Source organism: Vigna unguiculata, chromosome 11 (assembly GCF_004118075.2).
Source record: "Vigna unguiculata cultivar IT97K-499-35 chromosome 11, ASM411807v1, whole genome shotgun sequence".
Classification (NCBI taxonomy): domain Eukaryota; kingdom Viridiplantae; phylum Streptophyta; class Magnoliopsida; order Fabales; family Fabaceae; genus Vigna; species Vigna unguiculata.
The window spans coordinates 40,487,425-40,749,961 of NC_040289.1; the positions used below are offsets into that span (position 1 = coordinate 40,487,425).

General features: G+C 32.5%; 31 protein-coding genes, 2 long non-coding RNA genes and 3 pseudogenes across 51 annotated transcripts; 25 read left to right on the plus strand and 11 right to left on the minus strand.

Moving 5' to 3' along the window:
• Positions 1-5,409: 5,409 nt before the first annotated feature.
• On the minus strand, positions 5,410-8,400 carry LOC114169128 (putative glycerol-3-phosphate transporter 1). The gene is made up of 3 exons (XM_028054168.1): positions 8,253-8,400; positions 6,449-7,529; positions 5,410-6,310 (listed from the first exon to the last, which is right to left on the minus strand). The coding sequence occupies exons 2-3, from the start codon at positions 7,461-7,463 to the stop codon at positions 5,760-5,762; spliced, it is 1,566 nt and encodes a 521-aa protein (XP_027909969.1). The 5' UTR covers positions 7,464-7,529; positions 8,253-8,400; the 3' UTR covers positions 5,410-5,759.
• A 6,338-nt stretch (positions 8,401-14,738) lies between these two features.
• LOC114168803 (heat shock 22 kDa protein, mitochondrial-like) lies at positions 14,739-15,824 on the minus strand. Of its 2 annotated transcripts, none has more exons than XM_028053759.1 (2): positions 15,491-15,824; positions 14,739-15,353 (listed from the first exon to the last, which is right to left on the minus strand). In XM_028053759.1, the coding sequence occupies exons 1-2, from the start codon at positions 15,687-15,689 to the stop codon at positions 14,929-14,931; spliced, it is 624 nt and encodes a 207-aa protein (XP_027909560.1). In that variant the 5' UTR covers positions 15,690-15,824; the 3' UTR covers positions 14,739-14,928. The 2 variants fall into 2 exon arrangements, with proteins under 2 accessions (XP_027909560.1, XP_027909561.1); XM_028053760.1 differs by having other exon boundaries at positions 15,494-15,811.
• Positions 15,825-23,808: 7,984 nt separating this feature from the next.
• LOC114169532 (conserved oligomeric Golgi complex subunit 7) lies at positions 23,809-29,460 on the plus strand. Its single transcript, XM_028054737.1, has 10 exons — positions 23,809-24,283; positions 24,524-24,613; positions 24,717-24,836; positions 24,939-25,040; positions 25,124-25,404; positions 25,580-25,725; positions 26,368-26,566; positions 26,888-27,557; positions 28,245-28,571; positions 28,890-29,460. The coding sequence occupies exons 1-10, from the start codon at positions 23,999-24,001 to the stop codon at positions 29,169-29,171; spliced, it is 2,502 nt and encodes an 833-aa protein (XP_027910538.1). The 5' UTR covers positions 23,809-23,998; the 3' UTR covers positions 29,172-29,460.
• Positions 29,461-32,020: 2,560 nt separating this feature from the next.
• On the minus strand, positions 32,021-35,906 carry LOC114169587 (luc7-like protein 3). Of its 6 annotated transcripts, none has more exons than XM_028054818.1 (10): positions 35,712-35,906; positions 35,487-35,615; positions 35,141-35,180; positions 34,483-34,558; positions 34,182-34,382; positions 33,855-34,064; positions 33,370-33,773; positions 33,200-33,262; positions 32,995-33,063; positions 32,021-32,863 (listed from the first exon to the last, which is right to left on the minus strand). In XM_028054818.1, the coding sequence occupies exons 1-7, from the start codon at positions 35,752-35,754 to the stop codon at positions 33,432-33,434; spliced, it is 1,041 nt and encodes a 346-aa protein (XP_027910619.1). In that variant the 5' UTR covers positions 35,755-35,906; the 3' UTR covers positions 32,021-32,863; positions 32,995-33,063; positions 33,200-33,262; positions 33,370-33,431. The 6 variants fall into 6 exon arrangements, with proteins under 6 accessions (XP_027910619.1, XP_027910618.1, XP_027910615.1 ...); XM_028054817.1 differs by having other exon boundaries at positions 33,200-33,289; XM_028054814.1 differs by having other exon boundaries at positions 32,995-33,262.
• Positions 35,907-38,099: 2,193 nt separating this feature from the next.
• Positions 38,100-38,998, plus strand: LOC114169132 (peroxisomal membrane protein 11B). The gene has a single exon (XM_028054171.1). The coding sequence runs from the start codon at positions 38,236-38,238 to the stop codon at positions 38,911-38,913; it is 678 nt and encodes a 225-aa protein (XP_027909972.1). The 5' UTR covers positions 38,100-38,235; the 3' UTR covers positions 38,914-38,998.
• A 1,652-nt stretch (positions 38,999-40,650) lies between these two features.
• Positions 40,651-43,527, plus strand: LOC114169648 (cell number regulator 6-like). Its single transcript, XM_028054891.1, has 4 exons — positions 40,651-40,949; positions 41,580-41,694; positions 42,148-42,425; positions 43,086-43,527. The coding sequence occupies exons 1-4, from the start codon at positions 40,845-40,847 to the stop codon at positions 43,314-43,316; spliced, it is 729 nt and encodes a 242-aa protein (XP_027910692.1). The 5' UTR covers positions 40,651-40,844; the 3' UTR covers positions 43,317-43,527.
• Positions 43,528-48,862: 5,335 nt separating this feature from the next.
• LOC114168311 (NO-associated protein 1, chloroplastic/mitochondrial) lies at positions 48,863-54,481 on the plus strand. Its single transcript, XM_028053075.1, has 13 exons — positions 48,863-49,309; positions 49,383-49,568; positions 50,164-50,250; positions 50,368-50,447; positions 50,694-50,775; positions 51,275-51,295; positions 51,685-51,730; positions 52,214-52,332; positions 52,709-52,822; positions 52,895-53,002; positions 53,110-53,199; positions 53,714-53,823; positions 54,016-54,481. Exons 1-13 carry the CDS (start codon positions 48,932-48,934, stop codon positions 54,263-54,265), a joined length of 1,671 nt encoding a protein of 556 aa, XP_027908876.1. The 5' UTR covers positions 48,863-48,931; the 3' UTR covers positions 54,266-54,481.
• A 1,589-nt stretch (positions 54,482-56,070) lies between these two features.
• Positions 56,071-58,122, plus strand: LOC114168301 (probable aquaporin TIP5-1). Its single transcript, XM_028053056.1, has 3 exons — positions 56,071-56,248; positions 56,871-57,121; positions 57,670-58,122. The coding sequence occupies exons 1-3, from the start codon at positions 56,113-56,115 to the stop codon at positions 58,042-58,044; spliced, it is 762 nt and encodes a 253-aa protein (XP_027908857.1). The 5' UTR covers positions 56,071-56,112; the 3' UTR covers positions 58,045-58,122.
• Positions 58,123-58,546: 424 nt separating this feature from the next.
• Positions 58,547-61,940, minus strand: LOC114169075 (polygalacturonase-like). The gene is made up of 9 exons (XM_028054094.1): positions 61,604-61,940; positions 61,254-61,379; positions 60,879-61,043; positions 60,749-60,775; positions 60,451-60,658; positions 60,282-60,363; positions 60,078-60,186; positions 59,095-59,211; positions 58,547-58,995 (listed from the first exon to the last, which is right to left on the minus strand). Exons 1-9 carry the CDS (start codon positions 61,862-61,864, stop codon positions 58,774-58,776), a joined length of 1,317 nt encoding a protein of 438 aa, XP_027909895.1. The 5' UTR covers positions 61,865-61,940; the 3' UTR covers positions 58,547-58,773.
• A 2,179-nt stretch (positions 61,941-64,119) lies between these two features.
• Positions 64,120-65,373, minus strand: LOC114170428 (scarecrow-like protein 3). Its single transcript, XM_028055904.1, has one exon. The coding sequence runs from the start codon at positions 65,371-65,373 to the stop codon at positions 64,120-64,122; it is 1,254 nt and encodes a 417-aa protein (XP_027911705.1).
• A 4,653-nt stretch (positions 65,374-70,026) lies between these two features.
• Positions 70,027-75,871, plus strand: LOC114170429 (probable inactive purple acid phosphatase 1). Its single transcript, XM_028055905.1, has 13 exons — positions 70,027-70,391; positions 71,029-71,116; positions 72,017-72,283; positions 72,442-72,550; positions 72,906-73,020; positions 73,197-73,329; positions 73,431-73,618; positions 73,794-73,980; positions 74,235-74,302; positions 74,405-74,495; positions 74,591-74,779; positions 74,899-74,979; positions 75,506-75,871. The coding sequence occupies exons 1-13, from the start codon at positions 70,027-70,029 to the stop codon at positions 75,557-75,559; spliced, it is 1,935 nt and encodes a 644-aa protein (XP_027911706.1). The 3' UTR covers positions 75,560-75,871.
• Positions 75,872-81,471: 5,600 nt separating this feature from the next.
• On the plus strand, positions 81,472-90,287 carry LOC114168492 (probable inactive purple acid phosphatase 27). Of its 2 annotated transcripts, none has more exons than XM_028053329.1 (14): positions 81,472-81,604; positions 81,794-82,533; positions 82,680-82,767; positions 86,012-86,278; positions 86,356-86,464; positions 86,683-86,797; positions 87,314-87,446; positions 87,587-87,774; positions 87,930-88,116; positions 88,203-88,270; positions 88,373-88,463; positions 88,552-88,740; positions 88,917-89,012; positions 89,968-90,287. In XM_028053329.1, the coding sequence occupies exons 2-14, from the start codon at positions 82,148-82,150 to the stop codon at positions 90,019-90,021; spliced, it is 1,971 nt and encodes a 656-aa protein (XP_027909130.1). In that variant the 5' UTR covers positions 81,472-81,604; positions 81,794-82,147; the 3' UTR covers positions 90,022-90,287. The 2 variants fall into 2 exon arrangements, with proteins under 2 accessions (XP_027909130.1, XP_027909131.1); XM_028053330.1 differs by having other exon boundaries at positions 88,917-88,997.
• A 4,566-nt stretch (positions 90,288-94,853) lies between these two features.
• Positions 94,854-96,745, plus strand: LOC114168694 (protein JINGUBANG). The gene has a single exon (XM_028053602.1). It carries the CDS (start codon positions 95,069-95,071, stop codon positions 96,332-96,334), a length of 1,266 nt encoding a protein of 421 aa, XP_027909403.1. The 5' UTR covers positions 94,854-95,068; the 3' UTR covers positions 96,335-96,745.
• Positions 96,746-98,645: 1,900 nt separating this feature from the next.
• Positions 98,646-103,285, minus strand: LOC114169483 (ubiquitin carboxyl-terminal hydrolase 24). 2 transcript variants are annotated; one of them, XM_028054648.1, is made up of 7 exons: positions 102,887-103,285; positions 101,895-102,539; positions 101,521-101,708; positions 100,895-101,142; positions 100,481-100,626; positions 99,756-99,932; positions 98,646-99,211 (listed from the first exon to the last, which is right to left on the minus strand). In XM_028054648.1, the coding sequence occupies exons 2-7, from the start codon at positions 102,537-102,539 to the stop codon at positions 99,023-99,025; spliced, it is 1,593 nt and encodes a 530-aa protein (XP_027910449.1). In that variant the 5' UTR covers positions 102,887-103,285; the 3' UTR covers positions 98,646-99,022. The 2 variants fall into 2 exon arrangements, with proteins under 2 accessions (XP_027910449.1, XP_027910448.1); XM_028054647.1 differs by having other exon boundaries at positions 98,708-99,211; positions 101,895-102,576.
• A 3,975-nt stretch (positions 103,286-107,260) lies between these two features.
• On the plus strand, positions 107,261-110,566 carry LOC114169598 (disease resistance protein RPP13-like). The gene has a single exon (XM_028054834.1). The coding sequence runs from the start codon at positions 107,628-107,630 to the stop codon at positions 110,460-110,462; it is 2,835 nt and encodes a 944-aa protein (XP_027910635.1). The 5' UTR covers positions 107,261-107,627; the 3' UTR covers positions 110,463-110,566.
• A 2,497-nt stretch (positions 110,567-113,063) lies between these two features.
• LOC114168352 (disease resistance protein RPP13-like) lies at positions 113,064-115,268 on the plus strand. Its single transcript, XM_028053133.1, has one exon. The coding sequence runs from the start codon at positions 113,379-113,381 to the stop codon at positions 115,230-115,232; it is 1,854 nt and encodes a 617-aa protein (XP_027908934.1). The 5' UTR covers positions 113,064-113,378; the 3' UTR covers positions 115,233-115,268.
• A 1,064-nt stretch (positions 115,269-116,332) lies between these two features.
• Positions 116,333-117,460, plus strand: LOC114168353. The gene has a single exon (XM_028053134.1). The coding sequence runs from the start codon at positions 116,490-116,492 to the stop codon at positions 117,396-117,398; it is 909 nt and encodes a 302-aa protein (XP_027908935.1). The 5' UTR covers positions 116,333-116,489; the 3' UTR covers positions 117,399-117,460.
• Positions 117,461-119,099: 1,639 nt separating this feature from the next.
• LOC114168351 (disease resistance protein RPP13-like) lies at positions 119,100-121,941 on the plus strand. Its single transcript, XM_028053132.1, has 2 exons — positions 119,100-121,071; positions 121,202-121,941. Exons 1-2 carry the CDS (start codon positions 119,264-119,266, stop codon positions 121,215-121,217), a joined length of 1,824 nt encoding a protein of 607 aa, XP_027908933.1. The 5' UTR covers positions 119,100-119,263; the 3' UTR covers positions 121,218-121,941.
• Positions 121,222-122,071, plus strand: LOC114168354. The gene has a single exon (XM_028053135.1). It carries the CDS (start codon positions 121,280-121,282, stop codon positions 122,066-122,068), a length of 789 nt encoding a protein of 262 aa, XP_027908936.1. The 5' UTR covers positions 121,222-121,279; the 3' UTR covers positions 122,069-122,071.
• A 5,323-nt stretch (positions 122,072-127,394) lies between these two features.
• On the plus strand, positions 127,395-130,762 carry LOC114168349 (annotated as a pseudogene).
• Positions 130,763-133,578: 2,816 nt separating this feature from the next.
• LOC114168350 (disease resistance protein RPP13-like) lies at positions 133,579-136,535 on the plus strand. The gene has a single exon (XM_028053131.1). The coding sequence runs from the start codon at positions 133,706-133,708 to the stop codon at positions 136,190-136,192; it is 2,487 nt and encodes an 828-aa protein (XP_027908932.1). The 5' UTR covers positions 133,579-133,705; the 3' UTR covers positions 136,193-136,535.
• A 3,281-nt stretch (positions 136,536-139,816) lies between these two features.
• LOC114169573 (disease resistance protein RPP13-like) lies at positions 139,817-142,867 on the plus strand. The gene has a single exon (XM_028054797.1). It carries the CDS (start codon positions 139,962-139,964, stop codon positions 142,749-142,751), a length of 2,790 nt encoding a protein of 929 aa, XP_027910598.1. The 5' UTR covers positions 139,817-139,961; the 3' UTR covers positions 142,752-142,867.
• A 1,342-nt stretch (positions 142,868-144,209) lies between these two features.
• LOC114169750 (disease resistance protein RPP13-like) lies at positions 144,210-147,347 on the plus strand. 2 transcript variants are annotated; one of them, XM_028055034.1, is made up of 2 exons: positions 144,210-146,281; positions 146,359-146,539. In XM_028055034.1, exons 1-2 carry the CDS (start codon positions 144,474-144,476, stop codon positions 146,480-146,482), a joined length of 1,932 nt encoding a protein of 643 aa, XP_027910835.1. In that variant the 5' UTR covers positions 144,210-144,473; the 3' UTR covers positions 146,483-146,539. The 2 variants fall into 2 exon arrangements, with proteins under 2 accessions (XP_027910835.1, XP_027910834.1); XM_028055033.1 differs by having other exon boundaries at positions 144,212-147,347.
• Positions 147,348-149,280: 1,933 nt separating this feature from the next.
• Positions 149,281-164,164, minus strand: LOC114170430. Its single transcript, XM_028055906.1, has 10 exons — positions 163,825-164,164; positions 163,575-163,782; positions 162,757-162,810; positions 162,510-162,577; positions 162,312-162,373; positions 161,769-161,863; positions 150,807-150,913; positions 150,365-150,551; positions 149,944-150,101; positions 149,281-149,430 (listed from the first exon to the last, which is right to left on the minus strand). Exons 1-8 carry the CDS (start codon positions 164,162-164,164, stop codon positions 150,511-150,513), a joined length of 975 nt encoding a protein of 324 aa, XP_027911707.1. The 3' UTR covers positions 149,281-149,430; positions 149,944-150,101; positions 150,365-150,510.
• An 857-nt stretch (positions 164,165-165,021) lies between these two features.
• Positions 165,022-165,788, plus strand: LOC114170431 (annotated as a pseudogene).
• Positions 165,789-167,174: 1,386 nt separating this feature from the next.
• Positions 167,175-181,127, minus strand: LOC114169558. Its single transcript, XM_028054766.1, has 6 exons — positions 181,044-181,127; positions 180,834-180,951; positions 180,643-180,710; positions 180,445-180,506; positions 179,902-179,996; positions 167,175-167,275 (listed from the first exon to the last, which is right to left on the minus strand). Exons 1-5 carry the CDS (start codon positions 181,092-181,094, stop codon positions 179,921-179,923), a joined length of 375 nt encoding a protein of 124 aa, XP_027910567.1. The 5' UTR covers positions 181,095-181,127; the 3' UTR covers positions 167,175-167,275; positions 179,902-179,920.
• On the minus strand, positions 169,320-221,486 carry LOC114169556 (ubiquitin-like modifier-activating enzyme atg7). Of its 7 annotated transcripts, XM_028054757.1 has the most exons (15): positions 221,390-221,486; positions 221,125-221,288; positions 220,839-221,028; positions 220,640-220,739; positions 220,378-220,522; positions 220,146-220,304; positions 219,859-220,047; positions 219,531-219,706; positions 218,960-219,231; positions 218,730-218,848; positions 218,003-218,104; positions 214,710-214,765; positions 214,266-214,550; positions 214,118-214,175; positions 213,879-214,037 (listed from the first exon to the last, which is right to left on the minus strand). In XM_028054757.1, the coding sequence occupies exons 3-9, from the start codon at positions 220,882-220,884 to the stop codon at positions 219,165-219,167; spliced, it is 882 nt and encodes a 293-aa protein (XP_027910558.1). In that variant the 5' UTR covers positions 220,885-221,028; positions 221,125-221,288; positions 221,390-221,486; the 3' UTR covers positions 213,879-214,037; positions 214,118-214,175; positions 214,266-214,550; positions 214,710-214,765; positions 218,003-218,104; positions 218,730-218,848; positions 218,960-219,164. The 7 variants fall into 7 exon arrangements, with proteins under 7 accessions (XP_027910562.1, XP_027910560.1, XP_027910559.1 ...); XM_028054759.1 differs by lacking the exons at positions 213,879-214,037; positions 214,118-214,175; positions 214,266-214,550; positions 214,710-214,765 and adding exons at positions 205,161-205,267; positions 208,343-208,370; XM_028054761.1 differs by lacking the exons at positions 213,879-214,037; positions 214,118-214,175; positions 214,266-214,550; positions 214,710-214,765 and adding an exon at positions 169,320-169,342.
• Positions 184,666-188,260, plus strand: LOC114169554 (disease resistance protein RPP13-like). The gene has a single exon (XM_028054755.1). The coding sequence runs from the start codon at positions 185,137-185,139 to the stop codon at positions 188,116-188,118; it is 2,982 nt and encodes a 993-aa protein (XP_027910556.1). The 5' UTR covers positions 184,666-185,136; the 3' UTR covers positions 188,119-188,260.
• LOC114169555 lies at positions 195,519-198,614 on the plus strand (annotated as a pseudogene).
• LOC114169557 (disease resistance protein RPP13-like) lies at positions 202,875-203,803 on the plus strand. Its single transcript, XM_028054764.1, has one exon. The coding sequence runs from the start codon at positions 203,167-203,169 to the stop codon at positions 203,767-203,769; it is 603 nt and encodes a 200-aa protein (XP_027910565.1). The 5' UTR covers positions 202,875-203,166; the 3' UTR covers positions 203,770-203,803.
• Positions 221,487-225,320: 3,834 nt separating the features above from the next.
• On the plus strand, positions 225,321-228,367 carry LOC114169527 (disease resistance protein RPP13-like). Its single transcript, XM_028054712.1, has one exon. The coding sequence runs from the start codon at positions 225,506-225,508 to the stop codon at positions 228,284-228,286; it is 2,781 nt and encodes a 926-aa protein (XP_027910513.1). The 5' UTR covers positions 225,321-225,505; the 3' UTR covers positions 228,287-228,367.
• A 2,642-nt stretch (positions 228,368-231,009) lies between these two features.
• Positions 231,010-231,845, plus strand: LOC114169773 (putative disease resistance RPP13-like protein 2). The gene has a single exon (XM_028055071.1). The coding sequence runs from the start codon at positions 231,215-231,217 to the stop codon at positions 231,809-231,811; it is 597 nt and encodes a 198-aa protein (XP_027910872.1). The 5' UTR covers positions 231,010-231,214; the 3' UTR covers positions 231,812-231,845.
• A 1,359-nt stretch (positions 231,846-233,204) lies between these two features.
• On the minus strand, positions 233,205-249,619 carry LOC114169774. Of its 2 annotated transcripts, XR_003601002.1 has the most exons (6): positions 248,897-249,619; positions 248,590-248,650; positions 248,360-248,452; positions 247,582-247,894; positions 236,261-236,288; positions 233,205-233,311 (listed from the first exon to the last, which is right to left on the minus strand). It is a non-coding gene; the product is annotated as an uncharacterized LOC114169774 (long non-coding RNA). The 2 variants fall into 2 exon arrangements; XR_003601003.1 differs by lacking the exon at positions 236,261-236,288.
• On the minus strand, positions 241,779-245,860 carry LOC114169775. Of its 2 annotated transcripts, none has more exons than XR_003601004.1 (3): positions 244,598-245,860; positions 244,419-244,476; positions 241,779-244,260 (listed from the first exon to the last, which is right to left on the minus strand). It is a non-coding gene; the product is annotated as an uncharacterized LOC114169775 (long non-coding RNA). The 2 variants fall into 2 exon arrangements; XR_003601005.1 differs by having other exon boundaries at positions 244,568-245,860.
• Positions 249,620-251,091: 1,472 nt separating the features above from the next.
• On the plus strand, positions 251,092-254,021 carry LOC114169493 (disease resistance protein RPP13-like). Its single transcript, XM_028054666.1, has one exon. The coding sequence runs from the start codon at positions 251,258-251,260 to the stop codon at positions 254,015-254,017; it is 2,760 nt and encodes a 919-aa protein (XP_027910467.1). The 5' UTR covers positions 251,092-251,257; the 3' UTR covers positions 254,018-254,021.
• Positions 254,022-257,765: 3,744 nt separating this feature from the next.
• LOC114168494 (protein IQ-DOMAIN 14-like) lies at positions 257,766-260,881 on the plus strand. Of its 2 annotated transcripts, none has more exons than XM_028053334.1 (6): positions 257,766-258,227; positions 258,629-258,728; positions 258,816-259,181; positions 259,475-259,693; positions 259,849-259,980; positions 260,063-260,881. In XM_028053334.1, exons 2-6 carry the CDS (start codon positions 258,660-258,662, stop codon positions 260,675-260,677), a joined length of 1,401 nt encoding a protein of 466 aa, XP_027909135.1. In that variant the 5' UTR covers positions 257,766-258,227; positions 258,629-258,659; the 3' UTR covers positions 260,678-260,881. The 2 variants fall into 2 exon arrangements, with proteins under 2 accessions (XP_027909135.1, XP_027909134.1); XM_028053333.1 differs by having other exon boundaries at positions 257,769-258,227; positions 258,622-258,728.
• Positions 260,882-262,537: the final 1,656 nt, after the last annotated feature.

Sequence of the window (262,537 nt, forward strand, 5' to 3'; positions counted from 1 at the left end):
ATAGAGAGAATAATAAATAATAGAGAAGAGAAAAAACAATAGAGAATAGAGAATAGGGAGCAACTCATTTTGTGTTTTATTATTGATAGAAAGAGTCCTATTTGTAGATACAATATGTAATCCATAAAGGAAACAAATCAACTTAATTAATACATAAAGAGTAATGAATCATATGAATAAATATATCAAATCAATGGACAATCATTAATTCATAACAAATAACAATTTTTCGTATTTAAATTTACAAAATATTAATTCTTTTACATCTAGAAAGCTATGTTTGGAAAACTTAAAACTAATTTTGTCGTATCTATCATTTATATACATATAAAGAAAAGAAAAATGATAAAGATATAAATGTGGGGTATACTGGTATAATTGTTCTACACTTTATATAAGTTGGTTGATTAACTTCATATATGAATCAACATGTCAATTATAACACATTCAACCACTACATAACTATTACAAGATCTTCTGAAATTCCATAATCATACCCAATAACATAAAAATTCAATTATCACCTAGTTATAATGAAGATACATGACATATTATTGTTTTTTAAAACTACAACACTTTGTTAAACTAATATATATAATGTTTTAGTTAAATTAGTACAATTATGAATTAAAATTAAAATAAATAGTGTTAAGTTGGTATATACAATTTTAATGGTGTATATTTATCAAAACTAATAAAATCTCTGAGAAGAGAGTATTTTAAAGGAAAAGTATAAAAGAAGATGGGTGTATAAATAAGAAAAAAGAAGGTGCCAAAAGTAATAGCCGGACGAAATGTATAGGTATCTCATCCTCAAAACGGACTTCGTGATAATCTGAGTTATTAAGAAATAAATTAGGGTTAAATATGTTTTTAATATTTTAATTTTAGATTAAATATGTTTTTGGTTTCTCAAGTTTCAGTGAAATTTGGAATAGCCTTTCTTCAAATTTTTTTATCAATTTAGTTCTTTATATTTAAAAATACGTGAATTTAATTCTTTTAACTAAATTTTGTTAAGTTTATCTAACGATTCAAAACGCATTTTATCATAGTATTTGAATTATTTACACCGTTTAACACATTTTCGCTTTAATGTTAACTCAAATATTATAATAAAATGCATTTAAAATGTCAAATAAACTTAACAAAATTTGGTATGAATAACTAAATTGGTATAAAGTTTCAAAGAGAGACTAATTCCAAAATTCACTTAAACTTGAGGGACAAAAACATATTTAACCCTTTAATTTTTTTATTAAAACTAAAATTAGTTTTTTTTTTTAATTTTAATTCAATCTAGTTTTTCAATTTTAAAAATATATGAATTTAGTTATTTTAACCAATTTTTTATAAGTTTATTTAACATTTCAAACATGTTTTTCAACTAATACCAAAGCGAAAATGTGTCAAACGATATAAACAACTCAAATATTATGATGACGTTTGAAACGTTGCATAAATTTAACGAAATCTGGTTAAAAGAATTAAATTCACATATTTTTAAATTTTAAAAACTAAATTGTACCAAAATTTCATAGTTAATGCATATTTTTTATTAGAAACATTAAAATATAATTATTTTATGGGTTAAATATGTTTTTGTCCCTTAACTTTCAATGAATCTTGAAATTAGTCCATTTTGAAAATTTAGATCAATTTAGTCATTTATCTTTCGAACTACGTGGATTTAGTCATTTTAATCAAATTTTACTAAGTTTATTTTACATATCAAACCCGTTTCATGATAGTATTTAACTTAACATTTAAACAAAAATGTGTTAAACAATATCAACCACTTTAATACAACACTGAAATATGTACGAAATATCAAATCAACCTAACAAAATTTGATTAAAATGACTAAATCCATGTATTTCGAAAAATGAAGGACTAAATTGGTTTAAAGTTTCTAAATGAATTAATTCCAAAGTTCACTAAATGTTAAGAAAAAAAACATATTTAACCCTTATTTTATTAACTTATTATAATCTGTTGAAATATACTTTGTATTAAATAATAATTGTGCAGGCCTGTATTTGTATGTATAAGAGGACAGTGAAATGCAGTGGGATTAGTTGTTTGCTTCTCAAGAGTTCCGTGCTACTTTCAAAATGAATATGAACAATTCCGTGTGCAGAAGTAACTATCAGTGGCCATGTGTAAAATAAAGTAATAACGTCATTTGATTAAAATATCTGATAATAATATCATTAAGCTTTACATTAGTGGTTAGAGAGATAATCATCCACGTTTCAAATCACGTTGGACTATCTTATTGGTAAATCTACTTTACCATAGTGGCTCATAATTTAATGAGGTTATTATATTTCTTACCTTCAACCATCCACAAACTGATATGAATCAAATTCACGGTTCAAAATTGGTGTTCCATATTAATTAATGTTTCTTTGAGTCACAATCAAATTTTGGAAATCACTAACTACGTGGTTAGCGATGCTGAGTCACCCCACTACTCACTCGTGAAAATAAATAAATGACAGGGAAGTGAATTAATGATATAACTTTCAACTCTTGATGAAGGTTTTAAGATTATGAATATTCATGTCTTATCACAATTGTTTAAATAACACTAATGAAATTTGTGTCTAATCATATAAAGCATTTTAAATCACGAGTACTCATTCTTTGTTTTTTCTGTATCACTATTAGGTTCACAAAGAGGATTTTACTGGAAAAAAACAACACCAATAAAACCTGAGTCTAATCACATAAGACATCAACACCACTCTCAACCAAAAACTTTAAGACAATGAATTTATGGGTCTTTATTCTTATATAGTACTCTACTTTCTCATTTCTAATCAATGTAAGATTTAGACTCACACTTGAATTCTTAACGATTTCATTCCAAATATCCGTTTTCTTTTCCAAGTTTATGGATATTTGTCTATTAAATGTTTGATACAGAAGAAATGGAACATTATTTTATTCTTTTGACAAAGTGTAAGGAAACATTATTGTCACTATTATCCATTTCTATTGCTTGCATTATTGCTAACTATAGGCAATTCTATCGTTTCAGAAAGACCTTTGGCCATGGATAACATTCATCCATGAAGTGTCTCTCTCCCTGTCATCTTCATTTCCCATTCTTCTATCCCTTCTTCAATAATTTTCATAACCATAAATGAAAATTAATTTTCAACTCTATCACTCAATTTAATCGGCCTCATTTACAATTGAACTATAGATATACACAAAGAACTATATCTTGACTCAGAAAAAAATTGACATTTATCTTCTAAAATTGTCATGGACTTGAAATATTTTAACTGCATTAAAGAGAGAAAAGGTTATTATTTCAACAACGAAAATCTTCGTCAATCAAAAATATAAGAATTCAATTGTGAGTGATATCTCTATTTAAGTAAAAATAAAAAAGTTAAATAAATTTGTATAGATTTAAGTTATGTTTCATTATTGGTCAATGTCTCTAATAAATTCTTTCAAAAACCCAACAACAGAACTGGTGATTTATCTTAATAACCAACTAAAATAAACAAAGATAATTTGTATATTGAAAATCTTATTAACCGAAGCTCGAGACAAAACAGTAACCGATTTTCATTATGAAATAGGTTCTCCACCCAATTTTTTATACAAACATTTGTTTTAATTTTACTAAATTTTATAATTTGATTTATTTAAATTTGTATACGTTCCGCTACGTTCAATCATCTCACATTTAAAAAAAAAAACATTTTATTTTTTTCAATTTTACTATAAAGTTTATATATTTGATTTATTGAAATTTGTTCCTAATAATCACACATGACTTATGAATGAATGTTAAAAGGAGTTCAAATTCACACTTTGAGATGCCTTCTAAAATAAAATTTTTGATAAAGTAGTAAACTCCTGAATACACAATATTTAGGATACACGCCTAATACTAATAGTTTAATAATAATAGTTTTTGGTCTAGTAGTAAAAATTCGATTCAACACCAGAATATTTTTGATAAAAAAAAATTCATGATTAATAATAATTTCTCTCAAGAAAGAGGGTGTAACATGGTAAAATGAACTCTAATAAGAAAAGTTTGATTCAATCAAAGGCTAATGTTAATCTTGCTCGATTGAAACTACATTTACATTTTCGAATAGCAAAGTGACGAAATAGATTTCTGTCCTAAGATGTTATTAGGACACACGGTTCACACACCATTTTTGAGTTAGCTTATTAAAGTTGGCGAAGGTACATCTACATCAAACCAAAGAAAAAGAAAATTGTAGATAGAAATTATCCATCCAAATTATGACAAAAACCCCACTTGATGGACCACGGACTTAACCAATGATAGGTTCTCCTATTTTTCACGCTTGTTAAGGAAATTGTGGACGATTTTTTCCTTCGTTCTCACACCCCATAAAACAACAATGTATTAGAATCATGAATAATGCCGACGTCAATTTTGGACCTTAAATTGATTTCTGAATTTGTAACATCAGAAAAAAAAAATCTGAATGTACAAATAATACAACCCAATCAACTTGGCATGCCAATTGTGTCCTTTGTTCCTACAAGATTTGTTGCTTTGCAAGTTGTTTTCTCTAAATAAATGGAACGCTTTATTTCACACCAAAAGTAATGATATGGAACGCACTATTGGACCATACGGACAAAGGGAAATTGCAAGCTGTTAAGAAGAAACAGTGTTAAAAGTGGATTTTAGGATTAACTCAATCCTATAAAATCAGCTTCTAAGGTGAAATTTGTACTTCACTTATATATTATAAAATTGTTCCCTCATCCTGAGGTATACCTAAAAGTTAGTGGATGATCTGTTAGCAACCCAGTAGTGGGTGAAACAGAATGTCCAAGAAAATTAGTTAGAATAAGCTCTAACCTCTGATATTATGTTAAAAGTGAGTTAAGTCTAATTCAACTCTACAAAATCAGATTGTAAAATAAAGTTTACACCTCACTTGTATATTATAAAATTGTCTTATCTCTAGTCTATTTATCTTTAGTCTATTTATGACTTCCAATACAATGTTTCTAGACAGATACTCAAAAATGATATAATTGTTTTTCATCCATTGGGTTGAACATTATTTGACAAGTACATGCAACAAGCTCTTGAAGAGTAATTTTCACAAAAAAATAAATAAAAGAATTGTACAGTAAACTATTGAAACTTTTGAAGCCACCAAACTGAAGTCTTCTAGCATAGTTCATTGTTTTTTGCTACTGCAATTAACTGATCCCCACATCGACATAAGATCCTGAACCGTGCTTTTTTGAAAGGGTGAAAATTGCGTATGTAAGTATTTAATAGCTTTATTCTGATGAAAGTGGCAAGAGGGTTGACCTAGTATCTGCAGATATCTTGTATTGAATGAAAAGTCCATGCTCAAACTGAAAGATATCTTGCCAGTTCGGTTTGGTGAACCCATGATGCCATTGAAAAATGGAACAAAAATCAACTTGCAAACTCACTAGACAAGTTTCATTCTTGACAAGCAAATCTTGAATAGCTTGTGTTTAGAGGAGATGCTATGCTACATTTGGTAACTGGGTATCTCACACAATGTACAAACAGACAACATCTGAACCTGTCCACCCATATTAAGAAGCATAAAAGCTGAAGATGCCCTCTCCATATAAACACTCTTGGGCATGTTCCTCTTTAATTTAATGCAGTGAAGCTTTGAATGAGACTTCACAGACACTCCTACACTACACATACAGCAAAAAACATTTGCCGTGACCCTATAGTTTATGGTTTATTCTTATACATCGAGTGAACATTCCGGTGCTCTATTAGGCCTTGATTCTTCGATCTTTGTGGTTACCTCTGCCACTACTAGCTTGGTCAAAAGCAATCCTGCAACTAAAGCTGCTCCCATCAACATTGTGAAAACCGCACTCCAACTCTTCGCTGAAATGTAACCTGTTAACAGGGGTCCAACTGCAGCCCCTATAGAACCGGTTCCATCAATGATTGCTGTCACGGTTGCAAGAGCTCGTGAATTACCCTTCAATGATTTATGTGTTCCCAGGTCAGCCGAAACTGCAGTGGTGATAAGAGCATAAGGCCCGTTCACAAACATGCCAGTGACGAACATCAATGCTCCATTCAAAAGCAACGAAACGTGCCCGTAGCTTCTGTAGAAGAAGAGTGCAGGGATTGCACAGTACATGAAACTTGCTGCAGTAATGGCTCTAGCATCTAAGCGATCAGAAATGTGACCAGCCAGAATTCCTCCCAGCACTCCTCCAACATCAAATAAGGTTGATAGAGTTCCTGATGTTCCACTAGATAGATATTTCCCATCAATTGCTGCATCATAATGAAAATCAATGAGAAACACTGAACTGAAGATTTTCAGGCAAATGCATTACACTACACATGTGTTAGCTGCAATTTTACAAGGTAAACAACATACAGATTTTGAAAATATGTAGAAAGTTTAAGTACCTGTGTGGCTAACATAGAATGGGAGCCAATAGAGAAACGTGTATGCAACCAATTTGGCAAAAAACAGACAGAGAGCAAATGGAGCAACCCCTGGAATTTTCCATGCCTCTAAGAACCCAACTGCTTCTTTCTCCTCCACTGGAGTCTCTTGCCTTAGCAAAGGCTCTGCAGCTTCTTCTCCACTTTTTACTGGAAAACTGATTTCATCTTCTTCTCTATCAGCTTCAGCTCCCACAGACTCAGGTGTAACAGGTAATATAAGGAAAACCACCAGACCAATGAAAGCTGTTACTAGTCCTGGCAAAACAAAGGACCAACCCCATCCATAGGTCAACATAGCAGAAGCAATCAAAGAACCAAGAATGTTCCCAACAGAAGTGTGAGCATTCCAAATTCCCATGATCAACCCTCTCTTGCTCTTTCCAAACCAGTTACCCACCACTGCAACCACAGATGGCCATCCAGTGGATTGAAACAATCCAGCAATCATTTGAACCACCAAGAAATAGTAAAAGTTGTGAATGTTTCCCCAGTACCCTACTCCAAATAGTGAAGTAAACAACCCAGTTCCTACCATCCCAACAGTTAGAAAAATCCTCAAATTACACCGATCGCCAAAATGCCCAGAAAAGTACATCCCAAAAGCATACACAGCAAGAAAAGCAACATCCAATTGACCAAGAAGGGATGTTCCATCTGATCCATTAAAGGGTGCCCAACCTGCTCCAGGTTTGGAAGAAACTGTCCTTAATCCATTTGACTCAGTGACATTGGTTGGCCATAACCGAAAGAAGGTCAGGCCTGTGTCTGCCGATTGTGGATCAAGAACACTCTTTACAATACTAGTGGTTTTTCTGGTAGCATGATAGCTAGTATAAGCCAAAAATGTTACAATCAGAACGATGAGTTGGTAGGTTTTGAAGGAAAGAGGGCCTCCATTTATGTACTGCAGAACCCGAGCTCCAACGAGCTTGCCACCACTTCTCCGAGCCAACACTTCTGGTGCCAAACCCATGTATTATATTAACAGTTGAAACAAAGAGGAAGAAATTGAGCTTCCCCTTCCCCTAGTAGAATATAGCTGCAAAAAAGAAATGAAAAAGATAAGCAACACTAATAACTATGCTATCTTTCCTGCACCAAACATTAGATTTGGCCGGTTCACTCTAAGATCCTGATATCAATCATGACTCTTTTTTTTTCTTCCAACAAACCAAATAAAAAATCTTCACAAAAAAGTATAAAGTAGATAGATCACAATCCCAGTAAAGCAAAACAGTTTCAAGAGGCGATACTTTTACCCAATTCCAGGAAAACTTCATTCGAGAGAAACCAGATATTTTTCAGACGCCAACCACAGCAAAGCATAATCATAAAAAGTAATAAGTAAGGTGAGAAAAAAAGAGGATTCCGTCTGATTTGACTCATGAAATTAGTTCAAAATTTTGAAAAGTACAAAAATTTATAACAGTGACAGGTGCAGTATTGATGGACAACATCCAATGAGAATCTGAAACAAAATCCAAAAACAACCCAGCAAAGATTTCCTTCGTGAAGATGAAACCACCTCGGAAACAGACAACCCAGACAAATAAAACACCCCAACTATTATCCTCTGGACCGTTACTCAACATGCAACGATGAATCGTTGATCATCAAACACAAAAACGTACGGTAACAAAAAATTAAACGCACCCAAAAAGTTATGAAGAAGAATGAGCTGGCCCAGAGACCACAAGCTCGAAAAAGTGCAATGAAGAAAATTTGCTTCCTCGGAAAAAAGCGGAAAAAAGAGAAAAGGTACCTATGAAACAACAAAGTATAGTTGAAGTGTCTCAAGTTCACCACCGTTAATAGAGTTTGCGTCTTCTCCTGCACTTGTTGACGACGGTCGCTGAAACTTAACCAAGGAAAAAGAAATTTCTCTTCTTCCCTCTTCTCGAGACTTGCAAACAAAGACAACGTGTGATTACTTATGGTGGAGGCTAATGTTTATTTTATTTTAGGAAATCTCCGTTTTACCCCTAAGGTGTGCCTTTCACACAATTACCATAATACCACTCGCTCCACGAATTCCCCAAAATGCCCTCTATTCGATATTAACTACTAACAGGGATGGGTCACAATATTTATTAAAACAATATTCACATTCTCTTCGGAAATTTCAAGAGAATTTCAAGAGTTTATGCTTTTTTAAATTGTTTTAATAGATTCAGTGTTCTATTCTTTATGAACACTCCTTAAATAAAATAATGTTGTTGTTTAAAAGCTTCTTTGTGTGACTGCACGATGACATGAATAACTGTGGCCATTTTTAAATTACTATTGAATATTAATTACTAAAGAAATATCAATGCGTCTTGCATTAAAGTTGGAAAATATTAACTATTTTAGTTTAATGGAGAATGCTAACCAACAGATACTTGATGCTAGTTAACTACTTAAGGTATAATTAATTTTCTCTAATTTAAGTATTTTATATTGAAAATTTAAATAATTAACTTTATTTTTAATGGAGAATGCTAACCAACGGATATTAACTACTTAAGGTATAATTAATTTTCTCTAATTTTAGTATTTTATATTGAAAATTTAAATAATTAACTTTATTAATTAAAATAATATAAATGTATATAATAAATTTTACAAAAATAAAAGCCTGATTAAGGTATAATTAATTATTTTTAATTTTAATATTTTAATATTAGAAACTGAAATAATTAATTTTATTAATTAAAATAATATAAAGTTGTATAACATATATTATAGAGACAAAAGTATTTTTTAGAATTTTTAAACAATATATCTGATGTAAAATAAACACTTTTAAATGTCTAAGCTTCTACTAAAATACAAAATATATATATATATATATATATATATATATATATATATATATATATATATATATATATATATATATATATATATTTGATACTTAGAGAGTCTCTTAAAGGAAGTTTGAAATGTTTAAAAAGTACAATTTTTAATTTTTGAAAAAAAAAAAAGAAAATCTCTTTAAAATTCATAGTCTTTTCCAAATTTTTGTGTTGAAAATATTGCAAGTGAATTTTTTTTTCTTCATAATATCTTTTGTCATCGTTTTAAATTAATTATTTCTTTTTCACATTTAATTATAATAATATTAAAATATAATTGTTATATATGTATAATAATTTTTTTTAAATAAAGTAAAATTGGATTTATGATAATTATGTCAAAATTCGTCTAATATTACATTTAATTAAGTATTTTTACAAAATTTAAAATATATTAATTATTCTCGGCTATTCACTTTAAAATCAATATTTATTATGCTTCACTTAATTTATTGAAACTACCATCATTTATTATAGTTTTACTTTTAACTTGTAATTAAGTATTATCATATGAGATCATGAAAAGTATAATAATTAAAAAAATAAATAAATGATATTAAATAATAAATATTTTTAGTAAAAGATAAACTAATTTAATATTTATTTTTAAAAAATATTTTATTTAAAAGATTATAATAACATATAAAATGATATATTAATTTAAAAGAAAATATTTTTTCTATTTAAATATTTTCTAATAGATAAAAAAGGTTAATAATATTTAATTTAATAGGTTTATTTTATTTAAAATATTTCTTAAGAGATCAAATCTGATGAATAATATTTTAATTAAAATTATATATTAAATATATTTCTTATGAAGATATTAAGTTATTATAAAGATGTATAAACCGAATTAAATTCAATAAATATATGAATATATTTAAATTGTTTTTTCAATATTTCCATGAATTTGAATATTCAAATAAGATGATAACTCTTCTACTTTCATATCTTCATATTCTTTTATTGGCTCAATTAGCAATTAGTTTTTATATTTAAATTTTTAATTCGTTTTGGTTTTTATAATTATTTTCTAATCAATTGACTTTTTATAATATTTAAAAGAATTACACGTTAAAGATATGGGTCATCTATATTTGACATCTTTAAAGTAGAAAATAATTCAAATTTAAATATGTGACAGAATTAAATTTTTACACATAATACTTTTAAAGGTTAAATATGTTTTTTATCCCTCAGTAAATTTTAAAATTAGTCTCTTTTTAAAATTTTATACTAATTTAATCTTTTATCTTTATAAATGCGTGAATTTAGTTATTCTTATCAAATTTTGTTAAGTTTATTTGACATTTTAAATATGTTTTATTATAATATTTGAGCTAACATTGAAGTGAAAATATGTCAAACGGCGTAAACAATTCAAATACTATTATGAAATACGCTTGAAACGTTAAAGAAACTTAGCAAAATTTAGTTAAAAGTACTAAATTAACGCATTTTTAAAAATGAATACTAAATTGATCAAAATTTTTGAAGAGAGACTAATTCTAAATTTTGTTTTTAGGATTATTTAATATGATTTTGAAAAAGACAATCATATTGAATTTAAAAACAATTAAAAAATATATAAAAATTAAAACAAATAAAAGTATTTAAATATGAACGTCCATACGATTAAGCAGTGGCATCATTGTGAAAATTTGCCAGCAATCTATACACTGTTGACAGTTATGGTTTTGTGTGGGTGTTACTGAAGCATTAATGAGCCAAATGGATAACACTCGAGACAAATCCCTTTGTTTTGTACCTACTGTTGCACCCAAACACGTCCTTATACTATGTTTGATTGGGGTTCTTTCTCGTCAAATCAAATAACTCACCCTCAATTTTTTTTTTTAAATGCATAATCAAAAATAACAAAATGTAAATAATACTAATATTTTTAAATACTTTATTTAAATTAATAAAAAAAATCTGATATTTTCAGATGTACTGATACAATTTTATGTTAGAGTCAAAAAAGATAATGATGAGAACGGTAGAAAGAAACAAATAATGAAGGCGCAGGAAGGGTTTAGGAAGTTGCCTCAAACTATAAATAAAATAAAAACTACCCTACCTTTGTGTATGATTTAAATTTAAATATGTTGGAAAGGGTAAATTTGTCAATTACCCCGTAAATGCACGCCAACTTGCAGGGGCAAAATGGTCATGAGAAAGCCGTAAGTGTTACTTGAATTCAAAAGAAATAAGGAAGAGAAAAACCGGATATTCGAATATCCGATTGGCATTATTCCTTTTGTGAAGCGGATATCCGGTCCAGAAAAAATTGGGCCCCACGTTTTTCGCTGTCCTACGTGGACCTTTGACGTGTCGAAATTAGCGGCCGATGATTGCCGCGTAGCCATTTTGAGTCCACGTGTTACGCTGAGTTTATTTTTTGTTTTTTTTTTTCAAATTGTTATGGGCCTAGTAAGCCCACTTAGAGTATGAAAACAAAAAAAACTAAAGGATTTTTGTTATTTTGAAGTTTTGTGAGAATAAAGGTTTAGAGGATAAGTATAATAGGAAAAGGGTGTGTCAATTATGTGTTCATACTGTATAGAGTAGAGTGTAGAGTGTTCTAGTGACACACGCTACATTATTAATTTATCGTTTCACCATTTTGTAGCTAAGTTGTCTTAATGTTTGGTGAGAGTTCAATGGGAAAATCTTGCTAATTTATACTCAGATCTCTGATGGTATGAGACGTGTGGAACTTCATATCAATCAGTTTACAACAAAATAATGCAAAATATAAAAGTCGTGGGTATGTGTTGGATTACCTTTGTTTTATCCATCATCATTGGCGATTAAAATATTAATTTACATTTACATTGATTAAAAATTAAAAAAAAAATATTAATAAATTTATTGTCATTTTTTTTAAATAATATTTATTTTATATATAAAATAATTTATGTTTCATTAATGTTATTCTTTTAGTGATATTTTACTAAAATACCAATAAAATAAAATTATAATACATAAACAAAAAAAATTATATTTTAAAAATATTTGTGTAAATTAAGTTAGATTTAAAATTTTATTCTCAACATTATATTAAAACTATGAAGTATATGTAATTCTAAAAAAATTTGTTTGTCGGTTATTGGATTATTTATTAATGTCTAATTTAACATATAAAATGTATATTAAAAAATAAGTAGAAAAAAATAAGTAAAAGATTTTATATTAACTAAAAATAAGATAATTTTATATTATATAAGTGATATAAATCTTGTTTTATATATTGTAACATTTGTTAAGTTAGATATAATGTATACTTTTTTAATCATTATAATGATTAGAAAGATACAAACATCATTCGGTGAAGATCATAAGGTTGAATTATGATCAATAATTTTATGTTCAAGATTTTGAAGAATGATTTTTGTTGTAAGAAATTGGTTGCAATCGGATGCTGGAGTATAAGGAAGCAAGGAACAACGACAAACCACGTCATATTCGGTACATTAAAAGTCAAATTTACTTGTTTCATAACTTGAACACACAAATCTTTGAACTTGGTCTTTCTATGTGCAACCAACAAAACCTCGTGGTTTGGCTCCCACCAAATTGGATTTTCATTTAAATTGAATGTTGACCATGAAAACTCTTATGGCAACTCACGCCGTTCAGATATCAATTCAATAGATGGATGGTACTTTTATACAATGCAAATACAAGTATACAACAACCTTTTTCGAAACTCTAATTATGTTTACACACATTTCACATTCATGGTTTTGAGATATTGTACAAAAATATAAGATTCTTACACTAATAAAAGAGAATTTAAATGTGAAAATGCTGACACGTACAAACAATTCAGTTTTATTTTTTCTTAGGTGGAAAATATATTTTAGAATTTTGACTGAGCAGATATTTGATTAACAAGTGTGTAATATTGATTATTATTCTAATAACTTTGCATGCACAACAACAAAAGAATAATATAAACTCGTTAAAAATCATTTAACAATAAAATGAACACAGAGTGAGGAGAATAAAATAAAATATTTATTTATTTACGCTTTCGTTTTAGCTTCTTAAATTTAAAAAGTTTTCATTTTAATTTCGTGTAATTTTATTTGATTTAGTTTATCAAGTGATTTAACACGAGATTGAGCTGTATTAATAAATTAATTTATTTTTTAAGATAAACTAATGGAAAGATATGTTTATTTTTGGCAGAAATTTTTAAAAAATAAAAAATTATTTTTAAAGTTGAATATGATTAAAGATAAGATGATTTTATAATGTTAAGTATCTGTAATCTTCTTTCAAAATATTAATCGTTTTTAAAGTATATCATGGATGATTAAATTTTAAGTATAGTTATATATAATATTTACAAGCATTTTGAATGTTTAAGTGTTATAAAAGATGTTATTTTCTTAATTTTTAGCAGATAAATTGTAACATTATAATTCTCTAATATTAATTATTTACAATTTTTTATTAATATTGGCTCAACTATGATTAAATGTCTTAATCGACGAAGTCCTAAAAATTAGGGTTACATTTCTCCTATGAAGCCCTCATACCAACCGACAGATCAAATAATTAGTGGAGCTCAAAGTGGAAAATAAAAATTAACAAATTAGATACTGCGAAATTAAAAGTTTGCATTGCACCTAGATTGGTAGGTTAATTCAAGGGGATTCTCCCTCGTCTCCAAACAAACACTTCTCTTGTACTAAAAAGAAAATTAAATTTCTATTTTACTACTTAATTAAAAATTAAATTTCTATTTTACTCCTTGACTAAAAGTAACTATATTTTTATTTTTTATCACTAACCCACCCCAAATTGTGTTTTTTTTCAACAGATATCGATAATCGATACTTTATTTAAAAACTCCCGGTTCCACCTATCCAAGGACCCAAACCATATGTACTAGCAATTTCTTTCTGCACCCATAGTTATATGTGCAACCCCACAGGCCTTGTTGCCTCCACTTTTTAATTGCGGCCTCTATGTGTTGGGTCATTGATAAACTCAAGAAAGAAACTATTCCAAACCATCCAATATACATAAGAAACTTGAGACTGTAATAGAAAAAAATTTACCTCCAAAGTTTACAATCCACGAGTAAAAAACTCTATCCAAAATTTTGTTTGTTCAAAAAAAGATAAATAAATAAACACAGGCAGAGTAAGAAAAAACCTCCTTAACAGAAAGGAGACCTCAAAGACCCACTGGATCCTGAATACCAAACCTAATCACCAAGACCCTATGGACTAGCAAAGTGGTTTATGGGTGCTATGATGGCATCTGCTGCTAAACTTGCCAAGAGTATTGACAGAATCAAAAGATGGAGAAACAAATTTTATCTACCATGAAGAGTTCAATGGCTAGCCTCATAATTGAATGGTTAAATGTACTTGCTCATAGTCACAAAATTAAAAATAGCAGAAACTCCATGGTGAAGTTAAAATCAGATAGCAAAGTAGTGATTAACAAGCTACTTCATAACTCTACAACCATTTATTATAGAGAAAATTTGAAGTAACAGAGATAAACACATCCCATTACCACTTCAAAACAAAACAAAACAGAGCCTATGCAAAAATACAGATAACCTATTATATTCTATTCAACATTAACATTGATCACATCTCTCTTCTCCTCCTCCTTCATTTTAGGCAAAACAACCTTCAGCACACCATTCTTCATCTCAGCTTTGATCTGATCTACCTTGTAAATCTTATCCGGCAAGTCAATCCTGCTAGTATAGCGACGAGCGCTCTCTTCCTCGTCGCCTTCTTTGGCACCTTCACCTTTGATAGTAAGAGTGTTCTGCTCCACAGAGATCTTCACGTCTTCCTTGCCAAGCCCAGGCATGTCCACGCGGAGAAGCAGAGCATCTTCCGTCTCTCTTGCGTCCCATCCGCGACGAGCTCCGGCTCCAGCTCCGATACCGCGCGGCGAAGAGAGGAACGGATTGTCAATGAACTGATCCATCATGTTCAGAACCTGGCTCAAACTCCGAGTAGGGAAGAACGGATCCAGCACGTCTGCAAGTAACAGTAATCAAACAAAAAGCCAAAACGTTCAGCAATGAGATTCAGAGAATCAAATCGATCAACATAACCGCGGAAGTAATTGAAGTGATTCGTTTGGTACGAGGAAGGTTAGGCAGCGCGAGTACAACTACCTGAGAAAATATCGTCGCGACGCGCGGTGCGAGGGTAATAGCGTTCTGAGTGACGTTCGACGTCGTCATTCTGGTTGTCGTAGTTGCGCATAGCGTTGGTGTTGAAAGAGCGCGAGGCTGAAGCGGCTGGACGAAGGAGAGACTTGGAGAGGAGAGAAGAGGAGAAGAAGCGCTTCGCAATGAGAGAGGACGCCATTGAGGTTGCAGAAGGTAGCTTCGATTGAGAGATTCTGTGTGCAGTGGGGAATGGATGAGACAGTGGGCGATATTTGAGGAGAAAGATTGGGAGAAGCTAGAAGGCGCTAGAAGAAGGTCCAGAAGGTTCCAGAGCAGTGATTTTCCATTGTAAGAGATTCCGGAAGGTCGGTGCCTGTCTTGGGGAACAAGCAAATCCGTTATAATTCCTTTTAAAAAAATTATAGGTATTTACTAAAACTATTTTTTAATGAACACTTTCTTTTTTAATTCTTATAGTTATTATTAGGGAGATATTAGTATAATTGATAGTTAGTTAATATTTAGGTAAAAACAAATTAATTACTTTTTTTTTCATCCAAAACATTTATTCCTCAAGGGTGAAGAATGCAAGATAAAAGTGTCTCGTGCCTGGGGTTTTTAAACAGGGGTGAGGAACAAAGTTATTTAAAATAAAAAAGATTTAAGTACTGTTTTTATTAATATTTATTTATTGGTTTAATTATTCATTTAATATTTTCCAAAATTATTCATTTAATATTTACGGTCATGACAAACTTTACCTTTTGTTAATATATATATATATATATATATATATATATATATATATATATATATATAGTTTTTACAAATTTTAAATACTAAAAATAACATATAAGGATTTAAAGAAATAATAATCGTCGCATGTACTTTTTTTCAAATTATTCTAAAAAACATATAGTATATATATACTAGACACATACATATATGATACATTCATATATTTATCTTAAAAATGATAGGATATGATTCGTAATAGACATGTAATATATGAATATTGAAAAGTATACAATAATTATTAAAAACATAATAAAAATATTATTGTTATTGTGTGAATTTAAATTAAAATTTTGATAACTAATGTTAGTGACAAATTTATAATATAAATTATCAATTTAAAGTCCAATTTTAATATTTAAATTATTTTAGTTCGCAATAATACTTAGTTTATAAATTGATATCTAAATTGGTCATTGTGACTAATTGTTTTTTATTACTAAAATTGATCATTATTCAAATATTTTTTTACAGTCTACCTCATAAATTAGATACTTCGTTGATATGTATCCATGAATTATCTTAAACTATCAAACATAAATACTTATTAAACACAAGATAAATATATGTAACCCAAATTAAAATATGGGTGTATCATGTTACTAAACCTTTAATTAAGCATGAAAGAGATTTTTGTGTTGTTATATAAACATAACAACTTAAGGAACAATTGATAAGTATTTATTACTTGAAAACTATGTGTTTAAAAAAAAAGAAAAACTAGAGAATCTATTTTCAAGACTTTTCTTATTTGAAAAATATTTATTCGAACTAGTTAGATCTTAAAAAACTACCTACATAATATTCGGTTTCGGATGATCAATTTAAACATGGTGAAAAATTCATAAATATCCCATTCAATTATTTTTATCATTTTTATGAGTAAGGTGTTTAGCACATTGAATAAGCCAATTATTAATTTATTTAACTTATTTTGCAAGTCAGTATAGATAAAAATGTTTAATAAATATAGAAAATTTAACTTATAAAGTATAAATTACTATAATTAAGTTGTATTTTATTTATTTATATTATTTTTCATCCTTAATATATTTTATTTTCTATATTTTATTATTTATTTCAATTTTATAAAAATAATTGATTATTTCAGTACTTTTAATATTTTTTATTTTACCTTTTATTTTTATACATAGTTTAAATCAAAAAACCAACATTATAAATTGAAATAGTTAATATTTTTTTACATAATAATATGTAAAAATTATATAATAAAACTATAAGAAAAAATTGAATGTAACGTAATTAAAAAGTCAAACTATATAAGATTATACCAATAAAATGATTTTTCTCAAATAAAAGAAGTACGTAACTTAAAACAAGTAAAAAAAATATTTTAAAAAATGAAACTCTAATTATATAACATTATATTTTTATTTAGGACATACACTTTTATTTATATAATAAATTTTTCATAACTATGTGAGTTTGCCTTACGATTTCATTGGCTAGTTTTACAAAGAATTTATAGTATAATAATTTGAATTATTAATTTACAATTTACAAGTTATAAACCTATGACATAGCAGCTAAGTTGTTGTTTAAAATTAAAGTTATAATTAATTGTACCAAATATATCTTTAATATGTTAAAAAAAAGTATTAAGTTTATATAACAAATAAGTATAATTTGAATTTGAAATTCAATATAATGTAAAAGTACAACATGTACATGCTACTATTATTTTACAATAGTATTTATCCCAAAATATAATTAATCTACTCTCTGAATTTTGTTAAACCATGTTGTTATAAAATAAAGGTAATAAGAGAGACAAAGGAGAGGAAGAATAGAGAATGAGAGAGTAGGGAGCAACTTCTGGTTTTATGTGTGTCTAATTACTGATAGGACGAGTCCTATTTATAGGTACAATATGGTAACCCAGAAAGGATATAAAATCAAATAGTAAATACAAAATATTACATCATAAAGAGTAATGAATAATATGATTATCAATCATATGAGTAATTGTATAAATCAATGGACGACCATTAATTCATAACACTCCCCCTTGGGTGTCCATTGATAAAAGAATGTGCCTCGTTAAAACCTTACTAGGAAAAACCCTTTGGGATAAAAACCTAGTGAAGGAAAAAGAGTACATCATTCTATATAATATTGTTCTTTGCATCTTCTAATTTCTCCCCCTCATGTAAACTTACATCATTAAGATGGCGGAGTCCAATCCTATGAACCAATTGCTCAAAAGTTCTCCTTGGCAAAGACTTTGTAAATAAATCTGCTAGATTTTCACATGAGCGAATCTTTTGGATCTCTACATCACCATTTCTTTGAAGATCATGAGTGAAAAAGAATTTTGGAAGAATATGTTTTGTTCTGTCTCCTTTAATATATCCTTCTTTCAATTGAGCAATGCATGCACTATTGTCTTCATATATCGTTGTTGGTTTCATTTTTCCCAAGGATAAACCACAAGTTTGTCGCACATGTTGAATTATAGACCTTAACCAAACGCATTCACGACTTGCCTCATGTAATGCTAAAATTTCTGCATGATTTGACGATGTTGCTGTTATTGTTTGTTTCACAGATCGCCATGAAATCGCTGTGCCACCACATGTGAACAAATATCCTGTTTGTGATCGACCATTATGAGGATCTGATAAATAACCTGCATCTGCATAACCCATTAGATCTAATTTTGAATCATTTGGGTAAAACAAGCCCATATTCATAGTGCCTTTAAGGTAACGGAGTATTTGTTTTACTCCATTCCAATGTCTTCTTGTAGGTGAAGAACTATATCTTGCTAACAAATTTACAGCAAATGCTATATCGGGTCGAGTATAATTAGCAAGATACATTAGAGCTCCTATAGCACTAAGATATGGTACTTCAGGACCAAGTAGTTCTTCATCTTTTTCTTGAGGTCTAAAAGGGTCTTTATCAACATCTAATGACCTCACCACCATTGGAGTGCATAGTGAATGTGATTTGTCCATATAGAACTTTTTAAGCACTTTCGTTATATAAGCTTCTTGATGTACAAGAACACCTTTGTTTAAATACTCAATTTGTAATCCCAAACAAAACTTTGTCCTTCCAAGATCCTTCATCTCAAATTCTTTCTTTAAACAATCAATTGCCTTTGTGAGCTCATTAGGAGTTCCAACTATGTTTATGTCATCTACATAAACAGCAATTATGGCAAATTCATTCTCGGATCTTTTCATATAAATACAAGGACAAATAGGGTCATTTTTATACCCTTCCTTTAATAAGTACTCACTTAGACGGTTATACCACATACGTCCTGATTGTTTCAATCCATAAAGGGACTTATTCAATTTTATTGAATAATCCTTTTTAGAATTTGCTTTGTTGGGCACATTAAATCCTTCAGGGAGTTTCATATAAATATCATTTTCCAAAGAGCCATACAAATAGGCTGTAACAACATCCATGAGGTGCAGATTCAAACCTTCTTGTGCAACAAGGCTAATTAAATATCTAAATGTTGTTGCATCCAATACTGGAGAATATGTCTCCTCAAAATCAATACCAGGTCTTTGTGAAAAACCTTGAGCAACTAACCGTGCTTTGTATCTAACAATTTCACCATTCTCATTTCGTTTTTGTACAAAAACCCATCTGTACCCAATAGGTTTTACACCCTCAGGTGTGCGAACTACAGGTCCAAAAACCTTTCGTTTAGCAAGCGAATCTAATTCTGCTTGGATTGCATCTTTCCATTTTGGCCAATCATTTCTTTGCCGACAATCTTCAATTGTCATTGGTTCTTGATCATCATTGTCACTTATGACATCCTTTGCTACATTATATGCAAAAACCTCGTCAATATTGACTTTATTTCGATTCCATATTTTATGATTCATGACATAATTTATTGAGATCTCATCATTTTCAACAATTTCAGGTACCTGAGGTTCTTCTGGAACCGAATCATTGATTATGTCAAAAGAATCTTTTGGGACTTTTACCCCCTCGATTAGGCCATCTTGCCTTTTTTCCCTTTTTCTCACACGAGGATTTTTATCTTTGGAACCCAAAGGCCTACCACGCTTTAGGCGTGTTTGAGATTCATTTGCTATATTAGATTGTCCAACAGGAATATCAATTCTGATTGGAGTATTAGCAGCGGGTATATGCGACTTAGTTACCCTTTTTGTGTCAGTAAAAGCATCTGGTAATTGGTTGGCCAATTTTTGTAAATGAATTATCCGTTGAACTTCTAGTTCACACTCTTTTGTACGAGGATCAAGATGAGATAATGATAATTCATTCCAACCAATATCTTTTTCCAGTTTCTTTCTTTCTCCCCCTAACGTTGGAAAAATTGATTCATCAAAATGACTATCAGCAAATCGAGTTGTAAATAAGTCACCTGTTGATGGTTCAAGATATTTTATTATCGATGGAGAATCATATCCAACATATATTCCCAAACGTCTTTGAGGACCCATCATAGTCCTTTTTGGTGGGGAAATTGGGACATATACAGCACACCCAAAAATTCTTTAAATGAGAAATATTTGGTTGTTGACCAAAAACCAACTGTAAAGGAGAGTATTTGTGATAACTTGTTGGTCTGATGCGAATCAATACTGCAGCATGCAGAATTGCATATCCCCAAGTAGTCATTGGAAGATTAGCTTTCATAAGTAAAGGTCGTGCAATCAATTTTAGACGTTTTATCAATGATTCTGCAAGTCCATTTTGAGTATGAACATGTGCTACTGGATGTTCAACTTCAATTCCAATTGACATACAATACTCATTAAAAGCATGAGATGTAAATTCACCAGCATTATCAAGACGAATTTTCTTAATTGGATAATCTGGGAAGTGGGCTCTTAACTTGATCAATTGTGCTAATAACTTAGCAAATGCTTGATTTCGAGTTGATAGTAAACAAATATGTGACCATCTAGTGGACGCATCAATTAATACCATGAAATATCTAAATGATCCACATGGTGGGTGTATTGGACCACAAATATCACCTTGTATTCGTTCTAAAAATGAGATTGACTCATTTCTAATTTTTTCTGGTGATGGTCTTATTATCAATTTTCCCTGCGAACATGCAGTACATGAGAAATCATTGGACTGAAGAAGCTTTTGACTTTTAAGTGGATGTCCACATGAGTTTTCAGCTATTTTTCGCATCATGATATATCCAGGATGACCCAACCGATCATGCCAAACAAGAAATTCATTCTTATTTGTAAGCTTCTGGCTTACAATAACATGCGTCTCAATCGCATTAATATATGTGTAGTACAAGCCATAAGAGAAGGCTGATAATTTCTCCAATACACATTTTTTATTTGACTCAATTTGAGTGATATAAAGATATTCAACATCTCCTTCATTATTTGTCTCAATATGATATCCATTTAGACGAATATCCTTGAAACTTAATAAGTTTCTATTGGACTTAGGAGAATAAAATGCATTTTTAATATGCAATCTTGTACCTCTTGGCAGAAGTACTGTAGCTCTTCCAGAGCCTTCAATTATATTTGTAGTACCAGAAATAGTACTAACATTGACTTCTCGCATTACCAAAGTAGAGAAAAATTTATTACTCTTGAGAATTGTATGAGTTGTTGCACTATCAGCAAGGCACAGATCCTCATCATTGGTGTTAATGCCAATATTCATTCTTCATATAAACATAAATATCAATATTAGAGATTACTTTGTAAGAGGAGAGAAAGAAAAAAAAATAAAATAAAATAAAATAGAGGATTTTATTCATAAAAACATAAAAACTTGTACATATAAAAGCAACATGAATTAAATATAAAACATTGTCTTAAAAATTAATCATAAAATAAAATTATTTTCTAACACTCCCATCACCAATAAGGTGATCAATGCTTCCATCGGGTTTAGAAAAGAAATCACCAATATCAAGATGAGTAGTATCCATATGACCATAATCAGAATCACCATCTTCATAAGCAAAGTGTGTTTCTACATTCTTCTTTTTAAGTGATTCTTGGTAGAGTTCAACAAGATGCTTTGGTGTATAACAGGCACGGGTCCAATGACCTTTACTACCACAACGGTAACATATATTTTCAGCCTTTTTGCCATTATTTTCACCCCTTTCTTTTTCCTTTTTCGCATTCTTGTTCCACTTCTGTTGATGAAGTTTCTCTTTGAAATTTCCTTTATAACCATGTCCACGACCATGATTAATAGCACGACCACGACCACGACCATGGCTACGACCACGACCAAAATTACGACCACGATTATTATTATGGTCTTGACCTCGTCCATGATTATATGGATCAGATGTTGCTGCATTCACTTCTGGGAATGGAGCAGAACCAGTTGGTCGGGCCTCATGATTTTTCATCAAGAGCTCATTATTTTGTTCAGCCACAAGAAGGCATGAAATCAATTCAGAATATTTGTGAAAACCTTTTTCACGATACTGTTGTTGCAAAAGCAAATTAGTTGCATGAAAAGTTGAGAATGTTTTTTCCAACATATCTTCATCAGTAATTCTTTCTCCACATAGAGTCAATTGAGAAGTAATTCTAAACATTGCAGAATTATATTCACTTACAGTTTTAAAATCTTGCAACCGTAAATGCATCCAATCATAACGAGCTTTTGGCAAAATCACGGTCTTTTGATGGTCATATCTTTCTTTTAAATTTTTCCATAGTACAGAAGGGTCTTTTATAGTAAGGTATTCAATTTTCAACCCTTCATGAAGATGGCGACGAAGGAAAATCATAGCTTTAGCTTTATCTTGTTCAGATGCTTTATTTCCTTCTTTAATAGCATCACCCAGACCCATTGCATCTAGATGAATCTCAGCATCTAAAATCCATGATAAATAATTGTCCCCCGAAATATCAAGGGCCGCAAATTCAAGCTTTGCAAGATTTGACATGTTTTAGAACTAGCACATAAAATATTAATATAATCAAATTTCATGTATGAAATTATTAAAATCAAATAATAATAATAATAATAATATGACAGAGAAAAATAAATCAAACAATTATCATTACACAAAAAAAAAAATGAGATAAAGTTTGTGAATGAGAAAAAGATTAGAAAGAACCTCGATTAAGGAATATAGAGCGTTGTTCTTAGGGAGAAAGAAAAAAAAATATGCCTTCACGCTCAGTTGGATAACCCTCGTGCTGATAACGTGTTATAAAATAAAGGTAATAAGAGAGACAAAGGAGAGGAAGAATAGAGAATGAGAGAGTAGGGAGCAACTTCTGGTTTTATGTGTGTCTAATTACTGATAGGACGAGTCCTATTTATAGGTACAATATGGTAACCCAGAAAGGATATAAAATCAAATAGTAAATACAAAATATTACATCATAAAGAGTAATGAATAATATGATTATCAATCATATGAGTAATTGTATAAATCAATGGACGACCATTAATTCATAACACATGTAAATTTTTTCATTTATTGTTGTTACAGGAATGAATGTCCCCTCTTGATAATAAATCAGAAACTAGCATGTATTAGTTTTTTGGGTGAAATACACAACGGTGCGTTTCGAAAATGTTAATTTTTCAGGCACAGACCCAAGTTTGTTGGTCAGGGGTAAACTTGTGCTAGAGAAACTACCTGTGACGGAATTGTTTGGCGAGTCTGAAGAGAGAAGAAAAGAAGACCATTGTGTGTAGCGGTGAGTTCCTGGTTCGGTCGCTGCGACCATGATGCTAGATTTGGGTCCGTTCTCGAACGAGAACTTCGACCCCAAGAAATGGATCAACTCAGCATGTCAGAGTCGACACCCTCAGGACTCTTTGGACAAACACCTTGTGGACATGGAGATGAAGCTACAGATGGTGTCAGAGGAAATCGCCGCGTCGCTCGAGGAGCAGAGCTCCGCCGCTCTCCTCCGTGTCCCCCGCGCCACTCGCGATGTCATCCGCCTCCGCGATGACGCCGTCTCTCTCCGTTCGGCTGTCTCATCCATCCTCCAGAAGCTCAAGAAGGTACGAAGAAATTCCGGATCGGAGTAGGTTTCAGTCCGTCTTGTTTCTCCATTAGGTTTTGGAACATTGAAATATGTTATCGCATTGAGCTCAGCAATGAATCGATTATAATCACTGAATTGTAGTTTTACAATGCTTATGGTTTCATTGAATGATCTGAAATTCTGATCTGGTCGCTGAGATCTAGTTGAGAGCAAGCACCTGTAATTTTGCTTTTCACATTTTTTTTTCATATTATAGGCGGAGGGGTCGTCTGCTGAATCTATAGCTGCACTTGCTAAAGTCGACGTTGTCAAACAGAGGATGGAAGCTGCATATGACACGTTGCAGGTAGGGATTGATACTTTGCATGTCTGGTAGTTGTTAACTTAGTTCAGAGACACTCTCTATGATGAGACAAATAAATTTCACTTCCTTTGCAATTGAATGACAGGATGCTGCGGGATTAACTCAATTGAGTTCGACTGTGGAGGATGTATTTGCCAGTGGAGATCTACCTCGTGCTGCAGAAACTCTAGCTAACATGAGGCATTGCTTATCAGCAGTTGGGGAGGTACAAATTTCCCTCTTCAGATGCTTAACAAGTGGCTTGGGCTTTAGATTTGTGATTGGTTTCATATTTTTTTTTTCACGTACCCTCACACTCTATTTTTAGGTTGCTGAATTTGCCAACATAAGAAAGCAACTTGAAGTCTTGGAGGATAGGCTAGACACGATGGTGCAGCCTCGTATTACAGACGCGTTATCTAATCGCAAGGTTATAAATATATAGTGTCATATAGGTTCTTTTGTTCTGTGATTTGCGTTGAATCTCTTGTCTTGATTCTCGTTATTATTCAGGCCGATGCTGCTCAAGATTTACGGGCTATTCTCATTAGAATTGGAAGGTTTAAGTCTCTGGAATCACAATATATAAAGGTTCATCTGAAACCAATTAAGCAGCTTTGGGAAGATTTTGATTCTAGAGAACGAGGTAATAAGTCCGTTATTGAGAAAAATGAGATGGAGAGGATATCAAGTAGTGGTGATTTTCATTCAGTTTCACCTGCAATACCATTCTCCACTTGGCTACCAAGCTTTTATGACGAGCTACTGCTTTACCTTGAACAAGAGTGGAAATGGTACCATTACTAGTGTTAGCTTTCGTTGTTTTTACTACTGAACAAAATTTGGTGCTAACGGATCTTGATTTTTCATCTCAACCTACTGAAAAATTAGCTTGCACAAAAATGATAATGTTAATCAGATTTGCGTATTGAAGTAGCATAATAAAAGCATTTGAGCTGTTACTTGCAGGTGCATGGTTGCTTTTCCTGAAGATTATAAAACTCTTGTCCCGAGGCTACTAAGTGAGACTATGATGACTATAGGAACCAGCTTCCAATCTCGTATCAACATTGGCATTGGAGATGCTGTTCCAGAAACAAAAGCATTGGCTAAAGGTGGTCCTTAGATCTTTTGAACGATTTCCTGTCGGAGGAAGATGTTAGCTTTATTTACATATGTATAGTAATTCATTGCATATGATAGATCTTAATGGATTTGAGTCCCTCAACTCCTGCCTGTTTCCTATATGTAAATAAAAACATAGAATAGCTGAAGCTGTTGTGCTATTGGAAAAGTATCTTGGTCATTAGTTCTTGCTCCAGTAAATTGTTCTTTCTTTTCACACTTGAAAATAATAGAGTGATGAGGGACTAACAAAGTTTGTGGTTTACATTGAGGTATATAGCAAATAAATACTTCCCTTAATACTGCAGTAAGTCCCAATACATTTAACTGATCACGGTTTACTACTTATTGTGTCTTGGTTAATGCTGAGATTTTGGGTCCGTTTATCATTTATTGCAAAAGCTGCATCGGATCATGAAATTATATATTTTATTCCTTCTCTCTACAGTGACCTTTTGTATTAGATTTAGAATAGGGGTTCCGTGTTCTTGAAGAAACCAGAGGTTTTAAGTTTAGAACTGTGATAATTCAATATATACCTTTCAATTAGCAAAAGTGTAATTTAACTGTTAACTATTTTGCTGTGTTAACTGTACCAAGTTGTTGACATATTAGCTTATGAATTTTCATAGGTTTACTAGATACTTTAGCGGGAGATATGCATAAAGGCATTAAGATTCAAACGAAGCATCTTGAGGCCTTGATTGAATTGCACAACATGACTGGGACCTTTGCGAGGAATATTCAACACTTATTTTCCGCTTCTGATATCCGAGTTTTAATGGATGTGCTGAAAGCTGTGTACTTGCCTTACGAATTGTTTAAACAGAGGTAAAAACTTATTTTAATTTGAAGAGTAATTGAAATATTTCAACTAAATTTGGCTGATTATGCCTTTTAGCACATTGCTCCATTGTTATTTAAGCATTGAGTGGGTCTATGGAAGAGAATGTTAACTTCATATCTCACAATGTCTCTAGAAGTAGAAATATAAAACAAGAGGAGCAGAAAGATAAATTTTAATAAACTGCTTTTTTTTTTTTCTTTTGGTTTGTCATGAACATTGTCTGTATGTATGAAACCCTTTTACAATTCGTACAACAAATATCCAATTTTATCCTTAATCCATCTTACATCGAGTATGTCCTACAGGTATGGACAAATGGAGCGTGCCATCCTTTCCTCCGAGATTGCGGGAGTAGACTTAAGAGGAGCTGTTATTCGAGGGGTGGGAGCCCAAGGAGTTGAACTCAGTGAAACAGTTCGTAGGATGGAGGAGTCTATTCCTCAAATAATTATACTTCTTGAAGCGGCTGCAGAGAGATGCATCAGCTTCACTGGAGGTTCTGAGGCAGATGAACTGATTCTTGCCCTTGATGACATAATGTTACAATACATTTCCTCTCTGCAAGAAACACTTAAGTCACTGCGAACTGTCTGTGGTGTGGATTATGGAAGTGATAGTACTCTTAAGAAGGACACGGAGAAGAAGGATGTAAACCAAAATTCTCGGAGAGTTGATTTGATCTCAAATGAGGAGGAATGGTCCATAGTCCAAGGGGCATTGCAAATCCTGACAGTTGCAGATAGTTTGACAAGCAGATCTTCTGTATTTGAAGCATCTTTGAGAGCCACTCTTGCTAGATTGAGCACAACTCTATCTTTTTCTGCATTTGGTTCAGCTCTAGACCAAAACCAGACTATTAATAGTAGTGTAGAAGGGGAGCCATCTTTTGGCGGAAGGGCTGCCTTGGATATGGCAACACTGCGGTTGGTTGATGTGCCTGAGAAGGCCAGGAGACTCTTTAACCTTTTGAATCAGGTATTAGTTTTATTGTGGTCTCATTTTCTCTTTTCCTTTTGGTTTAGAAATGGATAGAAGGAATAGTTAATAGATTGTAAAATTGAAATTGGGAGGAACCTTAAAGAAATAATGATAGGAATAATGATAAGAATGTCTCACACAACCCAATCCTTTAAACACTCTTTGAATATTCCTTTCTCCCTCCTTTTCAGATTGTTCAATATTGTGATGATTTGACTATCCCTATCCTCCTTCCCTAGAATTGTAATTATTCACATTGATAAATATTATAATTTAGGAAATTAAGCAAGCAAGCTTCTGAAGTCAGTTCTTTAGGAATTGGTTTGCACATGCCCTTTGTTCTGTTTCCCTCCATCTACATGCTTTTTCCATAACCCTTTGTTTTGTAGTTATTGACATTGGTAAATTTTGTAATTAAAGAAATTAAATAAGCAATATTCTGAAATCAGAGTTCTTATGGAATTTGTTTGCACATGTGAAAATGGTTAACAGAAATTTAAACCACATTTAAAATTTTGTGCAAATATTGTTTTATATGAATACGATTCATTGATTTTTTAAGGCCATAAGATTGCATTGGTATTGTTCCTTAAGCTATGTGCTGACACACTTTGACAATTCCCTTCGGACACTTTTTTCTCTTTATATTCTACTGAATTACATAAAATATCTTACTATTTGCAGTCTAAAGACCCCCGGTTTCACGCACTTCCCCTTGCATCTCAAAGAGTTGCAGCATTTGCAGACACGGTTAACGAACTCGTATATGATGTCCTCATATCCAAAGTGCGGCAACGCCTCAGTGATGTGTCCCGAATGTCAATTTGGTCATCGGTTGAGGAACAAGGAAGCTTTCCTCTCCCTACCTTCAGTGCTTATCCACAGTCCTATGTTACTAGAGTTGGTGAATATCTTCTTACTTTACCCCAACAACTGGAGCCACTTGCTGAGGGAATTAACAATGAAGTCAATGATGAAGCGCAGTTCTTTGCAACAGAATGGATGTTCAAGGTAACTAATAATATAAAGGAAGATCAAAGTTAAAAAAAGAATATCCCTTTTGTCTGCTGTTTGTTTAACCCTTTTCCAGAAACAAAAACAATAATTTTCGTTTTTAAAAACATCACGTTAAAATTGCTTGCGTTTGAGCTTCTAAAAAAAATAAGAATCAGATATCTCACTATTTTTTGAGACTACTAAGTAGCTTTTGAAAGAAACAACTAATATATAAGCCTTGATATACTTTTTAAACCATGAATCTCTTTTGTGTGTCCACATTAAATTACTAATGAAACGAACTTCTTTCCGTTGGTTCCTGTGAAATTTTAGGTTGCAGAGGGTGCTACTGCACTTTACATCGAGCAGTTGCGTGGGATTCAATACATTTCAGATCGTGGAGCACAGCAACTATCAGTTGATATTGAGTATCTTAGTAATGTGCTTTCTGCTCTATCAATGCCAATTCCTCCAGTTCTGGCTACATTCCAAAGTTGTCTTTCTTCTCCAAGAAACCAACTACAAGATCTTTTAAAGACAGATTCAGGACACCAACTTGATATGCCAACAGCAAACCTTGTTTGTAAGATGCGACGAGTGAATTTGGATTCATGAATGTTTCAAGCAATCGAGCCCATTCCACCCACTCTCTCTCCAGATATGTTTTTGCCTTGCAGAGGAGATTCTTTTACATCGGCAGTGCTTACACGCAGTTATTCGTCGTGTAAGTACACCTACTCTCATTGAACCTGTAACTAGTTGCAAAAGGGATATATATATGGTTGTTTCCTTCTCTTCCTTGTAACCCTTTGTTTGAAGCCAATCTTCTATCCCTTTTTGTATTTTTGTGCAGAGATCTATAGTTTTATTAATTAAGTTTAACAAACTATTTTAATTCTAAAAATATAAATAATATTCAAATAGAAACTGACCAGGCCTACCACACGTTGTTTGGAGTGGATTCAGCGGGCTGAAAATAAATCTAACATGTGAGATTTTTAAGGCACAAGATTATGTGAAAATTTTATGGTCATTTTTTTGGTTTCACTTTCATCAATTAAATGTTAGCTAATTGATGCTATGTGAAACTATCATTAAAGTTAGTTTTATTTATTAATTATATTTCACATATGTATGCATGTAAGGAACCTTAGAGGCAATTTAAGTTATTTGACAGTTTGTAAAGAAAATATTTTTCTTTTCTTTTGGTGTACATTAAATATTATGGAGGTTGTCAAAAAATATTTGTCAAGAAGATTACACAGTTTTTTTATATAATACAATTTAGTTTTAATATATTTAAGGATAAAAAAAGTTGGCGTTTTTTTTTGGACTGAGGTGTGAATTTATTCTTTTAATTTATACCTCCAGATCCAAGTTTTCATATTCTTATTTGGAATATTCATATACTAATTTACTACTTTTATCCCTCTTAGTTCGAAATTTATTTTTCAAAACGTCATATTCGTCCACAACCAGAGAAATCTCAATATTTGTCCTGTTTTAAAACTCAACGTCACTTTCTATAATGTTTGTACAAAAAACTGAAGATAACTAGAAACTAACATTATGTGAAATAAAGAGTTGATAATTGATACTAAAGGTTTTTAAATTAATTTATAAAAATAAAAATATATGGTAAGATTTGTTAACAGATATAAACTAACAGAAATAAATGTTACTATAATATTTTATATATTTTATTTTTATTGTATCGATGAAATCTATTTTACAATTTTTATCATTATATGTTTCCCTACTGCTTATTCTACTACTCGTTTGAGACTATATCTTAAAAAATGTCTAATAAAAAAATTTGAAATATAATAGAAGTACGTCAATAAATGTAACGGTTAAACAAATAATATGATATAAAATAAACTATCAATTATATATCGAAGTCTACTAGGGAAATAACTACATAAATATTGCAAAAAGAAAAAAAGTTAAAATAAATAAAATAACTTAAAAACATTAGAAAAGTGATTATCATTTATCATTATCGATCTTAGGTAATTAAAAGGTAAATATAAAATTGTAAAATTCTATATTGACGTGAATACACAGTAGAACAAAGAAATATGTAATGAAGTCTTGCATTTTATTAAAAAAATTAAATAATTTAATAAATATTTTAAGGATAAAAAAGAAACATTAAAATTAAAAAATTGTAGTAAGTACTAATTATAAGCCGAAACAGTTTTTTACTTAGTAAGTGACATTAAAAAACTGAAAAGTCAAACTAAACGTACCTACGGACTCTGTACAAAATACATATTTGAGTTTCGTTTTTTTTAGGTTACAAACTGTGATTAATTATATTAAATCCATTGAACTCATTTAACTACAAAATAAAAAATTCACGAATTTTAAATTGAAGTAATGTGATGAAAGACGTGGTCTGTGACAATTAAAAACATACTAGTAAAATGATTGAGTAAAAATTTATTGAGGTCACAATTTCGGAGTAATCACAGTAAAACAATAAAAGGTCAATTCAATCTAAAAGAAGTTAAGGGTGCTTTCTTGTCCAAATATAAATGACTAAAGGATAAGCTTTGGAGAACTAATGGTTGAAAGAGCATATTGTAAGTTGAAACAGTTTCCAAGTATAATCCGAATTTTCATAAGTCGTAAAAAGTGTGCCTTATACTTATTCCAATGAATTCAAGAACAAAGTAAAGCAAAAGTTACTTAGAAATATAATTAAAATGTACCTTTTACTTAATACTCTATTCAATTCTTTATTTATATGAATACATAATTTATCAAAATCAATATTAATAGGTAGGTTAGAATGCAATGAGAAACTTCAAAAAATCAATTATCACAAAACAACATCTACAATTGTATTTATTGGAAAGAATATCCCAATTTTTTAACCAAAAATCACCACGCTCAACGTTGTTTTTTTCATCTTCAAGATATTTGCTAAAGCATACTGAAGTAAACAGTAACAAATCCGTAAACTATCAATTTAGCTCCAAAATACTACCCACGGTCTTACAAATATTAAAGGTGGTGTTCAATAATCTTCCAAATATTTAAATATCCTTTAAATACGTTATGGGCCAAATAATATAAATATTAATACTTCAAAAGTTACTCAAATAATTTCAGACTTCACTCGAGAAAGTGTAATAATTTAAGGACAAAGTCCATGGTTCAATCAACTCAAAATTAGAACTCAAAGCTGCTTATCGATTTATCATTTTTTGATCCAAATAATCCTGTTAGCTTCTTTATTTGCGAAAACGTAGAAACTTTTGTATTTCTTCTAATTTGGATAACATTCCAAAACTTTAATGGATTATAATTATAAAGTCTACCACCCCCATAGCTAGGGGGGGAAATCTATCTTCATTTCACACTTATGATCTGTTAAATCATTCCATATCTTACACTTGGTATCAAACAAAAAAACAGAAGTCTGTAGAATAACAAAAATGTAAGAGGCTGGGTCATTTGCTCCAAAAATCGCTAATTTTATTTCCTTGAATGTTTACAATCTTTAAGATCGCAAGTTTGAATACTGACTCAAGTTCTAGGTTCATCAAGGATTGGGCTGCTATTTTGAATATAATAAAAAGCATATCCCTTTCTCCACATATAAAAAGAAAAAACAATAATTAGAGCTTAATTTGCATTTTGCCTCGTTTTTTATAACAAGAGGCAAGGGTTGTTTTCCTGCACGTATCTAGCTATCAAAGATCACAAGGAAACATGAGTTCCTGAACACCAAATTAAACGGTCTGACCCACAGATATGAGACAATTTACCTCCAATCACCCAGACAACAATGGAAGGACGTTTGTTCATGAAAGGAGAGATTCTGCATTCCACATCATCGGAAGTTTTTCATGCGAAAAGTAACAAGCAAAGACAACCAAATTCCTGTATATATGACAGTCATTCCATTTTCTATTCGAACACTCTGTAAGTCGCTACTTTTACAGAGGATGATTTGCCATCCTGTAATTACTTACCATTCCAAACCAGTTGCCAAATGGGTAAAAATAAACGTTTACTTATACTGGACTACATGAACTAATAATCTTTTTCGAATCGAAACCCCATATAAAGAACGAGAGCAGGAAACTATGGAATAAAAAATAATTCTCCATTCAGAATATGATGATATCGGATGATATCACACACCAAATATATTATAAATATGCTATGATACCATGGATTTGGGAGATAACTAACAACAGATTCAGTAAGGTTACCTATATCTTCTATACCGGTGCCTTCGGAATGTAGTTCAATGTCAAATTTCATGCCAGAATAAGCAGCATTTTTTAAACCTGTGTTGGTTTATATCAACTTAAGAAACAACGGTGATGAAACAGAAAAAGGAAAGGGGAAAGAAAACAAACATTTCTACGCTGAACAAATATCAATATATTTGTCGCAAGGTATAAGATTCACAAGTTACCTCAATACAAGAGAAAACCATCCCCCTCGGCAGCAATGACATTCATTCATGAAATTTTGTGTCTGACATCTTAAATCAATCAATTGATTCCCAGAAATGAGAAAAGAAAGACTACACACAATGCTTCAGAGATGAATCATCATAAATAACTTAAATCAAGGTGCAAAACAAATTGTAAGAGAAGTTACAACAGTGAAATACCTACCTCAACCCTTTTCTCCATTAATAATATTTGATGAAACGGAGATTCTACACTCTCAACAAAGCTCTGAGATGGGAAAAGTGTAAATTCACCCTTGATGATGACAAAAAAAAAAAAATACTCAAGACTCCAAAAGCACATATTCATGTAAGTCTTGGGATATTAAAGACTACCTCTTTTAAATTCAAATTCTGATATCTATCAAGAAATTCCTCTAATTTGAGCAAATTGGACTTCAAGAAGATCTTCTGTAGCTATGCTTAACAGGAGAACGTGATCTGCTCCTATCACGGTACCTGTCTCTACCTCCATTTCGTCCATTCCTCAACCTATAATCTACTCCCCTTCCCCCGTCTCGGTAGCCTCTAACATCATGCTCCCTAGACCTTTCACGCTCCGAGTCTCTGTCCCTATATCTGTCCCGCTCCCTATTATGGTCTTTATCACGATGTCTATCCCTATCACTTGAATCACTTCGTCTCCTCCTCTCATGCTCCTTCTCCCTTTGTTTCCTCCGCTCTTCGGCCTCTTTTTCCCTGGCTAACTTTTCCTCGTCATTAGCTTTCTCCTTTGCGGCCTGAAAACAATACCAACATATATAAAGAAACATTTAATAATTGTTTTAGTGTTCAAATTAGTTCAAGACAACCAAACTCACCTTATACTCAGTTATGAAGTCACGAACCATGCCATAACCAACATGCTGCTTCCCTGTGACGTGTGACTGTGTCCTTTCTGCAGCATCATTTGCCACAAGAAAAGAACCACAAATTTCACATAGTGCCATCTTCTTCTCCTGACCAAGCATCAACACCTTATCATTTTGAGGTTGTGATAAAGCTGTCTTCTCAGCATTAAGTGTCTCCACCTGTAAAAGAGTAAGTCCCACCCAAAACGCCAAAGGTGCTTCAGATATGCCAGTGGTAAATCATTATAAGTTCAACTTGCATGCAAAGGAAAAAAGGTATTGCATATTGTTCAGCACCTTCCTCATAAGAGCTTCAGCTTCATCAACTTTCCCAGCTTCGCCAAGAGATTCAACTTGTTCAAGAAGGTTCTTTATTTTCTCCTCCACAACAGATAACTGCTCAGATTTTTCAGCTGTCAGAGGTGGGGGTGGTGCTGGCTCCACCTCTTGAGCAAGGCGCTCTCGTCCCCGTCTTACTCTTCTATCTAAGTCCATCACCTGTGATTATTGCAGAAAATATGAGGAATGGTTCATCAAGATACAAACAAGAGTAAATTTCTGAGTTTTGGGAGGGAAGGACAGCAGGTAGGTAACCTACCAATTTCTCACAAAATTGAGCAAGTTCGGCTTCAAATTTGGGTACATATGCATCATGTCTTGGAGACTTCTCAAAACTGAAGTCAGCAATAGAGTAAAGTTCATTAAATCTAAAACTATAATATATTATGTAATAACCTAAACAATGCACTGAGACTTGTGCTTTCATTTATCAGCATCTTATCATCAAATGCACACATGACAAATTAAAATCAGCAAAGGAGAGTAAACTTGAAACAGAAGCAACTTCAGTAAGATCCGTGTTGAACAACACGACACACAATAACACCAATTGAAGCAGAAATCGTAAAGCCTACATTGAATATGATAATATAAACTGAAACAGATTTTTATAGTACTAGGGTCCACTTTTAAACGAAATTTTACCAGCAGCACGATACTAAACAAACTTCAACACATCACTATAATATTAACAGCAGCGAAATTTTCGTGGTAGAGCCACAACAGAAACCACTACCTAAAATTAGAAATGATAGACAATTACAACTTCATACAGGCAAGTCTAAAAATTAGAAAATGTAACAGTTTTTGCACTGATTTGTTCCCAAATATCTGCAGCAAGACCAAAGAAGTTCTATACAGCTCATCAATATAGACCACAAAACCTAAATTACATAAAAACAAATTTATTTGTTCACCTTTCTTTCAATTTTGGGTCGTGAATTCTTGGGCAAGCACCTGAATCAAAATTAAACGCAAATTAAGTAGAAGGAAGAATAATGAAATCCAACCGCAGCCATCACAATAAAGAAGATCCCCATCAAGTTGACGAGGGAATTCAATTCAATAGGCATATTTCTTTACTTAAGAATTCATCAACTATTCTCAGTCAAAGCTCAATAATCTTATCTTCTTCTAAAAAGCACTCTAAAACGAATCAGTCGCAACAATCTAATAGATGAAGTAACAGTGTAGTTGAATTGACATCGAGAAACGACAGAGAATCGAAATTGAATTAGCCGTGATAGAATTGATTAAACGCACCGAGATCACTGCGCGTGTTGACGAAGAGATCGTGAGGGCAAAAGCGCACCATGTAGAATCCACACACTTCCTTGTCGTCCCAAGTAACTTCCTTGTACCCCTTTCTCTCTTCCTCCGTCAAGTTGCGCGCTAAGAAATTCACCACAGTAACAACAAAACAGAACAACTTAATCAATTTTAGAGTATTGGGATTCGTGATTTACAATGCGATAAACAGAAACGTACCTGCACCCATGAGTTCGTCGAGCAAAGCTCTCTGCGCGTCCATGATGAATTGAAGAGAAGATGTAACCCTAATTCGAAAAATTTGTTCTCGAAATTGGAATGGGGAGGGAAGTGTTAAGAAGAAAGGATTGCGAATTTCGTTTATAGGGTAGGGTTTGTGGGTGCCGTGAACACTAGTTAAATGGACAGTTACCACTTTCCTTCATCTTTTTCTTTTTACCTTTTTTTTTTTCTAATTTTCTACTCATGAAAATTTAAATATTTACTACAAAATTCAATAATAACAAATTATAGTAATTTTATATGAGTGCCAATACAGAATATTTTCATAAAATTATTAGTAGAAAATATCTATAATGATTAAAAGATTAAGTAAAAACTTGATTATAATATACATTTTCTAAAATATAACATTTTTTAATTTAAATTTCGAAAACTCAATAGATGAAATTTTTTAATATTGGAAAGGATAATTTTTTAAAATTTAAATGAATATTATAAATTTAGAAGATTTAAAAGAATCTTATGAAATTATAGTAATTTTTTATGAGTACCAATACATCATATTTCCATAAAATTAATAGTAAACATTACGTGTAACGGTTAAAAGATTAAGTAAAAACTTGATATAATATACATTTTCTAAGAGAATTTTGGAATATGTTTTTATATGATATAATGTCAAATTTCATTTATAAATATGTTTTTGTCTCTTGAATTTTAGAATTAGTCGATTTTGAAAATTTGGACTAATTTAGTCATTTATATTTTTAAATATGTGAATTTAGTTCTTTTAATCAAATTTTGTTAAATTTATTCAACATTTCCGACATTTTTTTCATATAGTATTTAGCTTAATACTTAAACAAAAATGTGTCAAATAATATAAAAAACTTAAATATAATCCTGAAATGCATACAAAACATTAAATAAACTTTAACAAAATTAGATTAAAAGGATTAAATCTACATATTTTGAAAGATGAAAAATTAAATTGATTTAAAATTTCAAAACGGACTAATTTCAAAATTAACTGAAAGGACAAAAACATATTTAACTCAATAAATAATTTTTTTTATGGTTTATTCAGTGTAACAGTGCATTTAGTAATTGCCAAGGATTATGTTGACTTATTTCGATTTCGTTAAAAAAATATTTTTAGAAGATAAAGTACAATATCATTTATTAATTATATATATATATATATAATTGTTATTATTAAAATAAAAAATTAATTATTGTAATTATTATTAAACTTACGATGTTATTAAATTTATAAAAAGATATATTCTTAAAAAATAATTACATACAAAATAGATACAAAATTAAAGGATAAAATGATTAATAAAATAAATTATATTAATAAAAATAAAATCTGAAATGTGTATAAAATACAATCTTTTTCTTATAGATGTATATAGGTTTCGGGTTTATTATACCTTTTTGTCAAAAGAAAAAAAAATGTTTCTTCATTATAAACCAGTCAAATTATTTATTAGCAATATTAGGTAATCCACATCTTGCTTAATAGGGAAATTATCTACATTTAAGTATTCATTAATTTGAACTGTTAAAAAAGTTTGAATGATATATTTCCATATGTACATTTTAAATTAAATTTTATCAAAATGAAATATGACTTATCAAAATTTATTGAGGTAAAGTATGAGTCATTTAATTTGTTTCATATAGATTTTTATTTACTATAGTTGAAAATATTCACATAATCTTTCTTTTTCTTTCTCTGGTTGCACAAAATAGATATGAAACAGAAAGACCAATACATATCAATACAAAAATAAGGTTACCAAATTAATCTCTTTTCAAAATTTTATATTAATCTAGTCTTTCATATTTAGAAATACGTGAATTTAGTTATTCTTATTCAATTTTGTTAAGTTTATTTGACATTTTAAACGCATTTTATGATAATATTTGAGTTAATATTAAAGCTGGAATGTGTCAAACGATATAAACAATTCAAATACTATAATGAAATACGCTTGAAACGTGAGATAAACTTAATAAAATTTGGTTAAAAGAACTAAATTAACATATTTCTCAAGATAAAGGACTAGATCGATAAGAGTTTTGAAAAAAATGACTAATTCCAAATTAATTTCACTGAAACTAAAGATAAAAAATATATTTAACCCGTTACAAAAATATAAGTATTAATAAATACATTTATTATAATTGAAACGGAGAAAATAGTTAAATTGAGAACAAATTAAAAATAAGGGATAAATATTTTCTTAAGATGAGATCAGAGAACAATAGAAGCATGTACACGTAGCCATAAATAAGCAGAAGAATAAGAACAAAAAAAGTGTCTTAATAAATGCTCACAAAATTCCAACGACACCAAAAAAAATGAATGGTGGCACGAAGTAAAACAAAGTGTAACCACAAGCGTCTCTTATCCAAAAACCAGCTTCATCTGTGACTAAAGTTAACATTTTCTGCACAACCAAACACAAACTTCTCTCCCTCTGTTTCATGAACACTGAGCCACATCGCCACCATGAATGACTCGGTGGACAAACTCGTTATCTTCCTAGCGAAGAGAGATGGCATTGACAAGCTGGTGAAGACGTTCCAGTACGTGTCGAAGCTCGTGAACTGGCACGTGGAAGCCACGAGCCCTGACATTTCGAAGAGGTTCAAGCAATGGGAAGTGGCGTCAGGACTCAGCAGAAAAGCCTTCAGAACCGGAAGGTTTCTCACCGGCTTCAACGTTCTCCGCAGAAACCCTGGTTCCACCGTTTCGCTGAGGTTGCTCGCGGTGCTTGCGAATGCGGGAGAGATGGTGTATTTCTTCTTCGACCACTTTCTTTGGCTGGCGAGAATTGGGACCATCGATGCAAACCTGGCTAAGAGGATGAGCTTCATATCAGCGTTTGGTGAGTCTGTGGGGTATGTTTTCTTCATCATATCTGATTTCATTATGCTGAGAAAAGGGGTGAAGGCAGAGAGAACGTTGAGAAGCAGCAAGGAGAAATCAGTGGAAGAAGAGAAAAAGATTAACGAGATCAGAATCGATCGAATCATGAGGCTTATGGCTGTGGCTGCTAATGTTGCGGATTTGTTTATAGCTGTAGCAGAGATTGAACCGAACCCCTTCTGCAACCACACTGTTACTCTTGGCATTAGTGGCTTGGTTTCTGCTTGGGCTGGTTGGTATAGAAACTGGCCTTCGTAAACATGTTTCAGTTCATTCCAATAGCATGCTGTAATTTTTTACGTCTAAATAAATACTTTGATTAATTACATGCTTTTTCTTATCATCATCATCTTCAAGTTCAATTGTAAAAGTCTGGCCTAAAAACAGTGTTTCTGTGTGGTGGTGGATAGAATCACGAGGCACAGATTATGTACTCACATATCAGCTTGAGTTCGCGATAACGATAACACAATACTGCCACTCACTAGTAGTATTAACTTGGTAAATTATTGAAAATCCATTTCTAAACAAAAAAAAAATCTGAAAATTAATTACTGATGATTTTTGAGTTGGATCATAGAGTTTGGGAATAAAAGAAGAAGCAAAAAAGAAACTTGTACTTTATGGCTAATGGAGATCCTTGGACAGACAATCCGTCAGGCGGTTTAAGGATAAGTGTCGAAGATCATCCGTTATAGGTGGATAATCCCTTGGATTGTTGATGTTGCAATATCTCCATAGTGATTTGAGGGAGCTTACGACCGAACTGCCACGTCGTTCATTCCGGTGAAATTTTGTCGTCATAATACAATTATGGGGACCTCTGCCAAGACGCACAACCCCGATCGGGCGGCTGCACAAAAAAACTAAGTCACTAAGTTAAAAATAAATTACAATAACAAGTCAATAATCAAGTTTAGAAAACAATTAAGCCATGATTAAGAAAACCCTAATCATGGACTAATGTCAAAAACGATAAATAAGAGCTCAAATTAAGTTGGTAGAAACTTTTGTTTCACATTTATTATAATATTAATTGCACTTACTCATAAAAATTTTAACTAACTTAAACATTTGAGCTTTATAAATAGGTATTCTGAGCGTCTAACAACCGAGTGTGTGAAAACTAAAAGAAATAGACCAACAAAAAGAGAGAGATCGAAAGATAAAAAAGTTATACAAAAATAATTTAAAAACAAATTGAGTGTTAAAAATAAGTGCTTTATTCTTATACCCGAAACAAAACTAAAACCAGAAGTCTCTTCTCTTCGATCTCGACTTAGCAACTCTTTCATTGCTGCTAATGTGACAGAGTATATGTCACAAAATTGCAGTTGAATCTGCGACATGTAATAGAACATCTTGATTTAATTTTATCAATGTTAATGTCATGCATTTATAGTTCTGATTAATTTATATAGTTAATTGTGACGAAGGACCAGTTTAAAGAGAAATTAATAAAACTGGTTTACGTGAAAATTGACAGTCACATAATATTTATTGTATTTAATAAATTATAAAGATTCAACTGTCAGCTGTTAATGTGATTTACGATGTACGAAAGGCGTATTCTAAATAACTTAAGTCAAATATAACTCATCTATATAAAAAAAAATAGAAAACCTTATTTTAGGACTGTTTTAGATTTTTTTTTTCATTAAAAATGACTTCCTGTAAAAAATATGTATTTAAAAAAATATTTTTAATAGACTAAAAATTAAAATTTGTCTTTATTTTTGAAATATTTTGATTTTAAAATTTAGGAATAAATGATATAAATGTTTAAATCGTCGATTTTCGTGAATTTATGGAAAGAGAACAAATTTCATTGCACGTAGATTTAGGAAATAAATATATACCTAACCAAAAATATAAATAGATCGGCTATTTTAAATTTTTCTGAAAAACATAATAAAATTATTTCAATATTTATCGACATATTTCTTTTTTTTTTTAAAGAAAAAAGAAATTTACCGGCGATAAAAGAAAGGCATGACAGAGGAAGGTTGACTAGAGTGAGCAGCGTTCCAACGCTGTTTCCTTTCTTTTCTTCTTCCAAGTCCTAGACGAGATCTAGAACCTCGTTGTTGTGTTGCTCCGAAATTCTTCAGATCTTGTCCGTTTTCTGGCTCTGCTATATCGGCGTCTAAACTGCGTCGTTTGGCGGTGATAATCGTGGAATTGGGGAAATGGAAGAACGGAAGCAATCTCGTTATGTGAAATTGACCAAAGATCAGACACCTCTCGAAGAAATTACCCCTGGCGAACTCAATCAGCCAATTCAGGTTCCTCAGGTAACGCTTCCACTTATTCTCTCAATTAATCCTTTTATTCCCAAATTTGCATGTGTAACGATTACGGGGAAACCGTGTTCAAGGGTTCTTCACTGGTTCTGTTCCATTCTACTGCAAGTGAAGAAATCACGAAGGGGATAAATGCTCTGTTTTGTTAATTAGTTTGCAATTGCAGTCATGCATGCACTCTCTGTCAAATGCCCTTCACTTCCTTTTGTTTTAGGCCTCATTCGTTAAACCTTCACTCCTTTCTTTTTAATTTGTCCGGTGTTTTACATTGTACGCTCTGAATTCCTTTGCTAGGGTGGAATTGAATCTGGGAACCGCAAACGTGGATCAACCCCACAATTAAATCATTGAAACTCCAATTAAATTGTATACCTGTGTTTAGCGAGATATTGGATCGTTTTAGAATAGTTTAATACTTAACATTCTTACTTTGCACCATATGATAACTTCGTGCAGATTGTAATTTTTGTTGATTTGACTGTTTAGTTATAGTGTAAATCTTATAAAGTTAGGCGTTGATAGAACGATTTATTTTGATATATTTAAAATGTATCATCGTGTTAATCTTAATTTATGATGAATTTCTAAATCATTTTAGATTGATCTGTGTATGAATTTCAGTTGGATGTTCGCAAGTGCCCTGAATGTAGACAGCCGCTACCTGAAAGTTATGCACCTCCTGCAGATGAACCTTGGATGACTGGGATCTTTGGATGTGCTGAAGACAGAGAAAGCTGTAAGTTAATGCATGACGAAGCTCTCAAATTGTACTAGTATTGGGATGGTAGCTATGATGTATTCTAGATTAGTCAACTGAGGATTTTGGAGTGGTCATCGTGTCATGTGAATAGCCTCCATGCGTTTTCCTTTTTTCTTTTGCCAACATAAATGTTTCTAATTCATGCGATTTAAACTTAACTATATAAGGCTAGAATGCAGATCCTTGAATTCATTTAATGCTAACTAGTTGTCTTGCCTGATACTAAAATCAAGAGTGAGCATCAGTATCACATAATTTTTTATAGACTTCCTTTGACCAAGTTGTTCTCTTTCAATCAAAGTATCTTCAATATATGTATGGTTGGGCTATGCTTTAAACTTCAATGTGAAGGAGTTTGCATGTTGCTGATATTTAACATACTATAGTGGAAAGCTGCTACCTTTTACATGTTTTTGGTCTTCATTACAGGCTTGACTGGACTGTTTTGTCCTTGTGTATTATTTGGGCGCAATGTAGAAAGATTGAAGGAAGACACTCCTTGGACTGGGCCGTGCATTTGTCATGCCATTTTTATTGAAGGTGGCATTTCTCTGGCAATAGCAACTGCAGCTGCAACTTCCTTCTTTCCTGCTGTTGACCCAGGGACTGTATGTCTCATTGTTGAGGGTTTATTTTTTACATGGTGGATGTGTGGCATTCACACTGGTCAAGTGCGGCAATCCTTACAGAAGAAATATCACTTGAAGGTATATATATATCTTGAAAATATCTTTTCATCAGGACAAATGGTCGAGTTAAATATGGAATGGTCTATATCTGATATCCCTCTACTAGTTATTAGATTTGCTTCAGATTTGTAACGTAGAATCAGGGCGGGTAAAAATCATGTCCTTGAGGAGTTTATTCTGTTTCAAAACCTGCTTTTAATATCTTTTTGAACTATATGCTGACAAGGCAATTTTTATGGAAGTGGATGCATATTTTGAACTACACCATGTGGACCTGCTATCTCCAATAGAAGTAGCTAACCATGAAATCTTGAAAAACTTGTAGAATACGGGACACGTGATCTCTTCCCTATTTGATGTAACTGGTAGAACTGCTCTTCCTTGTTTTTCAATGATGGTATTTGTCATTCGGGACAATTTCTTTAGACATTTTGCGTCGGTTACGAGAACAGCGCCATGCTAACTTGGGGGTAGGAACCTCGACCTTAGGCAAGCACCACAAGATCAAAAGCCTAATGGCTGTGATCGGCACAGTGGAAGATTTCAGATGGTCAAATTCAGTCCATATAGCATTTGTTGTGTTTCTTAGAAACTCAATAGTGGCGCATACATGATTTAGTTGATTCTTTCCTGTGTTTTTTCCTTTGATTTTTAATTTTATATGTTTTATGATTGCAGAATTCACCGTGTAATGCATGTTGTGTGCATTGCTGCCTCCACTGGTGTGCCTTGTGTCAAGAACACAGGGAGATGAATGGAAGGCTCTCAGACAACATGTTTTCAGAAATGACCGTTGTAAACCCTCCTCCCGTTCAAGTGATGACGAGATCTACAGATGAGAAGGAAACTGCTGAAACATCTTCACCCAACAACAGCGACCACACTGATTTGGAGATACAGGCTGTATAAGGCATAGCATTGTTAATATCATGAGGTTGAGGATACCATGCGTTCTTAATAGAGATTTTTTTTTTTCTTTTGACCTTTTACTGGAGTTCTTTCTTCCTGCTTCATTGGACGATTCACATGTAGGTTTATCACATAAACACAACTTTTTTCGGCTTTATACAGCCTAATTATACCGAATCCTTAGTTATAGATTTCTTTTCCAGCCTAATTATACTGCCAGTGTCTTTCTTTTTACCTTTTTTTTTTCGGTTTATTTTTCGTATTTATTTCTTACAGTCAAGATGTTAAGGGCTGAATTATTTTTTAAAAGAATCAGCTTCTAATCGATCATTCTGGTGGAGTACTAAAATATAGCTTATATGTTGAATTTATTTATGAACAGAAACCGGGAATTGGTTCCAAGAACACTGAAACCTGCCAATAAACATCATGTTTGCATGTGACTCATCCAATGTATCGGATGTATGATAAAACAAAAACTAAACATAAAAAATTCTTTAAAGTATTAGTAATATGAATTAAACATTTTGCAATTATGTTTCATTTATTTAAAATTTAATATTTAATATACATAAAATCATAAAAAATGTTTGATGAAATAACCATTAGGACCAGTTCATCGGGTAGTTGCGACTTATAATCCTCACTGGTTATTAAATATTCTAAAACATAATTATGTGATCAGGGCGGCGGTGAAAGATTATTAAGCGTAACCATTAAACGTAACCACTGATTGTAATTAATATTATCCTTGTCTTCTGTTCTGTGTCGTGTTTATCCATATCCCATTTTTATTACGCATCATCTTGAAGTTTACCAGAAATAATCCAAGAGATAATAAACAAATATAGGTACTCATCTTAGCAAAATGGTTGAAGTCGTATTAAGATTCTGGTCGCCATTTATTTATAAACAAGATAAAAAGATTACAAGCAACTCATGAATAAATAAAAAGAAAACAAAAATATGGTGGTCATTATCCACAGCTAAAGGAATTTGTGTGGGCGTTGACTGTGCCAACAGGGATCACAGTAAGGGGCTTGGCAAATCCAATCATTCTTCTTCTTTCCCCGTTTCGTGAGAAAATTGATAGAGGAAGAAGCTATGGGAGACGACGACGTATTCTACGGCAACGATGACCACAGAGAAATGAACGATGATGGCATGTATAAAGAGGATGTGATTGAATCGATGAGAAAAGAACTCGAGTCCAAAGACCTGAAGCGCAGAAGGAAAAACCGCTGCTACTCCTTCTTCCTTTCATGCTTAGAGTTCTTCACACTCCTCCGTGGCTTCATCAACTTCTGACATTCATTCTTCACTTCCCTTCATCCACTGTAAATACTTTCTGCTTTTCATTTTCTTACTTTCCATTCGCAATCTTTAGATCATACACTGTAAATTACTTAGTTAGGTTTGGATTCTGTTTTTCTGTTTTCTTCTCTGTTCATCAATTCCTCTGCCTCGCAACCTAAATCCATCCTTTTGTACTATTTCTCGTTTGATCTAGCCGCAATAATTATAGGAATTACTCATTATCATTGTTTAATTATGAACATGAATGATTATTAGATTATTAATCTTCTACCTGTTTAAAAGATATTACTAGATCACACTATTCATAATAACTAATTTTGACCATACCTGGTGAAATGTGTAGATTTCAATAATTATTATACTAAAATAAATAATAATTAAATATTTTTGTAAATATATACATTATTATTACCCGTACATGTTACACGCATGATAAAATCTAAAAACTAAGATACTATTATCTTTTTTAATCATGTTATCTTTTAATTTAGATAAAAAATACAATTTAAATTACCTTGTAAAGATAATACAGTGATAGGATTTGTGTATTTTTTTTTTCATAAATCAAGCTAGATTCTGTTTCGTTCAAAGTTTTTTTCAGTTAAGATTTTTCTTATCATTTGTCTACAAAAAGATTTCATAAAGCCATATAAATATCAGTATGAGGAATGACGCTGAGAGTGGAAAGAAGATCAAATCGAGAAGTGCGAAGAAGAAGATCACACGAGAGGTGCGAAGAAGAAGATCACACGAGAAGTGCGAGGGTTTTGTGATAGAAGCATGTCGTGGAAGAGGAGAAAGCTGAATGTGTGTGAAGAATACGTGGGAGACGTGTTCTTTGGGAACGACGATCACAGTGAACTAAACAATTATATGTATAAAGAGGACGTGATTGAATCGGTGAGAAGAGAAAGGGAATTAAAAGAACTCAGGAAGAGAGAAAAAAAACGCAGAAGCTCCTACTTCGGTCAATGCTTCGACTTCTTCGCGCTTCTCCGAGCTCTCTTCCACCTCTGAGCCATGTTTATACTGTGAGTGATAGGTGCTTTTCAGATTCTTAATTTTGAGATCGCGTCATCATCTCAAGTTTTTGACACAGAAAACTAATTAGAGAATCAAAATTTTGTGAAACTTACTTTAAATTCTTTAATGTATACAAGTTTAACTCATTTTTATCGCTATCATACATTGTTTTTCTTTTTCTATTTTGCTGTTCCTCCATAGCATCGTTCATAAAACTGTGTTTCGTGTAAGTGAAAATCACCCATGGTGCTGTGAGATTGATTAGCTTATGCTTAGGCTTAACCTAATTTTTTTATTACAAACGTCAAAAATTATTGTTCAAGTTTGTTCCATTGATAATTTCGAGGCTGTTGACGGTGAAGGGAATTAATTCTTGTTTTATAATTATTAACACCTCGTTTAAGATATTCAAAAAAATAGTATGATTTTTAAAATATTAGTTTGATTTACTGAGCTAACGTCCTTGAACTCTAAAAAAAAATAGTGAGTATAAATAAAGTGAATAATTGCAAGAATAAAATAACGAAAAGATAAACATTTGGAGTAAATACAATGTACTAACAAAACTACTCGCGTAAATTCTCTTTGAAAAACCTCAACATTTGTTTATTGCGTATTTATATTCACTTTTTTTTCTTATTATAACAAAATTTATTAAATTATTTATATTATTAATCAGATTTTTTAATACACAATTTGTTTTTTAATGTTATATTATATTATTTTTTAAATTTAAATAATTACTCATAATAACAAACTATTTACGTAATAAAATAACTATTTATAGTAAAGTTATTTAGTTTTATAAATATACATATATATATATATATATATATATATATATATATATATATATATATATTACAAGATAACATGATTAAAATAGGTATTGTTTCTATTTTATGAAAATTTTTTACATGGATTAAATATAAATATATCTAGGATTAAGTATGTTTTTAGTCCATCAACTTTGATCCAAAATTGGAATTTGTCTTTGGTCAAAATTTTGATAAATTTTGGTTCTAAACTTTAAAATTTTTAAAAATTGAATGGATATAATCATTTTAACCCAATTTTGTTATTTTTTTTTTTTAGGTTTTGAATGCATTCCTCCTTAAATATTGAGTCGAAAATGTGTCAAATAGCATAAACAACTCCAATATTAACATGAAATACATTCGACATGTTGAAGATAGTCAACGTAATTGAGTTAAAAAGAATATATTCATTCATTTTTAAAGTTTAGGAACCAAAATTTATTAAAGTTTCGACTAGTGATGAATTTTAATTTTTGACCACAGTTCAGAGACTAAAAACATACTTAACCCATATAACTAATATTAAACTTTTTAAGATAAGATATAATAGTTAAAATAAAATTTCTTAAAAAATAAAGATATTCAAACTTTCATCCTCTTAATTATTAAACAAAATTATAAAAATATGTGTAAATATCTTTATTTGAATACTACAATTATTGAAATTTATTTTATTTTGTATGATAAAATTGATTTATCTCATTTTTAGTATCCCGAATATGCATATAACTATATTTAAAATAAAAAGATACGAATTAACACAATTTCACTGTCACTTGTGAATAAATAAAAGTATAAATCAACAATATTGTAAAAGGCATTTTCCAACAATCTTATTTGCAAAACTTGTAGAATGGAAAAAATAAGAAAATAAATCAACAAAATTTTAAAATTAAAAAATGAGAAAACTTACTAGTTATAATTTATGAATAAACTTATAATCGAAAATACCATTTTACTGAGAAAATGGACCTACTTGATATGGATTGTACTGTTTATATCAATTAAAAAAATTATATACAACGTACTTGTATATTTTCTTCTTCAGAAATACCCCTACGAAGTAAACTGTTAAAATTATTAATTAATTTATTTTATGATAATTATCTTCCGGATTATTTTATATATACTAAGAGAAACTCGTCAACGATGAATAATAATAATATTCAACAAATGAATATATGCGACTTTCATGAACATAGTTAACATAACATGGTGAGAAAATTGAAGCTATACATATGTACCAAAGTCATCCGTTGAATCCAATAATTTTGTGTTTTATAAAAATTATTTGATCATCAACATGTCACGAAATTATATCACTATTAATACAAAATTAGAATGGGGAAAAAAAAATACAAAGATAACATTATTTTTATTAATTTTATTAAATAAAAGGTTGTAAGTTTAATTCATCCACTAACCATTTGAAAATTTAAGGATGATTTGGTGGATTTGTACAATAGAGTGACATATCGTGAATTCAACTTCTCTGAAAAAGGAAAAAAAAAAAATTCTAACAATCAATATTGATGATAAAAAAATTAAATAAAAATATTTTTCCAATGTACATTGATATGATTAAAAAATATAATTGTATTAAAAAGGATCAGGCAGTTGGATGAGGTATTTTAATTTGTTTAGTTTAGAATCAAATATTTCATAACTTTCTTTTAAATTTTTAAAAAATATTTTGCGTATTAATAAAATTTAATATATAATAATATATAAAAAGAATATTCTTCAGTTTTATCTTTAATTTTTATTTTTAAAATAATTATTTTATAAATAATTTATTTTTAACTGGTATTTTAAAAACATCTTTTATTTTTAACTGGTATTTTAAAAACATCTTTTATTTTTAACAATTAATTTAAAAACATCTTTTATATACATTAATTTTCTAATTTTATATTTAACAACTATTTTAAAAATTTATTATATATTTTTTATTAATTTTAAAAATTGAAAAATACGAACACATTTAACATGTAAATCGAATAACATGTTTTTTTAACTATCAAAAGTAATATTAAACATTATTTTCCTTCGAATCATAATAAAACTCCTTTTGTCAGTAATTTTTCTTTTCATACAATAATGTGTAATTTATTCTTTATGGTGAAATACGAAACAGCATGTCACACACAAAAGTTAATGACTATTAAATAAAATTACTGTCTATAATATAATAAAATTAAAAATAAATTTCAAAAAATTCATACGTGTTTCCTTTATTTAAACGCCTAAAACTAATATAATAATACTAATGTAAAATATTTTTGTTATTTTATTTATTTTAATTAGTTTACTATATTCAAATAGTTGAATTAAACGCAGTCGTTTTCTTTCTTTAGCATTTATCACTAAACTGCAATTGATTTCTATCTTCTATAGAAGCTTTTTTATTTCAACGCTATTCCCTGTATCGAGTTCGCTCGCAAAACCTCAGCAAAAATGGCGCTTAAAACCCTATCCACTACTTTCCTCTCACCTCTTTCTCTTTCCAAATCCAAATTTCCGCAACATTTACTCACCACCAAGCCTGGCCTCATTCTCTGCGAATTCTCGCGCTCTCAGAAATCGCGTTTGCCCGCCGACGAGTCGGAAGGCATCGGCGCCGCCGCTCCGTCGCCCGGCGAGAAGTTTCTCGAACGCCAACAGTCGTACGAAGCTGCCAAGCTCATCCTTAAAGAAAACAAGAAGAGGAAAAAGAAGAAAGATAACGCTGTAAAAGCTTCTCGAAACGTCGCTTCCTGCTACGGCTGCGGCGCTCCGTTGCACACTTCCGATGCCGTCGCCCCTGGCTACGTTGATCCTGAAACCTATGAATTGGTATTGCTTCAATCTTATTGCAATTTGGAGCGTCATTATGCATTGGCACACTGATTGCGTGTTTGTGTTGCAGAAGAAGAAACACCACCAGCTTAGAACCGTTCTGTGTAGACGGTGCCAGCTTTTGTCGCACGGCGAGATGATAACTGCCGTCGGAGGACACGGAGGATACCCTGGCGGTAAATTATTCGTTACCGCTGAAGAGCTTCGAGAGAAGTTGTCTCACTTGCGTCACGAGAAAGCTCTTATTGTCAAACTGGTAAACAAGTTGTTTAATTCGATAGACTGAATAATGACCTTAAGAAGCTAGAATTGATTAGACATAGGATTCCGTTGTGTAATGCTTTGCAATTGTATTTACCTTAGGTATTTTATAATTTTTGTTCTGAGGAAGCATTAGTTTAATTAATGGATGGATTCTTAATGAAATTTACATTCAGTTTATTTTTAGTTTTTAGAAAAAGAGAAGCTCGTAGCATAAAGTGCAATCTGGAGAAAATTTTAAATTTTAAGTATGACTATCGCGTGAAAGCTAATTTTTAGCAACTAGACGGTGGATGGTTGATAAACACTGCTTTGTACCTGTATGTTTAATCAGTTGTACCTTCTGACTTGACTTTGGATGCCGAGAATATCTGATAAATAATCAAGGTTATGCAAACAAATTGGTGGTATACGTTAAAATACGCTCTCATTTCATCCAACATAAGAACTTGTCACATAAGATATTTCACTTATCATAGAAGATTTCATTTATTCTGCTATGGTTCAAGTGTTTTTTGTTTACATCAAATTAATGGCAATGAATGAAAGGAATGAAGCTTCTTCTAACTTGTCAAAGTAACCCCTGCTAGGTTGATATTGTTGACTTCAATGGCAGTTTTTTGTCTCGTGTTCGAGATCTTGCCGGTTCTAACCCAATTATACTGGTGGTAACTAAGGTAATGATATACATGCAGCTTATTATTGTTTTAATAAGAATTTTTCTTTAGCAAATGTATGAGGAGGCTTAAATTTAAAATATGTTGTCTTCATGTGTAATGTAATTTTCTTTGTAGGTTGATCTCCTTCCAAGAGATACTGATCTTAATTGTGTAGGGGATTGGGTTGTAGAGGCTACCATGAGAAAGAAGCTGAAGTAGGTATCTTCTATGTAATAATTTAATTATTTACTTAAGGTATTTGTAATTGGTGTAATTTTGTTCCATTATGTCGTATTAGAAGTTCAGAATAACAACGCATAGACAGCATACTTTTGATGTTAAGCATTGTTTTAGAATACAATCCGTATAATTTTGTTTTATTATGTGTGACTAAAGAAAACTTTATGGCCTAAGTTGAAAATTTTAACTTATCAAATTTCAAATGCTGATATTCATTGCAGTGTTCTCAGTGTTCATCTCACCAGTTCCAAATCATTGGTTGGAGTAACCGGAGTGATATCAGAAATCCAGAAAGAGAAGAAGGTTATTTTCTCCATTATCACCTTTTTCTTTTGTAACAGGTTTAAGAGGTTCTGTTGAGATGTGACTCACATCTAAAACGTCACCTTTTCTAAATTTAAATTTTACATCTAAGATGGCTTCAACTTTGTTATCCATATTTATGGGCGATGTTGATCCTTATTATTTGGTTCTAATTTGAAATGTTTTATTTTTTTAATTGAACTTCTATGCCGTAGGCTGCTATAGCTTTTAGACATTCTTGGAATAGGAAACGTGAGTGGGGTTCTCATTTTTTTTGTTTTTGTTTTTTCTGTTTTCAAAAGCATTAAAATCAATACCAACTACATTAATGATAATGAATTATTTATAAGTGATATAGTGATGATTTTTAGCAAAAGGAATGTCTACGATAAGAATGTTGAATTCCCTAGAACACTTGATATTTTTGAATTCCTGTGTCACTGTTTAATTTCTATTTCCTTATTTTTCTCTCTACTTATTTTTTTTTTTTTTTGTGTAGGGAAGGGATGTTTACATTCTGGTAAGTCTACGAATTGGAAGTTTAATATTCTTAAGCAGGTGATGATTGACACATGAGCTCATGTTCCTACACTTGCGCCTTTATTGAATTCTCAATGGAATTTCTGTGCTTGTGATATCTCTGGTTTATCTCATGCATAAATTGAATGATTCAAGGGTTAAATTTCACTTGGTTCTTATTTGTTTTTCCTAATGTAAAACGTTTACCATTCTAAATTTCAGTTCAAAGTTTTGGAAGATGGTTGGTTTTATTGTTTCATTGATAATACAAATCTTAAATTTTCCTGATTCTGTGTGTTTTTGTGTAAAATTCTTTCTCCTTTGGTCATTAAGCTCCTAAATTCATCACTTTGACCTACACATCAATCAATTACAACATTTATTTTACAGGGTTCAGCTAATGTTGGAAAATCCGCCTTCATCAATGCTTTACTAAGTAAGTTATATGTCCACCCAAACCTAAATAGTAGGATTTGGTCTGTTCATTTTCAGTGATTGGAAAATTGATGTGAGTGTTAAATATATATTGCTTTAATTATGTTGAATTCCTGTGTTGCCCTACAGAGTTTGGTATTATTTTTTGCCTATATGGTCGTAGTGCTTTAACACTTCGATCCCTTGGATGCTGAACCATGCAAGCATTAGTTGTGTTAAAGTAGTACTAGTACCCAACAGGTTAAAACCATGCAGACTATACAAAACAATGTAGACTTGTACATATAATTTACACTATATTTCAGCTACTTTATGAATTATTTTTTCCTTTGGCTTGGTTTTTACACTGCTCAAATGACTCTGTTTAAATACAGTGTATGTTTTATAAAATTACCTCCCTTAATTATCTCTTGTTTTGTCTATAATTTAGGCAAATCAAATATTTACGTTTTTTCAGTTTTGACTTTTTAATATTTGGTGTCAGAAACAATGGCTATAAATGATCCGGTGGCCGCATCTGCACAAAGATACAAACCAATACAATCTGCAGTTCCGGGAACTACCTTAGGGCCAATTCAAATTAATGCTTTTCTAGGAGGAGGGGTATGTCATTCTGATAAATATATGGTTAAACTATTCAGCTGGTCCCTAAGGTATTTGAAATTTTTTAATTAACAACCATTGATTAGGTCCCCTTTATCTTGTAAATTTTGTGTAATTGGGTCTGTAGGGTTGTAAATCTGCCTTAAGTTTTCATTTTACGGTCTTTTTAAGTTGCTATACTAACTTAAGGGACCTCATTCCAAAATTTCTACAACATCAAAGACCCAATTATATATTTTTTAGTTTAGAAACCTAATTAAAAATTCTTAAATAGTTTAGGGACCTATTTATTCATTTATCCTCCAATATATAGGCAGTTATTTAATCTTATGATTATTTATTTATTAATTTGTTTATTTTTACAAAACTCATGCAGAAATTGTATGACACTCCTGGAGTTCATCTCCACCATAGGCAAACTGCAGTTGTTCAATCTGAAGATCTACCTTCCCTTGCTCCTCGGAGCCGACTGAGGGGAATTTCTTTCCCAGTATGTTATGTTCACAACTAGACATTCTACCATCATGGCTACTACTTACTTCATTCTTCTTGTTATTGGTAGAGGACTCCTGTGTCTGCGGACAATGTAGAGCAAGTAGCTTCCATAGAGAATGGCTTGAATGCATTTTCAGTTTTCTGGGGAGGTCTTGTTAGAATTGATTTGATGAAGGTTTTGATTATACACTTACAACTTTTGCATCTTGTCATACAACTATTTAATTTGCAATTGATTCCCTTTCCTTTTCTAAATAATTTCATCAGTCCTCATAATTTCAGGTTCTCCCAGAAACTTGTTTGACATTTTATGGGCCCAAGGGACTACAAATTCATATGGTACCCACAGAGCAAGCAGATGAGTTTTATCAGGTATTGTGATTCAATGTGTTTCGAGAAACCATTAGAGATTTAACTCAACACTGTTGCTTACATCTGGACATATAATTCGTGAAACGCATGACCTGTTTGTGGTTGCAAATTTGGTCAATTAAGTGTATGTTCAATCCTAAGAATCATCGGAAAAATAGTGTTGCTTCAGTTTTTCTATTGTAGTAAAAAAATTGAGAATGCGATTGCCACCAGTTTGTAGCTTTTCTGCTTCTGTTTACTTGAACATTATTCCTGAACAAAAGAACAGTTTTTGGTGCTAGCCGCTATAGTTTCATGTGTTTTGTCTAATTATTAGAGTAATTAGAAGTGAATAAGCTATATCAATTCTATAATGTTATATAGACCGCGTCAACATACTTAGGTGGAATTTATAACTACAACCAGTTGTGTATATGTAGAGTTGCAGTAGACTATGGAATTTTCTGCTGAATTATAAGGTTATGCATATTACCACACCTCTGACCTGGATGAGGGTTTTTCTTTATTGTCTCAGAAAGAACTTGGTGTTCTCTTGACTCCGCCAAGTGGAGGAGAAAATGTTGAGAGCTGGAAAGGACTTGAATCAGAACGTAAATTGCAAATAAAATTCGAAGATGTGGAAAGGTATGATCCCATGTTAGTTATGTAATTAGCAGCAGCTTTTAGAGGTAAAGTAAAAAAGGCTTTAATTTGGTATTCGAATTTTTAAACCTTGTTTATCTCATTCTTTCAATTGATTTATGTAATTTAAGCAACAAATGCTTTTATTTATGAATAGTTGTTAAATATGAATTCCTGGTTTTTGTTGTTGGGCAGACCAGCTTGTGATATAGCTATATCAGGTCTAGGGTGGTTTACTGTGGAGCCATTTGGTAGGTCACACAAAATCTCTCAATCAAAACCTGTTGAGACTACTGGGGAATTGATTTTGGTCGTGCGAGTCCCCAAACCTGTTGAGATTTTTGTGAGGCCACCGATACCGGTAGGCAAGGCTGGAGCAGAGTGGTACCAGTATGTAGAATTAACAGAGAAAGAAGAGGAAATGAGACCGAAATGGTACTTTTGAACTGAGTTGTTCTGTGTATTATTATTCTTTTTGAGGGAGCTGGGTAAATCCTCTTCGGATTTGATTCTTTCACCATTACCCAAATCTTCCGGCAACCCATTTTCCATGTGTCATTAACGTGATTAGTTTCTGAGTTGTACAACGAGGCCACCATCTCAGGGAATTTTAGCATAGCAGAGTTACGATATAGCAATGGATGGGTTTCAATCGAATTAAGATAGTGCCAATGAGATTGGTCATGATCTAGTAAAATTGATGGTTACAAAATTCAATCGATTACTTAAAAATAAAGATAAATATGTTTATATTTTTTAAATTTCAAAGCAAAATCAAAAATTGATATAGATCGGTTCTAAAATTAAGAATAGATAGATATATTAATTTATTAATGTTAAATTTTTTAAATTTTTTATTAATATTTAAACTAGAAAATATTAAATGATGTAAACAATTTAAATTTAAATTTTAAACCATTTAAATTTTAGTTTTAAACCATTTGACACTCTAAAAGTTATATGCTAAATAGAAACAAGATTGTTTTATCTATAACTGTGCTTATTTGGTATGAGTTCTTGTCTATATAATATTTACATTTCTCAAATGTTAAAATAGATGTACGTCTATGTATTTAATAAAGTAATACTCATCTTTTTATTTGAAATAAATGTTGACCTCCTTTTTTGGTATCTAAATAAATATATCGTTGGTCACTCTTATTTTTTAATACAAGTGATTTACTTCCCTTATTGTTGTAAGATAACATAATTTACTGAAACAAATTATGAAAATTAAAAATTAAAATTTTAAAATGTAAAAGTTAAGTAGTTTTTATAACAAAAGTTTAATATATATAATAATTAGACTATTCAAATTTTTTATATTTTAAAACTATAATTTTTGTAAACTTTATTTAAATTATTTGTAAATAAAATAAGGAAGCTATTAAAATATAAAGGGGCAAGTTATATTTATTATAGAGAAAAATGTTTATATAAAATTTAGACGAAAAGTGAATATTTTTTATTAAAAAAAATTGACATCAAAGTGGGCAAGATTGTGGTTATGAAAAAGTAAGTATATTTTTTTCTAAAAAATATTAGAATATAATTTGAAATATACATGATACTTTCTTATATAAGAATGATTAATTTAATTCAGATAAAAAAACTGAGATATAACGAGAGCTCTAACTTTTACACGAAAAATGTGTAATGATTAAACTCAATTTTAAATACTTTAAACGATATTTTAAGGAGCTACACATAATTATGACACAATTATAAGATATTAATTAATTATATAGTAATTTCATCGTCAACCAATGTTAAACTATTTTAGGAACATCTTTTTAAGTAGTTATTATTTTTAATTGAATGATAATCTTTAAAACACTTGAAACATTATAACAAAGTTTTTATTCGAAGTATTAATTAAGACACGTTTAGTTTTTTTAAATATAAAACAGTTTTAAACTTCAATAACTTCAAATCTTAAAAAGACATCTGAAAATTCTAAAATGTTTACTTTTACATGCACCTTGATTCAATTCAAATCAAGATTCTATTCTTTTAGGATGACTAAAAAGTCTTTAAAAAAAAAATTTGCACAAATAAGACGTAACAGTTGATAACACGAACAAAAGGTAGGCGCTACATCGGTGGCAGTTATAGACGGTTAGTTTTTAATTTCAAATGCATACCTTGTTTGGGAAACTGCGTGTCTTTTTCTTAATAAGCATTACCAACTGCATGCTTATTTATGTAACATGTAACGTAACTTGTTCATTTCTCTGCATCAGTTTCTCTCTTGATACCGTTTCCTCAGTGTATCTGCTACTACGATCACAAATGGCTCCATCTTCTGCCATCGTCACTTCCCGTTTTCATGAATCCATCACTCGCCATGCACTCCGCTCTTATCTCTCTGAGTTCATCTCCACTTTCTTCTACGTCTTTCTTGTTGTTGGCTCCGGAATGTCCTCACGTCAGTACCCTTTTCACCTTTCCTTCACATGCATATTTGTATGTTTCTGTTCAAAGGATTTTCAGAAAAAGAAGATAAAAATGGAACTGGGTCAATTTCTAAAGCCATTATGGTGGTTTTTTTCTTGGCATATGTTACGCATGAAAAGGATTCAGGTTGCGAGTTTTATAATTTAGACAGCAATACACGTTTCTGCATTGAGCATTTTGCAGGGTAGTCAACATTGAACAGTTCAAGAGAGTAGTTCTCTTTTTAGTGCTAATCAATTTTTTCTTAAGTTAACATGTCCTTATTCTCGTGTTTTTCCATTTAACAGTGATGATTGTAATAAAAAAACATGCTTATGTTTTTTTTTTTGGTTTTCAAGAGGAATTGGTTTTGTCTGATACAGTTACCTTCTTAAAGGATGAACAGTTTCCTGCATAGAATATGTCTCTGAAATTGGTTACTGTACTTGAATTTCCGCATTTTGTATGCATGGTTTTTTAGTGTTCATGCAATAAAATAAAACATCTTCACAACTTAATCCCATGAATCCTTTTATAATGCCCCTCTTCATCTGAGATTTTTCTTTCTTTTTTTAACTTTTTGTGATTTGATTAAACGGTGTTGGAAATGACAGGGAAGTTGATGCCTGATGCTTCACTGAACCCTACAAGTCTGGTTGTGGTTTCCATTGCAAGTGCTTTTGCTTTGTCTTGTGTTCTGTATAATGCATGGGAGATCTCAGGTGGACACGTTAATCCAGCAGTGACATTCGCAATGGCAGTGGGAGGTCACGTTAGTGTTCCTACTGCACTCTTTTACTGGGTCGCTCAACTTATAGCCTCTGTCATGGCTTGCCTTGTTCTTAGAGGCATTGTTGTTGGAATGGTATATATATATATATATTTCTCAACCTTCACTCACCTAACATAATAACAATCCACATTTCAATTTTCATGTTCCTTTACTTAAACCTGTAAATTTTTTCAAATCAGGAGATTGAACATAATGATTACCAAAATGGTATCTGTTTGAGTTTTATTAGTAGATTTTAATATATGTAGACATCTCTGTGTCTTATATATGTGTCTGTGTCGTGTGTGTCTCCGTATCTGTATCCGTATCTGTGTTCTAATTCTTCATAAGTTTTCATAACCATGTGAAGTTAACATAATGATTTCCAACTTATAAATAATATAGAGGTTAAAACTTAACATATTTCTGTTAAGTTTATCAGTATAAGAAAGGGAAATTGTACTAAGAATTGAGTTACCAAAATTAGTATCACCTTTATGGATGACTTGGGATTGAATAAGTCTGTAAAACTGTTCTACATTACATTGAACAACCTATTTTCTTTATGTATATTATGGCTTGAACACATGTAAATGTAAGTCTTGTTTACTCATTTTTCTCTTCTGTTTATGTATTTTCAGCATGTTCCAACCTACACGATTGCAGAAGAGATGACAGGGTTTGGAGCATCAGTGTTAGAGGGTATTCTGACTTTTGTTTTGGTGTACACAGTGTATGCAGCCAGGGACCCTAGGCGTGTTCAACTGGGTTCCATTGGCATACTTGTAGTTGGCTTTGTGGCTGGTGCAGGTGTCTTAGCCGCAGGTCCATTCTCTGGTGGCTCAATGAACCCTGCATGTGCTTTTGGCTCTGCAACCATTGCAGGCTCTTTCAGGAACCAAGCAGTGTATTGGGTTGGACCCTTGATTGGTGCCACCATAGCTGGTCTTCTTTATGACAATGTGCTGTTTCGTTCTTTGCCTCCAGCAGCGCTTTCAGAAGGAATTGGTGTGTGAACTTTAGTTTTTATGCAATAAGATGTAGTGTTCAACTTTTTGTAGTTCTTATTACTAGCTTTGATTGAAGACTTCCTATGTAACTTATCCCATGTTATGTTATAAGTGTTTGTGAAAAATCTGTCATTGGCTTGTTTGTATCAGTAAAGGATACATAATTTTCACCTATATTTATGCAGTCTGTTCTTTTTCTTTCATTAAATCATAAAAGTTCTTACGAATTTTTTCTCTAGTCATTGAAACCAGATGCAGCCACTTGTTTACAGGATTGTGCTCTACATGTGAGCCTAAGAAGATTGTGTAGGCATTGTTTAGATGAATTGAAACATTGTTTAATGACTTTGTAGACAAGCATGATATTATTCTAAGGAACTACTTGAGACTTACCCAACCTATTTCCAAGGAAGAAGAAACTGTTTCAAAGTTGAAATAGTAGTCTAACATTGGAAACTGGTTGAAGTTAGTTAAGGTAGTTGAAAACAAAAATGAAATCTCAAAAAGGTAGTTGATATGATTATAACATTGAACATTGATTCCATCTTTATTGTATACATATAGTTACATTCTTTATCCCTTTTGCCCCATTTCCCCCTCTATTCATTGCCAAACTATCGTTAATAGTAGTAGCTGCCAAAAAAGTCAGCTGAGCTAGTCGTCAATTACACCAACCTATAATAACCACACTTGAAATATTTGAACCACTAGCTTTTTCAGTTGTTGAATTTGTTTTCATGGAGTGCATTGAGGAAAAAACTTTCCTCTGTTGACATATCTAACATTTTCACATGTTGCAATGGTGCCACCTCTGCCTTGTGGCTCCAAAATCACATCCTGCAGGTAGATTTGTCTGCATGGGACTGCTCTGCTGCAGTCAAATTTGATAGCCACTTCTGAGGCACTCGTTCCTCTTATGTTTTGGTATAAAACATTGCTTAATTGCACAGCTGAGTTCTGCATGAAATTTCAACAAACATGTTATGAGCACCATAGATTTAAGAAAGAGAGAGAGTTGCTCTCTATGAATTTTGATGCAGATTGAGAAATTGTTACCTGCTCTTGACATGGCTTGGTTTGGTCACAGTAGTATTGATCTATTATAATGGGATTTGTCACATTTTGCATCATTATGTTCAAAAATTTGATGTTTCTTGCATAACCAGAGCCTCCCTGTGTGGAGATAGAATAAAAATTAACATGCAATAAACAAAAAGTTTCCTACATAATTATGGGTGGTTTAAATGAATGGCATTTTAAGCTTTTAGTGCATATTGCGCTCAATGTAAACGAGAATGAAGAATCTCACGTGAAATATGGAAAATTATTAAAAGACTTTGACATTATTGAAAAAAAGATTATGTATGACCTATGTTGTGCTCAAAGCATTCTTTTTGTCATGCAATTCAATCAAAAGCAATTGAAAAATTGTGTGTGAAACAAAAAAAAATGTCAAGTTCATAATAAAGCATGATTAAGGTTAAATTCGAGCCAATTAGAAGAAAAACTACTTTGAAAAAACATGTTCAATGGTTTGTTAGTTCAAACCAAAGGGTGGTCAAGAAGACTATAACTAACAAAGTGGAAATTTGTCAACCTTGGATGCACTATTTGTCAATATTCTTGTATCATTTGTCAACTTCCTTGTGTTTAGCCACCTTATTCCATAAGTTTAGATTCCTCTTTTCAAAACTTATATTCTATTTTTTAACCTCAATTAATCTATTCTTTCAACCGTCTTACAAGTTAAAAAGTGGACTCTAAGACACCGAGAGATTAACGGTAATTCGACATTGGTCCGAACATCATAGATCCAATAAATAATAAATTTTGTTAAGATAGGTTTTAGATGATTTTGATTTTATGTTTAAGAACTGAGCTTTAAACCTAATTCAATCTTTCAAAAATCGACTTATAAGATGAGATTTACAATTACTTATGTACCATAAATCCTCTGGTCAATTTGGTATCACCAACAACAGTTGTGAAGTGCATGGTAAGTAACAAACTAAATTTCAAATCACAAAATCAACTTTCACCTGCCAAGTCTTTATTCTCACTCCATTTGTGGTTCCTGTCAAAGTTGCTCTGTTCACTACCACATTGGACACTTCAGCTTCTGATTTATCTGCTCCCAAGCTACCAATGCTACAAAACAAAAATTCCATTTCATATAAAATTCATTAAAATTGATCCAACCAACTTGTATGTGCTATAACATATTCATGAATCTTAAAATTAACCTTATTCCATGTCCAGGCCCGCAGATGATATCTGTTGCTCGAACGTTTTGTGACCCACTTATTATCGAAATACAATCATCACCTTCAACAAAACAAAGTTGCAAAATTTAAACATTTAACTATAGCCATTTTTTGTTCATTTTTCACACACACATGTTGCGGTTCCTACCTGTCCCAATATGACTATTGCTTATCACAATATTTTGTGTGTCTGCGACATGAATTCCATCAGTGTTGGGGCTGTCCCCTGGAGCTCTGATGATCAGATTCGAAGCAATAACATTGAAGCATCCATCAAAGACTAAGTGCATTTGCTGTGAATCTTTGAACATCAAGTTTCTCACTTCCAAATTTTTGCATTGAAAGAAAGTCACAGCCTATGTAACAAAAATTTTCCATGAAAGAGTAAAAGAGTTAGGAATTGCGTTTCTTTGTAAAACTTTGTAGTATTAAGAATAATATTTTACCTTTGGTCTTGGTTCGTCGTTGCATGGCTGTGAATCAAAGAAAAAAGAGGAAACAAATCAGTATCAGTGTTCATGATTACAACAACAAAAGCAATATAATGAAAAATTATTGGATTCAGTGGTGACTAACAAGGTTAGTGGTTGCTTTGCAAGAGTTTTGCCACCACGTTTTTCCTTTGCCATTGAATGTGCCACCACCACCAACTCTGAAATTTGAAACACTGTCAAACATAATCCAGTGCTGTCTATCTTGGTATGCTGACATTTGAGTCCATGCCTCGATTGTTCCATAGAGCTTACATGTTGAATTTAGAAAATAGAAAAATTGGTTAATCTTTCACTATCTGTGTTATCTGTTGCACGTCAGCTAGAGATCAAGTCAATTTATGGTATATAAGTGGATGCAAATCTCACTTTACAAATTAGTTTTGGAAAATTGACTTAGACTTAAAGTCCGGTTCTTAATACTATCAATTAGTACTTGAAGAAAGAAAATGTTTCTCACCATAAATGCAGTGTTGGGTCGACATGGACCAGAAAATGTGATTGGCTTAAGACGATAGATCCTATTTTCAGGTACCACAAGGATAGCCCCTCTTGAACATGCTTCTCTCCATGCCTTTCCAAATGCCTGAAGAGGAAGAAGAAAAGTTGACATAAAGATGAAAGAGATTGTGATTGAACTAAACTTATGCATGAAAATATGAATTTGAATTCTTTACTGCATTTGTCAGTATTGTTAAATGCCAATATCGGTGTATTTTTAATGTTCAACACAGGACTGTAAAAAAACACAGAAGAGAATTTGGATTGTGAAAATGGTTTTCTCTTTTTATTGATAACATGATATGTTACCTCGGTATTATCTCTTCCATCTGCTTTGGCTCCGAAGTCATCAACATTAACTGTTCCACGAGGGCTAGAAGAAAGAGGAGCAACTCTATTGGCCCTTGTTATAAAACCAAAATGTTCATGTTTTCTCCTGATGAATCTGCCATGATGCATAGGGTAGTGTTTGTAGTTTGTTTTGTAAAGTGGCTCCTCTATGTAGCCATTACATAAGATTAGAGAAGAGAGCACAATGAAAAATGAGATAGTTGGTGTTTGTGGAAACATTTTGATGTTTCAGTTTGTGTTGTGAGAAAAGAACAAACTGAAAAAGAAGAGAAAAAGTTTGGAAACTGATAGAGAGATTTTGTTTGAGTGCCAAATGACGAGCTAATGGTGTATACTTATAGACAAAATTAGACCTACTTTTTCTATAGTTGGAAGCAAATTGCACTATTAAATAAATTAGAGAATGTTTTTCATTTATTGGAGATTAATGGATAATTCTATTAACTACTTGGTACAGTTTATTCAAAGTTTTGCAGTTTGAAACTTCAACAACTACATAAACTATAGCAATAGGTATATTTTGTATTTTTATACAAGAAACATTTTTTTGGTCATAAATATTTGTTATATGCATGTGTGAAATGGAAAATTTGCAGAGAAAATTGTAATCAGAATGAGTTAGTTAATTGATGTAATTTTGCCATGATGCAGCACATGCAGTCTCTTGTGTAGTTTAGAGAACATATGGAACTGGTAACTGTCAACTCAGAGTAAGTTGAATGCTTCTACTTATAAGGAACAAAGACCTTTAATCCAATTTTGATTGGGGTCTTTGACTTTTTATAGCCGTAATAATCTCTCTACTCTCTGTATCATTAAAAAGTAATATTCTTGACCCAATATTAAGCAATACTAAATAATTTGAAGCAGATGAGTTTCTGAAATGGGAAGAGTAGGTGCCATTGTGGCTATGTGAGAATGGGTTGCATGTGATTTTTTGACTGAAAACTTGCCATAATGTGTTGTGGAAAACACATGATGGGTTCTTTGTTTTCAGAGGTTCATTAAGATCGTGACATAAGTGTTAAGAATTCAAGTATGAGTTATTTAGGGTTCTAACAATGGTATCAGTCACAGATAAAGGGATACTCGGTAGTTAGCTCGAGAGGAAAGTACCAATGAGAAGTTTAAGTTTCACATTGAGTAAAAATGAGAAAGTTGAGTATCATATAAGAATTAAGGTCCATAAACTCATCGCCTTAAAGATTTTGGGTTAACTTTGTTATTTATGTCCAACGTGAAAAAGTATATCAAAAGAGTATACCATTAGTGGTAATGTGAATTACGTAATAACTTGTGAGGTTATGTTTCTTGTATCTTGCACCTGCCCTTGTTGTTAGTTCATGAGTTAGGTTGGTTTGGTTCCAAATTTGGTATACCCCATAACACAACACAATAAATAAATAAATAATGCAGTGGTTCACCCTGAAAGATTTATACTTGCAATTGAAACAGGGAAAACATGAACAGGGGATAGGGATTTAGAAGAAAAATATATGAATGAAGTTTGGAATAAAAGTCGTGTATGTTCGTTGGTGGGTATATGAGTAAGGTATATGGCACAATCTGTTGCGGGAAAACCAAAGAAAATGTTGACAAAAAGTATTGTTTGGCTTTGGAAAATTGACTTGGATGAGAAAACATACACATACTTCATGTTTTAATAATAACCTACTAAACTGATTAGTGGCGTGACATGAGATTGTTCTCTTACTCATGTAATAGTAGCCAATAGGATGGAACTAACTTTCTCCTATTAAAATTGTAAAATTTCCAGAAATTATAAACTCAATTTTCCTATTATATTGGTAGAATGTATTTTTAGATCCAAAATTATTTTAAGTTTTTTTAAAAAAATATTGAGGGCAAAATGGTCTTTTCCTCACTTTTATGGAGTATAAGAAGAAAACGTGGTGGTGCAGAAAGAAAAGCCCATATTAGGCAATTCTTTGGTGAATCTTCTTTGCAATGATGAAAAATAAGAACACCTGATTTACTTTTCTTGAACACATTTTACATTAAGGGATACATTTGATACCAATCGAGTTAAATAAAGAGTAAGCTTTGAGATATTAAATTAGACTTCCACAATATTTTTCCAACAAAAGAATTATTTCCATACATCCGCATCATTAAATATGACCAATAACACTATAACTATCATTTTTTTTCCTCTCATTCTTTATTTTTTGAGGTAGTGGGTAATTGATTCTTTTAAAAGAAAAGATAGTGGTATATTAATCAATGACTCACACTAAGTCACGTCAAAAAATGAGAGTAAAAATATAATTATCCTTCAAATATTTTAACAAATAAAATAAAAAATACAATTATATATTTAACACATTATCATCGACTAATAACCACAAAGATTGTGTTAAATAATGTGTTTGATAGAATGAATTGGAAAAACACTTCCTGAATAAACTAAACTAAGGCTACACAGTAAGGTATATACAGTGAGAATATACCTTCTAAAACTTCCATGCAGAAATCGAAAAGAGAGGAATTTTCTCCCAACAGATAAACAAGAACTTGTTCTTCTGATGGATGTGGTAACCTGGCACATAGCTCTGCAACAACTTTGTTGCAAGCCAAATTCCATTGGAACTAACAGGTGCAGTTCCAAATCCAGCCAATTCAAGCCTTGGAATCCATGTTTCTAGTTTCTCATGCCTCTCCTTTCTCTCAACCCCTTCACATGCAACAATGTTCTTGATCTCTTCACCAAGAAGCATCTTCTCCAACAAGCTTCTCCCCAGTAATGTTCTTGAAGCTGAAGCATCCAAGCAATCAAACAGTGTGCCGTAAAAGCTCAAAGCTTTGCACACCCTCTCTCTCAAACTAGCTCCATTAACATTCGATTCTTGCTCGGTGATCACCATCACTCTGGGTTGGAGCCTCCACAGACCATTCAGAAAACTCTCCATTTTCTGTGATGGACATGGCGAAAAAGGTGACAGTGCTGAATCAGGACTTCGATTCACCTTCTTGTTCTTCTGGTTTATAAGCATCTCAGCAAAATCCCTCTGAACCCTAATTTTCACCATCTCATCATCGTTTGCAGCGAGAAGAGAGTGAAGCTGAAGCACACAGCTTATTGCAAGAGGCTCACCTTTCTTGATGGGCAATGTCTCAGGGTCAAGACTCTCCAAAGTGCTTACAACAGGGTTGAATTTGAAATGAAAGTTCAACCTTTCAGCTTCAACTTTCAGATGCAACTCCATTTGTTCCAACACTTCCCTTTTCTCGTGTATGGCTGTGAGAGTAATCTTCAGATATGGTGTGTTTGTTAAACGCTCTCTCAAACCCTGCATGAGGCTAATCCACTGTTCTGCGTTGGATGATGGACTTAGATCAAGTACGTTGATCGCTGTTTCCCCTTGCATGGCTTCTATAATGGTCTGGTTTGTGATCGTGTGCGAGATTTTTAAGAAGGGGTAGAAATCAAAGAATAGTTTCTTCACAAGTTGTTGTTCAGGAGTTGATAATGCTCTCACCAAGCGAAGAACTTTGGGCACACCGCGCATGTTTTTGGCCAATTGGCAATGTGCTAGTGCCTCGGTGAAATAAGTGGCAACGCGTTGCATTGAATCACCATGTGGGGAAGCAAGGTGAGAGAGATGGTACAGTGCAGTGTCTGCATCAATGAAGTTTCCTGATTCAGTAAAAGTTGCACACTCGTTAAGATGATCGATGATTTTTAGACCCTCTTCTTCATCACACATCCCTTTTGATCCTTGCAAGTGGTACTGTGAACCTAACATACACCAGGCAAATTTCATATGATGATTTTCTTAGACTAGTTTATAAAAACTTCGTCTTTCTAATGAAAATAGATAAGTCAGCAAATAATTACGGATCATAGATGAGTCGTGTGGACTTGTACAACTTAATCGTCATGAGTCTACACGACTTAATCTATGACCGATAATTATTTATTGTCTATTTTCATAATTTTAAAAAAAATATGACCGTGAGAAAACTGAAAAACCAAATTTGTAATGGAGTGATCGTGTGCTACCTGGCTGCATAGCTTGGATTGCATGCATAACCCTAGCAACGTTGATCTGTCAATTTTTTTCACTGTTTTCTTCAATCCATCTGAGGACGTAGATGAACAATTCTTAGAGTTTTGGTTTGGAGTAATGATCCTAAGAGGTCTGAATAAAGATTATAACGTTAAGCTTTATAGAGATGAATCTTTGTCATGTTCGGTTTTCTGCATGAAGATGGAGACAAACGAAAAAGATTGGTTTTGTCTTTGTAATTTGTTCACACCTTTGTCTGCCACCGTAGATTCTGAGATTTCTAACCAGAATTTATTATTTTAAACTCTTTCCACGAAATTTGAACTATTATTATTATTATTGTAAATTATTGCCGGCTAAACTGAGAATATCTTGATTCCAGGTTGAAGAACAATTCATCAACGTGTGCATAAAACAAATGCTTAGTACATAGTGCATCGTGATGAGGGAACACCAATCGCCATAAACATTCTTAAATGCTTCCAAAAACGTTAATGTCGAACTGTGCTCTCGGACACGAAGCGAACGGAACAAAGATTTGTTTGCAAACGAGGATTTTGTCTCACTCCTCCGTATTCGGAGAAAGAACGCGCTCCCGCCAAACAAATGGGAATCAAATCTTTATTTATCATAAAATGGTTCACTCCTCGTTGAATAATATTTCCCGATTAGATAATTGGAGAGAATTATAATTGTTGCACAATAATTTTTCACTACTAAATTTTGGTAATTTTTTTTTACAATCTTTAGATGATATTTTCTAAATGGTTCTTCATTTTCTCATTCTCAATATTTTAAAATCACTTAGAAGATGATAAATCTTGTTGTAAGAAAAAGTTGTCAAAATTTAATAGTCATTATCTATATATTATTTAAGTACACGATTATATAAATATTTTTTAGGCTATAAATTGTGATGACAGATTAGAAACCGTCTTTATTTTATATTTTGATATATTTTAATTTCAAATTGTAATAACAAATAAAAATAGTTCTTATGTGATCAAGTGGAATTAAATTAGTGGATTAAATATGATTTTGGTACATTAATATTGAAGATAGAAATTAGTCTCTCTATGAAATTTTAAATTAATGTAGTCTCAAAATTTTAGATATGCATGAATTTTGTCTTTTTAATCACATTTTGTTATTAAATTTTGTATTTGACGTTTAAAATGTGTTTTGTAATTACATTTCAACTGACATTGAGGTGAAAATGTATCAAAAGGTGTAAACAATTCAAATGCTATCCTGAAACACGTTAGAAACATTAAATCAACTTAACAAAATTCAGTTAAAATGATTAAATCCACAAATTTCTACAGATAAAAGACTAAATGTGATGAGAATTTTAATAATTAACTAATTTTAATTTTCACTAAAAATTAAAGAATTAAAAATATATTTAACTCTAAAATTTTGTAACGTATTAAACCGTATATCAGGATAACATTTGTGTAATTTTAAATGCAAACTTGAAATACCATTTGACATTTGAAAATAATTAAGCTAGGAGAATTATTCATTCTTTTTTAAAGTCTAAAGATTAAACTGTTATTAAAATTTAAGACTATAAACATATTAAAAGTATGATTCACATAGTTAAAATCTAATTTCAAAATGTTAATAGTTTACCTCGTATGATATATTTATCTCAGACAACATAAAATTGTAATATTTATATAAAATGTAAAATATTTAAAATTTAATTAGATCTAACACTCGGTTATGTGTGAGAAGGATATACTTTTCATCTTGTTTAAGAAGCATAGGTTTCATAATCTATTGCCAAATTTTCGTGGTGTATGACTTTCCTTATAGGCTTCCACTATGTTTGGTTAAACTTCATACTTTAGATTGTGTGTGATTCTTATATCATATTAGTAAATAAGATATCATATTATATTTATCAAAAACACACGAGCAAAATTTGTAGACAATAACTCCCACAAATAAATAACTAAAAATCTTTGAAAATCATAATTATTGTTTATACGACATCCTTTCTTTCTACTTTTTTTAACAACTTAAAATCATTAATAATTATGAAATAAATAACTTATATGAAATCTTATTAGTGCCAACTAAAAAATATAAAATAATTTCTAACTATTTACATCGTATATATAAGTTTTCTAAAAAATATTATACGTGTAAAATTTCTTTTCTAAATTTGTTTCATTGGGAGATCAAAGATCATTTTTTTTTTCTTTTTTGTAAATTTTTTACATCTTCCAGTGTCAATTTATCTTTGGGGAAGCTTCATCTTAAACATTCCACTTTTTCTTTATTTCCATAACCATGACAAAATGAAACTCAATTAGTGTAATTTTTCTTAAAGATAAGTTTTTTTTTTCTTTACCTTAACTGCAATACCTATGTGTTGGAGCAATGCAATGCTAAAGTGTGGGAGATTCCAAGGGTGTGGAGATTGTTGTTTTTTCTGTTTATACGTCAAAACTTGCCTCAAAAATATAAATATATTATACGTAGAAAACAAAAAACATGAAGAACCCACTTAAATTCCTTTTTCAAACATTACCAAACAAAAAAATATCAACATTTTAATAGAGACTATGCACATTGCACAGTTATCTTTGGTTAAACGTAGAAATCAAGCTGTTTTATAGGAAATAGCAAAAAAAAAAAAAGTAGTGTTGGACATCAATGGCATGTAATTCGAGAATCTTCAATGCAAACAATATTTAGTCAAACAATAAATGGCAATATCATATTTTAATCTACTTGAAGTTTTGATTTCTCTAATTTTAATAGCTAATACTTATCTTTTTACTTAAATATATTTTTGTCCCTCATATTTTTACCAATAGTTTTAGACTTGATTGTTTACGTGTTATAATATATATTATTAAACTTTTAATTTTTTAAAATAATTTATTGAAGAACAAAACGGATAAAATATTTCGAACAGCTCCTCAATTATAGATTTTTTTAAAAATTTAACTTTAAAATGCCATCTTTGGTTGTCTTTAATTATTTTCAAAATAAAAATTAAAGGCAATATTTTTTATTTTACATTTTTCATTTATTATTTTCACTTTAGCAATCGTTCATAATATGACAAATGAATATGTATTAATTCAAACACATTTAATTGTAAAAAAATATATTATTTTCTTTTGAATTTAACTATTTTCATAATTTAAAATATAAATATTAAAAAAAATACAAGAAATAAGTGCTCAAGTTCTAACACTTTTTCTTATGAATATATTATTTTATTTTGGATTTAATTATAATTAAGATACAAAAACAGTGAAAAAAAAATTGCATTTAATTCTCTTAAATATGATATTTTAAAAAACAAAATGTATAATTATAATAAATGAATATGTGAATTCAAATAGCTTTACTTATTAAAATTTTATCTGACTTCGACTTTACCCTCTTTTAAAAACTTTTACGTTTCAACATTAAAATTTTCACATGACTTAATGATATGTAAAATAGAAAATTTGTGTACAATCGTTGACAAAGGTTAAAAGTTGTATTCCCATATTTGCATACACAAATTAAAAATACTTTATTCTAAAAAGGTTTAAACCATTTTTTTTATAAAATAAATACATTATTTTTCATTTTCTAAACAATTAAAATATTATTACATCTACATTTATATTTACCTGTTTTGAAATTTTAATTTCTATAAATAAGTAAAATCTTACTAATACAGTAGGCATGAAAACAAAAGGAAAAATTATTTTTGTTCTTATTTAAACTAAAAGGGCGAAGATTTTTCGAGAAAAATGATAGAAGGAAATGCAGTTTACTTTTGTAAATTTTATATTTAAAACAATCAAATAATCAAAGACAATTAACATTAAATAAACATAATAAACAGTTATTGTTTTATTCTGAGATGATAAATAATTTAAATATATAAATATAAGCAATAATTAAATAATAAATTAAATCAAATTAAATTAACCAGTTCAAAGTTTAATATTTTTAATATATTTTATTTCAAAGACTTTTTATAAATTATATTCTATCAATAATACATTTTACTATATTTTTTTTAATCCAAAGAACATCATTTTTATTTTACTTTATTTTTCTTTCATTTCTTTTCTACTCCTCCTAGGTCCAACACATCATCACAACACAAGTTACAATCATTACAAATTTATTTTATTTGCTTTCATTTCTTTTTCTTTTCTACTCTTCAAATTCTAACACACATCACAACTCAAGTTACCATCATCAAAACCCATTAATAATAGCAAACAACTAAGATTTTCATTATAAAAAGCAACCATTTCTCACTTGGCTACAAAATCCAAAGACTGAAAAGTGATAACATTGTTGAATGCCAAAAAATCCAAATCCATGTCTTCTCATTCTCTTTCTTCTTCCATGGAATCTTGTAATTGGGTTCTCAAATATGTATCAATTTTGCTGATTTTTTTCCCCAGCCTTCATTTTTCAACCTCTGAAACTCTCACTCCCTCACTTGTGGACCGTGTGATTACTGACACCAAAGTCCTGCACCGAAATTTCACTGCTATATCAGAATTCAGAACGATAAACAGAAAATTTTTGGGTAATTGTTCTTCTTCAAATCCGTTTTTCAGTGTGAAAATCACCCCAAATTCTAGCCTATCGGACGACGGGTTCGTGACCGTCACAGTCACCGGAGTTTCCAAACCTTCAGACAGTGATTGGGTTGCTATGATCTCACCTTCCAATTCTGAGTAAGAATTTAGTAATTTAGATTCTCTATTGCATTTTTTTCGTATTGTTTCTCTACTGTATTTTTATAATACACTAATTATCACAAATTTTAACGTTTTAAAATATATTAAAAGGATATTTAAAATCTCAACACAATGTAATGTTCAGCAGAGAACAACACCACAAAATCAACAAAGAATTTGGACTCAGATTTTAGTCACACGTGACTTCTGAACTTTTGAGAGTCATTTTTATTATTTGTGGTCTAAATCAAAGAAAATAATATTTTAACTTACGAGTTATTGTTCTCATATGGTTTGGTTTGGTTCTAGTAATCGGTGAGAATTTTGGTTTTAGATATGTATGTCATTAGTTTCATATATATAAATTATTTGTCTATACTTTTAACTCCAAAACTTTAAAATAAGGTAATGATGAATTTTTCCTTTTATTTAGTGTTTAATTTTATTTTTTTTATTCAATGTGAAATTTTAACTCACACCTATTCATAACATTAACAATTAAATTTTGATAACTTTTTTTTTTTATCAAAAGTGACATTGTTATAAGAAAAATTTATCAAAATTCAGTTATTAAAATGTTAATATTTTTTAAATTAATTCTGGCACTAACAAGCTTTTCTTTACGTATGCACAGTGTTGGCACTTGTATTCTAAAAGAGTTTTTGTATCTGCAAACTGGTGATACAGCCAAACTTCCTTTGCTTTGCCACTACCCTATCAAGGTATACAGTATTTTGCTTTTCCTTTGAATTATTTTAACCCTCTATATCACTCATATTCGTTTGAGAGAAACTACTAATTTCTATTTTTAATATTATCTTTTGTTAAGCTTTTAAAATATAATTAAAAAAGTTTTTAATATATTTTAAAACATTAAAATTAATCAATATATTTTGAAAGGTTAGTAAAAGATAACATTCAAAAAATTATTAAAAAATTTGCACTGTTAAGCCATTAATTTAATTGTTGATTTTTTTTAAAGATTAAACCATCTTAAAATATATATATATATTTAAAAAAAAAATATCCATGTTTAAAAACTCTCGTCCAATTATTGTGGTCTTTTATTAATCTTTTCTTTAACCACCTTAAATTATTATTTTTCCTTAAAATATTGTTTAATTAATACTTTACTCTTTATATTTAATACTTTCATTCAATTGTTGTGGCCCTTCCATTAATTGGTATTTACTTGCAAGATGCTTTGGAAACTTTATCTTTCACATCTAGAACCTTTTGTTAAACAAAAAAAAAGAATGTTAATATATTCTTCATTTACCTTATTTATTATTTTACAAATGAATACGATCTTATATATTTGTGAAACTTCGGAAAAAGGTAATATTTGTATATAATGAAACTTTATCCTTCCCGAGGTTGATCAATTAAAGATTAAAACGTCCAAAAGGAAAGACAAAAAAGAGAGAGTTGAAAATGGTTTTCATAAATTAAACATTTATGAACAAAAAGTCAACTTCGACGTTTCATTAATGGCAGAAAGTTGGTTGTTGTTGCCACATACCACAAATCATGCATAGAGATGCTCTTTTTTTCTCGAGCATAGAGTTCATGTAAATATCAGATACATTGTTCTAAAAACAAATGATTTAACGAAAACGCAGGCACAGTACATGAAAAATGATCCAAACTACCTTAGCTGCAAAAACAAAGAATGCAAGAAATATCAAAATGGGACTTGCGTTACCTCAACGTGCAGTGGTTCAATACAGTTTCATGTTGTGAATATCAGAAGTGACATTGAGTTTGTGTTCTTCTCTGATGGATTCCTGAAACCATGCATTGTGGGAAGGTCCACCCTTCTGAAGTTTGCTAATCCCAAGAGTCCCCTCTATGGACACCTCTCAAGCATAGATTCATCTGCAACATCTGTAAGTTACACATTACTTTTTCTGATTTTTAGATATAAGATCAATTTACTGTATAAATAGGTAAAATTTTTCGTATGTAAGTAAGTTTTGTAGAGTTGAGTTAGTCTGTTTCAAATATTATCCTTTCATTTATTCTCAAATGTGATTTGGTGTTGCAGATGAGATTGACATGGGTTAGTGGAGGCAAAGAACCTCAGCAAATCCAATATGCAAATGGAAAAACAGTTACTTCAACAGTTAGTACATTTTCACAAGCTGATATGTGCAGTGAGTGATAGATTTACTTTAGTTTTGCTTTATATATGCTTCTCCGTACAGTTTAATTTGAAATATAAAAGATCACCAAAAAGAGTATATTTTTTTGAGAATCTAAATGTGTGTCTAAGTTTATACCAAATAAAAATGATAGAGTTGATAACTGTGTAGAGACGAAGACGCATAAATTTAATATCTTGAGATTTTGAGTTGAAGTAGTGTCAATTATAGATTGAAATTATATTTTATCGGTGTTGTATCTCTCTGGATTCTTCTCGAAAGAACTATCTTATTTTACATTACATATTAAAAAGCAACTTTTTTAATAGTTTTACCAATATTTTTCGTTTGCATTTGAAATTAATAGGTTCAGTGTTGCCTAGTCCTGCTAAGGATTTCGGATGGCATGATCCAGGGTACATTCATTCAGCAGTTATGACTGGCCTTGCCCCTTCAAGCAAGTTCTCATACAGATATGGAAGGTACGAACTTTATGGGATAAATTGATTGAGGTTATGGTTTGAGAAAGTCTATAATCTGCATTTTAGATGGATTAATAGTCTGAATGATTAAAAAATGTTTGTGTTTGTAAGTATTTCAAGAAATGAGATTTAGCTTTTTAGATAAGTTGTTTTTTCTTCTGCTTATTATGGTGCAGTAACTCTGTTGGTTGGAGTAAACAAATAATGTTTAAAACTCCACCAGTTGGAGGATCAAATGAGGTCAGATTCATTGCATTTGGTGATATGGGAAAGACTCCTCTTGATGCCTCAGAAGAACACTACATTCAGGTACATTGCTACTTCAAATATATTAGCATTTATATTTTAGATTCATATTGAAAGGTTAAGGTATTTTGCATTGACCAGATCTTGTCATGTTTTTCAAACAGCCAGGAGCACTTTCTGTGATTAAAGCCATAGCCAATGATGTAGATTCCAAATATATAAATTCAATCTTTCACATTGGAGATATAAGCTATGCAACAGGTTTTCTTGCAGAATGGGAATTCTTCTTTCAACTTATCAACCCAGTAGCTTCCAGAATTCCTTATATGACCGCAATAGGGAACCATGAGAGGTATGCCCTCCACATGGATGATAAAAGTTCCCTTAAAATCATTACTTAATTTCCTGTAAAATTATTGATTGCTTAGCACTTAAAGTTTACTAACTGAATAACAAGCATGGTAGATTTATGGAAAAGAAGAAAAAAAGGTTATGGTATCATTTCTGAACTCCCTTTTTGTACTCAGGGATTATGTAGGTTCAGGTTCATTATATATCACTCCTGACTCTGGTGGTGAATGTGGTGTACCTTATGAAACATACTTTCCAATGCCAACTTCAGCAAAGGATAAACCTTGGTACTCTATTGAGCAGGGAAGTGTTCATTTCACAGTAATATCAACTGAGCATGACTGGTCAAAGAAGTCTGAGCAGGTAGAGTGAGTGAAGTCATTGTTCTGTTTCTCATATTTATACTTCAACTTATCAGTTACAGACACGGGTGACTCAAGAGTTTAGAAAATGTGAAACAAACTTAAAAATGAAATCTTTTTGAAAATCTTCTTTTCTTGGAGGCCTAAAGCAATTAGTCTTAAAAGAATTTTGAAGTCTAAAATAAGGGTTTTACCTGCTTGAACCTTCGGCTGAACCTGGTTACAGCATAATATGTTTAACTTCACCTTTTGCAGTATCAGTGGATGCAAAAGGACATGGCATCAGTTAATCGACAGAAAACTCCTTGGCTAATCTTCACAGGGTAAGTTGTGCACATTTTTACTGAACTGGTTGTGTTGTTCCAGCTTCATGACATTGTTGGATCTGTCTATTAAGCATATATGCATAACATGTTCATGTGCAGACATAGATCGATGTACACCTCTAGCCACACATTTTTGTATTCTGGTGACAAGTTTATTGACACTGTGGAGCCATTGCTATTTCAAAATAAGGTCAGCAAATCAAGCTCCTTAGATTTTGTATACAGTTCATTGACATTGACATTGACATTGTTGTAACAATTCACCATATTCTGCAAATGAAACAGGTTGACTTGGCTCTCTTCGGCCACACGCATAATTACGAGAGAACTTGTTCTGTACTTCAACATGAATGTAAAGCTTTGCCTAAAAAAGATAAAAATGGAGTAGACACATATGATGGCAGAAATTACAGTGCCCCTGTGCAACTTGTTATTGGCATGGCTGGCTTTACTTTAGACACCTTTTCAACTAATGTGATTATTTCTTCAACATATTCTTTCCTTCTCAATCCTCTATACACATGTATATCTTCAGGATTGTGCTTCTTAGTTTTAACAAAGCAATCCAAATTTATGTTTTCTTGCATCCACAGGATAAGAGTTGGAGCCTCAAAAGGATTTCAGAATTTGGTTATTTAAGAGTATATGCTACAAGGAATGTTTTAAACGCGGAGGTTAGTATTTTACATGGAAAATTATGGTCCCTCATAGAACAATTGAATGGTCTTTCAAAAGAGGATTAATCAGAAATGTTAAAATTGAAACCTGAATTCAACTCAAAATCTTAAGCAATTCACGGAAAATACTAATATTATTTTCAAATCAAAATCTTTTAAGACGATGAGTTTCGGTAAACGGTGAAAAAATTCTCATTTCACCTGTTCCATTTCTCGGAACTTGCCTTTGGTGTCTGTAGAACAATTTTGTTTAATGATTTGTTGGTTCTGAGATATCAACACTGCTTAAGGCTCATTTTATTTTTATGCAAATTATCAAACTTCAAATTAATTCAACCCCTGTATGTTCCTTCATCTGTCAACTTCAAAATTTTTACTCTTTCCAAGCATATTCGAGGTCAAGAACAAAAAGCAACCTGATATTTAGGCATATTTTGTTCCTCTAATGATGTTTTTAATTTTGAGTATTTGGAAGAAGCATATTAAATTCAAACTATATTGACTATTATCTACTTTATTGTAGTTTGTCGTCGCAAATACAACACAAGTTAAGGATAGTTTCCGAATTACAAAGTGAAAGCTCTCTCAAGAAAGACAACATATTACAGACAAAGCATACAAAAAACAGAAGCAGGTGCTATTGAAAGGTAACTAGATCTAAACATAGGAACAACTTTTCGCTCTTTACAGTGTATATGATCGTAATTTTATACAACTCATATACAAGATGAAGTGTAATAGAAAGTTCTATTGATCATTCTAAGAATTACAAAATATCATATAATTATAATAAACAATGCAAGCATGTATGTTCAAAAGAACTTTGATTAATTTGTTGTTGCTTATAATGTGTATTCAACATTGCTTGAGTACTCTTACCACATGCCTCCTTAAGGTACTCATCATCCATGTTCAAGGCTTTATAGGAAGGACATTGGTATTTTGACATTACATTTTTTTTATTACCATTTGACCTCTCGTTATTATTTACTTCCTCTTTTTTCTAAAAATATAAAATTTAATTTTTCTTAAGATTATTTTACCTTTACAAGAATTGTCAAATGGTCGTTAAATAGTGTCAAATATAATAAAAGGAAGTGTTTTATCGTAGGAAAGTATAATATAGATACCAAAATTTTGATTGAGGAAACATATTTGAAACATAATAACCTTTACAAAATAAATAAGTGTTTTGTAGCCTTCATAATTTTTATTCAATTTAAATTGACTTTTTTTTCTTATATTAACAATTTGAAATGACTTGATCCATCATACATAATCTAATGGTTTTGTTTACATTATTAGAATATATTTGGTCTAACTTTTCTTTTCATTTAAAAGTTAATTTTAAATTATTTAAAAAAAATTAGAAATAAAAATTTAGAAACTGTTTCGTATGATTTATTTTTAGCTTAGAAACCCATTTTAAACTAAACATTCTTTGATAATTTTAACAAGTTAATTTTGTTTATCTTGTTTTGCAAAAAAAATATTACATATATAAAAACAAAAACATTAGTAACAAATGTAATTAAAAAAAAAAACTGTTTTAATGATAATAAAAATAAATAAAAAATATTAAAGTCACTTTTTTAAAACTTCTAACTTTTAAAAACGTAAATATTGATTTGATAGTAAAATATTTTAGACTTATAAAGAAAGTATTGATTAAATACATTTAATATTGATTATAAACGATAAAAATATTAAAATTATTGTTTAATTATATTTTGAAAGATAAAACCTTTAATACAATAAGTCCTTAGGAAAAGAAAAATAATAAATAAAGTAATATTGAGATCATGTTGAAGACGATAAAAAATATATAATAATAATTGTATATATCCATCATAACATAATTAAAATATAAGAATAAAACAAAAAAAAATTAAATATGCGTCAACTGAAGTGAAGTTTGACTTAAAAATAAACCTTTTATAAGTAGAGATGACAAATAAATTCGTCCCCGTGGGTATTGCCCGAACCCGTCCCCGTTTTGACGGGAAATCCCCGCATTGACTGGGTATGGGTATGGGTATGGGGAATCCCCGACTTTTTCAGTTGGGTATGGGGATGGGTATGGGGATGTACATATACCCGCCATAATACCCGTCCCCACCATATCTCCATTCTCGTTTAAATTATTAAAATATTCACAATTAATCAAGTAACTCCTATATATATATATATATATATTTTTTTTTTTTCTATTTTTTTTCTCTTTTAATTATTTCATTTGTCATGAAACTCATTCTCATCTCCAATATATTTTTTATCTTATCATAACTTTTATGTAATTATGTTAAAATGATGTATGTTAATAAAAAAAAATTATGCCTCACATTTGAATATTTATATTATTTTTTAATATTTTTATTTATTATAAATTTTTCTTTCACATGAGAATGTTTATACTCTCAATTTAAGGTAATATAAAAAAAAATTCTTTACTTATTATTATTATTATTAAATTTTATTTAATTTGAAGAACTCTTTTGTTTCATTAAAATAATTTTCGTTATTTTTCAACCATTAAGTATATATGTTGATATTTGAAAAGTTTTCTTAGTTCTCTAAAATATTTTTCGTCTTATCATACCTTAGTTATACATTTGATTTCCTTTATGTGATTTTTTTCGATAGTCTCTCAAATTATTTTTAAAACACACATTTGTTAGTTTTTTAATATTTTTATTTATTGTTTTTATTTTTATCATGTAGAATAATATTTTGATATACTCTATCTAATTATTTTTTATTTTATAACTCATTATTAATCATAATATTATTTTTTCACTTTAATTTCTGTTTGAAGTGGTTAAAAATATATATATATATATATATATATATATATATATATATATAATGATATTTAGGAATAGTATATGATAATTCACTACAAGAAAAACATGAAATGCTGACTGATTTAGTCAGTAACCCATATCAGTCACTATTTTTCGTCATTGGTGGTAGTAGTTGATTTATAGTCTAAATTAATGACTAAATTAGTGACTGATTCAATGATGGAATCAATACTTGATTTAGTGACCAATTTAATTACTAATTTATTTGTAATTTAATGACAAATTTTTTGGTCACTAATGATATTTCTATTTAATTTTAATCACTTCAAACGTAATTTAATAATTAGTTCTCTAAGGTATTTTTCATTTTATCATACCTTAATTATACATTTGATTTTCTTTGTACGATTTCTTTCGATAGTCTCTCAAATTATTTCTAAAACACACATTTGTTAGTTTTTTAATATTTTTATTTATTGTTTATTTTCATCATGTAGAATAATATTTCGATATATTCTATCTAATTATTTGTTATTTTATAACTCACTATTAATCATACTGTTTGTTTTTTCACTTTAATTGTATAAATAACTTTTATTTACTACAATATAAAAATTTAATGTAATTGCTATGAATATTTTTTTGTCACTATCCAACATATATTGAAGTTCAAAAGATACAAAATCTATGTCAAAATTTTATTATTATGTTTATTATTTGTTCTTTGTGTCATTTTGATCAAGTGATGTGTTATAACTTTTATTAGTGTATAAAAAAGAGATTTATTATAATTTAAAAAATTGAAGTAAACAAACATTTAAAATATATTTTAATTTGAATATTTGTTTTCCTTTTATTATTATGTTTATTATTTGTTCTTTGTGTCATTTTGATCAAGTGATATATTATAACTTTTATTAGTGTATAAAAAAGAGATTCATTAGAATTTAAAAAATTGAAGTAAACAAACATTTAAAATATATTTTAATTTGAATATTTGTTTTCCTTTTATATTTTTTTGAAATATTTTTTAATTTTATCAACTAAGTTCATCAATGTTGTAGTTTGCAAATTTAATAAATGTTTTGGTTCACATGAAATTTTATTTGGTATTCTAATATAAAATGTAAACAATTATAATTTATTTTAAGGTATTTGGCATCGAAGAAAATCCTCCTAATATTGAATATTTCATAATATTATGTTTTCTTTACCGTAATTTTTTTTTTATAAAAATTAATATTGAAGTAGTTAGAACACGGGTACGGGTATGGGTACGAGATTATACCCGTTACCCGGTGGGGATGGGGATGGGAAAAAAGTTTGATACCCGTTGAGTTTAGGTATGAGGATGAGGATGAATTTTTTATGCGGGGATGGGTATGGGATAGCGAAACCCGTCTCCGTCCCGCCCCGTTGCCATCCCTATTTATAAGTAGTTCAAAAGCTTTTGCTTTTCTAAAGGCTCTTTACTTTCATCATTCTTCTAAAAAAACAAATTACTTATTCTTTAATAGAGATTTTATATAGTAGGGGTTTAAACTAACTTCTACTATTAAAAAAGTAAAAAATAAATAAATAAATAATCCTGGCAAACATACCTTAGTTGATTATTTTATTTCCGTCTTTGATAATACTACCGAAACGCCGGTGCAACAAGAAAGAAACCAAAATACATATGAAGTTTTAACCATTATTAGTGTTTCTTTAATTACATAAATTCTAATAATAGTAAGATAATTTTGTTTCATTGTAAATGCTTAGACATAGTCGAATCTTAAGAAAATGATGCTTGAAATGTCGGAAAGATAACGAAATATAATAAGAAATAAGAAGTAAAATCTAGATGATTTTTTTATTTAAATTTATAAATAATATCTTAAATAATAAAGTGTACATAATAGAGAAAAAATAAACTCGAGGACACTAAAAAATTTTAATGTGAAAAAAACTTTAATATGGAGTACTCATCAAAACCAAACTACGTCTATTCCATACGAAAACAATGCCATTGCAATTAATGAATAAAAAAGAGAAAATTCATTGATATAAATTAAGGATCTATGCGTTAAATTAAATGAATACCATAAGAATGTACCGATTAAGGTAATTAATATGCGTTGAATTCTATAAAAAATACATAGATAAGTGTAATATTAAATTAAATCTGACTTAATCACCATTAATACAATTTTGTTTTATTTAAAAGACAAAACTGTTCATAAGTATTGTACATGTGGGTTTCATATTTTATTTAATGTTCATCGATAAAAGTTAAAAAATAATTAAATAATAAAATAACTATATTTTAATGTTGTTAAAAATTAAATATAATTAAACATAAGGAAGTTTAAATTAACATAATAACCAGCAAAAATTTTTTTGTTAAACATCTAAAAAATTTACAAAAAAACAACTAAAGTATCAATTTTTTTATAAAACTTAAAGACATACCTTTCAAAGGTTTACGGTCTTCACATTTAAAACTTTCACCTTCAGAAACTCTTAAAATACCACTAGAGATATTTATTTTTCTTTTTAGTAGAGACTTAAAAATTTCAAAGTAATTCTTCTGTATGTTATTATCTACAAGTTTAAAAAAGTAGTTTTATCTTTATAAAATTTGTTATATGCATTTATAATATCTTAATTAATGTATTTAAATATTTAATCTTTCGATGTAAAATCAAGAAATCAATGCAAATTAATTTTCTTTAACCAGTACTCTTATAACACTGATTAGCATTCTTCATAAATTAATCAAAATTTTAAGAATACATTTCTAAAATCATATCAGTTATATCAAGTACTTCATTTATGAAAACAATGTGAGCAATTCCCATGATTCATTAATGCTAATAAAGTGGCATTAGTTGTTTTTTTTAGCACATAAAAGAGTTCTTTCTTTCTTTCTTTCTAAAAAGTTTAGTTTGACTTTTCAATTGTGACAACAAGGCTCCAACTGTATATTACCAGTATTTATGTCGACACAGCTTTGCCTTCGGCATGGTGGAATTCTAGCTTTCTACGCTTCTTTTTTAAGGTTTCAAACCCAATCCACAACGTTGTTGCTTTCTTCTCTTCCATGTATCCAATTATTTATGTTAACCTCACTTACCTTCAAGCAAACTGTTCCTGTAATCGCAAGCTCAAAAATAGCTTAAATAATTAAGACAAAAAAGGAAAAACACGAGTGCAGAGCCAAACGGCACAACGTGAAATATTGATTAGGAATTCAAGTGTGAGTATAAGTCTCACATTGACTAAAAATAAAAAAATAGAACATTATATCAGAGTAAAGACTCATAAATCCATCGCCTTAAAGTTTTAATTTTGCATTGAGAATAGCCTTAATACCTTAGACTCATGTCTCATTAAGTACAGTATCTTCCAAGTGATACCCCTCTTTAAAAACCTAACAATACCATCATAACTTATTATTACACATGAAAATGAATAAAAAGAAGGAAAACATCGTTACCAACAAAACAAACCAAGCATCAACGGACGAATTAAAACTCTTGTATCCTCGAACGAACCACCACGTTAGAGAGTATGGTATTAAATGCTTATGCTTATAATAAAGTATATTTCGCTATCGTCTAACTAACTACCATGATTAATCAGATTCAGGAAGCAAGCAAACAAATTATAAGATTTTCCTTATAAATAAAAATAAACTAAAGTCCTAACATTCTCAATCCCTCTTCACATTTCCCTCCTTTTCACTGTTCTTTCTTGATTCTCTCAATTCAATTCTCCATCCTTTCCATTCAAATCACAATAATCTCCACTACTCCTTGTTTAACATTATTCGTGTAAGTTTATGCCAAATTTCAATCGTTTTTTTCATCGGCACGGTTTTATGCATTTATGTAAATCTTGAAATGTTTTTTCTTTACTGTGAGTGAGTATACGTATGTTGCTATCATGGTGCATTTTTGTTGTGTTCGTGAAAGATTTTCTTTTTTTAGTTTAGTTTTCTTGAAATGATCTTTGTGGTCCAGGTGAGAGGCTTTTGGAGGTGGGAGCAATGTGTAGATGATGTGTTTGTGGAATTGCTTTATTAAGTATTATTGTACTCAAAGCAGTGCTGCAACGATGGCGGTGTCACCACTGCATTGAAACCCACACGAGCAGATCTTCGTTTGTTCATGAGAAAGCAGACAGAGAGAGAAGAGAAGAGAAAGCAAAAGGAAACTGTTACCATTCACAATTACACGTTTGGGAAACGGAAAGGGATATTTTGGGAAAGAAAAAGAGAAGTGTGAAAGGCGAGTGCATGTTATTTAAGAGAGGGAAAGTTGGGACGAGCCCAGAGGCAAGATCTTATTTTCTTTCTTGGAAAGGAAAGTGTTATTATGCATAACTTGCAAATTTGTGTGTTGAATTGTTTTTCTTCAATGGGGTCTCGTAATCGAATTCTCCTCAAACATGTTTCCATTTTACTGGTTTTTTTCCTTAGCCTTAGTTGCTGTTCGACCTCTGAAACTCTCACTCCCTCACTTCTGAACTTGGTGGTTTCTAACACCACACTGCTGCACCGCAATTTCACCGCACTGTCAGAATTCAGAATGATAAACAGACGAATTTTGAGCGATTGCTCTGCTTCAAATCCCTCCCTCAAAGTTAATGTCCTCTCAAATTCCACTCTATCGGATGAGGAGTTTGTGACAGTTACTGTCACAGGGGTTTCCAATCCTTCAGACGGTGATTGGGTTGCTATGATCTCACCTTCAAATTCTGAGTAAGAATTCATTCATGTGATGATAATGGAGTTGTAACCTTGCTCTTCATCATCATTATCATCGTTATCGTTATGTTACTGTTATTTACTGTTTATATCAGTTCTTCAAATTCCAATAACAACAATTTGGTTTTGTTGATGCACAGTGTGAAATCTTGTGTGCTGAATGAGTTGTTCTATCTACAAACCGGTGATACGGCCAAACTTCCTCTGTTATGCCACTACCCTGTTAAGGTATGTTCATCAAACACATGAACTTACTATTTACTTTTCTTTCTCTGTTTTCCTTTGTATTATTTTAATGCTCCATTTTTGTCACGACCATTTTCTTTCATTTGAGGTCATTACTTTATTCTTCCTGTTTTCTGCTTGCTTAAAATATCCTATCCAACAATAAAAACAAAATAAATAAACAAACAAGCACCGTGCATTCATTCAATGTTCATAGCGAGACTCATAAATGCCACACCTATTATTTGGGTAATATTAGTACAAAATTTGCTCCTTTGGCAAATTAATACTTATGGTATCCCTTTTCAACTACCTTATCTTCAACCGGTCCTTCTCCCTTTTGTTACCATTATATTATATTATTTCTGATTCCCGTATAGTTTAATAAAACAACCTAGTTATGTCCTAAAAGATTGATTGTCGTTCATATTGAGGGATTATATTATATATATATATATATATATATATATATATATATATATATATTATTATAATGATAACAATAAAAAGTTCAAACAAACAATTCATATTGATGATTTGTTGGAATATCACATGAAGGATCACTTGACAAAAAGGTAATTAGCATCGTCAATCTAAAAAAGTATGAAAATAATTGTTTCGAACTTTTACATCAAATAAAAGTGAGACAATTTTATAAAATATAATTGAATGAAAACTTTATTTTATATTTAATTTTATGAAATTGATTAAATTTAAAATTCACTTTTTAACATAATATTAAAATTATAGTTAAAATTTACTCTAATAAAATTCATAAAATGACGAGAAAAGAAAAAACATCAAAATTTAATTCATATAAGAAATATTTTTGAAAAGAGTACGTTAATTCCCAATATTCATAATGCGAGTAAGGGGCATTAATTATTTTTTCTGCCTTTCCCACATACCACAAAACATGTACAGAGACTTTGTTTCTTTTGACATGTTTAATTTGACTTTTTTGATACTGACAAGTGGCAAATACTCAACTCCAACTTGGTATCTATTATGTTCACACTGAAAAAGTTCATGAATTTTTAATTCTTTTTAAAGTTTTATGCTAATTTTTAATATGCAAGTTTTATAAGATTCTTGTTGAAAATTTTTATTCATATTTATGTTTTATCTAAGAAGTCTTATAAGAAAGGTTACAATATAATGCCTTAATTTCTGTTAATTTCTTTATTGTGGATTTTATTTTTCCAAATCACCTTCATAATTAAAGTTGAAAAATCCTTGTTGGAAATTGTATTCTCTTTAATTTTTAAACTTAAAATACCAGTATATATTATTATATTATTAAAATGAGTGGTAAAGTGGTTTTTTCCTTTTTTTTTGTGTGGATCAGAATTAATTTTTTTTCTTTTATATTAGACCCTTCTACTTCTATATTCGAATGATGTGCAACAGTGTCCACGTGTATCTTTTTCAATGTTTCCCATTGCTTTTACACTGTGCATCAACATAACTTGGACGTTTCTTAAAGATTTCAACTCTCAATCCATAACGTGGTTGCTTTGTCCTCTTCCATTGCATCTATCTCTAATATTTTTACATAATCCTTCTATTAAATTATTTAGCCTTACACAAATGAACCAGTGGGAAAAGATTGTCACATGTGGAAACATGTAAACATTTTTCATTTGTTTTTATCTCTCAACCATTCATAAATTTCGAAGGTTTTATTAAAGTTAGAAAATCTAATTTTCAATGTGGTCAGTGTAAATATTTTTATCCTGTGAGTTAAGTAAAACCATTATAAATACAATTTTTAAAGCGATTATCATAAAAATTAAGATTAAGGGTTGGTTGTTTTAGTGTTTATGAGTATTATTTTCGGCCCAAGTCCATTCTAGTATACATCCAATCTTGTCTCTTCGTGCAATCAACCAAAAGAATCACTTGCTTAGTATTCAGAAAATGTGTCTTACACTTAATCATTTACAAAAAAAAAAAAAATTAAACGATTTCATTTTATTCATGCGTCAAAATCAGATAGATTGATGTGGAAATAAATAATGTTTGTATTTGATTTCTTGCATGGATGCACTGGGTTTACATTCACATAAATTCTTGTCAAAAAAAAAAATTGTGTGCAAGAGTGCAAGTCGAACCAAACACGTATTCAGGCCACCCACAACACTAATATCTAAAGTAAAATAAATAAAGTTCATTTTTCAGTCTTTATAATGTGTGAACGATATAAAATTGCACCTTTAGTTATTCTAATTTAAATTATCTATGATTTACTTCTTCTATAACCTTTTTTAGTTATGCTATTTGTATATCAAAATATAACAATTTTTTTTTCTCCATTTCTCTATTTTGTTTTGAAATTTGTTATACAAGTAATAATTTTCTTTTTAAAATTAAAAAGGATTCCCCTCTTTATCGGGTTTTATTCAAACCTTGTTTTTTCCCTTAACATTTGAGTATTTATGATGTTTTTTTTTTTTTATATAAGATAATTTTAGGTTTATAAGAGAATGTTAAAATTTGAAAATAATATGAAACATTTCATAATTTATAAGATTGGAATTTGGTAAGGAAAAATTACAAGTTGTTACAATTGTGCTGACATGACGTTCACGCAATCTGCTATTGTTATTGTTATTGCAAGATAAAAATCAGTATTATCATTTTTTTTTCTCACGCAAGATTTACGCATCTTGTTAATTTATTTTGTTGTGTTTTCGACGAGGAAGGAATAAAGGCATATTCTTATTCGTAATTCGTTAATAATATATTATTCTTCTTCGTGATTATCTTGTCTCCCTTGCAAGTGTCGTTAGTAATTATAAACACGGAATCGGAGGTTTTCGCACTACATGTGAAATGCCTCTTTTGGTCACTGTCCGCAACAAAATTCTCATATAAACGTGTTTCTTTATTTTTTTTTTTTTTTTTTTTTTGTATTAATATTTTGATCTACGTTTTGCTAATATGCTTTTGACGAATTGTCCAAAAGCAGAAAATTTGGACAATCTTGAAAACTACAAGATGAAAGATTTGAAGCATAGTGAGTGGATTCCTTAATAATGAACAAGAAACTTCTAACATTAATGACCTGAAAATGAGGTTTGGGGATTAATCTTAGTATTACTTAGTTTGTGTGTATGCATCCTAGGGAGCCAAGATGAGTTGCACCTATCTCAATTTTTCTTAAAAGCAAATTATATGAAAATTAAACGATTTTGTAATTTATCAATCGATTCTAATATGTGAATTCGGATTAACGATAACGCAGGCACAGTACATGAAAAATGATCCAAACTACCTCAGTTGCAAAAACAAAGAATGCAAGAAATACCAAGATGGGAAATGCGTTATCTCAACGTGCAGTGGTTCAATACAGTTTCATGTCATCAATATTAGAAGTGACATTGAGTTCGTGTTCTTCTCTGGTGGATTCCTGAAACCCTGCCTTGTGGGAAGGTCCACGCCCGTGAGTTTTGCTAATCCCAAGAGGCCACTCTATGGGCATCTATCAAGCATAGATTCAACCGGAGAATCAGTGAGTAACAAGCTACTTTTTCTTCTTCATATATTCTCTGTCGTTTATTCTCAAATGTGTGTGATTTGGAGCTGCAGATGAGATTGACATGGGTTAGTGGAGACAAGGAGCCTCAGCAAATCCAATATGGAAATGGAGAAGCAGTTACTTCAACAGTCACCACATTTTCTCAAGCTGATATGTGTAGTGAGTGATAGCTTTACTTTAGTTTTCCTTACTCATAAACAAGTATGCATTTTATGTGTTTGACATAATTCTCAATCAAAGTCTGCTAATAAATAATACGATATATTGCCATAAATTAAGTGAAGTAGTATTTTACCTTATTTTTTATGACAAAACATTTGTAATCGGTTTAATAATGGTTTTGCCCATTATTGTTGATTTCCACTTGAAATTGACAGGTTCAGCTCTGCCGAGTCCTGCTAAGGATTTTGGATGGCATGATCCGGGATACATCCATTCAGCACTTATGACAGGACTAAAGCCTTCAAGCCCCTTCTCCTACAAATATGGAAGGTATTAACTTTATGGGATAAATTGAAGATATAGTTTGAGAAAGTATCTCTTTAGCCATTTAAAGGCATTGACAATAATCCTAGCCGAAGTTGATTTTAAACTGAATGTCTGTCAAATAAAAGAACCTGACTGGCAGGCTACTTAAGGTGTGTTTAGATCACCATTAGTACATTCAGAGTACCAAAAATATAAAGAGTATTTCCAGAAACTATGTTTAAAGCTATTGTCCAAACCAGTACTAAGTGATTCAACAAACACTCAAATCTTAATGCTATCCTCCTCAATTGTAAATCTCTTTCACTATGTGTGTAGGATCTATTGCATGATAGATCCTAAGTAAATTTGATATCACACTCAACCTAAAATATTAAATAAATAGACTTGTGAATCTTCCTCACTTAAATGTTGCTCAACGAAGCTATTTTATATAATGTAGAATTCTAATTCGTACTTGAACTTTAGGAATTGAGATTTAACCAATTAAGAAAGCTAATTTCCCTTCTTCTTATGGCCCAGTGACTCGGTTGGTTGGAGTAATCAAATCCAGTTTTCAACACCACCAGCTGGAGGATCGGATGAGCTCAGATTCATAGCATTTGGTGATATGGGCAAAACTCCTCTCGATGCTTCCAAAGAACACTACATTCAGGTAAAACTGCTACTTCGAACATTTTATCATTTAGATTTTATATGATATGTATATGATACACGCACTAAGTAAGAATTTGGCTACTAGTGACAGGTTTTGGTATCATGTACTGACCATCTCCTGTCTTGTTTTTCAAACAGCCCGGAGCTCTTTCAGTGATTAAAGCTATAGCCAAAGATGTAAATTCCAACAAAGTAAATTCAGTGTTTCACATCGGAGACATAAGCTATGCGACAGGTTTTCTAGCAGAATGGGATTTCTTCCTTCACCTTATCAATCCAGTAGCTTCCCGGGTTTCTTATATGACAGCAATAGGGAACCATGAGAGGTATTTCATACACATTAACGACAATTCTGTCCAGCGAATGTTTTCCTCTAGTATACCTTACTAGAAGAGTTTACACAAAAGTTCCCACAAAATCATTACTTAATTGCCTGTAAAAATTATTGAGTATCATTTCTAAACTTTTTGTTTTCACTCAGGGATTACGTAGATTCTGGTTCAGTATATATTACTCCTGACTCTGGTGGTGAATGTGGAGTACCTTATGAAACATATTTCCCAATGCCAACTTCAGCAAAAGATAAGCCTTGGTACTCTATTGAACAAGGAAGTGTTCATTTCACAGTAATATCAACTGAGCATGATTGGTCAGAAAATTCTGAGCAGGTAAAATGAGGGAAGCCACTGTTATGTTTCTTTTATTTTTAGTTCGATTGAACAGTTACATAATATGTGTAGCTTCCCTGTTGCAGTATGCATGGATGAAAAAGGACATGGCATCGGTTAATCGACAGAAAACTCCTTGGCTAATCTTCATGGGGTAAGTGAGTTATGCACTTTTTTAAAGAATTGCTTTCCCCAAATTCACAACATCATTGGATCTATCTATCAAGCATATTATGCATGACATTTTAACGTGCAGACATAGACCGATGTACACCTCTCACCCGGGATTGTTTTCATCTGAAAACAAATTTAATGAAGCTGTGGAGCCATTGCTATTTCAGAATAAGGTTAGAAAATCAAGCTTCTTGGATCTTGTGTACAGTACAGTTCATTGATATGTTTGTGGTAAGTGATCGTTATGTGAAAATGAAATAGGTTGACTTGGCTCTTTTTGGCCATGTACATAATTATGAGAGAACTTGTTCCGTGTTTCAACATAAATGTAAAGCCATGCCTACAAAAGATAAAAATGGAGTGGATACATATGATGGCCGAAATTACAGTGCTCCTGTGCATGTTGTCATTGGCATGGCTGGCTTCACCTTGGACAACTTTTCAAGCAATGTAATTTTCTTTTCATTGTCTTTTCTTTTCTTCTCAATCCTCCACACTTCACATATTTTCTCTCTGTTCAAGAAAATTACATAAAATAATTTTTTAAAATATACATTCATATCTTCAAGATAGTGGTTTTGATTTTTTACTGAGCAATCACATCTTATATTCTCTTACATATATAGGCGGAGAGCTGGAGCCTGAAAAGGATTACCGAATTTGGTTATCTAAGATCACATGCTACAACGAAGGACTTGAGCCTGGAGGTTAGTGCTTACTTGGTAGTATTCTACTCTCACTCGCTTCCATAGTCACATGAAATAGATAGAGTTTATTTATTTTTTAACCCATTCATTTTTCATCTGTTTTCTATATTTCTACATATAGATAAAGGATTTATTTGTGGATTCCTTTCTGTGCACTCTGTTTTCTTTAGATAAGATCCAAAAGAAAAAAGAAAGAAAAAACAGGCATCTATTTAAGCAATAATCAATCACAGAACAAGAACAAAAAGAAAAAGTATTAGTCACATTATGTCTCAATTATTTCTCCCAATGGCAAATTGCAATAATAATACGTAGTTCTACAATTTACTTTTTAAGTCAATCCAACTGAGTAACATTTCTTTCATGGCAGACTTTTATGTGGGCATCAACCTATCTACATATAAGCATAAAGATGAATGATTTCCTCTTTCAGAACAAAAAATTAATGTGGCACACATTATATTTCCTCCATTTGTCATCTTCCAAATTTTTTGAAAAAGAAAATTACATATTTATAAAATTATACGACAGATGATAAACTATACAACAGAATCCATTTTATACAAGTGAATGATAATAAATACATAATATATATAATTATATTCTAAAAAATCTGATTATAATAGAATATTTCTAAAATTATAAAAGTTCTAACTAAATGAGGAAACACATACAAATTTTTTTTAAAAAAACTTGAGAGATCATGATACTAAGATAACATCTTTAGATATATCATATTTCTATTACAAAATTTTACTTTTACCAAACATGCTCCAGTCAGCAAAAGAGAACCTTGTCATTAAAGCTGCGAATGAAATAAAACTACCATTCCTTGTTTCTTATTATTTTTTGTTCTGATTTAATGTCTTTAAAATGACTTCATACCTCTAAAGTTTTTTATTTTATTTTAAGCATTTGTAAGAAACATATTATATACAAATTACACTGACTCTTATCTACTTCATTGTAGTTTGTCGTCTCAAATACAAAAGAAGTTATGGACAGTTTCCACATTACAAAGTGACAGCTCTACCAAGAAGGAGAGATTATATTATAGATAGAGACCATACACATAAAAACAATATCAGGTTTTAGTGAAAGACAAAGATGTAGGAACAATTTTTCACTCTTTATAATGTATATAACTGTAATTTTACACAACTTATATACAAGATAGGGTGTAAGTAAGTTCCAACAATCATTGTAAGCATTACATACTATCAAATCATGTACTAAAATGGGCATCATATGATCATAGTTCATAATGAAAAGTGCAAGTTCAAACTCGCTTTTATTGTTTCTTCCTGGCAAATAATTAGCATTAAGCAATGCTAGGAGTACTTTTAGGAAGTACCTCAATAAGCTATTGTGGGATTCATCATTGATGTTGCAAGGGTGGAACTTTTTATGTGAAAAATGCTCAAAGAGGAAGTATATAATTGAGCAAGTAATAATCACCAAAAAAACATTTAAAGCTTTATAATCCTCATTCAATATGAATTGACTTTGTTTTCTGTCACCAATTTAAATTGACTTGATTCAGTAACTTCAGATTTTTATGATTCCTTTGGGCCACATAACAATTTTAGTCCAGAGTTTTTTTTTTCTTTGTACAGTACCACCAAAACACACCCCGTGGATCAAAATAAACCCGTTTCATTCATTCATTCCTCAAACCCAAGTCAGAAAGTTAGTTGTGAAACCACCATAACTTACCATGTGTTTTATGAATATAAAATATAGAGATAAGAGAAAACTAAATATATATATATATATATATATATATATATATATTAATGACTATGTGATGTGATGAAAGGCTGGCTTATGATTTTGGCCATCATCCGAATTCAATTGCTTTTCTTCACATCTGGGTTTGTTTACTCAACTAGCAAGGTGAAGATGGAGTAGGAAATGAAATTGCTTTTACTTTCCGCACCTCCTTTATTGGGGACCCCTTCTCCCATTTGGGCCAGTGGTCCTTATTTAGTCTTGCCCATGTATAGGATCTATCAATCAATTTCCTCCATTTTAAGATTATTATATTTCAACTTTCAAATTGATGCCTTAATCAGTCCTTTTTGAAAAGGCATAATCACGTGTATGTATACAAATATCTTTATCTATCATAGATTTTTCTTATGTGCATAGTTTGACTATACTACAACATTAAACACTTAATTTTGTGTATGTGTGGAAGTTCTTCAGAGGCAATTTCTACTGATAGATGATAATACTAACCCTATAAAAGAATTTTAACCTTGTTTGTATTACTTATGTGTGTTCTCTTGTTTCTTTAAGATAATCTTTGATTAGTTAATGCAATGTTTATAGCCGACCAACTTCAATTCAACTGATCTATGTCAGAACCTGCGTGGTCCTGTGAATGAACCAATAAAATAGAAGCAAAAGAAAAGAAGTTAGCACCAATCTCATTATCTCTCTCACAGATGCAATTCACATTAGTTTATAAGAAGGACAAAGTCAAGTTTGTTGAGTTGATGTGATTCATGTGAGCTAACAATAACATAAATTGTTTCTTTCTACCAAATCACATAAACTATGCTGCACTTTCCAACTTTTTTCTGACACTTTTTCTAAACCTAGTTTACTTTAATGTTACTGCTCCTCCAGGTGGCTATCTCTCAACACTTCATTAAATTCAAAACTAGATTTCCACAGTATAAACCAGTAATGTTGTGCCATATATCAGAACCAAACATTTCCTATGTTGGATAAAGCAGATATTCACGTTTTCAAGAAGGAATGTCCAAATGCATCTCCTATCACACTGAACCATTATTTAAACATCAGAATCTGAATCAAATCAATTGTTTGGAACTTCCTTAAATGTAAAATGTTATTAATCACTGAGTGGAAACAGCTTTATCAGATTACACTCTCATAACATGCTACTTTACATCAAGCTCTGAGGTTTAGTTTGGTCTTACTTAAAACTACTTGTGCTATTTGTTCTTAAAACTTTGGTTGCAGAAAACTTGGTAAACACAGAAGGTAGCTATTGGAACTTCCTTTAAGTCACAAGTCACAACATCTGATAGTGATAGCTTCTGCAAGTACAAAGCTATCAAAAGCATGCTTGACACCTCATGCAGTGAGAGAACTGAGTTCAATTCTTCAGCATATTTATTCTTCCTGGCTAAAATACCAAACCAGCTCACCAAACTCACCTACTGCACAAACTTCAGCATTATTGCTTCTAATTATTCTATCAACCACGCATTAAGAAAAAGTAATTAGTTTAGTATGATGAAACAATGAATGAACAAATAAGATTTCATAGCTAATCAGTTTATATTATTGTTTAGAGTGGTTGAGTGACTGTAACAAAATTGTCACTATGCATATAAATTTTGTTTAGAGGGATATATTAAACTCCTATAGTGAAAACTTAATCTTCATATCTAAGATTCTTCACTTATATAGTCAAATTTACACAAGGAATTGATATTATTTCCAACCTAAAATCTTAAGACATCGGATTTATGAATTATGAATTATCTTTCTTATAAGATACACTCAACTTTTTTTATTTTATCCATGTGAAACTTAGACTCATTTGAATTTCTAAGATCGTTTATGTCAACAAATTTCATTGTTTTTTTTTCTCTTATGAAAATAACACTTTCTATTAATTCAAAAGACCTCTCTCAACTTGGATCAAGAGAAACAAAAATAAGTTTGATTAAATTGAACTTTAGAAACACATAATTAGAGTCTAACCTTACACTTACTTGGAAATTTAATTAATTATAGTTTGCTTGATCACCATAATTTAATAGAAAGAAGAAACTTTTCTTTTAACTTTTCAAAGGTTATATCATCTGAGGATTTTTTTAGGATACTTTTTACTGCAATTTCTTCCCCCATTTCTTGGGAATCACATTGTTCTATTGTAAAAGACAAAGGTGGTAATGATGGAAGATTAAACTAGTGGTTACATGTGTTTGCAGCCGACCACTTTTCAATCAATTGTTTGTTAATTACTTTTCTAAAATGGAGAGTTCTTGGGCAGTGGTTCTGCCTTCAAAACATTAAAATACAATCCTCAAGTAGTAAAACACAGAAAAATCTGCACACAAACTACTTAGATTTTGTTCTTATAACTGCAAAATAACATGAACTATTATAAATTTGATAATTTTTATGTTACGTTGTTTATAAGCTCTAATTATCATAATTTTGTTATTTGTTATTGATTCATAGTTACTGTGCATAGAAATTAAACTAAGAAATCTATTCATGCAGATAAAAGTTGACAAAATTTGTATATTTTATCTTTCTTTCATGTTCTCAGTCATGAATTAATAAATAAACATATGTGTGATTTTGTTATATTGACAAGATTCTTGTGAGCTAACAATACAAAAGTGTTGCTCTCTACCAATCACATTAACCATCTTTCTTTCTCTTACACACGCTCTACCTATCTCCTTTCAAATATACTTTTCATATATACACTCTGTTTTCTATGTAATTTAATTATTTTATTATTTATGGATGCATATATTTGAAAAAGTCTCAAATTCCACTAAATTAATTTAGTTATCGTGATGTAATATATATATATATATATATATATATATATATATATATATATTATAAATTATAATATGATGTTGAAACACTTTAGTAATAACAAAATCATATATTTTACATGTTTAACTAATTTTTTTAATTTGTGGAAGAAAAAAATGTAATTAGAAAACAAGACTCCATTAAATGTAATTAGAAAACAGGATTTCATCAGTCAATTTTATTTAATAGTAATTGATAAAATGAATAAATATTTCTTAGTTACAACAAATAATAATATAAAAAATTAAATTTTCTTAATAATAGTTAAGAAATAAAAAAGTACAACTATTTTAAGAGAAAAAAGTAACCTTTTATTTAAAAAATATAATATTTTATATTATTTATAACTTCTAATAAATATTATTTAATTGTTATTCTTTCTAAGTAACGGTGAACAAAACCATATAAATTTTACTAGTAAAGTTCAAGAATTCAATTAGAAAAAACGGATGGTATGATTGCATAGTCAGTATATTACGTTATTACTTAATTTTAACTTTTTATATTAAAAATATTTTACAATCTGAATTTAAAATTTATATTTGAGATAACTTTAACTAGTTGAGACTGCAAATAGTTTTACAATTATAATATATCAAAAATTTTGAGAATTATTTTTGGAAAAAGAATTATAATTTTCTGAATATGTAAAATTAGGAAAGTATGATTTTTCATGTTAGTTCATCTTTCAATAGACAACACTCATAAAAGCCCAAAATGATATATATTTTTCAAATGATTTTTGGTCAAGTTTTCACAAAAAACAATCCCGTGGAAGTGAAAATCTAAATTTTTAAATTTAAAATAAAAAATTTACAACAAAAATCATGTTACTCTTATTTAACCTTTTTAATGTGGTAATTAAATTAAAAATTTAAATAAATATTCTTTAATTTCTACAAAAAGTACACAATTAATATATTAAAGAATTCTAATTTACAAAACTAGAATATAAGGTACATTTATGGTAATTGAAAATTTTAAATACAATTACAGCCTAAAACACTTAAATCTCACAATTAGATGCATCAAATCAAACATCAAAATTCAATTACATCAGATAGTTATAAAAACAAAGACTGAACCAATTTTGAGAACAGAAAACAAGTTGCAGAAATGGAAAACCTGACCTGAAAGAAATACCCAAATGCTTAATTGGAAAGGAAGAGCCTTTTAGGGTTTTCCACATGGCAGATCATAATTGGTGGAATAAAAAAATGCAGAAAAAATGGCTAACAGCTCAAAACATGCAACATCTCATTACAAAAGGGCCATTGTTGCATCACAGTTTCTCAGTCAATGTAGCCGTTAACACAACACAACACAATTATTAACCTCAAACCTTAACAAAACATTTCCCTCATCAACAAGGAACCACTCTCTGTCTTTCTTTCTCTCTCTCTGTCATTCTTTCTATAATTCCTTTGTTTCATCACAACGCTCCTTCCCTGTCACCCGTTACATTTGCTGCAATGAATACGCTCCTTCCCCGAGTTCATCTTTCCGCTCCAATGAATTCAAAATCCAAACTTTGGACAAACCCAACATCAACATCAACCAGCTGTAGCAGTAGCAGCAGCAGCAGCATCAGCAGCGAGAACGATGACAGCCCCTTTTGTTCCCAACGCATACCCATAGTTGTTCCTGCCTTCTTCAATTTCAATTCTCACCGATCACTCGCGGTTCTCTCCGGACACGTGGGTTCTGTTTCATGCTTGGCCCTGTGTGGTGAGTTCATCCTGAGTGCCTCTCAGGGTAAGGATATCATAGTCTGGCAGCAACCGGACTTAAGGGTCTTTGCAAAGTTCGGACAAGGAGAAGGGTCGGTGAAAGCTCTTGCAACGGTTGGGAACAAGGTTTTCACCGCACATCAAGATAGCAGGATCAGAGTTTGGAAGGTGTCAAGGAGCTCGGAGAACGTGTTCAAGCTTGTTGATTCTCTTCCCACGACCAAGGACTATCTGGGGAAGTTCATGAAGCAGAGCAACTATGTCCAAACGCGGAGGCACCACAAGCGTTTGTGGATTGAGCATGCAGATAGCATTTCTTGCTTGACTGTTTATAACGGGTTGATTTATTCTGGGTCGTGGGATAAGACTCTGAAGGTGTGGAGGCTCTCGGATTTGAAGTGTTTGGAATCGGTTAAAGCTCATGATGATGCAATCAATGGGCTTGTGGCGTGTAAAGGGGTGGTGTTTTCTGCTTCTGCCGATGGAAAGATTAAGGCTTGGGGGAGAAAAGAGGGGAAGGGGGAGCATTGTTTGAAGGGGGTTTTGGAGGGTCATAAAGATGTTTCTTTTAATGCTATTGTTGTTTCTGAGGATGGGAAATGGGTTTATGGAGGAGGATCCGATGGGTTTGTGATGGGGTGGGAGGGGAGTGGGGGTTCTGAGAGTTGGAAGCTGGTTTCTGAGACCAAAGCACATGAAATGGCTGTGTTGTGCATGTGTCTAATGGAGGAGTTTTTGTGCAGTGGATCAGCAGATAAAAGCATAGGGATTTGGAGAAGAGAGGCTTTTGGTAAGCTTTGTAAAGTTGGTGTCATAAATGGCCATGAAGGGCCTGTGAAGTGTTTACAAGCCTCATCATCTAGTAGAATTGGTGGTGGTTTTTTATTGTACAGTGGAAGCCTTGACAAAAGTGTGAGAGTTTGGTGGGTTCCAAGGTATAATGATGCAGAAGTAGAGGATAATGGCTCTACACAATTTGGCACAGAGAATAAGTTCATGCTAGCATAAAGGAACTAAGTGATGAAGCACACGATCTATTTTAACAGTGTCTGCAGTGCTTCTTCTTGATTCATTTTCTCCTTTGAATTTGTTTTAGGTTGCAGATAGATCGAAATGAAAGAGTTACTTTAGACTAAAGCTGCTAAGAGAAGGAGAACACTGAAGATTTTGTTTGTTTCTTGGAGTTTCGGTTTGCCATTGTTGTCAATTTCATATATTTTTTCTGAGCTGATTGTAGAATGTTAGGGTGGTTTATTTTTTATTGTTTTGTTGGTGAAGAAAATAGGGGACCTAGCAGAGTGGTGTGGTTATAGTTTTCTTTCTTTTCTTAAATTTTACCTTTATATTTGTATACAATTGTAACTATGCCCATAAAGGATTCAATCAATGGAAATAAATTATGTTCTTTTGTTAGTAGCATGATGAATGTTGCATCCATTCGAAGCTCTAAATAGACATAACCTTTAGGAAAAGGACAGCAGAAATTGCACTTTGTTACAGTGATAAGCACCTTAAAGAGATTAATGTCTCCAAATATCTTATGAGCTCTTCAGCAGCCAATACAAATACAACTACCACCACCAAACAAAAGACTATGGATTAAGAATGGAAAAGGAAAAAAGATTCTTGCGACAAACAATTATGTTATTTGAGTCAAGGAATCATGTCCTAGGATCTATGATATCTAAATCAGATTACTCATTCTGCTTCTTATTTTGTTATTGGAAACAAATGAGATCAGAACAAGAATATGGTGTAGAAAATGTTATTGCTTTTTTACCTTTTAACAATTACTTACTTGATGTACAGTATTTATATTTTAGTCTTTACAATACACCTTTTAATTTATTTTAGCTTCTATCATTTCAAATTATAGAAACTAAAGATATTCCTAAATGTATGTGTAAAAACAATGTTGGAACTAAAATATATAGATTGTGTGAAATAGTGGGAGACGAGTGATTAAAACTATCTTCATTCATGGAAACCAGCAACTGACATAAATAAGAAAAGGGGTAAAGGAGGATGAAATGAAAAACCAATAGCAGTCGCCAAATAAACTATATGTAGTTTTCTGATTCTTTGAGATATACACACGCAATTTACTCAGCTGGTTTATTTTTAAATGGTAATAATAATACTAGTGTAAGTTCCTAGATGCTACAAATATTCCACAATTTTGTTTGAGCAGAAGTAATCCAAGTGTGATATTCTGAAGACATTGACTTTAACTAGAGAGAGGTCCTTTGTGCCTAATTTAGAGTGTCCTTTATGCTCTTCCACCGTCCATTTGGTACAAAGAAAGAAAAAGCAGTGATGTTTATCTGGTTGGACCACGAAAAATCTTAAAACCTGGCAATTCATTGCTTTAAATTGTCTAAAAAGACACCGTTCACTAGCCAGAGAGCCAGACAACCTAATTTCTTTATCTCTCCTGAAGCAATATTTAGTTGGCTGGGTTTGGACCATGTAGAAGAGGAACACCCCATATGATGTTTTGTTATGCTTAATATATTCAAAAGATGTTTCCTATTATTTTTGTACCAACAACCTTTGCTTTTTGAGGAAGAGGAAGAATGTAAGTCTGCGAACCATGTGAAAGAAATGAAGCAATCAATTTAAGCAACAAGTATAAAACTTGAAAGTAATGCAGGTGCAGCCAACAAATTTGAAAGTCGTTCATTTTAAAAATATCTAAAGCAACAAGCTATTTCAAAAGTAACAATTTTAAATGTTGGTTGAGTTGGACTTTTTCAACTGCACTTATGGAATTAAAATGAGATTTCTCTATTCAATTAGAGAAAATCATTAACATGTTTCAACTAAAACGTCAGAGTCGAATAACCCCAAGAAAGAAGAAAAAACATGAAAGAATTTACTGTAAAAAGTAATACACAAACGGGGAAGAACCCATTTTCATTCTTCACAATTAAAAATGAGGAAGATGCCAGCAATTTGCTTGTATATCGTTCTCGGCAAAGTTAGACTTGAAAATTTGAATAGAATTAAGCTGAAATTTAAACAGCAAAACAACCTAAATTTGATTACAATAGAGTCAAATGATAAAGAAAAACCATGCTTCTGTCTAAAACCACTTGCAACCAATACGGCTAGGCCGTCATCAATTGTTCTTCAAATTTTCCACCGGTTTTAGACAAGCAAACGTCCGAAAATTTTATCATGGCTTCTGGAATCGCAGAGATCTAAAGAATCATTAAATCACAAAAAAAGCTGCAATATTTAACACTCAATAAACGAAAAAACGCATCAAAGCTGAAGCTTAATAACTTTAGATCCAATCCTTTTCCAAGTCAATTAATTCTTCATAATATCCAGCACATTCTTATAACTTTAGATCCAATCCTTTTCCAAGTCAATTAATTCTTCATAATATCCAGCACATTCTTATAAACCTTTACTCGATGTTACCATAAATACATGTTCATGTCCTAAACTAGGACTACAAAACTTTTCTAGTTTAAGATAACATAAAAAAATGTTACAACACAACCATTTATGACATTTTAGCAAACTGAGCCCTGAGCCCTGAGCAAAGGACATTGACCAACTAATAAATAATCACCCACATTCTCCCCCATGCAAGATATTAATACTGGCCATCCTTTTTTATAGGGGAGTAGTGTTTTTGTGTCAGGTGCGGGAAGGGAATTGATATTTGACACAACATGAATATTTTCACAGCTGTCTGTAGAAGAGGACATAGGCTTGATCATGCAGCACCTGATTTGTTCCAATAGCAAAAACAGATGCATCATCAAATCGTAGCCACCGACCATTCGGGTATCGGGCATCAGCTGTGTAGTGCCCCTTGGAAGGCTCCCTTCCATGGTGAGTGATTGTAGCAACAAGTTCATACTTTCGACCCTGCAGAAACATAAAAAACACTCAGCCACGTGCCCTCCTCCAATCAAACATTGAATAATACTCCAGAAAGTGGAAGATTAAAGTACCAGTTATCACAGTGGTACTCAAATATCTTCTTACATTCTTAAGATTAAAGTTTCCTTTTCTTAAGATACTGAGTAGAAACATTCACTTAAAATCAGCAACATAATATACTCCCTTGCCTGATTTTTGTTGAAATTAGTGGTCGGAAGTTGTTCATGGTAAGAACAATGTATCAAAAACTTAGCTATCTATCCATTTTTTTTATAAGAGAGATTCCACAAATTAATGGAATAAAGTGAATTTGAAAAAAGTAGCAATCTTTGAGGATATAAACAAATTTATTATGCAAAAACTTCACAGACCAATTTCCAAAGTTAACTCTCCACACAAAAAATCAGTATATCATTGACAATAAAGTAGCTGCATTCTAGAAACCAAAAAGAGAGGCCATGGTTTATCAACACGATCACACATATACATCCGAAACAGAGGCTAGAATATAAAAGACATATTACGTTACCTTAGTAGATGGTGAAACAAGCAAATCACGACTCAATACCAACTCAAGAGGAAAGTGCACAGCCTTATGCAACTTGGTGGTTCCCTGGCTTCCGTAACCAAAACGCATCAGGTGCAATATCATTATTTTAGGAAGCGTCTCTATTTGTACAGATTTTCTTGCAGTCACCACACCGGCCTGAAAGAAATTTAAATGGATATTTTAATTGCAGCAGTACAAAGCATATCCTTTATTGCAACCAAAGGCTATAATTGCCCACTATAAAAAGCCAAGATTGAATGTCAGAATTGTTGAATTAATACAAAGAAATGCTGCCAGAATTGCCGATGGGAGCAGACATGAAGCCCATGAAAGGCAGCAAAGTAGCTAAAATTCAGACATTAGTTTCTTGTCTTCCATTAAACAGCCTGAGTTTTAGAATTTTGAAAGCAGTTGATGTTCCATGTTTTACATCGATGTGTAAGAGTGACATTATGGATACAGATGTGCAAATAGATTGTTGTATTGACACCAAAAATCACTGAAGAGATTGGGTAAAAAAAACTATAAAATATAGTTTGCAATTTAAACAAATATAAAGTGGAGAAAGTCAGTAAAAGAAAGAACCCAAGGATTCAAACTCAAAGAACATACAATTCCACACATAATATAGAGTACAAAAGAGTTTCTAAAGCTATATCCTCCATTAAAATCATTGTAAGCATATAAATAAAAGGGCTAAATACCTTTGCAGCGGGCGATATACGGTACCCTTCAAGAGTTTCTGATGCAGAAAACAAGCGAAGTGCATCCTTGATAGTGTGTACAGTGTTAGGATAGATGTCAAGATGGAGTAAGAGATACGGTTGAACAGTGGCCGAAGGTCTATTTCCTAAATGACAAAAAATAAATCATGAGATGGCCACATTGTGTTTTAGATACTTCACTTACATTTGCATTTCTTGTTTCAAGTTTTAATATCAACAATGAAAGGTAAGGTGAATTTTGGCAAGAACAAAAAGTAAAATTCCAGAATTACAATTATTCAGCAATGAAGCAATAGACTGACCAGATGAAATTCCACAAAATCTTAATGGACTTTACAGTTAAAACAAGCAAATTCCTTCACTAACACTGTATAATATAGTTAAGTTTTGTACCTTCAGCTATCACCACACTTTTAAGCTCTCCTCCAAAAATATCTGATAATTCTGATGGGTCCAGGCTTTGAGTCCTTGTTACAGCAGATTTATTCTTCGGCCCCACTGTTTCCCATTCATCATCATCCACAGAAGAAACAAGAGAAAATTTGGTGCCATTACGACTTGAAGATTGTCCTTCAAGCTTGAGTAATTCATCATGCATTTGATCCATTACAAAGCTCAGAAATTCCTGAGCATCTTCCTGCCTGAAAGTGACATGTTGATACTGATTATTATATTACAACATGACACTATGCAGCACACTTTCAAATTACCAAAAAACTTTCTGGATGGGTCTAGGAAATCCGAGACACATCGGTACACAGTTAAAATTGTTTAAATGAGGAATACAAGTGGGAGCACATTTGAAGAGTTCCAAAAGAGGATGGAGAAAGAAAGAAAATGAAGATTATATCTATATACATCCATGTATGCCTGACAAGGATTATAAACATGAATGATCATTGATAAATTATTTTTTGACAATGCGATTATGCTTTTAACATTTGATTACTGATTAAAAATAAACCAACTAGTAGGAAAGTAACATAAAAACAGAAAAAAAATAATGAATCATCACCAACCTTGGTCTTCCTGAAATGCTGTTTGGCACATCTGGAGTAAAATTTTTTAGAACACTTTCAAACATAACAGGGCAAAATGGCCTCCCAGACTCAAACAGATCCGTATCTGGCCTGTTTATGTAAGTGTTGCTTGGCACATTAAATTGGGTTATGAACTCAACAAATGCTGTCAATGTAGGATATCCAACCTGATATAATACAGAAAAATAAACATGCAATAGTGTCAGATCAATACTTTACTATCATAAGGGAAATCAAAATGTATAATACAGATTTTAGGTCTGTATTCGTTTAATGATATAATGCGGTCTATAAGTTAAGCTAAAATCTGTAGGTGGCAGCATTAGTTGACATGCAGCAGCAGACAAGCTAACCTTGGGAATGTTGCGAGTTCTTAATTGCTGTAAAAGATGAACAAAAGGTGAGCATGACAACAGGGCCTGCACGGTTGCATTAAGAAAGCAAAGATTCCCAGAGTTGATAAGGCCTCGAGGCAGTATGTCTTTAACAGGCAGAACAGCATGTCCATTAGGTGCCTTTGCGGGTTCTCGATGGGAGAACTTTAATGAAGAATCATCTCCATTGCCAGTTTTATGTACGTTCCTCAAGTTTTCAGTCTCGGAAGCATCTAGGCTCAAATTTGAAAACTTGTTTGAGGGACCATCTTCATCAAGTAATGTAAAAGAATTTGAATTTTTCTCTTCAACTTCATTCACACTACTCGTACTCCTGGGTCTAGTGGAGAAATTGGTAATGCTGCCATTCTCTCTAATTGCTCCTGGCACTTCAGACGAAGTATCATTATCATTTTTCACTCCATTACATTTCTGAGAATCAGAGGGCGGAGCACTAACTGATGCCTTTGATGAGTTTTGCAGGTTGTTTGACTCAACAGTAACAGAATTCAGAGATCCAAACTGCAGCTGATTCTTCTCCACAGACTTTTCATTTTTCCCAGAAGACTGCTTGGACAGCAGTGATCGGGTTTCATCTTCAGTAAATGACCCAAATAGTAGCATCTGCCGATAAAAGGCGCACAAATTCAACAAAGAAAAACTGCATTAAAATTTCAACAAATAATGAATTCATAAGTAGCAAACTCCCAAAAATAAAACTACAACGAAGCAGATAAAAAGGAAGAAGGGCAAACAAAACATGGCATTATACTAAATAAGAATCGTAATAGAAAAATCAATCAATTATTGTACATTCATCAGAAACACTAAAACCCTCAATTCACACAAGAGACTGACAACGGAGATCAAAGACAACTCGAACTAAGGAACAGTAAAGAATGACAGAAAATCAATGCAGCAACGAGAGGCGGAAAAGGACAAAATTGAGAATTAGCGTGGCGAAATCGCACCTTAGAATCACTCGTGTTGGTGAGGAGATGGAAGTTGGAAACCCAAAAGGCTGAAATTGAATATCAAAGGACGAGAATGGAAAAGAGGAAGAGGGTTGGGATGAAAATCAAAAAGTAGGGTTTTTGGAGACCCTGAAGGAGGAGCAGAGGCAGATGCGGTGATTGAAGACATGAAAGGGAAAAAGGGAGAGCAGAGAGAGAAGAGCGAGAGCATTTAACAAAGGAACCCTCCTCTCCGATTGAGCCTTGGCAGCACCAACGCGGAGCATCGACAGACACAACACAGAAAGCCTCTGAATTTTTGGTTTAGGGTTAGGTTAGGGTTACTGAAAGAATTGGAATTGGAATGGGTTAAGTAAAAACGCCACTGTGACCCTTCTTCTTGCCTTAAAGAACGGTGATATTTGTGATTGTGATTTTAAATAATTTCAGAACCAAATTGTACTTTTCCACATATAACCCCTTTGGAAGTATTGGGGTATACCGTATACCCTACGAATACTATATATATACTCATACGCTTTACTTAAATGTAGAAAAATACCTGTCTCTGTTACTCTGATTTTCACGTCCAAAACCACACCACAAAATTGATTCTGTGTTTGGTTGTCTTACCCATTTTATATTACCAGTTCTCACTTTAAAAGATTAAATGATAGACTATTATTTAAAATAAATAAATTATCTAATCCAATTAGATAAAATACAGTTCAAATATATTTGATGGCTAGATTTTAATCGATACATTTTTATAATAGATATATTCTTTTGTAAGAGGTTATAAAAGTTATTAATTAATACCTAAAAACATGATGTAATATCGTTTTTCTATTGCTAAATATCAATTTTTAGATATGAAAAGATCATAGTATTTGTTAAACCCCATAGAAAAATAAAATCAGTCACCTATTTTGGTTTAGAGTATTTGATGTTAATAACATAGATAGATAGGTAAATAGAAAGATAAAGAAATAGATAAACTGTTAATAACATTTGTTACATTAATATAATCTTTTAACTAAATAAAATAACTATTGCAGTTTAGAGTTGAATATAAAAAATAAAAAATAAAAAAAAAAAACTACAAAGGTTTTGTTACAATTTAGATAATACTTTCATTGTTTACATACTGAGTTTGATGATATTGAAAATGATATTTTAAAAAAGATAAGAATTAAACATTTAAATAAATTTTGTAGTAGTAGTTGATAGTATAATAATAAAATTGAATATTTTATTAATATTTGTACTCTATTTTTTTAAAACAATTATTTTAAAACGAGCTTTATTTAAAATAATTTATTGGAAGTGGAAAAGGAAAATATTTGATTTCCTTTAAAAAATTAGCAAAGACTTTAGAATCTTTATCATCTAAGCATATTCTTATAAAATATTTGTTAAAATTATGAAGAAAGTCAAAAGAAACTAATGGGTCAACTTTACTTCAATTTTATTCACCAGTGAAAAAATAAATATATATGTTTACAATTTATAATGGATATACGGTGAAGAAAGGAAAATATGGTATTTTAGTTAATATAATGTAAAAAACTTTTTAATTATCAACTAATTATTATTAATTGCAGTGAAGTGGTCGATAAATTCGACAAATTTTGGATGGATTTCATAGTATACTTTATTAACAAATATTTTGCTGCTAATAAGATAGAGATACAAATAAAAGAAAAAAAATATTTATCAAACTAAATAATTATTATAACAAATAATAAAAATGTAAGATAATATTTTAAATGAAAAAAAATAGAAAAAATTTAGATGGAGACAATATGTAAATCTTTCTCAAAAGATTAAAAAATACGATATTTCATCACATTGATCAAGTATAAAAATAATCCTAAACCTTATGAACAATCTTAAGAGATAATATAAAATAAATAAAAAATTAAAAATAATTTTATATGAATGACTTGATCGTAACTATAAGATAATGAAAATATTATGTTCAATAGATATAAAATTCATACATATTCTAAATGTTATCTATTATAAAATATAAGTTTGTTGCATTGTTTGTGATTAACGTTCAAGTTAAGAAGATTATTTATTGATTTTGATATAACATATAAACAGTAGAATTAACTAATTACATTATTTATTGGATGATAGTCTTAATCCTACAAATATTAATGATTTTTGAACTGAGATAATTCATTCAACATTTTGTTATATTTAGTTTATTTTTATTAGTGCTGTATAATAACATGAATTAAATAGTTTAAGTCTTTCAAGATGAATTACCTTATTTCAAGATGATTTGCAGCAAATAAAACATGGATAAACTATCTTCTTTGAGTATAATTAATTTTGTTTCATTGTTTAGGTAATTTAAGTTGAATAAGATAATTATTATTTCAACATAAATAGAATATCTAGTTTGGTAAAACGTTGTCCTTTCTAATGTTTTTAAATTTAAGTAATGAACCAATTTCTTTCTTAAATTCCAAAATTTGTGTCGATTAGCATTTTATTAAGTCTGAATTTTTTTTTATAGTTTTATTGTGTTATCCTTTGTTGAATAATAAAAACATAATGTTTTAATATTTTAAAAATAACTTTAATATATTTAAAATTATTGAGCATCAATATATTTTGAAGAAAAAAAAACATTAGAAAAATTTACAATAACGAATCTAAACTCTATCTTATCCTACATGAATTTAGGTCGCTTTAAAATACTTACTTGAAATTAATAGTTATAGATGTTCATCATATACTCATTTTAAATCTTTATGTCGGTTGTTCAATGTAAATATACTTTAATTTGTACTCGTTGTATGCATTCATTGACCTTTAATGTGACATAGTTTGAGGAGAGAATAGAAAAACTAACGCAAGATTCTTCATTTACCATAGTTATTATACTATTTGAGCGAAAAATAATAATATTTTAACTATTAAATTTTGATAATTTTTTTATGATTTTTAATGATATTTTTAAGTGATTTTTTATTTTTTTATTTTTAATATTTTAAAACTACTTAAAAAATATTATATTATAAGAGAAAATAGTTAAAATTTAATAATTAAAAATTTAATTTTGTCTAATTAAAAGATAATGTAAGCATCACTATATTGGTTATCTTATTCCTTCGTACATTAACTTACGTATTTAAAAAAAATATATTAAATAAGTGATCAATTATAGAAATTAAAGAAATAGTTTTTGTAGTGAGTAATTCAGATATCAAATATAAATTAAAAATTAAATTAAAATAAATTTTAAATTGCTCATTAAAGTGAATTAGTGTCTGAATTGATTATTAATATCAATTATCAAAGTTTTTAGTTACTAAAAAATTAGTCTCTAATAACTTTTTTATAGTTAAAATTTTAGTAGCTAATAATCAATTAAGAAATTAATTTACTATAATTTTAAAACTATGTTAATTATCAATATTTTTTAGTTTATAAATCGATAATTAATTATTTTTTGTTATTAAAATTAATTATTAATAAAAAATTTCTTTTCATCATATATAAAAATATAGAATAATAGTCTGTGCATTATCATTTTCTCATTTATATTTTTATATCTAAATAATTCAAAATGTGATATTTGTTAACAGATAATTTTGAATATAAAAAAGTATCCACTTGTTTAATAAACAAATCGTGTGATACTAAGAGCACTCTATTATATATATACTACAAAAATAATTATTTTTCTTTTATAAAATTATATATATATATATATATATATATATTATCAAGTTCAAAATTATTTTCATGTGAATATTGAATAACTGGAAATGTTTTAAGGAATGAAAATTATACATATAAATAAAAACCATACAAATTTTATAAAAATTCAAAAAACAAAAGTAATTCATCAAAAATTGTACAACTTTTAATATTGAGTGACTTTTTATACTTTTTCTTAAAATTCAATTTAAATATCATCTGATTTTATTGCATTGTTAAAAGAATTTATATAGTATTGATTGAATATTATAAGATTCTTTTACAATTGAAAATATTAATAGAATACCATAACACTTTTTGTAGAAAAATTATTATTTTTAAATTTCAAATGACTAGATCCTTTATTTTCCTTTAAACCTTTTAATGAATTTAGTTTTACCTTACTAACCAAAATAAATTAATTAACATATTTAGTATATTAATAAGTTCGTCTATTTTATTTGTGAATATAAGATAGTAGTGATGAGATATTGTTAGGATATATAGTTAAGTCAATTTGTATTTAAAGTATATAAGACAAAGGTTGGAGCGCTGTGTTCGCAATTTGAATAATTTGGGAGGATCATGTTGATATACAACAAGTGGCTATACCCACAGAATGTGGAAAAACAAAACAATCTCTTACACATACTATTCTATCACATGTAATAACGACGAAACAGGGTTAACACGGTTGTGTTGTGCTGTCATAAATATAAATATTCTAAGCCAAATGGGTAGAAAGAAGGTGCAATGCACATAGCACGAAGGTGCCACGCTACTCACATTCTGCACTCAAGTTCAGAAGTAGCCATGGTTGACGAGTCAATATGCAAAAACAAAACCACAACCCTTGAACCAGACTCTTTATACAGTCTTGATTGCAGACACTTTTCATACTATACATTTGGATATTCTTTTGTATGAGATTGCAAGCTACATTCTTTTGCTTTTTCTTGTGCCTTAGTAAATCCCTGTTACTCTTCTTCCATCACCAACCACAAACACTTTCCAAATCTACACGCTCGTCCACGCTGTAATGGAAGAGAGTGTAGTTTCCTTTGTTTTAGATCACTTAGCCCAGCTTGTGGCACGCGAAGCTAACTTGCTGTATGGCGTGGAGGACAGGGTCCAGTCCCTCCAGTACGAACTTCAAATGATCAAAGAGCTGCTCAGTAGCACAAGGAGCAAGAAGGGAATGGAACATACAGTGTTGAACCAAATCAGAGATGTGTCCCACTTAGCTGAGGATGTCATCGACACATTCGTAGCCAAAGTTTCCATTTACAAGAGAAGAACCATTCTGGGGAGGATGCTCCGTGGCTTTGGCCAATTAAGGTTGCTCCACCGCGTAGCCGACAAAATAGACAAGATCAAAACCACTCTCAACGAAATACGCGACAACAAGGACAAATATGATGCTTTCAAAGAAACCAAGAATCAATCCGCAGCAGAAGAGGAGGAGGAGGAGAAAAGGGCGCAGTCAGTGCAGAAGCTAAGAAGAAATGTGGAGGAGGAAGATGTGGTTGGCTTTGTCCATGACTCCAAGGATATCATCAAGCGACTCCTGGAAGGTGGTTCAAATCGTAAAGCTGTGTCTATCGTTGGCATGGGAGGATTGGGGAAGACCACTCTTGCCCGAAAGGTTTATAACAGCAGCCAGGTGAAGCAACGCTTCATGTGTCGGGCGTGGGTTTATGTGTCAAACGAGTGCAGAGCTAAGGAGCTTTTAATTGGCCTTCTTAAGCATTTGATGCCAAATTTTGAACAGCAAGGCAGAGGAAAGAAAAAAGGTAAGAAAAGCGCAGGAGACATTAACGAGCTTAGTGAGGAGGAGCTGAAGAAATTGGTGCGGAACTGCTTGGAGTGGAAAAGGTATCTTGTGGTGGTAGATGACCTGTGGAAAAAGCAAGATTGGGATGAGGTGCAAGATGCTTTTCCGGACAACAACAGAGGCAGCAGAATATTGATCACAAGTCGTTTGAAAGAGGTGGCCTTGCATGCTACCCATGATGTTCCTCACTATCTTCAATTCCTCAATGAAAAAGAAAGTTGGGAGTTGTTTCACAGGAAAGTGTTTAGGGGTGAAGACTACCCTTCTGATTTGGAGTCTCTGGGAAAGCAGATGGTTAAAAGTTGTCGTGGTTTGCCACTCTCCATCATTGTCTTAGCAGGGTTGCTGGCCAACAAGGAAAAGTCACATAGAGAATGGTCTAAAGTGGTGGGTCATGTTAATTGGTATCTTACTCAGGACGAGACCCAAGTGAAGGATATAGTTCTGAAACTCAGCTATGACAATTTACCAAGGAGACTAAAACCATGTTTTCTCTATCTTGGGTTGTTTCCTGAAGACTTTGAAATACCTGTTACGCCATTATTGCAAAAATGGGTTGCTGAGGGTTTTATACAAGATACAGGGAGCAGAGACCCAGATGATGTTGCAGAAGACTACTTGTACGAGCTCATTGATCGTAGTTTGGTCCAAGTAGCAAAAGTGGATACTAATGCAAGTGCAGAGACGTGTCGGGTTCATGATCTTCTTCGAGATCTTTGCATATTAGAGAGCAAGGAGGACAGAGTTTTTGAAGTTTGCACAGACCATAATATTCTAATTCCAACAAAACCTCGCAGACTATCTATTCACAGTAAGATGGATCACTACATTTCTTCAAGCAACAATGATCATTCATGTGTTCGTTCCATGTTCTTCTTTGGCTCAATTTACTATGTTCGCAGTTGGGACTGGAAATGGCTTTTTGAAAGTTTGAAATTGGTTCGAGTGTTGGAGTTTGGAGTAAACGGCTCTAATAAGATCCCTTCCGATATAGGGAACTTTATCCATTTAAGGTACCTTAGAATAGATATAGAGTATGTTATGTTTGTTCCAGATTCGATACTTAACCTTTGGAATTTACAAACCATAGACCTAGGTCCTCCGAGGCGTAATGTTCCAATTTCTTTCCCTGCCAAAATATGGAAACTAAAACATTTAAGGCATTTGAATACACTACGGGCTATCGAGCTGCGAGGCAGTTGTTCAGGATCAGATGTGAAAATGTGGAATGTTCAAACCGTCTCTTCCCTAGTAATCAATAGCCAAGCAACATCTCTGATAAAAAAAGGAACTTTCCCCAATGTTAAGAGGCTAGGGTTGAGAGTGACTTCTGAATCCGAAGGTGAATTACCCAAATTGTTGCAGAGCTTACAGCAATTAAGCTATTTGAACAAGTTAGTGATTGTCCTCCGAGATAGAGATGATGCAGGTGCAGAGCACTCAACCGATGAAAGTGTGAAAAGGAACAGTGGTTTCAAGCCACAAGAATTGTTACGAAACCTAGGACAATTCAATTGTCTAACTATCTTAACCATTGAGAATGCTTTCGACCTTCTAACCTATGCGCTCACATTCCCTCCAAACGTTACAGAGTTAACGTTGTCAGAGATTAACTGCATAAGTGATGAGGGGATGAATGGTTTGGGAAATCACACCAAACTAAAAAAATTGAGACTTTTAGGAGATGTAACCTGGTCTGGGGAATCCTTTGACTTGAATTGTGTTGAAGGTGGCTTCTCGCAATTGGAAGTGATTGAAATGGAAGATTTGAAAGTTGGAAAGTGGAAATTAGGCAATGGTGGAATGTTGAGGCTTCATAGTGTGATGATTCAGAATTGTGCAAGGTTAGATGATTTACCAAATGAAATATGGTCATTGAGTAGTTTGAGAAAAGTGCAGGTAATGAAACCCTCAGAAGAAATGGCTCGCATGCTAAGGAATTTGGAAATAAAGAATGGGGTTCAACTTGTCACAGAAGATCATCAATCTCGGACAGATTGGACAGATTTCAATATTTTGGATTGTATTAGTGAGATCTAAGAGAATTATTGTACAAAATAGTTTGTTATTTATTGTGTCAATGTATTTTACATGTTGAAAAAAAATAATAAAGGAGATAAACATGTTAAATTCCTTGTGGAAAATATGTATTTATAATAAAAATACATATATAATAAATTACATGATATCTAACAATTTCTCATAATATTTGATAACATCTCATAATATATAATAATATCTAATAATATAATATCTAAGATAATATAAATCATATTTATTAAGTTTATTATAAATATAATCAATTTTTGTAAAGATTTAATGAAAATATTTTTTAATTGATAATATGAGTTAACAAATTTAATTTTAATGTCTACAAATATAATATTTTTCTGAATAAAATGATAATCAATTTCAATGTGTTTGATTCTTTCATTAAAAGTATATCATGTGAGTCATTAAAGACAGATCATGTAGGTGACATATCCAAATTGTAATTCTTTAAATAATTGTTTAAGAAAAATAAATTCATAAATGGTAGGCTATAACTCTATATTTTATTTTTTAACTAGATCTAACTAACCATAACATTTTTGTTCCAGTTCTTCCAAGATATTAAGTGATCACCAACGAATATATAACATTTGGAGATGAAAGAAATCCTATCCAATTAGCATATGAACAACATATAACTTTAGTGTGGTTATTATGACCATACAGTAAACATTTTCAATGAGATTATTTAATGTACTTCAATATACGAATGATTGATTCTAGTAATTTGCACATAGAAGAGTAAAAAATTGGCTCATCACATTAACTAAAAATGAAAAATGTCAAGACGAGTAATAATAAAATAGTTCAATTTTCTAATTAATATTTTGTATTTCTTAAGATATGAGAGAGTATATCATTGATTAGGTAAGAGTAGATTGAGATCCATGTGTATGTTAATAAAACGAGTTTATCAATTCATTTTTTTTCAAATTATCCAATGCATACTTATTTTGAAATGTATTACTATTGTTGGATCGTGCTATCATAGTTCCTAAGAAAATATTTGAGTTTGTAAAGAATTTTTGTTCGAAAGTGATGATAAAAGTGTTGTTTCATCTATGGCATATCATGGGATCACATCTTAAGAATATTTGTAGGTTGTTGAATGTAAAAATAGAGTCTAATTGACCACGGAAAATCTTAAAACCATTAAATGGTTTAAAAAACCATCTGGGTTTGAACCAGACATAACAATACGATGTTAACAAAATATATATGAATGAGGGAACATGGTTGTTTCCTCTCGGCAAAGTACGACTTGAAATTTAAATAGCATCAAACTGAAAATTTAAACAGCGAAACAACCAAAATTTGACTATAATAGAGTCTAAGTGAGGGAGAAACAATGCTTCTTTTGCAATCAATAAGGTTAGGCCGTGATAATTGTTCTTTGAAATTTCCACCGGTTTTTGACCATTGAACGTTAGAAAATAGGCTTTTGGAAAGATCTAAAACAATCATTAATTCGTAAGAGATTGCAAATATTTAACCCTCAATACAAGGGAAACGCGTCAAACCTGAAGCCTAATAACTTTAGATCCAATCCTCTTCTAAGTCATATTTTTATTATATAAATTTGTTCACTTATTTAATAAACAAACAAATTATGTGATAATATATATATATATATAATATGATATTTTGACATTCAATTATTTTTTATTATATTATCCTTCAATATTCTTCATTTTTTTTTACAAATATAAAAAGTTATTTTTATGACCATTTTACTTCTATATTTGACTATCAAATGATCATTTTTTGTACCAAACAATCTTTTTAAATATATATATATATATATATATATATATATATATATATATATATATATATATATATATATATATATAAACAAGAAAAAAATTGAAATTGGAAGATAAATTCTATCACTATCAGAGTTAAAATTGAAAAATAAAATTGAATGAGTATATAAACGGACTTGTTATAGAATGACAATTATACATATAAATAAAAAATCATAAAAAAATTATAAAAATTCAATAAAAAATGATTTCTTGAAATTTGTATAACTTTTATTTTTAATGTTTATTAATATATATATATATATATATATATATTATAATAAAAAGTTAATTAAAATAAAATAAAATAAAATAATTTTTTTTTAATAATTTGTAAATATATGTTTCATATTTAGAAAAATATATATTAAAATATAAAATAAAATAAAATTTATTAGTTTAAATTGTATATCTTATAAATAATTTATTTTAATATATTTTAATTTTAAGTGTTAACATTAACTTATATATTTAGAAATATTTTTTTACATGATGATATTGTTTTCAATTTTTTGATAAATGTATTAATACATAATCAAATTTATTTTATCATATCAATTAAGTTAAATATAAACTTTTCACGTACTTTCTCATACAAGCAGCAGCCTAATATATTTTCTATAAAAAAATTAAAATTTAAACTCAAAACTTTTAATTTATTATTTCATAAATATATTAAAATCAGAAAACTCAAACTCAATATGGTCCAATACATATTTAAAAAGAAAAAAAAATCTTTAACAACATATTATTAAAAAAAGAAAAAAGTAGATGTTGGAGTTGTGTGTCTGCAACTATTGCATCTAATACAGATGAAATATTCTATGGCAACTTGGGCAAATGCAACGCACATGGCAAGAAGGTGCCATTACACACTTAAGGGGAAGTTTCGTTTCAACAGTGTTCATGGTTGACGCAAAGTCAGTGGAAAAACAAAACCAGAACTCTTGAATCCAAGTCCATATAAATTTTCATTGCAGTCATTTCTCATCATATAATTTGGATATTCTTACTAAATCCTTGTTCCTCTTCTTCCATCACCAACCACAAACACTGTATCCAAGCACAGATCAAAATCTACACGCTCGTCCACGCTGTAATGGCAGAGAGTGTAGTTTCCTTTGTTTTAGATCACTTGGCCCAGCTTGCGGCACGCGAAGCTAACTTGCTGTATGGCGTGGAGGACAGGGTTCAGTCCCTCCAGTACGAACTTCAGATGATCAAAGAACTGCTCAGTAGCACAAGGAGCAAGAAGGGAATGGAACATACAGTGTTGAACCAAATCAGAGATGTGTCCCACTTAGCTCAGGATGTCATCGACACATTCGTGGCCAAAGTTTCCATTTACAAGAGGAGAACCATTCTGGGGAGGATGCTCCTTGGCTTTGGCCAAGCAAAGTTGCTTCGCGATGTAGCAGAAAAAATAGACAAGATCAAAGCCACTCTCAATGAAATACGCGACAACAAAAGCAAATATGATGCTTTCAAAGAAACCAATAATCAATCTGCAGCAGAAGAAGAGGAAGAGGAGGAGAAGGAAAGAGCAAAATCACTGCACAAGCTAAGAAGATATGTGGAGGAAGATGACGTGGTTGGCTTTGTTCATGACTCCAAGGATCTCATCAAGCGACTCCTGGAAGGTGGTTCAAATCGTAATGCTGTCTCGACCATTGGCATGGGGGGATTGGGGAAGACCACCCTTGCCCGAAAGGTCTATAACAGCACCCAGGTGAAGCAACACTTCAAGTGCCGTGCGTGGGTTTATGTGTCAAACGAGTGCAGAGTTAAGGAGCTTTTGCTTGGCCTTCTTAAGCATTTGAAGCCAAATTTTGAACAACAACGCAGAGGAAACAAGAAAGGTAAGAAAGGCACTGGAGACATTAGTAGCTTGAGTGAGGAGGAGATGAAGAAACTGGTGCGGGAATGCTTGGAGAGGGAAAGGTATCTTGTGGTGGTAGATGATCTCTGGAAAAGGAAAGATTGGGACGAGGTGCAAGATGCTTTTCCGGACAACAACAGAGGTAGCAGAATATTGATCACTAGTCGTTTGAAAGAAGTGGCCTTTCATACTGCCCATGATGTTCCTCATTATCTTCAATTCCTGAATGAAGAAGAAAGTTGGGAGTTGTTTCGCAGGAAAGTGTTTAGGGGTGAAGACTACCCTTCTGATTTGGAGCCTCTGGGAAAGCAGATGGTTAAAAGTTGTCGTGGTTTGCCACTCTCCATCATTGTCTTAGCAGGGTTGCTAGCCAACAAGGAAAAGTCACATAGAGAATGGTCTAAAGTGGTGGGTCATGTGAATTGGTATCTTACACGAGATGAGACTCAAGTGAAGGATATAGTTCTCAAACTCAGCTACGACAACTTGCCAAGGAGATTAAAACCATGTTTTCTTTATCTTGGGATATTCCTTGAAGATTGCGAAATCCCTGTAAGGCCATTATTGCAAAAATGGGTTGCGGAGGGTTTTATACAAGATACAGGGAATAGAGACCCAGAGGACGTTGCAGAAGACTACTTGTACGAGCTCGTTGATCGTAGTTTGGTCCAAGTAGCGAGAGTGGATACTAATGGAGATGTGAAGGCGATTCAGGTTCATGATCTTCTTCGAGACCTTTGCATATCAGAAAGCAAAGAGGACAAAGTTTTTGAAGTTTGCATAGATAATAACATTCTAATCCCGACAAAACCTCGCAGGCTGTCCATTCACAACAGCATGGGTCACTACATTTCTTCAAGCAATAATGACCATTCATGTATCCGTTCTCTGTTCTTTTTTGGCCCAGATTACAGTGTTCGTGGGAGGGAGTGGAAATGGCTTTTGGACAACTTCAAATTGATTCGCGTGTTAGAGTTTGTGCCACACAGCTGCGGAAAGATCCATTCCGACATAGGGAACTTTATTGTTAGGATTATAAGGAGGGGTTTCACTGGGGAGAACAAACACCAATGAGACTTGAGCCTAACCACATAAGATATTGACACCACTCTCAACCCAAAACCTTAAGGCAATGGGTTTATGGGCCTTGATCCTTATATGGTGCTCTACTTTCTCAATACTGGTCAATGTGGGACTTAGACTCACACTTGGATTCCTAACATTCTCCCCCTCAAGGGTGAGTCCCTTCAACCACATTGGTACACTCCCCCTCCAGCGGAAGCATTCCCAACCACGAGTACCCCTTCTCGTACCGCCGTTCATCTTAACGGGACACGCTTACCTGGAACTCTTTGCCAGGAAGACTTTCGATACAGGGACATGCACTCGTCTGAACCGATTTTAACCATCGGCTCTGATACCACTTGTCAAGTTTTACAGAGGAGGGGGTTTCACTAGGGAGAACAACACCAATGAGATCTGAGCCCAACCACATAAGACATTGACACCACTCTCAACCCAAAACCTTAAGGCAATGGGTTTATGGGCCTTGATCCTTATATGGTGCTCTACTTTCTCAATTCTGGTCAATGGGTTAGGAATCCAAGTGTGAGTCTAAGTCCCACATTGACCAGTATTGAGAAAGTAGAGCACCATATAAGGATCAAGGCCCATAAACCCATTGCCTTAAGGTTTTGGGTTGAGAGTGGTGTCAGTATCTTATGTGGTTAGGCTCATATCTCATTGGTGTTGTTCTCCCCAGTGAAACCCCCTCTGTAAACCTGACAAAGTGGTATCAGAGCCGATGGTTAAAATCGGTTCAGACGAGTGCAGTAAGGTCCCTGTATCGAAAGTCTTCCTGGCAAAGAGTTCCAGGTAAGCGTGTCCCGTTAAGATGAACGGCGGTACGAGAAGGGGTACTCGTGGTTGGGAATGCTTCCGCTGGAGGGGGAGTGTACCAATGTGGTTGAAGGGACTCACCCTTGAGGGGGAGAATGTTAGGAATCCAAGTGTGAGTCTAAATCCCACATTGACCAGAATTGAGAAAGTAGAGCACCATATAAGGATCAAGGCCCATAAACCCATTGCCTTAAGGTTTTGGGTTGAGAGTGGTGTCAATGTCTTATGTGGTTGGGCTCAGATCTCATTGGTGTTGTTCTCCCTAGTGAAACCCCCTCCTTGTAAAACCTAACATTTATCCACTTAAGGTACCTGAGAATAGACTCATACTGTGTTACATTTGTTCCAGATTCAATACTTAACCTTTGGAATCTACAAACCATAGACCTAGGCATTTCGAGGCGTAACATTCCAACTTCTTTCCCTATCAAAATGTGGAAACTCAAACATTTAAGGCATTTAAATACAAGAGGGCCTATGAAGTTGCGAGGTAGTTGTTCAGAATCAACCGAGAAGATGTGGAATCTTCAATCCATCCCTGCCCTTCTACTCAACCGACAAGCAATATCTCTGATAAAGAAAGGAACATTCCCCAATCTTAAGAGAATAGGGTTGAAAGTGGCTTCTAGAAACAAAGGTGAATTTCCCATATTGTTGCAGAGCTTACTACAATTAAGTAATTTGAATAATTTAGAAATCGTTCTCCGAGATAGGCATGACAAAGGCATCGAGGACTCGGTGGAGGAGAGTGTGGAAAGGAATAATGGTTGCAAGCCGCAAGAATTGTTACAAAGCTTAGAACAATTCAGTTCTCTAACTGTCTTAAGCATCGATAATTGTTTGGACCTTCTAACATGTGCGGTCACACTCCCTCCAAATGTTACAGAGTTAACATTGTCAGAGATTAGGTGCATCAATGATGACGGGATGAATGGTTTGGGAAATCACACAAAACTCAAAATTTTGAGACTTTGTGGAGATAATGTTCCATATGAGAATTCCTTTGACCTTAATTGTGTCGAAGGCAACTTTCCACATCTGGAAGTGTTTGAAATGGAATTTTTGGCAGTTGGAAAATGGAAACTAGGCAATGGTGCAATGTCAAGGCTTAATAGTTTGCTCATCTACCGTTGTGGAAGGTTAGATGATCTTCCGAGTGAACTATGGTGTTTGAGTGAGTTGAAAAAAGTGCAGGTTACAGAACCATCTGAACAATTGACTCACATTCTACGAAATTTGGAATTGAACAATGGAATTCAACTCGTCATGGAGGATGATCTTGATAGAATTTATAGTTATGAAAATCTCTTTTGGAGAAATCTTTTAGGTAGAACATTGTAATTTATTTTATTGGATGCATTGTAACATTTATATCAGAATTTTGAATATTAATAATATCTTGACTTTAATTTCTTAAATTTAAAAAATAATTTAATTTGATAAATAATATCTGAATGATTTTTCAAAATCTAATTTAAATAAAAGATAATAAACAAATATTTTCATGCGAGCCCACAAATTAGATTTTGAACACTAAATAAGTGATGAATATATTTAGTAATTATATATGGATAAAAGTATGAATATCAACGTATGAATTTATAGATTTCTAAAATTCGTATGTAATGGTTACCTATTTATAATTTACTTTCATATTAATGTTAATTTTTATATTTTTCATTAACAAAATCTGATTTAAATTTAATCTTCTTTAACTTTTATCTTGTTTAGTTTTCAACTTTATTTTACTTTTGTAATTTGTATATTTTTGTCATTTTAAGTTAGTTATGACTTTAATCCTCATATTTAATAAATGAACAAGAAGCATTTCACTTTGGTTGAGCAAGACAAAATAGAATTCAAAGAAACATGAAAAAGGATAGAACTGGAAAGATGTCAAAATGACAGGTTCCATTTTCTTTCTATTTTTTTCTTCCATTTTGTAAGCTTTTTCTAACGGAGATTAAATCTATTTGTTAGGGTTAATGTATCGTTGTTCCATTTTAATGTTAATATTTTGTTTTTTTTAATTAAGCTTTGTTGTAACTTAATTATCCATGAATTGATTATTGATTCATAGGATATGGGAAAATATCTTATATAATTTAGAATTGAAATAAATGAAATAAAGTACCTATTGGAGTTTATATCTATAGATGTAACATGGTTCATTAATAATATTAGACTTTTGATATTAAGTTTGTTTGTTTGTTTGATAAGAATTCTAAAGGATCAGAAGTTAATAAGGAAACATACGTGCTCAAGTTGTCAAATAATGTTAGAAGTGAGTTTAAAGCTTATTTCAACTCTATAAAATTGACGACTTGTAAGATGAGATTTGTACCTCATTTATATCCTATGAAATTGAGATGAAATTAAAATTGAGTTGATTAAGTATAAGTATGCATGGAAGTGAAGTTAGTGAAATCCAATCGTAACAATGTACGTATCATTTCTATTTTATTGTGCATGGCAAGTGTCCGATAAATTTGAATTATAGTTTCACAAATTTAAATTTATATAGTAAATAATTTTTTATTTAGAAAGTACAGTAGAATACTGATTTGCCTTCTTTTGTTGAAACTAGTGGAGTGCAAGGCTATTTATGATAAGAAAAGAAAAAAGTGTAGGAAACTTAGCTATTAATATTCTTTTATTTCTAACTACTCTTTCGGAGTGGGGCACTTGGTCTTAAAAGCAAAAGCAATGATAACAATAATGCATGACATATTTACACTTTTCTTCTGTAGAGACTCCGTTATCAATGGAATAAAGGTGAATTCGAAGAAAGTAGTAATCTTTGAGGAATATAAAAAAAAAATTATAATGCTTGACACCTCAATCTCCATTAAGTTAACTTTCCATTAAACCTTTTAATGGATTTAGTTTGACATTATTAATTAAGCAAAATAAATTAATGATTTGTGAACATGAGATATTAATGATGAAAAATTGTTAGGATATATATTTAGTTAATTTGATCCAAACAGCAGCGCAAAATGACCCCGAGTCTTTATAAATTCTTTATTGCAGTCACTTTTCATAATATATATTTGGATATTCTTCTTTCTCCCATGTGGTTGCAAGCTACACTATTTTTTTTTTCTGGTGCCTTAGTAGATCCCTGTATTCTCTTCTTCCATCACCAACCACAAACATAGTATCTAAGAAAGCACAGATCAAAATCTACACCCACGTTCCCGCTAATGGCAGAGAGTGTAGTTTCCTTTGTTTTAGATCACTTAGCCCAACTTGCGGCACGCGAAGCTAACTTGCTGTGTGGCGTGGAAGACAGGATTCAATCCCTCCAGCACGAGCTGCAAATGATCAATGAGCTCCTCAATACCACAAAGAGCAAGAAGGGAATGGAACATACAGTGTTGAACCAAATCAGAGATGTGGCCCACTTAGCTGAGGATGTCATCGACACATTCGTAGCCAAAGTTTCCATTTACAAGAGAAGAACCATTCTCGGGAGGATGCTCCGTGGCTTTGGCCAAGCAAGGTTGCTCCACCACGTAGCCGAAAAAATAGACAAGATCAAAACCACTCTCAATGAAATACGCGAGAACAAGAACAAATATGATGCTTTCAAAGAAACCAATAGTCAATCCGCAGCAGAAGAAGAGGAAGAGGAGAAAAGGGCGAAATTACTGCACAAGCTAAGAAGAAATGTGGAGGAAGAAGGTGTAGTTGGCTTTGTCCATGACTCCAAGGATGTCATCAACCGACTCCTGGAAGGTGGTTCAAATCGTAAAGCTGTGTCTATCGTTGGCATGGGGGGATTGGGGAAGACCACTCTTGCCCGAAAGGTCTATAACAGCACCCAGGTGAAGCAACACTTTATGTGTCAAGCGTGGGTTTATGTGTCAAACGAGTGCAGAGTTAGGGAGCTTTTGTTTGGCCTTCTTAAGCATTTGATTCCAAATTTTGAGCAGCAATGGAGAGGCAACAAGGAGGGTAAGAAAATCGCTCGAGACATTAACAACCTGAGTGAGGAAGAGCTGAAGAAACTGGTGCAGAACTGCTTGGAGAGTGAAAGGTATCTTGTGGTGGTAGATGATCTCTGGAAAACACAAGATTGGGAGGAGGTGCAAGATGCTTTTCCAGACAACAACAGAGGCAGCAGAATATTGATCACAAGTCGTTTGAAAGAGGTGGCCTTGCATGCTGCCCATGATGTTCCTCACTATCTTCAATTTCTCAGTGAAGAAGAAAGTTGGGAGTTGTTTTGCAAGAAAGTGTTTAGAGGTGAAGACTGTCCTTTTGATTTGGAGACTCTGGGAAAGCAGATGGTTCAAAGTTGTCGTGGGTTGCCGCTCTCCATCATTGTTTTAGCAGGGCTACTGGGCAACAAGGAAAAGTCTCATCGAGAATGGTCTAAAGTGGTGGGTCATGTCAATTGGTATCTTACTCAAGATGAGACCCAAGTGAAAGACACAGTTCTCAAACTTAGCTACGACAACTTGCCAAAAAGATTAAAACCATGTTTTCTTTATCTTGGGATATTTCCTGGAGACATAGAAATCCCTGTTAGGCCATTATTGCAAAAATGGATTGCAGAGGGTTTTATACAAAATACAGGGAATAGAGACCCAGACGATGTTGCAGAAGACTACTTGTACGAGCTCATCGATCGTAGTTTGGTCCAAATAGGAAGAGTGGAGAGTAATGGAAGTTTGGAGACGTGTCAGATTCATGAACTTCTTCGAGATCTTTGCATATCAGAGAGCAAAGAAGACAAAGTTTTTGATGTTTGCATAGACAATAACATTCTAATCCCGACCAAACCTCGCAGACTGTCCATTCACAGTGACATGGGTCACTACATCTCTTCAAGTAACAACGATCATTCACATATACGTTCCTTGTTCTTTTTTGGCCAAGATTACTATGTTCGTGAAAGGGACTGGAAATGGCTTTTGGAATGCTTCAAATTGGTTCGAGTGTTAGAGCTTAGACCGACCAGCTGCAGAAAGATCCCTTCTAATTTAGGGAACTTTATCCACTTAAGGTACTTGAGAATAGACTTGGTCTATGTTACATTTGTTCCAACTTCAATACTTAACCTCTTGTCTCTAGAAACCATAGACCTAGGTCCTTTGAGCCATAACATTCCAGTTTCTTTTCCTATGCAAATGTAGAAACTCAAACATTTAAGGCATTTGAATACACGAGGGCCTATCAAGCTGCGAGGCAATTGTTCAGGATCAGATGAGAAGATGTGGAATCTTCAAACCATTTCTGCCCTTCTACTTAATAAACAAGCAACATCCCTGATAAAGAAAGGAACATTCCCCAATATTAAAAGAATAAGGTTGAAAGTGGTTTCTGGGAACAACAACGAATTATCCAACTTGTTGCAGAGCCTACAACAGTTAACTCATTTGTATAAGTTGGGGATTCTCCTTCGAGATAGGTATGATATAGGTGTAGACTCGATAAATGAGAGTGTGGAAAGAAACAATGGTTGCAAACCACAAGAACTGTTACAAAGTTTAGGGCAATTTAGTTGTCTAACTGTCTTAAACATTATCAATGCCTTGGATCTTCTGACCTGTGCCCTCACATTTCCTCCAAACCTTATCGAGTTAACATTGAGAGGGATTAATTGGATCACTGATGAAGGGATGAATGGTTTGGAAAGTCACACCAAACTCAAAATTTTGAGAATTTCGGGAGATCTAATTTCGTCTAGGAATTTCTTTGACCTGAATTGCGTTGGATGCGGCTTCCCAAGATTGGAAGTATTTGAAATGGAATATTTGAATGTTGGAGAGTGGAGATTAGACACTGATGCAATGCCGAGGCTTAAAAGTTTAGTCATCATCCATTGTGAAAGGTTGAAAGATCTCCCCAATGAACTATGGTGTTTGAGTGGGTTGAGGAAAGTGGAGATAACGAAACCCTCAAATCAAATGGCTCGCATGCTACAAAATTTAGAAATAGGGAATAGGATTCAACTCGTCATTGATGATCCTGAAATTTTTATTTTTAAAAGTAAATTTTAAAACTACAAGATATATATTAGACAAAAGAAGTTTGTAATTTTTTTTATAGAGTGCAAATTTACCATATTAAGAATATCTTAATTTTAACGTCTAAGATAATTTAAAATATTTTTTCAGATAAATGATATTTAAAATTGAAAGATTTTCTAAAATCTAATTCAAATAAATTTCAAAAAACAAATATTTATAATGTACACCACAAATTGGAGGACCTTTTGTTCCAGGATATTTTTTTGTTGGATTATAGAGTTTTATTTTAGCTTTCTGCCTTTCTCTTTTGAATTTCTTCCGTTATCAACTGAGTTATACAATTAGTTTTTTTTTTTTTTCCAGCTATTTCGTGTAGCTGACATTGATGGACACCATTTTTTTATATTAAAATATTGTAATTAATTAACACTGAAAATATTATGTCTCCTTAAATTTTGATATTTTTATTTTATTGTAAAATTGTTTCGAAACATTTTACAATAATATTTAAATAATAGAATACACAACATAAATATACAATTTAAATGATTTATCTATAAATACATTTTATTTTATATGGAATTCAACTCGTCATGCAGGATGATCTTGATAGAATTTATAGTTATGAAAATTTCTTTTGGAGAAATATTTTAGGTAGAACATTGTAATTAATTTTATTCAATGCATTGTAACATTTATATCAGAATTTCAAATATTAATAATGTCTTAACTTTAATTTCTTAAATTTTAATAATAGTTTAATTTTAGACAAACGATATGTTATAAAGGTCGAATGATTTTTCTAAATTTAGTTTAAATAAAAGACAATAAACTTATATTTTCACACAAGTCTACAAATTGGATAACCTCTTGTTCCTAAAATATTCTTTGTTTATTGTTTTTTTCTATAAGGATTAGACAATTTTATTATATTTTGCTGATCAAGTTTTTGCCTTTGAATATGTTATTAAAGATGACAATGCAAGATCGACTTATCAATTTTGGTTTGTCCTCCATTTGGGACGTGAAAAGTGGATTAGATTATTTTATTCCACGTAAAAAAAATGTTAACTAATTTTTTTGACCTGTTTTGGATAATGTTTTATCAAGGAGTTTGCAGGCTAATCAACGATTTGCATAAAATTATTATAAATTTTACATTTATATAATTAAATTAGTAAAATAATATTTTCTATAAGTCTATTTCTTAAAATAAGTTATATTTATAATTTTATAATATATAATTTTTATGTATAAATATATTAAAAGTATAAATAATTTTGAACTAATAGATGAACTAGACATAAGTAAACAAATTGCTTTTGAATGGATTGGAGAAAAAATATGAATGAGCAAATGACTTAAAAAAAAGTATACCACATTGTTATCCCATCTGTTATGGATTGATTTATACAAATATTTTTTCTATTTTCGGTTACAACTATTTTGTGTATCTGTTATAGATTGATTTATATAAATATTTTTTCTATTTTCCGTTACAACTATTTTGTGCAGCTAGATTTTCATTACATAAAGTATTAATAATAGTATATAATATACTTTTGTTTCCTGGCTAATATTTTTATATCATTTTTATATCGCACTATTTATTTTATAATTATTACACTATTTACAATATTTATTTTATTAGTTTAATAATAATTTTTAAAAATATTGACAATATATGTAACGTCCCATTTAATTAATAAGCGTAATTAAAAAAAATGTCCCACATAAATAGTACAACAGTACAATCTTAGGATCTTAAACACAATCCCTACTATCCTCGGCACACCACGATGTCAGATAAAAACCAGATAAAAGTCTAACAGGAGAAGATAAAGTATTAAGGAGTCAAGCAATACATGGTCATAGCCCTAACAAAACCCAAAAGTATAAATAATTTTGAACTGGATTGAATCATGAAAGAGAGAGTTACTTTTAGATGAACTGGACATAAATAAACGAATTACTTTTGAATGGATTGGAGAAAAAATATGAATGAGTAAATGACTTAAAAGAAAGTATACCACATTGTTATCCCATCTATTATGGATTGATTTATATAAATATTTTTTCTATTTTCGGTTACAACTATTTTGTGTTGCTAGATTTATCCTTTCATTACATAAAGTATCAATAATAGTATATAATATACTTTTGTTTCCTAGTGTAAGACCCACTTTAATTTTGTCCTAAAATTTAAGTGTCTCTCTTAGTCAATTGGGCCTAAGGCTGGCCCATAGGACATCCCAAAACCCCTAAACCAGCCTAACCCTCTCATGTTCTGCCCACTTTGCAAAATCAACCACCTTACTCCTCTTTTTCCCTCAAATAGTGCTCTGACAGGGCTTGAAGCTCATTCAGATTCAAGTTAGCTCAACCTCATCCTCTACTCCACCTCTTGAGTATGCTCCTCGAGCTGTTGGGTTCGTTGCCGTATGTGCATGTGCTTTCCACTAGCATCTGTCCAGATGAGGGAAGCTAGGATTTTTTGTGCTTTTATAAATAATGTGCCTGTTTTGGTTCTGTTGGGTGCTCTTGATAATTTGATGTGTTTTTGATGGTGTGAAAATAATCAGTGTATTTTTTCTGGATGGATTTTTGGCTTTGCATGCGTGAGAGCAGGTGAGATCTACTATGCTCGCCTAAGCGAGTTGTTTCTCGCCCAAACAGGAAGCTCTCGCCTAAGCGAGGAGCTCTCGCCTAAGCGACAATGACAGTAACTCACCCCCTTTAGTTTCGAGTGCTCGCCTGAGTGAAGGCCTTTCTTTGAACGAGATGGGCTAGCTTGAGCGAGAACTCGAAGTACTCTTTGTTTTCAATCTCGCTTAAGCGAAAGCTTTTGGCTTGAGCGAGAGACCCTGTCGCCTGAATAAGAGCTCCTTAACTTGAGCGAGATTGACAGCACGATTGTTTAAATGTTTGTATGCTCCCATGATTGATTTGTTCACCCTTTTAAAGCATGAAATATGATGCCAACGTTTTATACAACGTGCTTGTGTTTTTTAAATTTTTGTTATTTGGAATTTTGTGAATCAGTGAAAATCTGTCAGTTTAGCTTAAGCGAAAGATTTTAGCTTAAGCGAGAATTGTTGTAGAATTTTAATTCCTTACTTTAACTTGAACTTGTTGATTCAATTACTTTTAAAAGCATGAATTGGGCGAATGGGTATGAATAGAATGGTTCATGGTTTGTGATTGATAGGTTTAACATGACCTTGGCATATGACTTGTATGAGATGGTTGGTAATCAAAGTGGCATGGTGTCGGTATGAATTACACTTCTATATTAATGGATTAGGAAGGATGATTTGGAATGGATTCAACATGGAACATGTAAGAGGATGGATTATAAAGGTTGGCATGAGATTTATAAGCATGATAAATATTACATGATTGTTTGAATATGATTGGTATGTTGTCAGGACGTAATTCCATGAGCCTCTAGGTGAGACCTCATGGTGGTGCTTCAGTGGTCGGGACGTAATTCCATGACTCCTGTTAGTGGGAGTTCATGGTGGTGCCCCATCTATATAATTTAGTAAGGATTCAAGGTAAGGTTGCATCCTTACGCTCTAAGGAGTCAGTTAGTCTCACATAGAGTGGACTGACTCTTGTGGTGAGAGTAGCAGGAGACCTGAAATTCATCAAGGGCTAACCTTGTGTGTGGGATTTGAGACATTGTAACATTGTAACACTTAGCTCGGGGGTGAGCAGCTCGGGAGTGAGCAGAGAAATCCACCACAAGTGCAAGCATTCGCTGAATCCGACTAAACTATATGTATCCGGATGAGTCGAATCTGAGTCTTAGTGTATTGTTTGAAAGGTCATAACATGTTTGGATGAGATATACTGGTTGGAATGTGAAATAGCATGTAATTGTATGATAAACTGTTTTATACTCTAGCTTACCCTTTTGCTTGTTTGTGGTTCTTTTCCTTTTGCGATGATCATCAATTTATTGATTTGAGCAGATACGAGGAACACCCGAGGTCAACAGGGAGGTGATGGTTCCGCTGCGTAGCCCATCTGGGTTGGATTCTTTTGTCTTGGGCTTTCTTATAGGGCTATGCCCTATGGCCTATGTACTATTTTGTCCTTTAGTACTTTAATAACTACTGTCAAGTTCTTGTATTATACTTTGTATCTGATATCGTGGTGTGCCTTGGTTTCTTCTAGTATTTTTTTTTTTTTGATATTGTAAGGACTAGTGATTATACTTTTGGATCTGTTTCTTCTACTCTATCGGTGTGACATTTCATTTAAATTAAGGATATTATTTAAATAGGGTGTTACACCTAGCTAATACTTTTATATCGCACTACTTATTTTATAATTATTACACTATTCACAATATTTATTTTATTAATTTAATAATAAATTTTAAAAATATTGACACTGATATCAATGCTATTGATTAATATTAAAATATTTTTTAACTAAGCAACATGATAAAAATATTATGTTTCCTTAAAAATACGATATTTTTATTTCCTTTTAAATTTATTTTAAAATATTTTACGATATTAGGCCATATGAATTACGGAATATACAATATAAAAATATAATTAAAATGATTGATCTATAAATAAAATTATAAAAGTTTAAGGTTAATTAAACATTAAAAGAATAAATGTTCGGAAATATACTTTTATGAATAAAATAAAATAAAGCATTAAGTAGTGTCACATTAAAAATATACTTTTATATGATATAACCTCTGATTCATGATATTGTTTTTAATCAAAATCTTTAAGTAGTGATTTTATGTTGTAATGGTTGTGTTTTTGTTTTTACCCATTCTCTTAAATGGTTGTTGTTGTTGTCTTCTTTCATATATAAACAAAAAAATTATGTAAATTCGTGCTAAATAGGCACTACTACTGCACGTAATTAAAAAAAAAAAAAGTGAAACCAAATTCGTAATTTACTTCGAAAGCTTATTAATTGGTAAAAAAGCACAGGAAGGTGCCACGCTACTCACATTATGCACTCAAGGGGAAGCTTCACTTCAAAAGTAGTCATGGTTTACGAGTCAATGCAAAAACAAAACCAGAACCCTTAAACCCAATTCTTTTCATACAAAAACAAAATCAAGTCATGGTTAACATTTTCGTCTTTATTATTGCAGCCACTTTTCATACTATACATTTGGATATTCTTTTCATACTATACATGTGGAAAAACAAAAATCAATCTCTTACGTATTATTCTATTGCATCTAATAACGACGAAACAAATGATTGTGCACATAGCAGGAAGGTACCACGCTACTGAGATTATGCACTTAAGTGGAAGGTTCAGTTGAACAGTATAAAACCCAAGTCTTTATAAATTCATTATTGCAGCCTCTTTTCATAACATACATTTGGATATTCCTTCGTAAGTGGTCGCCAGCTACACTCTATTGCTTTTTCTGGTACCTTAGTAAATCCCTGTTTCTCTTCTCCAATCACCAATCTCAAACACAGACACTGTAACTAAGAAAACACAGTTCAAAATCTACACCCACTTTCTTCAAAATGCTCATAACAATAAAAAAATCAATAAAGAATCTGATTCATTGAGCCTGTTCATGGTTGACGAAAAGTCAATAGAAAAAGAGATCCTAAATTCTTTATAAATTTAATTTCCTGTTTTAATAAGTTAAAGCTAGGATGATTATGCAATTAAATATTGTATCGTGATAAATTTTTAACTTTGAAAATGAACAGAAGGTGAGATTATGCACTTAAGGGGAAGGTTCAGCTAAATCGCGTTCATGGTTGATGCCAAGTCTTTGTAAATTCTTGATTGCAACCACTTTCCATAATATATATTATGATATTCTTTGGTACGTACTGCATTGGTTTTTCTGGTGCCTTAGTAAGTAACTCCCTCTTACTCTTTCTTCCATCACCAACCACAAACACAGTATCCAAGAACAGATCACTTAGCCCGCTGTAATGGCAGACAGTGTAGTTTCCTTTGTTTTGGATCATTTAGCCCAGCTTGTGGTCCAGTCCCTCCAGTACGAACTTCAGAGGATCAAAGAGCTGCTCAGTAGCACAAAGAGCAAGAAGGGAATGGAACATACAGTGTTGAACCAAATCAGAGATGTGTCCCACTTAGCTGAGGATGTTATCGACACATTCGTAGCCAAAGTTTCCATTTACAAGAGGAGAACCATTCTTGGGAAGATGCTCTGTGGCTTTGGCCAAGCAAGGTTGTTTCGCGACGTAGCCGAAAAAATAGACAAGATCATAGCCACTCTCAACGAAATACGCGACAACAAGGACAAATATGATGCTTTCAAAGAAAGCAATAATCAATACGCAGCAGAAGAGGAGGAGGAGGAGAAAAGGGCTTAGTCAGTGCAGAAGCTAAGAAGAAATGTGGAGGAAGAAGATGTGGTTGGCTTTGTCGAGGACTCCAAGGATGTCATCAACCGACTCCTGGAAGGTAGTTTAAATCGTAAAGCTGTGTCTATCGTTGGCATGGGGGGATTGGGGAAGACCACCCTTGCCCGAAAGGTTTACAACAGCAGCCAGGTGAAGAAACGCTTCATGTGTCACGCGTGGGTTTATGTGTCAAACGAGTGCAGAGCTAAGGAGCTTTTAATTGGCCTCCTTAAGCAGTTGATGCCATATTTTGAACAACAACGCAGAGGCATGAAAAAAGGTAAGAAAAGCACAAGAGACATTAACGAGCTTAGTGAGGAGGAGCTGAAGAAATTGGTGCGGAACTGCTTGGAGAGGAAAAGGTATCTTGTGGTGGTAGATGACCTGTGGAAAAAGCAAGATTGGGATGAGGTGCAAGATGCTTTTCCGGACAACAACAGAGGCAGCAGAGTATTGATCACAAGTCGTTTGAAAGAGGTGGCCTTGCATGCTGCCCATGATGTTCCTCACTATCTTCAATTCCTCAATGAAGAAGAAAGTTGGGAGTTGTTTCACAAGAAAGTGTTTAGGGGTGAAGACTACCCTTCTGATTTGGAGTCTCTGGGAAAGAAGATGGTTAAAAGTTGTCATGGTTTACCGCTCTCCATCATTGTCTTAGCCGGGCTACTAGCCAACAAAGAAAAGTCGCATAGAGAATGGTCTAAAGTGGTGGGTCATGTTAATTGGTATCTCACTCGAGATGAGACCCAAGTGAAGGATATAGTTTTGAAACTCAGCTATGATAATTTACCAAGGAGACTAAAACCATGTTTTCTCTATCTTGGGTTATTCCCTGAAGACTTTGAAATACCTGTTACGCCGTTATTGCAAAAATGGGTTGCTGAGGGTTTTATACAAGATACAGGGAGCAGAGACCCAGATGACGTTGCAGAAGACTACTTGTACGAGCTCATTGATCGTAGTTTGGTCCAAGTAGCAAAATGCAGGTGCAGAGACGTGTCGGGTTCATGATCTTCTTCGAGATCTATGCATATTAGAGAGCAAGGAGGACAGAGTTTTTGAAGTTTGCACAGACCATAATATTCTAATTCCAACAAAACCTCGCAGACTATCTATTCACAGTAAGATGGATCACTACATTTCTTCAAGCAACAATGATCATTCATGTGTTCGTTCCCTGTTCTTCTTTGGCTCATTTTACTATGTTCGCAGTCGGCACTGGAAATGGCTTTTTGAAAGATTGAAATTGGTTCGTGTGTTGGATTTTGGACTAAACCTCTCTAGTAAGATCCCTTCCGATATATGGAACTTTATCCATTTAAGGTACCTTAGAATAGATATAGAGGATTTTATGTTTGTTCCAGATTCGATACTTAACCTTTGGAATTTAGAAACCGTAGAGCTAGGTGCTCCGAGGCATAAAATTTTTCCAATTTCTTTCCCTGCCCAAATATGGAAACTGAAACATTTAAGGCATTTGAATACACCATGGGCTATCGAGTTACGAGGCAGTTGTTCATCAGATGAGAAGAAGTGGAATGTTCAAACCGCGTCTACCCTGGTGCTCAATAGCCAAGCAACATCTCTGATAAAAAAAGGAACATTCCCCAATCTTAAGAAGCTAGGGTTGAGACTGAGTTCTGAATGCGAAGGTGAATTGCCCAAATTGTTGCAGAGCTTACAAGAATTAAGTTATTTGAACAAGTTAGTGATTGTCCTCCGAAAAAGAGATGATGCAGGTGTAGAGCAGTGGAGCGATGAAAGTATGAAAAGGAACAATGGTTTGAAGCCGCAAGAATTGTTACGAAGCCTAGGACAATTGAATTGTCTAACTATCTTAACCATTGGGAATGCTTTTGACCGTCTAATATGTGCGCTTGAATTCCCTCCAAACGTCATAGAGGTAACGTTGTCAGAGATTGACTGCATCAGTGATGAGGGGATGAATGGTTTGGGAAATCACACCAAACTCAAAATTTTGAGACTTTTGGGTATTCGAGCTTCGCGTGGGGATTCCTTTGTCGTTAATTGTGGCAGAGGCAGCTTTCCAGAACTGGAAGTGGTTGAAATGAAAAATTTAAAACTTAGAAAGTGGATGTTAGAGAATGGTGCAATGTGGAGGCTGCAGAATGTGGTGATCCACCGTTGTCTAAGGTTAGACACTCTCCCAAATGAATTGTGGTCTTTGAGTGGCTTGAGAAAAGTTCAGGTGAAGCATCCCTCTCTACAAATGGCTGCATGCTAGGAGATTTGGAAATAAACAGTGGGTGCCAACTCGTATTAGAAAATTAGGATGAGAATGTGTATTCCAATGGTTTGTACTTTATTTTATTTTATTCAATATTACTGTGTCAGTAATTTTTTTAATTGTTAATAATTAATTTAATTTTAAAAATAATTAAATTTAGATAAAAAGATATCTGAAAGAGTAAATAATAAAATAATTACATTAATTTAATAATAATTAAATTTAAATTAATGGTTATTTAGATTGTAAAAATTATAAGACAGTTATTTTAGTTTTAAAAAATAGTTATTTAAAAGATAAAATTAGAATATAAATATTTAAAAGATAAAATTGATAAAATAATTATTAATTTCAAAAAATATTACATAAAATTAGAAAAAGTTAATTTCCATTGCCACAAGAGCGAATAGTTTATTTTAAATTTGTTTGAAAATATTTTACAATATTTTGTCATGTAAATAATAGAATACCCAACATAAAAATAAAAATAAAAATAAAATTATTGATCTATAAATAATAATTATTAAAGTTTAAGATTAATTAAATATTACTATAACAACTTTTCAAGATATACCCACATTAACATATCTATTTCAATAATTTTATATTTTTACTTTTAACTTTTATCATAAAAATTGAAGATGGAATAAAAGTTTCATAATATATAAAAATGAGTAAAATAATCGTTTATACATCTTGCCCCACTCAACAACAAAGAATATTTCTCTTTATTGTAAAATTGACTAAGTATATTAAAGCAAAACAAGTCATTTGATATATATTTATTCATTTTTTTATTACAAAAAAAATTTATTGTTGCTTTATTACAACTTAACCATAGAATTCCAATGTTTTGTAACAATGCTATGCACCTTCAAACTTCATCCAGAGTCAAGGTTTATAAGATGTGATTCTTTATAAAGACCTAATATTAGAGTCAACTATAAAACTTTTATATGAAATAAACCTAAAAATTTATAGAGATAGGTAAAAGTTGGAAATAATTTTGTACTAAAAATGTCTTAAAAGAAGAAGATATAATTGTCGTTAAAGTGGACAATGATTTCACACATCCGAATATTGAATTTATTAATGTGTGTTTTTGTGATTAACTTTGACAATATTTTGTAATCTTATTCTTTTATTTTGAACTTTGACTATTTAGTACTCTCTAAGGAGATGTATTCCTCTATTGAATATGACAACATATAATAATTTTAATTATGATTATTATTATTCTTATCAAATTTATTCTCTGAATTAGCATTAAACGTAATTAAAAAAGTTATTAAATATAATTAATAAGTTTTCTATTTTATTTGTTCGTATGAGATATTAGTAACGAGAAATTGTAGATATATATATTTCGTCAATTTGATCCAAGCGGCAGCCCTTAATATTGACAACCAAACAAACATGTAAATAAGATTTGAAGGCATTGACAACCAGAAAAAGTTTGGATATGAGTATATAAATGGAATTGTTTTAAAGAATGGCAGTTATATATATATATATATATATAAATAAAAAAATCATACAAATTTTGTAAGAAAAAATGAACAAAAACAATTCATTAAATTAATGTGTATTTGTTTTTGGATTAAATATGTTTTTGGTCCCTTAATTTTTAGTGAATTTTGGAATTAGTTAATTTTGAAACTTTAAATTAATTTAGTCATTCATCTTTCTTTCGAAATACGTGAAATTAGTCCTTTTAATCAAATTTTGTTAAATTTATTTAACATTTCAAGTGTGTTTCATAATAGTATTTGACTTCACATTAAAGCAAAGATGTGTTAAACAATATAAACAACTAAAATACAATCTTGAAATGCATACAAAACATCAAATAAATCTAACAATATTTGATTAGAAAGACTAATTTCACGTATTTCAAAAAAATAAAAGACTAAATTGGTTCAAAATTTCGAAATTGACTAATTCCAAAATTTACTAAGAATTAATAGATAAGAAACATATATTAACCCTTTGTTTTCCGTTCAAACCTTTTAATGAATTTAGTTTGACCTTACGAATTAAGCAAAATAAATTAATTGACGTATATATATATATATATATATATATATATATATATATATATATATATATTAACCGTTGTTTCATTTAAATTTAAATTTTTTATTTCACTTACTCAATTACTAATGATATTTGAAACAAATGTACGATAGAGCATATTTTACAAAAAAAAAAAAGATAACTTAAATACATTTCACGATAAAAATGGTGAAGAATTATTATTCAATTTTAAAAAATAAAATACTTATATAATTTTAAGTACATTTTCATGAATTTAAATTTATATAATAAACATTTTTGTATTTAGAAAGTACAGGAGAATACTGGTTTACATGTTTTTCTTTTTTGTTGAAGCTATTTTAGTAGAAAAGACAGTCGGTGACTAAAAGCAAAAGCAATAATAACAATAATGCATGACACATTTACACTTTTTTTTAAAGAGAGACTCAATTATTAATGAATAAAGGTGAATTCGAAAAAAGTAGTAACATTTGAGGAATATAACAAAACTTATAATGCTTGACAGCGCAATCCTCGTTAAGTTAACTCCCCATGATTAGAGACATTCACATCCAAAACAGAGACATTTGATATGTTATGTTAGGATAATTTTTGTTTTATTATTTTTTCACGTTTAGTTTTTCTTTTGAATTGTTTAGCTTCTTATGTTTTAAGCTTCTTCTAACATTTATCTGTTCTCTTCCATTTAACAAAATATCTCATATTTTCACATTATATTTAAGTTTTTTTAATTTTATCATAGCATTGGTATGGTGATTTAAAAAAATATAAAGGATTTTTTTTATTTGCTTTTTATTATAGCAGCAGGTTAAGATTATTGCAACCAGTTTTCGCAATATATATTTGGATGTTCTTTCGGATTTGGTTGCCACCTACACTGCATTGCTTTTTCTGGTGCCTTATTAAATTCACTCTTACTCTTCTTCCATCACCAACCACAAACACAGTATCCAAGAACATATCACTTAGCCCGCTGTAATGGCAGACAGTGTAGTTTCCTTTGTTTTAAATCACTTATCTCAGCTTGTGGCACGCGAAGCTAACTTGCTGTATGGCGTGGAGGACAGGGTTCAGTCCCTCCAGTACGAACTTCAAATGATCAAAGAGCTTCTCAGTAGCACAAAGAGCAAGAAGGGAACGGAACATACAGTGTTGAACCAAATCAGAGATGTGGCCCACGTAGCTGAGGATGTCATCGACACATTCGTAGCCAAAGTTGCCATTTACAAGAGAAGAACCATTCTCGGGAGGATGCTCCTTGGCTTTGGCCAAGCAAGGTTGCTTCGCGATGTAACAGAAAAAATAGACAAGATCAAAGCCACTCTCAACGAAATACGCGACAACAAGGACAAATATGATGCTTTCAAAGAAACCAATAATCAATCCGCAGCAGAAGAAGAGGAAGAGGAGAAAAGGGTGCAATCACTGCACAAACTAAGAAGAAATGTGGAGGAAGAAGATGTGGTTGGCTTTGTCGAGGACTCCAAGGATGTCATAAACCGACTCCTGGAAGGTAGTTTAAATCGTAAAGCTGTGTCTATCGTTGGCATGGGGGGATTGGGGAAGACCACCCTGGCCCGAAAGGTCTATAACAGCAGCCAGGTGAAGCAACACTTCATGTGTCACGCGTGGGTTTACGTGTCAAACGAGTGCAGACTTAGGGAGCTTTTGCTTGACCTTCTTAAGCATTTGATGCCAGATTTTGAACAGCAATGCAGAGGCAAAAAGAAAGGTAAGAAAAACACTCTAGACATTAATAGCTTGAGTGAGGAGGAGCTGAAGAAATTGGTGCGGAACTGCTTGGAGAGGAAAAGGTATCTTGTGGTGGTAGATGACTTGTGGAAAAGGCAGGATTGGGACGAGGTGCAAGATGCTTTTCCCGAAAACAACAGAGGCAGCAGAATATTGATCACTAGTCGTTTGAAAGAGGTGGCCTTGCATGCTGCCCATGATGTTCCTCACTATCTTCAATTCCTGAATGAAGAAGAAAGTTGGGAATTGTTTCGCAGGAAAGTGTTTAGGGGTGAAGACTACCCTTCTGATCTGGAGTCTTTGGGAAAGCAGATGGTTCAAAGTTGTCGTGGCTTGCCTCTCTCCATCACTGTCTTAGCAGGGATGCTGGCCAACAAGGAAAAGTCATATAGAGAATGGTCTAAAGTGGTGGGTCATGTTAACTCGTATCTCACTCAAGATGAGACCCAAGTGAAGGATATAGTTCTCAATCTCAGTTACGATAACTTGCCAAGGAAATTAAAACCATGTTTTCTCTATTTTGGGATATATCCTGAAGACTCTGAAATCCTTGTTAGACCATTATTGCAAAAATGGGTTGCTGAGGGTTTTATACAAAATACAGGGAGCAGAGACCCAAATGACGTTGCAGAAGACTACTTGTATGAGCTCATTGATCGTAGTTTGGCCCAAGCAGCAAGAGTGGATACTAATGGAGATGTGATGGTGATTCGGGTTCATGATCTTCTTCGAGATCTTTGCATATCAGAGAGCAAAGAGGACAAAGTTTTTGAAGTTTGCACAGACAATAACATTCTAATCCCTACAAAACCTCGCAGACTATCTGTTCACAGTAAGATGGATCACTACATTTCTTCAAGCAACAATGATCATTCATGTATTCGTTCCTTGTTTTTCTTTGGGCCACTTTATGATGTTCGCAATCGGGACTGGAAATGGCTTTTTGAAAGATTGAAATTGGTTCGTGTGTTGGATTTTGGACTAATCCCCTCTAGTAAGATCCCTTCCGATATAGGGAACTTTATCCATTTAAGGTACCTCAAAATACAATCAGACTATGTTACATTTGTTCCAGATTCGATACTTAACCTTTGGAATTTAGAAACCGTAGAGCTAGGTCCTTCGAGGTTTAACATTTTTCCAATTTCTTTCCCTGCCCAAATATGGAAACTGAAACATTTAAGGCATTTGAATATATCATGGGCTATCCGGCTGCGAGGCAGTTGTTTAGGATCAAATGAGAAGATGTGGAATGTTCAAACCGTGTCTACCCTGATGCTCAATAGCCAAGCAACATCTCTGATAAAAAAGGGAACATTCCCCAATGTTAAGAAGCTACGGTTGAGAGTGACTTCTGAATGCGAAGATGAATTACCCAAATTGTTGCAGAGCTTACAAGAATTAAGTTATTTGAACATGTTAGTGATTGTCCTCCGAGATAGAGATGATGCAGGTGTAGAGCATTCGACCGATGAAAGTGTGAAAAGGAACAGTGGTTTCAAGCCACAAGAATTGTTACGAAACCTAGGACAATTCAATTGTCTAACTATCTTAACCATTGAGAATGCTTTTGACCTTCTAACCTGTGCGTTCGCATTCCCTCCAAACGTTACAGAGTTAACGTTGTTTAGAATTAAGTGCATAAGTGATGAGGGGATGAATGGTTTGGGAAATCACACCAAACTCAAAATTTTGAGACTTTTGGGTGATTGAACTTCGTATAAGGATTCCTTTGTCGTTAATTGTGGCAGAGGCAGCTTTCCACAACTAGAATTGGTTGAAATGAAAATTTTAGGACTTAGAGAGTGGAAGTTAGAGAATGGTGCAATGTCGATGCTGCAGAATGTGGTGATCAACAATTGTGGAATGTTAGACGATCTCCCAAATGAATTGTGGTCTTTGAGTGGCTTGAGAAAAGTTCAGGTGAAGCATCCCTCTCCACGAATGGCTGACATGCTAAGAAATTTGGAAATAAACAGTGGGTGTCAACTTGTAATAGAAAATTAGGATGCGAATGTGTATACGAATGGTTTGTACTTTGTTTTATTTTATTCAATATTAATGTGTGTGTAATTTTTTTAATTGTAAATAATTAATTTAATTTTAAAAAATAATTAAATTTAGATAAAAAAATCATTTGAAAGAGTAAATAAAAAAAAATTAAATATAAATTAATGGTTATTCAGATTGTATAAATTTTAAGATAGTTATTTTAGTTTTAAAACATAGTTATTTAAAAGATAAAATTAGAGTATAAATATTTAAAAGATAAAATTGGTAAAATAATTATTTTAATTTAAAAAATATTACATAAAATTATAAAAGTTAATTTCCATTACTACAAGAGCGAATAATTTATTTTAAATTTGTTTGAAAATATTTTACAATATTTTGTCAAGTAAATAATAGAATACCCGACATAAAATTAAAATTAAATTTAAAATTATAAAAGTTTAAGGTTAATTAAACATTAAAAGAATAAATGTTCGGAAATATACTTCTATCAATAAAATAAAATAAAACATTAATTAGTGTTACATTAAAGATGAATCTATTTTTTATGGTATTTATATTTTAAAGATAGTACGTGATATAACCTCAATTCACCTACCGAATTTATATTATTTTTAATCTAAAATGGTTGTGTTTTTGTTTTTATCTATTTCCTTAAATTGTCGTTGTTGTCTTCTTTCTTATGTAAACAAAAAATTATGCAAATTTTATAAAAATTTAATAAACAAATCAAATTCAGTAAAATTAGTATTTATTCATCGTTTAAACCTTTTAATGAATCTAGTTTGACCTTAAGCAGTAACAAAAATAAACTAATTGACATATTTAGTATAGTAATAAGTTCTTGTGTTTGATTTCTGAATATGAGATATTAGTGATCAGAAATTGTTATGATATATATATATATATATATATATATATATATATATATATATATATATATATATATATATATAAAGTCAATTTGAACCAAACAGCAGAGTACTCTGGTTGCAGTTTGAATAAGTTGGGTGATAAAGTTGATAAATAACGACGAAATAAAAGAAATCAATCTCTTACATATTCTATGCCATCTAATAACGACGAAACAAATTGAACACAGTTGTACTGTCATAAGTGTAAATATTCTAAGCCAAAGGAGAAGAAGTTGCAATGCACATAGCAGGAAGGTGCCACGCTAGTACGCTACTCACATTATGCACGGAGCCATAGTTGACGAGTCAATGCAAAAATTAAACCAGACCCTTCAACCCAACTCTTTATAAATTCTTCATTATTGCAGTCACTTTTTATATAGTATACATTTGGATATTCTTTTCTATGCGATTGCAAGCTACACTCTATTACTTTTTCTGGTGCCTTAGTAAAACCCTGTTCCTCTTCTTCCTTCACCAACCACAAACACAGTATCTTACAAACACAGACCAAAATCTACACGCTCGTCCACGCTGTAATGGCAGAGAGTGTAGTTTCCTTTGTTTTAGATCACTTGGTTCAGCTTGCGGCACGCGAAGCTAACTTTGTTACGAGGTAGTTGTTTAGGATCCGGTGAGAAGATACAAACCATCTCTCCCCTTGTACTCAATAAGCAAGCAACATCTCTGATAGAAAAAGGAATAAGTTAGTTATCGTCCTTCGAGATAGTTATGATACAATCGTAACAGTGCATGAGGGCGTGGAAAGGAAGAACGGTTGCAAACCGCAAGAACTTTTTCAAAGCCTAGGACAATTTACTTCTCTAACTGTCTTAGAGATTGGTAACGTTATGGACCTTCTAACTTTACATCATGTTTACAAAATCAGGATCTCTCTATGTAACTCATTCAGACTATTAGGATAATAATATTTTAGTAGGAGCTAATCGATTGTCTGAAAATTCAAGAAATAGTTTATTTAATTAATATGTAGGATATTAAATATATTAATATATATATATATATATATATATAGAATTTAAAATTAAAATATTGACGGTAATGAAAACTATTTCTTTCATATTAAAATATTTTTTAACTAGTTAACACAATAAAAATATTATCCTCTTAAAAATATGATATTTTTATTTTATTTTAAATTTGTTTGAAAATATTTTACAATATTAAAGCATATAAATAATGGAATACACAATATAAAAAGTATAATTAAAATGATTCATCAATAAATAAAAATTATAAACAGTGAAGTTCACGTTGTTACGGGGCATTATCCACCTTGGGATGATGAGAATGATTGGGGTATTTTAAATATTGGTGTTTTATAAATAGTTAGTATTCATCTATTGAATATGATAACATATAATAATTTTAATTATGATTATTACTATTGTACTTATAAAATTTATTCTCTGAATTAATATTAAATATAATTAAAAAGTTATTAAATGTAATTAAAAAAAATACCAATTTGATTCAAGCGGCAGCTCTACATATATCAAAGTCTAAATATAATTTGGAGTGTTGCATTTACAATTTTAATTGGTTGGTCTTAGTAATCAAATATGTGTGTTAAAATTCATGTTTTCATTTTAGAATTTTGTATCTTGTGAAGTACAAGCAAGGTACATAAATAACCCGTGGAAGAGGAAAAACAGAGCATAACCGTTACAACCAAGTTAAGTTTCCAAAGAAAATCTAATAAGAAAATAAATGCTAACTAAATTCAATTTTCAAAAATATGCTAACAGTTGGAAGGATGAAATTGATGTATAACATGTGACTACATAGATTATTCTATTGATGTATAACATTAACTAGTCACAAAATGTGGAAAAATAAATCAATATTACACATACATGATTCTATTGCATCTAATAACACGAGGCAACAAACTGAACACGGTATCTTAAATATAAATATTCTAAAGCCGAATGGGTACACAGTGTAGTGCGACTGAGCAATCTAAATGTTGTACCGTGATAAATATTTGAATGAAAACGAGTGGAAGATGCGATTATGAACTTACGGGGAAGGTTCAGTTGAACCCTGTTCATGGTGGACGCAAAGTCAATGGAAAAATAAATCCTCAAGTCTTTATAAATTCTTTCTTGCAACTACTTTTCACAAACACAAATTTAATCTCCTGTTTTAATACGTTAAAGCTAGGATGATTGTGCAATATATTTAAATTGTCCACTGAGCAATATGCAATTAAATACTGTATCGTGATAAATATTTTAACTTTGAAAATGAACTGAAGGTGCGATTATGCACTTAAGGGGAAGGTTCAGCGAAACCGCGTTCATGGTTGATGCCAAGTGTATGGAAAAAATAAAACCTTAAATATTGACCCCAAGTCTTTGTAAATTCTTGATTGCAACCACTTTCCATAATATATATTATGATGTTCTTTGGTACGTACTGCAAGCTACACTGCATTGGTTTTCTGGTGCCTTAGTAAGTAACTCCCTCTTACACTTCTTCCATCACCAACCACAAACAGTATCCAAGAACATATCACTTAGCCCGCTGTTATGGCAGACACTGTAGTTTCCTTCGTTTTGGATCACTTAGCGCAGCTTGTGGCACGCGAAGCTAACTTGCTGTATGGCGTGGAGGACAGGGTCCAGTCCCTCCAGTACGAACTTCAAATGATCAAACAACTCCTCAATACCACAAAGAGAAAGAAGGGAATGGAACATACAGTGTTGAACCAAATCAGAGATATGGCCCACTTAGCTGAGGATGTCATCGACACATTCGTAGCCAAAGTTTCCATTTACAAGAGGAGAACCATTCTGGGGAAGATGCTCCGTGGCTTTCACCAAGCAAGGTTGCTCCGCGACGTGGCCGAAAAAGTAGACAATATCAAAATCACTCTCAACGAAATACGCGATAACAAGAGCAAATATGAGGCTTTCAAAGAAACCAATAATCAATCTGCAGCAGAAGAAGAGGAAGAGGAGGAGAAGGAAAGAGCAAAAGCTCTGCAGAAGCTAAGAAGAAATGTGGAGGAAGATGACGTGGTTGGCTTTGTTCATGACTCCAACGATGTCATCAAGCGACTACTGGAAGGTGGTTCAAACCGTAAAGCTGTCTCTATCATTGGCATGGGGGGATTGGGGAAAACCACCCTTGCCCGAAAAGTCTATAATAGCAGCCAGGTGACGCAACACTTCATGTGTCGCGCGTGGGTTTATATGTCAAATGAGTGTAGAGTTAGGGAGCTTTTGCTTGGCCTTCTTAAGCATTTGATGCCAGATTTTGAACAGCAATGCAGAGGCAACAAGAAAGGTAAGAAAAGCGCTGGAAACATTAGCAACCTGAGTGAGGAGGAGCTGAAGATACTGGTGCGGAACTGTTTGGAGAGTGAAAGATATCTTGTGGTGGTAGATGATCTGTGGAAAAAGCAAGATTGGGACGAGGTGCAAGATGCTTTTCCGGACAACAACAGAGGCAGCAGAATCTTGATCACCAGTCGTTTGAAAGAGGTGGCCTTGCATGCTGCCCATGATGTTCCTCACTATCTTCAATTCCTCAATGAAGAAGAAAGTTGGAAGTTGTTTAGTAGGAGAGTGTTTAGGGGTGAAGACTACCCTTCTGATTTGGAGTCTCTCGGAAAGCAGATGGTTCAAAGTTGTCGTGGCTTGCCTCTCTCCATCACTGTCTTAGCAGGGATGCTGGCCAACAAGGAAAAGTCATATAGAGAATGGTCTAAAGTGGTGGGTCATGTTAACTCGTATCTCACTCAAGATGAGACCCAAGTGAAAGATATAGTTCTCAAACTCAGCTATGATAACCTGCCAAGGAGATTAAAACCATGTTTTCTCTATCTTGGGATATTTCCTGAAGACTTTGAAATCCCTGTTGTGCCATTATTGCAAAAATGGGTTGCGGAAGGTTTTATACAAGATAAAGGAAATAGAGACCCTGATGACATTGCAGAAGATTACTTGTATGAGCTTATTGATCGTAGTTTGGTACAAGTAGCAATTGTGGATACTAATGGAAGTGTGAAGACGTGTCAGGTTCATGATCTTCTTCGGGATCTTTGCATATCAGAGAGCAAAGAGGACAAAGTTTTTGAAGTTTGCACAGACAATAACATTCTAATCCCTACAAAACCACGCAGGCTGTCCATTCACAGTAGCATGGGTCACTACATTTCTTCAAACGGTAATGACCACTCTTGTATCCGTTCCCTGTTCTTCTTTGGCCCAGATTACCATGTTCACATGAAGGAGTGGAAATGGCTTTCAGAAGGCTTCAAATTGGTTCGGGTTTTAGAGATTGGACCAACCAGGTGGGGAAAAATCCCTTCAAATTTAGGGAACTTTATCCATTTAAGGTACTTAAGAATGAACTCATTCAATGTTAAATTTGTTCCAACTTCAATACTTACCCTTTGGAATCTACAAACCATAGACATAGGTCCTTGGAGGCGTAGTGTTCCAATTTCTTTCCCTGTCCAAATGTGGAAACTCAAACATTTAAGACATTTGAATACACCACAACCTATCGAGCTGCGAGGCAGTTATTCAGGATCAGACGAGAAGATGTGGAATCTTCAAACCATCTCTGCCATTCTACTCAATAGCCAAGCAACATCTCTGATAAAGAAGGGAACATTCCCCAATCTTAAAAGTCTAGGATTGAAAGTGGCTTATGGATACAAAGGTGAATTACCCAAATTGTTGCAGAGCCTACAACAATTAAGTTATTTGAATAAGTTGGTGATTGTTCTCCGAGATAGGCATGATACAGAAGTATTTGTCGATGAAAGTGTGGAAAGGAATAATGGTTGCAAGCCGCAAGAGTTGTTACGATGCCTAGGGCAATTCAATTGTCTAACTATCTTAAGCATCGAGAATTGTTTGGACCTTCTAACATGTGCGGTCACACTCCCTCCGAACGTTACAGAGTTAACATTGTCAGGGATTGACTACATTAGTGATCAAGGGATGAATGGTTTGGGAAATCACACTAAACTCAAAATTTTGACACTTTGGGGAATTTGGTCGTGTGATACCTTTAACCTTAATTGTGTCGGAGGTAGCTTCCCACAACTCGAAGTGTTTCAAATGGGTCATTTAGAAGTTGGAAATTGGAGATTAGGTAATGGTGCAATGCCGAAGCTCCAGAAAGTGGTCATCTTCAATTGTGATAGGTTAAATGATCTCCCAAATGAACTGTGGTCTTTGAGTGGCTTGAGAAAAGTGCAGGTAAGGAAACCTTCAGAACAAATGGCTTGCATGTTGCGGAATTTGGAAGTAAACAATGGGGTTCAACTCTTTATAAATGGCATCAATATCAACAATTTTTAGTTTTTGGAAATAGATTTTAGAAGTAGAAGATATGCATCAGTGAAAAGAATTTGTAATTTTTATTTTATTTTATTCAATACATATTTATAAGAATGTTTTTATTTTTATTTCTTAAATCTAAATAATAATTGTAAAAAATTTCTAAATTCTAATTTAAATAAAAGACAGCAAACAAAAAGTCTACAAGCCATGTGAAAGAAATGCAAGTACAACAAAACCCGCATTACTCTATTCAATGAGAGAAGATCAATAACAACACGCTTCAAGTAAAACGTCTAATGGAATAAAACCAAACATGTAAAGAAGATTTGAAGGAATTGACAACTAGAAAAGCAATACATAAATAATAAACTTAATGTCTTATTTTTTTTTAAAATTACACATTTTTAATTAAATTTCTATTAAATGTGTTCGTGTATTAAATATTTAAAATTTTTTATTTTTTTTTAAATTAAGTTTCGTTGTTTAATCTTTTCATTAATTGTGAAATAATTTTTATTTTGTTTCGTCACTACCTACTTGTCCTCGTATCTTAAGAAACATGATATTTTTGTAATTATTTCTTATAAACAAAATATTTATTGTTTTTTATATAATTACATTAGTTACGTTTTCGACTTGTTGATTATAAATTGTGTCCATATAATTTCTCTTAAATTCAGTCATGACATTGGTATATTTAGGAAAAAATGTTTAAAAATTCAATAACTTAAAGAGAAACATGTTGATTTAAAATTATGTGTACAAGCTAAATTAAAAAAAAAAACATCATTTTTATTTAGTGAACAGTCATATATGATAATAACAAAAAAATGTAATAGTTGTTTGTAGAAAACCCTAACTCAGAAAAATGACCCAATATATGTGTAAAAAAAATATTGGAAGAGAAAATTCAGAGTTAAAATTGAGAAAAAGTTTGGATATGAGTATATAAATGGAATTGTTTTATAGAATGACAGTTATATATATAAATAAAAAATCATACATGTAAAAAAAATGAACAAATATAATTCATTAAATTAGTAGAAGGTTATTTATGCTAAGAAAAGAAAAATGTATCAGACACTAAGCTATCCATACTTTTTATTTCTAACTTAAAAGACAGTCATTGACTAAAAGCAAAAGCAATAATAACAATAATGCATGACACATTTAATCTTTTTTTTTTTTTTTAAAGAGAGACTCAATTATTTATTAATGGAATAAAGGTGAATTCGAAAAAAGTAGTAACACATTTGAGGAATATAATATAACAAAACTTATAATGCTTGACAGCGCAATCCCCATTAAGTTAACTCCCCATGATTAGAGACATTCACATCCAAAACAGAGACATTTGATATGTTATGTTAGGATAATTTATAATTTTTTCACGTTTAGTTTTTCTTTTTAATTGTTTAGCTTCTTATGTTTTAAGCTTCTTCTAATATTTCTCTGTTCTCTTCCATTTAACAAAATATCTCATATTTTCACATTATATTTAAGTTTTTTTAATTTTATTATAGCATTGGTATGATGATTTAAAAAAATATAAAGGATTTTTGTTATTTGCTTTTTATTATAGCAGCAGGTTAAGATTATTGCAACCAGTTTTCGCAGCATATATTTGGATGTTCTTTCGGATGTGGTTGCCACCTACACTGCATTGCTTTTTCTGGTGCCTTAGTAAATTCCTGTTTCTCTTGCTACACTGCATTATTGCAACCACAAACACAGTATCTAATGGCAGAGAGTGTAGTTACCTTTGTTTTCGATCACCTAGCCCAGCTTGCGGCACGCGAAGCTAATTTGCTGTATGGCGTGGAGGACAGGGTCCAGTCCCTCCAGTACGAACTTCAAATGATGAAAGAGCTGCTCAGTAGCACAAAGAGCAAGAAGGGAATGGAACATACAGTGTTGAACCAAATCAGAGATGTGTCCCACTTAGCTGAGGATGTCATCGACACATTCGTAGCCAAAGTTGCCATTTACAAGAGGAGATCCATTCTCGGGAGGATGCTCCGTGGCTTTGGCCAAGCGAGGTTGCTCCGCGACGTAGCCGAAAAAATAGACAAGATCAAAAACACTCTCAACGAAATACGCGACAACAAGGACAAATATGATGCTTTCAAAGAAAACAATAATCGATCCGCCGCAGAAGAGGAGGAAGAGGAGAAAAGGGCGCAATCAGTGCAGAAGCTAAGAAGAAATGTGGAGGAAGAAGATGTGGTTGGCTTTGTCCAAGACTCCAAGGATGTCATCAACCGACTCCTGGAAGGTAGTTTAAATCGTAAAGCTTTGTCTATCATTGGCATGGGGGGATTGGGGAAGACCACTCTTGCCCGAAAGGTCTATAACAACACCCAGGTGAAGAAACACTTCACGTGTCGCGCTTGGGTTTACGTGTCAAACGAATGCAGAGTTAGGGAGATTTTGCTTGGCCTTCATAAGCATTTGATGCCAGATTTTGAACAACAAAGCAGAAGCAGCAAGAAAGGTAAGAAAAGCAGTCGAGATAATAGTAGCTTGAGTGAGGAGGAGCTGAAGATACTGGTGCGGAACGACTTGGAAGGGGAAAGGTATCTTGTGGTGGTAGATGACTTGTGGAAAAGGCAAGATTGGGACGCAGTGCAAGATGTTTTTCCGGACAACCACAGAGGCAGCAGAATCTTGATCACCAGTCGTTTGAAAGAGGTGGCCTTGCATGCTGCCCATGATGTTCCTCACTATCTTCGATTCCTGAATGAAGAAGAAAGTTGGGAGTTGTTTCGCAGGAAAGTGTTTAGGGCTGAAGACTACCCTTCTGATTTAGAGGCTATGGGAAAGCAGATGGTTCAAAGTTGTCGTGGTTTGCCGCTCTCCATCATTGTCTTAGCAGGTCTACTAGCCAACAAGGAAAAATCATTTAGAGAATGGTCTAAAGTGGTGGGTCATGTTAATTGGTATCTCACTCAAGATGAGACCCAAGTGAAGGATATAGTTCTCAAACTCAGCTACGACGACTTGCCAAGGAGATTAAAACCGTGTTTCCTCTATCTTGGAATATATCCTGAAGACATGGAAATCCCTGTTAGGCCATTATTGCAAAAGTGGGTTGCCGAGGGTTTTATACAAGATACACGGAACAGAGATTCAGATGATGTTGCGGAAGACTACTTATATGAGCTCATGGATCGTAGTTTGGTCCAAGTAGCTGAAGTGAAGACTAATGGAGGTGTGAAGGTGTGTCACGTTCATGATCTTCTTCGAGATCTTTGCATATCAGAGAGTAAAGAGGAGAAAGTTTTTGAGGTTTGTACAGATAATAACATTCTAATCCCAGTAAATTCTCGTCGACTGTCCATTCACAGTAACATCAGTCACTACATTTCTTCAAGCAACAATGACCATTCATGTATTCGTTCCCTGTTCTTCTTCGGCCCACGTTGCTATGTTCACGAGAAGGAATGGAAATGTCTTTTGGAAGGTTTCAAATTGGTTCGAGTGTTAGAGGTTGGACCAACCAAGTGTGAAAAGACCCCTTCCAATTTAAGAGAGTTTATCCACTTAAGGTACTTGAGAATAGACTCATGCTTTGTTGAATTTATTCCATCTTCAATACTTAACCTTTGGAATCTGCAAACTATAGACATTGTTTCTGGGAGCTATTCTCCAATTTCTTTCCCTGTGCAAATGTGGAAACTCAAATATTTAAGGCATTTGAATACATCAAAGCCTATCAAGTTGCGAGGCAATTGTTCAGGATCAGATGAGAAGATATGGAATCTTCAAACCATCTCTGCCATTTTACTCAATAGACAAGCAACAACTCTGATAAAGAAAGGAGCATTCCCCAATCTTAAGAGGATAGGGTTGAAAGTGGATTCTGCATACAAAGCTGAATTACCCAAATTGTTGCAGAGCCTACAACAATCAAGTCATTTGAATAAGTTGGTGATTTCCCTCCAGCATAGATATACGGGTGTTGAGGAATGTGCTAATGAGAGTGTGGAAACATGCAACGGTTGCAAGCCACAAGAATTGTTACAAAGCCTTGAGCAATTCAATAGTCTAACTGTGTTGAAGATTGAGAATGTTTTGGACCTTCTAACCTATGCACTCACGTTTCCTCCAAACGTTACAGAGTTAACCTTCTCAAGGATTAAGTGCATTACTTATGTGGGGATGAAGTGTTTGGGAAATCACACCAAACTAAAAATTTTGAGACTTTTGGGAGATGTAATTTCTGTGGATTCCTTTGACTTGAACTGTATAGCAGGCAGCTTCCCACAACTGGAAGTGTTTGATATGGAACATTTGAGAGTTGGAAAGTGGAAATTAGGTAATGGTGCAATGCCGAGGCTTCAAAGACTGGTCATCTACTATTGTGATTGGTTAGATGATCTCCCAAATCAACTCTGGTCTTTGAGTCACTTGAGAAAAGTACATATAATCAATCCCTCTGAACAAATCACACACAGACTACGAAATTTGGAAATAAACAATGAGATTCAACTCGTCCTTTGCGTAGAGGATTACAATGAAAAAGTTAGTAAAACTTTAAAGCATTGGGAGAGAAGTATTATATAAAACAGTTTGTAATTTATTTTATTCAATCCTAGCTGCTTCTGTGTTGAATTTTTCTTATGGTAATTAAAAATAATTATTTTATTTTTATAATTTTTATTTATTTTTTACGTTATTTTTTATTTATAATATTATATATATAATATAATATACATAGAGAAGATATAATTTTTAGTGTACACAAAAACATTTGAATATACAAAACAAATTCATTTCCAGTTTCGATTAATAAAAAAGCAACTTAAATTAGTTATCTAAATTTAATCATCACGTTTTTTGTTAATTAAAAATGGTTATCCATGAAATTGATTAACTAGAATAAGAATGAAGTTCCGTTACAGTTTTGTTCTTATAAGACATATTAGAGGATGAAAGGAAATACGAGTATTTAAATTAAGCTAAATCTCAATTTCTAAGAGATGTAAAATTTATTGAATGTACCAGAATAACGTACATTGGGGATGAATGGTCAGAGAAATCATTCTAAACTCAAAATTTTGAGACTCTTGGGAAATATATTTCGGTTTGTGGATTCCATTGACCTCAATTGTGTCGATGGTGGTTTCCCACAACGGGAAGTGTTGGAAATGAAACATTTGGCACTTCGAAAGTGGGAATTGGGCAATGGTTCAATGCGGAGGCTTCAAAGTTGTAAAAAGTTAGATAATCTCCCAACTGAACTCTGTTCTTTAAATGGATTGAGAAAAGTGCATATAACGGAACCTCCTTCAGAACAAATGGCTTACATCTTATAAATTTTGGAAATAAACAATGAAGTTCTAGTTGTTATGGGGAATTATCCTCCTTTGGATGATGAGAATGATTGGGGTATTTTAAATATTTACTTAGAAATTTGAGATCTATTATACCAATTAGCTGGTTATTTATTTTATGGAAGTATTTTATATAGAGCAAAGAAATGTAACATATGAAATATTAATATCTTAATTTTGACTTTTTAAATTTAAATAATAATTAGTTATATTTATATTTTTAAATATTGTAAGGTTTTCTAAATATTAATTTCAAAAAAATATTAAATAAGTAGTTTTAATATATATGTGAGCATAAATAATGATGCAGGCGGGATTAATAGACAACAATGAATCTGTTGAAGTGGGGACGAGATTTGTGTATGACTCTGTTTATATAGGACAATTTTGTACAATCTTCTAAATGTTATATTAGTTTTATATTTTGAAAGATAGTTTATTATATAATTTGAAATTGTGAATATGAACTATACTTAATATAGGGTTTACACTATTATTTAATTATTAGTTCTATGAAAAATATATAATGAATACGATTTCCTACTTGATATTAACACTATCAAAATTCATATATAACATTATTTTAGCATGCGTAAAACATAATATTAGCAATTTAATTATTCATAAAATCAAAGAAAAGTATTAGAGTGGTACATTTGGTGAAAGTTATTAATAAGGGGTTGGATCCTCTTATATCTAAGTAAAGCCCCAGCGAAACATACACTATATTTGAATGTCGTGTTGAAGCAATTTCGTTTTCATTCAACACTGAGTCTTTGACTTAAATATATTAATGATTCTATCACATCTAATAAGAGGAAATAAACTGAACACGGTGGTACTGTCATAAATATAAACATTCTACGGTAAATGAGTAGAAGGTGCAGTACTCTGATAAATATTCCAAGGGAAAATGAGTAGAATCCGTGGCTTTGGCCAAGCAAGGTTGCTTCGCGATGTAGCAGAAAAAATAGACAAGATCAAAGCCACTCTCAACGAAATACGCGACAACAAAAGCAAATATGATGCTTTCAAAGAAACCAATAATCAATCTGCAGCAGAAGAAGAGGAAGAGGGGGAGAAGGAAAGAGCAAAATCACTGCACAAGCTAAGAAGATATGTGGAGGAAGATGACGTGGTTGGCTTTGTTCATGACTCCAAGGATCTCATCAAGCGACTCCTGGAAGGTGGTTCAAATCGTAATGCTGTCTCGGTCATTGGCATGGGGGATTGGGGAAGACCACCCTTGCCCGGAAAGTCTACAACAGCACCCAGGTGAAGCAACACTTCAAGTGCCGTGCGTGGGTTTATGTGTCAAACGAGTGCAGAGTTAAGCAGCTTTTGCTTGGCCTTCTTAAAACCTAAAAGAAATAAACATAGCTCTTATTTTCAGCTTTAACTTTAAAGTAATTTATACACCCAAAGAAAAACTGATCTAAACATAACCTATATGGTAACAAATGCAGAAATCAATATTAGCAGTTCTGAAGATAAATGCTCAATGTAATAATTCAGTAACTTTCTGAACTCCAACCTTCTCAAATTCAACACATCAGATCTTGCTATCAGTAACTTCCAAATAGGAGATGAATGAATTTGGAAAATAAACATTTTTCAAACAATCCAGACTGCTCAGGGACGTAGAAACCACAACAGAAAAAGACAATAACAGTTTCTTTGCCTCCTCACCAAATCAAAATCTGACGGTACTAAGCATCACTAAACAAAAACTGCTACTACCCATAAATATAAAGCAGTAATATCGAATAAACAAAAAAGCCTATATCATTCAAAATGTACAATAGAAGATATAAGACAAAAACTTTAACTAATCATCCTATAAATAAAATTATAAAGGCAATAGAAGCACTAACAGTGTTTCAAACCACCATCACCACCTCTCTCTCGTTGTTCAAAGAATCAGAGCATGGAAGAAGGTACGAAGCAACACCAATATCAAAATCAAGCATGGAGGGCAGCAACATGTCACTCCATCCATCGTCTCATCATTTATCTCCTTCATTGCCTCTTGCTAATGCAAAACAAATACACAATTACATCAATATATTTTATTCACGACAAAAATTGCAACCAATTATTCCATATATTTCCAAAATATCTAACTAGGAAGAAACTATTATGAGGTCCAAAACCATGAGGTTCCAATTCTAAAGTGAAGAATGCGTTTACATGTGTTGTATACTAAAGATGGGTTGGAATCTCATGTTTATAAATCATTTAACAATTTCTCACTTAATAAAGCCAAGCATTTGAAAAGATAGAGTTAGATACTACCTTTGGATCTTTATTTTGTTTCACAACTACACACTTGGAAGCACTAATACTAGCACTTTTTAACAAGCTACGCGCACTGTAGTTTGATCTGGAGGTTCCATTTTGAGCACCTGTCGCATCAGACCCTGGAACATTTTCAATATCGTTCAGTTGTTTACTTTCATCCTTGGGAGCACAAACTCTCTCTCTGCATAAAGTGAAATTGCATATAACTCCCACAATACCATAGAAAAGGTTCACAGACTTGTCTACCAATCTCATCTAAGAAAAGACACTAATAAACTGGACATAAGATTAAAATCCATGAGTAATAACAAATATGAAACCAACCAAATCTCCAAAATACAAAAAAACAAGACAAATACTGTTTAATGTGTAAGTTGGTAATCCAGTATTTGGACATGTTGGACAAGTTTGAACCAAATGTTTAACCAAGACTTGCCTAGGTAAGGAGACATGTTGTCTCTGCAATGCAATGGAGTGCTTCGTTCACTGTTCCCATAATGCTCCTCAAGATGTGCAAACGGTCTCTTGAACCGATCAACCCCACTATGCAACAAGATAACATAGAATTACCAACTAATAACCAAAACAATGACAGCTTAAATTTCAAAGAACCTCTGCACTCCTGGACAAACACAAATGAAAACAAAAACTATGAAGCAATTTACAGATTTGGATTGAATCCTTATCTCACTACCCAGCTGCTACTGTTATGCACCAGAAAAAAGAACCAATCAAACCTTTAAAACTCCAAACATGTTGAATACAGGTCAAACTTATCAAGCAAGAAGTATTCATTCAAACATCAGTTTATAAATCAGCACAAACAACCTCACAGTCAGTGTATAAGTCATCCTCTTGTGTTCCAGGCTAGTGTTTATCTCTCAGCAAAGCACGTCACGAATTAGCTCTAGCATAGGCTTGAAGAGCCTCTAATACACTACTCATCATCAATACAACTCAAGATCAATAGGACTTATTTTCAACTTGTAATGTGGCCAAGGTAAAGGGTAAGATATGGAAAAGGATTCAAGGCTAAGCACTAAAGAGAAGTGAAGGAACAATGGCAAGAAATTTGAAAAAATCAAGTGTAAGGTCATGCTCCTCAAGACATCACACAGATTCAGACATCACTCTCTTACTTTCATTTTTTCCCTTCTCATTCTATATTTTTTCTCTCTTTTCAGGTATAATCAAACAATTTATTTTTGTCTTTCATTTTTCTTTTTTTTTTCTTTCTCAAGCCACTTTCAAACTTTTCAGCACATTACAAAATGATTTCTGTAAGGCCCACTTACATTGCTGCCCTTATTTTAAAAGGCTACCCAAAATCAGTTGGGCCTAGGGCTGGCCCAAAGGGAAACCAGACCCTAAGTCTGCCCTAACACACTCATTCTACTCAATTTCAGAAACAACCCCTCTTCCTTAGAGTCGCAGCCGTCTCTCTCTCAGCTAGGGTTTGGTACGTCAATCAAGTCTGGTTTCCCTTTGGGTCAGCCCTAGGCCCAACTGATTTGGGGTACGTGATGGTTCCCCTGCTTAGCCTCTGGACTGGCTTCTGTTTTGGGCTTTCCATTTAGGGCTAAGGCCCATGTATTGTCTTCTCTTGGAATTTATTTAAATTATTATCACTCTCTTACATTACTTTGTATTTGGCATCGTGGTGTGCCTCTATTATTGTCCTTTAAATACTTGGGATATATGTAGGAGTGGCACTATACTCCGTTGATTTTGCTTCTTATATTATACTGTGTGACATTTCCTTTAATTAACTTTAACCACACACTTGAATTTTACCAAAATCTCCCAAAACAGTTCCAAAGCCCCTTTCACAGCTCAATAGCAAGGTACATAGAGTTTTTCTGGTCCAAAGACTTGAAATGAGCAGGTCAGTCACAAAAACAGGTCAAAACAGGCTCAAAAATTGGGTTCAATGGTAAATGATTCAAGATAGGCTTTATTTGGTCAAGTGGCTACAGAAACAACAATGGCCTAATATCATCTCAAGAGTTGCAATTGAAAACAAGCTATGTCAACTAGAGTCAATTCAAGTTCTGCCAAAAACTAGAAATCATGAGCACATCACACACATTAATTAAAAAATGTCATACTGATCTAGAACTGAAGTTATTATGAAAAATTTACTATACTTAACAATGAATGATTGCATAAAAAAGTTTGAAATATCCAAACTTTGAAAGTTGGCAATGTAACATTATGCCCATGTGTAAAATCAGCCTAGGTAGCAAGAATAAGGCTCAAACATACTGTAACAAGTTTCGAAACAGTACAAGGAGTTCAAAATCTAAAATCTGAACTCAAATCATCAATAAAGATTAAAACTCACCTTAAAACCAACAAAAGAAAGTCAAAAGTAGACTTAAAACCCAAGATCAGCATGTTAGTAATTCAAGTTGGAACAAAAAATCAAAATATGGTTAAAAAAAGGTTTAAGTAAAAAAATAATGAAACAAATAAATAAGATTACTCAAAGATAAAACAACATTACTCTAACAAAGTTAAATAATTATTGGTTCAAAACAAACAATCATAAAAACAATATAAAACCACTAATCACTAACCTTGTAATGTTGAATTTAAGACACCAAGCTACACCACAAATAAAAAACAATGAGTAAAACAGAACAATGAAGAAAGTAAAAGCAGGACAATTCTAGGCTATACATAAATCAACAAAAATGTTCCAAAAATTAACCTAAAAAATTCACTCTGAAGGGAGGTCACGCCTAGCAACATTCGATGCAAATTAGGAAAGTAAAATATGAAAGTAAAGAAAAATAAAACCATTCAAATACAACAAATTAAGGAAACAACAAACCACAACACAACACACAACTAAAAACTGAAAAACACACACCACAACACCCTAAGCACAACACTTTGTGTATCTGAGCAAATTGTAGATAATCTCAACGTACAAAGACATGGACAAATAGAAGCCCTACTCTCTTATACTAGGTGCCATTATCCAAAGCCTTGACCCCTAAAACATGACACAATGCGCACAACAAAACAAAGGACACAACAAACAATTAATAAAACATAGCTAATAATACACGACACACAACTCAAAACACAAAAATACACACCATATCACCCCATGAACCATAAGCAAATTGTTAATCATCTCAATGTAAAAAGAATAAGTATGGACAAATAGATACCCTATACTTTTGTATTAGGCGCCATTATCGAAAACCCTAACACTTAAATCACCCTTACCCGTAAATCCCCCCAACCCCCACCACTAAATCCCCCTAACACCCAACCCCACCACTCCCCACCCCCAAAACCTCCCAACCACCACCCCTAAATCCCCCTCTCCCCACCTCCTAACCCCTAAATTCTCGCAACCCCCCCTAAATCCCCCTAACCCTTACATCTCCCTAACCCCTACATCCCATAATTCCTAACCACAACCATAACTCTTTAATCATATATGACACGGATGATACACGCGTCAGTCTGTAGTCGACAAACAAAACACAACACAACAACATAACAACACATAGCACACAACAACAAGCAGCACAACAGCACATCAAAACACAACAGCAGACATCAGCACACAAAAGCACAACACACAATGCACAACACACCTAATAACACATGACACACAACTCAAAACACAAAATCACACACTATAACACTCCAAGCACACACCCCATGAACCCTAAGCAAATTATCGGTCATCTCAATATATAAAGATGCCTAATACTTTTATATTAGGCTTCTTAATCGAAAGCCAACCACTAAGCATAACATTACTCGTATAAGGTTAGACAATTATTAATTTGAAACAAATTGACATGAGAATAACATTAGATGATTAATCATTCACTGCTACAAAGGACACAACAAACAACTAATAACACAGATAATAATACATGACACACAACCAAAACACAAAAATACACACCACAACATCCCATGAACCATAAGCAAATTGTCAACAATCTCAATGTAAAAAAAATAAGTATGCACAGATAGATACCATATACTTTTGCCATATAGACAACAAACAAGACACAACACAACAGCATAACAACACAATATCACAGAACAACACACATCAACAAGCAGCACAACAAGGGAGCAGCACAATAGCACAACACAACACATCAGAACACAACAGCACAACAACAACACAACACACAATGCACAACGCACAACGGGTAACGCCCAACGCACAATGCACAACACACAGCTAATAACACACGACACACAACTCAAAACCCAAAATCACACACCATAGCACCCCAAGCACACACCCCATGAACCCTAAGCAAATTGTCAGTCATCTCAACGTATAAAGACTGAGTATGGAAAGATGCCCAATACTTTTATATTAGGCTTCTTAATCGAAAGCCAACCACCTAAGCATAACATTACTCGTATAAGGTCAGACAATTATTAATTTGATACAAATTGACATGAGAATAACATAATCATTCATTGTTGCAATTGAACAAAGGACACAACAAACAACTAATAACACATAGATAATAATACACAACACACGACACATAACTCAAAACACAAAAATACACACCACAACATCCCATGAACCATAAGCAAATTGTCAATAAACTAAATGTAAAAAGAATAAGTATGGACAGATATATGTCATATACTTTTGTATTAAGCGTCATTATCGAAAACCCTAACCCCTAACCCCCAACCCCCAACCCCTACCCCCCAATCGCCAAACCCTTAACATCAGCATACAACAGCACAACAACACAACACATTAGCACACAACTAATAACACATAACAATCAATACACAACTAATAACACATAACAATCAATACACAACTAATAACACTTAACACAACATATACGACTATAATGAAATAATAAAGAAATATCTATCATAAAGGACAAAATACAACATATACGACTGATAATATTACAAGAAATAGGTAATTGAATGTAACATAATACCTTAAGAATGATCTTCAACCAAAAGATTAGTAAAATATAGATTATTAACATTCAATGGTGAGAAATGGATAGAAATAGAATAATTACTAAGTAAAGGTTGAGAATCATAACTGCTTCGACTCAATGCCTGCAATAGCAAAAGCAATACAAAAATGGTATTAATGGTGGTGGAAACACAGGAAACAAGTACAGAAAGTCAACGTTTGCATTGTAGTGTTGAATTCAAGCCACCAAGCTACACCACATAAAAAAAAATGAAATGATAAAGAAATCTTATCACAAAGGACAAATAGAACATGTATGACAGATAATATTACAATAAATAGGTAATCGAATGTAACATAATACTATAAGAATGATCTTCAACCAAAAGATTAGTAAAATATGGATTATTAACATTCAATGGTGAGAAATGGATAGAAATAGAATAATTACTAAGTAGAGGTTGAGAACCATAACTGCTTCGACTCAATGCCTGCAATAGCAAAAGCAATACAAAAATGGTATTAATGGTGGTGGAAACACAGGAAACAAGTACAGAAAGTCAACGTTTGCATTGTAGTGTTGAATTCAAGCCACCAAGCTACACCACATAAAAAAAAATGAAATGATAAAGAAATCTTATCACAAAGGACAAATAGAACATGACAGATAATATTACAATAAATATGTAATCGAATGTAACATAATACCTTAAGAATGATCTTCAGCCAAAAGATTTGTAAAATATTGATTATTAACATTCAATGGTGAGAAATGGATAGAAATAGAATAATTACTAAGTAGAGGTTGAGAACCATAACTGCTTCGACTCAATGCCTGCAATAACAAAAGCAATACAAACATGGCAATAATTATGGTGGAAACACATGAAACAAGTACAGAAAGTCGACGTTTGCTTTGTAGTGTTGAATTCAAGCCACCAAGCTACACCACATCAAAAATAATGAAATGATAAAGAAATCTCAATCATAAAGGACAAATACAACATATATGACTGATAATATTACAAGAAATAGGTAAATGAATGTAACATAATACCTTAAGAATGATCTTCAACCAAAAGATTAGTAAAATATTGATTATTAACATTCAATGGTGAGAAATGGATAGAAATAGAATAATAACTAAGTAGAGGTTGAGAACCATAACTGCTTCGACTCAATGCCTGCAATAGGAAAAGCAATACAAACATGGAATTAATGATGGTGGAAACACATAAAACAAGTACAGAAAATCAACGTTTGCCTTGTAGTGTTGAATTCAAGCCACCAAGCTACACCATATAAAAAATAATGAAATGATAAATAAATCTTATCATAAAGGACAAATACAACATATATGACTGAGAATATTACAAGAAATAGGTAATTGAATGTAACATAATACCTTAAGAATGATCTTCAACCAAAAGATTAGTAAAATATTGATTATTAACATTCAATGTTGAGAAATGGATAGAAATAGAATAATTACTAAGTAGAGGTTGAGAACCATAACTGCTTTGACTCAATGCCTGCAATAGGAAAAGCAATACAAACATGGTATTAATGATGGTGGAAATACAGGACACAAGTACAGAAAGTCAACGTTTGCCTTGTAGTGTTGAATTCAAGCCACCAAGCTACACCACATAAAAAATAATGAAATGATAAATAAATCTTATCATAAAGGACAAATACAACATATATGACTGAGAATATTATAAGAAATAGGTAATTGAATGTAACATAATACCTTAAAAATGATCTTCAACTAAAAGATTAGTAAAATATTGATTATTAACATTCAATGGTGAGAAATGGATAGAAATAGAATAATTACTAAGTAGAGGTTGAGAACCATAACTACTTCGACTCAATGCCTGCAATAGCAAAAGCAATACAAACATGGTATTAATGATGGTGGAAACACAGGAAACAAGGACAAAGTCGACGTTTGCCTTGTAGTGTTAAATTCAAGCCACCAAGCTACACCACATAAAAAATAATTAAATGATAGAGAAATCTCTATCATAAAGGACAAATACAACATATACGACTGATAATATTACAGGAAATAGGTAATTGAATGTAACATAATACCTTAAGAATTATCTTCAACCAAAAGATTAGTAAAATATTGATTATTAACATTCAATGGTGAGAAATGGATAGAAATAGAATAATTACTAAGTAGAGGTTGAGAACCATAACTGCTTCAACTCAATGTCTGCAATAACAAAAGCAATACAAAAATGGTATTAATGGTGGTGGAAACACAGGAAACAAGTACAGAAAGTCAACAAGCTACACCACATACAAAATAATGAAATGATAAATAAATCTTACCATAAAGGACAAATACAACATATACGACTCATAATATTACAAGAAATAGGTAATTGAATGTAACATAATACCTTAAGAATGATCTTCAACCAAAAGATTAGTAAAATAATTATTATTAACATTCAATGGTGAGAAATGGATAGAAATAGAATAATTACTAAGTAAAGGTTGAGAACCATAATTGCTTCGACTCAATGCCTGCAATAGCAAAAGCAATACAAACGTGGTATTAATGATGGTGGAAACATAGGAAACATAGGAAACAAGTACACAAAAGTTCTCTAACCTGAAGTGTGAAAATTTTTTTGCAAAGATCTTCAAATATATTGCAAGATGGTTCAATCACCTATAAAAATGAAGAAACGAAAAATGTAGTAAGATCATAATACCTTAAGTCAGCATGTAAGGTCATGTTTAATAATGCCTAGAGAAAGAGTTCGAAAATAAAAATCGTAATCTTTAACAAAGTACACAAAATTTTGGATCAAAAGTTGTATGAAACACCTTATTATTGAAAATCCAACTTCCATTGCTTGGATCTACAAATCCTCCCCTTCTCCAACTGAATGCAATTTCAAAATTCAACAAAACTTTGATAAGAACAACAAACGAAACTACATCTCAAATTACAATTTATAGTAAGAAAATAATACCCTAAGTCAGCATGTAATTCTAGATCTTACAATTCCTTTCCTTCGACCACTATTCAGAAGATCTACAAATCCTCGAACACCACATCCTTGAAAAATGCTAATCACAAACCATTCATGTTTTGTTAGCTAGAATAATGCTTTGAGAAAGAGTTCAGAAAAAAAAATCATAATATTGAACAAAGGACATAAAAAGTTGGATCAAAAGTTGAATTAAACTTCTTATTATTGAAAATTCAACTCCTATTTCTTGAATTGAAGTCCTCCCCATCTTGAATCTGCAACTAAACGCAATTTCAAATTCAACACGATGTTGATAACAACAAGCGAAACTACATCTCAAATTACAGTTTTTGTAAGACAAAGAAATATACAAATAAATAAGAATGATAGTTCATGACAAAAACTACATAGTTCTCACATAAGAAAAAAATAATTTACCTTACGAACTCGTAAAACTTGACCTTCTACTCCAGTAAAGCAAAAATGATATAATTCTGCTTATACATAATACTCTAACAATTAAAAGATAATGTATCTTAAGAACCTATAATATTTAACATTTTACGTCAATAAAGCCTAAATCAATATAAATAGTAGAATTACGAAGTCTAGGTTTAAAACTACAATTATTTCGAGTAAATGCCGGAAACAACAAAAGTAATACAAACATGACAATGAAAACCTATAACGCCTAACTACTAACCCGTAACCCCTAACACCTAACCCCTATATCATACATTATAGGCTTTGTGCACAACATACAAAATATAACATAACACAACAAAGTAAACAACACAAAACTAATAATAAAGAACACCTAACACACGACAAACCACACAACACATAACACAATTAATAACACATAACACATAATACACAACGCAAAAAAGAAAAACACACACCACCACAACCCATGAACCATAAGCAAATTGTCAATCATCTCAATATACAAAGACTGAGTATGTACACATAAATGTCCTATACTTCTGTATTAGGCACCATTATTGAAAGTTGTAACCCCCTAAATACCCCTAACTCCTAAATTTTTAAACCATAAATCCTCCTAACTTATAAATCCTTCTAATCCCTAAATGCCCCAACCCCCAAATAACCATAACTCATAAATCATAGATCATACGCTCTACGCATAACACACAAAAATTGAAACAACGAAAAAAACACAGCAGACAGCACACACAGCATGCGTCAGCCTACAACCAACAGACAACACAACACACAACATAGAACAAACAACACACAGCTAATAACACGCAACACGTAAAACACAACACACAATACACAACTAATAACAAACAACACATAACCCAAAACTTAAAACTGAAAAACACACACCACAACGAAACAAAACATAAGAGACAAAACATAACACAACTCAACAAAGCAAAGCAAACAACATAGAACTAATAACAAAGAACACACAACAGACGACAAAGCACATAACACAGCACACAAGTAATAACACATAACACACAATACACAATGTAAAATAGAAAAACACACATCCTAGCACCACAAACACAACAACTCATGAACCCTAAGCAAATTGTCAATCATTTTAATGTACAAAGACTGAGTATGGAGACATAGGCTCTGTGCACAACACACAAAACATAACAATAACACAACAAAATAGACAACACACAACTAATAATAAAGAACGCACAACACACGACAAAGCACACAATACACAACACAATTAATAACACATAACACACAATATACATCGCAAAAAAGAAAAACACACACCACCACACCCCCGTGAATCCTAAGCAAATTGTTAATCATCTCAATGTACAAAGACTGAGTATGTACACATAGATGTCATATACTTTTGTATTAGGCACCATTATTGAAAGCCCTAACCCCCAAAATCTCGTTAACTCCTAAATGTCTAAACCATAAATCCTCCTAACCTATAAATCCTCCTAATTCTTAAATCCCCCAACCCCTAAATAACCATAACTCATAAATCATAGATGATATACTCTGCGCATAACATACAAAAGTTGACATAACAAAAAAAAACACAGCAGACGGCACACGCGACACGCCTCAGCCTACAGCCAACAAACAACACAGCACACAATGTACAACACACAACACAGCTAATAACACGCAACACGCAAAACATAACACACAACCCACAAGTAATAACAAACAACATAAAACTCAAAACTGAAAAACACACACCACAACGCAACAAAACATAACACACAAAACATAACATAACTCAACAAAGCAGACAACACAAAACTAATAACAAAGAACACACAACACACGACAAAGCACACAACACAAAACACACAACACATAGCACACAACACAATTAATAACAAACAACACAACCCAAAACTCAACTGAAAAACTCACACCAGAACGCAACAAAACATAACACACACAAAACATAACACAACTCAACAAAGCAAACAACACAGAACTAATAACAAAGAACACACAACACACGACAAAGCACACAACACAGAGCACACAACTAATAACACATAACACACAATGCACAACGTAAAATAGAAAAACGCACACCATAACATCACAAACACAACAACTCATGAACCCTAAGCAAATTGTCAATCATCTCAATGAACAAAGACTGAGTATGGACACATAGGCTCTGTGCACAACACACAAAACATAACATAACACAACAAAGTAGACAACACACAACTAATAATAAAGAACGCACAACACACGGCAAAGCACACAGCACACAACACAATTAATAACACATAACACACAATATACAACGTAAAAAAGAAAAACACACACCACCACACCCCATGAACACTAAGCAAATTGTCAATCATCTCAATGTACAAAGACTGAGTATGTACACATAGATGTAATATACTTTTGTATTAGGCACCATTATCAAAAACCCTAACCCCTAAAACATAGATGATAGGCTTTGTTCACAACGCACAAAACACAGCGCACAACGCACAACACCTCATGATACCTAAGCAAATTGTCAATCATCTCAATATACGGAGACTAGGAATGGACAAATGCACTAGTCTTTCATTAGGGGTCATTATCGATAACCAACCACCTAAGCATAACAATATTACTCATATAAGGTTAGACAATTATTGGTTTCAAACAAATAAACATAAGAACAACATAAGACCAATAATCAATCACCGCTGCTGTAATTGATGGAATTTTTTGCCCTGAGAAGCCATGAGACGTCATGCCAATGAGGGTGGGAGCACACGAACAGGGATGGACAAATCATGTTCAGAGTATAAAATTGCATTCAGACCACCAATATGCACCATAAATAAAATGTGCATAAAATGTAATAATAAAAGTAAATTCATACAATAATTACAACAAAACTTACTGTACATTCTTCCATATACAACCCTGTAATACCAAAATATTTTCGTTTGAAAGCAATACTAGCACTTACCTCACCAAAATCCAACCTATTACATCCACAACATGTAGAAAGGGATTTTTGTCGCTTGCATTAACCAATGTGACCGGTAAACTCACAGTCCACACCTATAATCACAAATTGGTCATTGAACAACTATGCAAGTTACACGCCAAACAATGCAGTATAATATAAAAGAGCTCCAATTAAAAGGGAATTTTACAAAAATAAACAACAGGAATACAATATGGTAGTCATATCATACGTTCATGTTCTGGGAAAGTAAAGAGAAAATAACCCATTCAATTCAAGAATATAAAGTTAAAGATGAAATGAAACATTCTTCTTGTGGCAATGTAAAAGGTGATAGATGAAAAGAAAAAGAATTTGGAGTGAAAGTGGTCCAAATGGTATGAGATATATGGGACAAACCACGTATAATTCAATAAAGTTATACTACTCAATGCTCTACAGAAGTACTACAATGCTACCACCACAAATTTATCAAGATGCATTGCAAGAAAAGTTCACAAGACATCATTCAATCGTATTACATAGACTTATACATATACATACCTGAATAACAGGAAAAGCGCCAGGCGAATTCCCCATATCCCAACAAACAAAGTCAGGATTATCTGAAAAGAGTGAATTTATTCAAGATTGATAGGAACTCGGGTAGGAGGATAAAGATTGTTTTGTAATTGTCAATTATAATTTGTTTTTAGCCTGATAATTCAAAATACACAAAAAGAAAATGATACATTAGATTACCTGTCGAAAATACCACGAGCCTTTGATCACCAGTGTCAATACAGCAATTATAATGAAATTCGTGCTTCCTTCAAAGAGAAATTGATGGCAGAACGATTTGAACAACCACTTTGTTTTATTCATTAAAAGAACAATAAAATATACTAGCCACTTCTTTGTTTATTACCAGAACAGACTAGAATAGTAGTTACTTTTGAAATCAAAGTTCAAAGTGCAGTAAAGAATAACGCCCGGAAAAATCAGTTACTTTGTCGAATTTGAGGAGCGCGGTGATGACGAAAAATAGAAACCGATAGTCAATCTGAAAATGTAAACAAAATGTTTGTGATGAACATCAGAAAATATATGAAATTGAAAAAATAAAAAAAGAAATTGGGAATACACAGTGATAAGTGTAGTGAACGCTAAGAAATGAGAGTCGATGAGAGTAGCCATTGTCTTTGTTTCTTCTTGGCAAGAAGAAGAAAAAAAAGAAATGTTTGAAATCTCAAGAACGCGTGTAACCAATGGTTATATAGGTGAAGAGTTAAATAACGCGCGCTAAAGTTTTTGTAATAAAGATATTGGGAAAGGTAAAAAAATAATTTGGATTCAAGAAAAAAAAGGAAAGTTTTTACTTTATTTTATTCATATAAAGTAAATTTTTTAAAGTTGAAAAATTGGAGTTAAAATGAATTTTAAATTGAAACAATAAGTATTATAAACTTTTAATAAATAAAAAATGTATATTCTAAATAATAATGTATTATAATCGATTATAGAATATATATATATATATATATATATATATATATTATTGAGAAAAAATATTCTTAATTGTGGTTATTATGGATGATGAGTTTTATGAATCATGACTGTGCGTGCATACTGGTATTTCTCAAATATCGGTATTAAAGACACAAGACATGCTTAATCCAGAGTTCCTCATGTCAGAGTAAACTAAGAGTCCACGTATTCACAGGTTAAACTATAGCAACAGAAATATACACTATAAAACACACACACACAAAGAAGCAGAGCAAAAAAATTATAGGCAGCAATGGAAACAATAACAGTGGAACGTACTTGAGCCAAGGGGTTACTTCCTCCACCAACTGAAGCACCTTCTTGAAATCGCCATCTTCTTTAGCCAAACCCGCGGATGCACACCTCACGAGGCTCACGGCAATGTCAACTATCAACGAACATAAGTCTTTACTGCCTCCGCCGCCCTTGTCTATTTCATGGAGAAGCTTGCCCTTCCTCTTTCGGCTGTCGAAGCCTCTCAAGAACTCTCAAACCCTCGACTTCGGCTTCGGCGAAGAGTGCGCAGGACTCGAGACAGTGCATGAAGCGAAGTCTCTGGAATTCGATGGAGAATGGCTTGGAAGCCAACTGAGAAGCGACGGTGTCCAAGCAATCGAGGCAGAGCCTGTAAACGCGGAGCAGTTCGAGTAGCAAAACGGCGTCGTTGGACTTGGAAAGCCCCGGGAGGCGTTGAGGAAGGAGAGAAAGCGCTTGGCGAGGGAGCAAATTAGGGTTGGTTCGGGTTTGGATTTCTTTGTCGCTTTGAGATCTGCTAGGGGACGGAGGTAATCGGAGACTAGGGCGTGGATGCCGGAGGAATCGGAGGACTGAAGCTTCGAAATGAGAGATGATTCGGATGGAGCAGCCATGGGAAGAGAGTGAAAGAATGGATTCAAGAACCGCAGAGAAGGAGTCTGAGCTAATTTACAAGGCGCCAAAAACACGCTCTTCCTCTTTTATTTCAAACTTTGGAGATGGAACGGAGCATCATATATAACGGTCTTTCTTTCTTTTTAAGGAAAACATAATATTGATATCACCAAAATTGCCAAAAATTTTCATGAGTGATTTTTACGCTATTTTCTGTAAATTTTGTTTTCTTGAACAAACGTTCCATTTTTATTTTGTATCTTTCATATTTCTCTTTTAATTGTTTTAGTTTTTATTGAGCAACAGTGTTAAATTAATAATCATGGAAGTGGGAAATTCAAATAGAGAAAGATGGCATTTGAAAAAATATTCATTTTAAATTACTGGTACAAATTATAAGAAAAAATATTCATTTTAAATTAATCAGTGAACATATACAATCACTTACTGTCTTTGTATTTACATTTTTTAATTTTTAAAAAGTCTAAAATCAATAATAAATAAATAATTTTTAAAATAGTTGTTAAAACAATATTTAAATAATGATAGATAAAATAATTATTAAAACAATATTTAAACAATATTAAAAAAAATAAGATATGTAAAATAGTTGTTAAAACAATATTTAAACAATATTAAAAAAAATAAGATATTTAAAATAGTTGTTAAAACAATATTTAAACAATATTAAAAAAAATATGTAAAAAAGAAATTTAAATAATGATTTAAAACAAAAGAGATTTAAAAAGATATTTGTAAAAAAAATGATTAAAAGTAAATTATTTATAAAATAATTAATTTTTAAAATAACTAAGAGTAAAATGAGTATTATGAAATGTGAATGCAATATCATATAACTCCCTTTCCCTTAGTAAATCCCTGTTCCTCTTTCACCATCAAATCAAAATCTACACCACGTTCCGCTGGAATGGCAGAGAGTGTAGTTTCCTTTGTTTTGGATCACTTATCCCAGCTTGTGGCACGCGAAGCTAACTTGCTTCATGGTGTGGAGGACCGGGTTCAGTCCCTCCAGTACGAACTTCAGATGATCAAAGAGTTGCTCAGTAGCACAAGGAGCAAGAAGGGAACGGAACATACAGTGTTGAACCAAATCAGAGATGTGTCCCACTTAGCTCAGGATGTCATCGACACTTCGTAGCCAAAGTTTCCATTTACAAGAGAAGAACCATTCTGGGGAGGATGCTCCGTGGCTTTCACCAAGCAAGGTTGCTCCACGACGTAGCAGAAAAAATAGACAAGATCAAAGCCACTCTCAATGAAATACGCGACAACAAAAGCAAATATGATGCTTTCAAAGAAACCAATAATCAATCTGCAGCAGAAGAAGAAGAAGCGGAGGAGAAGGAAAGAGCAAAAGCACTGCACAAGCTAAGAAGAAATGTGGAGGAAGATGACGTGGTTGGCTTTGTCCAAGACTCCAAGGATCTCATCAATCGTAACGCTTTCTCGATCATTGGCATGGGGGGATTGGGGAAGACCACCCTTGCCCGAAAGGTCTATAACAGCACCCAGGTGAAGCAACACTTCAAGTGCCGTGCGTGGGTTTATGTGTCAAACAAGTGCAGAGTTAAGGAGCTATTGCTTGGCCTTCTTAAAACCTAAAAGAAATAAACATAGCTCTTATTTTCAGATTTAACTTTAAAGTAATTTATACACCCAAAGAAAAACTGATCTAAACATAACCTATATGGTAACAAATGCAGAAATCAATATTAGCAGTTCTGAAGATAAATGCTCAATGTAATAATTCAGTAACTTTCTGAACTCCAACTTCTCAAATTCAACACATCAGATCTTGCTATCAGTAACTTCCAAATACGAAATGAATGAATGTGGAAAATAAACATTTTTCAAACAATCCAGACTGCTCAGGGACGTAGAAACCACAACAGAAAAAGACAATAACAGTTTCTTTGCCTCCTCACCAAATCAAAATCTGACGGTACTAAGCATCACTAAACAAAAACTGCTACTACCCATAAATAAAGCAGTAATATGAAGTATTTTAAAAAGTAATATCGAATAAACAAAGAAGCCTATATCATTCAAAATGTACAATAGAAGATATAAGACAAAAACTTTAACTAATCATCCTATAAATAAAATTATAAAGGCAATAGAAGCACTAACAGTGTTTCAAACCACCATCACCACCTCTCTCTCGTTGTTCAAAGAATCAGAGCATGGAAGCAACACCAAAATCAAAATCAAGCATGGAGGGCAGCAACATGTCACTCCATCCATCGTCTCATCATTTATCTCCTTGATTGCCTCTTGCTAATGCAAAACAAATACACAATTACATCGATATATTTTATTCACGACACAAGTTGCAACCAATTATTCCATATATTTCCAAAATATCTAACTAGGAAGAAACTATTATGAGGTCCAAAACCATGAGGTTCCAATTCTAAAGTGAAGAATGCGTTTACATGTGTGTTGTATACTAAAGATTGGTTGGAATCTCATGTTTTTAAATCATTTAACAATTTCTCACTTAATAAAGCCAAGCATTTGAAAAGATAGAGTTAGATACAACCTCTGGATCTTTATTTTGTTTCACAACTACACACTTGGAAGCACTAATACTAGCACTTTTTAACAAGCTACGCGCACTGTAGTTTGATCTGGAGGTTCCATTTTGAGCACCTATCGCATCAGACTCTGGAACATTTTCAATATTGTTCTGTTGTTTACTTTCATCCTTGGGAGCACAAACTCTCTCTGCATAAAGTGAAATTGCATATAACTCCCACAGTACCATAGAAAAGGTTCACAGACTTGTCTACCAATCTCATCTAAGAAAAGACACTAATAAACTGGACATAAGATTAAAATCCATGAGTAATAACAAATACGAAACCAACGAAATCTCCAAAAAACAAAAAAACAAGACAAATACTGTTTAATGTGTAAGTTGGTAATCCAGTATTTGGACATGTTGGACAAGTTTGAACCAAATGTTTAACCAAGACTTGCCTAGGTAAGGAGACATGTTGTCTCTGCAATGCAATGGAGTGCTTCGTTCACTGTTCCCACAATGCTCCTCAAGATGTGCAAACGGTCTCTTGAACCGATCAACCCCACTATGCAACAAGATAACATAGAATTACCAACTAATAACCAAAACAATGACAGCTTAAATTTCAAAGAACCTCTGCACTCCTGGACAAACACAAATGAAAACAAAAACTATGAAGCAATTTACAGATTTGGATTGAATCCTTATCTCACTACCCAGCTGCTACTGTTATGCACCAGAAAAAAGAACCAATCAAACCTTTAAAACTCCAAACATGTTGAATACAGGTCAAACATATCAAGCAAGAAGTATTCATTCAAACATCAGTTTATAAATCAGCACAAACAACCTCACAGTCAGTGTATAAGTCATCCTCTCATGTGTTTCAGGCTAGTGTTTATCTCTCAGCAAAGCACGTCACGAATTAGCTCTAGCATAGGCTTGAAGAGCCTCTAACACACTACTCATCATCAATACAACTCAAGATCAATAGGACTTATTTTCAACTTGTAATGTGGCCAAGGTAAAGGGTAAGATATGGAAAAGGATTCAAGTTTAAGCACTAAAGAGAAGTGAAGGAACAATGGGGAGAAATTTGAAAAAATCAAGTGTAAGGTCATGCTCCTCAAGACATCACACAGATTCAGACATCACTCTCTTACTTTCATTTTTTCCTTTCTCATTCTCTATTTTTTCTCTCTTTTCAGGTACAATCAAACAATTTATTTTTCTCTTTCATTTTTCTTTTTTTTTTTCTTTCTCAAGCCACTTTCAAACTTTTTAGCACATTACAAAATGATTTTTGTAAGGCCCACTTACATTGCTGCCCTTATTTTAAAAGGCTACCCAAAATCAGTTGGGCCTAGGGCTGGCCCAAAGGGAAACCAGACCCTAAGTCTGCCCTAACACACTCATTCTACTCAATTTCAGAAACAACCCCTCTTCCTTAGAGTCGCAGCCGTCTCTCTCTCAGCTAGGGTTTGGTACGTCAATCAAGTCTGGTTTCCCTTTGGGTCAGCCCTAGGCCCAACTGATTTGGGGTACGTGATGGTTCCCCTGCTTAGCCTCTGGACTGGCTTCTGTTTTGGGCTTTCCATTTAGGGCTAAGGCCCATGTATTGTCTTCTCTTTGAATTTATTTAAATTATTATCACTCTCTTACATTACTTTGTATTTGGCATCGTGGTGTGCCTCTATTATTGTCCTTTAAATACTTGGGATATATGTAGGAGTGACACTATACTTCGTTGATTTTGCTTCTTATATTATACTGTGTGACATTTCCTTTAATTAACTTTAACCACACACTTGAATTTTACCAAAATCTCCCAAAACAGTTCCAAAGCCCCTTTCACAGCTCAATAGCAAGGTACATAGAGTTTTTCTGGTCTAAGGGCTTGAAATGAGCAGGTCAGTCACAAAAACAGGTCAAAACAGGCTAAAAAATTGGGTTCAATGGTAAATGATTCAAGGTAGGCTTGATTTGGTCAAGTGGCTACAGAAACAACAATGGCCTAATATCATCTTAAGAGTTGCAATTGAAAACAAGCTATGTCAACTAGAGTCAATTCAAGTTCTGCCAAAAACTAGAAATCATGAGCGCATCACACACATTAAGGAAAAAATGTCATACTGATCTAGAACTGAAGTTATTATGAAAAATTTACTATACTTAACAATGAATGATTGCATAAAAAAGTTTGAAATATCCAAACTTTGAAAGTTGGCAATGTAACATTATGCCCATGTGTAAAATCAGCCTAGGTAGCAAGAATAAGGCTCAAACATACTGTAACAAGTTTCGAAACAACACAAGGAGTTCAAAATTTAAAACTTGAACTCAAATCATCAATAAAGACTAAAACTCACCTTAAAACCAACAAAAGAAAGTCAAAAGTAGACTTAAAACCCAAGATCAGCATGTTAGTAATTCAAGTTGGAACAAAAAATCAAAATATGGTTAAAAAAAGGTTTAAGCAAAAAAATAAAGAAACAAATAAATAAGATTACTCAAAGATAAAACAACATTACTCCAACAAAGTTAAATAATTATTGGTTCAAAACAAACAATCATAAAAACAATATAAAACCACTAATCACTAACCTTGTAATGTTGAATTTAAGACACCAAGCTACACCACAAATAAAAAACAATGAGTAAAACAGAACAATGAAGAAAGTAAAAGCAGGACAACTCTAGGCTATACATAAATCAACAAAAAATAATAAGAATCTGCAAGTAACAACAAAAGAAAGTTAAAACCAAGGTTAGATATCCACAAACAACAACAAAATAATAGAATCTGACAACGAATTTGCAAGTAACATACTACATTTGAGTAAGAAATGAAAACTGCACTTTAAATAGCAAAAGAAATACTAAGCAAACTGTCTAGCAAGTTTAAAACATAAAAAATGAACCTAAAACCAGGATTACCTACTCAAAATACAATAGAAATCACAACATCATATATGCAAATAGGAAATCTCAATAAAAAGGAAAATAGAACCATAATGTAACTCTACAAGGATCGTCTTCAAAAATTGGACTGCATTGTTATTAGTTTCGTGAATCAACCTATAACTCTGTATGATCAAACTTAAAACCAAATCAAACAAAAGTGAAATATTAGTTTAGTTAGTAAATTGTAGAAAGTCAGTGAAAAGTTAATAAAAAAGGAGACGTGCTAGTAAACATGTTAATAAAACTAAAACAACAAACTAAATCTAAATCTAAATTGAGAACACTTTTAGGATCAAAAAATTGCTTTTAGAACCAGCCACACCATCGGTCAAATCTAATTTAACCCTAACTGCAACACAAAGTGGAACAACACACCTAACTATACAAAATCTTGCTCTTGAACCTGTGACCGTCAGTGTTCCAAAAATTAACCTAAAAAATTCACTCCGAAGGGAGGTCACGCCTAGCAACATTCGATGCAAATTAAGAAAGTAAAATATGAAAGTAAAGAAAAATAAAACCATTCAAATACAACAAATTAAGGAAACAACATACCACAACACAACACACAACTAAAAACTGAAAAACACACACCACAACACCCTAAGCACAACACTTCATGTATCTGAGCAAATTGTAGATAATCTCAACGTACAAAGACATGGACAGATAGAAGCCTTACACTCTTATACTAGGTGCCATTATCCAAAGCCTTGACCCCTAAAACATGACACAACGCGCACAACAAAACAAAGGACACAACAAACAATTAATAAAACATAGCTAATAATACACAACACACGACACACAACTCAAAACACAAAAATACACACCATAACACCCCATGAACCATAAGCAAATTGTTAATCATCTCAATGTAAAAAGAATAAGTATGGACAAATAGATACCCTATACTTTTGTATTAGGCGCCATTATCGAAAACCCTAACACTTAAATCACCCTTACCTGTAACACCCCCTCCCCCCAAATCCCCACAACTGCTCAACCCTTAAATCCCCCCAACCCCCACCACTAAATCCCCCTAACACCCAACCCCACCACTCCCCACCCCCAAAACCTCCCAACCACCACCCCTAAATCCCCCTCTCCCCACCTCCTAACCCCTAAATTCTCGCAACCCCCCCTTAAATCCCCCTAACCCTTACATCTCCCTAACCCCTACATCCCATAATTCCTAACCACAACCATAACTCTTTAATCGTATATGACACGGATGATACACACGTCAGTCTGTAGTCGATAAACAAAACATAGCACAACAACATAACAACACATAGCACACAACAAGCAGCACAACAACACATCAAAACACAACAGCAGACATCAGCACACAAAAGCACAACACACAATGCACAACACATAACACACAACACACCTAATAACACATGACACACAACTCAAAACACAAAATCACACACCATAACACTCCAAGCACACACCCCATGAACCCTAAGCAAATTATCGGTCATCTCAATATATAAAGATGCCCAATACTTTTATATTAGGCTTCTTAATCGAAAGCCAACCACTAAGCATAACATTACTCGTATAAGGTCAGACAATTATTAATTTGAAACAAATTGACATGAGAATAACATTAGATGATTAATCATTCACTGCTACAAAGGACACAACAAACAACTAATAACACAGATAATAATACATGACACACAACCAAAACACAAAAATACACACCACAACATCCCATGAACCATAAGCAAATTGTCAACAATCTCAATGTAAAAAAAATAAGTATGGACAGATAGATACCATATACTTTTGCCATATAGACAACAAACAAGACACAGCACAACAACATAACAACACAATATCACAGAACAACACACATCAACAAGCAGCACAACAAGGGAGCAGCGCAACAGCACAACACAGCACATCAGAACACAAACACACAGCTAATAACACACGACACACAACTCAAAACACAAAATCACACACCATAGCACCCCAAGCACACACCCCATGAACCCTAAGCAAATTGTCAGTCATCTCAACGTATAAAGACTGAGTATGGAAAGATGCCCAATACTTTTATATTAGGCTTCTTAATCGAAAGCCAACCACCTAAGCATAACATTACTCGTATAAGGTCAGACAATTATTAATTTGATACAAATTGACATGAGAATAACATTCATTGTTGCAATTGAACAAAGGACACAACAAACAACTAATAACACATAGATAATAATACACAACACACGACACATAACTCAAAACACAAAAATACACACCACAACATCCCATGAACCATAAGCAAATTGTCAATCATCTAAATGTAAAAAGAATAAGTATGGACAGATATATGTCATATACTTTTGTATTAGGCGCCATTATCGAAAACCCTAACCCCCAACCCCTACCCCCCAATCGCCAAACCATTAACATCAGCACACGTCAACATAACAACACAACACATCAGCACACAACTAATAACACATAACAATCAACACACAACTATTAACACTCAACACAACACACAACACACAGCTAATAACACACGACACACAACTCAAAACACAAAATCGCACACCATAACACCCCAAGCACACACCCCAGGAACCCTAACCAAATTGTCAATTATCTCAACGTATAAAGTCTGAGCATGGACAGATGCCCAATACTTTTATATTAGGCTTCTTTATCGTAAGCCAACCACCTAAGCATAACATTACTCGTATAAGGTCAGACAATTATTAACTTGAAACAAATTGACATGAAAATAACATTAGATGACTAATCATTCATTGCTGCAATTGAAGAAATTGTTTGCCCTGGGGAGCCAAGAGACATCAACGCCAATAAGGGTGGGTGCACATGAAAAAATAATGTTGGAAATACCCCGTTCAGCGTATAATATGCATTCAGGCCACCAATCTACACCTTAAATAAAAAAACAACGATACGAGAAAGAAAGTTCCATCATAAATAACATATACAACTAATTATATTTAAAGGAAACTTACAATTGTTTTCCTTTGACAACAGTTCAAGAGATATCTCACAAATCCTCAAACATCACATACGACAATAAAATCAACCACTGGATAATGTTTAGAGAATAAATCCAATTAATAAAAAAAATATCATATCTTTCAACTAAGAACTTAAAAATTTATATCAAAAGATGAATTAAACACCTTATTATTGAAGTTTCATCACTCATTTCTTGGATTGAAGCCCTCTCCCTCTCATATCCCCAACTGAAAATAATTTCAAATTGAACAAAACATTAATAACAACAAACGAAACTATGACTCAAATTTCAATTTTTCTTAAAAAATAAAAGATTAAAATAGTTAAGAATAGTGGTGCATGATAAATTTTACAGAATAGTCGAATACTTTAAAAACAATTTACCTTAGGAACTTACAATACTTGACCTTGTACTTCAGTAAAGTCAAAATGGATAGAAATAGAATAATTACTAAGTAGAGGTTGAGAACCATAACTGCTTTGACTCAATGCTTGCAATAACCAAAACAATACAAACATAGCAATAATGATGGTGGAAACACAAGAAACAAGTACAAAAAGTCGATGTTTGCCTTGTAGTGTTGAATTCAAGCCACCAAGCTACACCACATAAAAAATTATGAAATGATAAAGAAATTTCTATCATAAAGGACAAATACAACATATACAATTGATAATATTACAAGAAATAGGTAATTGAATGTAACATAATACCTTAAGAATGATCTTCAACAAAAAAATTTAGTAAAATATTGATTATTAATATTCAATGGTGAGAAATGGATAGAAATAGAATAATTACTAAGTAGAGGTTGAGAACCATAACTACTTCGACTCAATGCCTACAATAGATAAAACAATACAAACATGGTATTAATGATGGTGGAAACACAGGAAACAGGTACAAAAGTCAACGTTTGCCTTGTAGTGTTGAATTCAAGCCACCAAGCTACACCACGTAAAAAATAATGAAATGATAAAGAAATATCTATCATAAAGGACAAAATACAACATATACGACTGATAATTTTACAAGAAATAGGTAATTGAATGTAATATAATACCTTGAGAATGATCTTCAACCAAAAGATTAGTAAAATATTGATTATTAACATTCAATGGTGAGAAATGGATAGAAATAGAATAATTACTAAGTAGAGGTTGAGAACCATAACTGCTTCGACTCAATGCCTGCAATAGCAAAAGCAATACAAACATGGTATTAATGATGGTGGAAACACAAGAAACAAGTACAGAAAGTCAATGCTTGCCTTGTAGTGTTGAATTCAAGCCCCCAAGCTACACCACATAAAAACTAATGAAATGATAAAGAAATCTTATCATAAAGGACAAATAGAACATATATGACAGATAATATTACAAGAAATAAGTAATCGAATGTAACATAATACCTTACGAATGATCTTCAACCGAAAGATTAGTAAAATATTGATTATTAACATTCAATGGTGAGAAATGGATACAAATAGAATAACTACTAAGTAGAGGTTGAGAACCATAACTGCTCAACTTAATGCCTGCAATAACAAAAGCAATACAAACATGGCAATAATTATAGTGGAAACACATGAAACTAGTACAGAAAGTCGACGTTTGCCTTGTAGTGTTGAATTCAAGCCACCAAGCTACACCACATAAAAAATAATGAAATGATAAAGAAATCTCAATCATAAAGGACAAATACAACATATACGACTGATAATATTACAAGAAATAGGTAATTGAATGTAACATAATACCTTAAGAATGATCTTCAACCAAAAGATTAGTAAAATATTGATTATTAACATTCAATGGTGAGAAATGGATAGAAATAGAATAATTACTAAGTAGAGGTTGAGAACCATAACTGCTTAGACTCAATGCCTGCAATAGCAAAAGCAATACAAACATGGTATTAATGATGGTGGAAACATAGCAAACAAGTACAGAAAGTCAACGTTTGTCTTGTAGTGTTGAATTCGAGCCGCCAAGCTACACCACATAAAAAATAATGAAATGATATAGAAATATATATCATAAAGGACAAAATACAGCATATACGACTGATAATATTACAAGAAATAGGTAATTGAATGTAACATAATAACTTAAGAATGATCTTCAACCAAAAGATTAGTAAAATATTGATTATTAACATTCAATGGTGAGAAATGGATAGAAATAGAATAATTACTAAGTAGAGGTTGAGAACCATAACTGCTTCGACTCAATGCCTGCAATAGCAAAAGCAATACAAAAATGGTATTAATGATGGTGGAAACACAGGAAACAAGTACAAAAAGTCAACAAGCTACACCACATAAAAAATAATAAAATGATAAATAAATCTTACCATAAAGGACAAATACAACATATACGACTAATAATGTTATAAGAAATAGATAATTGAATGTAACATAATACCTTAAGAATGATCTTCAACCAAAAGATTAGTAAAATAATTATTATTAACATTCAATGGTGAGAAATGGATAGAAATAGAATAATTACTAAGTAGTGGTTGAGAACCATAATTGCTTCGACTCAATGCCTGCAATAGCAAAAGCAATACAAACGTGGTATTAATGATGGTGGAAACACAGGAAACAAGTACAGAAAGGCAACGTTTACCTTGTAGTGTTGAATTCAAGCCACCAAGCTACACCACGTAAAAAATAATGAAATGATAAAGAAATATCTATCATAAAGGACAAATACAACATATACGATTGATAATATTACAAAAAATAGGTAATTGAATGTAACATAATACCTTAAGAATGATCTTCAACCAAAAGATTAGTAAAATATTGATTATTAACATTGAATGGTGAGAAATGGATAGAAATAGAATAATTACTAAGTAGAGGTTGAGAACCATAACTACTTTGACTCAATGTCTGCAATAGCAAAAGCAATACAAACATGGCATTAATGATGGTGGAAACACAGGAAACAAGTACAGAAAGTCAACGTTTGCCTTGTAGTGTTGAATTCAAGCTTGCAAGCTACATCACATAAAAAATAATGAAATGATAAAAAAATCTTATCATAAAGGACAAATACAACATATATCATTGATAATATTATAAGAAATAGATAATTGAATGTAAGATAATACCTTAAGAATGATCTTTAACCAAAAGATTAGTAAATTATTGATTATTAACATTCAATGGTGGAGCCAAACACTAGGTTACAATTCTCACTTCTACAAGTATCTTATTCTTCATTGACCTTATCAGTTCAATTAATTCTCAGCAATAATGAACTGGAACAATTCCACAATGAAAATAAAATAAACTCACAATAAAGACCAAAATTTCTTGTCTCAGGAATTAGGAAACAAAATGCAGAATCCAAGGAAGTTCAGAGTCCATGAATTCAACTTTCACCATTCTAACCTGAAGTGTGAAAACTTTTTTGCAAAGATCTTCTTCAAATATATTGCAAGATGGTTCAATCACCTATAAAATTGAAGAAACGAAAAATGTAGTAAGATCATAATAACTTAAGTCAGCATGTAATGTCATGTTTAATAATGCCTAGAGAAAGAGTTCGAAAATAAAAATCATAATCTTTAACAAAGTACACAAAATTTTGGATCAAAAGTTGTATGAAACACCTTATTATTGAAAATCCAACTTCCATTGCTTGGATCTACAAATCCTCCCCTTCTCCAACTGAATGCACTTTCAAAATTCAACAAAACTTTGATAAGAACAACAAACGAAACTACATCTCAAATTATAATTTATAGTAAGAAAATAATACCCTAAGTCAGCATGTAATTCTGAATCTTACAATTCCTTTCCTTCGACCACTATTCAAAAGATCTACAAATCCTCGAACACCACATCCTTGAAAAATGCTAATCACAAACCATTGTTCATGTTTTGTTAGCTAGAATAATACCTAGAGAAAGAGTTCAAAAAAAAATCATAATATTGAACAAAGGACATAAAAAGTTTGATCAAAAGTTGAATTAAACATCTTATTATTGAAAATTCAACTCCTATTTCTTGAATTGAAGTCCTCCCCATCTTGAATCTGCAACTAAACGCAATTTCAAATTCAACACGATGTTGATAACAACAACAAGCGAAACTACATCTCAAATTAAAGTTTTTGTAAGACAAAGAAATATACAAATAAATAAGAATAATAGTTCATGACAAAAACTACATAGTTCTCACATAAGAAAAAAATAATTTACCTTACGAACTCGTAAAACTTGACCTTCTACTCTAGTAAAGCAAAAATGATATAATTCTGCTTATACATAATACTCGAACAATTAAAAGATAATGTATCTTAAGAACCTATAATATTTAACATTTTACGTCAATAAAGCCTAAATCAATATAAATAGCAGAATTACAAAGTCTAGGTTTAAAACCACAATTATTTCGAGTAAATGACGGAAACAACAAAAGTAATACAAACATGACAATGAAAACCTATAACGCCTAACTACTAACCCGTAACCCCTAACACCTAACCCCTATATCATACATTATAGGCTTTGTGCACAACATACAAAATATAACATAACACAACAAAATAAACAACACAAAACTAATAATAAAGAACGCCCAACACACGACAAACCACACAACACATAACACAATTAATAACACATAACACATAATACACAACGCAAAAAAGAAAAACACACACCACCACACCCCATGAATCATAAGCAAATTGTCAATCATCTCAATATACAAAGACTGAGTATATACACATAAATGTCATATACTTCTGTATTAGGCACCATTATTGAAAGTTGTAACCCCCTAAATACCCCTAACTCCTAAATTTTTAAACCATAAATCCTCCTAACTTATAAATCCTTCTAATCCCTAAATGCCCCAACCCCCAAATAACCATAACTCATAAATCACAAATCATACGCTCTACGCATAACACACAAAAGTTGAAACAACGAAAAAAACACAGCAGACGGCACACAGCATGCGTCAGCCTACAACCAACAAACAACACAACACACAACATAGAACAAACAACACACAGCTAATAACACGCAACACGCAACACGTAAAACACAACACACAATACACAACTAATAACAAACAACACATAACCCAAAACTTAAAACTGAAAAACACACACCACAACGAAACAAAACATAAGACACACAAAACATAACACAACTCAACAAAGCAAAGCAAACAACATAGAACTAATAACAAAGAACACACAATAGACGACAAAGCACACAACACAACACACAAGTAATAACACATAACACACAATACACAATGTAAAATAGAAAAACACACATCCTAGCACCACAAACACAACAACTCATGAACCCTAAGCAAATTGTCAATCATCTTAATGTACAAAGACTGAGTATGGACACATAGGCTCTGTGCACAACACACAAAACATAACAATAACACAACAAAGTAGACAACACACAACTAATAATAAAGAACGCACAACACACGACAAAGCACACAATACACAACACAATTAATAAACACAATATACATCGCAAAAAAGAAAAACACACACCACCACACCCCCGTGAATCCTAAGCAAATTGTCAATCATCTCAATGTACAAAGACTGAGTATGTACACATAGATGTCATATACTTTTGTATTAAGCACCATTATTGAAAGCCCTAACCCCCAAAATCTCGTTAACTCCTAAATGTCTAAACCATAAATCCTCCTAACCTATAAATCCTCCTAATTCTTAAATCCCCCAACCCCTAAATAACCATAACTCATAAATCATAGATGATAGGCTCTGCGCATAACATACAAAAGTCGACATAACGAAAAAAAACACAGCAGACGGCACACGCGACACGCCTCAGCCTACACCCAACAAACACAGCACACAATGTACAACACACAACACAGCTAATAACACGCAACACGCAAAACATAACACACAACCCACAAGTAATAACAAACAACATAAAACTCAAAACTGAAAAACACACACCACAACGCAACAAAACATAACACACACAAAACATAACACAACTCAACAAAGCAGACAACACAGAACTAATAACAAAGAACACACAACACACGACAAAGCACACAACACAAAACGCACAACACATAGCACACAACACAATTAATAACAAACAACACAACCCAAAACTCAAAACTGAAAAACTCACACCACAACGCAACAAAACATAACACACACAAAACATAACACAACTAAACAAAGCAAACAACACAGAACTAAAAACAAAGAACACACAACACACGACAAAGCACACAACTAATAACACACAATGCACAACGTAAAATAGAAAAACGCACACCATAACACCACAAACACAACAACTCATGAACCCTAAGCAAATTGTCAATCATCTCAATGAACAAAGACTGAGTATGGACACATAGGATTTGTGCACAACACACAAAACATAACATAACACAACAAAGTAGACATCACACAACTAATAATAAAGAACGCACAACACACGACAAAGCACACAGCACACAACACACAACACAATTAAAAACACATAACACACAATATACAACGCAAAAAAGAAAAACACACCACCACACCCCATGAACACTAAGCAAATTGTCAATCATCTCAATGTACAAAGACTGAGTATGTACACATAGATGTAATATACTTTTGTATTAGGCACCATTATCGAAAACTCTAACCCCTAAAACATAGATGATAGGCTCTGTTCACAACGCACAACGCACAACACACAACACCTCATGATACCTAAGCAAATTGTCAATCATCTCAATATACGGAGACTAGGAATGGACAAATGCACTAGTCTTTCATTAGGGGTCATTATCGATAACCAACCACCTAAGCATAACAATATTACTCATATAAGGTTAGACAATTATTGGTTTGAAACAAATAAACATAAGAACAACATAAGACCAATAATCAATCATCGCTGCTGTAATTGATGGAATTTTTTGCCCTGAGAAGCCATGAGACGTCATGCCAATAAGGGTGGGAGCACACGAACAGGGATGGACAAATCATGTTCAGAGTATAAAATTGCATTCAGACCACCAATATGCACCATAAATAAAAAGTGCATAAAATATAATAATAAAAGTAAATTCATACAGTAATTACAACAAAACTTACTATACATTCTTCCATATACAACCCTGTAATACCAAAATATTTTCGTTTGAAAGCAATACTAGCACTTACCTTGCCAAAATCCAACCTATTACATCCACAACATGTAGAAAGGGATTTCTGTCGCTTGCATTAACCAATGTGACCGGTAAACTGACAGTCCACACCTATAATCACAAATTGGTCATTGAACAACTATGCAAGTTACACGCCAAACAATGCAGTATAATATAAAAGAGCTCCAATTAAAAGGGAATTTTACAAAAATAAACAACAGGAATACAATATGGTAGTCATATCATACGTTCATGTTCTGGGAAAGTAAAGAGAAAAGAACCCATTCAATTCAAGAATATAAAGTTAAAGATGAAATGAAACATTCTTCTTCTGGCAATGTAAAAGGTGATAGATGAAAAGAAAAAGGATTTGAAATGAAAGTGGTCCAAATGGTATGAGATATATGGGACAAACCACGTATAATTCAATAAAGTTATACTACTCAATGCTCTACAGAAGTACTACAACGCTACCACCACAAATTTATCAAGACGCATTGCAAGAAAAGCACACAAGACATCATTCAATCGTATTACATAGGCTTATACATATACATACCTGAATAACAGGAAAAGCGCCAGGCGAATTCCCCATATCCCAACAAACAACGTCAGGATTATCTGAAAAGAGTGAGTTTATTCAAGATCGATAGGAACTCAGGTAGGAGAATAAAGATTGTTTTGTAATTGTCAATTATAATTTGTTTTTAACCTGATAATTCAAAATACATAAAAAGAAAAGGATACATTAGATTACCTGTCGAAAATACAATGAGCCTTTGATCACCAGTGTCAATACAGCAATTGTAATGAAATTCGTGCTTCCTTAAAAAAGGAATTGATGGCAGAACGATTTGAACAACCACTTTGTTTTATTCATTAAAAGAACAATAAAATATACTAGCCACTTCTTTGTTTATTACCAGAACAGACTAGAATAGTAGTTACCTTTTGAAATCAAGGAAAAGGTCAAAGTGCAGTAAAGAATAAGGATGCCGGAAAAATCAGTGACTTTGTCGAATTTGAGGAGCGCGGTGATGTCGAAAAACAGAAACTGATAATCAATCTGAAAAATTAAACAAAAATAAGTAAATGTTTGTGATGAACAACGGAAAATATATGAAATTGAAAAAAAAAAAAGAAATTGGGAATGCTGACAGTGATAAGTGCGGTGAACGCTAAGAAATGAGAGTCGATGAGAGTAGCCATTGTCTTTGTTTCTTCTTGGAAACCAAGAAGAAGAAAAAGAAAAAAAATGTTTGAAATCTGAAGAACGCGTGTAACCAATGGTTTTATAGGTGAAGAGTTAAATAACGCGCGCTAAAGTTTTTGTAATAAAGATATTGGGAAAGGTAAAAAAAATAATTTGGATTCAAGAAAAAAAAAGGAAAGTTTTTACTTTATTTTATTCATATAACAAAGTAAATTTTTTAAAGTAGAAAAATTGGAGTTAAAATGAATTTTAAATTGAAACAATAAGTATTATAAACTTTTAATAAATAAAAAATGTATATTCTAAATAATATTGTATTAAAATTAATTAAAAAATAGTATAAATTAATAATTTGTTAATATAATAATTATATTAATAAATATATCATTTATAGAATATATATATATATATATATATATATATATTATAAAGAAAAAATATTCTTAATTGTGATGATTACGGATGATGATGAGTCTTATGAATCATGGCAATCCGTGCATACGATATTACTAAATATCGATATTAAAGACATGATAAACATATTTGAATCACAAATACTGTGTTTTTTTTTACAAAAAATATATAATAAAGATGTTTAGTAATTGATTTAATGTTATACTCTAAATTACTGTTTTACTCTTATGGATTTAAAATAATTATCATTTTTTATTTTTTATAGGCTTGGCTGAGTGATAGATTTAGGATGAATGATATTAAATTCGTTTTTATGATTGTACTATGAGAAAAATATGTTATGTTTTTCTCTTTTAAGTTTTGAATAAATTTAGATAAATTTGTTATGAATTTATTTATTTACTTCAATTAGTTTAGACCAATTTGTTATGACTTACTTTAATTAGTTTAGAAAAAGAAAATTTATTATAACTTGACTAATTAACTTAAAATCCTAAATTAATTTTTGTAAAAAATGTCATATTTTACTCTAATTAGATTGATACGGAAGTAATAATTGTGACAGAAAAAATAAACTTTCAAAATTTTAACGTAATTGACCCTAAGTTGAATCAGTAATAACAAAAAAAAACTAAACCCAATCAAATATGTAGTCGTTGAAAAAAAAAACTAAGTAAATGCATAATCAATTATGTTATTGATCAATATGGACAAAAAAATTGTCTCATAATTGGTTTTACACCTACATAATTATTTATTCAATTTAATTTCTGTTAAATAATATAAGTTGGAAAACATCTTTTAACATTGTTCTCTACAAATTAAATGACGTATGTATATAGTAATTAATAGTTTCATGTTAAACTAGGTTTTGACCCGTGATACACGGTCTTTGTTTTTTTTTTTGTTAAGAAAAATAATTAATTTTTATTATATTTAGAAAATATTATATATTTTTATTTTTTATCTTAACTTGTATTAAAAAGTTAATGTAAATTTTCTTATATTTAATTAACTAAATCATTTATATGATTATAATTAATTGTTATAATTATATATAATTAAAAAAATAATTTCACTAGGCAATGGTGCAATGTCAAGGCTTAATAGTTTGTTCATCTACCGTTGTGGAAGGTTAGATGATCTTCCGAGTGAACTATGGTGCTTGAGTGAGTTGAAAAAAGTGCAGGTTACAGAACCATCTGAACAATTGGCTCACATTCTACAAAATTTGGAATTGAACAATGGAATTCAACTCGACATGGAGGATGATCTTGATAGAATTTATAGTTATAAAAATGTCTTTTGAAGAAATCTTTTAGGTAGAACATTGTAATTTATTTTACTCAATGCATTGTAACATTTATATCAGAATTTTGAATATTAATAATGTCTTAACTTTAATTTCTTAAATCTGAATAATAGTTTAATTTTAGATAAACGATGTCTTATAAAGGTTGAATGATTTTTCTAAATCTAGTTTAAATAAAAGACAATAAACAAATATTTTCACGCCATCCTACAAATTGGTGAATCTCTTGTTCCTAAAATATTCTTTGTTTATTGTTTTTTTCTACAAGGATTAGATAGTTTTATTATATTTTGCTGATCACTCTTTTTGCCTTTGAATATGTTATTAGGGATAGATTTTGGTTTGTCCTGCATTTGATCCGTGAAAAGTGGATTAGATCGTCTTATTTCACATAAAAAATGTAGTTAATTTTTTGACCTGTTTTGGATAATGTTTTATTAATGAGTTTCCAGGCTCATCAAAGGTTTGCGTAAAAGTTTTTTAAACTTTATATTTATATAATTAAATTAGTAAAATAATATTTTTTATAAGTCCATTTTTTAAAATAAGTTATATTCATAATTTTATAATTTATAATTTTTATGTACAAATCTATTGAAAATATAAATGATTTTGAACTTGATTGAAACATGAAAGAGAAAGTTACTTTTAAATTAGCTAGACATAAGTGAACGAGTTACTTTTGAATGGATCGAAGAAGAAACGTCAATGAGCAAATGACTTCAAAGAAATACAGAACACGTTGTGCTGGTACAGTTACAATTTAGAAATTTAAGTCAATGCGGGCTATGCAGGTCAAATGCAGGTCAGTCTGACCCGCACGAATTATGATTTATGGGATACAAATCTAAACAAGTCCGCAGACTAAAATACTTATCTCCCCTCACACTTATTCTAACATACCACATTGTTATTTCATCTGTTATGGATTGATTTATACAATTATTTATTTTTTTTGTTTTGGTTCCAACTATTTTGGATTGATTTCACATTGTTTTGGTTCCAGCTATATTTACCCTTTTATTACATAAAATATCAATAATAGTATATAATATATTTTGTTTCCTAGCTAATATTTTTATATCACACTACTTATTTTATAATTATTACACTATTCACGATATTTATTATTATGTCTCCTTAAAAATACGATATTTTTATTCTTTTAAATTTATTTCAAAATATTTTACGATATTAGGCCATATGATTTACGGAATATACAATATAAAAATATAATTAAAATGATTGATCTATAAATAAAAATTATAAAAGTTTAAGGTTAATTAAACATTAAAAGAATAAATGTTCGGAAATATACTTCTATCAATAAAATAAAATAAAATAAACATTAATTAGTGTTACATTAAAGATGGATCTATTTTTATGGTATTTATTTTAAAGATAGTAGGTGATATAATCATATAACCTCAATTCACATACCGAATTTATATTATTTTTAATCTAAAATGGTTGTGGTTTTGTTTTTATCTATTTCCTTAAATTGTCGTTGTTGTCTTCTTTCTTATGTAAACAAAAAAGAAGGTTCAGAGCGTGATGATCCACTATTGTAAAAGGTTAGATGATCTCTCAAATGAACTATGGTGTTTGAGTGGCTTGAGAAAAGTACAAGTGAGAAATCTTTCGGAACAAATGGCTCGCATGCTACAGAATTTGGAAATAAACAATCAGGTTCAACTCATCATCATAGAGGATTATCGTGAAGAAATGACTCAAAGTGCAAATATTATAAACAAGTTCTTCTATTTTATTTTGTGAATATGAGATATTATATTAGTGATGAGAAGTTGTTTGGATGTATATTAAGTCAATTTGATCCAAAGAGAAGCGTTGGAGTACTCTGTTTGCGGTTTGAATACGTTGGGCGATCAAGTTGATAATAACGACGAAATAAAACAAATCAATCTCTTACATATTCTATGCCATCTAATAACGACGAAACAAATTGAACACAGTTGTACTGTCATAAGTGTAAATATTCTAAGCCAAAGGAGAGGAAGTTGCAATGCACATAGCAGGAAGGTGCCACGCTACTCACATTATGCACGGAGCCATGGTTGACGAGTCAATGCAAAAATTAAACCAGACCCTTCAACCCAACTCTTTATAAATTCTTCATTATTGCAGTCACTTTTTATAGTATACATTTGGATATTCTCTTCTATGCGATTGCAAGCTACACTCTTACTTTTTCTGGTGCCTTAGTAAAACCCTGTTCCTCTTCTTCCTTCACCAACCACAAACACAGTATCTTAGAAACACAGATCAAAATCTACACGCTCGTCCACGCTGTAATGGCAGAGAGTGTAGTTTCCTTCGTTTTGGATCACTTGGTTCAGCTTGCGGCACGCGAAGCTAACTTGCTGTATGGCGTGGAGGACAGGGTCCAGTCCCTCCAGTACGAACTTCAAATGATCAAAGAACTCCTCAATACCACAAAGAGAAAGAAGGGAATGGAACATACAGTTTTGAACCAAATCAGAGATATGGCCCACGTAGCTGAGGATGTCATCGACACATTCGTAGCCAAAGTTGCCATTTACAAGAGGAGAACCATTCTTGGGAAGATGCTCCGTGGCTTTGCCCAAGCAAGGTTGCTCCACCACGTAGCCGACAAAATAGACAATATCAAAGCCACTCTCAACGAAATACGCGACAATAAAGACAGATACGGTGCTTTCAAAGAAACCAATAATCAATCCGCAGCAGAAGAAGAGGAAGAGGAAAAAAGGGTGCAATCACAGCTAAAGAAGCTAAGAAGAAATGTGGAGGAAGAAGATGTGGTTGGGTTTGTGCAGGAGTCCAAGGATATCATCAAGCGACTCCTGGAAGGTGGTTCAAATCGTAAAGCTGTCTCTATCATTGGCATGGGGGGATTGGGGAAGACCACCCTTGCCCGGAAGGTCTATAACAGCACCCAGGTGGAACAACACTTCATGTATCGTGCATGGGTTTATGTGTCAAACGAGTGCAGAGTTAAGGATCTTTTGGTCGGCCTTCTCAAGCATTTGATGCCAAATTTTGAAAAGCAAAGTAGAGGCAACAAAAAAGGTAAGAAAGGCACTGGAGACATTGACAGCCTGAATGAGGAAAAGCTGAAGATACCGGTGCAGAACTGGTCGAAGAGGAAAATGTATCTTTTGATGCCAAATCTTGAACAGCAAAGTAGAGCCAACAAAAAAGGTAAGAAAGGCACTGGAGACATTGACAACCTAAGTGAGGAAGAGCTGAAGATACTGGTGCGGAACTGCTTGGAGAGGAAAAGGTATCTTGTGGTGGTAGATGATTTGTGGAAAAGGCAAGATTGGGACGAGCTCCAAGAAGCTTTTCCGGATAACAACAGCGGGAGCAGAATATTGATCACTAGTCGTTTGAAAGAGGCTGCCTTGCATACTGCTAATGATGTTCCTCACTATCTTCAATTCCTCAGTGAAGAAGAGAGTTGGGAGTTGTTTTGCAAGAGAGTATTTAGGGGTGAAGACTGCCCTTCTGATTTGGAGGCTCTGGGAAAGCAGATGGTTCAAAGTTGTCGTGGTTTGCCACTCTCCATCATTGTCTTAGCAGGGATGCTAGCCAATAAAGAAAAGTCACATAGAGAATGGTCTAAAGTGGTGGGTCATGTTAATTGGTATCTTACTCAAGATGAGACCCAAGTAAAGGACATAGTTCTCAAACTCAGCTATGACAACTTGCCAAGGAGATTAAAACCATGCTTTCTCTATCTCGGGTTATTTCCCGAAGACTTTGAAATACCTGTTACACCATTATTGCGAAAATGGGTTGCGGAGGGTTTTATACAATATACAAGGAACAGAGACCCAGATGACATTGCGGAAGACTACTTGTACGAGCTCATTGATCGTAGTTTGGTCCAAGTAGCAAGAGTGGAGACTAATGCAGGTGTAAAGACGTGCCAGGTTCATGATCTTCTTCGAGATCTTTGCATATCAGAGAGCAAAGAGGACAAAGTTTTTGAAGTTTGCACAGACCAAAACATTCTAGTCCCAACAAAACCTCGCAGACTATCCATTCACAGTAAGATGGATCACTACATTTCGTCAAGCAACAATGACCATTTATGTATCCGTTCCTTGTTTTTCTTTGGCTCAGATTACTATGTTGATAGGAGGGAGCAGAAGTGGCTTTTGAAAGACTTCAAATTGGTTCGAGTGTTGGAGCTCGCACCAAAGAGCTGTGGAAAGATACCTTCTAACATCGGAAACTTGATGCACTTAAGGTACTTGAGAATAGACTCACAACATATAACATTTGTTCCAGATTCAATACTTAACCTGTGTTCTCTACAAACAATAGACTTAGGTGATTGGACCCAGAACGATCCAATTTCTTTTCCTATCAAAATGTGGAAACTCAAACATTTAAGGCATTTGAATACACGGGGGCCTATCAAGTTACGAGGCAGTTGTTTAGGATCCGGTGAGAAGATGTGGAATCTACAAACCATCTCTCCCCTTGTACTCAATAAGCAAGCAACATCTCTGATAGAGAAAGGGACATTCCCCAATATTAAGAGAATAGGGTTGAACGTGGTTTCTGGTAAAGGAGAATTATCCAAATTATTGCAGAGCTTACTACTTTTAAGGTATTTGAACAAGTTAGTTATCGTCCTCCGAGATAGTTATGATACAACCATAACAGTGCATGAGGGCGTGGAAAGGAAGAACGGTTGCAAGCCGCAAGAACTTTTTCAAAGCCTAGGACAATTTAGTTCTCTAACTGTCTTAGAGATTGGTAACGTTATGGACCTTCTAACTTGTGCACTCATATTTCCTCCAAACATTACAGAGTTAACATTGTCGAAGATTATGTACATCACTGATGAGGGGATGAATGGTTTGGGAAATCACGCCAAACTCAAAATTCTGAGGCTTTTGGGAGATTTAATCTTTTGGCCTTTTAATTCCTATGACCTTACTTGTGTTGGAGGCAGCTTCCCACAACTAGAAGTGTTTCAAATGGAATATTTGAAAGTTGAAAAGTGGAATTTAGGCAACGGTGCAATGCCGAGGCTTCAAAGTTTGGTGATCAACTTTTGTGGAAAGTTAGATAATCTCCCAAATGAACTCTGGTCTTTGAGTGACTTGAAAAAAGTGCATGTAACGAAACCCTCAGAACAAATGACTCGCATCTTACAAAATTTGGAAATCAACAATGCGGTTAAACTCGTCACAGAAGATCATCCACCTGAGATGGATGAGAGGGATTTGAATCATTTGAACTATATTCTGAAAGGATTTGGTTATAATGACCCTTAGTTTAAAGGGATTTAGGTGCTTCGTTGATGTGGAATGAGTGAGAAACTGAGACATGTAATAGCAAATGTCCTTAATAATATATACACATAAAATTCTTCTGCTTATTTCTCCACCAGCTGAAATCTTAGAAAGGTGGGATTAATTGTCCATTGCATGGTGTAAATAGTTTCATATACAAGTTAGAGGATCAAAGGAGATGAAATAATAGTCTTGAAATTTATATATAGTTGTATGATTGCATACATTAATCAATATTATTATGATGAATCTAGTTGATGAATGTTACTGGTCTGTAAACTCACAAGTGATCATGTTTACAAAATCAAGATCTCTATATGTAACTCATTCAGACTATTAGGATAATATTTTAGTAGGAGCTAACTTTACATCGATTGTCTGAAAATTCAAGAAATAGTTTATTTAATTAAAATGTAAGATATTAAATATATTAATATATATATATATATATATATATATATATGAATTTAAAATTAAAATATTGACGCTAATGAACACTATTTTTTTCATATTAAAATATTTTTTAACTAGTTAACACAATAAAAATATTATCCCTCCTAAAAATATGATATTTTTATTTTATTTTAAATTTGTTTGAAAATATTTTACAATATTACATCATATAAATGATGGAATACACAATATAAAAAGTATAATTAAAATGATTCATCAATAAATGAAAATTATAAACAATGAAGTTCACCTTGTTACGGGGCATTATTCACCTTGTGTAACATCCTGTTTTCATAGTTTTTATACTATTAAACAAAATATTTAAATTTCAATAATTCAGAAGCAGATGATGAGAGAGGTTAGCTAGCTTCGCTTACCTAATTAATGGAGAACGCCTTGGGTGAGAGCAACATAGAGAGGAGGGGCAGAATTCTTTAATTTAACCTAGCAAATTCATCATTCAGACATAAAGGTGTGAGGAACACTCTATTAAACTCAGAATAGGAACAAGATTTCGAGTTGAAATCTGGAATTGGACCTCAAAGCGAAATTGGGAATTTACCTGGGAGAAGGAAAGCTAAGAGTGGAGGCAGCAGGAGGATTGGTCGTGATCACTTCTCCAGAATGAGTATGGAAAAACTGAAACTGTGAGATATGGAAGCAGAAAGAAGAGGAGCTGGGAGGAGGTTGGATTGCAGAGAGTTGAGAGAAGGAGAGAAGTGAGGTTTCGGTCTTAAGGGAAAAATTGAGAAAAATGGGGTTTCACACCTTGGGATGATGAGAATGATTGGGGTATTTTAAATATTTACTTAGAAATTTGAGATCTATTATACCAATTAGCTGGTTATTTATTTTATGGATGTATTTTATATAGATTAAAGAAATGTAACATATGAAATATTAATAATATCTTAATATTGACTTTTTAAATTTAAATAATAATTAGTTATATTTATATTTTTAAATATTGTAAGGTTTTCTAAATATTAATTTCAAAAAAATATTAAATAAGTAGTTTTAATATATATGTGAGCATAAATAATGATGCAGGCGGGATTAATAGACAACAATGAATCTGTTGAAGTGGGGACGAGATTTGTGTATGACTCTGTTTATATAGGACAATTTTGTACAATCTTCTAAATGTTATATTAGTTTTATATTTTGAAAAATAGTTTATTATATAATTTGAAATTGTGAATATGAACTATACTTAATATAGGGTTTACACTATTATTTAATTATTAGTTCTATGAAAAATATATAATGAATACGATTTCCTACTTGATATTAACACTATCAAAATTCATATATAACATTATTTTAGCATGCGTAAAACATAATATTAGCAGTTTAATTATTCATAAAATCAAAGAAAAGTATTAGAGTGGTACATTTGGTGAAAGTTATTAATAAGGGTAAAGCCCCAGTGAAACACACTATATTTGAATGTGGTGTTGAAGCAATTTCGTTTTCATTCAACACTGAGTCTTTGACTTAAATATATTAGTGATTCTATCACATCTAATAACGAGGAAATAAATTGAACACCGTTGTACTGTCAAATATAAACATTCTACGGCAAATGAGTAGAAGGTGCAGTACCCTGATAAATATTCCAAAGGAAAATGAGTGGAAGGTGCGATTATGCACTAAGGAGGAAGGTTCAGTTGAACCGGGTTCATGGTTGACGCAAAGTTAAGGAAAAAATAAAAATATGAAGGACGATGATACTACGACTTTTATTTTTTTACTCTTATCCTTTACTTTTGACTGTCTGATTGACGTAGTTTATTATGGATCATTGATTAATGTACCACTATCTCTCTTTTTTCTTTTAAAAATCAGTAATCCACACTAAATCACGTTAGAAAATAAATGATGAGAGTCAAAAAATAGGAGGGAAAGTATAATTTTTCTTATTACAATACCTAGATTTAAAAGGGAAGATTATACTTTGATTTCCGTCCTTTACTCTCTGACGTGACTTAGTGTGGGTAATTGATTCTTTAAAAAAAAGATAATGGTATATTAATCAATAACTCACACTAAACCAAACCACGTCAGAAAGTAAAGAATGAAAGTTAACAAATGAAAATCATGATACCATTGTCTATTTAAAAGAATGTTTGTGACTAAAGAGGATGAAAAAGAGTTGGCATGACATACAAATGGTAGAATGCGGCTAATATATGTTGGGAATAGTCTAAGTGTGAGTCAAAAAGTCTCACATTGGATATAATAGACAAAGTTAAACACTATATAAGAATAAAGACGTATAACACTATTGTCTTAAGATTTTGGGATTAAAGTGGTGTCAAATGTCTTATATGTGTAAGACTAATATCATATAACTATATGGAATCTCAATAACCATGACTATAACTATAATTCATATATGAAAAAATATAACCCAACAATATATCAAATATATCATGGGAGTCTCGTTTGTACAATTATTACTTATTCATCAACATAAGTAATTCATTTCAACATTTAGTTATATTTAATTTACTTTTCTTAGTATTAACATTAGCCAAATGATGTTTTAGATCTTTTAAGATAAATCACCGTTGTTCCATGACGTTTGCAAAAAATAAGAGAATAGTGGACAATTTATCTTCTTCAACATAAATATTATTGCTACATTTATTTTATTGTTAGATCATTTAGGTTAAATTAAATTATTATCATTTGAACATAAACAGTATATGAACATAATTTTTTTTTTCTTGATCACATATTTTGGATTTAAGTAAAAATGGACCTATTATTTTGAACCTTTACTTTTCGTTTAATAAATTTATTTTGACTTTATTAATTAACCAGAATTTAGTTTAAGATCATTCATACACTACGTTGTCGAACTCTTGAAGAACGAATTCAGTAAAAGCAAATAATTATTTCAATCATCATATGTACAAAGATTTTAATTTAATTTATCATTGACTATTGCATAAAATTAATACATTAAAAACGGAAAAATTTAGAAAAATTTAGTAAAAGAAACTGGGATTGAATTTCATCTATCTCTCTTGTCTGTAATCTGGATCGATATAATACATAACATATGAAAATACTAATATTGATACAACACTCAAAAATCATTTATATTGATCCCTCGCGTATAAAATTCATAAGATTAGCTCCTTGAATATTGATTCCTCACATATTCAACAAACTATCTAGCATTAAGGTCAAGTGTTATAAGCAATTGATATATTGAGATCTATTCCTAGCATCACAGTATATCAAGTATCATTGTTCAAATCAGATTTTCATAAATACTTTCCAGTCAGATCTAAAAATCAAAATCAAGACTTCTATTGATCAGATAGAATCAAACATTAAGAACAGAACAATAATACCAATATTGAGTAAAAACATAAATGCTATATATAAATATCACGAGATTACATCCAAGTTTGAGTATATTACATTCAATCCCAAGGAAAGAGATTAGCCACTCATGGTAGCCATCAAAATCCTAAGAGCTAAAGAAGAAGAAGAAGAAAATGAGGAACTGTGTTCTGCTTCGTGGTCGCAGCTCTCCAGATCTTCAGGTTTGAGTTTCTTCTCCAAAAACTCCCCCTGCACTTTCTGATTCAAGGAGTATTTATACTCCACGAAGGTCTTGCTAAAGCCACCTGAGTCTAGCTTAAGCGAGACGGAATACTTCAAACTAAAGAAAGAGTCTCGCTTGGGCGAGAAGTGTTGAAGAAAAGATTTCGCCTAGGCGAGCTAGAGTACTTCGAGCTGAAGAAACGGTCTCGCTTAGGTGAGATTGGCAGCATCAGTTCTCGTTTGGGCGAGAGTGGTGGCAAGAGATGATCTCCACTGCACAAGCTCTCGCTTAGGCGAGAATGGCGGCACTAGCCTTAGCTTGAGCGAGATTGTTTTGGTTTGAGCGACCTTGGCAAAATTTTTTCCCTATTTTCTCTGTTTCTTACTTTCTCCTTTGCTCCTCTTAAGTTCTTTCCTCTTTCTACTATACTTTACCTTAAATTTACACAAAACAAGGATCAAGTGACTTCTTTTCAACAAAAGCTTGGAAACATGTGACTAAAGTTCATTTTACTTAAATTAGGGAAATCAAAATCAAATGAACACAAGTTAAAAGCATATTTTTAACCTTTACTTTTCGTTTTATCAATTTAGTTTGACTTTATTAATTAACCAGAATTTAGTTTAAGATCATTTATACATCACGCCACTCCACAACAAATAATATCTCTTTTTACTGTAAAATTGATGAAGTATCAAAGAAAAACAAGTCACTTTATATATGTTATTTCATTTTTTCTTATTAAAAAAAGATTATTGTTGTTTCACGTAAACATAACCGGAGAATTCCAATGCTTCCTAATAATGTCATTATGATTATGATTCATGCAAGACTTCTCCTCAAATTTTGCCAACTTCATCCAAAGTTAACATTCAGAAAATATGATTTTTTAGTGACCTAATATTATTAAATAAACCTAGAAAAATTGGTAAAGGTTGGAGACAATTTTATATTAAAAATGGCTTGAAAAAGGAAGATATTATTGTCTTTGAAGTGGACAACAATTTCATACACGTAAATTTTGAAGTGTTTATTAGTGGATATTTTTGTCATTAACTTTGATTATATTTTGTCATCTAATTTTTTTATTTTCTATTGAACTTTGGTTATGTAGTGCTTTTAAAATAATTTTATTCCTCTATTAAATATGACAACATATATTAATTTTAATTATGATTATTATTATTCTTATAAAATTTATTCTCTGAATTAATATTAAATGTAGTTAAAAGAGTTATTAAATGTAATTATAAAAAAATACCAAGCGGCAGCTCTACATATATTTAAAGTCTACATAAGAAAAGGAGAGGTTGGAGTGTTGCATTTGCAATTTTAATTAGTTGGTCTTAATAATCAAATATGTGTGATAAAATACATCTTTTCATTTTAGAATTTTGTATCTTGGGAATTACAAGCAAGGTACATAAATAACCCTGTGGAAGAGGAAAAACAGAACATAACTAAGTCAATTACATAACTGTTACAACCAAATTTAGTTTCCAAGAAAAAATTAATATAATATGCTAACCAAATTTAATTTTCAAGGAAAATCTAATATGCTAATAATATGAACAGATAAATATATTGAATTGTACATCCAAACAATAATATACCGAATATATTAAATTATTCGACCAAACAAAATATAAATAAATTTTATTTTTAATTATGTTAATTATAGTACTTATAACATCTTTTATTAAATAAATATATTTTCTGTTTGATTATACTTTGAGAATTTCAATTAATAAACACATATATTACGAAAAAAAAAATTCAAGTTACAATAAAAATAATTAATTTCAACCAATTTTATATTAATAGCTATTATTTTATTTCACAATATAACTATAAATTTTATATTATTTGTTTGTGTCCGAACACAAACACTATCAATTAAATTCTTATAAAGAAATTAAAGTATAAAAATATAAATAAAAAATAAATTCTTACTTTCACTTACTTATTTTATTTTAATTATTCAATAAATATGAAAAAATAAATAGTATAACATTATCTCATAAATTATACATTAATTATTTTTGTTTACCTCTATTACAATTCATAATTTTTTTTCCAAAATTACTATTATAAAAAAATAATACTCAACAAATTAAAAAAAAGGATTTACTTTTATATTTCCAAATTATACTCAACACAATACTATATCTATTTTTTAAGCCAACAAATTCAAAAAGAAAATAAAATTACATTTATTTTTTTTTATTTTTCCAAATAACACCTAAAATAAAACTGAATACACAATAAAAAATCTAATTTTTTTTCAAATTAACCTCTAATTCAACCATTTTTTGAAAAAAACAAAAATAAAAAATAACACTTAAATCTCTTTTTTTAATTTCAAAAATCCTAATTCATCAATTTTTTTAAAAATGAAAAAAAAATTAATACCTAGATAGAATTCGGTTCCTTCTAAACCGAATTCCAAAATCCAACTAAGATTGAAAAAAAAAATGTCCTACCACATGGAATTGGAGTTTTGAAGACCGAATTCTCACCTAAAAAAAGTATGCTATTGTGTAATTTTTACGGTGGTAATAAAAAAAAGCAAAATGTGCTGTATGTGTAAAAAAGTAAGTTGAAGGATTAAATTGCTGTATAACATGTGACCAGATATATTAACTACTCACAAAATGTGGAAAAATAAATCAATATCTTATATATATATTATTCCATCAAAAATGATATTTTGACAATTTTTTCTTACAACATGAGATGTCTTTTTAAGTGATTTTTAAATATTGAGAATTAAAAAAATGAAAAATGAAAAACCACTTAAAAAATGACATATAAAATTATAAGAAAAAGTTGTCAAAATTTAATAGTCAAAAAATATTTATCTTATTTTATTGCATCTAATAACACGACTGAACACGGTATCTTAAATATAAATATTCTAAGTCAAATGGGTAAAAAGTGTAGTGTGACTGAGCAATCTAAATGTCATACCGTGATAAATATTTCAATGAAAACGAGCGGAAGTTGCGATTATTATGAACTTACAGGGAAGTTTCGGTTGATTCCGGATTTGGATTATCTGTTCGTTTTTTTTCTGTATTGTTTCTTTGTTTTGTTATCAAAATGCTCGGTAGAAGATAACAATAAAAAAATCAATAAAAAATCTGGATTCATCGAACCTGTTCATGGATGACGCAAAGTCAATAGAAAAAGAGATCCTGAATTCTTTATAAATTTAATTACCTGTTAGTTTTAATAAGTTAATACAAGGATGGTTATGCAATATATTTAAGTGTGCCATTAAGCAATATGTAATTAAATATTGTATCGTGATAAATATTATAACTTTGAAAATGAACGGAACGTGCGATTATGCACTTAAGGGGAAGGTTAAGCTAAACCGCGTTCATGGACGCCAAAAGTATGGAAAAAATAAAACCTTAAGTATTGATCCCAAGTCTTTGTACATTCTTGATTGCAGACACTTTTCATATTATACATTTGGATATTCTTTTGTATGAGATTGCAAGCTACACTCTTTTGCTTTTTCTGGTGACTTAGTAAATCCCTGTTACTCTTCTTCCATCACCAACCACAAACACAGTATCCGAATCTACACCACGTTCCGGCTGGAATGATGGCGGAGAGTGTAGTTTCCTTTGTTTTGGATCGCTTATCTCAGCTTGTGGCACGCGAAGCTAACTTGCTTTATGGCGTGGAGGACAGGGTTCAATCCCTCCAGTACGAACTTCAAATGATGAAAGAGCTGCTCAGTAGCACAAGGAGCAAGAAGGGAATGGAACATACAGTGTTGAACCAAATCAGAGATGTGTCCCACTTAGCTGAGGATGTCATCGACACATTCGTAGCCAAAGTTTCCATTTACAAGAGAAGAACCATTCTGGGGAGGATGCTCCGTGGCTTTCACCAAGCAAGGTTGCTCCGCGACGTAGCCGAAAAAATAGACAAGATCAAAACCACTCTCAACGAAATACGCGACAACAAGGACAAATATGATGCTTTCAAAGAAACCAAGAATCGATCCGCCGCAGAAGAGGAGGAGGAGGAGAAAAGGGCGCAATCAGTGCAGAAGCTAAGAAGAAATGTGGAGGAGGAAGATGTGGTTGGCTTTGTCCAGGACTCCAAGGATGTCATCAACCGACTCCTGGAAGGTGGTTCAAACCGTAAAGTAGTCTCTATCGTTGGCATGGGGGGATTGGGGAAGACCACCCTTGCCCGAAAGGTCTATAACAGCACCCAGGTGAAGCAACACTTCATGTGTCACGCGTGGGTTTATGTGTCAAACGAGTGCAGAGTTAGGGAGCTTTTGCTTGACCTTCTTAAGCATTTGATGCCAGATTTTGAACAACAATGCAGAGGAAACAAGAAAGGTAAGAAAAACACTCTAGACATTAATAGCTTGAGTGAGGAGGAGCTGAAGAAACAGGTGTGGAACTGCTTGGAGAGAAAAAGGTATCTTGTGGTGGTAGATGACCTGTGGAAAAGGCAGGATTGGGAGGAGGTGCAAGATGCTTTTCCAGACAACAACAGAGGCAGCAGAATATTGATTACAAGTCGTTTGAAAGAGGTGGCTTGCATGCTACCCATGATGTTCCTCACTATCTTCAATTCCTCAATGAAAAAGAAAGTTGGGAGTTGTTTCGCAGGAAAGTGTTTAGGGCTGAAGATTACCCTTCTGATTTGGAGGCTCTGGGAAAGCAGATGGCTCAAAGTTGTCGTGGTTTACCGCTCTCTATCATTGTCTTAGCGGGGCTACTGGCCAACAAGGAAAAGTCACGTAGAGAATGGTCTAAAGTGATGGGTCATGTTAATTGGTATCTTAGTCAAGACGAGACCCAAGTGAAGGATATAGTTCTCAAACTCAGCTATGACAATTTACCAAGGAGACTAAAACCATGTTTTCTCTATCTTGGGTTATTCCCCGAAGACTTTGAAATACCTGTTACGCCGTTATTGCAAAAATGGGTTGCTGAGGGTTTTATACAAGATACAGGGAGCAGAGACCCAGATGACGTTGCAGAAGACTACCTGTACGAGCTCATTGATCGTAGTTTGGTCCAAGCAGCAAGAGTGGATACTAATGGAGATTTGATAGTGATTCGGGTTCATGATCTTCTTCGAGATCTTTGCATATTAGAGAGCAAGGAGGACAGAGTTTTTGAAGTTTTCACAGACCATAATATTCTAATTCCAACAAAACCTCGCAGACTATCTATTCACAGTAAGATGGATCACTACATTTCTTCAAGCAACAATGATCATTCATGTGTTCGTTCCCTGTTCTTCTTAGGCTCATATTACTATATTCGAAGTTGGGACTGGAAATGGCTTTTTGAAAGATTGAAATTGGTTCGTGTGTTGGAGTTTGGAGTAAACGGCTCTAATAAGATCCCTTCCGATATAGGGAACTTTATCCATTTAAGGTACCTTAGAATACAATCACACTATGTTCCATTTGTTCCAAATTCAATACTTAACCTTTGGAATTTACAAACCATAGACCTAGGTCCTTCGAGGCATATCGTTCCAATTTCTTTCCCTGCCCAAATATGGAAACTGAAACATTTAAGGCATTTGAATGCACCACGGGCTATTAAGCTGCGAGGCAGTTGTTCAGGATCAGATGAGAAGATGTGGAATCTTCAAACAGTTTTTACCCTGGTGCTCAATAGCCAAGCAACATCTCTGATAAAAAAAGGAACATTCCCCAATGTTAAGAAGCTAGGGTTGATAGTGACTTCTGAATGCGAAGGTGAATTACCCAAATTGTTGCAGAGGTTACAAGAATTAAGTTATTTGAACAAGTTACTGATTGTCCTCCGAGATAGAGATGATGCAGGTGTAGAGTACTCGAGCGATGAAAGTGTGAAAAGGAACAATGGTTTGAAGTCACAAGAACTGTTACGAAGCCTAGGACAATTGAATTGTCTAACTATCTTAACCATTGGGAATGCTTTTGACCTTCTAACCTGTGCGCTCGCATTCCCTCCAAACGTTACAGAGTTAACATTGTCAGAGATTAAGTGCATCAATGATGAGGGGATGAATGGTTTAGGAAATCACACCAAACTCAAAATTTTGAGACTTTTGGGCTATCCAACTTCGTCTGGGGATTCCTTTGTCCTTAATTGTGGAAGAGATAGCTTTCCACAATTGGAAGTGGTTGAAATGGAAATTTTAAAAGTTACAGAGTGGAAGTTAGAGAATGGTGCAATGTGGAGGCTGCAGAATGTGGTGATCAACTATTGTAAAAGGTTAGACGATCTCCCAAATGAATTGTGGTCTTTGAGTGGCTTGAGAAAAGTTGAGGTGAAGAAACCCTCTGTACAAATGGCTCGCATGCTAGGAAATTTAGAAATAAACAGTGGGTGCCAACTCGTAATAGAAAATTAGGACGTGAATGTGTATTCCAATAGTGAATAATAGTTGTACAGAGTGAATAATAAAATAATTACATTAATTTAATAATAATTAAATTTAAATTAATGGTTATTTGGATTGTAAAAGTTATAAGATAGTTATTTTAGTTTTAAAAAATAGTTATTTAAAAGATAAATTTAGAATATAAATATTTAAAGATAAAATTGATAAAATAATTATTTTAATTTTAAAAAATATTACATAAAATTAAAAAAAAAAAGTTAATTTCCATTACTACAAGAGCGAATAGTTTATTTTAAATTTGTTTGAGAATATTTTACAATATTTTGTCATGTAAATAATAGAATACCCAACATGAAAATAAAAATAAAAATAAAATTATTGATCTATAAATAATAATTATAAAAGTTTAAGATTAATTAAATATTACTATAACAACTTTTCAAGATATATCCACATTAACATATCTATTTCAATAGTTTTATATTTTTACTTTTTAATTTCTATCATAAAAATTGAAGATGGACTAAAAGTTTTATAATATATAAAAATGAGTAAAATAATCGTATATACATTTTGCCTCACTCAACAACAAAGAATATTTCACTTTATTGTAAAATTGAATTGACTAAATATATTAAAGCAAAACAAGTCACTTTATATATATTTATTCACATTTTTTTATTACCAACAAAATTTATTGTTGCTTTATTACTACTTAACCATAGAATTCCAATGTTTGGTAACAATGATATGCACCTTCAAACTTCATTCAGAGTCAAGGTTTATAAGATGTGATTCTTTAAAGACTTAAAATTAGAGTCAACTATAAAAATTTTATTATCAAATAAACCTAGAAGTTCACAGAGATTGGTAAAAATTGAAAGCAATTTTGTACTAAAAATGTCTTAAAAGAAGAAAATATTGTTCTCATTGAAGTAGACAATGATTTTATACATCCAAATATTAAAGTTTTATTCATGTGTTTTTTTGTTATTAACTCTGACAATATTTTTATTTTCCATTGAACTTTGACTATTTAGGGCTCTCTAAATAGATGTATTCCTCTATTGAATATGACAACATATAATAATTTTAATTATGATTATTATTCTTATCAAATTTATTATCTGAATTAGCATTAAACGTAATTAAAAAAGTAATTAAATGTAATTAATAAGTTTTCTATTTTATTTGTTCGTATGAGATATTAGTAACGAGAAATTGTTAGATATATATATTTCGTCAATTTGATGCAAGCAGCAGCCCTAAATATTGACAACCAAACATGTAAAGAAGATTTGAAGGAATTTGTAAGGCCATTCAAAATGTTTCATTTCTTCTGACCCAAAATGTAAGGGGTTGTCCTTGCGAGTGAGCCTAAGAGCTGGCCCAGTAGATAAAAACCACCATTTGTTGCCTTAAGTCTCACTTTTCATTCTTTTTCAGAAAACTTAAGGCTGCAGCCGTCAACTCCTTTGCTAGGGTTTCTGCCTCCGTTGTTATGTTGAGCCAGGAAGTTGCGTTACTCCATGTAAGTGACCTTCGAGTTCATGCTAGTTCCCTTTTTATAATCTTTTCGTAATCTGCAGTAAGAGCCTTGGTTAACCCCATTTTTATGGTTTTGTTCCACTCTCGTCTCAGCCCTGTAATTCATCCTTAGAGCTGTCGTGCTCGTGGTTGTGCAGTCGGGGTCTTCGCTAAGTTCTTTTTCCAGGTACGGGGAAGTTAGAGTCTGAGTCCTGATTATTTTATGGCTGGGTTAGAGTTTGTTAGACGATGTATGCACTATATGATTGTGTTGAATGCGTGAACTGCCATGTACTGTCTTTTGGGTGCGAACAGGTGACTCTTACAGGAGAAGAGTGGCGAGACCTATTAATCTCGCCCAAGCGAGCCGGTCTCGCCTAGGCGAGATGAACAGGGAACTCGCCCAGGACTTTTGCGCGAAAGGTCGCCCAAGCGACCAGCTCGACTTTTTGAGCGAGCGAGCATCTTGCCCAGGCAAGAGGGGTCTTGCCTAAGCGAGATCCCGCGTGTGCTCTTGCTTCCTTTTTCGAGCCCTCGCCTAGGCGAAGGGGGCTCGCCTGAGCGAGACCCTTCAGCCTGAGCGATGTGCTGGGCGAGACAGTGCTGTGTTTGGGTGCTTGTTTATTCTTGGATGATTGATATTGGTTTGGGTATGAATTGTATGATGAGAAACATGTATATAATGGAGTATTATGCATGCTTGGCATGAATCATGAATTGTAGATGATGGGTCTGGTATGAAAGTTGGCATGTGAACTAAGTGAGTTAGTTATTGTTAAAGTGGCATGAAAATGAGATGAGTTGAGATCCTATGAGCATGAATGGTTTATGATGAGTTGGAATGGGTTGGGCCTGGAAAATGAAAGGCATTGGCTTTAAAGGTTGGTACGAATTATGTATATCTATGCATGGTGAATATTCTTTGGCTGTGTGAATATGGTTGATCTGTGTCAATGCATAATTCCTTGGAGTCTTTAGGTGATTCCATGGCCCTTGTTAGTGGGTCGGGACGTAATTCCATGACCCCTGTTAGTGGGTGTCCATGGTGGTGCCCCATCTGTATAACTAGGTAAGGATTCAAGGTAAGGTTGCATCCTGATACTCTAAGGAGTCAGTTAGTCTCACCTAGAGCGGACTGACACTTGTGGTAAGAGTAGCAGGAGGCTTGAAATTCATTAAGGGCTAACCTTGTAGTGAGGGAAAATCGATTCATTGTAACACTTGTAACACATTGCTCGGGGATGAGCAGAGGTATCCACCACAAGTGCAAGTATCCGCTGAATTCGACCAGGTTATACGTATCCGGATGAGTCGAGTCGAGTCGTAGTGTACTGATTGAAAGGTCATAACATGCTTGGTTGTTGTATGGATATTGGATGATGAAAATATATTTGACTGTATGATGAAAATGTTGTTTGGCTCTAGCTGACCCTGTTTGTTGTATAATTGTCTTGTATGTGGTTCTTCTTTCTTGCGATGATCATCAATTTGATTAATGGGAGCAGATGGGCGAGGTTCTCGTGATCAGCAAGGGAATGACGATTTCGCTGCTTAGTCATCTGGGCTGGATTTTATTCTCTTCAGGATTTCCTTAGGACTATGGCCCATGTATTGTTTCATGCCTTCTGGATCTACTCTCTGTTGTTAGACTTTTATTTAGTTTTCCTTTGGCATCGTGGTGTGCCCGGTTTGTAGGGGTGGTGTTAAGAACCCCAGGACTATGCTAAATTATTATCTCTGTGTGACGTTTCTTTTAATTTTTGCGTATTAAATTAAATGGGGCGTTACAGAATTGACAACCAGAAATAGTTTAGATATGAGTATATAAATGGAATTGTTTTAAAGAATGGCAGTTATATATATATATATATATATATATATATATATATATATATATATATATATATAAAATCATACAAATTTTGTAAGAAAAAATGAACAAAAATAATTCATTAAATTAATGTGTATTTGTTTTTCGTTCAAACCTTTTAATGAATTCAGTTTAACCTCACGAATTAAGCAAAATAAATTAATTGACATATATATATATATATATATATATATATATATATATATATATATATTAACCGTTGTTTCATTTAAATTTAAATTTTTTATTTTCACTGACTCAATTACTATATGATATTTGAAACAAATGTACGATAGAGCATATTTTACAAAAGAAAAAACGATAAGTTAAATACATTTCACGGTAAAAATGGTGAAGAATTATTATTCAATTTACAAAAATAAAATACTTATATAATTTTAAGTACATTTTCATGAATTTAAATTTATATAATAATCATTTTTTTATTTAGAAAGTACAGGAGAATACTGGTTTACATGTTTTTTTTTTTTTTTTGTTGAAGCTAGTTTAGTAGAAGGTTATTTATGCTAAGAAAAGAAAAGACAGTCAGTGACTAAAAGCAAAAGCAATAATAACAATAATGCAAGACACATTTACACTTTTTTCTTTTTTTTTAAAGGGAGACTGAATTATTAATGGAATAAAGGTGAATTCGAAAAAAGTAGTAACATTTGAAGAATATGATATAACAAAATTTATAATGCTTGACAGCGGAATCCCCATTTAAGTTAACTCCCCGTGATTAGAGACATTCACATCCAAGACAGAGACATTTGAGGGTACATAAGTTAGGATAATTTTTGTTTTATTAATTTTTTCACGTTTAGTTTTTCTTTTGAATTGTTTAGCTTCTTATGTTTTAAGCTTCTTCTAATATTTCTCTGTTCTCTTCCATTTAACAAAATATCTCATATTTTCGCATTATATTTAAGTTTTTTTTTAATTTTATTATAGCATTGGTATGATGATTTAAAAAAATACAAAGGATTTTTTTATTTGCTTTTTATTATAGCAGCAGGTTAAGATTATTGCAACCAGTTTTCGCAGTATATATTTGGATGTTCTTTGGGATGTGGTTGCCACCTACACTGCATTGCTTTTTCTGGTGCCTTATTAAATTCCTGTTTCTCTTCTTCCATCACCAACCACAAACACCGTATCTAATGGCAGAGAGTGTAACTTGCTGTATGGCGTGGAGGACAAGATCCAGTCCCTCCAGTATGAACTTCAAATGATGAAAGAGGTGCTCAGTAGCACAAGGAGCAAGAAGGGAATGAAACATACAGTGTTGAACCAAATCAGAGATGTGTCCCACTTAGCTGAGGATCTCATCGACACATTCGTAGCCAAAGTTTCCATTTACAAGAGGAGAACCATTCTGGGGAGGATGCTCCGTGGCTTTGGCCAATTAAGGTTGCTCCACCGCGTAGCCGACAAAATAGACAAGATCGAAACCACTCTCAACGAAATACGCGACAACAAGGACAAATATGATGCTTTCAAAGAAACCAAGAATCAATCCGCAGCAGAAGAAGAGGAAGAGGAGGAGAAGGAAAGAGCAAAATCAGTGCAGAAGCTAAGAAGAAATGTGGAGGAAGATGACGTGGTTGGCTTTGTCCAAGACTCCAAGGATCTCATCAAGCGACTCCTGGAAGGTGGTTCAGATCGTAATGCTGTCTCGATCATTGGCATGGGGGGATTGGGGAAGACCATCCTTGCCCGAAAGGTCTATAACGACACCCAGGTGAAGCAACACTTCAAGTGTCGTGCATGGGTTTATGTGTCAAACGAGTGCAGAGTTAAGGAGCTTTTGCTTGGCCTTCTTAAAACCTAAAAGAAATAAACATAGCTCTTATTTTCAGATTTAACTTTAAAGCAATTTCTACACCCAAAGAAAAACTGATCTAAACATAATCTATATGGTAACAAATGCAGAAATCAATATTAGCAGTTCTGAAGATAAATGCTCAATGTAATAATTCAGTAACTTTCTGAACTCCATTCTTCTCAAATTCAACACACCAGATCTTGCTATCAGTAACTTCCAAATAGGAGATGAATGAATATGGAAAATAAACATTTTTCAAACAATCCAGACTGCTCAGGGACGTAGAAACCACAACAGAAAAAGACAATAACAGTTTCTTTGCCTCCTCACCAAATCAAAATCTGACTGTACTAAGCATCACTAAACAAAAACTGCTACTACCCATAAATAAAGCAGTAATATGAAGTATTTTAAAAAGTAATATCGAATAAACAAAAAAGCCTATATCATTCAAAATGTGCAATAGAAGATATAAGACAAAAACTTTAACTAATCATCCTATAAATAAAATTATAAAGGCAATAGAAGCACTAACAGTGTTTCAAACCACCATCACCACCTCTCTCTCGTTGTTCAAAGAATCAGAGCATGGAAGAAGGTACGAAGCAACACCAAAATCAAAATCAAGCATGGAAGGCAGCAACATGTCACTCCATCCATCGTCTCATCATTTATCTCCTTGATTGCCTCTTGCTAATGCAAAACAAATACACAATTACATCAATATATTTTATTCACGACAAATTGCAACCAATTATTCCATATATTTCAAAATATCTAACTAGGAAGAAACTATTATGAGGTCCAAAACCATGAGGTTCCAATTCTAAAGTGAAGAATGCGTTTACATGTATGTTGTATACTGAAGATTGGTTGGAATCTCATGTTTTTAAATCATTTAACAATTTCTCACTTAATAAAGCAAAGCATTTGAAAAGATAGAGTTAGATACTACCTCTGGATCTTTATTTTGTTTCACAACTACACACTTGGAAGCACTAATACTAGCACTTTTTAACAAGCTACGCGCACTGTAGTTTGATCTGGAGGTTCCATTTTGAGCACCTGTCGCATCAGACCCTGGAACATTTTCAATATCGTTCTGTTGTTTACTTTCATCCTTGGGAGCACAAACTATCTCTTTGCATAAAGTGAAATTGCATATAACTCCCACAGTACCATAGAAAAGGTTCACAGACTTGTCTACCAATCTCATCTAAGAAAAGACACTAATAAACTGGACATAAGATTAAAATCCATGAGTAATAACAAATATTAAACCAACCAAATCTCCAAAAAACAAAAAAACAAGACAAATACTGTTTAATATGTAAGTTGGTAATCCAGTATTTGGACATGTTGGACAAGTTTGAACCAAATGTTTAACCAAGACTTGCCTAGATAAGGAGACATGTTGTCTCTGCAATGCAATGGAGTGCTTCGTTCACTGTTCCCATAATGCTCCTCAAGATGTGCAAACAGTCTCTTGAACTGATCAACCCCACTATGCAACAAGATAACATAGAATTACCGACTAATAACCAAAACAATGACAACTTAAATTTCAAAGAACCTCTGCACTCCTGGACAAATACAAATGAAAACAAAAACTATGAAGCAATTTACAAATTTGGATTGAATCCTTATCTCACTACCCAGCTGCTACTGTTATGCATCAGAAAAAAGAACCAATCAAACCTTTAAAACTCCAAACATGTTGACTACAGGTCAAACATATCAAGCAAGAAGTATTCATTCAAACATCAGTTTATAAATCAGCACAAACAACCTCACAGTCAATGTATAACTCATCCTCTCATGTGTTTCAGGCTAGTGTTTGTATTTCAGCAAAGCACATCACGAATTAGCTCTAGCATAGGCTTGAAGAGCCTCTAACACACTACTCATCATCAATACAACTCAAGATCAATAGGACTTATTTTCAGCTTGTAATGTGGCCAAGGTAAAGGGTAAGATATGGAAAAGGATTCAAGGCTAAGCACTAAAGAGAAGTGAAGGAACAATGGGGAGAAATTTGAAAAAATCAAGTGTAAGGTCATGCTCCTCAAGACATCACACAGATTCAGACATCACTCTCTTACTTTCATTTTTTCCCTTCTCATTCTCTATTTTTTCTTTTTCTCTCTTTTCAGGTACAATCAAACAATTTATTTTTCTCTTTCATTTTTCTTTCTCAAGCCACTTTCAAACTTTTCAGCACATTACAAATGATCTCCGTAAGGCCCACTTACATTACTGCCCTTATTTTAAAAGGCTACCCAAAATCAGTTGGGCCTAGGGCTGGCCCAAAGGGAAACCAGACCCTAAATCAGTCCTAACACACTCATTCTACTCACTTTCAGAAACAACCCCCTCTTCCTTAGAACTGCAGCCGTCTCTCTCTGCTAGGGTTTGGTACGTCAAGCAAGTTCGAACTCAATTCATTTTTTCCACGTAAGTTGTTCCCTCATCCCGTGCTGGCATTTTTCCTGCAACTGTTACTCTGGGTAACTTATATCCCTAATGTTCCTTTAATTTTTCCAACTCCTTAAGTCGTTCCTTGAGCTGCCTTGCCCCACTGTCTAGAGTCGAGGTCCTATTCTAGCCATTTCCAGGTAAGGGAAGCTAGGGATCTTTTGTTTAAATCTGATTCTTGTTCATTTGCCACTGTTTTCATGATTGTATGGTTGTTGTGCTACTATAAAATGTTGAATGAACGTGTATTGCTGTTTGGGGTATGATTGTATGGCTGTTGCAGGGAGAACAATAGCGAGACCTGACGTTCTCGCCCAAGCGACCCAGTCTCGCCTAAGCAAAAACACCCCTCGCCCAAGCGCGAGGTTCCTTGCCTGGGCTACACATGCAGCAACGTGCCTCAAGCCCCCACGCGTCCTCGCTTAGGCGAGCCTCTCTCGCCTGAGCGAGATGGTGTCTCGCTCAAAACGAGAGCTCTCCGCTTGAGCGAGAGCTCGAGCACGAGCTCGGACCTGTTTCTGCAAGTCTAGCCTAGGCGAGACTGGGTCGCTTGGGCGAGAACGTCAAGTCTCGCCACTGTTCTTCCTGCAACAGCCATACAATCATATCCCAAACAGCAATACACGTCCATTCAACATTTTACAGTAGCATAACAACCATACAATCATGAAAACAGTGGCAAATGAGCAAGAATCGAATTTAAACAAAAGATCCCTAGCTTCCCTTACCTGAAAATGGCTAGAATAGAACCTCGACTATAGACAGTGGGGCAAGGCAGCTCAATGAACGACTTAAGGAGGTTGAAAAAATGAACTGAGTTCGAACTTGCTTGACGTACCAAACCCTAGCAGAGAGAGACGGCTGCAGCTCTAAGGAAGAGGGGGTTGTTTCTGAAAGTGAGTAGAATGAGTGTGTTAGGGCAGACTTAGGGTTTGGTTCCCTTTGGGCCAGCCCTAGGCCCAACTGATTTGGGGTAGGTGATGGTTCCGCTGCTTAGCCTCTGAACTGGCTTATATTTTTGGGCTTTCCATTTAGGGCTAAGTCCCATGTATTGTCTTCTCTTGGAATTTATTTAAATTATTATCACTCTCTTACATTACTTTGTATCTGGCATCGTGGTGTGCCTCTGTTATCGTCCTTTAAGTACTTGGGATATTTGTAAAAGTGACATTATACTCCGTTGATCTTGCTTCTTATATTATACTATGTGACATTTCCTTTATTTAGCTTTATAAATTAAATGGGGTGTTACAATCTCAATGTTACAGCAACTTGCACCACACACTTGAATCTTACCAAAATCTCCCAAAACAGTTCCAAAGCCCCCTTCACAGCTCAATAGCAAGGTACATAGAGTTTTTCTGGTCTAAGGGATTGAAATGAGCAGGTCAGTCACAAGAACAGGTCAAAACAGGCTCAAAAATTGGGTTCAATGGTAAATGATTCAAGGTAGGCTTTATTTGGTCAAGTGGCTAAAGAAACAACAATGGCCTAATATCATCTCAAGAGTTGTAATTGAAAACAAGCTATGTCAACTAGAGTCAATTCAAGTTCTGTCAAAAACTAGAAATCATGAGCGCATCACACACATTAAGGAAACAATATGGCTCAAGTCTCACAAGGTAAAAAATGTCATACTGATCTAGAACTGAAGTTATCAAGAAAAATTTACTATACTTAACAATGAATGATTGCATCAAACAGTTTGAAATATCCAAACTTTGAAAGTTGGCAATGTAACATTATCCCCATGTGTAAAATCAACTTAGGTAGCGAGAATAAGGCTCAAACATACTATAACAAGTTTTAAAACAGCACAAGGAGTTCAAAATCTAAAACCTGAACTCAAATCATCAATAAAGACTAAAACTCACCTTAAAACCAACAAAAGAAAGTCAAAAGTAGACTTAAAACCCAAGATCAGCATGTTAGTAATTCAAGTTGGAACAAAAAATCAAAATATGGTTAAAAAAAGCTTTAAGTAAAAAAAAAACAAATAAATAAGATTACTCAAATATAAAACAACATTACTCCAATAAGGTTAAATAATTATTCGTTCAAAACAAACAATCGTAAAAACAATACAAAATCACTAATCACTCACCTTGTAATGTTGAATTTAAGACAACAAGCTACACCACAAATAAAAAACAATGAGTAAAACAGAACAGTGAAGAAAGTAAAAGCAGGACAACTCTAGGCTATACATAAATCAACAAAAAATAATAAAAATCTGCAAGTAAAAACAAAAGAAAGTTAAAACCAAGGTTAGATATCCACAAACAACAATAAAATAATAAAATCTGACTACGAATCTGCAACATACTACATTTGAGTAAGAAATGAAAACTTCACTTTAAACAGCAAAAGAAATACTAAGCAAACTGTCTAGCAAGTTTAAAACATAAAAAATGAACCTAAAACCAGGATTACCTACTCAAAATACAATGGAAATCACAACATCATATATGCAAATAGGAAATCTCAATAAAAAGGAAAAGAGAACCATAATGTAACTCTACAAGGATCGTCTTCAAAAATTGGACTGCACTGTTATTAGTTACGTGAATCAACCTATAACTCCTGGATGATCAAACTTAAAACCAAATCAAACAAAAGTGAAGTATTAGTTTAGTTAGTAAATTGTAGAAAGTTAGTGAAAACTTAATAAAAAGGAGACGTGTCGGTAAACATGTTAATAAAACTAAAACAACAAACTAAATCTAAATCTAAATTGAGAACACTTTTAGGATCAAAAAGTTGCTTTTAGAACCAACCACACCATCGGTCAAATCTAATTTAACCCTAATTGCAGCACGAAGTGGAACAACACATCTAACTATACAAAAACCTGCTCTTGAACCTGTGACCGTTACTATTCCAAAAATTAACCATTAACCTCAAAAATTCACTCTGAAGGGAGGTCACGCCTAGCAACATTCGATGCAAATTAAGAAAGTAAAATATGAAAGCAACATACCACAACACAACACACAACTCAAAACTGAAAAACACAAACCACAACACCCTAAGCACAACACTTCGTGTATCCTGAGCAAATTGTCAATAATCTCAACGTACAAAGACATGGACAGATAGAAGCCCTACACTCTTGTACTAGGTGTCATTATCCAAAACCCTGACCCCTAAAACATGACACAACGCACACAACAAAACAAAGGACACAACAAACAACTAAAAACACATAGCTAATAATACACAACACATAACTCAAACCACAAAAATACACACCACAACACCCCATGAACCATAAGAAAATTGTCCATCATCTCAATGTAAAAAGAATAAGTATGGACAGATAGATGCCCTATACTTTTGTATTAGGCGCCATTATCGAAAACCCTAACCCTTAAATCCCCCCTTACCCGTAACACCCCCTCCCCCCAAACCCCCATAACTGCTTAACCCTTAAATCCCCCTAACCCGCCCACTCCCCACCCCCAAAACCCCCCAACCACCACCGCTAAATCCCCCTCTCCCCACCTCCTAACCCCTAAATTCTCGCAACCCCCACCCCTAATTCCCCCTAACCCCTACATCCCCTAATTCCTAACCACTACAACTACCACTGAATGCCCCTAACCCCTAAATTACCATAACTCTCTAATCATATATGACACGATGGATGATACATGCGTTAGAGTGTAGTCGACAAACAAAACACAGCACAACAGCATAACACAATATCACACAACAACACATAGCACACAACAAGATAGCAACACAACAGCACATCAAAACACAACAACATAACTGCACACATTAGCAAACAAAAGCACAACACACAACGCACAACACACCACACAGCTAATAACACACGACACAACTCAAAACACAAAATCACACACCATAACACTCCAAGCACACATCCCATGAACCCTAAGCAAATTGTCAGTCATCTCAACATATAAAGACTGAGTATGGAAAGATGCTCAATACTTTTATATTAGGCTTCTTAATCGAAAGTCAACCACCTAAGCATAATATTACTCGTATAAGGTCAGACAATTATTAATTTGAAACAAATTGACATGAGAATAACATTAGATAATTAATCATTCACTGCTACAAAGGACACAACAAACAACTAATAACACAGATAATAATACACGACACACGACACAACTAAAAACACAGAAATACACACCACAACATCCCATGAAGCATAAGAAAATTGTCAACTATCTCAATGTAAAAAGAATAAGTATGGACATATAGATGCCATATACTTTTGCCATATAGACAACAAACAAAACACAGCACAACAGCATAACAACACAATATCACACAACAGCACACAACAACAAGCAGCACAACAAGAGAGAAGCAAAACAGCACAACACAGCACATCAGAACACAACAGCACAACACAACGTACAACGCACAACACAACACACAACACACAGCTAATAGCACACGATACACAACTCAAAACACAAAATCACACACCATAACACCCCAAGCAGACACCCCATGAACCCTAAGCAAATTGTCAGTCATCTCAACGTATAAACATTACTCATATAAGGTCAGACAATTATTAATTTCATACAAATTAACATGAGAATAACATTAGATAATTAATCATTCATTGCTGCAATTGAACAAAGGACAACACAAACGACTAATAACACATAGATAATAATACACAACACACGACACACAACTCAAAACACAAAATTACACACCACAACATCCCATGAACCATAAGCAAATTGTCAATCATCTAAATGTAAAAAAAATAAATATGGACAGATAGATGCCATATACTTTTGCCATATACTTTTGTATTAGGCGCCATTATCGAAAACAACACACATTACAACAGCACAACAGCACACAACAACACACATCACACAACAACAAGCAGCACAATAAGAGAGCAGCACAGCAGCACAACAACACAGCACATCAGCACAACACAACACATCAGCACACAACAGCACAACAACACAACACATCAACACACAACTAATAACACATAACAATCAACACACAAGTAATAACACTCAACACAACACACAACACACGACACACAACTCAAAACACAAAATCACACACCATAACACCCCAAGCACACACCCCATGAACCCTAAGCAAATTGTCAGTTATCTCAACGTATAAAGACTGAGCATGGACAAATGCCCAATACTTTTATATTAGGCTTCTTTATCGTAAACCAACCACCTAAGCATAACATTACTTGTATAAGGTCAGACAATTATTAACTTGAAACAAATTGACATGAAAATAACATTAGATGACTAATCATTCATTGCTGCAATTGAAGAAATTGTTTGCCCTGGGGAGCCATGAGACATTAATGCCAATAAGGGTGGGTGCACATGAAAAAATAACGTTGGAAATACCCCGTTAAACGTATAATATGCATTAAGGCCACCAATCTACACCTTGAATAAAAAAACAACGATACGAGAAAGAAAGTTCCATCATAAATAACATATACAACTAATTATATTTAAAGGAAACTTACAATTGCTTTCCTTTGACCACAATTCAAAAGATATCTCACAAATCATCAAACATCACATACGAACAAAAATTCAACCACTGGATAATGTTAGAGAATAAATCCAATCAATAAAAAAATCAAATCTTTAAACTAAGAACTTAAAATTTTATATCGAAGGATGAATTAAACACCTTATTATTGAAGTTTCATCACTCATTTCTTGGATTGAAGCCCTCTCCCTCTCATATCTCCAACTAAAAATAATTTCAAATTGAACAAAACATTAATAACAACAAACGAAACTATGGCTCAAATTTCAATTTTTCTTAAACAACGAAAAATTAATATAGTTAAGATTAGTGGTGCATGATAAATTTTACAGAATAGTCGAATACTTTAAAAACACTTTACTTTAGGAGCTTATAATACTTGACATTGTACTTCAGTAAAGTCAAAATGGATAGAAATAGAATAATTACTAAGTAGAGGTTGAGAATCATAACTGCTTCGACTTAATGCCTGCAATAACAAAAGTAATACAAATATGACAATAATAACTGTGGAAACACAGGAAAAAGGTACAGAAATTCGAAATTGCCTTGTAATGTTGAATTCAAGCCACCAAGCTACACCACATAAAAAATAATGAAATGATAAAGAAATCTCAATCATAAAGGACAAATACAACATATACGATTGATAATATTACAAGAAATAGGTAATTGAATGTAACATAATACCTTAAGAATGATCTTCAACCAAAAGATTAGTAAAATATTGATTATTAACATTCAATGGTGAGAAATGAATAGAAATAGAATAATTACTAAGTAGAGGTTGAGAACCATAACTACTTCGACTTAATGCCTGCAATAACAAAAGCAATACAAACATGGCATTAATGATGGTCGAAACACAGGAAACAAGTACAGAAAGTCGACATTTACCTTGTAGTGTTGAATTCAAGCCACCAAGCTACACCACATAAAAAATAATGAAATGATAAAGAAATCTCTATCATAAAGGACAAATACAACATATACGATTGATAATATTACAAGAAATAGGTAATTGAATGTAACATAATACCTTAAGAATGATCTTCAACCAAAAGATTAGTAAAATATTGATTATTAACATTCAATGGTGAGAAATGGATAGAAATAGAATAATTACTAAGTAGAAGTTGAGAACCATAACTGCTTCGACTCAATGCCTGCAATAGCAAAAGCAATACAAACATGGCAATAATGATGGTGGAAACACAGGAAAGAAGTACAGAAAGTCGACGTTTACCTTGTAGTGTTGAATTCAAGCCACCAAGCTACACCACATAAAAAATAATGAAATGATAAAAAAATATCTATCATAAAGGACAAATACAACATATACGACTGATAATATTACAAGAAATAGGTAATTGTATGTAACATAATACCTTAAGAGTGATCTTCAACCAAAAGATTAGTAAAATATTGATTATTACCATTCAATGGTGAGAAATGGATAGAAATAGAATAATTACTAAGTAGAGGTTGAGAACCATAACTGCTTCGACTCAATGCCTACAATAACAATAGCAATACAAACATGACAATAATGATGGTGGAAACACAGGAACCAAGTACCAAAAGTCGACGTTTGCCTTGTAGTGTTGAATTAAAGCCACCAAGCTACATCACATAAAAAATAATGAAATGATAAAAAAATATCTATCATAAAGGACAAATACAACATATATGACTGATAATATTACAAGAAATACGTAATTGAATGTAACGTAATACCTTAAGAATGATCTTCCACCAAAAGATTAGTAAAATATTGATTATTAACATTCAATGGTGGAGCCAAACACTAGGTTACAATTCCCACTTCTGCAAGTCTCTAATTCTTCACTGACCTTATCAGTTCAATTAATTCTCAGCAATAATGAACTGGAACAATTCCACAACGAAAATAAAATAAACTCACAATAAAGACCAAAATTTCCTGTATCAGGAATTAGGAAACAAAATGCAAAATCCAAGGAAGTTCAGAGTCCATGAATTCAACTTTCACCATTCTAACCTGAAGTGTGAAAACCTTTTTGCAAAGATCTTCTTCAAATATATTGCAAGATGGTTCAATCACCTATAAAAATGAAGAAATGAAAAATGTAGTAAGATCATAATAACTTAAGTCAGCATGTAATTTTGGAACTTACAATTCATTTCCTTCGACCACAGTTCGAAAGATCTCCTACAGATCCTTGAAAAATGCTAATCACAACCCACTTTTAATGTTTGCTTGATTAGAATAATGGCTAGAGAAAGAGTTCGAAAATAAAAATCATAATCTTTAACAAGGAACACAAAATTTTGGATCAGAAGTTGTATGAAACACCTTATTATTGAAAATCCAACTTCCATTGCTTGGATCTACATATCCTCCCCTTCTCCAACTGAATGCAATTTCAAATTCAACAAAACTTTGATAAGAACAACAAACGAAACTACATCTCAAATTACAATTTATAGTAAGAAAATAATACCTTAAGTCAGCATGTAATTCTGGATCTTACAATTCCTTTCCTTCGACCACTCTTCAGAAGATCTACAAATCCTCGAACACCACATCCTTTAAAAATGCTAATCACAAACCATTGTTCATGTTTTGTTAGCTAGAATAATGCCTAGAGAAAGAGTTCAGTAAAAAAAAATCATAATATTGAACAAAGGACATAAAAAGTTGGATCAAAAGTTGAATTAAACATCTTATTATTGAAAATTCAACTCCCATTTCTCGGATTGAAGTCCTCCCCATCTCGAATCTGCAACTAAACGCAATTTCAAATTCAACACGATGTTGATAACAGCAACAAGCAAACTACATCTCAAATTACAGTTTTTGTAAGACAAAGAAATATACAAATAAATAAGAATGATAGTTCATGACAAAAACTACATAGTTTTCACATAAGAAAAAAACAATTTACCTTACGAACTCGTAAAACTTGATCTTCTACTCCAGTAAAGCAAAAATGATATAATTCTGCTTGTACATAATACTCAAACAATTAAAAGATAATGTATCTTAAGAACCTATAATATTTAACATTTTACGTCAATAAAGCAAAAATAAATATAAATAGCAGAATTACGAAGTCTAGGTTTAAAACCACAATTATTTCGAGTAAATGCTGGAAACAACAAAAGTAATACAAACATGACAATGAAAACCTATAACGCTAACTACTAACCCGTAACCCCTATATCATAAATTATAGGCTTTCTGCACAACACACAAAACATAACATAACAAAAGAAAGTAGACAACACACAACTAACAATAAAGAACACACGACAAAGCACACAACACATAACACATAATACACAACGCAAAAAAGAAAAACACACACCACCACACCCCATAAACCATAAGCAAATTGTCAATCATCTCAATGTACAAAGACCGAGTATGTACACATAGATGTCCTATACTTTTGTATTAGGCACCATTATTAAAAGCCCTAACCCCCTAAATACCCCTAACTCCTAAATTTCTAAACCATAAATCCTCCTAACTTATAAATCCTTCTAATCCTTAAATGCCCCAACCCCTAAATAACGATAACTCATAAATCATAGATGATACGCTTTACGCATAACACACAAAAGTTGAAGCAACGAAAAAAACACAGCAGACGGCACACACAGCACATGTCAGTCTGCAACCAACAGACATCACAACACATAACATAGAACAAACAACATACATCTAATAACACGCAACACGCAAAACATAACACACAATACACAATACCCAAAACAAAACAATAAGACACACAAAACATAACACAACTCAACAAAGCAAACAACACAGAACTAATAACAAAGAACACACAACAGACGACAAAGCACACAACACACAACACAAAGCACACAACTAATAACACATAACACACAATACACAATGTAAAATAGAGAAACGCACATCATAACACCACAAACACAACAACTCATGAACCCTAAGCAAATTGTCAATCATCTCAATGTACAAAGACTGAGTATGGACACATAGGCTTTGTGCACAACACACAAAACATAACAATAACACAACAAAGAAGACAACACAACACTAATAATAAAGAACGCACAACACACGATAAAACACACAATACAGAACACAATTAGTAACACATATCACACAATACACATCGCAAAAAAGAAAAACACACACCACCACACCCCCATGAAACTTAAGCAAATTGTCAATCATCTCAATGTACAAAGACTGAGTATGTACACATAGATGTCCTATACTTTTGTATTAGGCGTCATTATTGAAAGCCCTAACCACCTAAATCCCGCTAACTCCTAAATGTCTAAACCATAAATCCTCCTAATCCCTAAATCCTCCAACCCCTAAATAACCATAACTCATAAATCATAGATGATACGCTCTGCGCATAACACACAAAAGTCGACATAACGAAAAAAACACAGCAGACGGCACACGCGACACACCTCAGCTTACAGCCAACAGACAACACAACACACAATGTACAACACACAACACAGCTAATAACACATAACACGCAAAACACAACACACAACCCACAAGTAATAACAAACAACACAAAACTCAAAACTGAAAAACACACACCACAACGCAACAAAACATAACACAACTCAACAAAGCAGACAACACAAAACTAATAACAAAGAACACACGACAAAGCACACAACACAATTAATAACACACAAGTAATAACAAACAACACAACCCAAAACTAAAATATGAAAAAGTCACACCACAACGCAACAAAACATAACACAACTCAACAAAGCAAACAATTAATAACAAAGAACACACAACACACGACAAAGCACACAACATAGAGCACACAACTATTAACACATAACACACAATGCACAACGTAAAATAGAAAAACGCACACCATAACACCACAAACACAACAACTCATGAACCCTAAGCAAATTGTCAACCATATCAATGAACAAAGACTAAGTATGGACACATAGGCTTTGTGCACAACACACAAAAACATAACATAACACAACAAAGTAGACAACACACAACTAATAATAAAGAACGCACAACACACGACAAAGCACACAACACACAACACAATTAATAACACATAACACACAATACACAACGCAAAAAAGAAAAACACACACCACCACACCCCATGAACCCTAAGCAAATTGTCAATCATCTCAATGTACAAAGACTGAGTATGTACACATAGATGTCATATACTTTTGTATTAGGCACCATTATCGAAAACCCTAACCCCTAAAACATAGATGATAGGCTCTGTTCACAACGCACAAAACACGGCGCACAGCGCACAACACACAACACCTCATGATACCTAAACAAATTGTCAATCATCTCAATATACGGAGACTGAGAATGGACAAATGCGCTAGTCTTTCATTAGGGGTCATTATCGATAACCAACCACCTAAGCATAACAACATTACTCATATAAGATTAGACAATTATTGGTTCGAAACAAATAAACATAAAAACAACATAAGACCAATAATCAATCACCGCCGCTATAATTGATGGAATTTTTTGCCCTGAGAAGCCATAAGACATCATGCCTATGAGGGTGGGAGCACACGAACAGGGATGGACAAATCATGTTCAGAGTATAAAATTGCATTCAGACCACTCATCTGTACCATAAATAAAAAGTGCATAAAATGTAATAATAAAAGTAAATTCATACAGTAATTACAACAGTGGCCAGCTTTATTGCCATAATTCCTTTACTGCATCTAAATAATTATCTTTTATGGAGAAAATTAGGTTTTTTAGTGTTTCATGTGTGCAAGGACATTTTTTTATAGTGAATAAAAAGTTGTGGTCCGAAACTTAAACTTGTATTTCTTACATAAATCTTATCTCAATTATATTGCATCCTTGTGATTTCCTCATTTGCTTAATTTCATAATCAATTCTCGATGTCAACAATTCTTTTTCCTATTATTTCATATTAAATTATGATAATTACAAAACTAAACACAAGTTCCCCGTTAATTTCATATTATTACTTGACATCAATTTTGTACTTCCGATTTTTATGCATCATTATCAAAACATGAATTTTGATCAAACTCAACATCCAAATCTCAAAGTTGCGGAATTAAAACAAAATGCAACACATTTAATCAAATTAACATCTACAATATTTGTTTTTCTCAAAAACAAATATTAATTCAGTTGTTTAAAAAAAGAAAAATGACCTACCTCCCTGGGCAATATAATTAGAAAGGACATAAGTTCTGCTGGATGATCTTCTCCATCTCCACCCGCTCGAACTTTTCCGGGAGTTGCATCCAAAACCCAAGTCTTCAAATAGCAAAGTAACAAGAATGAAATAGTTCAAAAGATTAATAGATAACAAAGATTCAAATTAAACTAAATAAACACACCATCAACAAGTACTTAATCTACAACCATCACTTGAGTATACAATAAATAAATATCTATTTAAACTAATTTCTACAACTTTAAAGAAGTAAAAAAAAAAAAAAACTAAACCTGAGATTAACTGCTGCAAACTATAAAGGAACCAAAATCTAGCATGTGCAAAAACTAGACTAAAAACTAGTTGTCAAAATTGAATCTTACAACTTTCTGGACAATTAAAGCGGCAAAATTCAACTTTAAAGGTAGCTTTGATGTTCATTTTTTATCGTTGTAGCATAGTGTTAACATTACAGGTAGTTTTGCACATATGTTGATAATATATATACATGACTTATCTTTCCAACATAGTCACCTTATTATTCTTAATGAATTAATTTATGCCTACAATATAATCTAGGGCATACGTTGTTCTAGTCCACAGAGCAATCTTGAATCATCAAATTATTAAACAATTTGAATATGAATTCATATAATATAAAATACTCAGGCTGGTGAAATCCAAAAAATACACAAATACATTATGCAAGTGGAATTAAAATTGTACCTCACCAGTTCTCTTCTTGTGGAAGATTACGACTGTAGAATGGAAACTCTAAGAGAAGGGTTGTTTTGAACCATGCCGGTAAGTTCCCATAGACTTATGGTGGCAATGGAATTAAAGGGCTGAAAATGATTTAGCTTAGTCACTTTTTTCTAAACGACAAAGCAACAAAAACCTCATCCCATTCTCCTTACTAAAACAGAAAATAAATAATAAAATGGAGGTAAACTAACCTTGTTCTTTCTTGTATATGCTATACCCATCTACGTTACCAAACTTCTTATCTGCCAAATCTTGTCTCCATCATGCAATTCATCATCAAGAAAGCCAAGAAATTATACCATACTTTTGATAAAATAATAGGTAAGAAGCAAACCTCGAGCAGCGGAATGCCACTGACAAAAAGAAGCAAGAATGTGAGAAAGATCAGTCCAATGATTACCAGCCATTCAGCACCCTCCAGTACAGGTGTAGATGCCAGAAAAATCCCCCACCAAAGCAATATCTAAGTTAAGCATTCATGACCCATCAAGGTTTTACGTTAGTTTTCTAACAAAATAAGAAATATTGTCAGAACATTGAAACCCCTATAAATACCAAAATGACCCAGTAGCCAAGCAGCAAAAGAAAAGAGAGAAATTATCAATTTAGTTTATCTTATATAGAAGAGCCAGATAGCGGGAAGAAAAGATAAGTTCCAATGGATATTACCCAGAACTGGTTAGTCCTTACCAATTGAAAGAACTAGTCTTGATGCCGAAAATCCCATTGTTTTGTAAATAAAGTGAAGCTATAACTTTCTACCTTAGTGCCGCTATTGGAACTGCAGATTCTTTATGACTGGACGGGTACGACCTCTTGCTTCTCAATGTCATGGAATGGATAGGTGATGTTTCCAACTTGTGGTCCTGACTTAAAGGACCAGCTCCATGACGCATAACCAAGAAACTGTCAAACCCTAGTGCAGCAGTAATGGTAATCTGCAAATTGATGAATAAAAAGATACATAAGCATATTAGTTAAGGATAGCCAATCAAAGAATAGATTGGATAACAATCACAACATATGCTTCATTTTGAAATGTGAATCACGTGTTAAATCCATCCCCTTAATGAGAATAAATTGATCCAACCTTGATAGTATTGGCACAGAGGAGTGTTGGCAGCCATCGACTTTCCCTTGTATCGGTTAACAAAAAAACTGAATCGTGAGCTTCAATTAAATCATGCAACCTTTTACAATCATCAAGCACACTATCGTGTTCCTGGCTTTGTATGGGATGTCCAGGCATTGGTATAGCCATAACAATACCTTCTGCATCCTGAAAATGAAAAAAAATGCATGTAGTTTATGTGAAAAATACGATGATCAGATCTACCAATTTAGCATCAAGCGAAGTCTTACGGATTAATAATTTACCACTGCTGGAAATATCCGTTTGAGACTTTCAACTGCTGCAGTAGCTTTAAATTCACCACCATTAAGACAGTTATCCAAAGTATAAAGAGACTGCCTCAATGGGTTAGACATAGCCACCCTACCACTGTCAACTAGAGTAATTTTTCGAACACCCCATGCCTGCAAGAGAACGATTCTTCCATTATCACAAATTGAAGGATAAGAATGACAATATGATTTTCTCAACACTCACCATAAGCATGCGTGCGACCTGGCATCCAAGCGTGCCAGCTCCAAGGAGAAGACACTTCATGGAAGATAAGGCATCCAAGTTTAGAGATGGCAAAGCACGCCACCTCATAAGCTTTAAATTCAAATCTGCAGCAGATATGGCCAATCTGAAAAGAGACAATAATACAAAACTATAGATTTACTGAAAAAATAAGAAAGCATTTTATGAATGGAAAGAAGGAACAAGTAGGAGGGCGGGCAAGAGATATCAGGGAGAAAACAACCTGGTTGGATCCATGGACTGTGCAAGGCTTATACACCTAGAAGCTTTTCTACCCTTATTAAGTTCCCATCCAACTGCACTAGGCACTGTGTCTTTCCACCCTATAAAGTTACTCCTTCCAAGTTAGAAATAAAATGAAAAATATACAAAGGCATATCAATAACCAATAAGTGGTTACACAATACACAGTGAAACTTTACCTTGTGGAACTGTTATCAATGCTTCACCAACAAGAGACAACTTCATATCTGCAAAACCACGGTTCTCTCTGTAGCAGAAAAATTGAATTGAGTTGAGATTCCACCTCACAGAAATAAGTGCTAAGAAGTTGCGAAGAGGCCATCCAGGATTCTTTGGGAGATGACATGGATCGTAAAATCCAAAGAAGATCTGCCAATAGAATCTGGTAAATTTCATCAAAGGACATCTACAGTTTCACATTCAAAAAGCAATTTTACAAAGATTACATTCAACTGTCTTCATTACCCTTCGGTCCTTCTAGTTTGGCTTCTGTGCAATTGTCATACTAATGTACTCCCTCTATTTATAAAACTAAGAAAATTTGGTCAAAGTGCAGTAAAGAATAAGGATGCCGGAAAAATCAGTGACTTTGTCGAATTTGAGGAGCGCGGTGATGTCGAAAACAGAAACTGATAATCAATTTGAAAAATTAAACAAAAGTAGGTAAACGTTTCTGATGAACAACGGAAAATATATGAAATTGAAAAAAAAAGAAATTGGGAATGCTTACAGTGACAAGTGCGGTGAACGCTAAGAAATGAGAGTCGATGAGAGTAGCCATTGTCTTTGTTTCTTCTTGGAAACCAAGAAGAAAGAAGAAGAAATGTTTGAAATCTCAAGAACGCGTGTAACCAATGATTTTATAGGTGAAGAGTTAAATAACGCGCGCTAAAGTTTTTGTAATAAAGATATTGGGAAAGGTAAAAAAAATAATTTGGATTCAAGAAAAAAAAGGAAAGTTTTTACTTTATTTTATTCATATAACAAAGTAAATTTTTAAAGTTGAAAAATTGGAGTTAAAATGAATTTTAAATTGAAACAATAAGTATTATAAACTTTTAATAAATAAAAAATGTATATTCTAAATAATATTGTATTAAAATTAATTAAAAAATATTATAAATTAATAATTTGTTAATATAATAATTATATTAATAAATATATCATTTATGTATAATTGATTATAGAGAATATATATATATATATATATATATATATATATATATATTATAGAGAAAAAATATTCTTAATTATGGTGATTACGAATGATGATGAGTCTTATGAATCATGGCAGTCCGTGCATACGATATCATTAAATATCGATATTAAAGACATGATAAACATATTTGAATCATAAATATTTTACAAAGAGTTAATACTGTGTTTTTCTTTAATATATATATATATATATATATATATATATATATATTAAAGATGTTTAGTAATTAATTTAATGTTATATTCTAAATTACTGATTTACTCCTATGGATTTAAAATAATTATAATTTTTATTTTTTATAGGCTTGGCTGAGTGATAGATTTAGTATGAATGATATTAAATTCGTTTTTATGATTATATTATGAGTAAAATATGTTATGTTTTTCTCTTTAAGTTTTGAATTAATTTAGATAAATTTGTTATGAATTTATTTATTTACTTCAATTAGTTTAGACCAACTTGTTATGACTTACTTTAATTAGTTTAGAAAAAGAAAACTTATTATAACTTGACTAATTAACTTAAAATCCTAAATTAATTTTTGTAAAAATTGTCATATTTTACTCTAATTAGATTGATACGGAAGTAATAATTGTGACAGAAAAAATAAATTTTCAAAATTTTAACGTAATTGGCCCTAAGTTGAATCTGTAATAACCAAAAAAACTAAACCCAATCAAATATGTAGTCGATGAAAAAAAAACTAAGTAAATGCATACTCAATTATGTTATTGATCAATATGGACAAAAAGATTGTCTCATAAATAATTGGCTCACATTCTACTTAATTTGGAATTGAACAATTGAATTCAATTCCTCGTGAAGGATGATCTTGATAGAATTTATAGTTATGAAAATCTCTTTTGGAGAAATCTTTTAGGTAGAACATTGTAATTTATTTTATTCAATGCATTGTAACATTTATATCAGAATTTCAAATATTAATAATGTCTTTAACTTTAATTTCTTAAATTTGAATAACAGTTTAATTTTAGATAAACGATATCTTATAAAGGTTGAATGATTTTTTCTAAATCTAGTTTAAATAAAAGACAATAAACAAATATTTTCACGCGAGCCTACAAATAGGAGAACCTTTTGTTCCCAATTTGTTTATTTTTTTTTTTCTGAAGGTATTACACAATTTTATTATATTTTGCTGATCACTTTTTTTTTTTTCCTTTGAATATGTTATTAGGAATGATAATGGAGGTTGATCTATCGACGTTTGTTCATCATGCATTTGGTATTTGAAAAGCGGATTAAACCCTTTTATTCCATATAATATATATTTTTTACCTGTCTTACATAATATTTTGTCAACGAGTTTGTATTCTAATTCACACCTTGCATAAGAACTTTATAAATTTTATATTTATATAATTAAATTAGTAAAATAATATTTTTTGTAAGCCCATTTCTTAAAATAAGTTATATTCATAATTTTATAATTTATAATTTTTATATACAAATATATTGAAAATATAAATGATTTTGAACTCGACTGAACCATGAAAGAGGAACTACTTTTAGATGAATTGGACGCATTACTTTTGGATGGATCGAAGAAAAGATGTGAATGAACAAATGACTTAAAAGAAACACAAACGTGTTATGCTGGTATAATTGAATTTTAGGAATTTAAGTTAATGTAGGTTATGCAGGTCAAATGCGGGTCAGTCCGTTGTTAGCTCACATGAATTACAAGTTATGTGAGACGGATCTAAACAGATCAGTAGACTACATTTATTCCAACATACCACATTATTATCCCATATGTTATGGATTGATTTATACAATTATATTTTCTATTTTCGGTTCCAATTATTTTGTGTAGCTAGATTTACCCTTTCATTATATAAAATATGAATAATAGTATATAATATACTTTGTTTCCTAGCTAATATTTTTATATCGCACTACTTATTTTATAATTATTACACTATTCACAATATTTATTTTATTAGTTTAATAATAAATTTTAAAATATTGACAATGATATAAATCCTATTGATTAATATTAAAATATTTTTTAACTGAGCAATATGATAAAAATATTATGTCTCCCTAAAAATACGATATTTTTTATTTCCTTTTAAATTTATTTCAAAATATTTTACAATATTAGGCCATATGAATTACGGAATATACAATATAAAAATATAATTAAAATGATTGATCTATAAATAAATTTATAAAAGTTTAAGGTTAATTAAACATTAAAAGAATAAATGTTCGGATATAAACTTTCATGAATAAAATTAAATAAAACATTAATTATTTTTATTTTTGTTACCTCTATTATAATTCATAATTTTTTTCCAAAATTACTACTATAAAAAAATAATACTCAACAAATTCAAAAAATGTTTACTTTTATATTTTCAAATTATAACACAATACTATATCTATTTTTAAGCCAACAAATTCAAAAATAAAATAAATTTACATTTATTTTTTTATTTTTCCAATATTAAATCTATTTTTTTTAAATTAACCTCTAATTTAACATTTTTTGAAAAAACAAAAATAAAAACAATAGCACTTAAATTTTTTTATTTCAAAAATCCTAATTCATGTATTTTTTTAAATGAAAAAAAAAATTAATACCTAGTTAGAATTCGGTTCCTTCGAAACCGAATTCCAAATTCCAACTAGAATTGAAAAAAAAAATGTCCTGCCACACACGGAATTCCCACCTAAAAAAATGTGCTATTGTGTAATTTTTGTATGGTGGTAATAAAAAAAAAGCAAAATGTGCTGTATGTGTAAAAAAATCAACAGTTGGAGGATCAAATCGATGTATAACATGTGACCAGAAAGATTAACTAGTCACAAAATGTGGAAAAATAAATCAATATTACATATACATTATTCTATTGCATCTAATATCACGAGGCAACAAACTGAACACGGTATCTTAAATATAAATATTCTAAGCCAAATAAGTACAAAGTGTAGTGCGAGTGAGCAATCTAAATCTCATACCGTGATAAATATTTCAATGAAAACGAGCAGAAGGTGCGATTATTATGAACTTACGGGGAAGTTTCGGTTGATTCCGGATTTGGATTATCTGTTCATTTTTTTCTACATTGTTTCTTTATTTTGTTATCAAAATGCTCAGAAATAACAATAAAAAAATTAATAAAAAATCTGGATTCCTTGAACTTGTTCATGATTGACGCAAAGTCTAATAGAAATTGACGCAAAGTCTAATGGAAAAAGAATCCTGAATTCTTTATAAATTTAATTTCCTGTTTTAATAAGTTAAAGCTAGGATGATTATGCAATATATTTAAGTTGTGCCACTAAGCAATATGTAATTAAATATTGTATCGTGATAAATATTTTAACTTTGAGAATGAACATGCACTCAAGGGGAAGGTTCAGCTAAACCGCGTTCATGGTTGATGCCAAAAGTATGGAAAAAATAAAACCTTAAGTATTGACCCCAAGTCTTTGTAAAGTCTTGATTGCAACCACTTTCCATAATATATATTATGATATTCTTTGGTACGTACTGCATTGGTTTTTCTGGTGCCTTAGTAAGTAACTCCCTCTTACTCTTCTTCCATCACCAACCACAAACACAGTATCCAATAACAGATCACTTAGCTCGCTGTAATGGCAGACAGTGTAGTTTCCTTTGTTTTGGATCATTTAGCCCAACTTGTGGCACGCGAAGCTAACTTGTTGTATGGCGTGGAGGACAGGGTTCAGTCCCTCCAGTACGAACTTCAAATGATGAAAGAGCTGCTCAGTAGCACAAAGAGAAAGAAGGGAATGGAACATACAGTGTTGAACCAAATCAGAGATGTGTCCCACTTAGCTGAGGATCTCATCGACACATTCGTAGCCAAAGTTTCCATTTACAAGAGGAGAACCATTCTTGGGAGGATGCTCCGTAGCTTTGGCCAAGCAAGGTCGCTCCACCACGTAGCTGAAAAAATAGACAATATCAAAACCACTCTCAACGAAATACGCGACAACAAAGACAAATATGATGCTTTCAAAGAAAGCAGTAATCAATCCGCAGCAGAAGAAGAGGAAGAGGAGAAAAGGGCGCAATCACTGCACAAACTAAGAAAAAATGTGGAGGAAGAAGATGTGGTTGGCTTTGTCCAGGACTCCAAGGATGTCATCAACCGACTCCTCGAAGGTGATTCAAATCGTAAAGCTGTGTCTATCGTTGGCATGGGGGGATTGGGGAAGACCACCCTTGCCCGAAAGGTCTATAACAGCAGCCAGGTGAAGCAACACTTCATGTGTCGGGCGTGGGTTTATGTGTCAAACGAGTGCAGAGCTAAGGAGCTTTTAATTGGCCTTCTTAAGCATTTGATGCCAAATTTTGAACAGCAAGGCAGAGGCAAGAAAAAAGGTAAGAAAAGCGCAGGAGACATTAACGAGCTTCGTGAGGAGGAGCTGAAGAAATTGGTGCGGAACTGCTTGGAGTGGAAAAGGTATCTTGTGGTGGTAGATGACTTGTGGAAAAGGCAGGATTGGGACGAGGTGCAAGATGCTTTTCCGGACAACAACAGAGGCAGCAGAATATTGATCACCAGTCGTTTGAAAGAGGTGGCCTTGCATGCTGCCCATGATGTTCCTCACTATCTTCAATTCCTCAGTGAAGAAGAAAGTTGGGAGTTGTTTCGCAGGAAAGTGTTTAGGGCTGAAAATTGCCCTTCTGATTTGGAGGCTCTGGGAAAGCAGATGGTTCGAAGTTGTCGTGGTTTACCACTCTCCATCATTGTCTTGGCCGGGCTACTAGCCAACAAGGAAAAGTCACACAGAGAATGGTCTAAAGTGGTGGGTCATGTTAATTGGTATCTCACTCGAGATGAGACCCAAGTGAAGGATATAGTTCTCAGACTCAGCTATGACAATTTACCAAGGAGACTAAAACCATGTTTTCTCTATCTTGGGTTATTCCCCGAAGACTTTGAAATACCTGTTATGCCATTATTGCAAAAATGGGTTGCTGAGGGTTTTATACAAGATACAGGGAGCAGAGACCCAGATGACGTTGCAGAAGACTACTTGTACGAGCTCATTGATCGTAGTTTGGTCCAAGCAGCAAGAGTGGATACTAATGGAGATGTGTTGGTGATTCGGGTTCATGATCTTCTTCGAGATCTTTGCATATTAGAGAGCAAGGAGGACAAAGTTTTTGAAGTTTGCACAGACCATAATATTCTAATTCCTACAAAACCTCGCAGACTATCTATTCACAGTAAGATGGATCACTACATTTCTTCAAGCTACAATGATCATTCATGTGTTCGTTCCATGTTCTTCTTTGGCTCAATTGACTATGTTGGCAGTCGGGACTGGAAATGGCTTTTTGAAAGATTGAAATTGGTTCGTGTGTTGGATTTTGGACTAACCCCCTCTAGTAAGATCCCTTCCGATATAGGGAACTTTATCCATTTAAGGTACCTTAAAATACAATCACACTATGTTACATTTGTTGTTCCAGATTCGATACTTAACCTTTGGAATTTAGAAACCGTAGAGCTAGGTCCTTCGAGGCATAACATTCCAATTTCTTTCCCAGCCCAAATATGGAAACTCAAACATTTAAGGCATTTGAATATATCATGGGCTATCGGGCTCCGAGGCAGTTGTTTAGGATCAGATGAGAAGATGTGGAATGTTCAAACCGTGTCTACCCTGGTGCTCAATAGCCAAGCAACATCTCTCATAAAAAAGGGAACATTCCCCAATGTTAAGAAGCTAGGGTTGAGACTGACTTCTGAATGCGAAGGTGAATTGCCCAAATTGTTGCAGAGCTTACAACAATTAAGTTATTTGAACAAATTAGTGATTGTCCTTCGAGATAGAGATGATGCGGGTGTAGAGCACTCGAGCGATGAAAGTGTGAAAAGGAACAATGGTTTGAAGCCGCAAGAATTGTTACGAAGCCTAGGACAATTCAATTGTCTAACTATCTTAACCATTGATAATGTTTTTGACCTTCTAACCTGTGGGCTCGCATTCCCTCCAAACGTTACAGAGTTAACATTGTCAGAGATCAAGTGCATAAGTGATGAGGGGATGAATGGTTTGGGAAATCACACCAAACTCAAAATTTTGAGACTTTTGGGTGATCGAGCTTCGTGTGGGGATTCCTTTGTCGTTAATTGTGGCAGAGGCAGCTTTCCAGAACTGGAAGTGGTTGAAATGGAAATTTTAAAAGTTAGAGAGTGGAAGTTAGAGAATGGTGCAATGTCGAGGCTGCAGAATGTCTTGATCAACCGTTGTGAAAGGTTAGATGATCTCCCAAATGAATTGTGGTCTTTGAGTGGCTTGAGAAAAGTTCAGGTGAAGTATCCCTCTCTACAAATGGCTCACATGCTAAGAAATTTGGAAATAAACAGTGGGTGCCAACTCGTAATAGAAAATTAGGATGCGAATGTGTATTCCAATGCTTTGTACTTTATTTTATTTTATTCAATATTAATGTGTGTGTAACCTTTTTAATATAAATAATTAATTTAATTTTAAAAAATAATTAAATTTAGATAAAAAAATCATTTGAAAGAGTAAATAAAAAAATAATTAAATATAAATTAATGGTTGTTTAGATTGTATAAATGATAAGATAGTTATTTTAGTTTTAAAAAATAGTTATTTAAAAGATAAAATTAGAATATAAATATTTAAAAGTACAGGAGAATACTGCTTTACATGTTTTTTTTCACTTACTAAAAGAAAAAGCAATAATAACAATAATGCATCACACATTTATTAATGGAATAAAGGTGAAATTGAAAAAAGTAGTAACATTTGAGGAATATAATATAACAAAATTTATAATGCTTGACAGCGCAATCCCCATTAAGTTAACTCTACATGATTAGAGACATTTTCTGTTTTATTATTTTTTTCACGTTTAGTTTTTCTTTTAAATTGTTTAGCATCTTATGTTTTAAGCTTCTTCTAACATTTCTTTGTTCTCTTCCATTTAAAAAATATCTACTATTTTCACATTATATTTAAGTTTTTTTTTATTATAGCATTGGTATGGTGATTTAAAAAAAATTAAAGGATTTTTTTTATTTGTATGATATTTTGGTGTGGTAATTTTTTATATGAACGTTAGTATGTTTTTATTTGTATGAACATTATTCTATACAATTTTAAAAAGTTTGTATGAGACTTTTTTTTTATTTTTAAATAAATATTGATACGTTTAGACTAAATTTACTTATATATAAAAGATGATTAACTATTGATTTGAATTTATTTTCTAATTTTATTAAAAGAAATATTTTATTAATGCACTTATATTCGCAGTGTTTTATTAAAATTTTCTGAATTTACTTATATATAAAAACAATTCATTAAAATTTGTATGAATTTTAATATCAAGTGTTTTATTCTTAGTTTTTCTCCACATTTCATTTAAATGTCATATTTATTGCATTATCAAAAGAATATATATAGTCTTCATTTAATACTTTTACATAGAAAAATATTAATCAAATATCATAATACTTTTTATACAAAATTTATTATTTTCAAATTTCAATGTAGTATACCCTTTAGTTTTCATTAAACCTTATAATGAATTTAATTTGACCTTATTATGTAACCAAAATATTAATTAACATATTTAGTATATTAATAAATTGTTCTATCTGATTTGTCGATGATATTAGTGAAGAGGATATATATTTAGTCAATTTGATCCAAGCAGCAGCTTAAGATAAACCCAAGTTTAAAAATATAAAATCTTTATTGCAACCAGTTTTCGCAATATATATTGGATGTTCTTTCGGATGTGGTTGGCAGCTACACTGCATTGCTTTTTTTCTGGTGCCTTAGCAAATTCCTGTTTCTCTTCTTCCATCACCAACCACAAACACCGTATCTAATGGCAGAGAGCGTAGTTACCTTTGTTTTGGATCACCTACTTATATGAGCTCATTGATCGTAGTTTGGTCCAAGTAGCTGAAGTGAAGACTAATGGAGGTGTGAAGGTGTGTCACGTTCATGATCTTCTTCGAGATCTTTGCATATCAGAGAGTAAAATCTCGTCGACTGTCCATTCACAGTAACATCAGTCACTACATTTCTTCGAGCAACAATGACCATTCATGTATTCGTTCCCTGTTCTTCTTCGGCCCACGTTGCTATGTTCACGAGAAGGAATGGAAATGTCTTTTGGAAGGTTTCAAATAGTCTAACTGTGTTGAAGATTGAGAATGCTTTGGACCTTCTAACCTATGCACTCACGTTTCCTCCAAACGTTACAGAGTTAACCTTCTCAAGGATTAAGTGCATTACTTATGTGGGGATGAAGTGTTTGGGAAATCACACCAAACTAAAAATTTTGAGACTTTTGGGAGATGTAATTTCTGTGGATTCCTTTGACTTGAACTGGAAGTGTTTGACATGGAACATTTGAGAGTTGGAAAGTGGAAATTAGGTAATGGTGCAATGCCGAGGCTCAAAGACTGCTCATCTACTATTGTGATTGGTTAGATGATCTCCCAAATCAACTCTGGTCTTTGAGTCACTTGAGAAAAGTACATATTATCAATCCCTCTGAACAATTGTGTCGATGGAGGCTTCCCACAACTGGAAGTGTTGGAAATGAAACATTTGGCACTTCGAAAGTGGGAATTGGGCAATGGCTCAATGCGGAGGCTTCAAAGTTTGATGATCCACAGTTGTAAATGAAATGAACTCTGTTCTTTAAATGGATTGAGAAAACTGCATATAACGGAACCTCCTTCAGAACAAATGGCTCACATCTTATAAATTTTGGAAATAAACAATGAAGTTCAAGTTGTTACGGGGAGTTATCCACCTTGGGATGATGAGAATGATTGGGGTATTTTAAATATTTACTTAGAAATTTGAGATCTATTATACCAATTAGCTGGTTATTTATTTTATGGAAGTATTTTATATAGAGTAAAGAAATGTAACATATGAAATATTAATAATATCTTAATTTTGACTTTTTAAATTTAAATAATTAGTTATATTTATATTTTTAAATATTGTAAGGTTTTCTTAGTATTAATTTCAATAAAATATTAAATAAGTAGTTTTAATATATATGTGAGTATAAATAATGATGCAGGCGGGATTAAATAGACGACAATGAATCTGTCGAAGTTATTAATAAGGGGTTGGATCCTCTTGTATCTAAGTAAAGCCCCAGTGAAATACACACTATATTTGAATGTGCTGTTGAAGCAATTTCGTTTTCATTCAACACTGAGTCTTTGACTTAAATATATTAATGATTCTATCACATCTAATAAGAGGAAATAAACTGAACACGGTGGTACTGTCATAAATGTAAACATTCTACGGCAAATGATGAAAGAGCTGCTCAGTAGCACAAAGAGCAAGAAGGGAATGGAACATACAGTGTTGGACCAAATCAGAGATGTGTCCCACTTAGCTGAGGATGTCATCGACACATTCGTAGCCAAAGTTTCCATTTACAAGACAAGAACCATTCTCGGGAGGATGCTCCGTGGCTTTGGCCAAGCAAGGTTGCTCCGCGACGTAGCAGAAAAAATAGACAAGATCAAAGCCACTCTCAACGAAATACGCGACAACAAAAGCAAATATGATGCTTTCAAAGAAACCAAAAATCAATCTGCAGCAGAAGAAGAGGAAGAGGAGGAAAGGGCGCAGTCAGTGCAGAAGCTAAAAAGAAATGTGGAGGAAGATGACGTGGTTGGCTTTGTCCAAGACTCCAAGGTTGTCATCACTCGACTCCTGGAAGGTGGTTCAGATCGTAATGCTGTCTCGATCATTGGCATGGGGGGATTGGGGAAGACCACCCTTGCCCGAAAGGTCTATAACAGCACCCAGGTGAAGCAACACTTCAAGTACCGTGCGTGGGTTTATGTGTCAAACGAGTGCAGAGTTAAGGAGCTTTTGCTTGGCCTTCTTAAAACCTAAAAGAAATAAACATAGCTCTTATTTTCAGCTTTAACTTTAAAGTAATTTATACACCCAAAGAAAAACTGATCTAAACATAACCCATATGGTAACAAATGCAGAAATCAATATTAGCAGTTCTGAAGATAAATGCTCAATGTAATAATTCAGTAACTTTCTGAACTCCAACCTTCTCAAATTTAACACATCAGATCTTGCTATCAGTAACTTCCAAATACGCAATGAATGAATGTGGAAAATAAACATTTTTCAAACAATCCAGACTGCTCAGGGACGTAGAAACCACAACAGAAAAAGACAATAACAGTTTGTTTGCCTCCTCACCAAATCAAAATCTGACTGTATTAAGCATCACTAAACAAAAACTGCTACTACCCATAAATAAAGCAGTAATATGAAGTATTTTAAAAAGTAATATCGAATGAACAAAAAAGCCTATATTATTCAAAATGTGCAATAGAAGATATAAGACAAAAACTTTAACTAATCATCCTATAAATAAAATTATAAAGGCAATAGAAGCACTAACAGTGTTTCAAACCACCATCACCACCTCTCTCTCGTTGTTCAAAGAATCAGAGCATGGAAGAAGGTACGAAGCAACACCAAAATCAAAATCAAGCATGGAGGGCAGCAACATGTCACTCCATCCATCGTCTCATCATTTATCTCCTTGATTGCCTCTTGCTAATGCAAAACAAATACACAATTACATCAATATATTTTATTCACGACACAATTTGCAACCAATTATTCCATATATTTCAAAATATCTAACTAGGAAGAAACTATTATGAGGTCCAAAACCATGAGATTCCAATTCTAAAGTGAAGAATGTGTTTACATGTGTGTAGTATACTGAAGATTGGTTGGAATCTCATGTTTTTAAATCATTTAACAATTTCTCACTTAATAAAGCAAAGCATTTGAAAAGATAGAGTTAGAATGTACCTCTGGATCTTTATTTTGTTTCACAACTACACACTTGGAAGCACTAATACTAGCACTTTTTAACAAGCTACGCGCACTGTAGTTTGATCTGGAGGTTCCATTTTGAGCACCTGTCGCATCAGATCCTGGAACATTTTCAATATCGTTCTGTTGTTTACTTTCATCCTTGGGAGTACAAACTCTCTCTTTGCATAAAGTGAAATTGCATATAACTCCCACAGTACCATAGAAAAGGTTCACAGACTTGTCTACCAATCTCATCTAAGAAAAGACACTAATAAACTGGACATAAGATTAAAATCCATGAGTAATAACAAATATGAAATCAACCAAATCTCCAAAAAACAAAAAAACAAGACAAATACTGTTTAATGTGTAAGTTGGTAATCCAGTATTTGGACATGTTGGACAAATTTGAACCAAATGTTTAACCAAGACTTGCCTAGGTAAGGAGACATGTTGTCTCTGCAATGCAATGGAGTGCTTCGTTCACTGTTCCCATAATGCTCCTCAAGATGTGCAAACGGTCTCTTGAACCGATCAACCCCACTATGCAACAAGATAACATAGAATTACCAACTAATAACCAAAACAATGACAGCTTAAATTTCAAAGAACCTCTGCACTCCTGGACAAACACAAATGAAAACAAAAACTATGAAGCAATTTACAGATTTGGATTGAATCCTTATCTCACTACCCAGCTGCTACTGTTATGCACCAGAAAAAAGAACCAATCAAAGCTTTAAAACTCCAAACATGTTGAATACAAGTCAAACATATCAAGCAAGAAGTATTCATTCAAACATCAGTTTATAAATCAACACAAACAACCTCACAGTCAGTGTATAACTCATCCTCTCATGTGTTTCAGGCTAGTGTTATCTCTCAGCAAAGGACGTCACGAATTAGTTCTAGCATAGGCTTGAAGAGCCTCTAACACACTACTCATCATCAATACAACTCCAGATCAATAGGACTTATTTTCAGCTTGTAATGTGGCCAAGGTAAAGGGTAAGATATGGAAAAAGATTCAAGGCTAAACACTAAAGAGAAGTGAAGGAACAATGGGGAGAAATTTGAAAAAATCAAGTGTAAGGTCATGCTCCTCAAGACATCACACAGATTCAGACATCACTCTCTTACTTTCATTTTTTCCCTTCTCATTCTCTATTTTTTCTCTCTTTTCAGGTACAATCAAACAATTTATTTTTCTCTTTTTTCTTTCTCAAGCTACTTTCAAACTTTTCAGCACATTACAAAATGATTTCTGTAAGGCCCACTTACATTGCTGCCCTTATTTTAAAGGGCTACCCAAAATCAGTTGGGTCAAGGGCTGGCCCAAAGGGAAACCAGACCCTAAGTCTACCCTAACACACTCATTCTACTCAATTTCATAAACAACCCCTCTTCCTTAGAGTCGCAGCCGTCTCTCTCTCAGCTAGGGTTTGGTACGTCAATCAAGTTCGAACTCAGTTCATTTTTTCCACGTAAGTTGTTCCCTCATCCCGTGCTGGCATTTTTCCTGCTACTGTTACTCTGGGTAACTTATATCCCTAATAATCCTTTAATTTTTCCAACTCCTTAAGTCGTTCCTTGAGTTGCCTTGCCCCACTGTTTAGAGTCGAGGTCCTATTCTAGCCATTTCCAGGTAAGGGAAGCTAGGGATCTTTTGTTTAAATCTGATTCTTGCTCATTTGCCATTGTTTTCATGATTGTATGGTTGTTGTGCTACTGTAAAATGTTGAATGGACATGTATTGCTTGCCAGGGCTACACATGCAACAATGTGCCTCAAGCCCCCACGCGTCCTCGCTTAGGCGAGCCTCTCTCGCCTGAGCGAGATGGTGTCTCACTCAAAATGAGAGCTCTCTGCTTGAGCGAGAGATCGAGCGCGAGCTCAGACCTGTTTCTGCAAGTCTCGCCTTGGCGAGACTGGGTCGTTTGGGCAAGAACGTCAGGTCTCGCCACTGTTCTTCCTACAGCAGCCATACAATCATACCCCCCAAACAATAATACACGTCCATTCAACATTTTACAGTAGCACAACAACCATACAATCATGAAAACAGTGACAAATGGGCAAGAATCGGATTTAAACAAAAGATCCCTAGTTTCCCTTACCTAGAAATGGCTAGAATAGGACCTCGACTCTAGACAGTGGGGCAAGGCAGCTCAAGGAACGAATTAAGGAGGTAGAAAAAATGAACTGAGTTCGAACTTGTTTGACGCACCAAACCCTAGCAGAGAGAGACGACTGTAGCTCTAAGGAAGAAGGGTTGTTTCTGAAAGTGAGTAGAATGAATGTGTTAGGGCAGACTTAGGGTCTAGTTTCCCTTTGGGCCAGCCCTAGGCCCAACTGATTTGGGGTACATGATGGTTCCCCTGCTTAGCCTCTGGACTGGCTTCTGTTTTGGGCTTTCCATTTAGGGCTAAGGCCCATCTATTGTCTTCTCTTGGAATTTATTTATTATCACTCTCTTATATTTCTTTGTATATGGCATCGTGGTGTGACTCTATTATCGTCCTTTAAGTACTTGGGATGTCTGTAGGAGTGACATTATACTCCGTTGATTTTGCTTCTTATATTATACTGTGTGACATTTCCTTTAATTAACTTTATAAATTAAATGGGGTGTTACAATCTCAATGTTATAACAACTTGCACCACACACTTGAATTTTACCAAAATCTCCCAAAACAGTTCCAAAGCCCCCTTCACAGCTCAATAGCAAGGTACATAGAGTTTTTCTGGTCTAAGGGCTTGAAATGAGCAGGTCAGTCACAAAAATAGGTCAAAACAGGCTCAAAAATTGGGTTCAATGGTAAATGATTCAAGGTAGGCTTTATTTGGTCAAGTGGCTAAAGAAACAACAATGGCCTAATATCATCTCAAGAGTTGCAATTGAAAACAAGCTATGTCAACTAGAGTTAATTCAAGTTCTGCCAAAAACTAGAAATCATAGCGCATCACACACATTAAGGAAACAATATGGCTCAAGTCTCACAAGGTAAAAAATGTCATACTGATCTAGAATTGAAGTTATCATGAAAAATTTACTATACTTAACAATGAATGATTGCATCAAAAAGTTTGAAATACCCAAACTTTGAAAGTTGGCAACGTAACATTATGCCCATGTGTAAAATCAGCTTAGGTAGCAAGAATAAGGCTCAAACATACTGTAACAAGTTTCGAAACAACACAAGGAGTTCAAAATCTAAAACCTGAACTCAAATCATCAATACAGACTAAAACTCACCTTAAAACCTACAAAAGAAAGTCAAAAATAGACTTAAAACGAAAGATCAACATGTTAGTAATTCAAGTTGAAACAAAAAATCAAAATATGGTTAAAAAAAGGTTTAAGTAAAAAAAATAAAGAAACAAATAAATAAGATTACTTAAAGATAAAACAACATTACTCCAACAAAGTTAAATAATTATTGGTTCAAAAGAAACAATCATAAAAACAATATAAAACCACTAATCACTAACCTTGTAATGTTGAATTTAAGACACCAAGCTACACCACAAATAAAAAACAATGAGTAAAACAGAACAATGAAGAAAGTTAAAGCAGGACAACTCTAAGCTATACATAAATCAACAAAAAATAATAAGAATCTGCAAGTAACAACAAAAGAAAGTTAAAACCAAGGTTAGATATCCACAAACAACAACAAAATAATAGAATCTGACAACAAATCTGCAAGTAACATACTACATTTGAGTAAGAAATGAAAACTGCACTTTAAACAACAAAAGAAATACTAAGCAAACTGTCTAGCAAGTTTAAAACATAAAAAATGAACGTAAAACCAGGATTACCTACTCAAAATACAATGGAAATCACAACATCATATATGCAAATAGGAAATCTCAATAAAAAGGAAAATAGAACCATAATGTAACTCTACAAGGATCGTCTTCAAAAATTGGACTGCATTGCTATTAGTTACGTGAATCAACCTATAACTCCTGTATGATCAAACTTAAAACCAAATCAAACAAAAGTGAAGTATTAGTTTAGTTAGTAAATTGTAGAAAGTCAGTGAAAAGTTAATAAAAAGGAGACGTGCTAAATATGTTAATAAAACTAAAACAACAAACTAAATCTAAATCTAAATTGAGAACACTTTTAGGTTCAAAAAATTGCTTTTAGAACCAGCGACATCATCGATCAAATCTAATTTAACCCTAACTGCAGCACGAAGTGGAACAACACACCTAACTATACAAAATCCTACTCTTGAACCTGTGACCGTCGGTGTTCCAAAAATTAACCACAAAAATTCACTCTGAAGGGAGGTCACGTATAACAACATTCATGCAAATTAAGAAAGTAAAATATGAAAGTAAAGAAAAATAAAACCATTCAAATACAACAAATTAAGGAAACAACATACCACAACACAACACACAACTAAAAACTAAAAAACACATTCCACAACACCCTAAGCACAACACTTCGTGTATCTGAGGAAATTGTCGATAATCTCAACCTATGTTATCAAATTTCGGCCATGGCGGCACCATGGCGGAAATCAGTTGCGGTTTCCCGACCTACCGCCACAACATGACGGAGGCGAAGCGGGTTTTCTGTGGCGGCTCGTGGCGGCCGCTTTTCGCATGGCGGCTGACGGTGGCGAAACGGTAATGGGGAAAAAAGAGAACTGAAGAAAGAGATAAGCAGTAGCAAAGTGGAAGAGATACTGCAGCTATCGTGTCTGAGAAGAGATGAGTAGTGTGGGAGATGAGATAGGCAGCGGCTGGCACACATAAACCCTAATTTCATTCTTCTATGCGTTTTACTCTACATCAGTTTTACGGAGGTTTAATTTGGGTCAGGCCCACTACTTCTCTTCTTTCTCTATAATTATTTTTTCAAAAATTATACTTTCCGCTATAACCCGATATGATTTCCGTTATAACTTTATAACGGATTTTTGGCTTGCCAATATTTTCTGTTATCCGATATTGATAACACTGATCTCAACGTACAAAGACATGGACAAATAGAAGCCCTACACTCTTGTACTAGTTGCCATTATCCAAAGTCTTGACCCCTAAAACATGATACAACGCACACAACAAAACAAAGGACACAACAAACAATTAATAAAACATAGCTAATAATACACAACACACGACACACAACTCAAAACACAAAAATACACACCATAACACCCTATGAACCATAAGCAAATTGTCAATCATCTCAATGTAAAAAGAATAAGTATGGACAAATAGATGCCCTATACTTTTGTATTAGGCGTCATTATCAAAAACCCTAACACTTAAATCACCCTTACCCGTAACACCCCCTCCCCCCAAACCCCCACAACTGTTCAACCCTTAAATCCCCCTAACCCCCCACCCTCTAACCCCTAAATCCCCCCAACCCCCACCACTCCCCACCCCCAAAACCCCCAACCACCACCCCTAAATCCCCCTCTCCCCACCTCTTAACCCCTAAATTCTCGCAACCCCAACCCCTAAATCCCCCTAACCCTTACATCTCCCTAACCCCTACATCCCCTAATTCCTAACCACTACAACCATAACTCTTTAATCATATATGACACGGATGATACACGCGTCAGTCTGTAGTCGACAAACAAAACACAGCACAACAACAAAACAACACAGAGCACACAACAGCAAGCAGCACAACATGAGAGCAGCACAACAGCACATCAGAACACAACAGCACATATCAGCACACAAAAGCACAACACACAACACACAACACACCTAATAACACATGACACAACTCAAAACACAAAATCACACACCATAACACTCAAAGCACACACCCCATGAACCCTAAGCAAATTATCGGTCATCTCAATATATAAAGACTGAGTATGGAAAGATGCCCAATACTTTTATATTAGGCTTCTTAATTGAAAGTCAATCACCTAAGCATAACATTACTCGTATAAGGTCAGACAATTATTAATTTGAAACAAATTGACATGAGAACAACATTAGATAATTAATCATTCACTCCTACAAAGGACACAACAAACAACTAATAACACAGATAATAATACACGACACACGACACAACTAAAAACACAGAAATACACACCACAACATCCCATGAAGCATAAGCAAATTGTCAACAATCTCAATGTAAAAAGAATAAGTATGGACATATAGATGCCATATACTTTTGCCATATAGACAACAAACAAAACACAGCACAACAGCATAACAACACAATATCACAAAACAACACACATCAACAAGCAGCACAACAAGAAAGCAGCACAACAGCACAACAACAACATAACACACAACGCACAACAGCCAACGCCCAACGCACAATGCACAATACACAACTAATAACACACGACACACAACTCAAAACACAAAATTACACACCACATGAACCCTAAGCAAATTGTCAGTCATCTCAACGTATAAAGACTGAGTATGGACAAATGCCCAATAGTTTAATATTAGGCTTTTTAAACGAAAGTCAACCACCTAAGCATAACATTACTCGTATAAGGTCAGACAATTATCAATTTGAAACAAATTGACATGAGAATAACATTAGATGACTAATCATTCACTGCTACAAAGGACACAACAAACGACTAATGACACATAGATAATAATACACAACACACGACACATAACTCAAAACACAAAAATACACACCACAACATCCCATGAACCATAAGCAAATTGTCAATCATCTAAATGTAAAAAGAATAAGTATGGACATATAGATGTCATATACTTTTGTATTAGGCGCCATTATCGAAAACCCTAACCCCTAACCCCCAACCCCTACCCCCCAATCGCCAAACCCTTAACATCAGCACACAACAGCACAACAACACAACACATCAGAACACAACTAATAACAAATAACAATCAACACACAAGTAATAACACTCAACACAACACACAACTAATAACACACGACACACAACTCAAAACACAAAATCGCACACCATAACACCCCAAGCACACACCCCATGAACCATAACCAAATTGTCAGTTATCTCAACGTATAAAGACTAAGCATGGACAGATCCCCAATACTTTTATATTAGGCTTCTTTATCGTAAGCCAACCACCTAAGCATAACATTACTCGTATAAGGTCAGACAATTATTAACTTGAAACAAATTGACATGAAAATAACAATAGATGACTAATCATTCATTGCTGCAATTGAAGAAATTGTTTGCTCTGGGGAGCCATGAGACATCAATGCCAATAAGGGTGGGTGCACATGAAAAAATAACGTTGGAAATACCCCGTTCAACGTATAATATGCATTCAGGCCACCAATCTACACCTTAAATAAAAAAACAACGATATGAGAAAGAAAGTTCCATCATAAATAACATATACAACTAATTATATTTAAAGGAAACTTAAAATTGCTTTCCTTTGACAATAGTTCAAAAGATATCTCACAAATCCTCAAACATCACATACGACAAAAAATCAACCATTGGATAATGTTTAGAGAATAAATCCAATCAATAAAAAAAATCATATCTTTCAACTAAGAACTAAAAATTTATTTCAATTTTTCTTAAACAATGAAAGATTAAAATAGTTAAGATTAGTGGTGCATGATAAATTTTACAGAATAGTCGAATACTTTAAAAAATATTTACCTTAGGAGCTTATAATACTTGACCTTGTACTTCAGTAAAGTCAAAATAGATAGAAATAGAATAATTACTAAGTAGAGGTTGAGAACCATAATTGCTTCGACTCAATGCCTGCAATAGCAAAAGAATTACAAACATGGCAATAGTTATGCTGGAAACACAAGAAAAAAGCACTGAAAGTCGACGTTTGCCTTGTAGTGTTGAATTCAAGCCACCAAGCTACACCACATAAAAAATAATGAAATGATAAAGAAAACACTATCATAAAGGACAAATATAACATATACGACTGAAAATATTACAAGAAATAGGTAATTGAATGTAACATAATACCTTAAGAATGATCTTCAACCAAAAGATTAGTAAAATATTGATTATTAACATTCAATGGTGAGAAATGGACAAAAACAGAATAATTACTAAGTAGAGGTTGAGAACTATAACTGCTTCGACTCAATGCCTGCAATAGCAAAAGAATTACAAACATGGTATTAATGATGGTGGAAACACAGGAAACAAGTACAGAAAGTCAACGTTTGCCTTGAAGTGTTGAATTCAAGCCACCTAGCTACACCACATAAAAAATAATGAAATGATAAAGAAATCCTATCATAAAGAAAAAATACAACATATATGACTGATAATATTACAAGAAATAGGTAATTGAATGTAACATAATACCTTAAGAATGATCTTCAACCAAAAGATTAGTAAAATATTGATTATTAACATTCAATGGTGAGAAATGGACAAATATAGAATAATTACTAAGTAGAGGTTGAGAACCATAATTGCTTCGACTCAATGGCTTCAATAACAAAAGAATTACAAAAATGACAATAATTATGGTGGAAACACAGGAAATAATTACAGAAAGTCGACGTTTACCTTGTAGTGTTGAATTCAAGCCGTAGTGTTGAATTCAAGCCACCAAGCTACACCACATAAAAAATAATGAAATGATAAAGAAATCTTATCATAAAGGACAAATACAACATATACGACTGATAATATTCCAATAAATAGGTAATTGAATGTAACATAATACCTTAAGAATGATCTTCAACCAAAAGATTAGTAAAATATTGATTATTAACATTCAATGGTGAGAAATGGACAAAAATAGAATAATTACTAATTAGAGGTTGAGAACCATAATTGCTTCGACTCAATGGCTGCAATAACAAAAGCAATACAAACATGACAATAATTATGGTGGAAACACAAGAAATAAGTACAGAAAGTCGACATTTACCTTGTTATGTTCAATTCAAGCCGTAGTGTTGAATTCAAGCCACAAAGCTACATCACATAAAAAATAATGACATGATAAAGAAATCTTATCATAAAGGACAAATACAAAATATACGACTGATAATAATACAATAAATAGGTAATTGAATGTAACATAATACCTTAAGATTGATCTTCAACCAAAAGATCAGTAAAATATTATTTATTAACATTCAATGGTGAGAAATGGATAGAAATAGAATAATTACTAAGTAGAGGTTGAGAACCATAACTGCTTCGACTCAATGCCTGCAATAGCAAAAGAATTACAAACATGGTATTAACGATGGTGGAAACACAGGAAACAAATACAGAAAGTCAATGTTGGCCTTGTAGTGTTGAATTCAAGCCACCAAGCTACACTACATAAAAAATAATGAAATGATAAAGAAATCTTATCATAAAGCACAAATACAACATATATGACTAATAATATTACAAGAAATAGGTAATTGAATGTAACATAATACCTTAAGAATGATCTTCAACCAAAAGATTAGTAAAATATTGATTATTAACATTCAATGGTGAGAAATGGACAAAAATAGAATAATTACTAAGTAGAGGTTGAGAACCATAACTGCTTCGACTCAATGGCTGCAATAACAAAAGCAATACAAACATGGCAATGGTTATGGTGGAAACACAGGAAACAAGTACAGAAAGTCGACGTTTGCCTTGTAGTGTTGAATTCAAGCTACCAAGCTACACCACATAAAAAATAATGAAATGATAAAGAAATCTCTATCATAAAGGACAAATACAACATATATGACTGATAATATTACAAGAAATAGGTAATTGAATGTAACATAATACCTTAAGAATGATCTTCAACCAAAAGATTAGTAAAATATTTATTATTAACATTCAATTGTGAGAAAAGGATAAAAATAGAATAATTACTAAGTAGAGGTTGAGATCCATAATTGCTTCGACTCAATGCCTGCAATAGCAAAAGAATTACAAACATGGTATTAATGATGGTGGAAACACAGGAAACAAGTACAGAAAGTCAATGTTTGCCTTGCAGTGTTGAATTCAAGTCACCAAGCTACACCACATAAAAAATAATGAAATGATAAAGAAATCTTATCATAAAGGACAAATACAAAATATACGACTGATAATAATACAATAAATAGGTAATTGAATGTAACATAATACCTTAAGAATGATCTTCAACCAAAAGATTAGTAAAATATTGATTATTAACATTCAATGGTGAGAAATGGACAAAAACAGAATAATTACTAAGTAGAGGTTGAGAACTATAACTGCTTCGACTCAATGCCTGCAATAGCAAAAGAATTACAAACATGGTATTAATGATGGTGGAAACACAGGAAACAAGTACAGAAAGTCAATGTTGGCCTTGTAGTGTTGAATTCAAGCCACCAAGCTACACTACATAAAAAATATGAAATGATAAAGAAATCTTATCATAAAGCACAAATACAACATATATGACTAATAATATTACAAGAAATAGGTAATTGAATGTAACATAATACCTTAAGAATGATCTTCAACCAAAAGATTAGTAAAATATAGATTATTAACATTCAATGGTGAGAAATGGACAAAAATAGAATAATTACTAAGTAGAGGTTGAGAACTATAACTGCTTCGACTCAATGCCTGCAATAGCAAAAGAATTACAAACATGGTATTAATGATGGTGGAAACACAGGAAACAAGTACAGAAAGTCAATGTTTGCCTAGTAGTGTTGAATTCAAGCCACCAAGCTACACCACATAAAAAATAATGAAATGATAAAGAAATCTTATCATAAAGGACAAATACAACATATACAACTGATAATATTACAAGAAATAGGTAATTGAATGTAACATAATACCTTAAGAATGATCTTCAACCAAAAGATTAGTAAAATATTGATTATTAACATTCAATGGTTAGAAATGGATAGAAATAGAATAATTACTAAGTAGAGGTTGAGAACCATCACTGCTTCGACTTAATGCCTGCAATAGCAAAAGCAATACAAACATGGTATTAATGATGGTGGAAACACAGGAAACAAGTACAGAAATTCAACGTTTTCCTTGTAGTGTTGAATTCAAGCCAGCAAGCTACACCACATAAAAAATAATGAAATGATAAAGAAATTTTATCATAAAGGACAAATACAACATATATAAGTGATAATATTACAAGAAATAGGTAATTGAATGTAAGATAATACCTTAAGAATGATCTTCGACCAAGAGATTAGTAAATTATTGATTATTAACATTCAATGGTGGAGCCAAACACTAGGTTACAATTCCCACTTCTACAAGTATCTTATTCTTCACTGACCTTCTCAATTCACTTAATTCTCAGCAATAATGAACTGGAACAATTCCACGATGAAAATAAAGTAAACTCACAATAAAGACCAAAATTTCCTGTCTCAGGAATTAGAAAACAAAATGCAGAATCCAAGGAAGTTCAGAGTCCATGAATTCATCTTTCACCATTCTAACTTGAAGTGTGAAAACTTTTTTGCAAAGATCTTCTTCAAATATATTGCAAGATGGTTCAATCACCTATTAAAATGAAGAAACGAAAAATGTAGTAAGATCATAATAACTTAAGTCAGCATGTAATTTCATGTTTAATAATGCCTAGAGAAAGAGTTCGAAAATAAAAATCATAATCTTTAACAAAGTACACAAAATTTTGGATCAAAAGTTGTATGAAACACCTTATTATTGAAAATCCAACTTCCATTGCTTGGATCTACAAATCCTCCCTTTCTCCAACTGAATGCAATTTCAAAATTCAACAAAACTTTGATAAGAACAACAAACGAAACTACATCTCAAATTACAATTTATAGTAAGAAAATAATACCCTAAGTCAACATGTAATTCTAGATCTTACAATTCCTTTCCTTCGACCACTATTCAGAAAATCTACAAATCCTCGAACACCACATCCTTGAAAAATGCTAATCACAAACAATTGTTCATGTTTTGTTAGCTAGAATAATGCCTAGAGAAAGAGTTCACAAAAAAAAAAATCATAATATTGAACAAAGGACAAAAAAAGTTGGATCAAAAGATGAATTAAACATCTTATTATTGAAAATTCAACTTTTGTTTCTTGAATTGAAGTCCTCCCCATCTCGAATCTGCAACTAAACGCAATTTCAAATTCAACACGATGTTGATAACAAGTGAAACTACATCTCAAACTACAGTTTTTGTAAGACAAAGAAATATACAAATAAATAAGAATGATAATTCATGACAAAAACTACATAGTTCTCACATAAGAAAAAAATAATTTACCTTACAAACTCGTAAAACTAGACCTTCTACTCCAGTAAAGCAAAAATGATATAATTCTGCTTGTACATAATACTCGAACAATTAAAAGATAATGTATCTTAAGAACCTATAATATTTAACATTTTACGTCAATAAAGCCTAAATCAATATAAATAGCAGAATTACCTAGTCTAAGTTTAAAACCACAATTATTTCGAGTAAATGCCGGAAATAACAAAAGTAATACAAACATGACAATGAAAACCTATAACGCCTAACTACTAACCCGTAACCCCTAACACCTAACCCATATATCATACATTATAGGCTCTGTGCACAACACACAAAACATAACATAACACAACAAAGTAGACAACACACAACTAATAATAAAGAACTAATAATAAAGAACGTCCAACACACGACAAACCACACAACACATAACACAATTAATAACACATAACACATAATACACAACGCAAAAAAGAAAAACACACACCACCACACCCCATGAACCATAAGCAAATTGTCAATCATCTCAATGTACAAAGATTGAGTATGTACACATAGATGTCCTATACTTTTGTATTAGGCACCATTATTGAAAGTCGTAACCCCCTAAATACCCTTAACTCCTAAATTTCTAAACCATAAATCTTCCTAACTTATAAATCCTTCTAATACCTAAATGCCCCAACCCTTAAATAACCATAACTCATAAATCACAGATGATACGCTCTACGCATAACACACAAAAGTTGAAACAACGAAATAAACACAGCAGACGACACACGCAGCATGTGTCAGCCTGCAACCAACAGACAACACAACACACAACATAGAACAAACAACACACAACACGCAAAACACAACACACAATACACAACTAATAACAAACAACACATAACCCAAAACTTAAAGCTGAAAAACACACACCACAACGAAACAAAACATAAGACACACAAAACATAACACAACTCAACAAAGCAAACAACATAGAACTAATAACAAAGAACACACAACAGACAACAAAGCACACAAAACACAACACAAAACACACAACTAATAACACATAACACACAATACACAATGTAAAATAGAAAAACGCACATCATAGCACCACAAACACAACAACTCATGAACCCTAAGCAAATTGTCAATCATCTTAATGTACAAAGACTGAGAATGGACACATAGGCTCTGTGCACAACACACAAAACATAACAATAACACAATAAAGTAGACAACACACAACTGATAATAAAGAACGCACAACACACGACAAGGCACACAATACACAATACACAACACAATTAATAACACATAACACACAATACACATCGCAAAAAAGAAAAACACACACCACCATACCCCCATGAATCCTAAGCAAATTGTCAATCATCTCAATGTACAAAGACTGAGTATGTACACATAGATGTCTTATACTTTTGTATTAGGCACCATTATTGAAAGCCCTAACCCGCTAAATCCCGTTAACTCCTAAATGTCTAAACCATAAATCCTCCTAACCTATAAATCCTCCTAATTCCTAAATCCCCCAACTCCTAAATAACCATAACTCATAAATCATAGATGATACACTTTGCGCATAACACACAAAAGTTGACATAACGAAAAAAACACAGCAGACGACACACGCGACACGCCTCAGCCAACAGACAACACAACACAATGTACAACACACAACACAGCTAATAACACGCAACACGCAAAACACAACACATAACCAACAAGTAATAACAAACAACACAAAACTCAAAACTGAAAAACACACACCACAACGCAATAAAACATAACACACACAAAACATAACACAACTCAACAAAGCAGACAACAAACCTAATAACAAAGAACACACAACACACGACAAAGCACACAACACAAAACACACAACACATAGCACACAACACAATTAATAACACACAAGTAATAACAAACAACACAACCCAAAACTCAAAACTGAAAACTGAAAAACTCACACCACAACGCAACAAAACATAACACAACTCAACAAAGCAAACAACACAGAACTAATAACAAAGAACACACAACACACGACAAAGGACACAACACAGAGCACACAACTAATAACACATAACACACAATGCACAACGTAAAATAGAAAAACGCACACCATAACACCACAAACACAACAACTCATGAACCCTAAGCAAATTGTCAATCATCTCAATGAACAAAGACTGAGTATGGACACATAGGCTCTGTGCACAACACACAAAACATAACATAACACAACAAAGTAGACAACACACAACTAATAATAAAGAACGCACAACACACGACAAAGCACACAACACACAACACAATTAATAACACATAACACACAATACACAACGCAAAAAAGAAAAACACACACCACCATACCCCATGAACCCTAAGCAAATTGTCAATCATCTCAATGTACAAAGACTGAGTATGTACACATAGATGTAATATACTTTTGTATTAGGCACCATTATCGAAAACCCTAACCCCTAAAACATAGATGATAGGCTATGTTCACAACGCACAAAACACGACGCACAACGCACAACACACAACACCTCATGATACCTAAGGAAATTGTCAATCATCTCAATATACGGAGACTGAGAATGGACAAATGCGCTAGTCTTTCATTAGGGGTCATTATCGATAACCAACCACCTAAGCATAACAACATTACTCATATAAGGTTAGACAATTATTGGTTCGAAACAAATAAACATAAGAACAACATAAGACCAATAATAAATCACCGCCGCTGTAATTGATAGAATTTTTTGCCCTAAGAAGCCATGAGACGTCATGCCAATGAGGGTGGGAGCACACGAACAGGGATGGACAAATCATGTTCAGAGTATAAAATTGCATTCAGACCACCAATCTGCACCATAAATAAAAAGTGCATAAAATGTAATAATAAAAGTAAATTCATACAATAATTACAACAGTGGCCAGCTTTATTGCCATAATTCCTTTATTGCATCTAAATAATTATCTTTTATGGAGAAAATTACGTTTTTTAGTGTTTCATGTGTGCAAGGACATTTTTTTATAGTGTTAACATTACATGTAGTTTTGCACATATGTTGATAATATATATACATGACTGAATCCCGTTCATAATTTAGATGACTTATCTTTCCAACATAGTCACCTTATTATTCTTAATGAATTAATTTATGCCTACAATATAATCTAGGGCATACGTTGTTCTAATCCATAGAGCAATCTTGAATCATCAAATTATTAAACAATTTGAATATTAATTCATATGATATAAAATACTCAGGCTGGTGAAATCCAAAAAATACACAAATACATTATGCAAGTGAAATTAAAATTGTACCTCACCAGTTTTCTTCTTGTGGAAGATTACGACTGTAGAATGGAAACTCTAAGAGAAGGGCTGTTTTGAACCATGCCGGTAAGTTCCCATAGACTGATGGTGGCAATGGAATTAAAGGGTTGAAAATGATTTAGCTTAGTCACTTTTTTCTAAACGACAAAGCAACAATAGCCTCATCCCATTCTCCTTACTAAAACAGAAAATAAATAATAAAATGGAGGTAAACTAACCTTGTTCTTTCTTGTATATGCTATACCCATCTACGTTACCAAACTTCTTATATGCCGAATCCTGTCTCCATCATGCAATCCATCATTAAGAAAGCCAAGAAATTATACCATACTTTTACTCAAATATCGATATTAAAGACACAAGACATGCTTAATCCAGAGTTCCTCATGTCAGAGTAAACTAAGAGTCCACGTATTCACAGGTTAAACTATAGCAACAGAAATATACACTATAAAACACACACACACAAAGAAGCAGAGCAAAAAAATTATAGGCAGCAATGGAAACAATAACAGTGGAACGTACTTGAGCCAAGGGGTTACTTCCTCCACCAACTGAAGCACCTTCTTGAAATCGCCATCTTCTTTAGCCAAACCCGCTGATGCACACCTCACGAGGCTCACGGCAATGTCAACTATCAACGAACATAAGTCTTTACTGCCTCCGCCGCCCTTGTCTATTTCAGGGAGAAGCTTGCCCTTCCTCTTCGGCTGTCGAAGCCTCTCAAGAACTCCCAAACCCTCGACGTCGGCTTCGGCGAAGAGTGCGCAGGACTCGAGACAGTGCATGAAGCGAAGTCTCTGGAATTCGACGGAGAATGGCTTGGAAGCCAACTGAAAAGCGACGGTGTCCAAGCAATCGAGGCAGAGCCTGTAAACGCGGAGCAGTTCGAGTAGCAAAACGGCGTCGTTGGACTTGGAAAGCTCCGGGAGGCGTTTGGGGAGGATGGATAGAGAAGAGTTGAGGAAGGAAAGAAAGCGTTTGGCGAGGGAGCGAATTAGGGTTGGGTCGGGTTTGGATTTCTTTGTCGCTTTGAGATCTGCTAGGGGACGGAGGTAATCGGAGACTAGGGCGTGGATGCGGAGGAATCGGAGGACTGAAGCTTCGAAATGAGAGATGATTCGGATGGAGCAGCCATGGGAAGAGAGTGAAAGAATGGATTCAAGAACCGCAGAGAAGGAGTCTGAGCTAATTTACAAGGCGCCAAAAACACGCTCTTCCTCTTTTATTTCAAACTTCGGAGATGGAACGGAGCATCATATATAACGGTCTTTCTTTCTTTTAAGGAAAACATAATATTGATATCACCAAAATTGCCAAAAATTTTCAAGAGTATAACGGTCTTTCTTTCTTTTAAGGAAAACATAATATTGATATCACCAAAATTGCCAAAAATTTTCATGAGTGATTTTTACGCTATTTTCTGAAAATTTTGTTTTCTTGAACAAACGTTCCATTTTTTATTTTGTATCTTTCATATTTCTCTTTTAATTGTTTTAGTTTTTATTGAGCAACAGTGTTAAATTAATAATCATGGAAGTGGGAAATTCAAATACAGAAAGAAGGCATTTGAAAAAATATTCATTTTAAATTACTGGTACAAATTATAAGAAAAAATATTCATTTTAAATTAAATAATGATATGTAAAATAGTTGTTAAAACAATATTAAAAAAAAATAAGATATGTAAAATAGTTGTTAGAACAATATTTAAACAATATTAAAAAAATAAGATATTTAAAATAGTTGTTAAAACAATATTTAAACAATATTTAAAAAAAATAAAATATGTAAAAAGAAAATTTAAATAATGATTTAAAACAAAAGAGATTTAAAAAGAGATTTGTAAAAAATGATTAAAAATAAATTATTTATAAAATAATTAATTTTTAAAATAACTAAAAGTAAAACGGGTATTATGAAATGTAGACGCAAAAAAAAGAATTTCTTTATTGTTATAGATATAGATATAGATGATAAACATATTTGAATCCTTAACACTTTACAAAAAGTTAATACTCTGTTTTTTCTTTACAAAAAATATATACTAAAGATGTTTAGTAATTGATTTAATGTTATACTCTAAATTACTGATTTACTCTTATAGATTTAAAATATTTGTCATTTTTTATTTTATATAGGCTGAGTGATAGATTTAGTATGAATGATATTAAATTCGTTTTTATGATTGTATTATGAGTAAAATATGTTATGTTTTTTCTCTTTAAGTTTTGAATTAATTTAGATAAATTTGTTATGAATTTATTTATTTACTTCAATTAATTTAGACCAACTTGTTATGACTTACTTTAATTAATTTAGAAAAAGAAAACTTATTATAACTTGACTAATTAACTTAAAATCCTAAATTAATTTTTGTAAAAATTATCATATTTTACTCTAATTAGATTGATGCGGAAGTAATAATTGTGACAGAAAAAATAAACTTTCAAAATTTTAACGTAATTGACCCTAAGTTGAATCAGTAATAACAAAAAAAATTAAACCCAATCAAATATGTACACCTACATAGTAATTCGATGAAAAAAAAAACTAAGTAAATGCATAATCAATTATATATATATTCCAATGGAAAATGAGTGGAAAGTGCGATTACGCGCTATGGGGAAGGTTCGGTTGAACCGTGTTCATGGTTGACGCAACGTCAATGGAAAAATAAAAACCTCAAGTCTTGAATCCTAGTCTTTGTAAATTTTTTATAGTCACCACTTCCCATCATATATATTTAGATATTCTTTGGCATGTGGCTGCGAGCTCTAATCGAAGCTCACAGGGAGAAGATTATATCATATAACTCCCTTTCCCTTAGTAAATCCCTGTTCCTCTTTCTCCATCAAATCAAAATCTACACCACGTTCCGCTGGAATGGCAGAGAGTGTAGTTTCCTTTGTTTTGGATCACTTATCTCAGCTTGTGGCACGCGAAGCTAACTTGCTGTATGGCGTGGAGGACAGGATCCAGTCCCTGCAGCACGAGCTTCAAATGATGAAAGAGCTGCTCAGTAGCACAAGGAGCAAGAAGGGAATGGAACATACAGTGTTGAACCAAATCAGAGATGTGTCCCACTTAGCTGAGGATCTCATCGACACATTCGTAGCCAAAGTTTCCATTTACAAGAGGAGAACCATTCTGGGGAGGATGCTCCGTGGCTTTCACCAAGCAAGGTTGCTCCATGACGTAGCCGAAAAAATAGACAAGATCAAAACCACTCTCAACGAAATACGCGAAAACAAGGACAAATATGATGCTTTCAAAGAAACCAGTAATCAATCCGCAGCAGAAGAAGAGGAAGAGGAGAAAAGGGCGCAATCAGTGCAGAAGCTAAGAAGAAATGTGGAGGAAGAAGATGTGGTTGGCTTTGTCCAGGACTCCAAGGATGTCATCAACCGACTCCTCGAAGGTGGTTCAAACCGTAAAGTAGTCTCTATCATTGGCATGGGGGGATTGGGGAAGACCACCCTTGCCCGAAAGGTCTATAACAGCACCCAGGTGAAGCAACACTTCATGTGTCACGCGTGGGTTTATGTGTCAAACGAGTGCAGACTTAGGGAGCTTTTGCTTGACCTTCTTAAGCGTTTGATGCCAGATTTTGAACAGCAATGCAGAGGCAAAAAGAAAGGTAAGAAAAACACTCTAGACATTAATAGCTTGAGTGAGGAGGAGCTGAAGAAACATGTGTGGAACTGCTTGGAGAGGAAAAGGTATCTTGTGGTGGTAGATGACCTGTGGAAAAGGCAGGATTGGGACGAGGTGCAAGATGCTTTTCCAGACAACAACAGAGGTAGCAGAATATTGATCACAAGTCGTTTGAAAGAGGTGGCCTTGCATGCTGCCCATGATGTTCCTCACTATCTTCAATTCCTCAATGAAGAAGAAAGTTGGGAGTTGTTTCGCAGGAAAGTGTTTAGGGGTGAAGACTACCCTTCTGATCTGGAGTCTCTGGGAAAGCAGATGGTTCAAAGTTGTCGTGGTTTACCACTCTCCATCATTGTCTTGGGAGGGCTGTTAGCCAGCAAGGAAAAGTCACATAGAGAATGGTCTAAAGTGGTGGGTCATGTTAATTGGTATCTTACTCAGGACGAGACCCAAGTGAAGGATATAGTTCTCAATCTCAGTTACGATAACTTGCCAAGGAAATTAAAACCATGTTTTCTCTATCTTGGGATATTTCTTGAAGACTCTGAAATCCCTGTTAGACCATTATTGCAAAAATGGGTTGCTGAGGGTTTTATACAAGATACAGGGAGCAGAGACCCAGATGACGTTGCAGAAGACTACTTGTACGAGCTCATTGATCGTAGTTTGGTCCAAGTAGCAAAAGTGGAGACTAATGGATGCGTGGAGACTTGCCAGGTTCATGATCTTCTTCGAGATCTTTGCATTTCAGAGAGCAAAGAGGACAAAGTTTTTGAAGTTTGCACAGACAATAACATTCTAATCCCTACAAAACCCCGCAGACTGTCCATTCAGAGTGACATGGGTCACTACATTTCTTCAAGCAACAATGACCATTCTTGTATCCGTTCCCTGTTTTTCTTTGGGCCACTTTATGATGTTCATGGGAGAGAGTGGAAATGGCTTTTGGACGACTTCAAACTGGTTCGAGTGTTAGAGTTTGGACCTAACAACTTCCTAAAGATCCCTTCCAAACTAGGGAACTTCATCCACTTAAGGTACTTGAGAATGGATGCAACATATATTAGATTTGTTCCAGATTCAATACTTAACCTTTGGAATCTACAAACTATAGACTTTGGTCCTTGGGTGTATAAGATTCCAATCTCTTTCCCTATCCAGATGTGGAAACTCAAATATTTAAGACATTTGAGTACACTTGGGCCTATCAGGCTACGAGGCAGTTGTTCAGGATCAGATGAGAAGATGTGGAATCTTCAAACCATCTCTGCCCTTTTACTCAACAGACAAGCAACATCTCTGATAAAAAAAGAAACTTTCCCCAATCTTAAGAAGATAGGGTTGAAAGTGGCTCATGCATACGAAGGAGAATTGCCCAAATTATTGCAAACTCTACAGCAATCAAGTCATTTGAATGAGTTCGAGATTCACTTCGAAGATAGGTATGAAAGGCGCAATGGATGCACGCCCCAAGAACTATTTCAAAGCCTAGGGCACTTCAGTAGTATAACTGTCTTAGAGATTCAGAATCATTCGGAGCTTCTAACCTCTGTGGTCACATTTCCTCCGAACGTTACAGAATTAACGTTGTCATGTATTATGTGCATTACTGATGAGGGGATGATTGGTTTGGAAAATCACACCAAACTCAAAATTTTGAGACTTTGGGGATATGCATTTAGGTTTGGGGATTCCTTTGACCTGAATTGCACCAGAGGTGGCTTCCCACAACTGGAAGTGTTTCAAATGACATATATGAGAGTTGGAAAGTGGAAATTAGAAAATGGTGCAATGTTGAAGCTTCAGAGTCTCATCATCAACAAGTGTAAAATGTTAGATGATCTCCCAAAGGAATTGTGGTGTTTGAGTGGCTTGAAAAAAGTGCATGTAACCAATCCTTCAAATCAATTGGGTTGCATGTTAAGAAATTTGGAATTAAACAATGGGGTTCAATTAGTCATAGATGAACCTCAAATTGTTATTTGTTGAAAAATAGATGGAGTTTGTAATTTCTTTTATTTTATGAAGTGTAAATTTATCAGAATATTAAACATTAAAAATATCTTAATTTTAACTTTTTAAATCTGAATGATAATTTAAAATATTTTTTCAGATAAATGGTATTTGAAAAGAATTCAAAGATTTTCTCAAATAAATTGAAATAAAAGACAATAGACAAATATTTTTTGTGGAGTTCCCATTATATTTTTTTGTTTGGTTACATAGTTTTACTTATTTTTTTGAATCTGTTTTTTTTTTTTTCTTTTTATCAGCTTGCTTTTGAATCTGTATTCTAAATAGGAGATGGGTTTTATTATTCTATATTTATCTTTACAGAAAAAAATCATTTTCATTTTCATAATCAAATTCAACCGTGATAAAATTTTATATCATCTTCAACGTATATTCTCATTTTTATATTTATATCCATTTTCTTACTATTTTAATAATTTGAAGGTATAATAAAATCAAAAATATATAAAGAATTTGGAAATTTTTTTTAAATATCAGCATATATTTAATGATCAAAAAATAATAAAAATTATTTTAACAAAACAAAAAATTCTTTACAATTTAAAAAAATCATTAATAAAAAGTAAAAAAAAAATATTACCTAATAAATAAAATGTTTACGTTATTAAACACCGAATTATATTTTCAGTAACAGTGATTTTGTGCAGCTTTTCCATATTATTACATGAAATTTTAAATTATTATTATATTTACAAAAGGATAGACCTTCTTGTTCTCGCTAATTACTACTCTTTTTATTACATAATTATTTATTCTTTTATTATTTTAATAATTTTTTTAAAATTTAAATAATTACCCATAATAGTATTTATACAATAATAATTATAATAATTTTTATTTTAATAATTAAAATTTATTTTATTTATAATTATATACACATTTTATTATTTTAATTTTACTTTTTTAATTACTACTTTTAAAATTTAAATATAGACATTTAAAAAATTCATACACATGTGAGCGATGTTTAATTATTGCGCATAATGATATTACTGTGTACAACATTTATTTCATTAGTCATAATAATACATTTTATAATATTGACAACCGATGGACACTATTTTTTTTCATATTAAAATATTAATTAATTAATACAATAAAAATATTATGTCTCTTTGAAATGTGATCTTTTTTATTTTAAATTTATTTGAAATACTTTACAATATTATTATGTCATATGAATAATAGAATATCCAACATAAAATATAATTAAAAGAAATTGATTGGTAAATAAAAATTGTAAAATTTTAAGATTAATTAATATGTTACTAGTGGAGCAAAGGTCTTTTTTATGATGGTCGCCGCTACATAAAGTACATATTTTGTTCAAATTATGAAACCAACATAGAAAGTGTACAATAACACATAAATTTATGTATATTATTTTAGATTTTTTATGTATGTTATAGTTCAAATATACTTGTGAAAAACGTAAGTTTATGTTTCTTAAAATCTACGACATAAATTTGATGTAAAATAGAAAAAATAAAAACTAAAAAATCTACACTAGTAATTTATGTAATAGACATACGTATTTTATAAATACAGTAAACATATTCTTTTCACTAGCGTAAAGATAAGTGTTTTTCGTATTTGTGTATACGTATTTTTTATGTATGCATGATATTATATTAGTATGTGATGTTATTGTAATGTTATTAAGTTAATATATAAAATAAAATTATATTTATTAAAAAAAATGAAAAATATTAGAAAAGATTAGAGAACAACAGTTGATAAATAAAGAAAAAAAGAAGAAGCAAAGATGATTTTATAAAAAACTTGTAAAAATAACGGTCAATTTTTAAAAATTTAAAAATGTAATAAATAATTATTATTTAAAGGATAAAATTGGAATTCTGAATTTTTATAAATACAACAAACATATTCTTTTCACTAGCCTAGACACATGCGCTTTCGCGCTTGTATGTATGCATTTTTTACGTATGGATGATATTATATTAGTATGTGATGTCGTTGTAATGTTATTAAGTTAATATATAAAATAAAATTATATTTATTAAAAATAAAATAAAATATATCATAAAAGATGAGAGAATAACAATTGATAAATAAATAAAAAGAAAAGAAGCAAAGACGATTTTATAAAAAACTTGTAAAAATAACGGTCAATTTTTAAAAATTTAAAAATTTAATAAATAATTATATTTTAAAGGATAAAATTAGAATTCTGAATTATAAACACAAAAGAGTAGATCATCTTTATATATATAAAAATAAAAATAAAATTAAGAATTGTAAACACAAAGAAACATAAGTTTACGTCAAAGATTTTGGAGACATATAAATTAATATCTCTTATAATTAATTGTGTTTGACCTACAAATACCCAAAAAAATTATAAAATAATATAGGTAAAAAGTCTTCTGTACAATAAACTATAATTTTTTTTCTTAAAATTTGTTTTCTAACATTTTAAAACTACTTTTTTATTGAGAAAATTTGTTCGGCTCGCTTTTTCCTTGGATAAGAAAAAAAGTCTTAAAAATTAGGTCAAACACAATTTTCGTCTGCCTATTTTTTTTTTTTAAAAAAAAACAAAAGTCTTAAACAATTTTGTTTGTTTTCATTCAACATCCACCATTCACCATTCATGTTCTGATCTCTTTAGTTTCTCAAATAGCGTCTCCATCCGAAACCTCTCGCTCTAATGGTGCAGAGTTAGAGAGTTGGTCCTTATCGACAATGCTAACAAAACCTGCATGATTAGTCTATTTTCCACCAGACAATCATCTTTTTCCTTATTCATAGAACAAATTTGACCATTTTTTCTAATAATCTGAGACGATATTTTTTAAATAATTTTGAAATATAAAAAAAATGAAAAATTACTTAAAAAATATGTGTTATTATTAGTTTTGTAAAAAAAAATTGTTAAAATTTAGCCGTTAAAAATCCGCATTCAACGCTGTTTTTTTTTATAAGTAAACTCTTGTGTCAGACTTTCTCCTTTTGCTTCTCCAGCTAGAACCAAACCAAAGTCTCTGTATTCACTTCACTCTTTTTCAAAAGATGAGGTGAGAATGTATTATGACAATCCCTCTTTTTGGGTCCTTTTACAGCTGTCTTCCCTCCTTATAAACCAAATCAAGTTTGTTTTTTTCCCCACATTCCCTACCCTTTGCACACTATGTGTCCACACTCCACACTGCTCAATTATGCACTTCCCCACTCCTACCTGTAACAATGTCAACAATGTCTCCCAATGCTTCTCTAACACTGTCATGCCACATTTCTAATAATGCTTTTAATCGTACATATATATATTCACTCCTTCATATGATGTGACTACTCTCAACACATGCCTACCTGTTCAGGATCAAACAAATAAATCAACTCTCACCGTATATTTAACTCTTTCTCTCTACATTTTCCATTTACATACATACAAAAAGCAAGCTGAATTTATGTTTAGGCCAAACTTGTATGATATATGATACAAACAAATGACAAGTGGTGCAAACCAATGCCATACACACATTCAGATCTCTATCTCTCTATCTCTATCCATTTTTTCTATAACAAGTTAGTATATGGTATTCATACGTATACCACATGAAGTTCTGACCCTACCCTCCCTCAGATAATTCACAACCACAAAAGGGTAGTCTCTTGCTTGGTGTTTAGTGATGATATCAGAGATCAACAGGGGGCAGTTCTGTCATTTCAAACCCAACAGACATATGAACATGTCTGCTACAGTTGGAAAAAAGAGAGATGGAGAGAAAAATGAGAACATGAAGCTCAAGAGGAATGGCTAATGAAAACAAAGTGGCTAACTATGCTTTTATCTTGAGCTTTACTTTCTCTCTTGGAGACCCCACATTTTGGAACAGGAGAAACTCATCATGAAGATTGAGGAAGAGGGAAATTATGAATGATTGCAGTTGCACCCACATAAAAGTCATAGCCACTCCACAAGAGGGTTTCAGTGCTAGCCAGGAATAGGAATTTCTGCTCCTCTAGAGGAAAAGTCTTGGTCTTTGTGCACATTCACTGATGAAATCCACATTCTTGGTTTGGGTAACTCATATTATAAAGAATGTTTGCTGCTTTCGAGGCTATTGCATCTGACTATAATGAATGACAGCAATGCACTTTGAAACGGTGCCACTAATCTTTTTTATGGGATTCCGGAAAATGGGTAAGTGATTATTAACTTGGATCTCTCTCCAAATCTGCATTACATTCCTAATATATCCCAATCTATCCCAACTATCTTGGTTTGTGTGCATTCATGCTTAATTTTGCTCAGAAATCAAGGTTCTGATTAGTGTACATGTGTTTGGACTTTGCTGTCACTACTTATTCAACTAAGAATCTAAATCTACGACAAGTTCTGCAAACTGTTTCGTCTTTTTGGACACGTCTAACGTTTTAGTTGTACAATTACAATACTTAAATCAATGCCTCGCCACAAACCAATCGTACGTTTCACACATCCACTCTTCAAAAGTGATTGTAGAGGTTTAGATTTAGATAACCACACACCGAGATATATTGTGTAGAAGAGGATATGCTTATGGGCAATTTTTCAGATCACAGATATTGAAGCTGACCCATGTGATATTGTTAAATGGCCAAGAAGAAGAGCTGGTTTAGTCTGGTGAAGAGGCTCTTTTTGAGGGATCCCACACAAGATAAGGTAAGTCTTAAGCTTGTTTTCTAAAATCAAGTCTTTGACTTAGATTCTGTTTCTCATGAGACAGAGAACTTTTTTTTTTCTCTTAAGGATAAAAGGAGGAAATGGATATTTGGAAGGCTAAAGAGCAAGAGATTACCTTCAATTACAGCTCCACTTCCATCTAAAGAGACAACACTAAGCGAAGCAGAGGAAGAACAAAGCAAACATGCTTTAACAGTGGCCATTGCCTCAGCAGCAGCTGCTGAAGCTGCTGTTACTGCTGCACATGCTGCTGTTGAGGTTGTTCGCCTCACTGGGGTCTCACAATCTTCCCTTATTTGCAAGGAAAAGTCAGAAGAATCTCAACCTCTCAAAACTAGTAATGCTGCTCCTCAATTCACATACCAGTGCAAGAGGGACATTCAAGAATCTGCTGCAGTTATCAGAATTCAAACTGCATTTAGGGGTTACCTGGTGAGTGAGTTTGTCCAAGTCATTTTCTTTGATTTGTGTCACCTTAAGAACTCTTTGCATAACCTTTACCTCTAGAATCCTCACTGATTGGTTCAGATTAACTAAGAAACTTCTCCTTCAGTCCTCACATGAGGAAAGATATGAACTTAACATGAAATAACTAGAATTAGAAGAAAAAAAAGTACTAGTAGTGATAGAAATTAATACTAATAAGTGGAAGAAGAAACCAAGTTTAGCTTACTCTATTCTCTGCCATTGTGTTCTCCAATTCACTGACTGATAAGAAATTACAGGCAAGGAAGGCTTTGAGGGCATTGAAGGGAATAGTGAAACTACAAGCTATCATTCGTGGCAGAGCAGTAAGACGCCAAGCTATGAGTACTCTTAAGAGCTTGCAGTCCATTGTGAGCATCCAATCACAGGTCTGTGCAAGGAGGCTCCAAATGGTTGAAGGGAGATGTGACTACAATGAAAATGATGAGATGCATGATTCAAAAGACAAGATAATTAGGGTGAGTGTAACAGGTTACACCATAGCATCATATTGCAGCTGTTAATTATCAAACTGCTACAACCACATTCTGCTTTTTTATCAGTTATGTTGTTGCTGTTTACTATATATATCCTTGTACATTGTAGAATTTGAAACATGGTTTTCTCGTTTCAGATGGACTCAAACAGTGAAAGAAAGTGTGATGAGAGCACTCCATCAAAGGAAGAGTTAGACACCTCTTGCATAAGCATGAAAGAAACAGTTCTCAAGAGAGAAAGAATAAAAGAATACTCATTTAACCATAGAGTAAGCTTGTACTCTTTCATTTGTTTTTACCTTGTTCTTTTGCACATTAAGGTTTTCAAACTAACCAACAGGAACCATACAGAGGTCAGCAGAGTCAGAAAGAAGTAAAGTAAATGGAAGATGGAGATACTGGCTAGAGCAGTGGGTGGATACACAACTTTCAAAGAGTAAAGAACTTGAAGATTTAGACTCAGTTTTTAGCTCTCATGCTAGGAGTGGGGAAGAATATGGAAGCAGACAACTTAAGGTGAGAAGTATTAACAGGCAAAACCCAGTTGAAGGATTGGATTCTCCAACACTTGGTTCAAGAAGATCTTTTCCTCACAGGAGACAGTGTTCTGTGGGAGAAGACCAATCATTTTCAAGCTCTCCTGCAACTCCAGCATACATGGCTGCAACAGAATCAGCAAAAGCAAAAGCAAGATCAACAAGCTCACCAAAAATAAGGACAGGGGGGAATGTGGACATGAATTCTGATAGTTATTCACCATGCAAGAAAAAGCTATCCATTGCATCTTCCATTAACAGTGAGGTTCTTAGTGGTGGTAGGATGGCCAAGTTTAGTGGTAACCAGCAAAGATCTCCAAGCTTTAAGGGCCTTTCAGTGCCTATAAAATCAAGCAGAACTATCAAGGATCTCAGTATTAATTCAGATTGTTCACTGCCTAATTGGGGTCCTCAAGGTTCCTTCAAATGAATCTTTGAATGCTGATGTTACTCTTGCTTGCATTAACACAATTTCGTGTTGAAAACATCATTTGTTTATAACTATGTATGATATATATGCCATTGGATGTTATTTTGGTTGGAAATTGAACATTAATGTCACAGAAAGTAGTTAGTTAGTTCCTTGATTAATTAGGGATGCATTTGTTTGCTTGTTTGTCCTTTTAAGAAAAAAGAAATCTTTCATAGGTGTATCAGAATTAAAATTTTATGTAAAATAGTGTTGTTTTAATTTCTACTTTTCATTTTTCTATTATTTATGTTTTTTTCTTACACTTTCTCCCCATACATCTGTTTTTTAGAAACTATTTACAAACAGTAAAAACAAGACATAATAAAGCATAGCATACCCTGTTGTATCTAAGTTTTGTCCTGATTTTATAGTTGAATTTCAGCTTTCTTTATGTTCCTTAGAACAGGGATTGAATCTTTGATTTGATAGAGAAAGAAGAGAGGCCCAAAAGGAAAACTATAAGTGCCATGTACTGTTTGGAAGCATTTTGGGCCTTCCTTTGGACTTCAAAAAGTTATATCTTTGATTCATGAATTTCATCAACATTTCAAGACATGAAATGAAAGGGAAACCATGTTTTTGACCTGTTATGTGATGACAGAAACCCAAATATGCAGTGTGTGTACTTGTTCTACTTATCTTCTGAGTATTTACATAAATTATTTTTCTGTAATTGACGAAGAAATAGGTTTCATATAAGGTTAACTTGTGACTTATTTCCATAACTTGTTGAAGTAAGTCAAAAACAATTGACAGATATTGTAACTTTATAAACAGTACATGCATAGATGACAACATGATTTGTTTGACCATTGTTGTTACACGTGGAATGCTAAAAATGTGTTGGAAAAAAATTAGTGCTCAAGTCTACGGTTCTATAGAAGCTCTCCATGTTCTAAAGCTACACGGTTGCACTTTGCACGATTAATTTGATACGTGACAGCGAAGGTTTCCACCACTATGGCAAAGTGCCATATGTGACACTTTCAAACATGGATTCAACTCACGTATTGGTATTGGTCAATGGACTTAGACCTAACCAACACAACACACATATTTTTCAGACCTTCTGCGTCAGTTTTCATGTGCCAGATTCACCCATCATGAACATAAAATTGACCTATTGGAGCCTGCCTTTTAAGAACTCATTCCACAAATAACATTCATTATTATAATGCACACAGTGTTAAAGTAACATCTCATTCTAGAGGGTCTTGGATCTCAGAAATTTCACGCGTTGAAATTTGAGAGGCTCACTAGTCACTACTACTCCTTCTATTATTGATCGAAAACGACCATTTTATGCAACTTTTCAAAGTATGAACTGAACAAAATCACAGTGTGAAAAAACTGAATTCATGGATTGGTCCGCCACTACTACCTAGCTAGGCTTCTTCTCACTTTCTGGTCCATATTAGCAACACGTTAATTTTTATACCTCGTGCTGAAAATGGCCTTCATTGCCCACCTAAATCTGCAGCAATAAAAATCTCAACTTTCCCATGCTTAACAGATAACTGAGTATAATTCCAAATAATCTTGTGTTTATATGTAGTATATGAGCAGAATTTGGAATTGTTATGTTGTCATATAAGACAACAAATGTTAAACAAAATAAGAAACTGGATAGTTTCAATTTGATCATAGGATAAATATGTTGTCCTATCAACAACAGAAGGCATTCTAAATGGAAATGTAACGACAAGCCAAAGGTGGAAAGGTAGTGACATTCGTGAATGGCAGACAGATCATTTCGCTTGGTTCGATGAGTAACTATTGTTTGTATAATAATGGTAGAGATTAAAAAATGGATAAAAT

Bases quoted from the DNA above. Each gene is read 5' to 3' on its own strand.
- LOC114169128 (XM_028054168.1), bottom strand. From the start codon at position 7,463: ATGGGTTTGGCACCAGAAGTGTTGGCTCGGAGAAGTGGTGGCAAGCTC. The intron at 6,311-6,448 runs GTACTTAAACTT...ATTATGATGCAG, and splicing joins ATTCTATGTTAGCCACACAG to CAATTGATGGGAAATATCTA.
- LOC114168803 (XM_028053759.1), bottom strand. From the start codon at position 15,689: ATGGCGTCCTCTCTCATTGCGAAGCGCTTCTTCTCCTCTTCTCTCCTC. The intron at 15,354-15,490 runs GTTGTACTCGCG...TGTTACTTGCAG, and splicing joins CGACGATATTTTCTCAGGTA to ACGTGCTGGATCCGTTCTTC.
- LOC114169532 (XM_028054737.1), top strand. From the start codon at position 23,999: ATGATGCTAGATTTGGGTCCGTTCTCGAACGAGAACTTCGACCCCAAG. The intron at 24,284-24,523 runs GTACGAAGAAAT...TTCATATTATAG, and splicing joins TCCTCCAGAAGCTCAAGAAG to GCGGAGGGGTCGTCTGCTGA. The intron at 26,567-26,887 runs GTAAAAACTTAT...TATGTCCTACAG, and splicing joins TACGAATTGTTTAAACAGAG to GTATGGACAAATGGAGCGTG.
- LOC114169587 (XM_028054818.1), bottom strand. From the start codon at position 35,754: ATGGACGCGCAGAGAGCTTTGCTCGACGAACTCATGGGTGCAG. The intron at 35,616-35,711 runs GTACGTTTCTGT...TGAATTTCTTAG, and splicing joins CGACGAACTCATGGGTGCAG to CGCGCAACTTGACGGAGGAA. The intron at 34,065-34,181 runs GTGCTGAACAAT...ACTCTTTTACAG, and splicing joins CTGAAGCTCTTATGAGGAAG to GTGGAGACACTTAATGCTGA.
- LOC114169132 (XM_028054171.1), top strand. From the start codon at position 38,236: ATGAATGACTCGGTGGACAAACTCGTTATCTTCCTAGCGAAGAGAGAT.
- LOC114169648 (XM_028054891.1), top strand. From the start codon at position 40,845: ATGGAAGAACGGAAGCAATCTCGTTATGTGAAATTGACCAAAGATCAG. The intron at 40,950-41,579 runs GTAACGCTTCCA...TATGAATTTCAG, and splicing joins AGCCAATTCAGGTTCCTCAG to TTGGATGTTCGCAAGTGCCC. The intron at 41,695-42,147 runs GTAAGTTAATGC...TCTTCATTACAG, and splicing joins TGCTGAAGACAGAGAAAGCT to GCTTGACTGGACTGTTTTGT.
- LOC114168311 (XM_028053075.1), top strand. From the start codon at position 48,932: ATGGCGCTTAAAACCCTATCCACTACTTTCCTCTCACCTCTTTCTCTT. The intron at 51,731-52,213 runs GTAAGTTATATG...ATTTGGTGTCAG, and splicing joins CTTCATCAATGCTTTACTAA to AAACAATGGCTATAAATGAT. The intron at 53,200-53,713 runs GTATTGTGATTC...TTATTGTCTCAG, and splicing joins AAGCAGATGAGTTTTATCAG to AAAGAACTTGGTGTTCTCTT.
- LOC114168301 (XM_028053056.1), top strand. From the start codon at position 56,113: ATGGCTCCATCTTCTGCCATCGTCACTTCCCGTTTTCATGAATCCATC. The intron at 56,249-56,870 runs GTCAGTACCCTT...TGGAAATGACAG, and splicing joins TGGCTCCGGAATGTCCTCAC to GGAAGTTGATGCCTGATGCT. The intron at 57,122-57,669 runs GTATATATATAT...ATGTATTTTCAG, and splicing joins GAGGCATTGTTGTTGGAATG to CATGTTCCAACCTACACGAT.
- LOC114169075 (XM_028054094.1), bottom strand. From the start codon at position 61,864: ATGTTTCCACAAACACCAACTATCTCATTTTTCATTGTGCTCTCTTCT. The intron at 61,380-61,603 runs GTAACATATCAT...CTTCCTCTTCAG, and splicing joins ATGGAAGAGATAATACCGAG to GCATTTGGAAAGGCATGGAG. The intron at 60,187-60,281 runs GTTAATTTTAAG...TTTGTTTTGTAG, and splicing joins GGGCCTGGACATGGAATAAG to CATTGGTAGCTTGGGAGCAG.
- LOC114170428 (XM_028055904.1), bottom strand. From the start codon at position 65,373: ATGTGTGATGAAGAAGAGGGTCTAAAAATCATCGATCATCTTAACGAG.
- LOC114170429 (XM_028055905.1), top strand. From the start codon at position 70,027: ATGTCTTCTCATTCTCTTTCTTCTTCCATGGAATCTTGTAATTGGGTT. The intron at 71,117-72,016 runs GTATACAGTATT...ACGAAAACGCAG, and splicing joins TTTGCCACTACCCTATCAAG to GCACAGTACATGAAAAATGA. The intron at 72,551-72,905 runs GTGAGTGATAGA...TGAAATTAATAG, and splicing joins TTCACAAGCTGATATGTGCA to GTTCAGTGTTGCCTAGTCCT.
- LOC114168492 (XM_028053329.1), top strand. From the start codon at position 82,148: ATGCATAACTTGCAAATTTGTGTGTTGAATTGTTTTTCTTCAATGGGG. The intron at 86,279-86,355 runs GTGAGTAACAAG...TTGGAGCTGCAG, and splicing joins TAGATTCAACCGGAGAATCA to ATGAGATTGACATGGGTTAG. The intron at 87,447-87,586 runs GTAAAACTGCTA...TTTTTCAAACAG, and splicing joins CCAAAGAACACTACATTCAG to CCCGGAGCTCTTTCAGTGAT.
- LOC114168694 (XM_028053602.1), top strand. From the start codon at position 95,069: ATGAATACGCTCCTTCCCCGAGTTCATCTTTCCGCTCCAATGAATTCA.
- LOC114169483 (XM_028054648.1), bottom strand. From the start codon at position 102,539: ATGCTACTATTTGGGTCATTTACTGAAGATGAAACCCGATCACTGCTG. The intron at 101,143-101,520 runs GTTGGTGATGAT...TGTCACTTTCAG, and splicing joins AGCATTTCAGGAAGACCAAG to GCAGGAAGATGCTCAGGAAT. The intron at 100,627-100,894 runs GTACAAAACTTA...TTTGTCATTTAG, and splicing joins AAGTGTGGTGATAGCTGAAG to GAAATAGACCTTCGGCCACT.
- LOC114169598 (XM_028054834.1), top strand. From the start codon at position 107,628: ATGGAAGAGAGTGTAGTTTCCTTTGTTTTAGATCACTTAGCCCAGCTT.
- LOC114168352 (XM_028053133.1), top strand. From the start codon at position 113,379: ATGGCAGAGAGTGTAGTTTCCTTTGTTTTAGATCACTTGGCCCAGCTT.
- LOC114168353 (XM_028053134.1), top strand. From the start codon at position 116,490: ATGTGGAAACTCAAACATTTAAGGCATTTAAATACAAGAGGGCCTATG.
- LOC114168351 (XM_028053132.1), top strand. From the start codon at position 119,264: ATGGCAGAGAGTGTAGTTTCCTTTGTTTTAGATCACTTAGCCCAACTT.
- LOC114168354 (XM_028053135.1), top strand. From the start codon at position 121,280: ATGTGGAATCTTCAAACCATTTCTGCCCTTCTACTTAATAAACAAGCA.
- LOC114168350 (XM_028053131.1), top strand. From the start codon at position 133,706: ATGGCAGACAGTGTAGTTTCCTTTGTTTTAAATCACTTATCTCAGCTT.
- LOC114169573 (XM_028054797.1), top strand. From the start codon at position 139,962: ATGGCAGACACTGTAGTTTCCTTCGTTTTGGATCACTTAGCGCAGCTT.
- LOC114169750 (XM_028055033.1), top strand. From the start codon at position 144,474: ATGGCAGAGAGTGTAGTTACCTTTGTTTTCGATCACCTAGCCCAGCTT.
- LOC114170430 (XM_028055906.1), bottom strand. From the start codon at position 164,164: ATGGCTGCTCCATCCGAATCATCTCTCATTTCGAAGCTTCAGTCCTCC. The intron at 162,374-162,509 runs GTAATCTAATGT...CACTCTTTTCAG, and splicing joins GCTCGTGGTATTTTCGACAG to ATAATCCTGACTTTGTTTGT. The intron at 150,914-161,768 runs GTAAGTGCTAGT...CTTGTTGCATAG, and splicing joins ATAGGTTGGATTTTGGTGAG to TGGGGTTGATCGGTTCAAGA.
- LOC114169558 (XM_028054766.1), bottom strand. From the start codon at position 181,094: ATGGCTACTCTCATCGACTCTCATTTCTTAGCGTTCACCGCACTTATC. The intron at 180,711-180,833 runs GTAACTACTATT...TCCTTTTTTAAG, and splicing joins CTTTTCCTTGATTTCAAAAG to GAAGCACGAATTTCATTACA. The intron at 180,507-180,642 runs GTAATCTAATGT...CACTCTTTTCAG, and splicing joins GCTCATTGTATTTTCGACAG to ATAATCCTGACGTTGTTTGT.
- LOC114169554 (XM_028054755.1), top strand. From the start codon at position 185,137: ATGGCAGAGAGTGTAGTTTCCTTCGTTTTGGATCACTTGGTTCAGCTT.
- LOC114169557 (XM_028054764.1), top strand. From the start codon at position 203,167: ATGATGAAAGAGGTGCTCAGTAGCACAAGGAGCAAGAAGGGAATGAAA.
- LOC114169556 (XM_028054761.1), bottom strand. From the start codon at position 220,884: ATGAAGTTGTCTCTTGTTGGTGAAGCATTGATAACAGTTCCACAAG. The intron at 220,305-220,377 runs GTGAGTGTTGAG...GTTCTCTTGCAG, and splicing joins AGGTCGCACGCATGCTTATG to GCATGGGGTGTTCGAAAAAT. The intron at 219,707-219,858 runs GTTGGATCAATT...ATCAATTTGCAG, and splicing joins TCTGTGCCAATACTATCAAG to ATTACCATTACTGCTGCACT.
- LOC114169527 (XM_028054712.1), top strand. From the start codon at position 225,506: ATGGCAGACAGTGTAGTTTCCTTTGTTTTGGATCATTTAGCCCAACTT.
- LOC114169773 (XM_028055071.1), top strand. From the start codon at position 231,215: ATGATGAAAGAGCTGCTCAGTAGCACAAAGAGCAAGAAGGGAATGGAA.
- LOC114169493 (XM_028054666.1), top strand. From the start codon at position 251,258: ATGGCAGAGAGTGTAGTTTCCTTTGTTTTGGATCACTTATCTCAGCTT.
- LOC114168494 (XM_028053334.1), top strand. From the start codon at position 258,660: ATGGCCAAGAAGAAGAGCTGGTTTAGTCTGGTGAAGAGGCTCTTTTTG. The intron at 258,729-258,815 runs GTAAGTCTTAAG...TTTTCTCTTAAG, and splicing joins GGGATCCCACACAAGATAAG to GATAAAAGGAGGAAATGGAT. The intron at 259,694-259,848 runs GTGAGTGTAACA...TTCTCGTTTCAG, and splicing joins CAAAAGACAAGATAATTAGG to ATGGACTCAAACAGTGAAAG.